At 45.6% G+C, this 283,031-nt stretch overlaps 5 protein-coding genes and 3 pseudogenes across 10 annotated transcripts; 4 read left to right on the forward strand and 4 right to left on the reverse strand.

The window, feature by feature from the left end:
- The first annotated feature begins 539 nt into the window (after positions 1–539).
- CHMP7 (charged multivesicular body protein 7) lies at positions 540–12,941 on the forward strand. Of its 2 annotated transcripts, none has more exons than XM_090290145.1 (10): positions 540–889; positions 2,855–3,026; positions 9,058–9,243; positions 9,381–9,514; positions 10,521–10,569; positions 10,794–10,913; positions 11,190–11,288; positions 11,507–11,567; positions 11,970–12,152; positions 12,369–12,941. In XM_090290145.1, the coding sequence occupies exons 1-10, from the start codon at positions 591–593 to the stop codon at positions 12,419–12,421; spliced, it is 1,356 nt and encodes a 451-aa protein (XP_090146271.1). In that variant the 5' UTR covers positions 540–590; the 3' UTR covers positions 12,422–12,941. The 2 variants fall into 2 exon arrangements, with proteins under 2 accessions (XP_090146271.1, XP_090146272.1); XM_090290146.1 differs by having other exon boundaries at positions 597–719.
- A 29,298-nt stretch (positions 12,942–42,239) lies between these two features.
- Positions 42,240–50,084, forward strand: R3HCC1 (R3H domain and coiled-coil containing 1). The gene is made up of 8 exons (XM_090290217.1): positions 42,240–42,359; positions 42,762–42,889; positions 43,314–43,451; positions 44,148–44,745; positions 46,038–46,210; positions 47,417–47,487; positions 48,742–48,837; positions 49,766–50,084. Exons 1-8 carry the CDS (start codon positions 42,240–42,242, stop codon positions 49,900–49,902), a joined length of 1,461 nt encoding a protein of 486 aa, XP_090146343.1. The 3' UTR covers positions 49,903–50,084.
- Positions 50,085–51,054: 970 nt separating this feature from the next.
- On the reverse strand, positions 51,055–146,308 carry LOXL2 (lysyl oxidase like 2). Of its 2 annotated transcripts, none has more exons than XM_090290148.1 (14): positions 145,979–146,308; positions 110,628–111,084; positions 103,955–104,130; positions 89,705–89,916; positions 83,652–83,874; positions 80,568–80,751; positions 73,766–73,917; positions 68,986–69,153; positions 65,875–66,037; positions 63,459–63,702; positions 57,589–57,704; positions 56,349–56,485; positions 53,457–53,568; positions 51,055–52,699 (listed from the first exon to the last, which is right to left on the reverse strand). In XM_090290148.1, exons 2-14 carry the CDS (start codon positions 111,019–111,021, stop codon positions 52,620–52,622), a joined length of 2,361 nt encoding a protein of 786 aa, XP_090146274.1. In that variant the 5' UTR covers positions 111,022–111,084; positions 145,979–146,308; the 3' UTR covers positions 51,055–52,619. The 2 variants fall into 2 exon arrangements, with proteins under 2 accessions (XP_090146274.1, XP_090146273.1); XM_090290147.1 differs by having other exon boundaries at positions 80,568–80,748; positions 145,979–146,255.
- On the reverse strand, positions 118,266–119,047 carry LOC150000218 (SIN3-HDAC complex-associated factor pseudogene; annotated as a pseudogene).
- Positions 146,309–166,135: 19,827 nt separating the features above from the next.
- On the reverse strand, positions 166,136–214,409 carry ENTPD4 (ectonucleoside triphosphate diphosphohydrolase 4). Of its 4 annotated transcripts, none has more exons than XM_090290151.1 (14): positions 214,226–214,409; positions 198,649–198,747; positions 196,489–196,686; positions 195,792–195,997; positions 191,894–192,044; positions 191,053–191,156; positions 180,167–180,226; positions 179,719–179,849; positions 179,547–179,567; positions 177,952–178,118; positions 176,200–176,524; positions 172,579–172,664; positions 171,551–171,712; positions 166,136–170,453 (listed from the first exon to the last, which is right to left on the reverse strand). In XM_090290151.1, exons 2-14 carry the CDS (start codon positions 198,654–198,656, stop codon positions 170,225–170,227), a joined length of 1,848 nt encoding a protein of 615 aa, XP_090146277.1. In that variant the 5' UTR covers positions 198,657–198,747; positions 214,226–214,409; the 3' UTR covers positions 166,136–170,224. The 4 variants fall into 4 exon arrangements, with proteins under 4 accessions (XP_090146277.1, XP_090146275.1, XP_090146278.1 ...); XM_090290149.1 differs by having other exon boundaries at positions 179,695–179,849; XM_090290152.1 differs by lacking the exon at positions 179,547–179,567.
- Positions 209,612–211,000, forward strand: LOC150000220 (RAC-alpha serine/threonine-protein kinase pseudogene; annotated as a pseudogene).
- A 15,770-nt stretch (positions 214,410–230,179) lies between the features above and the next one.
- Positions 230,180–230,441, reverse strand: LOC150000221 (pancreatic progenitor cell differentiation and proliferation factor-like). Its single transcript, XM_090289313.1, has 2 exons — positions 230,309–230,441; positions 230,180–230,271 (listed from the first exon to the last, which is right to left on the reverse strand). The coding sequence occupies exons 1-2, from the start codon at positions 230,439–230,441 to the stop codon at positions 230,180–230,182; spliced, it is 225 nt and encodes a 74-aa protein (XP_090145439.1).
- A 7,622-nt stretch (positions 230,442–238,063) lies between these two features.
- On the forward strand, positions 238,064–238,479 carry LOC150000222 (neuromedin-U-like; annotated as a pseudogene).
- The last annotated feature ends 44,552 nt before the right edge of the window (positions 238,480–283,031 follow it).

Consider the following 283,031-nt stretch of genomic DNA (forward strand, 5'->3'; position numbering starts at 1 on the left):
GAGAAGTAGAAGCTTACATGCCTCTCAAAATCAGTGTAGGGCCCGTCAGGGACCTTGGGCGACCCACTCATCCGCGGACATTGTGGCAGAAGCTGTGTTGGAAGTTCAAACATCTGGAGCAAGTAGATGGCTGAGCAGCGAGCAGTCCACAGCGATCCCTGCGGGCCACCCTAGGGCCGCTGGCGCGCCTTGGCGGGACTGCAGCCCCTCTAACTAAACCCACAAGTCAGGGGCGTCCTCGCTCGCCTCTATAGAATGCTTCCACAAACTGCAATTGCTGAGGAGGCGCTGTGCGTGCCTAGGCGCCACGCACGCGCAAAGCCCTTCCCTTCCGCACAAAGACGGCGGGAGGGGCGGTCGGCGCAGGCTCCCTAATTCTCTCCGAAAATAGGATCATCCTTCCGCCTCCTGGCTCCGAGAGGCAGGGCGGCGCGTGTGTTATGAGGATATGCGAGACTTATTTCACGCTGGGAGGCGGTGACGTAATGACAGAGGAGGCGGTGGTCAAAGAACGGAAGCCGGGAGGGAACCAGGGCGGAAGGGAAGCAGGCCAGGCTTGTGTTAGGCACCTTGGCGGGGCTGGGGTTCCGATGTGGTCCCCGGAGCGGGAGGCCGAAGCCCTGGCCGGGGGAGGCCCGGCGGGCCTACTGCCCCCCGAGTGGGAGGAGGATGAAGAGCGCATGTCCTTCCTGTTCTCCGCCTTCAAAAGGAGTCGCGAGGTGAACAGCACCGACTGGGACAGCAAGATGGGCTTCTGGGCGCCGTTGGTGCTGAGCCACAGCCGCCGCCAGGGGGTGGTGCGTCTGCGTCTGCGGGACTTGCAGGAGGCCTTTCAGCGCAAGGGCAGCGTCCCGCTGGGGCTGGCCACGGTGCTACAGGACCTGCTGCGGTGAGGGCGAGACTGGGCCGGGGCTGGGGGCGGCTCCCTGACTGCGCGCCCGGGGTCTGGCTCGGAGCAGCCTCTATGTTTGCTCAGTAGGCCAAGGAAGAGGAAGACGAGGAGGCTAGGGTAGGGGTGTTGAGGGGAGATGGAGACGGGGTATGGGGATAGTCCGATTAGATGAGATCCAGACAGGAGAAGCCAGCTTGGCAGAGGTAACAGTGATCTGTCAGGACTGGAATCCCGTTATGGAGTTATTTTGCTGGGCCTTCCAAATTTGAATTATCTCAGAAGGTCTGTAAGATAAGATTTATTGTATTAAGGAAGAGCTAAAGAGAGGGCAGCGGTGGGGAAGAGGTCAGGTTGTAGGGATCTTGGCCAACAGCCCATACAGAGCACAGGTCATGTGTGTGGCCTGTCTTGTCCTTGGCACAGGCCCTTTGGATTTGAGTACAGGCTTTACCGAATATCTTGATGCTCTGAGAAGGTCCTGTAGGTGCTACCTGTGCAACAGGTGTGCTACTTGGGGGTACCTGAGACAGTAGTGTGGATATCTACTAATAGACGTATAGCACTTCACAGTGTGCAGATCCTTCACATACACCATTTCATCTGACCCCCTCAGTGGTCCTGTGCACCAGATGGTAGAATTATCCTCAACAGACAGAAGAAGAAACTGAGCCTCACCACACAACTTCCTTAGCTTATTAGAGATAATGCCAAGACTGGACCTTGGTCTTCTGGTTCTTGATCATCTGCACTGCACACTACATGGCTCATACCCAGAGCAGCCTAGCCAGCCTAGTGCCTGCCTTCTCAGTGAATGAACAAGAAGGTCGACTAGGAAATGTTGCTTTTAGCTTGCTTCTCTTCCTGATTAGAAAGTCTCCCTCCTCATGACCTTTGCATCTGCTGATATTGATGGGACAAGCTATTTCCGAAACTTCTCTTTCCTGAGCAACTGGACTGTGGACAAAGTTTTAGTTCATGCCTGAAGTAGAATGCAGGGGAGAGGGTAGCTGAAGAAGTCAGTTAGGAAAAGGAACAGTCTGGGCTTCCTGGTTGCAGCTAAACCATCCCCTACCATTTCTGATCGAGTCCCTTCATACCTCAGATTCTCTTTTCCTGGCTGCTGGCACTGTGCTGATGCTGCCTGGCGTTTGATGGCATCTGGCACCTGAAGAATTTCTGGGAAGCTGTGCTTCATGGAAGCAGCGTAGCACAGTAGTTTACAGTTTTGCTCAAGGGCCAAATGGCCTGGGCTCAAATCCTAAGTCTGCCACTTGCTAAATCACGTGATCACGTGATACATTCTGTTACCATGGACAAATTATGTACCCTTTTTAAGCCTTAGTTTGACCAATTATAAAGTGGTGATGATTATTGAACCTAGGTTTATTGTGAGGATTTCAAGAGATGTTCCCTACATTGCCCTTAACAAAGTGACCAGCCCATGGTAAGCATTCAGTGAATGGAGCTACTACTATCAGTACCATGAAATGCTTATGTCTTCTCTCCACCCTAGTTTGGAAAGAGCAGAAAACCCTTTCTCTGAATTCTTTGTATTCTTCCTTACACCTTGCATTGCACAGCGATCCATTATTATTATTTTCATCTTATCATTTTTGAGCCCCATAAGTGAAAGTTCCATCATAGGCCCTGCCTCCTCCTGTGCCTCTGCAGTCTTAGTGGAGAACTTGTGTTTTGGAGCCAAATTATACTTTAGTTTTGGCCTCACTCACCTTCTCAGCCCCTCAGTTTTCTCATTAGATAAAATGCCGATAAGACCATCTGTGTTGTGGAGTTGTGAAGCTTAGAGCTGGGGCATAAATGTAGTAGCTGCTCATCGTAGATGGCACAGAGTAGCTGCCTAATAAATAGTGATGATGATGATCAGATTGCTCTGGGGGTAGAGGGCTGTGGGAACTGGAATGGGACATTGCATGACGCCTACTGTATGCCCTTTCTTTGCAGTCGAGGGGAGCTGCAGCGGGAGTCAGACTTCATGGCCAGTGTGGACAGCAGCTGGATCTCCTGGGGGGTCGGAGTCTTCCTGCTGAAGCCCCTCAAGTGGACTCTTTCCAACATGCTAGGGGATAATAAGGTTCCTGCTGAGGAGGTGCTTGTGGCTGTGGAACTGCTTAAGGTGGGTACTTGGAGGGGAGAGGTCTACGTGTCATCTGGTGTGATTACAGGTCCTCCACATCCCTTGAGTGTATCATTAGAAAGAGAACATAATCTTTGTACTTGGTGACAGGTGATAACTGCCTGACCTCCCTTATTCTGTACTTTAGCATTATTTAGATGTTAGTTGGACATTTTTGGTTGGCCAAAAAGTTTGTTTATTTCCGTAAGATAAAACAGTGTTTCATTTTCACCAACAACTTTATTGATTTAGATATTTTGAGGATGTCCGCTATCTCCTGCGTGGTATAATAATTTTCTCAATATTTTGATTGCTATCAACTTCAACTGTTCTACCTGACCATGAAGCATCATCCAGGGAGAGATCTCTAGCATGCAACTTCGCAAACCATTTTTTACACATTTGATCAGTCACAGCAGCTTCAACATGCACTGCACAAATCTGTTTTTGCATTTCAGTTGCATTTTTACCTTTCTTGAAATAATAAAGCGTAATATGCCGAAAATGTTGCTCATTTTCTTCCATCTTCAAAATTAAAATGGCTACACAAAAATTCACCGATTTTGATAAGTTTTTTAAAAAATGCACACTGATAAGACAGCTGTCACAAACAGTCTAACAAAATTGTTTTGAATGAAGTTAAAGACAACTAAGCACTACTACAGCCATCTTAGAGAAAAAAAGAAACGAACTTCATGGTCAACCCAATATATGTCAAGGGGGAGCCTCTGTCTAGGAATCATTGGTAATGTACAGTTGATTATTTTACGTATTTGTAGGGATTCATGAAAAGCTAAATGTTTAGAAAATGCTTTGCCTGCTGTAGTTTACTAACAAGAATTTCTCAGGATTCCTGAACACCTTGTGACTTTCAGCTTTGCCTTAACCCTAAATCAATAAACTACTTCAGATTTTCTCCTCTCTGGCTATAACCCTTTCCCATTCCAGCTTACTAATGGCCTTACTTCCATTGAAGAGGCCTCCAGGCCCTTGGTCCCTTCCTGCTCTCCTGGTCAGTCAGCTTCCTCCTGGCCAGTGTAGAGTGTGCAGCTAACGCCTGCTTCCCTCGTCAGTGCCCTCAGCTCCTTTGCAGCTCTCCTGGCCCACACCAGAGACCTCAGCAAGTCCACCACCTTCAGTCAACCCCACATTCTCCACCCCTGCTGGAGAAAGTCACCCTATCACCGAAACCGCGTTTCCTTTCACAGCCCCAAGCTTTAGGAAGACCCTCAGAGCCACCCCGCATCTTGGTTTTCTTGTCCTCTCCCAGCCCCTCACAAACTCCTTCCATGCTCTGCCCTCTCTATTCCCTGCAAACACTTCATGGAGAAGGTGGAATCGCCTGAGTCAGCACCTTCAGCTTTCTGCCTTTCCACCCCCAGTTTAACCTCCTCTAGCCCTTCTTCCTGGTCAGAGCTCAGAGGATGAAGTGTCCTTCCTCTCTTCCACCTGTGCCCCAGAGTGTCCTGCACAGCTTGCCGCCTGTCCCATCAATTAGCCTCTTGTTCTGTGTATTCCAGCTCCCTCTTTGGTGCTCACCTTCATCAGCCTCTAAACCTACTCGGCTCCTGTGTGGGACCTAAGCCCCTGCCTAGTTCTGCTCTGTCTCTCTCCTTCCCGTCCAAGCTTTGTTGTCACTGCTTCCTAATCTCCCACGCTCTCTTTGACCCAGTGCACACCTGATCAGCCCCACCACTGCACCAAAACGGCTGTGGACAGCAATCGTGACGAGAGAGAGCGAGAGAGAGTGAGAGAGAGAGAGAGAGAGAGAGAGAGAGAGAGAGAGAGAGAGAGAGAGAGAGCGAGAGAGAGAGAGAGGTGAGTTGACTGAACACCTGTTAGCAGATGTACCTGAAGACAGGAGTTCCTTTTGAAACTCCCAGGCCAAACTCAGCATCAGGGTCCTTGCAGAGCCCTACAGGCTTCCACACAGCAGGAGCCTGCTCAGAATCCCCATTCCTCTACCCCGGTTCCTCTCACCTCAGCAGACCCCCAACCCCCTCTACCTCAGAATGAGAAGGAGGTCTCGCCCCTCCCTCATGGTTATCCCCTCACCCAGTGCCCTGACCTTCAGGGCTTAGCCAAGGCCCCACAAAAACTACAGGAAGGTTTGGGTGGCTCTGGGCCACGTCCCTTCCTCTGTGCAGTCTTACCTCCCGTGTGCTCTGGCTTGTAGCAAAGGGATGTAGATCCATTTATCCCCACAGATGTGGTTTTGGACTCACAGTCTTTTGAGAGTAAAGGCAGAGATGGGGGTGGGAGTGGAATGGTACAGGTCTTCCAAAACCAGTAGTAATATTTGGCAGCAATGTCATCTAATCCTGTTTAGGTAAAAAAATAAGTCTTCCAGCTCTGTAGGGACATCGTACTATTAAATCTGTACCCAGTTTATGACACTAGACAGAATGTGTAATACTTTATCTCCTTCAGTGACATCTGCTTTCTAATCGGTGACTTCACCTTTTTCACCTGGGGTGAAGACTCATTTACCTCCTTGGAACTAAAAGGTCTTATCTGGATATTTTATAAAACAAAACCTCCTTCTGAGAGGTCAGTTGATTTTCTCAAGTCTAGACATAGAAAGCAGCCAGTAACTTCTTATTTGAAAAAAGTACAAAAAGAAATTGCTCATAGATTTTGCTATTAAAAAAAATTATACAAAGAATTGAAAGCTTCCTTTCTGTCTATCCCACTTCCAACTTCTTGGGTACATTCCCTCCCTGTGTGTGTGTGTGTGTGTGTATTTACAGACATATCTTTTCTTATTGACCCTGTCTCATACTATTATTACTTTCCATTTTATTTCCTTGTTAGCATTTAGTACTTCCTGAAAATTTATTTACTTGTTTATTTATTTATTATCTGTCTCTTCTACCAAAAGGGAGAACTTCTTGGTACGTGGGACCTGGGACCCTGGGAACAGAGTCAGTAAATATTTATTGAATAAATAAATGAACATACATGTACATATGTATACACTCTGGTTTTTTTCCAGAAATGGAATCTTATTTTACCTATTGGTCTGCAAACTGCTTTGTGTTCTTTTCACTTGACTATATCATGAGCATCTTTCCAGGTCCCTACACAATGTAGATTTTCTTCCTTCATCGGAACGGCTGTGTGATAATCTACAAATACACCACAATTGATGCAGTAGGTACCAGATAGACAGTTCAGTCATTCCAATTTCTCTTATTACAAAAATTATTTATTTGACAGCCTTGTCTGTACATCCATGTACTTCTACTTTTATTTTTATGGAATTGATTTCTAGAAATGCATATGTACATTTTTACATTTTAAAAGAAATTGCCAAATTACTTTTCTAAAGTTTGTACTACTTCACGCTTTCATCAAGATTACGTTAAAGTGTCCAGTCTCCCCATATCCTTGTCAGCACTGGATAACATCAGTCTTTTAAAACTTGCCAATTTGATGAACAAAAATGATACTTAATCAGCTCAGAAGATTTGTGCATCTTTTCACCTATCTACTGGCCATTTACATATCCCCTTCGGTGAATTGCCTATTTATATCCTATTTTTATGTTGGGTTATTTATCTTTTATATTAATTTATAGGAGTTCTCTATATTTAATATATATTTATACATGTGTGTGTATTTAGGATTAGGGATGTAAATACTGTTTCCCAGTGTCTTGCTTTTTTTTTTAATAATGTCTTTTACCTATTTCTCTAGTCAGATGTCTCAAATTTTCCTTTATGGTTACTGAATTTCTGGTCTTGTTCAGAAAGTATCCTCTTTAAGTTTAATCAGATTTTAAAAGTATTTTCTTCAAATTATTTTACACTTTTATTTTCTCAATTTAAATGTCAATGATTTTGTATTCATTTTTGTATATGTAGTAGGGTAAAACTCTTTTCTTCCAAATGGATAACCAGTTGTTTTTAACATCACTTATTAATGTTGGTGCCATCAATCTATTTGTGAATGGATGCCATCCTGTTCTCACTACAGTAGTTTTATAGTAAGTATTGTTATCTGGCGGGGCAGTCAAATCTAAGGAAAACTAGGCTGTATCTTTTATTTTTTTTTAATTTAGACTTTATTAATTTTTAGAGAGATGGAAAGGGAGGGAGAAAGAGAGGGTGGGAAACATCTATGTGTGAGAGATAATTGACCCATTGCCTCTCTCACTCACCCCAGCTGGGGACCTGACCCACAACCCAGGCATTTGCACTGACTGTGAACCAAACTGGCGACCCTTTGGTTCACAGGCCGGCGCTTAATCCACTGAGCCACACCAGCCAGGGCTAGGCTGTATCTTATTAGACTCTTCTGCTGCTTTTGACAGTCCTTAAAATTTTCCATTTCCTTGACTTTGTTGGTTGTCCTTGGTTCTCCCTGAGCAGTGTTTCTGGATCTTGTTTGTGAGCCCCTTCTTGTCTTAAACATTGGTCTTCCTTCAGCTTATTACTTTGCTCTCTGAATTTCCTTGTAATTTTTTAAAAAATAATTTATTTATTTATTTGTTTATTTATTTGTAGAGAGAGGGGAAAGGAGAAAGAGAGGGAGAGAAACATCACTGTGTGGTTGCCTCTCACTCGCGCCCCCAACTGGGGACTTGACATGCAACCTAGTCATGTGCCCTGACTGGGAATCAAATCAGCGACACTTAGCTCGCAGGCCAGCACTCAATCCATTGAGCCACAGCAGCCAGGTCCTTGTGATTTAATTACCTTCTACTTCCTGTCCTCGTGTCTCCCTGAGCTTCAGATTTATTTATCTGCTGTATGGATCTTCCTGGATGTACTCCAGACATCCTGAACCAACATGTCCAACATGGAATGTTTTGTCTTTCCTTTAAAATTTCCTTGCTGTTAATGGATATCATCACATCCACTCAGTCACTCAAACCAGAACCCTGAAGTCATGCTAGACTCCAGACCCAGTTACCATGGACTGCCAGCCTTATCTTCTAAATGTTGCTTGAATCCATCCCTTCTCTGTCCCTGTTACCATTACCTTGTTCAGTCCCTCATATCCTCTGGCATAAATGGTCTCCTTGCCTGTAGACCTAACTCCTACAATCCATCCTTTCCCAGTTGTCCGCTAGATCTCTTACTCTAACAATGTCATTTCCCTTCAGTGACTCCCACCATCTGCTGGGGGAAGGACAACATAGGAGATACTACACTTCGTACCAGATGGAAGTGCTTCTACTCTTCCCCTTCCCGTCTGATCTGCAGGCGCCATGCTGACTCACTTCATGCCATTGCCCTTGCTCACCCTCCAGCCTGATTCACCCTCCCATCTGCCTCCCCTAGAAACTCCTTGCCCTTCAGGGTTCTGCTCAACAGCCATTTGTCTCCAATAACCTCTGAACTCCTCGATATTCCTTCCCTGTGTTTTCAGTGTTCTGTGTACATCTCAGTAAATATTTCTGGTTTGCCGAAGATAGAGAGTAATTGGCTTATCGGAGGAACACAGTGGTTTGTTTCTTGGAATCTTTGCTTCCCAGACTTCTCACAAAAACCCTACCCCACCTGTTTGACCCATGCTTCTCACTGAGGACAGCAGTGTGCTCGTTTGCAGCATTGCCAGTTGGCATGAAAATGGACAGAGCAGAACTGGAAGGGAAGGTAGACGTCTGCAGTTTGAGAGAGGGATGCTGAGGGCCAGTGAGACAGCTGGTTTGGGGATGCCCAGGCCAGACTGAGAACCAGCCCCGGCTCCCATCCACGGCCATTCCAGCCCACCGCACTGCCCCCTTCTTCCCTCATGGAGACTGTGGGCCAGGGAGATGTGGAAGCATAAAGTCCCAGATGGAAGTGCAAGCACAGCCGGCTTCCAGTATGTCATGGACTTCATTTCATCCACATCCTCCAAGCTCTCCTCCAGCATTTAAAAAACACAGATCCTTTCTCTTCCCCAAAGCTGCCGCTTGAGGGAGGATGGGTCGGCGCCCCCTGCTCTGGCGCTGCCTGATTGTCATTTGAAAGCAGGGGTCGGGCTCACTGGGGTCCGGGGTGGTGGCAGGGCCTGTGAGCATGTTTTGCTTTTGCTGCAGGAGAAGGCTGAGGAGGTGTATCGTCTGTATCAGAACTCCCCTCTCTCCTCCCACCCTGTGGTGGCCCTGTCGGAGCTGAGCACCCTCTGTGCAGGCTCCTGTCCTGATGAGAGGACCTTCTACTTGGTGTTGCTGCAGCTACAGAAAGAGAAGAGGGTCACAGTCCTCGAGCAGAATGGGGAAAAGGTACGCAAGTTCAGCTGTTCATTCACTGACTCCCCTGGTGACTTACTGAGCGTATACTGACATCCCCACAGCATTCATGCCTGGGGATGTCTCAGCCTTTGTGGTAGGGGCAGTAGTAATTTGTCCCTGTCCCTTAGATTGTAAAGTTTGCCCGGGGGCCACATGCCAAGGTCTCTCCTGTCAACGACGTAGATGTTGGGGTGTACCAGCTGATGCAGAGTGAACAGCTGCTCTCACGCAAAGTGGAGTCCTTATCCCAGGAAGCAGAGAGGTAACTACCCCTGAGCTGAGTACCCCCATCCTGCTAGCCCTTAGAGCTGGCAAAGCATTGGTGCTGTGGGCTCCTTAAAAGAAAAGGAAAAAAAAGATTTGTTTTACTGATTACAAAACTACTCACTGCTCAATACAGCAATCTTGGAAAGCACAGAATATCTCAAAGCAGAAAAGTGAATTTTAATTATTATGATGGTTAGCATTCTATTTATGCTCTCCTGCACCAGTATCCACTTCACCAACGTTGACTGAGCCAGGCCTTGTCTTAGGGACTTGGGGATACAGTAGTGAGCAAGACAAGTCTGCCTCCCAGAGCTCTCAGGGACTCCTGCCCTTCCCCAAGGTGATGACCACACAAGGCTTCCCCACTGAAGGCACACAGGAACACTTCTCCCAAGAGTAGAGTAGGGTATAGAGACACTGGGTTAAGATGTACTTGTTTTTTATTTTTTAATTATTTTTAGATTTTATTTTTAGAGAGAAGGCAAGGAATGAGAAAGAGAGGGAGAGAAACATTGCTTAGTTGCCTCTTGCATGCCCCTAACTGGGGACCTGTACCACAACCCAGACATAATGCCCTGACCAGGAATTGAACTGGTATCCTTTTCATTTGTGGGACGATGCCCAACCCACTGAGCCACACCAGTCAGGGCTAGATTAAGATGCACTTGTTCACTCCATCATACAGTGGGAGAAACCCAAGGGATGTGTCCGAAGTCATTGTTGGTGTTAGGAATCAATTTCCAATCTCCTGGCTCCCAAAATGGGAACCTGTTTTTAAGGTGCCTTGTTGGCATGCTCTCTCCCTGTGGGTTTTCAAGCTTATATCTCAGCTTGCTGCAGGAGGTTGACAGTGGCTGTTGGGCATCATTTTTCTTGCCATTGGGTGGGTTGGATTTGATCTTCAGAGGTAACTTTACCTGGTGCTACTCTTGGGGACTTTTCAAGACCTTGCCACCCTGTCTGATGGCACTGTCCTCCCCATCTGTCCCTTTGTTTTATAGGTGTAAAGAAGAAGCCCGCCGGGCATGCCGAGCAGGAAAGAAACAGCTGGTAAGTTCTGTCTTCCCCTCCATCTGTGCGCCTGCACGCTGAGTTGGCAGTGACAGGTGCCCTGGAAGTTCAGAGAGGAACTTGGGACTTGAGGGGAACAGTCTGCAGGTGCCCAGGCACCACAGAAGGAGGCTTGGGATGGTCTTAGCATCTGGGAGTAGCAGTCTTCCTCTGGCCCTTTGTTCTTCCCAGTATGGCCCTGACCAAGTCTCCATGCACCATAGGCACTGAGGTCTCTGAAGGCCAAACAGCGGACAGAGAAGCGCATCGAGGCCCTGCATGCCAAGCTGGACACTGTTCAGGGCATCCTGGACCGGATCTATGCCTCGCAGACTGATCAGATGGTAGCTACTGCCCTCCGCTCAGTTCTTGTCTGGTCTGTCTGGCACCCCCTGCTCATCCCCCCCATGGCGGTTCTGCTGTTTGGATGAGGCCTGGGACATGGTTGCCTGAGCCTCTTGTGTTGGGAAGTTTGGGCCCCAGGGGATGTGGGGTGGATTGAGTGTGGGTAGCACACACACACACAAAAAGCGCCCAAAGCTGTGTTTTGGAGATGAAACTGTATCATATATATTTTGCCCAGTGTTCGTCATTTGCACTGATAACTGCCCTCCCTTCAGGTTTTCAATGCCTATCAGGCCGGGGTAGGAGCCCTGAAACTCTCCATGAAGGACGTCACAGTGGAGAAGGCAGAGAGCCTCGTGGATCAGATCCAAGAGGTATGGGCAGGGCCAGGAGGGAGACCTGGAGGGAAGTTACTGAGGACATATGGGACTGTGTTGCTCTTCCTTTTTTCACAAACTGGACTATACCTTGTGAACTTGAGGAATCTTCCTTTGATTCTTGGATGGGGTGACACTGCTTTGTAACATGGAGACTCAAGGACTGGGGTCCATGAGACATCACTCAGGTTCAAGGCCTGCGCTTTCCCTTACAGCTATGTGACACCCAGGATGAAGTTTCTCAGACTCTGGCTGGTGGGGTAACCAATGGCTTAGGTGAGTGGACATGGTGGTTCTTCCTTCCTTCCCTTCTTCCTAAGAGGACCTCACCTTCTTGTGCTGTAATGAGCCTCTCTCTGGGGCTTGTCTTCAGGAGTATTTGGAAGGAGTTGTCATTTCCTCTCTGTGCTCCAGCATTCCTTACTGACTAGGCTTCTGACTTGGAAGTGCTGCTTTATGGGCAAGAGGAAGCAGGGTCAGTTCTGTGGTGATAGCAAAATATACCTTCTTAATGACTTAACTTCATGTATGGAAACAGTGTTTGCCTGAAAGCGCCCTCTACCTTCCATGTCACATGATTTTTTAAGCTGAGCTGAGTTCTGCTGTCCTCCGTTTTTGACTCATAAATTCATTTCCTCTCTGGGCTTTCTGTGTCCTCACATGGTCTTTTCTTTCCAGATTTTGACAGTGAGGAACTAGAGAAGGAACTGGAGGACATCCTTCTTCAGGATACCACCAAAGAATCTTTGGATCGGCCTGACCACCCCCACGAGTTGTGTTATACCAACAGTGTGCCTGTCCCTAGGATATCGGACGCTGAGCTTGAAGCCGAACTTGAGAAACTGTCCTTATCAGAAGGAGGTATGGAGCTGTATTCTCAGGGTTGCTGATTGCCATGGGGCTCTCTCGCTGAAAGGAGTCCCAGCCCAGTTACTAAATTTGCCAGGGTACCAGAGCCCGGGAAGGGAGCTGCGGGCTTATTACTTATCTATATCAAGATTCAGTGCCTTCAGCACTGGGATGCTTCCATCTTAAAGATCTGCCTTGTATCATGTTCATCATTGTTTCTCCTTGCAGGTTTGGTCCCAAGCAGTAAATCTCCAAAAAGACAATTGGAACCAACTCTCTAAAGCCATGTAGGACCCTCAAGTGAAGGACCCTCATATAAAAGAGAGACCAGGCTTGTATGTGTGTACATAGTTATTTAAAGAAGAAACTCAGAATTTGTTGGGAAGAGGAGGAAGGAGAACCACTCTGATTTATCTGGATGCTGCCACTTACCATGGGACAGACCCAGCTTCTGGAAGCGTGCTCCAGACTTCTCATCTTCATAGTGCCACACTTTACACAGTTCTGCGTGTGACCTGTCGTCCCCCATAGCCCGCAGTTCTTGCTCTTGGCTCACTTAGGTTTGTCTTCACCCACCAGCTTTGTTCCAGCCAATGGAGGTGAAAGATTTGCCGCTTTGCTAAATCAAAGTCAGTCCTCTTCCCCTCCCCACTGTTCCTTAGAGGGATGTATTCTGTACAGCCAGTTAAACATCTTGCTGCAGTCCCACTGCGCTTTCATTGGTAATGTGAAGGCGAAGAATCGAGCAGCAGCCGCTTTATGCAGACACAGGCAGTGTAAAAGTTTCTTCTCTAGGATCATTTGTCAAATTCGCCAGGTGTTTTGACAAAGAGGTCACCTTGAGTGGCTCAGAATCATGACATCTAGAGGGGTCTCATGTGGTTGGTGGTCACTGCTGCCTCTTCCATCTTACGCAGAAGAAGCTCTGACTGGAGAGTTATTCTTGGAATTTTGAACTTGAGGGGGAGAAGCCCCAGTGGCTGCAAGGCCCAAGTGTCCAAACCTGTATGCTTTTTTAAAGAGGCATCGTTGCTGCCTTTCCCCATCATGAATTAACTTAAACGTCACTTAAAACACATATATTATCAGAACAAGCCACACAACAACACACCTCCCCTTCTTGAGCCAGGCATACAGCAATAGGCTCTTTGTTTGAATTTCAGAAGCATTTTGCTCTGTGCCCACTGCTCAGGGCAGATGACCTAAGCCAGGCTGTGCAATGGAAGCGAAGACCGGGGCCTGCTGCTGGGTTTGCTGCGTGTCTCCTGGTTCTGCTCTCTACCTGTCCCTGCATCCTCGAGCCCCATCTTCCTGCTTTCTTTGGTGGATGGGGAGGATGGCGAGGTGGGACAGACAGGAGAGAGTCTGAATGCTGTGGCAACAGGGAGAAGAGAAAGTGACAGCCACACTGCCACATTGCTGCCACAGTGCGAGCATTCCTGCCTGGAGCCTGTTCTAGCCCTCCTGCTTGAGGTCGTGTGGAGCAGAGGGGAAGAGTCTGCTCCAGGCATGGAGCTCAAATCACCTTTGAACAGATTTCTCTCCCACTGGACCTGAGTCAACTGAAATGTTGGGGGTGAAGAGAAACAATCACTATTTTTTTCTTTTTTATCTGGTAAATAATTAAAAGAAAAGCCGGAGTGCTTGTCCTTGTCCCTTCTTTAAGTTTCATAAGGTTTCTTGCTAAATGCCATTCCACCTCTGGCTGCAACATTTGCTTGCTTTCACTTGCCCCCAGGAGAAAGTTGAGCAGCTTCATAGTGTAAGTGCTGAGCTGCATGGGAAGCTGCCCAGTCTCCCTGATGGGGCTCACACTGACGATGTTCTGGGAGGGGCCTCATGTCCTTCGAATGGCCTTGGTTATAGGACTGTGCCATCAGTTACTTTTCCTTCACCTGTTTGTTTAAATGACCCACTTTCCTCTGGCCATGGGATCCTGCCATATTTTAGTCTGGCACCAATATTTACTCAGCGCCTACTCCAGGCCTGGGAGTTGCCACCATGTGGGGTGGAGAGGAGAGATGGATTGTGAGGCTGAATGCCGAGCTAGGAACAGGCTAGGAGATCTGCCACAGCACTAGGTTTGCAGCTCTAGGTAAGTCCGGAGGTGAACCAAGCAGGGAAAGGCATTGGGAGCAAGCCCGGAGCAGAAACGACTTGAACAAAGAAGAGTGAAGACAGGCCAGATTCTCAGAGAGGGTCTGGGAAGTAGGGAACACAACCCTACCCACACACAACCACCATTCGTACCCCAACCCTACCCTCTCCCCCACTAAAAGCAAGAGACTTGGACTTCATGAGCCTCTCACCTGGTCCCATTACTCCCTCAATGATAAGAGCTGCTGAGGGGTCCTCGTTGAAATGTCTTGGCCTGGTTCTTTGCTACAGGAAATTGAAAGATGTGAGTGTTGGATCAGTTGAGAATGAGCCACTGTCTGGTGGTGGCTGTGCTTTTAACATGTGGTCCTCATGTGGGGCGAGGAGGCAGAGTCTTTATTAGGATTCTCTTTTTCAAATGTGTATTGATTTTAGAGAGAGGAAGGGAGAGAAAGAAACATCAGTGTGAGAGAGACATCTGTTGGTTGCCTCCAATGCACACCTCAACTGGGTATCAAACCTGCAACCTAGTTACGTGCCCCCACCAGGAATCGAACCTGCAACCTTTTGGCGTATGGGAAGACACTCCAACCAACTGAGCCACACCACTTGAGGCGGGATTCTCCTCTTGAAGCAATGGACTTGGTTTAATAAGGGAGCTGGTGATTTTTCTTACATATGAGAAGAGATCAGGCCTAGATGGACCAGGTTCAGACACTGCCTTTCTGAGACAAGTATGCTGGGGTCGTCGGCGGCGGCGGCGGTAGCCGTCCGTCTCCAGAGACGATGGTGTAGCTTCTTAAGAGTCTATCTGCACCTCCGAGAATGGTTGTGCAGTCCGACTCAGGAGTGACACGGTATCTGTCTCCTCCCGTGTTGAATCGACATCTTGCGATGACGCCGGAGTGTCCTCTCCAGTGGAGCTGAAGCTACAGAGCCTGGGCAGGGTGATATGGAGGGTCTGCTGTTGCCCATGCAGCAGACCCCCCCTCTCTTCGCAGCTGAAGGATCCAAGGGAAAGACGGAGTCAATACAGCTTGGCTTCAGGTGCGCCGCAGGAGTTGCCGGTGTTGACTACAACGTCAAACCGCCTTAGGGACTCCGGCTCCGGATTTTCTGTCGGGGTTTACTCCCTTAGCCTTTCCCCTGAAGAGGTATGCCGCAAGGCAGCGGAGGTTTTTTGGAATCAGAGTTTTCCTTCTCTGATGTGCCCTGACTGGAAGATCGAACCAGCGACACTTAGCTCGCAGGCCGACGCTCAATCCACTGAGCCAAACCAGCCAGGGCTATGCTGGGGTACAGACACAAATAAGAAAGTTTAGAGATTGAACACTTCAAGTTGGCCCAGTGACACCTTCATTGTGTGGGTGACATCCAAGCTGTCATTTCCCTTGATATTTCCTTGGGTATTCAAAGCCTTGTAAAGCAATCTACAAGTCTTAAAGTGTCATCTATGCATGATTCCACTGAAATCCAGTAGGAAAATAATATAATGAACAAGAGGGGGCTGGCTCTGGCAGGGGATCAGGAAACCTGGTTCCAGTTTTCATCTCCGCCACCTGCTGTTCGGTTGTATGGCTTTGGAGACACCAGCCCAGCATTTCCCGTCTGCAAAGTGAAGCAGACAGATTAGACAACTCCAGAAGTTCTGATTGTCTGAAGTGTCCCCCAGTATGTTCCTCCCTTCTGTTGAATCCCTGCTGCCTCGTGACAGGAGTCGGCAGTGGCACGGCAATGCCAAGCCTGGAAAGGTGGCTGGAGAGTTCCCAGTCGCTGCTGGCTGGGGGATGGTGACGCTGTAGAAAGAGCAGGTGTGAGAAGAGGGGAGAGTGTGCATTGGGGAGGTGGGAGGAAGGGCAAAGCCTCAGAACCTCCTGGGCCTCCCTGGAAGGGGGCTCTTAGCCACAGGCCTGGGACCTGGGTGGCCTCTGGGTCAGATGCCCTGCTGTGAGACAAGAGTAAGGGTTAAATTGCAGTCATTGATCACTGCTTGCCTGGAGGGCGGAGTCCAAGGTTGAGTCTCACCCCCACCCCAGAGAGGCCAAGATATTCTGGCTCCATCTGCCTAAATGTAACGAAGGCAATCTGGAAAGAGAAAACCACTGATTCTGTTCCAAAGGATGAAGCTGCTGACTCACAAGTGGCCCAGTGAAGCTTGGCTTTGGGTTCATGGCTGACTTAACCACCCTCTTTTCTTTTGAAGTATTTTACTGTTCCTTCACCATCATCTCATTTTTAGTCAAGTAACAGTGACTCTTTAGGGGAACGTGTGTTTGCTTATCTCCTCCTGCACACAAACAGTACGCGGTCATAGACACCCACACATGACTTTGAATATTTCTTGCCAATCCTTTCTGGCCTGCAAAGTTTCTGTTGAAAAATCAGCTGACAGTCTTATGCGAGCTCCCTTGTAGGTAACTACCTGTCTTTCTCGCTGCTTTCAAGATTCTCTCTTTATCTTTAACCTTTGCCACTTTAATTACGATGTGTCCTGGTATGGGCCTCTTGGGATTCATCTTGTTTGGGACTCTCTGTTCTTCTTGGACTTGTATGTCTATTTCCTTCACCAGGTTAGAGAAGTTTTCTGTCACTATTTTTTCAAATAGGTTTTCAATTTCTTATTCTCTCTCTTCTCCTTCCAGCACTCCCTTGATGCAAATGTTGGTATGCTTGAAGTTGTCCCAGAGGCTCCTTACACTCTCCTCTGTTTATGGATTCTTTTTTCTTTTTGCTGTTCTGAATGGGTGTTTTTGTTGCCTTATATTCCAAATTGCTGTCTTGAGTCCCAGATTCATCTACTTTGCTGTTGATTCCCTGTAAATTATTCTTTATTTCAGTTAGTGTATCCTTCATTTCTGACTGGTTCTTTTTTTATGCTGTTGAGGTCCCCACTAAGTTCCTTGAACTTCCTTATAACCAGTGTTTTGAACTCTTCATCTAGTCAATTACTTGTCCCTGTTTTGTTTAGCTCTTTTTCTGGAGTTTTGTTCTGTTCTTTCATTTGGGACATGTTTCCTCGTCTCCTCATTTTGGCAGCCTCCCTGTGTTTGTTTCTGTGTATTAGGTAGAGCTGCTATATCTCCCAGGCTTGGTAGAGTGGCCTTATTTAGTGGGTATCCTGTAAGGTCCAGAGGCACATTCACCCAAGCTGGGCATTCCATGTACCCCCTGCCCCCTAATGTAGGCCATGTACACCCTCCTGTTGTTCTTGAGCCTTGATTTCTGTTGACATGTCAATAGGAGGGATTTACCCAAAGCCAATCAGCTACAAGGACTGGTTGCGGCCTCTGTAGAGGATCAGCTGTGCAGGGGACCACCCCACAGAGCAGGAATTACTTCAGCAGGGCTCTGGTGCCTGCTGAGTTTGCCCCTTGAGTGTGTCATTTGTGGAGGTGGTTGGGTGGTGGTGCTTTGACATGGTCTGAAGCTATCCACCAGGTGCACAGGCTCTGGAACCTCCCTGGAGGTGCTGGCCAAGGTCAGCCATGTTCTACCTGTGTTTTACCCAGAGCTACCCAACATGAGCTACAAAGCAATCTGTACATCGCTGCTACTTGTGCTGGGCATGGAGGGGCCCAGGAGAGGCCAAGCTTTGAATTAAGGCTGGGAGCTGCTAGTGTCGGGCCTGGGGCCACTTAGTGAGAGGTACAGAATACATAAAGGCCAGAAGCTGCTTATTTGAGAGATTTAAGGAAAGTCAGAAGCATGAGCCAAGACAGGCCATTCATATGAAAAAGCCACTGGAAACAACTTGGTTGGGTCTGCAAGTTGGTGGGGCTGGGTCTTAGGGAATCACCAGGGCTGGTGGGGAAAACAGTGATAGCCAGGGTGAAGGAGACTCAGATATGGTGCCCTTTGAGGGGAACAGCTCAGAAAAAGAAGTGTCCTCTGTCAGCACTTGTGTCTGGGAGCAAGCTGCCCCTTCAGCTCTCACCCTGATGTCCCCAGTGCCTTTGGAACTGCTGCCCCAATGCTGGAGCTCAGAGGGAGTGAGTCCAAGTAAGTCTGTGTGCAGGCCCTTTAAGAGGACCTGCCACCCCAGGCTTCTCTTAACATAGACTCTCAAAAACCACACTACTCAAAAAGTACTTCCTGTGGTTGGTGGCCAGTGGTTGGAGGTGGTATGTGTCACTGGTTTGAGTTGGCAGATAGCTTCCTCTGGATTGAAAATTGCCCCTCAACTAGCTGGTCAGTCTTCAATATTTAGGGTAACCAAGGAAAGTCTTATATTGGAGGTTAGGATTTCAACATAAGAATCTGGTGGGTTGGGGTGAGGGACAACACCAACATTCAGGCTAGGAAAGGGTCATTCCAGGACATTAGCACCATGGCGGATTAGTACAGCACTAACATTTGCAGGGTAGGGGAATGGATGGACCAGGAACAAAATGTCCAATCTCGGACTCTGGCCCCTATTTTAATGCAATAACACAACAAACAAAGAGCGATAGCTAACGTTGATTGGGTCCTTACTGTCCGCTGGGCACTGTGTTGCAGGGTGGGTTCTCCAGAAGCAGACCTGAAGACAATTTGAGGTGTCAAGGATCACCACCTGTCAAGGGAAAGGGGACAAAGCAGGATTGGAGAGAGGAAGAAGTCAATCTGAATGCAGGCCCCCAAGGCTCTTGGCTGTCCTGGTGGGGAATTCTAGCACGAGTATTGCCCATTAGTGTCCCATGTCAGGCAGAGTTGCCAGGTCTTTCTCTATTTCCGCCCTTTCCCTCAGCCGTCAGACACCCGCTACCTGGGCTGACTCTGTAAATAGGCAGCCCTAGGAGCTGGCAGCTGGTTGGCTGGCTGCTCACCTCCCTGCCTGCAGCCTGGCAGCGAATCCCTGAAGGGAGGCCTGGCCAGTGCATCTCCATGACTCCTGCTGAGCTCTTTGAATATATATAATCTTCCTAATGAGATGGTTACTGTTATTTCACAAGTGAATTAATGGAGGTTTAGAAATGGTACATAACCTGTCCATGGTTACCAATGGGTAATTGTGATTTATAATAAGAAATATATATATGATCTTCTTCCTCATTTCTGGCACAGAGCTCCTAAAACCCTTGGGATTTCCTGAGTGAGGAGAGCGGTAAAAGTGTCTTGACACTTGTTGTCTACAGCAGCCCCCCCCCCCCCTATCAAATTCCAGGGAAAAAGAGGGAAAAGGGTCTCATAAAAGGTATTAAATAACCCCTCACCAGGATGTTCCAACCTTGGCTCTTTTGACATTTTGGAATGAATAATTTTTTATTTGTTGGGCTGCTAGTTGAAAAAGAAAACAAAAAAACCCCCACCACAGACAGAGTGGCTTGAATGACAGAAATGTACTTCTCACAGTTCTGGAGGCTGGAAGTCCAAGATCAGGTAGGTGCCAAGTCATTGGTTCCTAGTGAGAGTCCTCTTCCTAGCTTCTAGGTGGCTGCCTTTCAATGTGTCCTCCTGTGGCAGGAAAGAGAGAGGTCTGGAGTCTCCTCCTCTTCTCATAATGGGACCAGTCTTATCAGATTAGGGCCCCACTTTTAAGACATCATTTAACTTTTTTTACTTGCACACAGGCCCTATCTCCAAATACAGTCACATTGGGGTTTCGGACTTCAACATATAAATTTTTGGAGACACAAACGTTGAGTCCATAACTGGAGGATTGGACATATAGGATGTTTAGACATATCCCTGGCCTCTATGCACCAGATTCCAGTAGCAATCCCCATCTCCCACTGTGACAACCAAAAATTTCTCCAGACATTGCCCCCTGGGCGAGGGTGGGGAAGGAGGTGGCAAAAGAGGGTGTAGAATTACCCCTAGTTAAGAACCATCACACTATGCTGAAAACCATAAAATATTATAGAGAAAAAATTTAAATATTTAAATAAATGAAAAATAGGCCATGTTCATAGATTGGAAAACTTAATATTTTAAAGATGTCCATCCATTCTTCCAAATGCAACAAAAACCAAATCAAAATTCTAGAAGAGTGTGTGTGTGTGTGTTTGAACACAAGTTAAAAAGCAAATTCTAAAATTTATACAAAAATGTAAAGGAGCAAAAATAGCTAAGATAACCTTGAAGATGGATAAAACTGGAAGACACACTTTTCTATGTGTATGTTATAGCTCAGTTTTTTAAAACATGGGTAACTAAAAGAACAGATATTGAATGAATAACTTCTAAACCATTAGAATATAAAAGGGTAGTAAGGAAAACTTAATCCAATAGAAAATAGGAAAATATAAAAACAGAAGCACAAAATATCTTGGTTAATTGAAAGCACAAAATTAGATGGTAAAAATCAATGTCAGTAATCAACAATAACAGTAAATGAATCTGTCAGATAAAAGATATTGTCAGAACTTTAAAAAATAATAAAATCACTTCTGAACTGATTGCAAAAGATATATACTTGCAACATAAGGTCACACAAAATTATAAAATTAAAAGAAAAAATGTATTTTAATAACAAACAAAACAGACTTTAGGACAAAAACATATAATTTAGGTTAAAGGTAGTCATTACCCAATAATAATAGTGTCAGATCATGTAATCAACCTGGCCCTGGACTTAGCATTTCCCAAAAGATATGTTGATGGACTGAAACTTTCCCAGAGGAAATGCTAATGAACTTAGCCCGATATGTTAACTAAGCGGGTGTGGGAGGGGGAAAGCAATGAGATGTAAATGACCCACTGAATATGTCAATAAGCAAACTCCCCCTTACCGAAAGGTGTATTAAAATGGTGCCTGCAGAAGTGCCGGTGACGATTCCTACGGGCCCACAAGGAGGACTGGGAGCTACCTTTCCCCTATTCCCTTGCTCCTACGGGCCCACGAGGAGGACCGGGAGCTACCCCCACCCCCTCCGCCACCGTTTTCCTACGGGCTGTTGAGTCAGCCCGGGGAATTGCTGTTCCCCTTAACCCCCTGCCCCCTTCCTTTGTTCCCTCAATAAACCAGTTATCTGTTCCCACAGCAGTCTCTGGGCAATTTCTCAGAGCAAGGCTGCCCTGACAAATAGGACCAATTTACCAGAAAAAATATTTTTTCTATATTGATATGCACCCAGTAATATAGCTCCACAGCACATAAATTAAAGATGAAAGAAATTACAAAGAGAAACTGACAAATACCAAAGAAGTAAATTGAAATACATTGTATTCTAATAGTATAAACTCAACTTATAGATCAAACAGACCAAAATTAGAAGGATATGGAAGATTTGAAGCGTACAATGAGCATGTTGATCTAAATCGAAATATATGCAACTCTATATCTAATGATTGGAGACTATGCATTTTTTAAAGTATCCCTAGAATACTTACAGAAGTTGGCCATGTACCAGGACACAAAGCAAGCCTCAACAAATGTTAAAAGATCGTATGACATAGCCCATATTCTCTGATCACGATGCAGTGAAGCTAGAAACATATAGTAGTGGAGTTATTTAAACAAAATATACATCTGGGCATTATAAGACAATTCTAAATAATTCATGGGTCAGAGAATAAATTATATTGGAAGTTAGAAACAATGTAGGCACAGAAGCCCTGCTGGCCCTGAATTCCCCAGGAATGCCCCCACATCAACGTCGATGTCCACACTGCCTTCTCTACACATTGAAATTCGTATGGGAGCTAAAGAGATACTTAGGGGGAATTTATAACCTTACTGAAAAATGAAAAGAAGAGAAAAAAATAAAAGACTGAAAATCAACAAACATTACAAATTTTAGCAAAGTATCTTTTCAAAAAATTCCTGCATCTGCAAGTTTTGCTAAGCTTTTCCAGAGGTAGTTTTGTATCAGAAAATCTCTAAACATCCTTTACCACCAAGCCACCAGATAGGGATACACAGGTTGTCATAGGGCAGAGCTGCCAGGTGTCAAGGCAATCAATTACAACGAGAAAACAAACTTACTGCAACAGTATAAGCAAGAGGCTACACAAAGGACGCGGGCTCCCCAGTGTTCCACTTTCCCTCAGGGAATGGCACTGGGTGAGTGTCAGGAGGATCAGTGAAGTGTGACAGAGAATTGTCCCTCTGCCCAGGGAGCCCAGAACAAAAAGCTCTTGCTGTTGTATGGGCCTAGGGGCCAGGGAGAAGAACGAGGAAGGGCTAGATGCAGAGGCGTCTGAGCAGTGTCTTAGCGGACCCCACTCCTTTGCAATGAAGGTGCCGAAGTTGGGATGCAGAAATTGCAGACACGCAGAACAGCATGACCCGTGGAGGGGGCAAGGGTCCAGACTGCAATGCACGGCTATGCACTCTGAGGGCTGCCAGGCCAAGCCTTTGAAATTGCTTATGGTCAGGCCAGAAAGACCACACACAGGATTTTGGCTGCAGTCGCGGTCCGTACAGGGTGTCGTCAACATGTGGGTATCTTGCTGAAGGGCTGAATGGGGCTGAAATTCAGTTTAAGCTTTGCTGGTATGGAACTGTGTTCTTTAGTCACACAAAGGTATCATATGGGCTATTGATGGCCCTGCCCACATTAACAGATTAAACTATATTCTTTTACAAAGTCCTCAATAGATGCAGAAGAGGCATGGGATAACATTCAACCCTCATTTATGATTTAATAAAACTAATAAACTAATAAAACTTAAAAACTAATAAAAGACTAGAAGAAAATTTTCTTAACCTAATGAAGTGTACATCTGTGTCCAAATTTTCTCTTTTTACAAGGATCCTGGCCATATTGAGTTAGGGCCCACTCTACCGACCTCCTTTTAACTTATTCACCATTTTAAAGGCCCTGTCTCCAAATATAGTCACATTCTAAGGTCCTGGGGATTAGAGGTTCAACATGTGAATTTAAAGGGACAACTCAGCCCAAAACATAGGGTTTGGCTATACACAGTGATAAGAGGGGATGTCAGAGAGGCCTGTTTCTAGATATACACTGGATAGGGAACCACAAGTTCCCAAAAGCTTAGGATAAGATTAGAAGGAAAGGAAAGAATAAAAGATGACCAAGACAGCCCTGACTGGTGTGGCTCAGTGACTTGGGTATCATCCCGCAAACCAAAAGCTTTCATGCCTGATTCCCAATCAGGGCACATGCCTGGGGTGTGGGCCAGGTCCCTGGTTGTAGATGTGTGAGGGGCAACCAATTGATGTTTTCCTCACACACAGATGTTTCTTTCCCTCTCTTTCCCTCTCTCTTCTACTCTCTAAAAATAAATAAATATAATCTTTTTTAAAAATATGCTTTATTGATTATGCTGCTACAATTGTCCCAATTTCTTTTCCCTTTTTTCCCCTTCACCTGGTGACCCTCCTCCCTCCAGTTGTCCCCCCCATTAGTCCATGCCCATTGATTGTGCATATAGTTTTACTCAATATCTTCCTGTCTACTCCACTCCTTCCTACTATGCTTCTTAATTCCTGTACCATCTCCCTCCTTTTCACCCCTCCCCCCTCCCCGCTGACCTCCCCCCAATACGTTCCCCATACCTATAATTCTTTTCCCACTCTTGTTGCCTACTTAGTTTGCCTTTGTTTTGGTTCTCTAGCTTCTGTTGTTGGTTGTTGTGATACAGTTTTTATTTTAACGTTCATAGTTTTTATCCTCTTTCTCCTAAATAAGTCCCTTTAACATTTCATATAACAGTGGTTTGGGTCTGATGAACTCCTTCAGTTTTACTTTGTCCTGGAAACACTTTCTCTGCCCTTCTATTCTGAATGACAGCTTCGCTGGATAGAGTAATTGTGGTTGTAGGTTTTTTCCTTTCATTACTTTGAATATTTCTTGCCAGTCCCCTCTTGCCTGAAAAGTGTCTTTTGAGAAATCAGCTGATAGTCTTATTGGTTCCCCTTTGTACATAATTCTCTTCTTCCCTCTTGCTGCTTTTAAGAGTCACTATTTATCTTTAATTTTGGACATTTTGATTATAATGTGTCTTGTTGTGGTTCTCCCTGGGTCCAGTTTATTTGTACCTCTCTGTGCTTCCTGGACCTGTAAGTCTATTTCTTTCCCCAAGTTAGGGAAGTTCTGCTTCATTATTTTTTCACATAAGTTCTCAATTTCTAATTCTTCTTCTTCACCTTCTGGCAACCCTATGATTCGGATGTTGGCCTACTTATAGCTGTCCCATAGGTTTCTGAGCCTCTCCTCATTTTCCTCACTTTTCATTTCCTCTTTCTGCACTGGTCGACTGTTTGTTCCTTCCCTATGTTCTGACTTGTTGATTTGATCCCTGGTTTTCTTTCCCTCACCACTAGTTTCATATGTGTTTTTGTTCATTTCAGCAGGACTAGCCTTCATTCCTTCCCTGTCTTGTTTAAGATCTGCTGTTAGGTCTGTAAGCATTTTTATAACCAAGGCTCTGAACTATGCCTCAGAAAGATTTCCTATCTGCTGCTTCGTTAGATTAGATATTTGCTGTCTGGTCAGCTGTGTCACTGGGATCTCTATCATGATCTGTTTCATCCTGACAGTTTTGTGTTTACCTTTCCTTCCTGGGCAGAGCTGTCACACCTCCTACACTATAGGGAGCAGAGCCTCGTGCACTCGTTACAACTGGGTGACCCTTCTCACCATGCTGTGGAGTTTTCTGGGGGTGGGGTGGGGGTCCAAGATAGATTCCTACTGCTCACTCTCCGCTGAGAGACTGGGAGCCTCATCCTCTATCACCACCCCCTCCGGGCCTCACAGTCCAAGGCAATAAAGGTTTGCCTTCCCCGGCGCTGGAATCACAAGCTGATGGGTCTGGTCTACAGCCGAGGGTGCTCCCCAGGCACTTCTTGCCTCCCCTTAAACACGGGTGTCTGTCTCACCGCCGTCCTGCTGCTGTCACCACTCCTGCCGCCACCAGCACAGCTTGACCTCTCAGCCCCGGCTTCGCCCCTCTTACCCATCCAGACGAGCACCACTTCTTTATAACTTCATATGTTAGACTTCCATTTATTTTCTGGAACTTCTGGTTATTTCTGATTTTGCGGTAGTTGTATTCCTTCCTAGTTGTTGAGGGAAACGAAACGTGCCTGTTTAAGCCTCCATCTTGGCTGAAAATCTCCTGTGTGTGTTTCCCCCTATGTGTTAGGTAGAGTTGTCCTAAATATAATCTTTAAAAAAAGGAAAAGATGACCAATGCACTGTGGCCTCGAGTAAGTGGGTGGATGCCACTGCCATTTACTGAGAGGCTGAAAACCAGGGGAAATATAAACTTGAAGTTCGATCTAGGATGGAGCCCTGAGACCTTTCAGACTCTTGAGATTAAAGAGGAGTAATGGAGTCCAAAAGAAAACTGAAGTGGTCAGTGAGGATACAGAGATCCAGAAACCTGTATATCTTGGAAAGTGAAAGAGAAGAGCCAGTATCAAGTTTTGTTGCTTCTGCCTTTTCATCTCTCTCAAACTCATTCTGATTCCCAATCTGAAGTGGACCTTCACTGGGGTCCCACTCCAGTGAGAGCCAGAGGAGGAAACCCTCTCTTACAGGTACTGGCACAAAGCGGGGCTTCGTCAGAAGATAATGTAAAAACAACACTATTTTTATCACCACGTGCTGACAATGTTAAACAATGTGGGTGATATAATGCTCTCTCTGAAAAAATAATTTGTTGGCCTAAGTTCCAGATGATTCTGTGGTGATATGAGCTTCAAAAGGCACATGTTTATTACTTACCTTTGTAATAAGCCTTGTACTTGGAGGTTCATTCAGGGAACTCTGTGATAGTTAATGTTTTAGCATCTTAATGCCTCAGCATCATTAAAGCTCCTTTTAGGAGCACTTCATTCTCCAGCCCTTATAATAAATACATATTCCCATGTTTAAACAATTGATTCAGAATCAGCCAAGATAACATAGTAATTATAAATACAGAAGAAACAGAGCATGAGTTACAGTAATTAAGTCATTCTATGTGACCAACTGGAGTTTTACTTGTGTTTAAAATGTAAAATAGTGGAAATGTACAAAGTATGTGGTATAGTATTTTGGTTTGCTAAGTGCAAATTTAGTTCATGAATGTAATAATTTACTGAATTTAAATATCTTTAAATTGAAATTTATTCTTTTTTAAGTGTAAATTTTTGTTAAGCTAAAGAACAAATCAAGACAATAATAATGATTAATACTAACTACTCTGTGACTATTATCAAAAATAATTTTGTTGTATAAAGAAGAAAAATGTTGAAAAATAAGCTACTCCCCAGGTGTTAACTAAGCTAATTATGATACCAAATATTCCATATTTTATCTCTGAATATAAATATATAAGGCCAAATCTTCCTACCTCTTGGGGCGGTTTCTAGTCTTTCAGTATGAGAACTTAATAAGGAAAAAGAATCACAGTTTTTTTCTGGCCAGCGCAGAGGAACATTAGATGCCATGCTGAGGAAAATACCAGATGAAATGTGATAGTTTTTATATTAAGTTCACTCATGGCTCCATCTGTATTTTCACAGAAATGAGCTCATTTGTGGTGTTTTATTATACCGAGCTTCCTTTTTCAAAAAGCCATAAAAAGTAGTGATCTCCTAATACTTCCCCCTCAAGTTCACAAAGGGGGTTTAGGAAATCTTAGGGAATGAGCTGGAGGGTTAGGCTCCAAGCAGGGCAAACCAGCTTGAACTGGAACAGGCTACATTTACTTACACATTACAGTCCAGATGTCACGGGCTAAATTGTGTTCCCTCAAAATTTACATATTGAAGCCTTAATCCCCGGTACTTCAGGATTTGGATATGGGGACTTTAAAAAAGGTGATTAATTAAAACGGGGTCATTAGGGTGTTCTCTAATCCAACAAGGCTGATGTTCTTCTAAGAAAAGTAAATCTAAGCATACACAGAGACACAAGAGGGACAACATGCAGAAAGGCACAACCATGTAAAGCCGCAGCAAGAGGGTGGCCATCTGCAGATCAAGGAGAGAGCCTCAGAGGAAACTACCCTGACAACACCATGATCTTGAACTTCCAGCCTCCAGAGTTGGGAGACTAAATTTCTGTTGTCTAAGTTGTCCAGTCTGTGGTATTTTATTATGGCAACCCTAGCAGACTATACAGTAGAATGTCATTTATTTGAACCGAGAGTTCCACAGCTAAGACCTGTTGGGAAATTACTGGAATAAAGAAAAAGCACACGATTTCAGATCAGTTCCCTGTGTTTAAATCCCAGCTCTGATGTTTAGTAGCAGATCAACCTACCATCTACTGAATGCGAGAAGCTCAAGTTTATGTTTGCAAAATGGGGGTGAAACCACTACTTCAAGGGATGCAATAGGAACAACATGGAAATGTATGGAAAGGGCCAGGCCCATAGTAGGAACCCCATAAATGAGGACACTGAGCCCAGAATTCCCCAAGACCTCCTGCTGCGTGAACACTGCCTTAGCTCATGTAGATTTAATCCTGCGCCACCGGGGAAGGCTAGAATTTTGTAGAGTTTGCAATTAAGGGAGGGTCATTTTTAAAATGTTTGCTGAGACTTCTGGTTAAGCTGGAGGCGTAGGTAGACATGCTTCACCTCCTTGCGCAAGCTCAAAAAGCATTACAACTAATCCTCAAAACAAATAACACCCAAAACTGTCAGAAAATCAAACTGTATGGAAGTCTGACAACCAAGGATTTAAAGAAGCCACATTCATCCAGATGTGTAGGAGGGGCAGAGACACGAAAATGAGAGAATTAGAGTTCCCATACGACTATAAGCTGATTTCTCAAAAGAAACTTTACAAGCAAAAAGGGACTGGCAAGAAATGATGAAAAGCAAGGACCTACAACCAAGATTACCCTATCCAGCAAAGCTATCATTTAGAATGGAAGGGCAGATAAAGTTCTTCCCAGACAAGGTAAAGCTAAAGGAGATCATCATCACCAGTTTTTTATTATATGAAATGTCAAAGGGACTTATTTAAGAAAAAGTAGAAGATCAAAACTATAAACATTAAAATAGCAACAAATAGGGTCGGCATTAGCTCAAGCGGTTACTTCGTCATGGCAGTTACTGAAAATAGCAACAAATACACAACTATCAACAACTGAATCTAAAAAGCAAATTAAGCAAACATCCAGAACAGGAACAGAGTCATAGTTATGGGGATCATTTGGAGGGTTATTAGCTGAGAGGAGGAAGGGGAAGAATGGGGGAGAAGGTGCAGGAATTAAGAAGCATAATTTGGTTGGTACAAAATAGACAGGGGGAAGTTAAGAATACTGTAGGAAAGGGTGAAGCCGAAGAACTTATATGCATTACCTGTGGACATGGACTAAGTGGGGGTGGGGGGGGTGGGAGGGAATTGCTGGAGGGAAGGAAAATACTGGGTGGAGGGGGGCAAAGGCAGAAAAATTTGGACAACTGTAATAGCATAATCAGTAAAATACATTAAAAAATGTTTGTTGAGCTATTAAGTTTAAAAGATTTTGCTGAATTTGCATGTAGTACCACTTTGAATGATTTGGGAAAACTGAAAAATAGGTGTATTAACTCTGCTTATAAAAATAACATACATTCATCCTGGCTGATGTGGCTCAGTGGACTGAGCCTCAGCCTGTGGACCCAAAGGTTGAAGGTTTGATTCCCAGTCAGGACACAGGCCTGGGTTGTGGGCCAGGTCCCCAGTTGGGGATGTGAGAGAGGCAACCGATCACCGTTTCCCTCACACATCATGTTTCTCTCCTTTTCTTTCTCCAGCCTTTGCCCTCTCTCTAAAAGTAAGTAAATAAAATCTTTAAAAAAATAACATACATTCATACACATATTACAAAATTACGCATATTCTACACATATATTGTAGAAAATTTGTGTGTGCAGTGCAGAAGTCTAAAGAAGAAAACAACTCATAGTAAAACCACTCAGAGATGACCACTGGCCACATTTTAGTATGTTTTCTTTCAAAAAGTTTTTCTGTCGTCTTTCTTTAAATAGAGATCAATTTCCCCCCTTGAACTCTTTAAACACAGGCATTTCTTACGCTATTACAAAGTCTTAATATTCATCTTTCCTCGTGCCCCTTAGACCCACCGCAGCAACAGGCTCTGATGTGAGGCGGCGCTTGAACTGGGAAAAACGGGTCTGGGTCTGGGGATGGGTGTGCAAACATCTGCAAAGTCACGTCACCATCAGGAGTCCCTGCAGGAGTGCGGAGGCTGAAATGAGGACAAGCCTGAGCCCTGCTGCCCACCTTCGAGACCCTCCCTTCCCCCATACCCCATCTGGGTTCCCTTATTCTGGCCCTTTAAGGAATCTGGAACTCTGGGCAAGCCTGATGCAGTGGTCTCCTGGGAACTGGGGTTCCACAAACACACTAGAGATTGGGGGTGGTGTGGGGAAGGGAGACTCTTCTCAGCAGCTGGTGGCACATCAGCGGCCGATCAGGTAGAGCAGAGACTAGGGGTGGACTCCTCATTCCCTTCTTCCTCTGGCCCCTTCACCTCTCCCAGCCCCTCTCTCTTCTCTGCACTTTCCTCGTCCCACTTTTCTCTACAGCACCCCACCTCCCTGCCTGTCCTGGCCCTTCTCTTGTCACTCCCATGTCCTCCGCTGCAGACGGTCTTCATTTCTGGAGACCGTTCTTGCTTATAGGAGCTTCTTAGTTGATTTCTCTGGGATTTTTAGGTGGAAAGATTAAATATTCTGCAAACAATGATATTTTGCTCAAATTTCCAAAGCAGTTCTTTTTCTTTTAGAATTGTTTTTCCTAATGGCTCTTAAAAAGATGGCAAATAATAGAGGTGTTAGTAGATATTCTAATCTTGTCCTGAAATTAATGTGGTACCTTACCTCTAATGTTTCCCTATTAAGCTTCCTGTGGTGTTTCAACCATTTCATTTAGATTCTTATATTAGTTTACAGAGTTGTTCCAGATGTAAGTTTGGTAAAGACTATTGAGTGACATTTTGATTTTTGAATCAATTTTAATGATTGTAATATAATCGAATCTATTCCATTTATGGTTTTGCCACAAAAGCTTTTAAAATGTTACTTTTATCACCTCTTTTCTGATTTTTAAGCTCTTCCTTTCCCTGTACAGTATTTTGCTATATGGCGGGTGTTTCTTTATTAACCAGCATCCCCCTTCCTCTTTCCTCCACACTTCAGAATGCATTGTGGTTCCTGTCCTAATCTATTGTAATTTTGAAAAGTGCTTTTGTTTTACATTCTGTAGCCCTCCTTTTAAGAAATAAATTTGTATGCCTTTTAGTTACCATGATTGTTTCAGTTAATTGAATGTTTAAGCAAACTAAATGCCCATCATGAAGCTTTTTCTTTCATGACATCCCAGTTTGTGAGTCATTTAGTTTGATTTATCTCTTGATTGTCTGGATTATGTTTTTTAAGTATATTTTATTGATTGTGTTATTACAGTTGTCCCAATTTTTCTCCCTTCCCCCCCCCCCATCACCTGGTACTCCACTTCCCTTCAGCAATACCCCTATTAGTTGGTGTCCATGGGTTATGCATATAAGTTCTTTGGCTTCTCCATTTCCTATACTGTTCTTAACATCCCCCTGTCTATTTTGTACATACCAGTTATGCTTCTTAATTTCTGTGCCTTTTCCCTCATTCTCCCCTTCTTCCTCCCAGTTCATAATCCTCCAAATGAGCTCCATACCTATGATTTTGTTCCTATTCTGGTTGTCTGCTTTTTTTTTTTTTAATTCAGTTGTTGATAGTTGTGAATTTGTTGCTGTTTTAATGTTCATAGTTTTGATCTTCTTTTTCTTAAATATCTCCCTTTAATATTTCATATAATAATTGCTTGGTGATGATGAACTTCTTTAGCTTTACCTTGTCTGCGAAGCACTTTATCTGCCCTTCCATTCTAAATGATAGCTTTGCTGAATAATCTTGGTGGTACATCCTTGCTTTTCATTACTTTGAATAGTTTTTGCCATTCCCTTATTGCCTGCAAAATTTCTTTTGAGAAATCAGTTCATAGTCTTATGGGAACTCCTTTGTAGGTAACTCTCTGATTTTTTTCTTGTTACTTTTAAGATTTTCTCCTTGTCTTTAACCTTTGACATTTTAATTATGATGTATCTTGGTGTGGTCCTCTTTGGGTCCAACTTGTTTGAAACTCTCTGTGCTTCTTGGCCTTGTAATGTCTATTCACCAAATTAGGGACATTTTCTTTCATTATTTTTTCAAATAAGTTTCCAATTTCTTGCTCTTTGTCTTCTCCTTCTGGCATCCCTATGATTTGGATGTTGACGTGTTTGGAGATGTCCCAGAGTTGTCTTATACTAACCTCTTTTTTTATTTTTTATTTTTTTAATTCTTGTTTCTTCTTTCTGTTTTGGTTGAATGCTTATTTCTTCTTTATGTTCCAAATCATGGATTTGAATCCCAGCTTCCTTCCCTCTACTGTTGATTCCCTATAGATTTTTCTTTATTTCACTTGGTGTAACCTTCATTTCTTCCTTTATGTGGTTGCTGTACTCAATGAGTTCTTTGAATATCTTGATCACCAGTGTTTTGAACTCTGCATATGATAAGTTGGCTATCTCCATTTCATTTAGTTCTTTTTCTGGGGTTTGTTCTGTTCTTTCATTTGGGTCATATTTCTTTGTCTCCTCAATTTGGCAGCCTCCCTGTGTTTGTTTCTGTGTATTAGGTAGAGCTGCTTTGATGCCCTGTTAAAGGCACCTGCAAATTGTGTGGGGTGGACCCTTAGGTAATCTCCAGGATGGGGCAACTCACTTCACCGCTTTGTGACTCTGCGTGGGGGAGGGCTCAGAGAGGGGACTGTGCTGTTGCCTGGCTTCTGGAGGTTTGCCTAGCACTTGCCCCATTTCAAGTCACTTCATCTACTCCCTATATGCAACTGGCACCCTTCCAGTTGTTGCCCTGGTGTTGAATCCCAGAGTGGGTGGGTTTGCTTACATTTTAAGACTGTGTGGGCCCTTTAAGTGAAGTTTCCTGAAAACCTTGTAGTTTCTTTTGCCTCCCTAACCCCCACTGGTTTTTACAGCTAGAATTTATGGGTATTTATCTTCCCAGCACTGGAACACTGGGCTGTATGGTCTGATCTGGGGCTGAGATAACTTGCTCCCAAGGTATTCCTCCTGATTTTTATCTATTACATGTGAATATGGGACTGCCTGTCCTGCCACTGCTGCCTTTCCTTGCCACACCACATCTCCTCTCCTTTCTGCCCCATCTCCGCCCCTTCTACCCATCTGGATGATTGTGGTGTCTTTAAATTCTTCATTGTTGGACTTCTATACAGTTTGGTTTTCTCACAGTTCTAGGTATTATTTGTTTTGAGATTTAGTTGTAATTCTTTTTGTGGTTGCGTGAGGAGGCAAAGTGTATACCTATGCTTCTATCTTGACTGGAAGTGTTGGATTATGTTTTCTAGTAGTTTCCCAGGGAGGATAACAAATGTCAAAACACAACTTAGAAACATTTAGTGAATTCTATAACTAATTCTCAAGTACACCAATGAACAAAGTAAAGAAAGGGGGGGTGGAGGGAAGGATTTATATTAAGAAAATGAGAAAAGAGGGGCGTACCAGTCTAGGAAGATGAAATTTTGTGTTGTGATTAGCTGGAAGCTGTCAGAGAAACCAGTCTGGTCAATCTATTCTGGAATAGAACAACTAGGTCATTATAGAAAACAATTTCAGTTAATTGTAGATTTTCCAAAAAGTATTAAGTTGAAGCTGTGCCAGACATGTGACAGGCTGTCTATAAACAGTGTCTGCCAGGTTCCTTCTGGCACCTTGACCTCAGGCAGGCAGTCAGGATCATTCCATTTCCCTCAGCAGAATTTTTGTGAGACAGACTTCTATAGTGGTAGCAAGTCTGAAAACAGCTTCCTGTTGCCATCTCAGTTTATAGAATTTTCTAGTCTTAAGATTTTCCCTCTAAAATTCTGCAGACATTGTTTCCTTTTCTTCAGGCATAGGACTGCTAGGGAAATCTACAAAACGTTGGCTTTTTTCCTTTGTATTCTGCCTAAGTCACGTTGTAATCAAATGCAGGTTTGGCTACCTGCTGCAACAAAAGCTAAACTCATGAGGCAGGTGTTGGTGAGAAGGAGAGCAATTTTATTCAAGTGCCACCACCTGAGAACATGGAGGACTCTCACCCCAAAGCCCATCTCCCCATCTCAGTACAGGTTTTCATAAAGAGGGAGAGGGGAAAGCAGAAGAAAGAAGTCAAGGGTAGGGGTTTTAGAGTTCTCTGTTGAGAGGACTACATGCATACATGCAAGCCAACATAGTCTGTTCAGATAACTGATTGAAGATCAGCAAATCTCCCAGAGCTGGAATGTCTAAAAGTCGGAGTCTGTTTCCCTTTAGGTTAGTTTCTAGGATTCTTATACAAACATGCTATTTATCTACAAGCTACATATTAGAGTCAGCATTTACAGAAACAATGTCAAGAGAATGGTAGAGTGGGTTACAATTCCCCACTGTTACAATTATAGGGTTTTTGTTCAATGCCCAGAGAAAATAACTGTACCATAACCTGTATCAGTAATTTTTCTTTCTATTATTCTATCTATCTACCTATCAGCTATCATTCTATCTGTTTCTGAAACCCAGTAAACCACTTTCATTGGTAGATTCACATTTTTCTGTGTTTCAACAAAATATTGTTACATTTTAATTTTTAATTTTTTAATGTTCTGATAGTTTTGTTTTCTTCCTTGGGTATAGTAATTATTTTTATGTGAGATCTCCAATGCAGGCATTCATATATATATTTTCTTTAACTGCTTTAACTTCTTTGGCTTTTTCTTTGAATTTCATGTAGTTTTGTGTAGTTTTACATGTCTGAAAGTAGCTTTTCATTCACAAAAGATTTCTTATAATTATTTAGCTTTAAGTTGTATTAATTTATGAAATCACATTTAATATCCATTTTTCATTGTTTTAATTTTCAATTTATAGATATTATAACTTTATTTACACCTCTAATATATTTTACAAAAATAAAAACAACTTTGATAACCTGCAAATGACAGAACAAATTTATTTTCATTAAACATTTATTTCTGGTTTTACTCATATTTTTATTACTAAATTTGAAATATTTGATTTTCTTTTTTATTAATTGTGAATTTTTATTGACCATGTTGTGGAGTTACATGCAATTATAGGAAATAATACAGAGAAATTTCATGTGCACTTTGCCTAGTTTCACTTAATGGTAATATCTTGCAAGCTATAGTACAATATCACAACCAAAGTATCGACATTGATGCAACTGACCAATCTTATTCAGATTTTCTCAGTTTTACTTATACTCATGAGCATAGTTATATATTACTTTATTACATATGTAATTCCTGCATCCAATACCACAGTTAAGATACAGAATACAGGATTCCTTCTATAGTTCTTTTAGTTACACCTATGCTCCTTCCAACTCGTCTCCCCTCCTCACTTCTGGTTCCTAACCACTTCAACCACTAATCTATTCTCCATTTCTAAAAGTCTGTCTTTAGAAAAAAATTATATAAATGAAATAGACAAAGTAACTTTTTAGGATTGAATTTTTTCACTAAGTTGTCAAATGTCTGTGTGCAAAGTTGTTTACTATATTTTCTAGTTACACTTTTGATGTCTGTAGGGTCTGTAGTGATATCCCCTGTTTCATTTCTGATATTGGTAATTTGTGTCTTCTCTCTCTTTTTTTCTGTATCATTTCTATTAGAGGTTTAACAATGTTATCGATATTTTCAAAGTACCAGCTCTGTTATTGATTTCCTCTATTATTTTGTTTTCAATTTCATTGATTTATACTCTTGTTTTATATTTTCTTCTTTGTTTTGGATTTATTTCACTCTTCTTATTCTCTTTGTTTGAGATTTCTCTATTTTTCCTAATGTACACATCTTGTGTTATAAACTTCCCTCTCAGCACTGTTTATTTATGTCCCACAAATTTTGATATGTTCTATTAATTTTTCCTCCATTCATTGTATTTTTTTCATTTCCTTCAGGATTTCCTCTTTAATTCATGAATTATTTAGAAGTATATATATTTAGTTCCCAAATGTTTGGGAATTTTGCTGTTAACTTTCTGATACTTGTCTCCAGTTTTATTCCACTGTGGTTAGAAATACACTGTGTGATTTCAATTCTTTTAAATTTGTTGAGGTTTGTTTTATGGTCTAGGACTGTGTTCCATAAGTATTTAAAAAGAAGGTGTATTGTGCTATTGTTGGATGGAGTGTTCTATACATGTCAATTAGATCCTATTGATTAATGGTGTTGTTGAGTTCTATATCCTTGATGATTTTCTGTCAAGTTTTATGGATTGGAGAGAGGTGGGTGAGAGGGAGAGAGGTGGGGAAGAGGGAGAAGGAGAGAGAAAGAGGGGGGTCAAATTTTCTACCTGTAACTGTGGATTTATTTCTCCTTTCTGTTCTATGAGTTTTGCTTTACATATTTCGCAGTTCTTTTGTTTTGTGTTTACACTTTAGGATTGCTCTATCTTCTTAATTAATTGAGCCTTTTATCATTCAGCTTTTTATCATATAATATTCTTCCCTGTCTCAGGTAATTTTCTTTGCTCTGAAGACTACTTATCTGAAGTTAATATAGCAACTACACCTGCTTTCTTTTAATTAATGTTTACATGATATTTTTTCCTGACTTTTACTTTTCAACCTGCTTATAGTTTTGTATCTAAAGTAAGTTTCTGGAAGAATGAATATAATTGAATGATGTTTTTAAATAGACATTTTTGTCTTTTAATTGGAGTATTTAGAATATTTACATTTAGTGTAATTATTGATATATTAAGATCTAATTCTTTTTTTTTAATTCCAGAAAGAGAGGAAGGGAGAGAGAGAGAAAAACATCGATGTGAGAGAAACATTGATTGGTTCCCTCCTATACATGCCCTGACCCGGGACTGAACCCGCAACCCAGGGCTGTGCCCTGACCAGGAATCAAACCTGTGACTCTTCTATTTACAGGACAATGCTCCAACAAACTGAGCCACACCAGACAGGGCTAAGTCTTGCTTTATATTTTGTTTTCTCTTTTTTCTCTCTATTTTTTAGTTCTCTGTTTTTGTTTTTGTTTTTTATGCCTTCCTGTGGGTTACTTGAACATTTTTCAGAATTCTATTTTGATTTATCTGTAGTATTTTAATGTCTTTTTATTTAGTGTTTTTATTTATTTATTTTTTTTGGTTGCTCTAGGAATTACACAACTGATTGCAGTCTTCTGATGTCATTTTACTAGTTTATATGAAGTATAGAAATCTTACCTCTCTTTAGTCCTTTTAACCTCTTCCATTTATAATATTATTGTATTAAACATTTTCTCTACATACATTTAGAACCACACTGCTACAGTTTTTACTTTAACCATCAAACACAATTTAGAAAATCCAAGAGGAGAAGGAAAGTCTACTGTGTTGCTCCTGGTCAGGGAGATCAGTTGGTTAGAGCGTCGTTCCTATACACCAGGTTGCAGGTTTGGTCCTCAGTCAGGGCGTATACAAGAACAACCAATGAATGCACAAATAAGTGGAGCAACAAATCAGTGCTCTCCCTCTCTTGCTTTCCCTCTCCTTCTCTCTCTCCCTCTCTCTCTAAAATCGATATATAAAAATTAAAAAAAGAAAGCCTATTGTGTTACTTATATCTTTGCTCCCTGTGTTCTTCCTTCCTTCCTGATGTTCCAAGATTCTTGCTGTTATTGTTTCTTTCTGTGTAGAGAACTTTATTTAGCCATTCTTTTAGGCTAGGTATCCTAGCAACAAAGCCTTCCTTCCTTCTTCGTTCCCAAAGTATGTGTTCCCTAGATAAGGATTCTGGGTTCCTTCAGCACTAGAAGAAATTTGTGTCACTTTTTTTCTGTCCTTTTGGATTCTGATGAGAAATTCACTGCCATTCAAATAGTTTTTCCCCTGTAGGCAAGGTAAGATTTTTTTTTCTGACTGCTTTCAAATTTTTTTTTGTCTTCAGTTTTCAGAAATTTAATAATGATGTGTCTTAGTTTGGACTTCTTTGGTTTTGTTCTGTCTTTTTTTTTCTTCAGTCTCTTGGCTTATGGATTTTTTCAAATTTTGGAAGTTTTCAGTCATTATTTCTTCAAGTAATTTTTCAGCCTCACCCCCTTCCTCCTCTCTTTCTGGGACTTTGATGACACAAATGTTAAATTTTTTGTTTTAGTTCCACAGATCCCCTAGCCTCTGTTCATTCTGGGTAATTTCTACTGCTGTTCCAGTTCACACATTCTTTCCTTTCCCCCTTCCATTCTGCTACTGAGTTTTTTATTTTAGTGATTGTATTTTTTTTTAATTCTAAAATTTTCTTTTTTATATCTTCTGTGTCTTTGCTGAGAATATTTTTCTAACCCTTACTTGAGGAATTATTTTTCATTGCTTTTAGCGAAAGAGACAGAGAGAAAGAAAGGGGGAGAGAAAAACATCGATGTGAGAGAGAAGCATCAATTGGTTGCCCCCTGTTTGTGCCTGGACCAGGGATCATAGGTGCCTAGACTAGGGATTGAACCCACCACCTTTCGGTTATGGGATGATGCTCCAACCAACTGTGTCTCACAGGCCAGGGCAAGACTTTTTATTTATTTATTTATTTGAAGTGTGTTCATAACAGCTTGTTGTAGCATATCTGTCATGGCTACTCTAAAATTTGTGTCAGATAATTTGACATTTCTAGCACCTTGATTGCATGCATTGATTGTCTTTTTTCATTGAATCTGAGATCTTCCAAGTTCTTGGTATCACAGGTTATTTTTCATTGAATCCTGGACATCTTGTGTGTTATGTTAATGAGGTTCTGGCTCTTATTTATGTATCTGCTTTGGCTCCCTTTCTCTGCCACCACTCCAGCAGGGGAATGGGGGCATTGCCTTATTACTGTCAGGTGGAAGTTAAAGTTTAGGTTCCCCACCTGAAGTGGGGGCTCTTCCTTACTGCTGGATAGGGTGGGAGTTCTGGCTTTCCCCTAGGCCTTCATGGGTACTTTTCTTAGTGGGAGGGGTAGAAGTGCTTTGCTGCTGTTCCCAGTGTGGCCTCCAGTGACACTATGGGGGTGGGCATGGCTGCTTGATCTCTGGGTGGTGGCAAAAATCCTACTGTCCACAAGGACTCCTCTGACAGCACTCTAGCAGGGAGGGCAACACGGAGGGTGCCTTTTTCTGATTGGGTGGGGGTGGAAGTGAGGTTCTCCAGGGGTCTCCACTGCCACTGCAGGCAGGGGTTGTGGTCTTTACTGCTTGGAATGCATGGAAGTCCTAGCTCCCTATTTGACCTTCTCTGACATCCTCTTGGTGGGAAGGTTGTGGCTCTTCATACAACCTGGTGAGGGCGACAGTTCAGGCCCTGACTTGGGCTTTGCCAGTGTGGTGGGGAAAGTGTTTGGCTGTGGTAGAGCAGCTATTGTCTTAAAGTGTTCTGTTGTGCCAACTTGCACCTTTGGCTAAAGAAACAAAAGGCTTTTGTTGGGTTTGTGTCCATTGGTATTTCTGGGTTGCTGGCTTCTTCAAGACCCAAGTCTGGAAATTTGAGGCATAAAAAATACCTAGGAAACTTACCACTTTGTTGTTCCTTATAACACAAGGTCCTTAGCTGGTCTGCCTTTTTCTCTCCACTTTTCAGAGTCTCCTTATGTTTGTTTATATATAATGTCCAGGGTGTTTAGTTGTCTTTAGCAGAAGGAATAGGAAAATGTATGTTTACTCCATCTTCCCATAACTCATGGTTTTCTTCTTATACACACTGAGTGGATGATCCAACAGGCTCTGAAGCAAACCTTCCTATGTGCTGTGTTTAAACTCCTGTTGATCTTAAAATAATATTAATAGTATTAATATTATAATATTGCTGATATTAAAATATTGTTAATATTTTAATATTTACAAACTTCTACATCTGCCCACTTATCATTGTAAGTTGGAGATCTACTTCACTTTTTAAATTAGAATTGCCATCTCATGTGTGAGATTATATAATATGCAAAAACTATGTAAACATTACAAGGACCTTTAATAACAAACATAAACTGGATATTCTTAAATTTAACTTTAAATATGAAGGGAAGAGAATAGTTTATCACCTCAAGCCAGCTGAGGTTACAAGGTTGATTACCATACTATCCACCATTGGAGCACTGTGGAGTGTCCTCCATTGGCAGTAGGGGGAGGTTGTCACGTTGAGCTCTCCAAAAGCTAGAAAGATGAATGGATAGGGCCCCAAGAGCCCCAAAAGCTGGAAAGATAATTGGGTAAGAAAAAAAAGCCCTCCCCTCCCCATCCCTAAAAGAACCTGGGCTTGAGCAGGAAGATTGAGATGGTTTTTGAGACGGGAGTCCATCATTGTCCTAGGCCATGCGACACCTGAATTAAACCTCTTTCCTTTCGCACCAGCACCTGCCTCATGAATTTGGCTTTTGTGGCAGCAGGCAGCCGAACCTCCATTTTGTTCGGTTACAGGTTGGCAGTTCAATTTCTGTATTGCCATCGGGCAGGCTGAGGTGGCTTAGAGGAGACGTGACACACTGGGACAAAGACTCCAGAGCTGCAGGTGCCCACAGTGATCCTGCCTGTGGCAAGGACAGGTGTACTGTGCTATGATTTAGGGTCGCTATGGCAGCAGATCCATCCCTTCAGATAGGACTATTTGCAACCCATGCCCCTGCATTCAATCTTTTCATGGCCTTTCAATCATATTGTCTGTTTCAGGTAAAATTCTACAGCACACACCTAGCATGCTTCTCCAAGTGACTGATTCATCTAATTTATTGAATTTCTGACTTGTATCTGGCTACTGGCTACACCATCATGGAAAAACCTTAATTTTGTGGTATTTAGTGGCAATCAGGCCAGATCTGGATTTGAGTGAGTTCCAACTCTGCCCTTGGTAGCTGGGTGCCCTTGATGAGACCTCAAGGTATTCTCCTGCAGTAAGGGTAACAATCTACATCTGAAGGGGCTGCCGTGAAGCTTAAATACATGCCGTTTATATGGCAGGCTTGACATAACCAGGAGATATCATTATTTTCACAAGCCTTTATTCTTGGCCACTGATTTGTTTCCAGCATCTCTGGCTCTGGATTTTGCTGCTTCAATGAGGAATATGATTGTGCCTTTTACATCTTTCTGTGGCTCTGACAGTTCTCTTTTATCTCAGTTGTCGGTTTAGTCTTTGTGACATGGAAATCAAGGATTCATTGATTTCCTTGGGAATGTGAAGCAATTCTTAACTGAAAGTTTCTTCTTCTCTTCCACCCCCCAAGAGGACCTTCCAATATACTCTTATCCTCCATCTTTTTTCTGCTATGCTTTTCTTTATTTTTTGCTGCAGAAATTTTGCATATCCTTTTTGCTGCTTTTTGCTCTGTTTACTTTCCTCAGAATGCAGACCATTCTATCCTCACCTGCTATTTGTCCCTACATAGTGTGGGTAGATGAACTTTGGTTCCCTCCCCCATTTATTTTGGCATCCCACAGTGGAGGCCTGCGTGCTGACACTTCTGTTCTGTTCAGCCTCTGAGTTACCTGAAGAGGCTGCAATAGAAACAGGGTTCATGAACTGCCCCCCTGGGAAAACTTTGTTTCTGAATGTGTTGAATTCCTCTCTCATGGACCAGCTCTAAAAAGATGGAGGCGTGGCTTGTTTCTTGGGTTTTTGGTTTGTCCCTGCATTTTGAGGAGAGACGATGACTTTGTTGAGAAAGTTGGGCTTTGTTTTTGAGTAAACATGCATATTTATCCCAGGTTGTGTCTGGTCCTTAGCTGCCAAGTGGGCTTGCCTTCCAGCCTCACACCGCCCAGTCAGGAAAGCCTGGTCAAACCACACAATGCCATTGTATGGACACTCAGCATTCTCTCGGGTCTGCTCCCACCTCAGTTAAGTCAGGGAGGTGTATGTGGGGGGCTGGCAGAGTCAGAACCCAAATGGGTGTCCCCTGTCCTTCTTGCTGACTCTTCCCCCACTGCTCCACTATTAACTGGATGCCTCTGCAGGCTGGAGGCTGGGGCAGTGGACCTGTCATGACTTCAGAATCTCCTCCCACAGTTATGCCCTGCCTCAAAGGCTCATGAATTGGCTCCCTGAGTTCTCTTTGCACTTGGTCTTGTCTTTCAGTCTAGGTGCTTTTTATTCTTTTCTTTTTTAAAGATTTTATTTATTTATTTTTAGAGAAAGAAGGAGGGAGAGAGAGAGGAGAGAAATGTCGATGTGTAAGAGAATCATTGATTGGTTGCCTCTTGCACACCCCCAACCAGGGAACTGGTCCGCAACCCAGGCATGTGTCCTTACTGGGACTAGAACTCGCGAACTTTTGGTTTTGGGGACAATGCCCCACCCACTGAATCACACCAGTCAAGGCCCTTTTTATTCTTGAAAAATGATTGGAAAGATGGTTTTTGTAAATGTGATATAATATCACCGTCTTTTAAAGAAATACTCTGGGAAAAATTGCAAGGGGGCAATATGCATCTTTATTTTTCTCCATTTTTCTGTTCCCAGGCCTCTTCTCCTAGCTGACCTTTTGAGGTACACTCTTCCCCTGATCTCACCCATAGATCCTAGGAAGAGCCCACTCAGACTCTCCCACTCTTGTCCTAAGACCTGGGTTTTCAATGCTGGTAGCTCCAGGCCCTGCTTGCCTCTGGGCTTCTGAATTCAGGATGATCAAGGGCTTATGGTTCAGCACATTTCAGGAACAGTAGGATGGATTTCTGTCTTGGTCTCCTAGATTATTATAGCCCTTGTCCCATAGCCAGAATTACAAGCCCTATTTAAGATGAGTGCTGGAGTCTTTTTCTGGATGTAGCAAGGTAGTATAATTTGATGGCCTGCAAATCACCATGCACGAGGCCATCCTGGCCAGTTACCCATAGGCTAGAGCACTTTGTAAATGACCCTTTGATGTGGGTTGGACCTCTTTGAGGGTTCCATCAATGAGGGCCAAGGAAGGGCAGCGAAGGACAAAAAACTGGTACCCGCACGACCTAGTATATAGGTGCCACTCAGAAGTTTTGACTGGATCTAATTGAACCTAGGGCACAGTGTACGCTCACGGGGGAGGGAAAAAAAAAAAATCAATCACACGCTCTCTGCTATTTCTGCGATGCCTCCCCCGGGCCGCACGGGGACGCTGCGCCTCAGCCAAGGCCCAGGCGTCCGGTGCAAAGGCGCGCGCAGGCTTCTGGGGATCCTCAGGGCGGTGGCGGCTCGTGGGGTGGCTGCGGTGAGTGAGGCGGGGGTGGCGTGGGACGGGCCCTCCGAGTCTCTTGCTCCTAGGCTGGGGAGGGCCGATTGCGCCCGCCAAGCAGGCCCGAGGCGGCCCCAGCCTCCCTGACTCATCCACCCGGGCCCAAGACGTCGGGAGCCCGGGAGCCCGGGGCGAGCGCCCGCAGCTCGGGCACAAAGGCCCAGGATCCTCGGGAGCGCGTGCTCAAGCGGGACAACGAGCCCCTCCCGTGCCCAGCTGCTGTTGTGCCAAAGGCCCTGGGCACGTCCCTGTTTCTCTCTTGTCGGAGGAAAAGACCTGGACCACGATGTCCCCGAGTCCCTTGCAGCAGCGACACGGCGGGTTTGGGGAGGCTCGGTGTCTGTGCTCTGACCCAGGCCGTGGCCGTCTGCTCCGCAGGCCCTCCCACCTGCCACCCTGGCCCTTCTCTGCTTGGATGGCGTCTTCCTGTCTCCGACCGAGAATGACTTTGTGCACCGCGTCCAGGAAGAGCTAGACCGCTTCCTGCTGCAGAAGCAGCTGTCAAAGTAAGCTGGATGGAGGACCCTGGAGGGGCCTTCGGGGCTATTAGAAAGGGCAAGGAGCACCCCGTCCTCTCTGCCCCCTTCCCCAGTGGTAAATCCAGGGTAACTGGCCTGCAGCCGTAGCTGACTTTGGCCTTTCGGTTTAACGATCTGCGCTCTGGCCTCTTTCAGCTACATTTTTACCTGTGTCATTCTGAGCATTGACCTCCAGACTCAAGGGGCCCCTGCACAGGAATGGGGGCAGGACCAGTAGTAGCTCCCTGTGGCAGCCCTTATGCTCAGGTCTTTTGCAGTCAGCCTGGGACTCCAGGGGGCAGAGGGAACCTAATGTGAAGCCACCTTTAAACTGAGAGTGCACTTGGTGGGGGTCAGGCCCCAGAGGCTGCACCTGGCACCCCTGCTCAGCACTCCTTCTGCCCCTTCCCAGGGTACTTCTTTTCCCCCCACTCTCCAGTCGCCTTCGGTACCTGATCCATAGAACAGCAGAGAACTTTGATCTTTTGAGTAGCTTCTCTGTTGGAGAGGGTTGGAAGAGGAGGACGGTCATCTGCCACCTGGACATCAGGTGTGTATCCTACTGCCTTAGAGGGTCCTCTGTGGTTCCTGGTTGGTGGGCAGTGTGTGAGCTGGTCGGCGCCGGGCCCCCAGGTTGCTGCCTCTATCTTCAGCCTCAGTTGCTTAATGTCAGTGCTGTAGTGGATTTGATGTGCATTGTTCGTGGAAGTCACTTAGCAAATTCAGCTATACATGTAGGGCCAAAAGGGAAAAGAGAGAGAGAGCAGTTTAAGCAACGCGGGCGTCTGCCCATGACTCGGAGCATGTGCCCCAGGAGCCATGGAAAGACAGAAGCACATCTGAGCCTTCACTGATCTGTTTCCATGCACGTCTTGCAGGATCTTAAAATGACTATGAGCCTTGTGATACATATGTATATGCTGATACTTGGGATCCAACCATGTTTAATATTTTCCTCATAATATAGCCTCTAAATGCAAGTATTTACCCGATATATATTTGAAGGCTCAACCAACTCTAATTCAGCTTAAACACTGGAGGGAGCACGCGGCTGCTTTGGGCTTGTTCAGAGGTAGCAGTCAGCCCCCACAATGAGGCCTTCTTCAGGTATTTTCAGGGGTCATTATGGTGTTGGTTTTTGCCTAATGCTGACTTGAGATCCTCATGCCTGAAAGGCAGGTAGGCCCGGTCACTCATTTTCCTGGGGGCCCAGACGGGCTCTGATCCCCCTCTGTTTCTGTTTCAGGTTACCCAGCTCGGATGGACTCTCTGGCCACTGCCGCCCTCCTGCCTCGCACCCTAGCAAGTACCGAGGTCCTTGGCACGCCTCGAACCAGGGAGTGGCTGCTGGTCCCCGAGGGGCGTGGGCAGGCCGGGGGCACCGAGGACGCAAGCCGGACCAGGCTTTGTATGTGCCTCGGGTACTGCGCAGGCAAGAAGAAAGGACGCCAACCCCATCCCCGGGGCTCCAGGTTGACGCTCCAGGTGGCAGGCACCTGGAAGAGGCTGCAGATGTGGCTGCTGGGGACCCCAGCTCTGATCAGGAACGCCCTGTGTTGGTGACCCAGGCAGCAGAGGACCTACAGGGCCCAGGCCAGTACTGCGAGAATAAGCGGCTACTGGACCCGTTGGGCACCGGGCCTTCAGGGCCTGGGAGCCACTCAGGGATGGGGGACAGCCTGGAGAAGGCCACGCAACTTTTGCCGGGTCTGCAGCTGGACTTGGAAGAGGGGAACAGCGGTGAGCTGGAAAAGAACCTGGCAGCAGGGGAAGAAGAGGAAGAAGTGGAAGAGGAGGGGGCCGGCAACTGCTCAGAGGACGATTCCAGTGAGCTGCTGCAGGAGGTGATGAGGCTCTTGAGCCTGGAAAAGGGAGGGCGGAAGTGAGGTGGGTGCAGTTCTGGGTGGATGGGACCAAGGGTCATGGTGTGCAGGGCATGTACTGGCTGAGCAGGGCTGGGTGCTGAGTGATAGGGGTCCCTTAGAAGACATGGGGGAAGAGCACGGGGCTCTTGCCCAAAGGAGTCAGAACTGACACAGTGGAGGAGAGGAAGTTCAAGGATACTGGGTCAGGGCTATGGATGTGGGTCCCGACTCAACCACGTAGGAGCTGTTTGCCTACGGGCAAGTCATTTTGCTTTTCTGAGTCTCGATTTCCTCACCTGAAAAGCAGATGATAATACATTCTTCACAAGGTAACACAGATAGGATGTATGTGGACTTGTTATTTATTTATTTATTTTAATTGTTTATTCTATTCCAGTTGTCCCAATTTTTTTCCCCTTTTGCCCTCCTCCACCCAGCTCACCCCCCTCACCAGTCACTCCCCTCTCCATTGTCCATGTCCATGGGTCATTCATATATGTTCTCTTACTAGGCCCTTCCCTTTTTCTCACCATTCCCCTTCTCCCTCCTCCCCTCCTACAGCTATCAGTCTGTTCCATGTCTCTAGTTCTATTTTTCTCATTAGTTTATTTCGTTCATTAGATTCCAGTTATAAGTGAGGTCATGTTGTATTTGTCTTTTGCCGACTGGCTTATTTTCACTTGTAAGGGATTACAGATGTTGGTCATGAAAACTGTTCTGCCTCAAGCTTAGTCTCGCAAATCTTGTTTCCTTGGAATTGTGTGTCTCCCTGAGATAGGCTGTGGCATTCAGTTGGGAGGGCAGGCGTCTTTTATTGATGTTTCATAGATGAAGGATGACCAGAAGGACTTGCTTAATGTCACATCACTAAGGAGGGAAGGAAAGATCCTGGACTTGCCCAGCTCTGTCTCTTACTAACTGTGCAACTCTGGGCAGAATTATGTAACTCTGCTTTACAGGGTCCCCGCCTATAGAGTGGGTATGTAGAACAGGGTTCAGGATTCTGTGAAACAATATGTGTGAGTGCTGGTCACCCAGTGGGGGCTCCATAAAGTAAGCTCTGTCCCCCAAAATACACCCTTCTGCATCTTCCAGTCCAGTATGCTGTCCCGCTGCCTTTCTGAGCCTCCTGTCGGGGGAGGCTCGCATGGGAAGCCCCCCGGCACTCGCCCCCTGCCCCCCAGAAGCCCACAGGCCTGTGTGTGGTTTGAAAGCAGTTGGGAGAGCCCTGTGTCAGCGCTCCCCTCGACAAAAGCTGTGATCTCATCCAGATAATGGACAACCTGACCAAGAAGGAGATTCAGGTGGAGAAAGTGCATGTAGACACATCTTCCTTTGGAGAGGAGCTGCCTGGAGAGCAGGATTTTGCCCATGTGGTGGAGATCTACGACTTTGAACCCACGCTGAAGACGGAGGACCTATTGGCAGCATTTTCCGAGTTCCAGTGAGTGCAGGCGAGGCTTGGGAGGCAGAGTTGAGAAGAGCTAGGACATCCTCTGTTGTTGGGGACACTTCCCGCCCCTTCCCTAGTGCCCAGCCACCTGGAAGGGAAGGCAGAGTGGCTACCCTTATTTTGGGCTCCATACTTTTGGGAAGTTCAGCCACGACTAGAGGGAAGAGGGGAGCGATGTTAGGTTGCAGGCGCGTTCGAGGCCCCAGAGCTGGTCCTGCTGGAACACACGCAGCACCGCTGTCCGGCGACCTGCAAATCTTTGTGCCGGCTGGGCCTCATGGGGCCCTCCACGGGAGGCAGGATATAGACAGCCCTTTCCCGGCCCCCCAACAGCCCCCTAGCTCCACATCCCAGTCTCCCAGTCGGTCAGTCAACATATTGAGGGCCGCCTGCCTCTGTGCAGGAGCATCCCTTGCGGGGAGCTGAGCTCTGGGGAAGTCGGGGTGGCGATGGGAGCCAAAGGCACGTACTGGGAGAAAAGTCTTCTCCTGTTCTCCCAAATGCCTTAAATCTAGCTTGCCTTTTCTCCTTTTCCCTTTTTTCTTTCTTTGTGCTTATTTTCCTTTCTCCAATCCCCATTCTTTTTCCCACTTAGGCTTTTAACATTTGCTCTCTTCGTGGCCCCTTTCCTGACGCTCTGCAGCAGCCCTCCTGTGTCCTCGGGAGCCGGAGATAGAGGAGAGCGCGAGGGGCGGGGGTGGGATACGAGGGGCTCACCTGCTCCACCAGCATAGTCAGTGCAAGGAGCCAGGTGACAGGGGAGGGACTTGCTGCTTTTGGCCTCTCGTGGCCTTCAGACTCAGTGGGAGGAAAGATGACCAGGAGCAGCAACACTGACGTGCAGTTTAGGTCCTGTCCCTTGTTCCAACCACATCACTCTCTTGCTTCTAGCCTCAGGCCATGTCCTCGGCCTGGCTCTGGCAGTGCCAAGCGGAGCCTCCTCACCCTTGGGTGTGCTCTGCGAGCTCTTTCAGTCCTGGCTTCTCGTGAGCTAGGAGTGGGTGAAATTTGTCTTTCTGCAGCGAACCACGTGGTCTTCAGGGAGCGTCTGTGGCAGATGGTTGACTCCTTCCAGAGGAGATGGAACTTGTCTTGGGCTCATAGTGTTTGAGGCTGGGAAGTGGGAGGGCACTTCCTTTAGCAGAATGGGTTTTGCTCATTTGCTCTCATAGTTGCTCTGTCTCTTCCCCGTCTCAGTGAGAAGGAGTTCAAGATTCAGTGGGTGGACGACACACATGCCCTTGGCGTCTTTCCCTGCGTGGCCTCAGGTAATGCAGCTTCACAGTGGGCTCTTTCCTTTCTCTGTTGTTGTGAAGGGATGGGCCTTAGTTTCCCTGGTGTGGACCATCCTGGGTAGGTGGTGGCCCACGTCCAGCCCGCCTAGTGTGGAAGTGCAGGGAGCAGAGCGGGCTCTGCACCAGGCCGCTCACAGCCTGCCTTCCTCACGTGAGGATTCAGGAACACTGAGTACAGGCCAAGGCCAGGCCCTCGGGACTTCCGCATATTAAGTGAAACCACGTTGGAAGTGCTGCTTTTATAGGTCAAAAGCATTCAAATACTGACCACTTCTTATGGTTCACATGTGCATTCTTACCCAGTTTCATTACAGCCTCAAGATGGGGTCTGAGGTTCCCAGGATGTCAATGGTCTGTTCAAGGTTGTGAAGCTTCTCAGCATCAAAGCTGGGGACATCAACCAGCCAGCCTCCTGGCTGCAACCCCAGTGTTCCTTCTCCCTCTTGGCCACTTTCCTAGGCTGCCCCTGTCACCCTGCTCACTTTGGGTGTGTTTGTAAAGAGTACCCCCTGTCCCTCTTGGCTGGGCTTCTGAACGCTGGAGCTGGGAGAGGCCATAGCTGGTGTGGGCTCAGTTCTCGGGAGAACCTGGGAGAAAGGAGCTAGGTGGTATTTAGGGAGCAGAGGGACCAAGGCACAATGGGGGCTCCAACCCCAGAGAGAGAGCCAACTGAAGGGGAGTCAGGGAGGGAGGCCAGGAGGCTGCCTGATGCAGTGGAAAGAACAAGCCCTGGCCGGGCCTGGCCACGGCTGCCTTCTGCGCTCTGCCAAGCTGTGTGGCATGAGCACGTCCCGTCCAAGCCTCAGCGTCTTCCTCTGTAAAGGTGATGAGGGGTGACTTGAATGTGAAGCTCCTCTGGCTCTGACATGATGTGTCTGTAGGTAGCGCAGGCACAACTCAGAGCAGTGAGAGGTGCACCCTGGGGGGTCTAGAGTCAGGGAAAGGGTAGAGTTTGTGTGAGGCTCCTAGGCTTTAGAAGGTGGGGCTTCCTGAGCAGCCAGGGCAGAGGGCTGACTGGACTCTGCAGACTTTCCTCCTGAGGGCAGGCCTGCGGGGCTGTGGGCAGGGCGGGCCTGTGGCACAGTGACATCGGGAAGCCCTGTTCTTGGGCTTTGAATGGGTGCATGAAGCATCAATACTGGGGTTCCGGTATGTGTGTTCCTGGGCCCTGATGGGGCCTCACCAGGAGGAGGAGAGTGGGGCTCCAGATCTGTTTTCTTTCCACAGCTACTGAAGCCCTGACCAAGGATTTCTCAGGACTCAAGATCCGGCCCCTCACGCAGGGAAGCAAGCAATCAAAGCTGAAAGCCCTGCAGAGGCCAAGTAAGGAGCACTGCATCCCAATGGGAGGTCATGTGTGCATGGTTAGCGTGTGCCCTCTCCTGCCATCCAGTCCCCCTTGCTCAGCTCTCTGCTTGGGGCTCCGAGCCCAATAGAGCGCCTTCCACCCCCGGGGGTCTGGGGACACCTAGGGAAGAGAGGGCTGTGTGCCCTCCTGTTCACACCTCTGCTGGGTGCTGCTCAGGGACAAGCTTGGTCTTTTCTGCAAGTCCATGGGAGCCATATTTTGCAGTGGGGTAAAAGAGTCCGCACTGTATGTGATCCTAGCTTGTCACTTATTTAAGTGACCTTGAACATATCACCTCCTGTCTGTGAGTTGGTTTCCTTCTCTGCATAGTAAGTAGATCGTACAGCGTACGCTGGGGGCATGGATGAAAGAGCCTGGCAGGCTGCCAGGAGCTGCAAGAGGCACTCAGGAGGTGCAGAATAAAGGACAGCCCCTCTCCTTCCAGGGAGTGTGATGGGGCTTATAGAGGCTAGTTTTCTGTGGCTGCAAAGCAGTGGTTGGCAAAGCTGGCCCAGAAGAGGTCTGCTGACACCGTCCACACTCTGGTGGATTGTGTGGCCTTTGTCCCATTCTTCTTGGGGACAATAAGTATTTCGTGGGTCTTAGAGCTCTGGGTATCCCATCCTGACTTGATTTCCCTCCCAAATGGCCCTACAAAGCGGGGAGGTATAGAGGATTGACTCCTCTGCCCCCCTGTGCAGGTGGAGAGACAGGGAGGGCACAGACAGGTGGCAGCGTTAGGACAGGACCTGGCAGCCCTAGGTGGCCCCTCTCATTGACATCTTGCCATGTTGTGGGCACAGCAAGGTTTGCTCAGGTGACCTCTGGGTCTGCTGTGTCACTGGGAGGGGAGGTGGCCATGGCCTTGAATTCAAGTCCCCACCCTTGGGGCTTTCCTTTTAGAGTTCCTGTGTCTGGCGAAGGAGAGGCCACAGACAAGTGCAGCGGTGGCCCGGAGGCTGGTGGCCCAGGCCCTGGGGCTTCAACACAAAAGGAGAGAGCGGCCTGCTGTCCGGCCGCCTACCTCCCCGGGGCCCTGAGTGGCCCAGCCAGCCTGGGACCGATGACGAGCTGGTGCCCGATACCACAAGCCTTTACAGAGAGAATGGCCCTGTGCTACCATTGGAGTGCTGGGTATCACTGTGGGGCATGGTGGGCTTCATGTTGGTCTAGTTTCAGAAGTTGAGAAAAAAATAAAAACTTGAAAGTTTTTATAAAGTGATTGCATCAAAATAATGGTCTACCGTGGGACACTAGGGGGTGCTGTTGGTCTCCCATCTTAGGCTTGGGAACGCTGGAGAAATAGGTCACTCCAGGAGACTGGCCTGGAGGATTCCGTGGGTCTGCAAGGATTTTTGCTCAGAGCCGCCCAGTTTGGGGAGTAGGTCGCACCTGTTGTATGATGCCTGCGCAGTCTCCCTGCGCAAGTTGGGCATCCCACCTGGCCCTGGAGCTGCATGGTGGCTGTGGGCTCTGGCAGTGCTGAGGGCCCCTCCCCCTGGGCTGGTCCCGATGGGTCCCGTTGGTGCGGGCCACGGAAGGGCCCCTTGCGAAATACAAACAGACAAAGCCAAGAGGTGGGATCTGAAATGGCCATTGAGTTTGCCTCTGTCACAAGAACAGATGCAAGGACCCCTTTGTGGGTTTAGGTCCCAGTGCACTAGTTTTTCTGGTTTGGAGCCAAGGTGATTCCAGGTCATGGTGGTGCCCTCTGATTTGCTGGCACAAGTGGGAGCCCGGGTCTCGGTGACGGGGGCTGGCCTGGCCGCCCACCCTCAGTGTGCTGGGAAGAGTCCTGAGCCCTCTCTGCAGACGTGCACACCCTGCGTCGCCACCCTGACCCTCAGAGCTGCCCAGACCCTGCCCTGTGGGGATCCCCTGGGACAGTTTAAATTCCTGTGTCCCTGTGGTCTTAATAAAACTGCAGTGCCTCCTGACAAATTTCAGTAAATGCAAGAGCTTCAGAAAGGCTGTGACTTGTATTTTGTTGATTTTTGTGATCTCCTTAGACTGCTCTCAAGGGGCAGGGGTTGCTCCTTTGGGGGTGTATGGAAGGAGGCCTGCTATGGCCACACTGGACCCCAGGTCTCTGCAGAAGTGGACCTGCGTGCCTGCGGCTCCCTTACGGCTGACAAGACCGGGGCTCTGGGGCTCAGGGCTGGGTCCAGGGGTCCAAATGAAACACAGACACATATCATACATCTTTTATTCCAAGATTCAAGTATGTGTAAGTATCTGTGATGGCACATGGTGTTTGGTGAGAGTCCTGGTCACCCAGGACTCTGGTTATAGCACCATTAACAGTTACCCACAGAACAGAACAACAGATACGTGAGTCACTTACACAGGTGGGGGAGTTTTCCTTTTGAGCTATATTTCCAAAGGCCTAGGTTGCCAATATAAATACTACTACTTTGTGTTTCAAAATCTGTGAAAATATAATAACAAAAAGGATAGAAACCAAATGATCATATCAATAGATGCAGAAAAAGCATTTGATAAAATCCTGCACCCATTTATTATAAAAACTCAGCAAAGTGGGAATAGAGGGAACATATTTAAACATAATAAAGGTCATATATGACAAACCCACTGCCAGTATCATACTCAACAGAAAAAAACCACAGCGGTTCCCCCTTAAGATCGGGAATAGGGCAGAGATGTCCACTTTCACCTCTCTTATTCAACATAGTACTGGTAGTCCTAGCTGTAGCCATAGCAATCAGACAAAAAAAGAAAGACAGAAAGAAAGGGCATCCAAATCGGAAGGGAGAAAGTAAAACTCATTATTTGCAGATGACATGATACTGTACATAGAAAACCTCAAAGATTCCACCAAAAAAACTACTAGACCTAATAAATGAATTTGGCAATGTATCAGGGTACAAAATCAATACTCAGAATCTGATGGCATTTCTATACACCAATAATGAACTATCAGAATGTGAAACTAAGAAAAAAATCCCATTTACTATAGAACAACAACAACAAAAAGAGAGGTACCTAGGAATAAATTTAACCAAGGATGTAAAAGACCTGTACTAGGAAAATTGTAAGACACTGAAGGAAGAAATTGAAGAAGATACAAATAAGTGGTATACTACCCAAAGCAATCTATAGATTCAATGCAATTCTTATCAAGATACCAATGATATATGCCACAAACTAGACCACATCTTCTAAAAATTTATATGGAACCACAAGAGATAAGTGGGGAGAAGCACCAACTCTGAGCTCACTGCTCAGAAAACATGTGGCAGCATTATTTCTATTTGTGAACAGAATGGAGGAGAGGAGAGGCAGTTTGTTTAACTGGAAGAGTGTTCTAGGCATTCAAGTTGGCTGGAAACAACCTAAGAGAAGTGGGATTCAGCCTGACAACCTCAGGTTGATCAGCTGGTGTTGCCAACAAGGCACCTGAGGAGAAAATGGCCCTGTATTATCAGTGGTGAGCTGAGCAGTGTGGTGTCAGACTTGGGGGGACTTGTGGTTTGGATAGGACAAGTTGATGAGGACCTGGGGTCCTGGACGAGATGGCTGGAGGCCCTTCTCCCACGGCCTGGGGGACAAGGCTCACTCTGCAGCAGCCCCTGCAGTTGTCGGGAGCACCCCTTCCTCCTGAGCTTGGCTGTGGCTGCAGTGTCCCAGCGGAGCAGGGGCTGGGCTGGGTGACAGGGAGTGTGGGGCTCCATCGGTCAGATTGCAGCTGGGGAAGGTGTGCTGTGGCCCGCGGGCAGGAGCTGACACGGAGGTGGCCCTACCGCGTGGAGAGCTGGTTATTTAGGAGTCCGCTGAAGTGTTCAAACTTCTTTTCGGTCTCTTCACTGAAGGAACCACCTGAGGGAGGGCATCAGGGAGACAGAGTTTGGCAAACCAGAGGCTCAGGCCTCGCCCCTGCTGTGGTCTCAGGGGCCCTGGAGCTACCACCTCCAGCAGGTCGCCTGCTGGGCCACCTCTTTGTGACACCGCCAGGCCAGCCACTAGGGCCGGGCACTGGTTAGGTGCACTGTCTGTTCATCGAAGGAGTGGATGGTCAGTGTGTTTGGTTGTCTCCTCACCAAGAGTGAGGCCATCACTTTTCCTGCAGAAGCGAAAGCTCTGCTTCCCCTTTTGTGCCCCAGCTGCATAACACAAGGAAAAGTGTCTTTTTTTGCAACCAGAAGCCACATTGGTTCACTAGCCTCCAGTTCTCGACAGAGGAAAACGATACACAGAGCCGCAAATCGCTGACGCCCACATTTTTGAGGTCACATGCATGATGAGGTGGTGGCCTCAGCTCCCACCCTTAAATAGCTTTGGGGTCCGTGCTTGGCTGCTGGTTCTGTCCCACCCACCCACCCCCACCCCCTTGGCCAGAGTGGGCTACAGAAACCCAATCTGCGTCCAGGACTATGTGTCTGTGGCGTCCTTTCTGTGCGTGGGCATGCAAGGCTGGCTGTGTTCCCCAGGCTCTGAACCCAGATTAGGAAGCTGCTCTGGCCCCTTGAGAAAGGAGGGTGGCTCTTGCCTGTCTCCTGTGCGGTGGGCTGCAGAGGAGACCTGGTAGGCCTGAGGGTCCGACTCTGGGACTGCTGTGCTTGCCCAGGGGTCTTACCTATGTGGCAGTTGTACATCCAGATGCGGTGGCCGTCATAGCGGGTCTTGCACTTCATGATGTTGTTGGTGTAGTCAGACTCTGCGACCTCGTAGTTGGGGTTAATGACAACCTGGGGAAGAGTTAGGTCAGACCAGCTGCTGAGTCCTGCCTCCGCCACCCACCACCCCAGGCCCAGGGCCCAGAGCCCGGCTGGGACCAGTCCTGCTTCCAGAGTGCAGGGAAGGGCAGGTGCTGTGCTCCAAGCCAAGCTGGGGGCAGGACTGGCCAGAACTGGGGTCTGGGGGGCCGAGGAGTGAGATGCCCATGCGTCTCTGTCTGCCTCAGTGGAATTCACACACAGCCTCCACCAGCAGCAGCCTTCGGAAAGGGCTCTCCGTCTCCCAGCTGCCCTGAGAGGCTGGAGGTTGGTGGAGAGGAAGGAGTAGGGGCCTGGGGGTGGGGGAGGCACACAGTACAGGCTGTTGAAGGAGCAGAAGGGAGCTGGGGAGCAGAATGTGCTGAGACAGGGTGGGGACGAGGACAGGTGCTGTGGGAAGCGGGAGAAGGGCTGCCGAGCATCAGAGATGGGACACCGCTCCTGGTACAGTGGCTGGAACTGTCCCTCCTGCTCTCCGGGCCTTGGTGTTGCTCCAGGCCACCCCTGAGCCCTCCCTGCTCAGCCAGTCCAAGGGCCTGTGCTCTGGTGGAGACTGCACCCCTTGTACCCCTTCCTCTGATTGCCCCAGCTAAAGGGGCAGGGCCCAAGCGAGCAGGACTAGGGAGGGTCATCGTTCAGAGAAGGTTTCTGCGAGTGGATAGAAAAGGGGGATTGGAGGCAAGGAACCCAGAAGACAGGAGAAGGTGGGGGAGGGGAAGAGACAAAAGCTGTGCCTGGGGTGTGGGCCAGGTGTGGGGGACAGATGACAGAGTTTCCTTTGAGGGTCCTGGGCGAGTCCCGCTGCGACCCTGTCTCTTATGCTAAGGCTGGTAACAGTCCCACTTTGGGATGGCCTTACATTTCTTTGATCTCTTTTCTTCCCAACGGCCTTAGCTGCATCCTGTCCCCTGATCCCAGCCCTTGCATGGCTCACAGCGCTGTGCAAACCAGCCCCACACGGAGGCCCATGCAGCTCCCTGCCCACAGACAGCGGTGCCCCGGGAGTTGGGGCAGCATGGGCTCCTCCAGGGAGCCACCAGGGCCGGCTTGACCTGCTTGGGGGAGGGGGTGGGGGCTGAAATGGGTGGTCTCCACGATCCCACCTGACTTTCATTCTACGATTCTAAATCTCATGAGGACCTGTGGGTCATAGCTTTAGTTTCTTAGACAAAAGATCTTCTGAGAATCCAGGAAATGGTGAGAAAGAGGCCAGAGCAAGGCCACCGGGAGCCTAGTGAGCCACGGAGCTGGCCTCTGAGCCTTGACCCACACCTTCTGCCCGGAGCTTCGTCATCCTGGCCTGGCTTTCCGGGCCATGTGCAGCATTGCTGATGTCTGCACCGGGCCCGTGTGGGAGTGGAGGGGCCCAGGGCTCCCACACAACTGAAGCTCCATGTCTACCCTGAGGGAAATATTCTTTTTCATTACTCAGAGGCATTCACATGCCCATGAGTTACTTTGTGATGTGACCTGGGTTTGCCTGGCCATCACTGGTAACAACATGAGGCAGCACGTGCCAGGGCTTCGCAGGGCTTGGCCTGCCAGTGGTCTTCCATGAGCCATAGTTACTCCATCGATGGAGTTTGTCAGAACACAATACATGACGACACAGCAAAGTGATGGCAAGCCTCAAACGCAAACCGCCCTCCACGGTGTACGTGCACAGAGACACAGATGTTAATTTTCTAAAATTCAGAGCACTCTGCTCTTTGGTGGGGCCTCCCCAAGTCTGTGGTTTTGAACTTGTGGGTGGAAAAGTGCTTGGCTGTCTGACTTCTAGCCTCTGAAATTGCCCAGGGAGACTTTTAAAGTCCTTCTGTGGTCACTTCTCTGCAGGTGTTGGTTCATCCCAGGGCTGTCTATAGGGTAGGGACCATGGGCCAGGCCCCTTGGGAAACCTTTAAAGGCACAATGACACATTTTTGGTCACCTACTTTGCCACCCATGGGGCAAGCTGGAAAGGAAGACGGGTGGGGATGTGGGGAAAATGAGAGGGTGTGAGGAAGCCTCTGCAGGCCCACATGCACCTGTGCACCAGGAGGGGGACAAGGAGGTGCCTCCTGTCTTCCCCACCAGTCAAGGACTATTTGCAGGACAATGGGAGGCCAAGGCTCCCTGGTTTCTCCCCAGGGCTGGCCTTCCACCCAGACAGGGTGCGGAAGCCCTAGCAAGTGCCCCACAGCGTCCCTGGACGGGCTGCCTCCAGTGCCAGACATCCCACCATTATAGGTTCATTTCTTTGCATTGAGAACTGACCCCTCTGCAGATCCTCTTTTATGAGGCAAAGATTTCTGGGAGAGGCAAGTCATGGATATTTGTGAGTAATTGCCATTTTCTGAGATTGCTTTCAGCCCTGACAGCACAGACCAAAGCAGTGTGAGGTAGCGGGAGAAACCCAGGTGGAGGTGGTGAGGGCGTGACTTTAAAGGAAGCAACATGTGTGGGTTGGCTTAGAGTCTGTGGGACAAATTCCTGGCCTGAGGGCCAAATCTGGCTACAGATGCCTTTGATTTGAAAGTGCCAGATGTTAAGTGCACTGAGCGCCAATGTCCCAGGAGGTCTGCAGCCCACCGCCCCCTGCCCTGGCCTGCGTGCCTCGCATACTCGGGTTGCCTGACCGATGGCACAGCCTGGCCTCCATGTGGGTGTTCTGTGTTTGGGCACTAACAGAGCGGAGGCTGCCTCCCCCTCACTGGGGAAAAGACCCTTCCTCCCATCAGTGGGGGCCTGAAACTCCTTCCCACGCCCCTCACCTGAAAAAGGTATTCTCCCGGAGGTACGTCGGTGATGTCCACCCACTGGCAGTCGATGTCATGGCGGTACACATCCCAGCAGCCCATGGTGATGCCCTGCTCGCCAAAGTTGGCACACTCGTAGCTCTTCTGGATGTCTGCAGGCAGGTGCAGCAGCAACCCCAGTCACCATGTACACGTGGTGCCTCTGCCCTCTGTGCCACCCTCCCCACAAAGGACCCCAGATGGCCCTGCTGGTGGGTGACATCCCCAGGTCCACCCTCGGTATCTTGCTCCTCCCCTCCCCCCACCAGTTTGATCAAGGTTCAGCATCGCCTGCTCCTCTCCTTTCAGTAGAATCCTTCGCTCGATTATCTACCCACATCCCAGCCTTCCTTTTAGGCCCAGCCAGGGTCGCTTCCTCCACGAAGCCCTCCCTGGCCGCTCTGGCCCACCTGGCCTTCTGAGGAATCATTAGCCTGGGAATAAAGCGAGTGCTTATCTGGGGAAGCTCTGGCATTATTTGTTTAGCATCATGTGGGTTTATCGTGTCTCTCTCTGGACAACCAACACGTGGATTTGGGCTTGGGTCTGGTTTTTCTGTCTGACCCCACTGGGCCAGCCGCTTGCATCGCACATAGAAGGTGCTCAAAACCAATCAGCCACTTGGTCCCATGGCACACAGTGGCAGTCACATTGACTGAGAGGCTGCCACTCTAAGTAGTGCCACACTACTCTAAGCACTGGGTGTGCTGAGAAGAATCACGTGTCTTCCCTTGATGAGCCCCAGTCATGTCAGAATTGCAGGTACACCCACAGGTGACCACAGTGCAGGTGGGGCAGTGTGAGCAGAGTGCTGCCTCTGCCTGGGGGGCTGGGAGACTCTAGGGACTGCAGGCGGGCTCGTTTAACCTTGAACTTGGGTAAGAGCCTGTGGCCCAGGGGCACTTGGCATTGGGACATAAGGAGAATAGCTGCAGCAGCCAGAGAGAAAGGGGACTATGTGTCTGGTTGAAGGGTTTGGGCCTTACCAGGGAGACTGTGTGGCCCCAGCAGTGTCCAGAACTCTGGGGGCTCCAGGTGCCTTTCGAGCCAGGGCTTGCCCACACCCCCAGCCTGAGGGTAGCCATGGAAGCCCCCATAGAGAAAGGTCACATGGAGAGTCAGCATTGGCCAGAGTAACAGCTCTGGGCTGGGTGGGCAGAGCTGTTAAGAGCATTGGAGTCCCTCTGTAGCCCCCCAGCACCCCCCACAAAGATACCTCCTTCACATTCGGTGTCTTCCAAGCAGAAGCTGGCTTTGTGGCCCTCTGCTACCTTGGTGCCATTGAGGTTCAGGAGGTCATAGTAGGTGAACACTTCCATGCTGTGGTAGTGCCTGGAGCGAGAGACAGGGCCTGGGGGTCAGTCTGGGGGGCAAACGCCTGCAAGCAACTGCCTGGCAGGTGATTGGCTTCTGGGAACACCTTGAGTCATGTGGTCCAAAGGGGTGGCCAGTGGGCGAGGAGGGGTGATGGCAGGAGGTGGCACCATGGTGGTGCTTACGTGGGCCCAGAGTGGGCAGCAGCTTGCCCTCCAGGGCCTCAGCTCTCTTGTTGGCAAATGGGAATAATGCTGTGCAGGAGGTGAGAGGTGCTGCGGGGGTCAGTGAGGTGAATTAGGGAGTGCAGGGCACACAATCCGCTCAGTAACTGAATGATATTTGTACTAAGTGCTTTTACTGACCCTCCTGAGCACCACAGGGCTCTCACAGCCCACTGTCGATGTCTTTGGAAAACTTTTAAAAGTAGGATTATGGTGGAGAGGGAAAGAAGGGAATTGGGAGTGGGGGGTCTGTGGAGTAAGGGGGAGAGGCAGGAGAGCAAGCACCAGGCATGAGCGACAGCAGGCAGGAGGCACGGACGGGGTGGGGCAGTGTCAGCCGCAGCCGGAGTGAGCAGTGGGAAGTCTGTGCTCCTTGCATGGAGCAGACAGAAAAGGAGGGAAGACAAGCTCTGGAAGCCTGTGGGAAGAGGTGAAGCAGAGGAGGGAGCGCTTGTGCCGCCCGGCTGATTGATTGCTTACATAATGTGCCTGTGTCTTCACTGGGGGCAGAGGGGAGGGAGAGAACACATGCCAATTCTTGGGCAGTGATGCATTTGGTTCATAATACACAAGGGGGTTTCCAGTCAAGATGGAGGTGTAGGTGGACACGCTTCATCTCCTTGCACAACCATAGAAGGATCACAATCTCAAAACAAACAAACAAACAAACAAAACCACCCAGAACTGCCAGAAAATTTAACTGTATGGAAGCTTGACAACCGAGGGTTTAAAGAAGCCAATTTCATCCAGATGGGTAGGAGGGGTGGAGAAGGGGAGCTGGGGTAGAGAAGACGTGGTGTGGAGATGGGGATGAGGCAGTGGCAGTAAGGCAGTGGCAGGAGCAGCCAGTGGAATGGGTGGTCCCATATTCACATGTGATGGGTAAAAATTGAGAGGGATACCTGGGGAGCGAGGGATCCCAGCCCCAGGCCAGACCCCACAGGCCAGGGTTCCAGTGCCGGGAAAATAAAGCCTCATAGCTTCTGGCTGTAAAAGCCAGTGGGGGTTGGGGTAGTGGAGGAAGCATAATTGGTTGGTACACAATAGACAAGGGGATGTTAAGAATAGTATAGGAAATGGAGAAGTCAAAGAACTTACATGCATGACACATGGACATGAAGTAAGGGGGTATATTCCTGGGGGGAAGTAGGGTACCGGGGGGGTAAGGGAGAAAAATTTCGACAACTGTAATAGCATAATCCAAAAAATATAATTAAAAAAAAAAAAAGAATACATGAGGGGACACCTGGTTGCTCTGGAACCACCTAGCGCTGGGCTGGCTGGTCCTAGGTCTGCAACTATGGGTCACGCTTGCCTCTCATTACAGGGGGCATTTGAAAAATGAGGAAAATGGAAGACAAGATACCATGACCTGGGAGCAGAACCATTTTGTTTATGTGTGACCTGAGTGGTCTCCTCAGGGAAGAGAGGATGATGCAGTAAGGATCCAGCAGGAGAAACTGCAGAAGTATCTACGATGGGCTTGTGACAGAGGGGTGCTCGCTACCTGTCAGCTCTCTCCATATTACCAGTCCTCCCCGCAGGAACAGGAGGCGTATTTTCATTTTTACTACCACCACTTCCATTGGTACGGCTATGCTCCGGCCCAGGGTGGCTTCCTCACCTCCCACACCTCTTGTGGTTGGCCTCAGGCTCCCCCCACTGGAACGAGGGCAGCAGGATGGAGGGAAGAGGGGAATGAATGAAAAGGGTAGGATTTCAGAGAGGAAATGAGAGGTTCTTTTCCTCTTCCTCCCATGTTTGCTTTTGCTAAAAATAATGTCATAAGTTCCTATGTTGGCTTTTCCCAGCTCACTTATATTTTTAGGTAAAACGATGCTGAGCCAGGGGCCCGCCGAGAACATTCACAAGGACGCGTTTTGTGGCAGCTGAAGTGATGATGGTGTTGAGTCTCCTTTGGCTTCCGAAAGGAGCAAGATGAGAGCCGAGGTCTGACTCATTGCCTAAAGCATGTCTGCATCTTTCAGAGAACAACTTCTGTTACCATGTTTGTCCACTGGAAACACCGAAGCGAAATAGGTTTATGTTCCGTTGTCTAAACACAACTCAGACAGAGGCCACCAACAAACCATTGCAAGGCTGACCTTCTCCCGCTCCCCTTGCTTCACTGGGGATAAAACGACTGATCAGAGCCTCGCAGTTTTAGTGGCCGCAGTCCTGCTCCCCGCTCCCTGCCCTGCATGTGTGGCATCACCCCCAGGACCCCGTCTCCCTTCTGGGGCACCCCCGGCCACACACACCCCGGGAAGGCACATCCTGGTGCACCTCCTCTCTCCAGTCTGAGGTGTCCCGACCTTTGGAAGTTTAAGAGGGGGACTGACCCATGGGGTAGAGATAGGACAACTTCACTTGGGAAGAAACGCCACAACACTAAGGGGATCTGGCACTTTACGGAGGTCGTTCATTGTAATCTGGATGAAGGAAGGACTTCTACCCAAAGACTCCAGAGCCCAGTATTGGAGGACTTAGTGCTTGTGGAGGAAGGAGGTGATGGACGCATACTTTGTGACAGGCAAAACCAGACCAGAGAAAGGCGAGAGGCTTGGGTATATTCTTTGTTATCCTAGGTCGCTGGAGACCCAAATGGAACTTCTAGTCAGAGAATCAGTACACATTGTAGAGGAGACATTTCTACTTGTCACCTTTCCCATGCCAGCCCGTGGTCCCACCCTCTCCAGGCCTCCAGGATGGACAGTCCCAGTGGTGCTCAGCTGTGGTGGGTCAGTGCTCCTGTCCCCATGGCAGGGTGAGTTCCAGGCTCAGGAGGTGTAGCCACACGGACAGGGACCCTTCTGCTCACTCCATCCTGCCTTCCCGACATGCTAAGCAGCCCCTGAGCTGGCACAAAGCGCCATGGGTGTGATGAGGGCCTAACCTTGGCTCACAGAGGCCACGTCACTTTTCTGGGGCTTTGACCCAACACGGGAGATGCTCCACACACGGGGAGGCAGGGTGGAGCGAACAAGGAGCTCCTTTGTAGCAAAGCCACTCCTGACTCAGAGGACTGGCCCTGGGCTGGCTGTCCCCTCCCTGCTTCCCCAGCTCCCAGGGCTCCCCTGGCTGCTCCAAGGTGGGTGCGCCAGCCCTCCGACACAGCCCTGTGTCTGGTGTGCATGTGTGCCCAGCTTTACCTGGCACCTGTCAAAGCCAGGACATGATATGCCAGGTACACAGTTTGGCCCCTCTCCCTGGAGGCACAAGAAGCAGGATGGGGACCTTGTCAAGATCGTCAACCAAGGGCACCATGTATGAGAATGATGTAGGGCCTCATCCTCTATGTCTGGTTGGTGAGGAGACATCTAAGGGGGTCAGTCTCTGTGTCGTCTTGGGGCAGAACACAGCCCTGCTCGTCACTGTGGCACCAATTACATTGGGAGGGACAGTTTTCCTCATTTGCACTAATTTGAGCCAGGGTTCTTAACTTTGGCTCTGCAGATGGGCTCGGAATCTGCTGAGCCAGGATGTTGAATATTCTGGAAAAAAAATAATGTTTTCTAGTGGAGGAAGGGACAGCTTTCATCAGACTCCAAAAGGGACCCAACAGAGTTTTGGGGCCAGGAGTCCTGTTGAAGGGTTCTCCCACAGAGCCTGAAGAAGTCCCCAAAGCTCTGGAGGCTGGGTGGGGCTCTTGCATGCTCCCTGGGGTGCCATAGTCACAGGCTCTCAGTTATGACCAGCAGGAAAGGTCTGAGGGGACATTCACTTGGCCACATGTTCCTTCCCACACATCCCTCCCAACCGTTTACTGGAACATCTGCAAGCGAAGAACTAAAAGAGACCACAGGAGAAGCAGGGGCGGGCGATCAGAAGATGCTTCCCTGATGTCACCATGTACATTCTCAGAGGACAGCCCACTCCTGGGAGAGCAAGCATATGTTACGCAGAGACTCCACCCACAACATGTCTGGATGGACCATCTGGTGTGGGCACAGATGCAATTACTTTCTACTTATAGATGCTCAAGCAGCATCAGCCCCCGCAGGCCCAGGCTCCGACCACGTGCTCCCAAGGGAGCCAGGAACCAACATGGTCGTGACTACTTCCCTTCTACCCTTGACTTCCACCCTGCAGAGGACCAACATGCTTCTACACAAAGAGCAAAAACTCTTTGGCTAATGGGGACTTTCAGAGCACACAGAGTCATTATAAAGGAAAATCAGCACTCCTAAGTTCTATCACAGTCCTGTCTTTTGAAACGAGCTGAACAACTCTACCCCCAAACTGATTCGAATGTGACTAGACCAATGTCATCACATGATAAAGCAGCCAGAGAGACTTGTGATGAAGGGTCAGCAGAGGTGACAGAAAGAGTATACACTTTGGTTTCAGACAGGCCCATGCTGGGCTCCCTGCCAGGTGTCACACAAACACCAAGCCTCCGTTGCCTTGCCCGTGAAAGTGAGGGTACCCCATGCCTGGCACTCAGAGGGGGTCAAGAAATGTTAGTTCTTGTGCCCTTAAAGTGGCCCCCATTTTTTCAAGCAGGGGGGTGGCGTAGAGATGAGCTAGATGTGGGCATCTCAGACTTCGATGGTCATATAAGCACCTGGTGACCCTGGTAAATCACAGATTCTAATGTGAAGTCTTCCCGGGCCCCGGGGTGCAGCGTGACGGCAGGTGCACCAGCCCACGGCCTCACCTTGAGAAGTGGGGACCACGTGCAAAAGCTCTGTTGTGTAACTGGGGTTCTGAGCACAGGGATGGGCACCCATTGGACCAGCGTCTGTGGGCCCCTGGGGAACTGTGGCTGCCATGTTGAACGGCGGGGGCCTCCTTCCCTTCCCTTTCAAAAGTGTGCTTGCTTCTGCTTCAGCTCAGGTCTGAGCAGGAAAATGTGGACAAGCAGGGACCACAGGCTCTGGATCAGGGTAAGAATCAAGGCAAAGAACAAATAGAAAGGCCAGAGATGAACGGGGTGGCTCCTGTTGGCCCCAGCTAGGGCTGGCCCTGCGATCTGACTCTGTTCCTGTCCAGAATTTATAGTCCTGGGATCAGATCCACAGACTGCGGCCTGGAAGGGATGAGTGGTTCCGGGTGATGTGGCCCAGCCTCTTGACATCACAGCTGGTTAGAGGCACAGCTCGGTTGAGAGACCAGATCTCATGACTCCTGGGGCTAGAACACTTGTCCCCAAACCCACCATCTTTCTAGAAATGCTTAAAATACATACTGGTATTTACAGTATATTTTTAAATGAACTCAGAGTCCAGTCACTGCAGAGCCTCCAAGTGCCCTGCAGTGCACAGACTTCCTGTGGACACACTTGGAGACCATGACAAAGTTTGTTTTCCAACATTAGAGGCCCAGGGGGCAGGACAGAGAAGGGGCTCGGGGAAGGGGGGCTGGGCCAGGGCCATTGCTGTGGAGAATGGCAGGCCAGTGTGGCACATGGACTCCCTTCAACTTAGGGAAACCCCACCCCTGGACCGTGTGGCCTCTCGAAGTGACCCTGTGATTCTCAGTCCCACGTGGGTCCCGCAGGAAGTAGGGCTGGGGAAGCCTGGGGACAATGGAAGGGAGACCTTACCTGTGGCAGTCATGCCAGATCCACGCGTGGCGGCCGTTCTTGGGCCGGAAGTCGGACTGGCCGTTGTTGTGGATCTGGGAGGAGAAGCGCAGCAGCCGCCGGTAGCCTGTTCTGGGGTCGGTCTGGGCAGCCGAGGCCGAGAGGCAGCTCTCCTCCATGGCGCACTGGAGCATGAACATGGGCCGGTCCTCAAGGTAGGTGGTCTGCTGCACGATCTCTGCACTGAGGACCAGGTCGGGGGCGGCTGCGGAGGGCGGCACGGTGCTCAGGCCAGAAGCGAGACCTCGCACCCAGTCCCTGAACTGGGACACCCCCGTTCCTGCCTAGCACCACCATCTGGAGCTGGCTCATGGTCTTCCTTTCAAGGCCACCTTCCTTGAGGAAAGCCACACCAAATTCCTCTTCTTCTTCTGTGAGTGCCCCCTCGGACACCTCTGCAGGTATCACGATGTGCACATGGGCAAAACACTGGGAATTGTGTGCTCTTGGTCATGGGTCTATGAGGATTTGCTATATCACTCTTTACTTTTGAGTGGCTTGAGATTTTCCATCACAAAAACCGAACAATAACAAGTACAATGACAAACAGTAGCAATCTATCCAGAAAGAGAACCCTCTTAATACCTTGGGCTGACTCTGCTGGGAGCAATCCAGATCTGTTTTCTTCCAATGTGTGTAATATTGTATGTAGATTTATAGTCTGTTTATACTGTTTCCCTTACAAATACATCTTGACATATTTCCTTGTTAATAAATATCCATTACAACATTCATTACATAGCTACATAATATTTACTTCATAACTAGCCCAAGCAACATTGTCTGCTTGGAATTTTTCCCAGTTAAAGATAAAGCTGCAGTAAATACCCTGTAGTAAATCTGTGTATATAACTGAAATGATTTCTTTAGAGTATATGTCTATCAGTGGAACTGCAAGGAGGAAGAGTTGCGCATTTTCAAGGCTCTGATGCTTATTATACTGCCAATCGCTGAACAGGTTCTTCCAGTTTCCACTCACACTGGCTCTAGACCTGAGTTTTAAAAGGGCATCTTTTAAATAGGATGGATTTACTCAATTAGCACATGGCACATAGCAGGTGTTTAAAAAATTACTGATGGCTACAATCTATATTTACTGTATAATTGTATTAGCATTCACTCCTTTACAAAAAGATTAACTGTAAGTTTCCCTTTATAAGTGAGATTCAATTGAACATTCCTAGTACATGCCATTTCACAAGAAATATTATAGATGGATTATTTACAACAAGGTCCATCTCTCTTTCATTTTCTGACAAGTTGCTTAGAAGTTTCTGAAGTGAATGTGGCAGGGCGCACAGGTGGGATGTGGGGCTGGGAGCGAAGACCGAAATCTGAACATGGGCATGATGACGAAGAGAGAGAGACAGTGGAGGACTTGCAGATGTGGGGCACGTGAAATTGGCTTGATGAGAAAAAGTAATTGCAAAGAGTTGCCCAAAGAATATACTTAATTTCTCTAAATAAGGTAGTAAGTCACATCAGTGTTTCTGGCCTAAATGACTGTTGCCCCCTGGAGAGTCTGAGTGATACCGTCAGCCTAAGCTGAGGGTTCTCTGTGCAACAGCCTCATGAAACTCACTTCTGGTCTGCCATGAGGATGCGCAGGCCATTGCTTACCTGATAACTCTTGGTCCTCATAATAAATTTCCTTCAAGATTCTCTTGACTCATGGGGTTGCTTCTGTCTCATGGACATTGTAAATTATATTAATGAACAGGTTTTCCTCTTTCCCTTGGCTGCTAGGAAGCTCACTGTAGTGAGCCTCTAGGTATTGAATGTACAGGACTGTATGGTACATATTTTTAGTTCACCTCTCTCAGATCCATTTGGAGCCACTAACTTTTTGCCAGTATCTCCTTTCACCAGCTTTTATTTTATGCTACCTTGAATTTTATTGAGGTTTATGTTATCTAAATTTCCTTTTGGAAAGAATGGTATATTACAAATATAAATGAATTAATAAGCCAAGAAAAGGCTGCTGTTGTGAGGGTCTTGCCTCTCTCAGACAGGATGCTGTAGCTTGGGGTGTCTGCCCAGAGAAGCCAGCGTCCTGCCTCAGCGGGTTAGGAAAGGCTGCTTGGGAGAATCGACCTGACTGAGCACAAGGCTGAATCTTCTTCCCAGTTCTCCGTGATGGTAAATGATAGTGCACCGCTGTTTATTAAGCACCTGCATATAGTCATTGTCATCCTCAAATTTTCAGTTTCTAGAAAAAACCAGCAACGATAATTGCAGGTCACAGCAGTTGACTAATTTGCCAAGGTCAGCAGTAAGTGGCAGGCAGGGTCTGGTCTTGAGTTGTGGCACCAGATCCCAGGCCTCTCCTCCCTCCCTGACTCACGAGGGAGTGGACACAACCCCTGGGGACTCTCACTTTCTGAGCAGGCGACTCCAGCCCCATGCTGCATTCCACCCGGGGGGCAGGCCACGTCCTCATCCTGGCGACAGTGGGCCAGGGACAGCTCCGTTCCCGAGCACTTCACTCCGCTCATGACCACTTTGTTGGCATTGCTGTTTTCGTGCCAATACCAGGTCTCCTGGAGAAATCAACAAAAGAAATGGCTAGCATGTCACCTTGAATGGTTACTTTCTCATATTATATTAGCGTTCAGCCTCACAAACACCTCAAAGCTTTATGGTCCCATTTTGCAGATGGAGCCAGATGAGGCACAGAGAATCGTTCACAGAAGTCGTGCGGTTAGTGGCAGAACGATCACGAATCCACGTCTTCTGGCTGTGAGATTGGGTTCAGCCACTCCCCTCTCTGGAGAGCATTGCTAAGGTTGCGTTGATCAGACAACTGTTCAGTGTTGTGGATCAGGAATGGCAGGCACCTGCAACCCGCGCTGCCACGAATTCATCCTGAGCCCAGGGCAGACATTACTCATCAATCACAGCACTTCCCCTCTGAGCCTGCCTGAGACCCCAGAATCCTTCTCAACACAGTGCTCCAGGAAGACACTACCAACTGATCAAAATTGGCATGAGAGGAGAAACTCACTTACATATGGCAGTAGTTAGCTTGATACCCATCCATCCTACTGGCTCTGTTTCTCTAGAGAGACTGACTGGATGTCCCTCCCCTCTAGCTAGGAAACTGGGGACTAGAGAAGGGACAGGACTTGTAATCAGTGACTGATGTCAGGTGAGGGCCCACTTCACACCCCAGCTGTGGCCCAGGTGCCTTAGGAATGGGCTGACAAGGAACAAAAATATCTGGGTGGCCATTATACTGTAGGGAGCACTGTTCTCCCCTCTCTGGAGAGAAATGGAGAGGATGCTGGTTTGTCACAAGCAGTATTGGCAGAGGTGCTGCACTGCCCGGCAGCAGGGCTCCCCAAGGGCGTAGGCAGTGGAGTCAGAGGCCACAGGGCAGCCTTGCTCAGGACTCACAGCTTATCCTGAGCCTGGCAGGCACTCAGGCCCTGCAAGGCTCCCAGTACTTCCATGTGCCACCCTTAGAAGCCCCTTCCCAAGCAGGGCCACCTGGGCACAGGAGCTGGAGTCAGGGTTAGCAGAGCAAGATGGCATGGGAGGGGGTGCTCCAGCCATTTTCCTGCTCTGGAGAAGCTAAGGACAGTGCTCAGAGCCAGGGCCCTGTGGGCCTTTGGATTCATTCCATGCCATAGGGAGGGAAACTGAGGCCTGGACAGGTGGCTGCTTTGCCCCAGTCATTATGCCATGGGCTGCTTGGAGCACAGCTGGGGACAGAGTCTGAGCCTTCTGTCTCCTGCTCCCCTCCCCCCAGCCTCTTTCTGACCCTGTTCTACACTGTGGGTGCCTGTTTCCCCACAATGCAGGGTCCAGAGGGCATATTTTTTTTTTTCCTCACCCAAGGACATGCCCACCAATTCCAGAGAGAAGGAAAGGGAGGGAGAGAGAAGGGAGAGAAACATCGGTCAGTGGCCTCCCCTACATGCCTCGATCAGGAACCAAACCCGCAACCCAGGCATGTGTTCTGACTGAGAATTGAACCTGTGAGCCTTCAGTTCACGGGACGACGCCCAACCAACTGAGCCACACCAGCCAGGGCAGCCAAACGCTACTTCTCTTTCTTCTGCTGCCTCTCAGTAGGGGCAGGAGCTTGACTGCCCTCAGCTGAGTCACTGTCTTTGAGGAAGGGATCCGGGGGAGGAGGGTGCAGCTGTCAGGACAAGGGTTCTCGATGGGCTTAGAAAGTTAGTGTTACAGAAACAGGGGAGTCCAAAAACAAACCCCAGAGTTTGCAGCTGGGAGATAGGGAGCAGGAAGCAGCTTTCAGGTTGCCCTTGCATGCCTGGAGCTAGTGGCTGGAAACATTGTTGCAAAGATCCGCTTTACTTCCAAGACTCAGGAAGATGGGAGGGATCTTGGACTGCGGGCTGGTACGGAAGAAGCAGACAGAGCCTACGTAGGGTTCTGTGAATGGTCAGAACTGTTTGCAACACCCACTGCGTGAGAGGACGCAGGGGGAGAGAGGATGCAGGGAGGAAGAGAGAAGGAGCAGGAGACATTTGGGGCTGGCTCTGGCTCTAGGAGGCTCTCTCTCACAGGCTCTCTCTGGCCCTCACGCCCTCACTCTCTGGCTCTCGTGGGCTCCCTCCATGTGGCTTGGAGCAGGGGTCTCCAGTCGGCTTTAAGAAGAGGCTCTTGCCAGGCTGCTTTGAGAAGGAGAGGAGATCCACACGGTTTGCAGGAAGAAGGCAGTTTATAAGGAGGCTGAGAATCCAGGCGGTCCTGCATTGAGAGCTGGAGGACACCACAGCACAGAAAGTACCTCCCCAATCAGAACTGAGTGATTGGCAGCTGCTGGTAAAGCTGAACTGTGCCTAGGAAGTAGGGAAACGGGGTTTCTGACTTTTCTAAGACTGGCCAGGTCTGGGAGGGGGAGGCAGGACTACGTGTAAATAAACAATTCTTTTTCTTTTCACCAAACTCTGGTATTCAGAGTTATGATTCTGGCGGCGGGCAATCGGACCCCTAACTAAACAGCCCGTGGGTTCTGTTTCAATCGGAGCAGCCCAGGGGTTCCGTTACATTAGCAGCCGGTCAGTGGGAGAAAGTATGAGCACGGACTACCACTATGAACATGCTCTGGCCAGAGGGCCTCCAAAGGAGCAAGCCGAGGCATGTTGGGCCTTGGCCTGGGCGGTCTCTACTACCATGTAGGACTGAGTTGCTTCCCTCTGCAAAGGGCACATCAGGACACCCCAAGATTAGCCCTCATCCTACAGTGAATCCCAGGGCACAAAGCTGAGTGGACTGGCCATAATTCTGCAACGAAGGAACAGGGAGGGTGGGTGGCGGTGTGTGTGTGACCCCCGCCCAAGGACTCAGAGTTGTGAGGGGCAGAACCAAGGCTAGGATGTGGTTCCTGCCCCCCAGCTCACGGCACTTTGCTCTCCTCCTCCTGGGCAGCTGGGGGAAGGTCCATGGAAGACGAGGGGCTGACTAGAGGTGAGCAGGATCAGACTGGATGGAGGGGTCTCAGGCCAGGGCCTCTCACCTGGAAGGCGTTGCTGGCGAATCCCAGGCCCAGCTGCCGGCAGACCACCATGGCCTCCACAACGCCCCAGTTCTCTCCGCACACCGTCCCCCACATGAGGGACCCGTTCCTCTCCACCAGCACCTCCACCCGGCCCTCATAGGGGTTCCGGCCCCCATGCAGGCGCAGCTGTGGAGAGAAAGGTAGGCGTGGTCACCAGGAGGGGACAGAGAGGAGCGGTCCCACTGCATTGCCATCAGTCCCAATTTTCCCTAGCCACAGGGTCCTGCCTGGGGCACAGGCAGATTCAACAGCATCGCTGAGAGCCTACGGTGTGCTGGCACCATGAAGAGCATGGTTGCACATATCAGGCCCCGCATCCTGGGGCCCCAGAGCCTATGTAGCCGGAAGGCCCATGGGCCGCCACAGAGTACCACAGCAGGAGCTGCCTCTGCTCCCCATGAGTCCACCGGGGGAGGGGGGCACTGCCCTTAGAATCAGACACCTGGTAGGATGCGCCTAGAGTCCCTAAAATGTTAGAATTCCCCAAGATTGCTTCCTGGGCCCTCTTCTCGCCACACCTCTGCTTGGCTGGTTCCAGCTCCTGATCTCATCTCCTCCCACAGCAGCCCCTGCTGTCTTCTCCATCCAGAACTCTTCTGAGACCCAGAGAGCCAACTGCCTACTGGATAATTACACTTGGCACCTCTGAGACCCCTACTCAGAACTTGTCCTCTTTTCTCTCCCCACCTAAACCTGTGCTGTATCTCCTGCTTGCCCCCTATGTCAGCTAAAGTCACTACCATTTCTCCCAGGCAGCAAACTTTCTATAAAAGGCCTGCCAGTAAATATCTTAGGCTTTAGGCTGTGTCCCCCTGTCACAAGCAGTCAGCTCTGTCATGTAGTGTGCAAGTAGTCACAGACGACATGTCAATGACTGGGCATGGCTATGCTCCAATAACACTGTACTATTTACAAACACAGGCTGAGGGATGGGTTTGGCCTGCAAGCTGTAGTCTGCTCATCCCTACTCCATTCTGTTATACAAGCCAAAAATCTGGGAACCATCCTCAACATCACCCTCTCTCATCCCCCACATCCTGGTGGATTTTTCTCCCAAGTCTCTCTCCAACCCCCCTCAACCCCCCACCGCCCCACCGCTGCCCTCCCCGGTCCCCAGGCACTGCCATGTCTGGCCTCTACTCTTGCCTTCATCCCCTTCAAAGGAAAGAGAGAACCCTGTTCGTTAATGTAATTCACAGCATCCATGAGATGGAAGCAAACCCATGAGTCAGGAGAAGTCAATTCTCCACTCAGAAGCCAGAGTCATCTTTGAAAAGCACCCGGCCTGCCACTGCCCTGCGTGGAACAGGCCAGCAGCTCGCCAGGCCCCCACTGCTCCCCTCTGCCACAGTCGCAGGTCTGCCTCATCCTTGTTCCCCGACTTCCAGGCTCGTGCGCCTCCTTTCCGTTTCCGTGGTTCCCTGACTTCCTGACCATGTCCCACAGTGAGCCACACATTTCACATGGAAGTCCACTACATACAGGGGCCCTTTTTTGGCTGACTTTGCTCTTCCTTCCAGTTTCACACTGACGGTCCCCTCTGCTTGGGGTCAGTGCCCCCTTCCATTCTGCGGCTCCCTCTGGTGGTGGAAGCCCTGCCACTTGGGATTTCTGTTCTGTGTAAGGCAACAGCCTGACTTAAACTGGGACTATGAGGCATCCCCCTTGCAAGAAGCCTATCTCAAATAAACACGTGGTCAGCCGTGTGGCTGGATAAAGGCCCCCTCTGCTCACTGAGGGTCCTTTATTTTAGAGATCTTGGTTAATTTTGATAACTGACATTTGGGCCACATTTTTTTCTCTCCTTCTTACATTTTACATTCAACGATAAAAAGTGAACCCACAGAACCCTAGGGCCTCACCCTTGACTCCAATAAAAGCAGAACCCCAGCGCTGAGCACTCTGTCTCCACCTGTGACCTCACTGTGTGGCCCAGGCGCGCTGTGCAATTTCAGTCCTGTGTGTAATAAATCTTTATGTTTTCAAAGTTCTCTGATGGTTATTGCTGAGCAGCATCTTGCACTCATAGTAACCACAAGGGCCCAGCACCAAACACCTACACATCTCCTTGGCACTTGTGATGATTAGTTGCGCGACCTTACAATTTGTTTAACATCTGTCTCCTCGGTTAAAATATAAACTCCAAAAGGCAGTGCTGGATTTGTCTGTTTTCCCGTGTGATCAATATCAAAGGCAGCCCCTCAGGAATGTTAGGTATGCCACAACTGTTTTTGGAATGAATGAATAAACAAGCAGGGAGATCTGAAAGGGTTCTAACTGCATATCTTAATCCAGATACCGCGCCTTGCTACCCTTTAAGCTTCTACCAATTCATGCCTTTGGGATAAGGCATGATACCTCCCGGGATCCTCAGCACGCAGTTGTCTGGTCAACAGTCCTTAGCAACAGCACAATAGCTGCCCACTCCTTAGCAACAGCATGACCCTTGGGGCACATCTTAATTCCTGTTCTGGACTTAGGGGATGCAAGGGCCAATGAGGTCGCAGCAAACAGACCAGCCGAGGGCAGCTATGATGCTCCATCTACCTCCCAGGGCTGTTGAGTAGATGAGTGAAATAAGACAGTTCATGGGAAGTGCTCAGGCAAGGCCTGGCACCCAGGAGGTGCTCGTGAAATATTAGACACTATCATAGCAATGATCATTAGCTGGGAGTCCCATCAGAAAACAAAAGTCTCTCCAGAGCAGGTAAGAGGGCTCAGAACAGGCAAGAGGTCTGGCCTTCAGGAGTCCAACGCTGTTTTCCTGAGTGCTGCTGGCTTTGCTGCTGGGTTCCAAGCCTGTGGCCTTCATTAGCCACTCAACAAAAAGTCAACTGACTTTTTTAGAGTTATCTCTCTCACCTCCTTATTTTAGAGGGGCAAACTGAAGGCTCAAAAACACTGATGGATCAGCTAGTGAGTGATTGTTATAAACTAAACTGTGCCCCTGCATTCATATGCTGATTGCCAAAGTGACTGTATTTGAAGAAATGGCCTTTCAAGAGGTAATTAGTTTAAATGAGGTCACCTGGGTGGGGCCCTAATCCAAAATGACTAGAAGAGAAAGAGACACCAGGGATGCATGAGCACAGAGGAAAGGCCATGTGAGGACACAGGGAGAACTCTGAGACTCAAGGACAGAGGCCTCAGGAGAAACCAGCCCTGTGAGCACCTTGATCTTGGACTTCCAGCCTCCAGAATGATGAGACTAAATCTTTATTGTTTAAACCACCCAAGTCTGAGGTATTTTGTTCTGCCAGCCCAGCAATCTAACACAGCGATAAGACTCAGATGTCTCAATTATTCTTCCCAGAGGTGTTGCCAGTACCCTTGGGGTCCCCAAGCCAGCCATGCAGAAGCCTGGCCATCCGCAGTGGCAAGAATTCGCACAGCCCATAGGGATTTCTTTCAGAGGTGACTTTCCCCATCTCCTTCCCAGGGACAAGAATAGCAGATCCAGGTGTAAAATTTGCCTGCGCTCTAGTGGAGAGTAGGGCCACCTCCTGGAGCCTGGAGGGCCCATGAAAGGTGAGGGAGTTGGAGCCTCTGCTGGCATCCCTAGGCTGGCTAAGCAATTCCCACTGTAAACAGAGCTCTCATTTGGGTTGAAAACCCTGCTCCACGCAACTGCAATTTGTCTGAAGTGAATGGTGCCACAGCCCACCAGCTCAGAGCACGTTGGCTTTTACAGCACTGTTATGGCTGTTGGAATGTTGCTGGGTACTCACAGATGGCCCGCCTTCCTGCAGCAGTGGGGATATGGCCCTCACCCCAGCTCTCCCACCCTCTGCTCTCCCAGCCCCTGCTCTCCCAGAACCCTGCTCACTCACAAGCAAATGTGTGACTTGGCCGAGTGCTACTGGGTTCACATTTTTGGCTTGTTGGACAATGAGTTGCACATGATGTATTGTGGTTGACTGGTCAGTAACACTTTTGGCATGCTGGTGCCAAGGTCAAGAATCACTGTGCAAGTAGGAATCTGGCTAAAGAACCATCCTACACCCTGATGTGTCTGCATTTGCTCATTTTAAAAATAAACACTCAAGAAGCTCTTCCAATGTGCTGCCCACCAGATGATGCACAGACCTGACCACACTCATGGCATAATGAAGAACACTAAACAGGATTTATTGGGCCTTTGGGTAAGATTGGACAGACCTCTGGCAAAGAAGGAGTCACCTGTTGGCTACTCTGTGGGCAAGGTTATCCAAGCTAGAAGACAGTGTAGGTTTTCTGAGACCCCTGTCTCAGGATAGGAAGGTATGTCTCTGGTTTAACGCTATCAGGGTTCCCTTTTCTTTCCCTCTGACTACCAAAATCCAGTCTTCTGTCCCCAAATACTATCTGCATTGTGCTTACATCTGTGTGATTTGCAGATCTGTTGTCCATGTGGCCCCTCTGGCTCCCTGGAAAGGGCCCATGCCAAGGGTGTCCTTTACAGAAAGGACTGAAAAGCGATCACATCATACATCTGGCCCAGTGCAGGATGTGACACACAGTGGATGCTCAACATCTGCCACTAAGGACGGTGGTGCTTATACATGTGTTTTCTCATTTGGAAAATTTACACATGCTAGGTGGCCACATCATTAATAGTGAGCCCCTCCCGAGATCATCATCAGAGCATCCTAATTCCACCTGCTAGAAACCCTCAGAGTGAGGCCGCTTCGTCTATAGTTTCTGGGGCCTCAATAACCTAAGTATAACACAGTCCCTTCTGTGTGACCAGTCTCTTCACCTTCTTCTGGAAGCCCATGGCAGGGACGTTACACCTCACACCAGCATCTTCCTCGTGGCTGCAGCCCTGGGACTCAGTGTTGAACTTGCAGTCGATGATGGACTTTTCATTCCCAGCGCACTCGATCTCGTTGAGATGGATGGGTCCTATCCCTGGGGGAGAGAATACATGTGGGTTAGCAAAGCTTGTGAAGCAAAGTTTCGGGAACTGGCAAGAAAATTCCAGATAACAAGAACATGCCCCTCTCATCTTCAAAACTCTCCCAGCTGCCTCCCATAATCAGCTCAATGACCCCGCCTTTCCTCCCTGGCAAGAACTGCTCCTTGTTTTGGAATCCACATCTCCCGCAAGAGCTAAGTACGGTTATACTAACTTGTGTGACCTTGGCCAACTTGCTCCGCCTCCTGAATATTGTTTTCTCCCTTAAAAAAAGGAGATGGACTAGAAGATACCTAGGTTTCCTCCCCAAGCTTCCTCTTCCATGCATTTAAGAATCTGAAAGGGGTGACTATTGCTGCAGTTAGTCCTTGTAGGAAACTGGAGGCGTGCTCAAACTGGATGCTCTGAGAAAGTTAGAAAAATCAATTTTTAAAACAAAGGTAGGAACAGAGTGTAGGGAAATCACAAAATCGCGAGGGGCAGTCTTGTGCTCTGGGCCTAACAGCACTGGGGCACAGGGCGCAGCCCCAGGCCGCAGCAGTGAGCGGAGGGCGGGTGTCAACATCTAACTCACACAGGCAAGGAGCTGTGTGGAAACACACCTGGTAAGAGCTGCTACTCTTGGTGAGGGACATGGTGGCCCGGAGGGACCTTCTGAGAAATACCTGGCCTTCTCCTCTGCCCACCTCCAGTCAGCCGCCAAGGCCCTCTGCTGGCCACACCCAAGAGTGCCTCCAATTTTATGGGCCAGAGTGGAGAGTGGAGCTGGAGTGGCAGATGGAAGAATCCAGCACATGACCGACCGATGGTGAGCTTGCAGGAAGCTTCTCTTACAGGTGCCGAGATAACAAGGGGAAGCTCCCACTGCTGCAGAGAAAGAATTCCCAACCTGACCAGCATTCAGCTCCGCTCAGCTCATAAAACTACCTCTCTCTGTCCAGCCCCTCACGGCGGATAGACATCCCGCTCTTTCCAGGAGCTTTGGGCTGCGTTGGCTGCCGTTGTGGCCCCTTCCCTGCCTGTGACCTTCTCCCTCTCCTGACCCCCGTCACTCAAACACCCACCCAAACCTCCTGTCTTTATGGCGACCCTCCCCTGACCCTCACACCTCCCTCTGGCCTGTCACTTTTGTCCCCTTCAGGGAGAACTTCTTGAAAGTGACACTTGTTTTGTTCTCTCTTCTTGAACAGCCAGCAGTAGGATTGTCCCCAGTCTCTTATCCCGCCAGCCCTCTGCTCTCCCGGGAAAGGGCCCCTCCTCCCACCTGGTGATTCTCAGCAGAACCCAGGAGTCATCTCTAGTACAGTCTCTGTTTTCACCCACAAGCAACCCATCACCACATGCTGTTCACTCCCCCAAAGCCAAAAGCTTTTATTTTCCATTCCTGACACCACGATACTAGTCCAGCCCTGCCATCTCCCACGTAGACGAATTCAACAGCCTCAAGTCTCCCTCCCACTTGCTTATTCCAAACATATTTCCACATGGCAGCCCAAGAGATTTTCTGATGCAGATCGAATCATGTCACTCCTTGTCTGACATCTCTGCAATGGCTTCTCACTGCCCTTCATGGCAAAACCCACAGTCCCCAAATGGCCTGGCAGGTCCCATGGGATCTGGCCTCCACCTGGCCTCTGGCTCTGCCCTCTCCTCGCCCTCAGCCCCATTGTCTTTTTCAGCTGCTCCATTGAGCCATGAGTCTCCCTCTGTGTGGACGCCCCGTCTGGACCGGCTTCCTCCCAGTCCTCACTAGCGAACTCCTGCTCATCTTTTGGGTGCCCAGCTTCCATGTCATTTCCACGGAGAAGCTTTTCTGACCCCATCTAAGCTGGGTCTTCTTGGGGAGCCTCCCGCTGAGCACTCTGCTTCATGGTCCATGTCTGTCTGCCTCCCCACCAGACTAGAGGCCCCAAGGGCAGGCGCCATGCCTATGTTCCTATTGTATCCCCAGCCAGGCCTGGCAAACAGGGGGTGCTGCTAACAGTGTTTGGTGGGTGCTGTGGACTGCCCTTAGAAGCTGTTGTATGTTGGCCACTGTGTTAGGTGCTGGGACTCATAGGAAGGAGGCAGGCCCTGCTGCAAAGAGCTCACAGTCAGTTCGTAGGGGAGGCAGACAGTTACAGAAAGACTTGTAAGATGATGTGGTCAAAGGTGGAGATGGCTATCTATGTTCTGAACCCAAAGGAAGGGCCCCTGGCTCTGTCCGGGGGTTCTGGAGACACCAGTATGTAGGCTCACTGAGGCGAAACATTAACTTGTAAGAGCCACCCATGATAGTAGGTAAGAGCCAACTTCCATTTCCTTGGAAATTCATGAATGATGAAGCCTCCAATTCCTTGGAATTTATAAAATTCATAAAAGGACATCAGGGACTATGGCTGGATGCATCCAAAGACTCAGTGGAGAGGCGATGACACCATACAGATCTGAAACAGGGCACACGGAGGCCTCAGCTCATGCATTAAGATGGGCATAGAAATGGGCAGCAACCTTGGACTCCAGTTAGATCAGACTGAACCTGTCGGATGATTATGAGGATGAGGATGACAGTGGTGGTGATGATGGTGGTGATGATGATAATGGTGTGATCATTAGTGACTGTGGTGATGATGATGGTGCTGATGAGGATACCTAATATCTATTGAGCTTTCCTGAAGCATGCATATTCCTGGGACACCAAGGACAGAGCACAGAGATGGAAAAACCAGCGTCCATCCCCCTCTTTTCTGCACCACCCAGCACTGTGCTGGGTTGGGCAGGGCAGGAGGTATCAGTGGAGGGCACTGGCCTGGGTGTTCAGCTGGAGCTCCCCCAGTGGGCTCTAGAGGCTCCTGGCTGCTGTTGTTGACCTGGGTTTGACCTGCATTATGATCTCCAGCTTTCCCTTACTACTGGGTTCTGACTATACCCTGAATTGCTCCCCACCTCCACCTTGGCACTGCTTCCTTGTATAAGCCCTGGGCCCAGGTGACCACAAGATCAGTGTGCTGGGGAAAAGCCACGCCCAACCTATTGGAGCAAGGTATGGACTCAGGACCTGAAACAGAGAGATCTGATCAGACACTGTGGAGACGTAGGAGGGGCCATAGAAAGAGTTTGCTGAGGAAACAGTAAACAGCCTAGGATGAGATTGGCTGAGAAGCTGAATGCCTTCAGGGCTCATAGAATTATGGGCTAGAAGATTTGAAATAAAGGAGGGCCAACTCTCTGGCCTAGAGGCTCTTGGGCTGGTTTGGGCTCTCTGGCTCTTGGGCTTTCCTCTTCTTCAGAGATGCCTGGATGATCATGCTGCAGCTGCCTGTGTTTCCCAATGACCAGTATTTTGTATGGGAAGGAACTCTGGGCACAGCCTAGGATATGGCAGGCCTGGCAGAAGGTGGCAGGGTTATTCTTTGGGTGTTCTAGAGGGAACAGGCTCTGAGGCTCTGCTATTCTTCCAAAATTGTGTAGCTTTTGTATCTTATGCTGTTTTAGTTTGTAAACTAATCCTATAGAAATAATATAACTAAAAACTAATGCAGAAATGCTAGGAGAACTCGGGTGTTAGGGTTTAGCCTTAATTGATAGGCTTAAGTGACTGCTTTTGAATAGAAACTCCTTTCCTTTATCACCAAACCTTTGCCTCTGGAATTTTGCCTAGAGGGTGGTGACAGGCAGTGGGACTCCAATTACTGTTTGGTAACAGACCCACAATAAACTCTGCAATTTACAATCAGATTTTTAAGAGCCCAGAGAAATAGAATAGGACATAGCGGTGTGTCTTGCATGTTATAAAAATTAGCATTGTTTCACAAAGTTTTATTTCAGCTTTACATGTGTGGCATGGACTATCATATGTATTTCTAATTGGGGATTGCAAAGAAAAGGGTTTTAAATCCAATGCTCTAGAGCGCTGATTTTCAACCTCTTTCATCTCATGGCACATACAAACTAATTACTAAAGTTATACAGCACGCCAAAAATATATTTTTGCTGATCTGTCAAAAAAATAAGTATAATTTTGATTCATTCACACCAGACGGCTATGATTGTATTGGCTGTTATCATTTTTTATCTGACAATCTAAGGGAACAGAGGTCAGTGCCCCTGACTATATAGTCAGGTATTACATGCATTAAAAATTCTTGCAGCACACCGGTTGAAAATCGCTGCTCTAGAGCTTCCTGGTCCAATATAGTAGCCCTGGCCACGCTGCACACGTGGGATGTGGCCGGTCTGGACTGAGATGTGCTGAAGTGTAGAGTGCAACCTGGGTTCTAAGGAGTTAGTACACAAAATGTCAACTACCTCATTAATAGCATTTATATTGATTTCACATTGAAATCAAAATATTTCATCTGCACTGAGTAAAGAATATATTATTAAAATTGATTTCACCTGCTCCTTTATTTATTTATTGATTTTATGTGGCTACTAGAAAATTTTAAGTTCTGTCTAAAAAATTTAATGTTATGTATGTGGCTTGCATAGTATTTCTAAGTGTTCGTTCAGCTGACCCTACTAATGCAACGGCAACTCACTCACTCATTCCCTCATTTATTCATTCACTCTTCATAAAAGGAATATTGCTGGAGCCCTACAAGCTGGGCACAGACTCAGCACTGAGGACACAGAGGTAAAACGCATGGGCCCTCTCGCACGTAGCGCGGTCACGGGGCTGGTGGATGCATACACAGACAGCTGGGGTGCAGGTGAGTGCAGGGCCGTGGGGCACAGACCCCAGTGTCTGACTCTGACCTGGCTTCCACGCCTGTGAAAAGTTTCAGAGACTCACAGGAGGCTGCAACCAGACAGAACCTCAGACAGCACTAATCCAGTAAAAACTCTGAGGCCCAGAAGGTTGCTCAAAGTCACCGTGCAAGTAGGGACAGGGCTGGGGCTCGGACTCAGATGTCCCTTCACTGCCCTTGCTTGGGTGTGGTCCAGCCAGAGCCAGGACTGAGGGACTGACCCCCTCTGCTCTGTGACTTGCCACTGAATGAGGACTTTTCCCTTTCTGCCCACCAGGGTTGACCCCACACAGGGCAGCAGCAGATAGTAAATCATCCAATGGTGCTTTCAAGGAGAGCATCAAAGATGTCAAACACCTTTCACCCCGAGTTCTGCAGGCCCTTGGGTACGGGTGGCTGCTGGGCAGGGAAATAACTAGTTCCAATGGCACATAGCCAGGAGACGTGGAATGTTTATGCCCCCACCCCAGTACTTGTTTATTCCTTGGAATGAGCTGTCCTGTTGGCCTTGGGAGAGCACAGACCATCACACCAGCCAAGCAGGCACATGAACTGTGGGAATGTTTGAGACTGGAGGGAAGCCCGCACTGTCGCCATGACCAGGACGGAGGAGGAGGACTATCAGGCTGCCGAGTGGCACACTGTGACATTAAAGTCCACCCTAGATGCTCAATTTCTGTGCACGCCCTGGAAGTTTGCACGGATTGGAGAGTGGAGGTAGAAGAGTATTGTGAATGTGAGCAGGACTGGGTACAAAGGGAGAGGCCCGAGCCTGAGTCAGCAGACTGGGCTTTCAGTCTTTCTCTGCCATTCACTATTGGGATGACCTCGGTTGGTTCTGCAGAGCCTCAAGTCCCTCAGCTAAGGGACCAGATGGCTTGAGCTCCCCTCCCGCAGTGCTGATTCCCGGACTCTCTCTCCAGCCCACTGGGCTGTTATTTCCTCTGGGCTGAGATCTATGACCTCACCACATTCCTTTCTGTGGGGCGATGGCCCTGTGTCTGACAGTGTGCAAACAGCCTCTGCCACTGGATAGGACACCGAACACCTCATCTGCAGCCCTCCCCCCTCCTCCCCACCCCCTCCCAGCCACACAGCCCCCAGCCACTGCAGCCTCCCTGCTCGTCTGAAGGGAAGGGACGGAGGGGATGAATTTCTGTAGCTCAACCCACAGTTCTCCAGGATTGAGCTGGGCACTCACTGGGCTGCAGTTTGTCTGGGGTGAGGAGCCTCCCCTGAAGGCCCAGGGCTCGTGGGCCGGTGGTCTCCCTGGCTCGGTAGGAGGGGACGCTATTGTCCTGTCATGTTCACAACATTGCTCTCAGTGGAGTGACTGCTTGAAAGTCTCCTGTATTTGGTTCTTTGCTCAAGTGGAGGACTTGTTCAGGACAGTTAATAAGAACCAGGCCCCTTCTTCTCCTTAGCACCTCATGACAGCTGGAGAAGGCCACCATGTTCCCAATCTCTGGTGGCAGGGAGAGGATGTTTGCGGGGCGGTGCCACAGGAAAAAGGAAGAGCACATTTGGGATTCCTTTGTGCCTGGGATGGCCCACAGACTCTGAGGAGTCTGAGGTGTCCTCCTGGGGACCTTCCTGAGACTTCCAGTGCCTCAGTGGGGCAGCTGGGAGACCCCCTTAAAGTATTCACTGGTTGCTAATAGGTTGTCCATCTGGGTAATTTACTCCCTTTTTTGGGCCTCAGCTTCCAGATCCAGAAAATGGGAATGCAGTGTTCCCCAAGGCCCTCCCAGCTCCAACTGCCTGACTGCCCAGGAAGAGGCCTGAGACTCTCTGAGGGAAGCAGCTGCTGGAGGGGGCGGTTAGGGGGGTTGTCGGGAGAGAAGCAGGAAGTGCATGGAGAGCCCCAGGCCAGCCTGAAGAGGCCGTGAGACATCCTCCCGACTCCTCCTTACCTTGCCCCAGCCGGGAGCCGGTGATGGCCTCTTTGGCACTCCCAAAGCCCAGCTCTCTGCAGACCACACTGGCAGACACCAGGTCCCACTTGTCATCACAGATGGTACCCCATTCACCATTCTTGAGCACCTCTACACGGCCCTCCCCGATGTTGGCGCCACCTCTCAACCGCACCAGGGGCTGCTGAAGAGACACACGGTTCTGCTGAGTGCGGGCACTGAGGTGTGTTCAGCGGGCGGTCACTGCCCACTGCTCTCCCTTCCCAACTGCCCCCACTCCAAGCCCGGGGCCCCAGGCCGGGAGCTAGAACCATATTAGACGTGTGTGTGTGCGTGCATGCGTGTGTGTGTGCATGTGTGGCAGGGGCACTCGCTCTGCATCATCGGCTCATCCCCCAATCCCAGCCTGATTCAAGGACCTTACCACCCACACTTCCCTCCACTCCTCATCTAGAACCTCAAGCTTTAGAGCTACAGAAAGAAGCTCCCACCCCCAAAGGTCTACAGATTCCAGCTGGATCACCATTCTCTCTGGCTTATCACAGAGCTGTTAAGCCAGGGCTCCTGCCTGGCCCCTACCTGCTCCAATCACCCCTGGCTCCACTCCAAGTCCAAATCGGCCCCCCTCTTTAGAAGATGCAGACAGGGTGGGCGGTTCCAGTTTAAACACCCTAATTGCTTACTGACGTCTGGAAGCCTTACCACCTACGGGATCTACTCCACTGCACTGGCATGAGACCCACTCTCCACCACTGCCATGACCCCACTGAATCACATCTTAATCACAGGAGCCAGGTCATTGGACTCCATCTGCCCACACACCCTAGTCTGCATCAGTTTGGTGCATGCATGTGTGTGCACTCGTGCATGTGTGTGCCTGTGCATGCATGCACTCGTGCATGTGGGTGTGCCTGGGCATGTGTGTGTTGCAGTGGGAGCCTCAGAAGGCTTCAAGGCTCTGCATTATTGCTCACTCTCATTTGATTCAAAAGAGAGGGATAAAGGGGTGACTGTGTAGCTGTTCAATGTGTGTCACATCAGACCAGCCATTGTCCTACTCTAGCCCATGTGGTCCTCACCCCAGGACTCTCCTCACCCCACCCCTACCCCCACACCCACCGATGGTCCAGCCAGAACAGACCTGGTTGGAGGTGAGGTTTTTAAACATTCACATGTATCAGCCACCCTGAGGGCTGAGGCATCAACCCAGACCCTGTGTCCCCATCCTCCAGCTGGGGTTCCCTCGTGGTCACATCCCTCTCCCCCACCAACTGTGGCAGCACCCAGTTTTACAGATCTCAGGGACTCCTCTGACCCTGGCACTTGGGGGGAGAAGAAAAAAGGGACTGCAAGAGGCCCACTGGCTCCAGGAACCCTGCTTCTAGCTTTAGAAACAAAGCAAGTAAAACTGCTGGCTCCAGCTGTTTCCTTCTCCCATCTCCCTCCCCAAGCTGTCTAGCCAGGTGCCAGGGCCCCTCCCCCTGGAGCTGGCCGTCCAAGAACCTCCCATAGCCTGCAGTGGCCAGGCAGAGTCACCAAAGGAAAATATGATGTAAGCCTCCCTTGCTTTTTTTTTCTTTTTTAAATTGGCTTGGTATGAACTTGATGGCTTTAAACTGCACAGTAAAAGGAATTTCCAAACAGTAGGACCCGGGATCTGGGTGACCAGCACTGCAAACAGTTTCCACCCCCTCTGCTCGATGGCTGGGTTGCACCATTCATGTCACTCCTTGCCTTTAAAGCCTCTTTTGTCCAAATACACTGCCCCTAGTCTGGGAGAGATCCCAGCTTGGTGCCTCTGTCCCCCGTCCTGGTTTGACGGATGAGGGTTGATACCCCCTTTCCAAAGGCAGGTCATTGATGGTGGTGGGGAAGGGCCATCAGGGAGGGCAGAGGGGAAAGATCGGAGGGCAGGCAGGGAGAGGGGAGAGGGGAAAGGGGACAGTAGGTTGCTGCCTGCCCAGGCAAAACCTGCCAGGCTTGGGGAGGGTCTGCCATCCCACTCTGCCTTGTGAACCCACCACTTGCCACCATCGTGACCGTCCTCCCTCCGCTTTCCCTGCGTGGTCAGAGCTGACTTGGAGCTCACCCTGCCCGCCTGGCTGGCTGATTCCAAGGTTCTGAGGTTTCGTCTGGCACAGGGACCGTTCCTAAAATGCTCAACGCTCTTTCTTGCCCCTCCCTCTCCTCTGCTGTTCAACCCACCGGCCCCACCTTAGCAGCTCCTGAACATGCAAACCCTGGGGCGGACATGTGAAAAAGGAAGAGGAGGAAAACGGAAAGCTTCCTGATCTTTGAGGGAGGGCAGAACACTGCACTTTCCCTTTTTCAGAGACACGTCAGGCCCATCCTGGTTAGGATGGTTCCCCTGTCCTGGGAGACCAGTCTGCTGCAAGGGGTGTTCATTTATGTGGGCAGATGTGCACTTACATCTCCCGAATGCATGCACACACATGCACACACACATGCACATAGGCACAGGTGCCAGTGCACATACATATAATGTGACTAGTGGGTGCAGATGACATGGTAATGGCAGGTTTTCATCTTTTAATTTTGTGAAAGCTTTAAAAAATTTTTACCCTTCCTGTTACAGAATAAACTGAAACATGCTCAAAAACCTTTGCAGCCGATCTCATGTAATTTTGAGAGATGTATCGCATTTCAAAAGCTCTAGAGCATTTTGTCCTCTGGGAACTGTGCAGAAGCATAAGGTGTGTCCCAACCCCCTTTCCAATCCAGCAGGCAGTACAGGTCGATCACGAGGCCCTCTCCTTTCCTGGGTATTTGTCTTCCACGGAGGGGTCTCCGGTCTCACAGGGGAGCAGTGGTGGCAGAAAGGGGTGCTAATGATTTGGGGCAGGGGCCCAGCTGCTTGTCGCACCCTAGAGGTGGCATCTGTTTGTGAGGTTTGCCCTGACAGGGGCTGTCCCCTTTCCAGTCCTCTAGAAAAGTGGTCTGATTTGGGGCTGTCTCTCCTCACTCTCTCCTGGGGGGCCTTGTCTGTTCCCTTAACTGCCATCATGCCACCCCACTGCACCCCACCCTGGGTGCCCAGTGGCCAGACTCCTGCCCCATCCTCACCTCTGGCTTGTAGGCTTTCCGGAACCTCGAAGGTCCATCGGGGCTGAAGACCTGGCCAGGCACGCAGCTCACCACAGCTGGCAGCCCATTCTCGCAGGTGACGTTCTTCACAGGGTCGCGCGTCACCTGTGTGCCCATCTTGCAGCTGGAGATGTGGGCTTCTGTGCCTGTGCAGTCCATGGAGTACCGCCAGTAGCGCTGCTTCTTCCGGGCGGCAAACATTCTGCAAGGGGGCGGGGGGGGGGGGCACCTGACCCGAGTATCCTGGTACCCATTCCTCATTCCCTCCACACCAAGGCATTGTGCACCTTCCCTGGGCCAGCCCCTGTGCTGTCTCCTGGGGACGCACTGCAGGGACTGTGCAACCAGGCCTCTGCTGCCCGAGCTTGCGTGGGCTTCGCAGATGGGGGCCTGCCCAGCGCAACTGCCAGCCTCGCTGTGTGCCTGGCCCGCTGGGCCCTGCGCTGGGCCTGGAAAGGGATGCGGCCCCCTGCCCCAGGCAGCTTACATTCTAGAAGACCAGGGACTAACTCAGCGCAGTGTGATAATACTGAAGCCTACGGATGCAAAATGCCAAAAGGGACCTGAAAAGGACAGGACCCCTGGTCCCGGGAAACCCCTCAGTCCTGGGTGAGCAAACCACAGTGGCTGGTCACTGGACTCTTCAGAAAACTTCCACATTTGTTGTCCACCCTGCCTTTACTTTCCTCTGTCAATGAGCAGTCCAGCTGGACTGTTAAACTCTCCTGAGGACACACTAGGTCCCCAGTGATGCAAATGCAGTGAGAAGAGTCTCAAGGGACCCCCTCTGCTGAATTAAAGCCTCGTGTTCTTGGTAAGAAAAAATTATGATGGTGATGCAGGTCAGCCACAGCCCACGTAAAATCTTCACCCAGGAGTCAGTGGGGCTGAGTCAGTCTTCACACTGTGTCCCAGGGAAGCTCCTACCTGTATCATTATCCTTTTTATGAAAGGCAGAATATGGATCAAGGTGAGTAAAAGTCTTTTCTAAAACAATAACTAATCAATGAGTACTGAGTTGGTTAACAGAAAGGTTTCTGTGCCTCTGTTTCCCCATCTCCAAGTTAGAGGCAGCATTAGGATCTAATCGATAAGACTGTTGGGAAAGGTAAGTGAGTTCATACTTATAAAGCACTGACCACCATGCCCGACACATAGGAAGGCTACACACGTGTTTGTAAGTAAATACAACTGTATTGGGTAAAGGAGAAAAAGAAGAGATGAGATTAGGGTGGGATCCCCGTGGTTGCGGTGACAAAGGGCTACTTCACAGAAGAGTAGGGTTTCCACTGGGCCTCAAATGGTGGCGGAGGACACCTTGTCCTCTCAGGCCATTCCAGCCTGGCAGGACCCACTGAGCTGGCTGCCCAAGGCAGTCTGGATTCTGCAGGAAACAGAAGCAAGGTCCTATACCCCTGCTCCAGCAGGCTGGGAGTTCTGCTTTGTCTCGAAGTGAATGGGATGTGAACACACACACCACCAATGTCTTTCTGTAACCAAAATCTGAGACATAGCAATTTTTGTGCAATTGTGGGTGCAATGACCCAGAATCTCTGAAAAGAGGGCTGTCCTGGGAAAAGCAGGACAGGTGCTCGGCAGAGCTGCAGCCAAGTAAAGAACTATCCAGGAGGACTGGGGATAATTCCAAGAACCGCTGTCCCTCCCTACGTGGAACTGCAACCTGGGGGGCCATGACACCCCGCATCAGGACAGAATGCACTTGGGGTATTGGCTGTGCAAGGACTGGTCAGCTCTCGCTGTCCCAGAGGATCCTTTTGCTCTCAGCTTTCAGAGAACAGCAGCTCTACCAGGGACAGAGGTTCCAACCGCTGCTGCCAGGCGGCCATGCCGCCCTCTTACATCAGCTCACAGGAATCCCCTGACCCATCACAGGCTCCTGTCACCCAGCCCCCACCCCCTGTCCCGTGATTCACACCAGACAGGCCCCAGGGCTGTGGATGAGTGCCAGGGAGGGTGGACGGGTAGCCCACTGCAGGTCTAGTGAATGGAGGGGACCGCAGTTAGGGACAGCCATTGGCATGGAGGGAAGCCTGCCCAGGAGAGAGGTGTCCCAGTCTACAGCTGCACAGCAAGGTGAACACCAGGCTGATTTCATGAAAAATAAAACGTCCTGCGGGCTCTCTCTCGGGGCTGAGGGGAACCTTGTTTTTGTAGGAACCCTGCCAGATGCTGAGTATGCCTGTTCCAATGATACATTTGGGAAGCAGGTGTGGACGAAAAAGGGGCCACGTTCTAAACCTGACAGACTTGGGAGGCCTGGTGGCGGCCTTACAAGCTCAGAGACCTAAAGCAACCACAGAGGATGGTCTGAAACTAAAACTTTCTAACTAAAAGCGATCATGGCGGCCAGTCACGTCCTAGGCTGGAATCTTCCCAGACAAAAGTCAGTCTTCACCTTAACTGAGCCGTCTGAATCCACCTGTGTAAAAGAAGTGTGTTTATTTGTTATACTTTTATTTGCTCCCAGAGGCTTTTCTGCTTTGCTTTCTCTCACCAATGAATTTTAGGTAACCCTCTTATGTCTTCTCCTTTGATTACAGTGTATAAAGTAGGGAGGAAGACTGCCATTCTCTGGAGCGTTTTCTCAACCTGTTGAGATTTTGTTTCCTGGCAATTGTCATTAGTTTGGCTCAAATAAATCCATAAAAATTTTTGCAGGTTTGGAGGTTTCTTACATTGACATAAGGAAATTACACACGATGGGGTCCGGAAAGCTCAGCTGATCGCCTGACCTCAAGAACCCCCTGCTCTGCTTGGGGACACAGTGACATGCAGGTCTCCTGTGTGTTTCAGTTCAGAGCCAGTGCCCAGGAGAGCCCTAAAGTTCGGATTATTTCCTCTCTCCTCGTGCAGTTACCCCAGTAAAAGAGCCAACCGAGGTCTCTTTGGGGAAGGCTGGGAGAAAGACTAAGTATAAAATTGGGGCAGTATACCAAGGTCTATCCTCAAGGGGACCCAGCCTCCCCTTCGTTCAGTGGGCTCTAGGTCTGCAAGTTGGGTAAAGAATGGGCATTGATTGAGGGCTGTGACTCTCTGTTTTTATGATTCATGGTATACGTTTTTTCACTTGACCTAGAAATTTTCTGCTTATGCAGAACATGTAGGAATTTAGTAGCCTTTCTGTCTATAGTCATTTGCCACATACAAGGGGGGCCCCCAAAAAAACAAAAATTATCTTCTGGAGGGCGGGCCTCTTGTAGTACAGGCTTCCCCCACTAAGAACCCATCTATATCAGAGTACCAGCTGGTATCGTTGTGAGAGTCTGTATTTGGCTTCAGTGAATTTTTTTGAAGACTCTTCTAATGCATTTGTCCATTTCATGGTGGGTGATTTTACAAGCACACCTGCCCACACTGTGCTGAGTGCTCAGCAGTTTTTGGGCCAAAAATTTGCCCCTCCCTCCCCATTCACTTGATCTTGCCCCAACAGACTTTTTTGTTTGTTTGTTTCCCCAGATGAAAAAAATCCTCAGAGAGATGAAACAAAAAAAGGCAGAAGCACTAAAAGGCATCAAAATCGATGAATTCAAAAACTGTTTTGAGTAGTAGAAAAACGTCTCAGTAAATGTGTTGCCTCAAATGGAGAGTACTTGAAGGTGACTGAAGTTTAAACATGTAAGAATAAATACACAACTTTTTATAAATAAATTCTGGGTTGTTTTTGGGTCCTCCCTTGTATGACTTTTCAGTCAGTGACAAAGGCATATATGGCAGTGGCCTATCATAAAGCCCGGTGTGTAGCAGGCTGCACCATCACGGTTTGAGTAAGCACTCCAGGATGTTCGCACCTAATGACATTTCTCAGAATGTATCCCCATTGCTAAGCAGCGCACGGTCAGCTGGGAGCACCATGATCAGCTACCCAGTGCCATGGGTCTGTGCATGTCAGACAATTATTCTGATTGCTGCTCGCACCCTGCTGCCCACTCCATGACCATGCCCACCTTGCCTTTGGTGGCTAAGTGCTGCCGCTGGCCACTGCCACCTCAGGATCAATTACCCCCATTGCATTTCGGCTTCTGCAGCCCCACTGTGAGGCCTGACTGAAAGAGAGGTGCGGTCAGAGTGCTCCAGGGAGGCTGGGACTCCCCTCACTGAGCTACTCCTCAGCTCTGGCAAAAGGTGTGTCCTCTAGACCCTCCAGGGGTGAGGGAGTAGGTCTCAGATGACAACTCCACTGTGTTAATAGGAGAAACATCCAAACCTGTTGGAATGTTTGTGAGTCTATTTGAGCCAAACTGACGACAGTTGCTGGGAAGCAAAACCTCAATGGATTGAGAAAATGCCCCAGAAAATGGCAGTTTTGCCCCTTATTTTATACATTACAATCCAAAGAGAAGGTGTAAGGGGGTTACATGAAATCCATTGGTGACAGATTAGGGAGGTGGGAAAAAGCGGGGAAACCTCTGGGATTGGATAAAAAGTAAAATGATAGACGCAGACTTCTTTTACACAGGTGGGTGCAGGATAGTTAACAGTCAACAATTAACACGTTAATAATAACAATGCGGGGTCCAGGAAAAGGGAAATTACTTTGTTATTGCAAAGGCATGTTTATCAGTTATGTTATCCTAAATGCAAAATGATGACTGAGGGGCTTATTTAAGGTGAAGACTGACCGTTGCCACCGAAGATTCCAGCCTAGGACGTGACTGCCTGCCATGACCTGCTTTTAGTAAGAAAGTTTTAATTTTGGACCATCCTGTGTGGTTGCTGTAGGTCTCTGAGTTTGTAAAGCTGCCTGGCAGGCCTCCCTGAACTTGTCAGATTTTGTATGTGACCCCTTTTGGTCCACAACTGCAAGCTTCAATCTCCCTATGCCTCAGGCACCCCACCCTGCCCTGGGCAGGGCTGATGGAAGCCTTTTCAGCCCAGAGCAGCTGCCAGGCTGGGGCACTGTGGGGCAGCCAGAGGGGACTCTGTGTGTGTGTGTGGGGGGGGGGGGCAGTGCTTTTCTTGGCTCCAATGAGCTGGCCAACTGGCAGGTATTCTTCAAAGTATTCAGAGGACGGGAACCCCAGTGTAAACAGGAGGGTCTGAGCCATGTCTGAGGGTGTCTGGGGTGAGGTTCACCACTAAAACCACCCCTAAGGTGGGTGGTGAGCCTGCCCAGCTGAGCAGCACAGCCACCAGCACTCAGCCTCATGGTGGCCTTGGGACTCTGACCCAAAAGGGCCAGGCCAACTCCAGGGACCTGCAGGGGGAGCTGGAGCTGCACCCCAGGTCTCCCGACTTCCTCTGGCTTGGAAAGAAAGAGTTGGGAGTCCACACTCTATGGGAGTATGAATCGCATGGTGAAGACCTGTGCTCGGATCTTATACCTGCCACTTTCCTCTCTGCCTTCCCTTCCTTGACTCTAAAATCAGCCCCTACTTCCTCTCCTGTGAGAACTAAATGACTCAGAACAGAGCCTGGCACATGGCAAGCACTCAGTTGAGCAGGTTGTCATTATTAAGAGGAGAGAGGGATGTCCATGGCCAACCAGGGCACCAGCCACTGCTTGTCACCAGGTAAAGCCCTCCACTGGACCCCCTCTGGGCAAGTTACTCTGAGCTCCATTATCACTTACTCTTTGCTCCTGCCCCTGCTGCCCGGGAGGTATTATCTTTGGAAACCATAACAAAGTTGGTAAGATTTCACTGGGACTGGTGTAACTGATTGAACTTCCTCACAGTTTCTGCCAGTTCCAGATTTTTCAGACTGGTTACTAAGGGCAAGTAAACATGTCTTCTTACATTTGCGTTGTCCTGGTTCTGGCCCACGGTCACCGAGCTGGCTGCCAGCAGCACCAAGAGGTGGGCTTTTACGAGCATGTCACCTCTGCCCACCCTTTCCTCACTCTGCCTTTGTCATCCCTGTGGGGTGTCTCCCACAGGACGTGACTTCCCCAGAGGCAAGGCCTGCCTGTGACAGCCACTGGTGGAGGCGCTCCGCCCTGCATCTGCCGCAAGAATGTACTCGCCACAAAGCGGGCCATGGCCCAGGAAACGTGCCTCGTGCAGGCCTCTTACTTGTACACCTTGGTGTTGTATATCTTCTCCCCAGGGAAGCCAAACATGCCGCAGACCACGCGGGAATTCTTGGCTGTCCAGTGCTTGTCACAGATCTGCTTCCAGGCCTTGCCCTCCTTTACCTCCACATAGCCCTCCGTCACGGGGGTGCGCTTGCGGTAGATGGAGAGGATGGGTCGGATCCGGATGTCCTCCACCTGGATGTTCAGGTTCTGGGAAGGAGGAGGCACCAAAGGACACGGGTTACTTTCCTGGCCCAGCCATGGAGAGGGGACTGGGCCAGCCTGCCTCCACCCGCAGGCCCTGCAGGGGGCCACAGGCACCCACCATGAACACAAGGCCGCTGCTGTAAAGCACTGTGCATGGTAGGGAGTGTGACTGCGGGGACCCAAGGAGGGGAAGCAGGGGTGACCGGCACCACCAGAAGATTATGGGATCCCAGCAGCCTCTGCCGTGTCCCACCAAAGAGCCTGGAGAGCAGAGGGCAGCAGCCCCCTCCAGCATGGCTCTCCAAATTACAGTGGAAGAGAGAACGTGTTCTCTGAATGTTCATTCCTATATTAAAACTAATTTGGGTTTTGTATTTTACTCCTAAGCATGTGTGTGCATGCATGTGTGGGAGTGACTCTGTGTGTGTGTCTATCTTTCCTGAGACCAAGGTTTCAGGTGGATGAGCTTCAGCTGGTGGTGCACACCATCTAGGATCTCAGGGTGACATTTCTGAGAACATCCCAGGAGGGGACCAGTAGGCCTGGAGAGAAATGGAGAGGGGAGGAGTAAGTGCAGAGAGTAGGGGAGGGGACATCCTGGGGACCAAGAAGTAGGGGGGATCCAATTGTGACAAGGAAGGGAAAGATTCTGAATGCCTCAAGGCCTTTGGAAAGCCTCTCCATGCTCACATCCCCTCCATCTTTCTGAGGCAGTGAATGAGAGAGGTAAGACCCCAATGGAGGGGACGGAAGAGGGTGGGTGGGCAGCAGAAGCTCACTGCAGCATGGGTTCTTCCCACTGCACCCCAACACTGAGTGGCAATGTCCCTGCCCCATGCCTCCTCCTGGGTCCCGGGGATTTGGTAGAACAGAAGGTCTCAAGAGGCCAAGCTGGTGAAAGAAATGCGGGGCAACCCTAGAGTTTATGTTTTTCCAAGGCTCACCCAACCTCCCCTCAACACCATGGAAGCTTCCTCCTGAATCTCTCACTTCCAGCCCCTGTCCCTGCCCTGCCACACAGGGCCACCACCCACTCTTGCAAGGCTCCCTAATGAGTTCCTACCTCCATCTCCCTCCTCCATTCATCTGCCCCAGGGCCACCACTAGAAGGCTCTTTGTATTCGTGTCCCTTTACTTCCCACTCTTGCCCATGGAGCAATACCCAAATCACTTAGCGAGGTGCCCACGGCCTGCCATGACTAACTCTACCTCCCCTGTAGCCCTTACGCTGTCCCCAGCCCCAAATCTATACTCAGACCTGATGGATGGCAATGTCATAACAGCTACTGAGAGTGAGCCCCACAGGAAGACTTCCTGTGCTTTCTCTCACTTAGTCCTCAGACAACCAACGAGGGGCATTGCAGCTATTGTCTTCCTATTACCCAGATGCGGAAGCTGGCTGTCTCCCCAGTCATCCCAGTGACCTCCCCAGGGCCACCTAAGGGCGGGGCACCCGAAGCACATGGTGAGAAGCTCTCTGAGCTGGGCAAGGGAGGAAAGCAGTGGGGCCTGGCATGGGGCTGGCAGGGGCACCAGAGACCCAATCCAAATGCCAACTAGGATGCTGATGAGCCACGAGGTTGGACAGGACCATTATTTGGGTGCCTAGGGATTTGTGTCTCCTTGCCACTGGCTTCAGGGTGCAAAGCCGGCCCTGTTCCCCACTCCCGCAGGGCAGCGGGAAGCATGTGGGCCGGCAGTGATGGCATTTGGCCCTGTTCCTTTCCACACAGTGTGGAAGGAGAGCTGCCAGTGGCAAGATGGTGTTGGCCAGCGTGGATCCTAGATTCCTTACAGCTTCCATTCAGGCCACAGGACCCGTGCCACTGAGACACGTGGACAGGGGCGCGCCAAGAAAGGGCTGAGTCTAAACCAGCCCCGGAGACAGCCCCCTCCTGCCTCTTCCCACCTCAGAAGCCAGGCTGGAATTCCAGCGAGTCATGCGTAATGCCCGGAAGGAAAGTTACCGCTGCAACGTCAGCCCTTTGGCTTCCTCACAGGGCAGGCAACCCGAGACCCTACTACATTCACAGATCTCCTCTCTCGCCCCACCCCACCCACCCCACGTGGGGAAGCAGTGCAGGCTGGCTAAGGGGAGATGTGAAAGGTGGGCCTCAGCATCCCGGCCAGGACAGGAGAAGGCAGGCCCAGAATGGGGGAGTCAGCAGAGTCCTCTACCCTCGTCCTGGGGAGGACAGCATCCCTCAGCAGACGTATAACTGGTGGGCTCCGGGATATGAAAGGAAGGCTTGGTGAAGAGAAAGTGCTGCAGCAGGTGTCACTGTTCTTGTTCTTTCATCAGCTCACTGTGTGTGTGTGTGTGTGTGTGTGTGTGTGCACGCGCACTGCAGGCAGAGGATGTGTGTCTCTATGTGTCTGTGTATCTGTACACGTCTCTGTGGGGTGGGCCTTTCTGTGTCTGTGAGCATGATGATGTGTATGTATGTTCAGTGTTGTGTGTCCATGCACTGTGCGGGTCTCTGTGCCTGTGGCGTGTGCCTCTATTTGTGCACCCATGTGGTGGAGGACAGGTCTAGGGGACTTGTCTCCTCTGAAGCCTTAGGACAGCAGTCCAGGCAGGTTTATATTCATTGTTCCTTCAGAATGTCATGTCTTTCTTCACCCTCCATGGCACTAGCTCCTTCCCATTGTGCTAGGCTCAAATCCACCTCATTCATTCATTCATTCATTCACTCATTCAACAAAATACGGTCTCTCCCCTTCATGGGCCAGACTTCCTCCCAACCATAAGGGCCACCTCTTCTCTGAATGATAACGACTGTAAGGGCCCTCCTTTATCCGATGTCAGGATCTCTGCTCAGAACCTTCTGTCCATCCCTCATTCAATCCCCAAGGCAACCTATGAGAAGGCTAATGGTATACCACATCATGAGAAGAATGAAAAAATCGGGCAAGGTTTTGCAACCTCTCCAAGTTTACACGGCCAATCGGTAGGTAAACAAGGGTGAACACTGAGATCTGACTCCAGCTGGTGCTCCAGGCTCCTAACTACTGATCCCCAAGTGGTTCTGGCCCAGTGCACCCACACAGGTCAGGACCTGGGTCTCAGGCTTCTGGGTGGTCTCTTAGGGGCGTGCCCAGTGCTGTACACCTTTGAAGTCTGCCCTCCTGCACCCGCCCGGAGGAGCCGCGTCAGATTTGAGTGCACGCACTTGAGGGCAGAGCTGCCTCCCAGCTGCTCTTGAGTCAGGCCAGGGGCGGCAGGGAAACCCTGCGTGGCTCAGATTCAGTGCTCACTGCTAGTTAATGAGCTCACATAGGCCACTCAGAAACCCCGTGCGGAAAACGCAGGCAGACTCACATCACTTCCCTGCTTATTTCACTGCTGTGGAATCCCTTCCATAACCACAAGTGTTTGGATTTTTTCCCCCCAAAAGTTTAACTCCAAAAGAGAAGAGAAGATTTGAAACACTAAAACATATGCATGTTTTTCTAACAAAGGCCTCTCTTGACTTGCTAGTTTTACATTAAGCTCAATAGCCAGAAGCTGGTAATGCATTTGGCACATTTTAAAATTCAAATAAGTTCCGAATGCTGTCCCTCTGGCCAGAGACAGTGAATGGTTCACCCAGCTCTCCAAAAGGCTTTCCTCCTGGGAATCCACAGAACCTTCTGTATTTGTCCTACTCAGCATTCACCACATCCCCAGGGAGGACCTGAGCCCTGGGGTGACTGTCACCTGCTTCCAAAATGGAAAGGAAAGGGGCAGCAAGGCCGGGCCCTGCTTGCCTCGTCCAGTGGGCTGGTGAGGAGCTTGGACTCCCACTGCTGTGCCTGACGGATATTTCAATTTGTAGCTTCTGTGAATGACTTGCACAATCCGCAGTGTAGGGCTGTTGGCAACGAGGAAAAATCACTCGTTTGAAAGTCTAGTTGGAGATTGCATCAGAGAAAGATACAGGGGGAGAAGAACGCAAGCAAGCCCACAATGCACAGCCTTCCCAGGACTTTCCAGGCCTGAGGCTCCCGGTCAGGAGCCTCCCTGATCTTCCCATCTCATTCCCTCTCTTCCCTTTTTCCAGCCAATGCCCCTCTCCCACTGCCATGCCGAAGACACTCTTTGAACCCCCGGGGAGGCGCGTTCACAAGGACCAGGTTTTTGCCAAGGATCCTCCTCCCTCTGCTCTGGAAGTCATAATTTAACCTCAGCCCAGCTGGTCCACCTGAGTTGTCCTCCTTGGGGCAGTGCCAGGGTGGGAGGATTGTGGTGGAGACACGCCAGTCTTCCCTTATCCCAACTAGAATGACGACTGGCTAGCTCTGCACAACCTCTGCTCCCTTAGCCAGCCCCTTCCTGCTGCTGCTCACAGGCTCCACATCTTGATCTCAAAGCCTGCTTTCTTTCATCAGCTATTTTTAAAAAAGAGGTTTTCCATGTAGAGATCCATTTTCCCAATGGCCAGCGTGGCACCTGCCTCAGCACCAAACACACCCCTCAGCCTCCTCTGCTTTCATTGTGAGGCTCCAGCTTGTCCAGCTGGCAGCCCAGAAGCCTCACATGCCCTTGGCACACTGGCTCTTCCTCACTTACAGTCTGTCCTGCCCAGCAGGGCCTCTTCTATCCTTCCACCACCTTTCCATCCCCACTTCTGCTCCCTGTCAGGGTGCAATACGAATCATGCAGGCAGAAGAAGGGCATCATAATTTGGTCATTTCACTAGGGCTCTGGGTGTCTCCCCAGTCTGGGTGAGTTGCGGGCACATTCATCCACACTGACCATTGTGACTTCATGGATCTTGCTTGGAATCTTTTGGTGACTCCCCAGGTCTCACGCTCCCATTAAGAGCTGCCCAGATCTTTCCATCTCATTCCTTCCCTTTCCTTTTTCCAGCCAGTGATCTCCCACAGCCTTTCCAAAGTCACTCTTTGAACTCCTGCAATTCTCCTTTCTCCTCACCACCTATCAGAATCCCACCGACCCTCAGGGACAATTTCATTCATTCATTCATTCATTCATTCATTCATTCAAAATATCTGTTGAGGGCCATGACGTCCTGGCACTGTTGGAGGCCCTGGGACATAGGGCAGCCAATTAGGCAAGTCTTGCTGACAGTGGGGTGGGGGAGAGGGACAGCCCCGCCTCCTCCTCGTAGTCCCCTCTGCCAAATATCTCATCCACACAGATTTGATGTCTTCTTCCCCCCCCGCCCCCCCAGCACTGGCTTTCTGAGCCGCTCATCCAGTCCTTGGTTACACTATCTTACATAGTGTTGACCCATGTGTGTGTTTTGCTGCCTCATAGGGACAGACCGTGCCTCCTTCATTTTTGTATTACAGGCACATAGTGGGTCCTCAAATATTTTTGGAATGAACCAATAATAATTTTGAAAAATCCAATGATAGGAATTCAGCTGAGCGAGGAATATTGGGCTCCCAAGCCAAACATTCCATAAAGGCTCCCTTTATTCTCTGTTTAATGCAGTCAACAGCGAGGCAGCGGTGCACCACTCGTGTGGCTTATGGACAGACACGGAGAACCTCTGCCCTTTGCCGGAAGTCCCCTTGTCACCCGAGCTATTTCACACCCTCCTTTTCCCCCTTGAAATCGGATGCGAATACACAGCTACTGAACTGAATTCAAAGTAGGTCGGACCATCACCACACATTAAGACAGTTAGCTAAGTGGGTATGATTTGTCAAGTGTATGAGGTCTGGCTTCGCTATAATTATTCCCTTTCGATGATCAACATGGGAACTCATGGTAAGAAGTGCCTGTAACATTCTCCAGCCTGTAACTTGTGTCAGAGGACAACAGGGGAGATGGAAGACAGGGCCAGGATGCTGTTCCTCAGCTCAGTGGTGGAGGCCAGTTGGGCAGGAGGGGACTGGATGGGGAGGTCATGCTGAGCCACCAAAGGAAAAAGCGCAGTCTGTGCGGGCCCTCCTATAAATCAAAAGCTTTGCAGTGCTACTGGAAAATTGAATGTTCTTCATTTTCCACCCTGAAGAACTAGGGAAGGTAACAGAGGCTGCTTCTTTGGAGAATAGGCAATCACTGCTGTCTGCAGGAAGCTGGCTGGACACCTGCTCCAGCCACCAGTCTCTGACCCAGCAGAGATGCTGAGGCCACACGCTGGGCCCGAAAGTCCACATGCTCCCAGGTGGATTGTCTGATGCTGCCCATAGCCATCATCACCGTGGTAATAAAGGAGTGATGTGTGAAGCCATCTTTCTCTGCTAGTAGATAGCGAGCTCCAAGGGGGCAAGACTGGACATTCATTCATTAATCCCCTTACCCCCAGGGCCTGAAATGTACTGAATGAATGAACAAACTCAGATACAGCATCCAGCTGCCTTAGAGCAGCCTCACGGGAATGGGTGGGTAGATTCCTTGGCACTGACCCCTCCAGCATGGCTGAGGTAACTCAAATGAACCAGTGGGGAGCTGGACTGGACACCAGAGCCTCCCCTGGTCACAGCAGCAGACACCTGGACAGTGAGGCTTCCTCCCAGTCAGCCCATCCCCCACTCCCTCCATACAGCATCCCTTACACTTTCTTTCTCTGTTAATCCCACCCCTTCCAAACTGCCACTCAATTTACCATCCACCCAACACAGTTCAGCGTATGAGTCCATACTAGTCATTTATTTTGTCTATAAGAGTTTATAATGCTACTTATCATTTATTTCATCTCACAAACAATAATAATGGTATTTATGCTCTGGAAAGGTTTATCTTGCCAACTTCCCAGATTTGCCAGATGTACATCATTTCAAACATTTTGTTGTGTTAGCTGCATAAATGCCCTTTTGCTTTTCAGATGCTGTGACCCATTTTGAGTTGGGGAAAATAGGTCACCTTGGAACCCCTGTGGTGGCTGGCAAGCCGGAGCCCACAGAGGCCCTCAATAAACAGGAATGTCAGCCCCAGACAGGATGTCATGCACACCCTCCCTGGGAGCTGGACAGCAGACCCAGGCCGGCTGGCCAGCTCAGCAGGGCCAGGGCTCAGCGGCTGTAGGCTTCTGGGGTAACTCTTCGCTGCCTTGCTGGGGAGCCCAGCACTGTCTGCCCACTGCTGACCATTTCTCCTCCTGCCACAGAGGGAGGCCGTCCAGCTGACCTATGTGGCCCTGCGGGGAAGCGGGTCTGTGTTTAGGCCTGGAGGGACCACCACCTTCTAAACAGCACAGAGATGAACACAGCCTCCCTTTCTCTCCTAAAGCACCCAGGGCAACGAGCTGCACCTCCTCTCTGGTGGGGGACCAAACTCCTGGCTGGGGTGCTGGGCCTTTTTAGTGCTGATGATTTCTTTTTGGGCTCTAGGCCTCCACCCCAGAAGCCCCAGATGCTGGTGAGATATGGTTGCTGAGAAAAAAACAACAAAAACAAAAACAAAAACCTTGAAGCATTTGGCAGCTGTCTGTGACTAATAAAAACCTGGACTCCTGGAATTTAAAACTTTCCTAACAGCTTCAGTCTTGTGGTTAAGAGAAGAAAAACCTTGCCCTGGCCTGGTGGCTCAGTTGATTGGAGTGTCGTCCTGTACATTAAAAGGCTGTGGGTTCAATTCCCAGTCAGGACACATACGTAGGTTGTGGGTTGGATCCCCAGCTGGGGTGCATATGAGAGGCAACCAATCTCTCTCCCCCCACCTCTAAAATCAATAAACATATCCTTGGGTGAGGATTAAAAAAAGAAAGAAAAAGCTTTTTCAGGTCTCCACACCCTTACAGAAGAATGTGAGAGCGTGGAGGGCAAGGACACCCAATTCTCCCAGATCTGCCCTCCTCACCCCTCTGTGGGACCCTCCAGACTGCCAGGGCTCCCTGCTGTCACAGTCAGACTTGCGGGGCCACTGGGGCATAGGCCACGCCTTAACTCCCAGCCTAGGGCCTGCCCATCAGTTCTGATGGCCTAACTGCTTTTGCAAAAGAGATTTTAAAATGGTGGGTCAGGAAGAAGGTGGGGTGGGGTGGGGTGGGGGTGGGGGGGTGGTGATGGAAAAGAAAAGACCTGGCTATTCCCTGATGTAACTGCTCAGGGTCAGACATGGCCTTTCTCTGAGCACAGGGCTTGCAATGGGCACAATGGCTGAGGAGGCTGTTCAGAGGGCCTCTGGGTGCGTCACCTCTGCTTATTTAATGCTTTTCCAATTCTTCTGCCCGCCACAGGAAGCAAAGCCTCCACACAGAAGAACCTCTGAAATCCTGGGAGGTTTGGTTGGGGCTCTGTTTTCTAGGTTTGAAACAGATCACTTCCTTTGGAACCAACAGTATTTCCCATCTTATTTTTTTGCTTCTGCTTGCTTCTTTGTAAGATTTTGTCATTTTAAGGTCTGAGACATTGTACTTATAAAAATGCTATTTTACAGTGAGGTATCCAGAGACCTTAGAAGGGTCAGTCACTCCGGACAGACAGCTGCAAGTCTCAGCCTCCACTTGGACTGGAACTCAGGTATCTGGCCTGCAAGTCTGGGGTCTAAAACTTAGAATACACAGCAAGAAGCAACGGTGCAGCTGTGTCAGACAAGGGAGAACTGAGACTCTGCCTGATTTTCTGGATGAAATGGGCCCAGTCTGGCAGAGCAGCAGTAAGAATAACAGCACAGTCTGCAAGCACTTTTACAGAAATCATCTGATTTTCCCCCCTATCAAATATTTAAAACTATCTTGTAAATGACTAGTGCATGCTGTGTCTTTCTGACGGAGAAGCCACTGCCACCCTGGATCGTCACAGCTAGAAGGGACTGAATTCAACCCACTCATCTTAAAGAAGACAATGGACTTGTCCAATAGCTCAGGGTCCACACCTGTTAACTCTTTCCTCATGGGGTCCTTCACACAAAGAAGAGGTGCTCTTTCCCTTCTTTAGAAGGGAATGTATGAAGAGTCAAGGGGCCCCCGAGGATGTCCCATGCGGATGCAGAAGGAGTTGGCTGGAAGCTGTCAGCTCATTCGGTGAAATTCCATCAGCCAGGCCCTGGGGCTTCATGACTCATGCCTCTGGCATCCCAGAGTCGGATGTACTTGGTCTAGACTGATGCACAGTTTTCTTCTACTCTCTGTCTCAGAAATTCCAGTGTGTTCCTGAGAAGGGCCACACCTGTGAGGGTCATCTCTCATGTTCTGTGATGTGTCCCCAATCTCCAGAGGTCAAGGAGGGATGTTACAGAGCTGGCCACACCCCTGCAGAGTGCAGGTGTGAGGAGATGGGGTGTCCCCCAACACATTCATTGGACTAGTCCAGTCATTGACATTTGGGGTGGGTCCCAAGACACAGAGAAAGAAAGCATTAACTGACCCTTCACTTTGACCACACTCCACTCTCAGCCCCTTTTGAATGTATGGGCCCCAAACTGGGGGAAACGAGAGAGGGCTTCAGCTCTTACATGTTGATGTGTTAATAGAAGAGGGTAAGAAGTCTGCTCTTGCTTTCAAGTCCAAGGTTGTGAGGAGCCAGAGAAGAGGCAGGGAGAGAGGCGAGCACATAGTACACACACTACCGGCATCTTTTCTGTGTGTGTGTGTGTGTGTGTGTGTGTGTGTGAGAGAGAGAGAGAGAGAGAGAGAGAGAGAGAGAGAGAGAGAGAGAGACTGATTCATGCAATTGTAGACACTGCCCATACTAGCTGGAGGTGCCTGCTGTATGCTGTATGGGCCAGGTACATTTTCATGAAAGCAGAGTAACACGGGTCTTAGAACTTGGTGATCATCTTCCTGCTTCCTTCTCAGTGCAGAAATTTGGCTGCAGTCGCCCTGGCAACTGTTTGAACTACTCCAGTGACAAGGAGCTCACCACGAATAGGCAACCACATCCGCTGCAAGGGGAAGCTCTCAGTGTGATGGAGGTTTACACTGAGCTGAGTCCCACACCCCATTACCTTCCCTTCCATCTTACTTCTGGGGGTTAATGCAAATCATAAGCATCATTTCTATGGCAGTACTTCACACATTGGATGAGACCTACCATGTTCCCCTCCCTCCGTATTTGCTGTTTTGGACACAATATCTTCATTTCCTCATATGATATGGATTCCAGACCTGTCCCCATCTTGCTGGTCCCTCCCCTGGGTGATCCAGTTAAGAAATGACCCCAGAACTGAATGCTGCACTCATTTCTGGGTCCAAAAAGCAAAGACTTTAGGAAGATGACTCTTCTACAAATGCATTAGCTCATTTCACTTTTTAGCAGCCATATCATATCTGTGGCTCATACTGAGCTGTTAGTCAATCTTTGGGGATGTTTTAAACATAATCAAAACTTTTCAGTCACTCTCCCTAGCTTTTTCTCTGTAGCTGATTTTTCCCACCCATGAACCTTGGTGTACAACCTTCTATTCATCCCTAATATGTTACAGTTTGGGCCTATTACTTCTACCTACTGAGGTTTTTCTGAATCTCACTCCATAGTGAGATTCCAACAATCCCTCCCAGGTCTGTATCTCTTAGCAATGTGATCAGTACTCAGTTTAATCTCCATGCAAACCTGGTACTTGGTGGTGCGGCAGGAATGGAGTGTGGGAGGTCCTGTAGAACCCACGCACTGTGTTCCCACCGACCATCTGGCACCATCAGTCAGTACACGTGACTCCCCACAGAGGCACGTCCACCAAACCTACACCTCATCCTCCCGTCCATAACGGGACATTTCTTTAGCCAAGACGAGCGATTCCATGACTTCAGCTACTGACCCAGGCTATTACATGAGGCATTTCAGAGAAACTTCTCAGCATCCCACAAAAATCCCCTGTAGGTGGTCTGGGTGGCTCCCTGTCCATTGGGCTAGCTCTGCAGTAAGCACAGGCTTTAGCCACAAAGTCCTGGACGGAAGAACCCTCTGGCAACTCTGAAAGGCTCTCCTCAGACATCCTGGAATCTGGGCCCTTCTGTGACCTACTTTCAGCCGATGCCACAGGGAAGAGGCTGTGGGCACTGCTCATAGTTGAAAAGTCCCTCAGTGTCTGCGGCTGGGCGTGGAAGCCCCCAGGCTGGCTCACAGGAACCAGCTGGATTTGTATGACAGTAAGAGGGGAGCCTTCTAGGAAAATGCAGTTTGGAAGACTGGAAGTCATCAGCTCCCCTCCCCACCCCCCACCCCCAGAACTCAGATGAGCCCCCAGGCAGTCCTCTCTGGGTTACTGGAAATTCATTTAGAGTATAGGCTCCATGCCTTGGAATAACCTTCCAGTTTCCCCTAAGGCATGTATCTTGTCTTCTTAGATTGTAAGGGCTGGAAGGCAAGGGCCAAGTTTTTTTTGCTAACGGCGTCCTGGACCACGATGTGTATGCAGCAGACGCCTAGCAAGTGTCCAGGACAAAGACAGGTACCAAGCTTTCCTATCATGGACTCTCAGCCCTTCCAGAATAAGAAAGGACTCTTCAACATATTCTTTCAATAATTTCCCTGCCGATTCTACATAATTTAGGTTCTGTTCTTCATAAGATTCACCTTATCCCCCTTCAAATGCTCAGCATTAGGACTCCCCATACAGGTAGTCAATGGAACTTCTCTCTCGAAGCGATACCCACAGAGTCCTTTTCCGGAATCATTTTTTCCCTAGTGGCGAAACCCACGGACATGTTGGCCCACCTTCTTTTGCTTCAAACCATCAATGACTGTTTTGCCCAGAAGCCTGGATCTTCACTGACAATCAAAGTGGATTATCCTGAGGTTCTAGGCTGAACAGAGATCTGGTAACGATGCTGTAAATAAGCTCATTGTCCTAGTAGGCAGGGCAATGCTACAAAGGAATAACTTGCTTCTATGTACTTCTCATCACTGTTTAGTTTGGCATTTTACCCTGGGAGATTCTTCACCTCAGGAGAAAATAAACTGTGATTTGTATTCCTGGGAAGAAGAATATCTGGGAGTTGGAGCTATTGTTCCCATTCGGTACCTAGCATTATTTCTATTGCTAGAGCTCCTGCCCTCCAGGAGCTTCCAATCTCATTGGAAAGATGGGATACATGTGCATGGATGCTAATTATTCTGTATGAGGTTATATAGAGCGGAGATGGAAAGTGTGAAACTGGGTTCGAAAGCCCAAATTATAAACTGCATGGTAGAGCCAAGTTGTCATTGGTACCTGGAGCACTAAATAAAGTACATCCACTCTGTAGCAGCCTCTTCCAGTTGTTGCTAATAAAACAACAGCATTTAAAGACTGTCTGCTGGAAGTGGTCTTATCCTGCCAGCTGAGAAAAGGCTAGAGATCCTTTCCCAGCATGCTCTGGGAACGTATGAAAAAGCAGGACAGTGTGAGTCATGGGAGGAAAACATAAAGACTACTGTCTGGGTAGAACTTCCTCTGGAGCCCAGACAGGGCAATATGAAGTCACCTTCCCTCAGCATTAGTCTCAGGGTCAGCTGGAGGTTAAGCATAGGGAAGCTCCTTGGCCTGGACTTATGGCAGCTCCTGCTGCCCTCGGGGGTGACATCTGGCATGTTCCTTCAGGAAGAAGTCTTGGCTGCCTATGACTCTGGCCCTAAGCCCCACATTCCCCGCTCATGAGAAGTGCAATAAATATTTGCTAATTTCATTGTTTAAGTGGAGAACTTGTTGAAAAGATAAATTGGAAACGGAGCCATAAATGTAGAAGGGTCTTAAGCCTTTTGCCATGACCAGATGCTGCCCCAGGTTGGGCTAGTGACATGGGAATCATGTGAGGGAGCTTAGAGAATAGCCTGGTGCCACAGTGGGAGACTGACTCGGACCCCAGTACCTGCACTGTCATAAAGACTGACTCGCACTTCTGTACGCAACGGGAACAAGCATTTTAGAAAATGTGTTCTCTAATTATTTATCCGTACCAAGGAGCTTTACAATACACATACTATTTAAAACCATGGCTCTACAATCCCACATCTTGTCATAAATTCTATTGACATCATCAAAAATGCAAAGATTATGAACAATGATATGTATTAACTTCTAGATATACTGATCTATAACCTATCCAATAATCAAGAAAGGTTAACTACATTACAACAGGTTCATAAGATAGAATATTTGGCAATAATAAAAGTAATGGTTTGGAGAGCAATAACGTGATAAAATTTTCATGCTATATAACATTAAAGTAAAAATTTAGATATGAAACTTGGAGTCTTAAGATTTCAACATTATAAGTATTACCCAGTATCTGCAATTTCAAATGGATTCTGAACAACTTTCCTGGGGGATCCAGCCCCCACGATAGCTGCAGTGACCCCCTGCTCCTCCCTCACAGCCTCGGGCAGTCTCCTCCCACACTGTTCCTGGTGTTTTGTGGGACCAACAGAATACAGCAGAAATGATGGGACAGACCTTCTGAGATTAGCTTAGGAAAGACTGTGGCTTCATGGTTTGCTCCTTCTCTTTCTCTTTTGAGCCACTCATTCTGGAGAAAGACAACTGTTGTGCCTTAAGGAAACCCAGGCAGGTATGGAGAGGTCGTGTGGAGAGGATCAGGGAGCTCCCATTGGCAGCCAGAAAGAAAGAGACGACTGCCAGCAACTGCATGAGTCAACCTGGGAAAGGCTCTCCCAGCCACGGCAGACAGCCTGCCTGCAGCCTCCTGAGAGATTCCGAACAGAATCAACCAGCTAGGCCACCCCTGGACTCCTGATCCTAGAAACTATGTGAGTAATACAAGTTTGTTGCATGAAGTTGAAAAACCTGGGGGAGGCCGGGTAGCTCGTCACACAGCAATTGATAACTAATGCATTTTCCTAGTCCAAAGGGCAAGCTCCTACACAGAGCATAGAAGGCCTTTCATGCCAACCTTTCTAGCTGCATTTCTCACGGCCCCCAATCCACATGTTTCCTTCAGCAGTACTGACCTGCTTATCCCCAGGTTACACCTCCATGCCTCTGCGCCTTTGCCCAAGCCATTCCCCACCAATGCCCCTTCCCGCACTAATGGCATCCCCTGCTCCAGAAACCCTCCCTCAACTGCCCCCGCACCAGGTTAGGTGGGCGTGGGTCTGCCTCCCTAGTGCCCACACACACTCTTGGAAACAATAAGTGAAAAGTGAGTTACATGGAGAAAAGAAAGCATCCATATTATGAAGGAGTCACCAGGAGCACATGACTTGCCTCTACGTGGTTGATCAATGAATTGTCGAATTTGAACCCAGGAATCCTCTTCTCACTGCACACCACACCCACATCTTCTGTGTGCTTGCAGTCAGTGACACCCCAGCCATTGGAGGAGCAGGCTGCAAGGGTCGCCTCTTTGCCGGTGCAGTGGACATTATCCAACCAGATAGGCCCTGAAGGGAGCAGAGAAGAGAGAAACCAAGCACTGTGTAAAAGTCAGTTTGGATATTTGAGGCTACTGATGTTGTACACAGAAAGAGACTTTTCTTTAATCTTGGCAGCTGTGTGTGGTCATCAATTGATCTTTAGAAACGTTAAGATATTTCATGGAGTTCTAGGCCACTGGGATTCCCTTGCCAGAGGGCTGTGGTAGATTGATTGAACGTGATCAGCGTAGAAAGCAAGGTTGAGCCCGGTTGTCACATGGTTTAGGGGAAAGAGCGGGGGCTTTGGATATGAAGCTAAGTTTGAATTCTGGCTCAGCCACTTAGCTATATAACCTTGGTCAAAGCCCTTTTATCTCATCAGTAAAGTGGCAATAATAAGGACACTCGCAACACAGGAGTATGTGCAGACTAGATGTAATGCATGGCACAAGCCTAGTTTATTGTTGGCCCATAGTTACTCAAAAATGGTAGTGATGATGATGATGATTTTACCTCTACCGTCTATGGCAGAAAGCACTCACCTTCCATCTGTAGCAGAGGCTGAACTGGGACCCCTCAGGGAAAGCCTAAGCTATCCTGTAACTGAAGCTTTTACTGAAGGCATTTTCATGTGTGTTACCTCCCTGCTTTCCCCATCCCACAGGGAAAAAAATGAGGTGACAGTGCTATTCACCCTTCACAGATGCGGAGCTCTGGCTCAGACAGGGCAACTCACTCTGCAAGGCCACCCCTGCGCCCGGTTCCCCGGTCCATTCAGCATTCTTCTCACTTCCTGACTTTTCCATCCATGAACTCAAAGACTAACCTGCAGATCCACCTCCTTGCATTTCAGAAGGCAGGTGAAGGCAGGTGAAGGCAAGGCAGGGTTGGCAGGCATCTGCCCGGAAGGCCCTGTGTGAGTGTGCTCCCCTTGGGGCCTCCACCTGTTTGCACTAAGCAGAGGATTGGGTGTGCAAAGTGCTCGAGGGTTAATCACAATGAGACCCCACCTCACACCCATCAGGGTGGCTACTATCAAAAACCAGGAAACAACAAGTGTGGGTGAGGATGCAGAGGAGTTGGAACCCTCATGCACTGGGGGAGGGAATGTAAAAATGGGGCAGCCGCTGTGAAACACAGAATGGTGGTTACTTAAGAAATTAAAAATAGAATTGCCATGTGACACAGCTGTTCCGACTTCTGAGTGTCTACCCAAAAGAATTGAAAGCAGGGCCTCAGAGAGATATTAGCACACCCATGTGCCCCACAGCATTATTCACAATGGGCAAGATGTGGGAGCAATCCAAGCGTCCATTGACAAAATGTGGTCTCTCCATACAGCGCGATATTGTTCAGCCTGAAAAAGGAGGGAAATTCTAACACATGCATGTGCAACATGGGTGAATCTTGAGTTCAGTATGCTAAATGAAATAAGCCAGTCACAAAAAAGGACAAATAGTGTCTGATTCCGCCTACATGAGGTTCCTAGAGTTGTCAAATTCACAGCGAGAGAGAGTAGAAGGGTGGATCGGGGCTGGGGGAGAGGAAGTTTAATGGGGGAGTGGTTGTTTAATGGGGACAGAGTTTCAGTTTTGCACGATGAGAAGTGTTTTGGATATTGCTTGCGCCACAATGCAAATGCACTTAACACTCCCAAACCGTACAGTGAAAAATGGTAAAGACTGCACTTTTTAAATGCTATGTATATTTTACCATAATTTAAAAAAAATTTGAAATGCTACAGGGTTTTTCAACTAGTGCTCTTTATAAAATGAAAGGAAACGAAATCAAACCTGCCACTATTCTGATGGCTCTGTGCAGCACTCTATCGTATAATGGTGTCAAATTCTCTCTCAGTCTTGGGTATTAGGTGATTTGGTCAGGCACCTAAATAGGCCTGCTCCCCATTTCTAAAGTGAAAACAGTGATACTCAACAAACAGGCTGCCATGGATATTCAATGAGATAGTGTTGCTCCTAGAACGTGTTCAAACTCACTTTCCCCTTCCTCCTCCCAGTAAGTCAGAAAAACAATGGAAATACTGGTGTTTCCACAGTGCAAGAAAGAAGGAGATAAAAGCACGCCCATTGCAGAGATGAGAAAACCAGTGACACCCTGAGGCTCTGAAAGGCAAGTGAGGACGCCGGGCCAGTCTCCGGACCTCGAGCTCCAGCTGAAACGTGTCCGCTGAGACCCAGGGCAGGTCTGGGCTCCAGCGAGAGCATTTTGGATGCATCGAGTGTAACAAAGAGCTTATTGAAAACATCTGGGCTGAGGTTTTCCAACTGGTTTCTCAATTTGGCTTGGTTTCCAAGCCATCAAGCTCCACAGGAACATATGCTCCCTAACTGATCGATGTTTCAACAACAAACCAATGTTTGTCTTGCTAAGTACCAGCAACAAAAAAGACCCTCCACCTGTGACACCGGTCTCTTTCTAGGGATGGAAGTGGTGCAGCAAAGAAGCCCCTTTCCCATCTGCGATGAGAGAACGACCCTCGCTGGGGGGATGGGAGCAGGCCAGCACGGCTAAAGGCAGCATAAGAGCTGAAAAACACGCCCAACGTCTGCGTAACTTCTCAGAAGGAGCGCTGGCAGTTAAGCCCTGGAGTGCAAGTGGGAACTAACTCACCCCAAAGAACTGCTCTCTTATGGAGCTTCAGCTCAGCCCCAGTCATTCTACCCTGCATGTATTCTCACCAGTTATTTTTTTTTCTTAGATGGTGGAAATACAAATTTTTACTTAGCCCAAGACAGCATCCCTGTGCATGATATTCTCCTACAGCCTGATTTCGTGACAAATTATTTTTCTGTATGCTTAATGCCTATCCACTCAACTGTCCTGCGCCAACGCGACTGCTCTGGCTCTGCCCATTGGAAGGCAGGGTGATTCTAGGCACTGGGCTATCAATAGATGTCATCTCACAGCTGCTAGGAAAGCGGCACTGGGCCACATCTGGGGCTCCAACGTTGGACACAAAAAGTCCGTCAGCCAGAAGCAAAACTTCATTTCACCTTTTCCACTCATTTACTCTAAGAAATGCTTCTGAGGAAAGGAGAGGAGATGTATAAACAAAGTAACAGACCATTTGGAAGAGAAAGATCCCTTGAATGCCAGAGTGTTCCCCTGGGCTCAGTTGGGAGTGGAAATTGTTCAAGTTAGAATCTTCAGGGCCTCGCTTGGTCATCTGCTGGCTTTTCGCTCTGATCTGAAGAACTCGGGGTGGAGGTGTGCTGGGAATCAGGTCTGATCTCAGATCCAAAGACGGGCAGAAGGAAAGCCACTGTCTTAGCCTCAGGTGGCTGTGAGACCCATCCAGAGGGTGAGAAGTGGGGCAGTTGTCCTCTTTAGAGCGCTCTACCAGGGCTGATGATGTCCCTGAGCTCAGAGACACCTTGGGAGAGAGGACCCACAGACAGGCCAGGTGGGAAATGCCAGGAGATGTGGGCCCTCTCCATGGCTTCACTGCTACAGCCTGCGCTTGAGAGGCATAGAAAGAGTGGGCACCCCTGGAGGGTGGCTCTGATGGACGCCACTGCCGCCTTCCCAGCTCATCCACAGCACTGATTTCTTGGGTTAGCTCCATGGGAACACTCCCCAGGGCCCCGGTCACGTTCTCTGGTCACTATGCCAAGTACTGTTTGCCAGCTGTTCTTCATATTCTCCGAAATCGACATGAATCAATCAGCCAATATTCACTGTGTTCCTTCTATGAACCCGGTGCTAAAAGCCTGAACTGATGAAATTCAAATGCATTTATATTTAAGAGGGCTCTGATGCTGTAAGCCAAGTACCTCTTTATGTGGACAGCATGATCCTCAGCATCCTGGAGGCATGACAGTTACGATGGTTTTAGCATCTGTTTCTCCCTTCTGCTCTTTCACACTCCTTTGCTACGTCTTGATGGTTTCCATAACCACACAGATGACCCTCCCAGTCCTCTTGGACTCTGCCTCACTCGTCCTCCTCTCAGCAGTGACTTTCCTCCACCCTACATCACCTATCTTCTCATGGCCATAGCTCAGGACTTATCATTACCAATAATCACACCCCACCTCCATGTGTCCCCTCTGCCCTGCACCCACGTCCCCACCCCATACTTCTTCTACACTGCCAACTCCGCAGAGACCCACAATCCATTAACCCTAGCATGCTGCTGTTCATCAGTTCCTCCATGTAGTACCTTCCATGGACCATGGTTTTATCTTACTTTTTTATTTTATCTTTTAGAGAGAAGGAAAGAAAGGGAGAAGGAGAGGGAGGGAAACATCGTTTGGCTGTCTTCCATATGCGCCCCAACTGGGGACCTGGTCTGCAACCCAGGCAGGTGCTGTCCCAACTGGGAATTGAATCAGCAACTTTTCACTTGGCAGGACAATGCCCAACCAAGCCATGCTGGCCAGGGCTTTTATTGTTTATTTATTTATTTATTTATTTATTTATTTATTTATTTATTTATTTTACCTCTGATTTTATAGAGGGGGAAAGGGAGGGAGAGGGAGACAGGGAGAAACATCCATGTGAGAGAGAAACATCGATGTGACCATGATTTTAATTCCTCTGCTCCCATGAACTCTTCTCCCTTGATCATCCCTGAGTGGCACAGTCTGAGCCAGTTTACCACCTCTCCAGTAACCACATGTCCACTCCCAGACAGGTGAGTGTAGGCTTGGAGGGGGGGGACCATACCCATTTTTCTGATAACAAGTAAGATTTAAGTTTGGATAAAAACAATCACTGGAAAGTACTTGTTATAAAATATTTAGGTTTAGACAGACTGGATAGAACACAAATTTGATGTTACCCCCCAGATCACTCAACTAGAAGAATAAATAGAGATGTGTGAATATGGAGAAGGGTCGGGAGATTTTGTAAAGAAGACAGGAAATGGGTTTAAAAGCCTGGCATTTGCTAACTCCAGTTTTGGCTGCTTTGACTCTCATCCCTGCTAAGGAGCCCAGGGTCAGCATCAGAAAACGTTTCACTTTAAGTGTAGCTGCCCCAACAGGACGTATTCAATTGCACAGAGGTGAGACATGTGTGATATGGGGCTTCCTTCCTCCTATAGTTTCTAGAATACCAGAAAACCGGGGTGGGAAGGGACCATAACAATGATCTAATTCAATGAATCCCAAACCTGGCTACTTATACAATCACTTGGGAGGCTTGCAAAAGTCACAGACTCCTAGACCCCAGCCCAGACCCTAACTTGGAATACCATGAGTTAGTCCCCCCAGGGAACTCTTATGCCATCGGTGTGGCAGTACTGCATTAGTCCAGACTGAGACTTTGGACACCTCTTATCCAGCCAGCCAACTTGCTTTACCATGTCAGGGAGGGCAACTCTCAGCTTCTGTTTTTCTGTTTTTGTTTTTTTTTTTAATAATGCTCTTCGCATTTATCTACTTTCCCACTTAGGATCATAAACTATGAAAGTTTCAAAAGTTCTTTATTTTTTTAAAGATGTTTTATTTATTTATTTTTAGAGAGAGCAGATGGGAGGGAGAAAGAGAGGGAGAGAAACATGGATGTGTGAGAGAGATACATCCATCAGTTGCCTCTCGCACGCAAGAGGTGGGGACCAAACCCGCAGCCCAGGCCTGTGCCCTGACAGGGAATCAAACTGGTGACCTTTAGCTTTGTGGGATAATTACCAACCAGCTGAGCCCCATTCATTCTTTGTTTTCTTTTTCTTTCTTTCTTTCTCTTTCTTTCTTTCTTCTTTTCCTTTCCTTTTCCTCCCTTCCTTCCCAGATTTTTATTTATTTATTTTTAGAGAGTGAGAAAGAGAGGGAGAGAAGATAGTTTCAAAAGTTCTCAAGAGCCCAACTTCCAGATTGGGAAGCTGAGGCCAAAGGGATAAGGACAGGTTAGTTAGGTCAGCAACAGGACTGAGCTCAAGGTGCTGGGCTCTAACACCTGCCCCCTCTCTAAGCTCTTACCAAAAAAAAATTCATATATAGAGAGAACTTAACCAGGGAGGAAAGACTAGGCCCACCAAAGTGAAAAATCCAAAGTAACTCTGTTTCTGTTTTGACCAGGATCAAAATAGCACGTGAGTGTTGAACTACAGGGCAGGAGGGCGTGGAGAGGCAGTGCACCAGCCCTTGGGCAACCTTCAGGAGAAAGAGCAGGAGGAGCTCCTTGGAAGGCAATGGGCAGAAAGGCCACGGCTCCAACAGCTGACCCAGCACCCAGGCGGGCCGCATGCTGGGGGAGATGAGCACAGACTAACTACAGCCCCTGCCTAGTCATGAGCCAGTCTGGCTGGCACTGGATGCCAGACTTTGCGTGCTAAATCCGGGAAAGTCTGGGCAGCGCAGGACAGCTAGTCACTGCACCCTTCCCAGCACTCCTCCACTCCTACCTTCCTGCACAAACACAGAAGGCTGCCCAGATGGAGTACTATCAGGAATTCATACTTGACAGCAATAGCAGATTCCTTTACCAGGTCTGCCACATGCAAGCCCATTCTGGGGTTTCCAGAGGACACCAGCACTAGTTCCAAAGCACAGAGCATTTACCTTCCCCCTTGCCATAAGAGGAGCTGGCAGTCCAGGACTTGGCCTCTATGTATCCCAGCTCCCGGCAGACGACGTGGGCAGCGTGGATGGAGAAGTCATCGTCGCACACGGTGCCCCACTCGCCTTGGTAGTACACCTCCACCCGCCCCTCACTGTGCTTCCTCTTCTGCCCTGCCAGACGCAGCTGGATCTTGGCAACATCGGCGGGCACCTGAGGCTGGTGGTACTCGGGAGCAGGCTGCTGGAAGTACTCCGGGTAGTGGGGCCAGCTCCCTGCAAGATACTCCTGGTACTGTGCCATGCTCTGGAAGTGCTGCGCCATGCTCTGGAAGAGGAGGGAGAACACAGCCAAATAGCTCCAAGGGCAGGAGCCTCCCCACCTCACCAGGCCCATCCTTGGGTTGGAGGACCTCGTGGAGGGGGCAGTGGGTGCTTCCGGGCTACAGGCAGGAGTCTCCTGGAACAAAAAAGAGATGCAGGTTACAGAAATCTGCACAGCATCCTCGGACTTCATACCCCTTTGCTTAGTATTTAACGCCCCTCACATTCTAGACTCCAACCTCCTCTCATCTTGCGCCTTTCATTTCAACCAGAAAGGCCTGTGCACTCCCACCTCTTTGCCCACCCATCTTCTCTGATCTCTAAAACACTTTTTTTTTTTTTTTTTTTTTTCACTAGGGCTCCTGGCAGGAAACAGAGCATGCTGAGACTTAATTTGGAAAGAGTGTTTTAAAAGACTGTCTGGCCATAGAGAAGAGCTGTTGCGACTCCCAGGCTGGAAGGGCCAGGGAGAGAGTGGCTCAACTCAGAGGGCCACCTGTTTGGAGCTGTGGCCTCAGTGAAGGGTCTCAGAACCACCTGCAGCAACAGAGGCAGGGCAATAACACCTGACCTCACTCTCCTCCAGTCCTCCATCCCTTGCTGGTGCCTCCTATTGGGCAAACCCAAGTCCATCAGTGGAGTCTGTGCGTGGTTTGCTGTGCCCAGGGGATGGTGGGGAGGGAGGGCAGCAGGTAGAAAGGACAAGCCGAGGGCACCCAGCACACTTTCTTTTTCTCTTTCTCTTACATCTTATTCTCCAGGGCCCAACTCAAACCCCACCTCCTCGGGCAACATCCCCGCTGAAGCAGCTACAGGGTTCTCTGCTTCCAAGATGAGCTTATTATCTAGACATTCTTGTCACCCTTCCCAGACATTTTCATGTCCCCAAGTAGGTCACAAACTTCTTAGGGTCAGGATTCCTTCTCTGGCTCTTTCAGAGTGAATATTATAGGTTCATGGACCATCCCCAGATGAAACCTGCTTCTGAGTTTCCAAGTCAGGTCATATAAAAAGAGGTAAGTATTTAGCTAGTGTGCCTTGGCCCTTTCATAATTCAGAGAAGGGGAAAGGCTATCTTAAAGAGCCTGCAGCTGTGTGCATGGGAAAGGAAACAGACTTGGGGTACGGAGCCCCACAAAGCAAAAGCAGGACCAGTAGGTGGAAACTAAAGGGCGGCATAATACATTTCATTTTAACCAGGTCCAGAGGGTTAGGCATGGCCCATTGCCATCCAGGAAGGACTGGATAACTCCTCAGGGCTGCCCAGGAAGGATGGTCTAACTTGGAGAGAGGCAGTGTCACATCTGTTGGGATGGCCAGGCAGTGCCCAGTCCCCACGGTGGCTGCCGGGGCAGAGAGGACAGGGCTCAGGGACAGTCAGGCCTGAGGACTTTGGAAGACTCTCCGCTTTCACTCAGCATCCAGCCATCTTCCTGTGATTCACAAACAAGGCCTGGAAGTTGCAGGGGCTCCTGCGATGGCCCCCTGGCCACACTCTGTTCCCATCAGAGCACATGTGCATCCACGAGATCGCCTACACCTCCTACACGTGACGTGTGGGTGGAGGAGGTACCATTATGAGTCTTATTTTGCACAAGAGAAAATTAGGAACCAGAGAAGGACAAGGACTTCACCTGAGCTGCACCATGAGTGCAGGCAAAGCCAGAGCGAGTCACTCCCAAGCGACTGCAACGGCAGCAGTTCATCATTACATAGAAGTGTCCAGATTCCACCCAGGACAGGGACGCCTGTCAGTTTGGCATGGAGCTGCATTTCCTAGCTTCAGTACCAGCGACACTTCTCTCCCTGCCCCCACTCCAACCCTTCACACGCCTCCTATCCCATCATATCAGCTGGTATTTGGTTTAACTTTTCCCACCTAGACCAATTGTGCCTCCTCACCCACCCGTCCCCCTCCTGCCAAGTGGCCTAGGTCACGATCCTTCCCATTCTTCAAGGAAACCTTCCCAGAGCCTACTATTCAGAATGAATACCATCTCTGATTCCCTTGAAAATAGCATTCTGCTTGTGCCTTGCTCTGTCATCATGTCAGACTCTGCCAAACGCAGCCCCAAGGGGCAGAAGCCATCTCTTTGTCATTTACACACAGGATCACATGTTTCTGGCTTTGGCAGACCAACTTGTACGAGACCAGCCTTCTTGCCAAGAACAACTGGAACAAGTAGATAAAATTCTAAAAGCATCTATTTGAAAACTACAGGAGCTAAGGTGGCAGCAAGGACTCTAGAGCCAAGAATCAGAAAGAAAGGAAGTGCACCTGTGTCTACAGCTGCTCCCCCTGAGGCATTTGTTAATTCCCAGGCGCTGGCCAACAGGCTGGAAAGCTAATTAAACAAAGCTTTCGGCAGCTCCTCAGGACTGGAAAACTAGAATAGGAGTTCAGCACCTGCTAACAGGAGGCAGGGTCTCTATTCATTCTCCCCAGGCTTTCAGAAAGGAGTCCGGGAAGGGTTAACTCCTCAAGTTAGAGCACAGGGTTGTGTTCTATTGTTAGAAAGCTCTACCATCCACATACTTGGAATTCCCAGAGAGAGGAGAGGAAGAATGTAGGGGGGAACTGTTTGAAGAGATAACAGCCAAGAATTATACAAAAGTGATGACAGATGATCAATCCAAGCAGTATAGTTTACATAGAAACCACATCTGATCACATCAAAATCCAGCTGCTGAAAATCCATGATAGAGAAAATCTTAAAAGCAGTCAGAGTATAAAAGGAGCATTACCTTCAAAAGATCAATAGCAAGACAACAGCTGAACTCTCAACAGAAAACAAAGAAACAAGGAAGGTAATGGAATGACATTTTCAAAGGAATGAAAAAAAAATAACAGTCAACCTGGAATTCTGTAACTGCTGGCGAGAATGAAGGTAAAATAAGGACATTTCAAACAACAAAAAGTGGAAAGAATTTGTTATCAGAGGGTCCACAAGATGTTAATAGTAAAGGAACTTCTTCAGGCCAAAGCAAAACTGATCCAAGATGTTAGTGTGGAGGAGCAAGAGTAATGATGGTATATATAGATGGGACAGCTACGGAGGCAAATCTAAATGAAGATAAACCTTGTAAAAAAGATAAGAATGACTTGTGGGTTTTAAAATAAGGGGTGGGCAAAAGTAGGTTTACAGTTATAATACAATAATTAGTAAATAATAGTAATACAAGAATAAACTTGGTGTGTGTGTATGGTGGTGGTGGTGGGGACATCCAAGATGGCTGCAGAGTAGCTGCAAGCTCCATATACTTGCTTCCAGCCCTGGCCTGGACTTGCAGCTAAACTACAGAGCAATCAACTTAAAAAACCAGTTGAAGCGTACCTGAACTGAGATATTATAACCAAGGTGCACAGAAGAAGCTGGGAGGAGACTGGTAGGATAAGCAGAGACATGGAGAGGATGAACCCCCTCACGTAGGTGTCGTGGCTGAGAAGCTTGAAGGATATAGTGGCTGCAAAACACACACCCCCTAGGAGCATGGGATCTCAACCCTACACAGGGATGCCCAACCTGGAGCAACAACAGAGACAGGAAGGGGGGAAGGGGAGCCCTCATAGCATCACTGTGGGAATCAGTGGGGATTCTGTCCGCCTGGAAGACTCAGATCGCACCATCCTAGGGAAGGAGCGCTCCTGTTACACCACCAGCCAGGAATGTTCGCTCAGGTCTATGACTGCTGGAGAGGCCACGCTGCCATACGCAGGTTTTGGTGGACAGTAGAAGCTCTGCTCACTACACCAGCAGTGACTATAAGGAGCCCTCTATGCTCTGGAAAAGCTTTGGGCAGAAAGCAGTCAGTGACTAAACTGTGTGGCCTGGGAAAGAGGATCCCTCTGGCCCACCTAGAGTGCAAGGGCAGCACCCTCCTCCTACCTGCGGAACTGCTTGGTTTGCCCTGTCCTGCTAGGTTCCCGGCACAGGGAAACTCTGCAGTGCTGGATTTTTCAGCCACCTGCTCAGTTTGAGAGCACAGGGAAGCCAGACTTTTGGTCCTTTGGAGCCCGGGCAGAGCTGGGCATTTCAGTCCCACTCTACAGTAATCAGCCACATGGAGAGAACAGAGTGCCAAGCAGGGGCTGATTTTTGGCCCCCTCCTGCTTGGTTTGGTAGCGTGGGGTGCCAGGAGTCACACAAAACTGGGTTTTGGGGACTGTTTCTCCTGGGGAGGCTTCTGTCTGGGAGTCAGAGGGATGAGTGCTGGGTTCTGTGGCTGCACCGGGAGGAGGCAGATCTGAGCTCCCCAGCAAGTTCAGTGCATTACCCAGGAAGGAGAAGTGTCCGTGTCCCCTCCTACAGGTTGTGGACGCCACTCCTATGGGAGACCATTTGAATCAGCCCTGCTAAGTCGTAGAATTGCTGAGTGCAATTCCATGGGGGAAGGGAGAGCAGCTCAGAGCAGGGATATTCAAAGTGCAAGACGCACAGCAGATCCATCCTCCAGGCTCTGGAGGCCCCACCTGCCAACCTACTAGGGGCTCTGCCTGCCAAGGTCAGGGGGAAAAATCCAGAACAGACTCAGATGTGTGACTCTGGGGTGAGGGAACACACGCACCAACTTCCCTGAAGTCTGAATGATGCCTTCCCTATGGGAGATCCAGTGGTCCCACCCTCCCAATTCAACCAGAGGCTCCTTTAGAGACTGAGTCTATTCAGTGACTAAGCCTGTCAGCTGACCAACAGGAAGAGGAAGGCAGAGGTGGATCCCGAGGTGCCTTGGGATGTTTGTTGACCTGTCCCTGGACCCTGTGCTGGTAAAAGCCAGTCATGGTCCTTCCCATGTGCAGCCAAGCCCATCAGAGGCAGCCACAAACTGTGGACCACTTGTAGCTTTGGACAGGTTGCTGAGGGCCAGACGTGGACAGCGTCTGACATTGGCTTACAACAGAGAACCTCCTAGGAGGCTCAGAACCAGCACACCAAGTGGCCAGCTGCAGACAACATCGGAGCAGATTCCAAGAAGCTTCATAAACAGCATATCCAAAAAGAGATCACAGCAGGCACTAAACTGCTGAGGCCAACTCCACTTTTTTCTTTTTTATTCTTTATTTTGTCTTTTCATTTTTCTATTTTCTAATAAGACTAAATTTATTCAATACATTATTTATTTATTACAAAAAGACAAAGAGAGAGAAGAATGAAGAAGGAACTCTAGGCATTGCCTTGAATCAGTCTGGCAGAGGGTAAAGGGGTTTTTCTCTGGGTGTTCTAGATGGGATGGGCTCTGAGGCAGAAGCCTGCCATTCTTCCAAAATTGTGTAGCTTTTGAATAAAAGACTCCTTTTTCACCAAACTGGTGCCTCTGGAATTTGCCTATGGACAGCAGACAGAAGCACCCCAACACCCTGATTGAGAATTGAACCCGTGATCTTTCAGCGCACGGGATGATGCTCCAACCAACTGGGTCACACTAGCTGGGCACCTAGTAGAAGTTCTGATTATAAGCATCCAACAGCATAAAAAGCACAAAACTGATTTGTAGATTTCTAATATATTAATACAAAGTACATGACTACACACAGTACATTCTACAGGCACAGAGAGGTAGAAGGGGCTGAGGTCTAGTAATACATACATACATACATACATACAGAAGTAGAGATTATCTGTATTATTCTACCAACAATACCACAGCCAAAATGAACAAACAAACAAAAAAGAATGATTTAAAATAACTCAGAAGGAAGACGATAATGACTGAGACTCTTGTAATATGCCTTAAGGGCTGTGGAAGAGCCTTCCAACTCACTGTGAGTTCTGTACACATGGTGACTTGTAATCTTCCAAAAGGAATATAAAATTTTAAGTTTAGATTAAGAACAACAAATCTATAGGGTGCTATAAAAAGCAGCTCTCCTTATTGCTATTTATACTATCCAATTTTTATTTTTTATTTTATTATTATTATTATTTTTTACTATCCAATTTTTAAAATCTAGCTTTAAAAATAAGCACTGAGTCATTTTATTATAAGGCAGGCAAATAATCCTCCCTCATTATGACAAGTGTGAACTTGTAATCTTTTTCATGAACTTTTAGAAAAGAGGTAATGCGAGGACTTCAGTTCGACTTTTAATAAAGATTTTCAGGCTGAAGGACCCCGTGTTCAGGATTTATCATTTAACATCTCCATGTTCAGAGAACCTGACAAAATGAAGCCAAACCAAAACCAACCCACTCAGCATTAACACATTTCTTTTCCTTTATTAGAATTTTACTTTAATATAGCAAAAAGAACCCAAGTGCTAATCAGTTAAAACACATCAAACAACCACTCTACACAGCTAAAACCCCCACAAAAGGTCAGCTGAAGTGATGCAGAGCTAACCTGAACTGCTCCGACTTTCACTGACGCCACCCGTCACGTGACACAAACAACAGTCAACCACTGATGCAGTCACAGGCCCTCAAAGGACTGTGCCCCAGGAAGCATTAACCTCTGTTATGTTTGATGCCATCGTAATGGCTTGCACATTTTATTTTTAAGATAATTTAACATTTTTAATAGAATATGTTCTCTACTATGTGGTAAAGCTTTGGTTCTATTCATGGGAGGCTGCTTAGCCTGGAGACTTGACATTTCCCTAACAGGAGCTTTGATTCTGCTTTAGAAGTTTTATATAAATTAAAATCTTTATCAAATATCCATATGAGGAAGTTGACATGGGATATAACATATAGAGTCCAGTTACCTCTTTGTATATTTATTAGAAATTTCTCTGTCAAAGTATTTAACCAAAGAGCTTAGTCTTTCCTGCTAAATATTCAGTAGTATAGGTTTGAATCATCAGAACCTTGGTAAGACCTTAATATTTCAAAATTATTAACAACTACCTCTAGGGGGAAGTCCAGGTAAATGAGTTATGACAAACTGATTATCATGAAGGAAACCAAGTGTAGTCAGCCATCTTTAAAATTGCACCAACCACTGCTTCTTAATATAGGAAGACTAAAACTATATATGTTTATCATACAACAAATCCCATCTCCATTCCCTTCATTCATTAGAAGGGGACTTCAAAGAAAAGACTTAAAGAGCACTTGACAGCAGCATTAAGCCGTCCTATGAAATACTCAGCACCTTAAATATTATGTACATGCCTTTTAATTTTAGTAAGCTAGACACTGGCTTCAGAGTTTGGGGAACTTGTGGAAGTATAGGAAAAATAACCTATTCAGAACTATTCTAGAAATTGTCTTTTGGCAGAATAGCAGGTATGCGAGTTAAAAATAGAAGGGATATTTTGTTGCTGTAATTTTTATCTAAAATGTAAATCGTTTTGTTCCCCTTCTACACAGACCTCAGTCACTGCTCCTGAGTGCAGATGGGCAGAAGCTCTGGTCCCTGCTCCTCGGCTTCTCAGCAGCTGCCATCTTATTGCTGCAGCAAGGCTCAAATAGATGTGAGGCAGTGAGGATTTCCCCAAAACAGCCTTCATAGATAACCCCACAACGTCTTTTCTGTCTATTCCAGTATGTGAGATCTAAAAAGGAAAAACAACTGCCATTCTGTAAGAGCCCGAAGCCATCTCCGCACCTGAGCCACCACCTGACTGGTTACTAGAACAAGGAGATTGAGCTGGGGAGGCACAGAAGTGAGCATCAGAATTGTGGCATTTAAATTCCTTCTGCAGTTTGCTGATCTGGTTGCTTTTTATCATTTCAAATAGTTTTCATTGCAATGTGGTCTTTAGGCTGGGTCCTGCCCTTGCATCTACCACATGATTCCAGTTTTGTTTTGTTTTGCTTTGATCCTGCTGGCAATTTCTTCCATGTTTCCACAAGCAGGACACAGGCATTGCAGATGCCTCCTGAATAGGTCTCATGCAGCCCAAAACAGCTGCGGAAGTCCTTTTCCTCGTGTTCACTGTCAGTAAATCAAGAGCTGGAGGACTTAGTTCTGCAAATACAGCAGCCTTCCCTACTTTGGTCATCTTTGGCTTGTGAAAACTAAACATCTTTGCTTCTGGGCAATAGTCTTCCAAAACAGCCATTCCACGTGCATTACGTTCCTGAGGTGTGGAGTGCACACCAGGACAAGCCCCCTTCAATCGCTCCCTCCTCCTCAACTGCCTTGTCCAGAAAGCTCTTTTCTATTTCCTTATTTGCTTTTCCTCTCTTTTTTTATTTCCAATTTTTTATTTTTATCTTTCCTTTCTTTATTCTATCTTTTTCTTTCCTTATTCTTTATTTTCCATTTTCTTTTCCTATTCTTTATTTTTTCTTCCTTCTTTCCTTTCATATTTTTTCTTTTTTCTTCTCTTATTCTTTTTTCTTTTATTATTTTCTTCTTCCTTCCCTGATTCATTTTTTGGTGTTGTTTTAGCTGTTATTGTTGTTGTTTGTCTTGTTTGGGTTTGTCTTGTTTTGTTCTGTCAGCACCGGTACAATAGCTTGCACAATGTGATCAAGGTTGAGCCTCACTGTCAGCCATCCCAAGGGTGGATCCCACCCATGAACCAGCCAAGAGCAATCAAGACCCAATTATAATAGGAGGGTCTACATAACCTGTACAAAAGACATTCCTAGAGCACCTAGCTCAGGAGATCAAAGAGACTGCATCACTGAGTCCCACAGAACACCTGCTGCATAACACCACCTCATGAAGAAGGGGAGTCATAGTTCTGTCTAATATATAGAAACAAACACAAAGAGACAGTAAAATGAGGACACAAAAAAACAAGCCTCAAATGAAAGAATAGGCGGAATCTCCAGAAAAAGATCTAAATGAAATGGAGGCAAACAATTTATCAGATACAGAGTTCAAAGTAATGGTTATAAGGATGCTCAAGGAACTTATTGAGAATTAAAAGAAATTTAGTGGGAACTACAGTAGCATGAACAAGGAAATAGAAGCAATGAATAAGAACCAGATGGAAATGAAGAATACCATGTCTGACATCAAGAATACATTGGAAGGGAACTTCTGGCCAAGATGGAGGCCTAGACAGACACGCTGCATCTCCCTATAAAACTAAGAAGAAATGCAACTACTTCAAAACTAGAGACAATCAGAAGTTCCAGAAAATCAAGCTGCATGGAAGTCCAACAAACAACGGTATAAAGAAAAAATACTCATTCAGACAGGTAGGAGGGCCAGAGCCAGGGTGGAGAGGATGCAGTGTGGTAGCGGCAGCAATGGCAGTGCAGGCCGGCGGAAAGCAAAGTTACACATTTTAAAAAGTAGGGAGGGACACCTGGGGAGCATTCCCAGCACCAGACCAGGCCACACAGCTCACTGTTCCAGCATGGGGGAAAATAAAGCCTCTGTGAAAACCAGTGGGGGTTGAAATGGAGGAAGAAACTGCCAGTCTCTCAGCAGAGTCCACTTGTTAAAGGGCCCTCACGGTCCTAGAATGTCCGCAGACCCACCCACTCCAGAAACTATGGCCAGGGCAACTGCTAGAGAGGTACCAGTCCCATATGGAAGCGGGAGAAGTTCCTTGAAAAGGGACAAGTGCTGAGCAAGCAGCATTGTTCTCTCTCAGTCCCCTCACCCACATACAGTGCTGAAACGTGGTGAAATGGTTCACCCATATTGATGAATACCTAAGGTTCCTCCCCTTACAATGTAATAGGTGCAACAGCTCTATCTAAGACACAGAGGCAAACAAACACAGGAGCCTCTCAAGATGAGGAGACAGGGAAGTATGGCCCAAAAGAGGAACTGGATCAAGGTTCAAGTGGGAGAACTAAGCGACAAGGAGATAGCCAAACTAACAGACATAGAGTTCAAAACACTGGTGATAAAGATGTTCACAGGATTGACAGATATGCTTAAGTACAGCAAACACATAAGGGAAGAAGAAAGTCTATGCTAAATGAAATGAAGGAAAAATCCACACATAACCAATGGTGAAGGAAAGGGAACCGGGGTTCAAATCAATAATTTGGAATAAGAAAGAAAAAAAGTCAACCAGTACAGAATCAGGAAACAAGAATTGAAAAAAATGAGGAGAGGCTTAGGAACCTCTGGAACAACTTTAAACATGCCAACATCTGAATCATATAGGTGCCCAAAGGAGAACAGGAAGAGCAAGAAATGGAAAGCTTATGTGAAAAAATAATGAAGGATAACTCCCCAAATTTGGTGAAGGAAATAGACATACAAGTCCAGGAAGCACAGAGAGTCCCAGACAAGCTAGACCCAAAGAGGACCACACCAAGACACATAATTAAAGTGTCAAAGGTTCAAGAGAAAGAGAGAATCTTAAAAGCAGCAAGAGAAAAACAGAGAGTTACCTACAAAGGGGTGCCTATAAGATTACCAGCTGATTTCTCAAAAGAAACTTTGAAGGCGAGAAGGGAGTGGCAAGAAGTATTCAATGTGATGAAAAGCCCTACAACCAAGATTACTCTATCCAGCAGAGTTATCATTTAGAATGAAAGGACAGATAAAGTGCTTCCCAGACAAGGTAAAGCTAAAGGAGTTGATCATCACCAAACCATTATTATATGAAATGTTAAAGGGGCTTATGTAAGAAAAGGAAGATCAAAACGATGAACATTAAAATGACAACAAATTCACAACTATCGACAACAAAAATCTAAAAAATAAAAACAAAAATAGACTAAGCAAACAACCAGAATAAGAACAGAATAATAGGTATGGGGGCCATTTGGAGGGTTATTAGCTGGGAGGGGGAAGGGAGAGAAATGGTACAGCGATTAAGAAGCATAATTGGTTGGTACAAAATAGACAGGGAGAAAATTAAGAATAATACAGCAAAAGGTGAAGCCAAAGAACTTATATGCATAACCCATGGACATGAACTAAGGGGGGTGCAATTGCTAGTGGGAAGGAGGGGAGCAAAAGGAAAAGAAATGGAGACAACTGTAACAGCACAATGAATAAAATATACTTAAAAAAAGACCTTAAAAATAAAAATAGAAGAAAATAAGGAGAAAAAGGAGAAGAAGAAATAGAGGAATATAGGCAAAAATGGCAATAAATATATAACTGTTAATAATAACCTTAAATGTTAATAAATGCTTCAATCAAATGACATAGCATAGCTGAATAGATAAGAAAACATGACCCCTATATATGCTGTCTACCGGAGACCTACCTCAGAACAAACGAATCACAAGGTTGAAAATGAAGAGATAAAAAATATATGTATTCCATGCAAATGAAAATGAAAAAAAAGAGCTGAGGTAGCAATACTTATATCTGACAAAATACATTTCAAAACAAAGGCCATAACAAGAGACAGAAAAGCTCACTACATAATACTAAAGGGATCAATCGAACAAAAGGATATAACCCTGGTAAACATATATGAGGTCTGTTCAGAAAGTATCCAGCCATGTTCTATGAAAAATAAAGACATTTATTGAAGAAGATACAAGAAGCATTGTACATAGGACAATGATGCCTCAGTCCCCTTCAACATAGGCACCTTGGGACGACACACAATTCTCCCAATCACCATCAGCTGACCTGTTGTATTTTCCTGAATCTCATCGATGGTCTGAAATCTCTTCCCTTTCAAAGGAGATTTTAATTTTGGGAAAAGCCAGAAGTCACAGGGCACCAAATCTGGGCTGTAGGGGGGCTGAGTCACCTGGGTGATTTGATGTTTTGCCAAAACACTCTACAGGAGAAGTGATGCATGAGTGCACTCGTTTTCATGATGAAGCTGCCGATCACCAGTTACCCACAGCTGTGGCCTTCTGAATTATCCAGTAGTTTCCGCAGAGGAATATTCAAGCTTAATGTAAAATTTGATTAAGATTCATTGCTCTATTTGCTCATTTTGAATGTGACAGTCACACAGTACACATGCTTACTCAAAGGTGTCTACTACCCCCATTGATTAGTATAGTGAGGTTGTCATTGTTCACACACGTGCATTCCAGTCCACTCTCATTGGCTGCCAGGTTACATTGATGTCGCAAAACTGTTCTCATTTTATTAACAATGGTTGGATGTTTTCTGGACAGACTTTATATGCACCCGATATAGGAACAACTAAATGTATAATAAAACTCTTGGTGTACTTTAAAGGAGATATCAACAGTAATACATTCATAGTAGGGGACTTTAACACCCTTCTGTCATGAATGACTGGGTAGGTCTTCCAGACAGAAAATCAATAAGGATACAGTGACCTTACATGACATACTAGACAAAATGGATTTAAATGATATTTACTGAACATTTCATTCCAAAGCAGTAGAATATACATTCTTCTCAAGTGCACATTGAATATTTTTAATGATAGACCACATGTTAGGACACAAAATAAGTCTTAACAAATTCAAGAAGATTGAAATCATATCGAGTATCTTCTTGTATCAAAATGAAACTAGAAATCATTTACAATTAAAAAAAACTCAAAAACATTCAAATACATGGAAGCTAAATAGCGTGTAATTAAACAATGAATAGATTACCCATGAGATCAAGGAATAAATAAAAAATTACCTGAAAACAAATGAAAATGAGCACACAAAAACCCAAAAACTATCGGACAGTGAAAGCAGTCCTGAGAGGGAAGTTTATAGCACTACAGGTCCACCTCAAGAAATTAGTAAAATCTCAAATAAACAATGAAACAAAGCCCAGATAAAGTAGAAAGAAGACAATAATAAAGATCAGAGTGGAAATAAATGACATAGAGACTAAGAAAACAATTCATAAGATCATGAATCCAAGAGCTGGCTATTTGAAAAGATAAACAAGATTGATGAACCTTTAGCAGACTCATTAAGAAACAAAGAAAGAGGGCTCAAATATATAAAATCAGAAATGAAAGAGGTGAAGTAACAACTGACATTAAAGAATTACAAAGGATTGTAAGAAAATACAATGAGAAACTTTATCCAACAAATTGGACAACCTGGGCAAAATGGACAAATTCCTAGAAACATACAATCTTCCAAACAGGATCAGGAAGAATCAGAAAACTTAAATAGAACAATAACAGCTAATGAAATTGAAGCAGTAATCAAAATACTCCCAGCAAAAAAAGTCCTGGTCTGGATGGCTTCATAGGTGAATTTTACCAAACATTTAAAGAACTAACACCTGTCCTCTTTAAACTATACCAAAAAATTCAAAAGGCGGGAAGACCTCCAAGCTCTTTTTATGAGGCTAGCATTATTTTAATTCCAAAACCAGATAAAGACACTACAAAGAAAAAAAATTATAGGCCAATATCCCTGATGAACACGGATGCCAAAATCCTCAACAAAATATTAGCAAATTGGATCCAACAATACATTAAAAAGATCATATACCATTACCAGTGGGATTTATTCCAGGGATGCAAGACTGGTACAATATTTGCAAATCAATAAATGTGATATATCAAATAAACAAAAAGAAAGATAAAAATCACATGATCATATCAATAGATGCAGAAAAAGCATTTGATAAAATCCAGCACCAATTTGTAACAAAAACTCTTAGTGCCCTGGATGGCGTGGCTCAGTAGATTGAGTGCCAGCCTCTGAACCAAGGGGTTGCTGGTTCGATTCCAAGTGAGGGCACATGCCTGGGTTGCGGGCTGGGTCTCCAGTTGGGGGCGTGTGTGAGGCAACCACACATTGATGTTTCTCTCCCTCTCTCTAAAAATAAATAAATATAATAAAACATAAATTAAAAATAAAATTAAAAACAAAAACAAAACTCTTAGCAAAGTGGGAATAGAGGGATCATACCTCAACATAATAAAGGTCATATATGACAAACCTACAGTGACATCATACTCAATGGGAAAAAACAAAAAGCATTTCCCTTAAGATTTGGAACACGACAGGGATGTCTGTTTTCACCACTTGTTCACACTGAAAGTTCTAGCCACAGTGATCAGACAAGAAGAAGAAATAAAAGGCACATAAATTGGAAAGGAGGAAGTAAAACTGTCATTATTTGCCGATGACATGATATTGTACATAGGAAACCCTAAAGACTCCATCAAAAAACTACTAGATCTAATAAATGAATTCAGCAAAATAGTAGGATACAAAATTAATATTCAGAAATCAGTTGCATTTTTATATACCAATAATGAACTATTAGAACGATACACTAAGAAAATAATCCCATTTACTATTGAGGGGAAAAAAAGGTACCTAGGAATAAACTTAACAAAGGAGGCAAAAAACCTGTACTCAGAAAACTCAGGACATTGAAGAAAGAGAAGAAGATACAAATAAGTGGAAGCACAGACTATGTTCATGGATTGAAAATATTAACATCACTAAAATGTCCATACTATGCAAAAACAATCTACAGATTCAATGCAATTCCTATTAAAATACCAATGGCATGTCTCACAGATCTAGAACAAATATTTCAAAAATGTATATGGAACCAAAAAAGACCCCGAATAGCCTCAGCAATCTTGAGAATAGAGAACAAAGTTGGAGGTGGCACAATAGTTGATATCAAACTATACTACAAGGCCATAGTCATCAGAAAAGCCTGGTACTAGCACAAGAACAGGCATATAGATCAATGGAACAGAACGAAGAGCCCAGAAATCGACCCACACCTGTATGGTCAATTAATATTTGACAAGGGAGGCAAGAACATAGAATGGAGTAAAATCGGTCTATTCAATATATGGTGTTGGGGCCCTGGCTGGTGTGGCTCAGTTGGTTTGGGCGTTGTCCATAACCAAAAGGTTGCAGGTTTGATTCGTAGTCAGTGCACATTCCTAAGTTTCAGGGTTGATCCCCAGTTTGGCGAGTATGATCCCTGGTCCAGGTATATACGAGAGGCAACTGATGTTTCTCTGTCACATTCATGTTTCTCTCTCTCCCTTCCTCTCTCTCTCTCTAAAAGCAATGAAAAAATGTCCTTGGGTGAGAATTAAAAAAAAAAAATCTATAAAAATAAATGATGTTGGGAAGATCAAACAGGTACAAAAAAAAAAAAAAAAAAAAAGAAACTAGACCACCAACTCACACCATACACAAGAATAAACTCAAAATAGTTAAAAGACTTAAATGTAAGTTGCAAGACCATAAAATCCTTGAAGAAAACATAGGCAGTAAAATCTCAGACATCTCACATAACAATATTTTTGCCAACATAATTCCTAGGGTAAGGGAAACAAAGGAAAATATAAACAAGTGGGACTATATCAAACTAAAAAGCTTCTGCACAGCAAAAGAAACCGTCAACAAAATGAAAAGGGAATCCACTGTATGGGAGAACATTATTTGCCAATGATACATCTGATAAGGGGTTAATTTCCAAAATATATGAAGTACTTAATACAACTTAACACCAGGAAGACAAACAATCTAATTTAAAAATGGTCAAAGAATCTGAATAGACACTTCTCCAAAGAGGACACACAGATGGCCAATAGACATGTGAAAAAATGCTCAATGTCACTAATCATCCGAGAGATGCAAATTAAAACTACAATAAGATATCACCTCACACCAGTAAGAATGACTATCATTGGTACATCAACAAACAACAAGTGTTGGCGAGGATGTGGAGAAAAGGGAACCCTGGTGCACTGTTGGTGGGAATGCAGACTGGTGCAGCCACTGTGGAAAACAGTATGGAGTTTCCTTGAAAAATTAGAAATGAAACTGCCTTTTAACCCGGCAATCCCACTTCTGGGAATATTCCCTAAGAATCCCAAAACAGCAATCAGAAAGAACATATGCATCTCTATGTTCATAACAGTGTTATTTACAATAGCCAGGATCTGGAAATAGCCCACATACCCATCGGTAGATGAGTGGATAAAAAAGCTATGGCACATTTACACAATGGAATACTATGCAGCTGTAAAAAAAGAGGAGGAACTTTTACCTTTTGTGAAAGCATTGATGGACCTGGAGATTATTATTATGCTAAGCAAAGTAAGCCAGTCAAAGAAAGCCAAACACATATGATTTCACTTACATGTGGAATGTAATAAACAACATAAATTGACAAATGAAACAGAACCAGGGACATGGGCACATGGAACAGACTGACAGATCTCAGAGAAAAGGGGGTGAGGTGGGGAAAATGGATAAAAGAAGGTAAAGAAATTAGCAAAAGAACATATATGCATAGTCAATGGACATAGACAATAGTGGGGTGAAGGCCAGTGGAGCGGGTGCTGGATAGAGGTAGGCAAAGGGAGGGGAAATGGGGAGAAAAACTCCGTTTCAAGTATGCATCACTGTAAAGCTACTTTTGCCCACCCCTGTATATATATATCGTTAAAAACATAGCAACAACAACATAAAAGGCAGGAGGGGTTAAATGGACAGTGTTTCAAGGTTCTTGCACTGTCTGGCAGTGGTAAAAGTACTATTTTCTATTATTCTTTAGAAAGTCTAATAGGTGCATGTTGTAATCTTTATGCAAACACCATAAAAAGAGTTTAAAAAATAGTAGAAGGGAGAGGGAATAATGAAATTATAGAAAGTACTGATTAATCCAAATTAAAGCAATGATGCAGAGAAAAACTAACACAGAACAGTTGTCACAATTAAAAAAAAATAGTAAGATGGTGAATTTAAACCTAATATATCAAAAATTAAATTAGATGAAATAAATACTCCAATGAAAAGACAAAGATTGTCAGAATGGATTTAACAAAGCAATATTACTTTATATTTCTTACAGAAGGCACAGAGGTTTAAAGTAAAGGATGGAAAAAGATATACTATGCACATATTAATCAAAGAAAGCTGGTACAAAGTCAGATAAAGTCAACTTTAAGACAAGAAGCATTACTGTAGACAAAAAGGGAGAGTTTATGATGATGCAAGAGTCAATCCACCAAGAAGATATAATTCTTCTTAATTTGTATACATAGACTCAATATGTATAAAATAAGTATTGACAGGTTTAATAGGAAAAATTGAGAAATCTGTAATTATAGTGGGAGACTCAACACACCTCTGTCAGTAACTGATAAAAGCAGGCAAAAAAAATCCTAGCACTGAAATGTGAACGACATGATTAACAAACATGGTCTAATTGACAAGGTTCTATCAACTATCCAACAACTACCGAAGACAGATTCACTTCAAGTCCACATGCAAGACTTACCCAAATGGACCCTAAGTTGGGTCATAAAGCAAGTCTCACCACATTCAATGAAATCACAGAGAATGTGTTGCCTGACTATAGTAAAATTAAGCTATAAACCAATAATAAAAGAATACGTAGGAAACCCACAAATATTGGAAATGAGATAAAAGGGAAAATATTACTGCATTCATTCACTTAATAAACACCATTATTATCCTCAGAAGGATAATGAGGCACAGAGAGGTTGGGCAAGTTGCCTAAGGTTGCACTGATGGTAAGTGGCAAACCAGGAACTGAGCGAGGGCGGCGGGCTGACCTGGGCTGTGTCCTTTACCGCTGTGCTCTAGTGCCCTGGCAGCTTCTCCACAATCCAGCCCATGCCTACTACTGATACCAATAGCCCGTCTGGACCTCGGAGTGGGTGAGGGTGGGAAACCAAGGGGTCGTGGGGGTGGGGTGCAAACAGCCATGGGTCATGGCCAGACAAGCCAGGTCCCTGTGGGCTGAGCCATGTTGCCTGGGTAACCAAGCACATGCTCCCCTGCCCCAGGGCAAGATGGCGGCAGAAGAAAATTCTTACACTGAACATGCACAAGGCTAGCAAGATAATCGGATAAGAGGGAAAAAGCCCTCCTACCCCCTTTGCCCTGGCTGGTTTGGTTCAGTGGATTGAGCGTCGGCCTGCGAGCTAAGTGTCGCTGGTTCGATCTTCCAGTCAGGGCACATCAGAGAAGGAAAACTCTGACTCCAAAAAACCTCCGCTGCCTTGCGGCATACCTCTTCAGGGGAAAGGCTAAGGGAGTAAACCCCGACAGAAAATCCGGAGCCGGAGTCCCTAAGGCGGTTTGACGTTGTAGTCAACACCGGCAACTCCTGCGGCGCACCTGAAGCCAAGCTGTATTGACTCTGTCTTTCTCTTGGACCCTTCAGCTGCGAAGAGGGGGGGGGTCTGCTGCATGGGGAACAGCAGACCCTCCATATCACCCTGCCCAGGCTCTGTAGCTTCAGCTTCACTGGAGAGGACACTCCAGCGTCATCGCAAGATGTCGATTCAACACGGGAGGAGACGGATACCGTGTCACTCCTGAGTCGGACTGCACAGCCATTCTCGGCGGTGCAGATAGACTCTTAAGAAGCTACACCATCGTCTCTCGAGACGGACGGCTGCCGACGACAAGAATGGGGGGGCTGGGGGGAACCAGGGTAAGGCAGGCACATGTACAATAGAAGTTCAAATGGTGCCAGGGGCAGGGGTTGGTGGTGGTGCTGGACCAAAGAAGACTGTCAACCTAGCCAGGGGAAAGAAGGGACTGGCTGGGAGGTGACTCCGTCAAAGCATGTGAAAGTCTAGTAAGTTCACTGGTCATTCTGAGAAAGCACCTGATCTGTCCCACACCCAAAACTAATATAAACCCAGGGAAACAAAGAAATGCTCTCTTGCTCCTCGCTGGCTTCTCTGGGCCTGCACTCCGATGGTGTACTGGCCAGTCCTCTCCATGGGCAACGTGACCATGGCCTCCAGGAGGAAATCTCTTGCTCTTGCTGACCTGGCGGAACATTTGCCGGTGCCTTTGCACACTCTCCAACCTGGGAGCATGGAATCTTGTGACCCAGAAGTCACATGCACAATGGTGGTGCTGGCACCACACGCAGCCTCCAGGAGGGAGCTTGAAGCCAGACAGCAGCTGGGAACAAGCTAAGCTGCCTGGATGACCACTTAGCAGCCCCCTTAGGTTCTGAAGGATGGCACTTTAAGATAGAACAGGAATTCTGGGCACTGCCTTTTGTTTTGGTCTTGCTGGGGATGGCTGCATTTTGTCTGGGTTTTGTAGAGGAGATGAGCTTTGAGACTGGAAGTTCCCTGTTCTCCCTGATCATTCAGCATTGGAATAAAACCTTTTTCCTTTCTCACTGGCCTCTGGCTCTAGAGCTTGCCTTTTGGTAGCAGTGGGCAGCCGAACCCACTTTGGTTTCATAACATTACCTCCCATTGTGTCCATTACATGGGAGCTGCAGAGGCCTCCAGGTCATCTATTCTTACCTCAGAAAGAAATTTTAAAACTGTGTTTCTTCATTTTTTAAAAGAAATCTTAATCTCTGGATGTGCATATCTATAAACTGCTCTATTCATCTTCTTGGAGTCTCCATTCAGTGGGAATGGCCAATGTTCAACTCCTAAATCTTTCTAGGAAAGCGTTCCTAAATTTTTCTCTTTTAGTAGGGCCTTCTCCTACTCCTTACTCTGGGGAATTGTAAATGATCAGACCCAGCTGCTTCCCTCCTCTTTTAAAAATAACTTTTATAAGGTTTTGTTATTATTGTTTCTTATTGCTGAAGTAATATGAGCTGGCGATAAAAATGTGGAGAATGCCATAAGTAAAAGAAAATAATTTGCAACACCACTCTGAGAGGTAACTGTTAACAACGCTGCAGTGTACACCCCTTCCAGCCTTTTCTCTGTACAAACATATTTGCTTTTTCAAATTAGAATCATCTTCTACATAATACTTTGTAAACAACTCTTCACATTTCAGAGTATTGAAAAAATTAGGCCTCATTTTTCTACAAGATTTTTATTCTACAGTATTCAATCTTATAATCTTTTGCTAAATTTTTGTTCTGCTACGAAGGTAGTTGAAATGAATATCTTTGTAGCTAAACTGTCCATAATCTTGGGAAAATTCCTAACAGTAAAATTGCTGGGTCAAAGGGCTGGTAAAAAGTGAATACTCTTGTAAAACTATATTAACTGCCCTTCAGAAAGGCTGTGCCAATGTTCATGCCAATAGGAGGATGGAGGTTCCCCACACCCTCAAACATTCTAGCTACGACCATGTTTTCAAATCTTTCACCACCAGATAAGCAGAAAAAGGTATTTTGTTTTAAACAGAATTTTTTTTTTTAAAATACTAGTCGAGCTTTTATTCCCCCATGCTCATTGGTCGCTTGCATTGCTATTTTGGGAAATTATCTCTTCATGTTTGTTATCCCTTTTTCTATTAAATGTTTGTTTGTCCCTTACTGCTCTATTAAATTCATTTTTTTCATGGGCATCCCTCTGAAGGGAAAAACAGTCATGTACAAGCCAACGTCCAAAGCAGGGCTTGGGTGGCTGGAGAGCAAAAGGCCAGGCCACCCCCTTCAAGGAGGGGCCTTCATTCTACCAGCCGCTGCAGACCCGAGGCCTTGCCACTCCCCTCGTGCTCCAGTTTTGGTTCTGAGCTTGAGCTCGGTTGAACCTCTCCTGGGCCCAAGACCACAGCTGCTGGGCCTGAGAGGGTCTGTCGGAAATCCGTCCAGGGTGGTCTCACCCCTGCAGCTCATCGAGTTCATCAGTGCCTTGGCAGCGCGGACCGCCTGCGACGCAGATGATCGCTTGTAGAACGGAGCCCCAGCCCCACGTGCAGCGGAGACCGGTGGTGCGCAGTCACGTCCAACTGCAGAGGATGGGACCGGGATGCGCTCTCCAGCCCACAGTAGGAGCCCCGGGCCCTGTGGCCTAGGCCGGGGGTGGGAGGCAGCAGCACACGTGAGCCCCCAGGGCGCAGGAAGCGCACATGACTTACGTGACCAGGGCCGCCCCACCCGCGCCGGAAAAGCCCGTGGACTCTGCGCCTTGCTGGAGCCCAGAGCCCCAGCTGTGCTGGAACGGAGCCCAGGGCGGCCGCCTGCCAAACAGACTAGGTCACGCTGTTTCCTGGTGGCTGAGAGTGTTCTCTCTCTGCTAAAGTTGCAGCGGGCAGGGGATTGTTGCTGTGGGTCCCCGGCCTAGCAGGTGTCAGGTGCTTATTAAAAACGGGATGGGCTGACTAGTGGTTGCCAGAAGGGAGTGGGGAGAGTCTGGGTGAAAAGGTGAAGGGATTAAGAAGTACACATTGGCTGTTACAGAATAGTCATAGGGGTGTAAAGTACAGCACGGGGAATACAGTCAGTAATACTGCGATAACTAAGTATGGTGCCAGGTGGGTACCAGACAGATCAGGGGGCCACTTTGTAAAGTATATGAGTGTCTAAGCACTGTACACATGAAACTAATACAAAATAATATTGAATGTAAACTGCAATTGAAACATGAAATAAAAAAGCAGAATGCAAAACTGTCATACAAGTTCTCAATTTTAGATTTTAAAAAAAGAAAATAAACCAAACAAGTGCACTGTGTCTCTAATAAACAAATGTGGTAGATTCTCCTTCAGCCCTTCTGAACATTTGATGATATTTGGATTGATGGAAGACACATGATTTCTCCTTTATGCCTGCTCCATTAGTCCTCTCTGAGAGTGCTGTGTTTCTCTGTAGATGTCAAAAAGCAGGGTGGAAACATCTATCTGATACCACACTTGGGACAGTCTTTAGACAACAGGAAGATCTATACTGGACTCCCGGTCAGGGCACAGGCCTGGGTTGCAGGCCCTGTCCCCAGTTGGGGTGCTTCTGAAGAGCTGCCTATCAGTGTTTCTCTCACACATTGATATTTCTCTCCCTCTCTTCCTCCCTTCCTCTCTCTCTAAAAATAAATACATAAAATCTTTTTAAAAATTGAGACATGGTTTGACTGCAGAATAACATATAATAACTAAAAGAACATGGTGCCAGCATCTGAGAGTGGTCTCAGATTCAAATTTGGCTTCTGCAAATGGAGAGGGTCTTTGGATCATAGTGATAACTGCTTAGAGAAGTCCCAGGTGCCCAGTACAGTGACTGGCTCATAGCAACGCTTGGTGAGTGGTGGCTGTTTAAATTATAAAGGTGACAAAACCCTGGAAAAATTCCAGGAGGGGTGCCACTTCACCCATCGACCACCCTTTTATTTTATATTTATTTTATTTTATTTTAAAATCCTCACTCACCTCATCCAAACATATGTTTATTGATTTTAGAGAGAGAGGAAGGGAGAGAGAGAAACATCGATCGGTTGTCTCCCAAACATGTCCCAATGGGATCAAACCACAACCTTTTGGTGTACAGAAGATGCTCCAAACAACTGAGCCACCTGGCCAGGGCCCATTGACCACTGTTAACACACCACTTGGGTAACAGGTTTTAGTTATCCTGCCACCTCTCCCACACACACTCCAGACACAATGTTTCTCAGAGCTAACAATCAGTAGCCAAATTAGTCTGAATTTCTGTGCCACTTTGAAGGAAATATTAAAATCCAAAAGGCAGCAGCGGGAGAACAGAAGTCAGGGTCAGAATGATAGGAAAAATTACCAAGCAATCCAATAACTGTTTCCAGGGGAGGAAGTGGAGTTAGTGAAGGGGTCCCTTGCATGCAAATTCTTGCAGGGGGGTGGTCCAGTCACAGACACCTAGGTAAGGAGGTGCTCACTTGAACTGTACAGGTAAGAATGACACTGATCGCCTGGCTGGACCTCTGGGAGCAGGCAGAGGGCAGGAAACAAGAGGGGCACCTGGAGGAGACAGGCAACATCCAAGGCAGCAGGCTGGCATGGTGTCCTGATAACCGAGCTGGTGCCTTGTGAAGCTCTGCCCCCGCCCCGTGCAGTGTCCCTCTCCTGGCAGCAGATCCCCCACACCTAGGCAAGATGGCAGCAGGAGAAAGCATTGCACTGAGCACACGCACAGGTATCAAGGTAACTGGATGGGGAAAAGCCCTCCGACCTCCTTCCCGTACCTGATTGGGGGTAGGACCAGGGGAAGGCAGACACCAGTGCCAGAGGTCAGAATGGTAGCAGGGGGAGGTGCTGGACCAAAGAGGCCTGTCAGTCTAGCCTGGGGAAAAAAGGGATTGGTCCCGGTGGAGGGCCCTCCCAGGGTGCGCAGAAGTTTGGGTAGTTAATTGGGCATATTTCTGAGAAGGTGCCCGGCTCTTCCCACACCTGAAACTAATATAATCCCAAGGGAAGAAAAAGATGCTCTCTAACCCACCCTGCGAATGTGCTGGCTTGTACGTTTCTGGGACCTTCTGACCCTGGAAGCCATGTGGCCAATGGCAGCACCAGCCCCACATAAAGGTTCGAGGAGGAGGTGGGAGAAAAGCTGAGCCACCTGGATGGCCACTCAGCAGCCTCCTGCGGTTCCCAAAGGTGGTACTTTAAATGGGAGGAGAAACTCTGGACGCTGCCTTTGGTTTTGGTTTGGCTGAGGATGGCAGGGCTTTCCTCCTGGCTTCCTGGAGGGGATGGGCTTTGAAACATTCTCCCAGATCTTGCAGCATTTGAATAAGAACCTCTTTCCTTTCTCACCAACCTCTACCTCTAGAATTTGCTTATTGGTGGTGGCAGGCAGCTGAACCTCCACACTGGTTTGGTAACAAGAAGAGCATACTGGATGGGAGGGGGCTGGACGGAGCATATAAACCAGTTTTTTGTTTACCTGTTTATTTTGAGATGGCATTTCCTGAGCTCAGTTCTTAAGTGATGGTTTCCACAAGCCCTTCCTGCTCAGCTTCCTCATGCCTCACACAGCGTTAGTCATTGCAGGACTCACCCTCTGTGCTCCAAGAGCTTCCAGGTCAGGCTCTTGTCCAAGTGATGCAACCTGGGCCAGCAGTCAATTCTTCAGGCCTGAGCCCCTTCAATAAAAATTGGACCCCGGGACCCAGAGAAGGAGCAGTGGTGCAGAAACCACAGCCACATTTTTGCCTTGTCTAGAAACATCTGGCTACATGGGACGAGGGAGTGGTGCTGTCTTAAAGTGTGTTACGGGCCTGTGAACTGGGTTTCTGCTGTCCACAGAAACACCATCTCCCTTCCAGAAGCCCAGTGATAGCAGCAGGCACCAACTGCCACATCACCGAAGAGGCCAGGCTCGGCTGCACAATGCCAGCTGGTACTGTGCCACCGGTGATCACTCCTGGAGATAATGGCATCCAGGGAGCAGTGGCAGATACACAGAGCCCTGTGGGTTCTCGCTCTTACTGAGGAAAGCAGACTTTCTCAGTTTTACTGATCAATGTCATAGATGATGATCACGAAGCTTTTCTGTGCCTCCAAGAATGATTCTAAGATTCTAATTTTCTTTTAAGATTTTATTTTTTATTTTTAGAGAGAGGGAAAGGAAGGGAGAAAGAGACGGAGAGGAACATCAATGTGTGGTTGCCTTTTGCACGCTCCCCCAGTGGAGGACCTGGGCTGAAACCCAGGTGTGTGCCCTGACTGGGAATCAAACCGGTGACCCTTTGATTCACAGGCCAGTACTTAATCCACTTACTGAGCCACATGAGTCAGGGTTCTAAGATTCTTATGAGAATGGCACGGCATGTCTCCCACTGGCCTCCACTGTCTTTAGCATGACATGCACTAACTTCAACCCCCAACACTGAGCTCTAGCCAGAGTGACCTGAGTGTATGTGGTTCCCAGAAGACACCTGCTTTCATGTCACCTTGCCTTTGGTTTGGTACTCCCTGTTCTTGGACACCACACATCCACCTTCTGAACACCTACTCTTTTTGTTTAAGAATCACACAGATACGGCAGTTCCTCAGAAAATTAGGAATTGAGTTACCATATAACCCAGAAAACCCAACAATCCCTCTTCTGGGACTCTACCTGAAAAACATTTACTCACAAAGATATATGCACCCCTATGTTCACTGCAGCATTCATTATTCATGGTGGCCAAGACATGGGGACAACAGAAGTGTCCTTCATTAGATGATTGGATAAAGAAGATGTGGTACATATATACCATGGAATACTACTTAGCCATAAGAAAAGATAAAATACTTCCATTTGCGACAATAAGCATGAACATTGAGAATATTATGTTAAGCAAAATAAGTCAGGGAGAAAAAGCTGAGAACCATATGATTTCACTCACATGTAGGATATAAAACAAATTCATAGACACAGAAAACAGTATGGTGATTGCCAGAGGAACGGGGGTGAGAGGTAGTAAAGGGGCCAAATATATGGTGAAGGAAGATGATTTGACTTCGGGTGGTAGGCAATGCAATGTACAGATCATGTATCACAGAAACGTACACTTGAAACCTACATAATCTTATTAACAAATGTCACTCCAATAAATTTAATTAAAAAATAAAATTTATAAACAAGAATCTATTCACCCAAGTAAATAACAAATCCTAAGGAATGTACTAAAAGACTGTGAGAACTTATAAAAGAATTCAACAAGGTTACAGGATATAAGATCAATATTTAAAAATTAACTGTTTCAGCCCTGGCTGCTGTGGCTCAGTGGATTGAGTATCGGCCTGCGAGCCAAGTGTTGCTGGTTCAATTCCCAGTCAGGGCACATTACTAGGTTGCACATCAGGTCCCCAGTTGGCAGCACGAGTGAGAGGCAACCACACAGTGATGCTTCTCTCCTTCCCTTTCTCCTTTCCCCTCTCTCTAAAAATAAAATAAATAAACAAATAAAAAAAATTAACTGTTTCTATACATTTAAAAAAACGGTCAAAAATGAAATGAAGAAAATAATTCCATTTACGATCATATCAAAAAGAATAAAATATTCAGAAATAAATTTAACAAATGAAATGCAAAATTTATACTCAGAAATCTACAAAACATTATTGAAAGAAACTAAAAAAGATCTAAATAAATGGGAAAACATACCATGTTCCTGGATTAGAAGACAGTATTGTTTGTTTTTGAAGCACTTAATAAAATGGAAACAGAAATTGACATACAGATTTATCACAATCTTTATTAGAATCGCAATGGATTTTTTTTGTGGAAATTAACAAGATGACCCTAAATTCATATGGGACCCAGAATAGCCAAGAAAATTCTGAGAAAGAATAACAAAGTGGGAGAACTCACACCTCTCAATTTCAAAAGGTTCTACAAAACAACCATTATCAAGACTGTGGTGCTGGCACAGGACAGATGTGTAGATCAATGAATAGAATTCCCAGTCCAATGACAGATATCTATGATCAGTTGATGTGGGCAAGGGTACCAAGACCATTCAATGAGGGAAAGAATAGGCTTTGCAAAAAAAAAAAAAAAACAAAAACAAAAAAAAAACAACAAAAAAGTGCTGGAATAACTGGATAGCCACATGTAAAAGAATGAAGTTGGAACTTTACCTCACACTATTTACAAAAATTATTTCAATATGGCTCAAAGACTTAAATATAAGAGCTAAAATTCTAGAAGTAACTCTTAGAAGAAAACACAGGGGTAAATCTTTATGACTTCGTGTAGTCAAATGCAGGTCCAGCTGCCTGCCACTTCAAAAGCCAATACTCAAAAAGCAGGTGCTGATGTAAAGGAAAGTGGTTTATTCAGGTGCCAGCCCCCTGGAAGATGGAGGACTCATGTTTCCAAGCCCATCTCCCTGAAAAAGATGGGGGACTCATGTCTTAAATCCTATCTCCACCTCTCAGCGGAGGTAGAGGTTTTTATAAGGAAGAAGAGAGGAACAGAACAAAGAGATCAAGGGAGGGGGTTGAGAAGTTCTATAACTGCAGATGAGCACAGTCCATTCTGATAAGGCAAGTGACAGTCCCATGTGTGTCATCCTGGTTTAGTCATCCTGGCTTTACATTTAGAGGTCAGCAAATCTCCCAGAGCTGGGATGCCTGAAGGTTAGAGTATGTATCTTTTAAAGTTTGTTCCTAGGATTCTTATTCAAATAGACTATTTATCCACAAGCTAAGTATTAGTCAGAGGCACTGTCAAGATGGTTATGAGCCAGGAAAGCAGTAGTGGGGAGAGCAAGAGTATATTAATCAAGTATTTATTATACTGTTACTATGTCTTTTCCTCCTAAGACTGTGAACACCCTAGAGGGCACATACATCTCAGATTGCCTGTGTCCAGTAGATAATAAATGTTCAGTAAGTGTGATGTGAACTGAGGAAAAACACAGACATTATTAAGAAAAAAAAAAGACAGCCCACAGAATGGGACAAAATACTTGTAAATCATATACTTGATAAGGAACTAGTATTCTTACAAATCAACAAGAAAAAAAATTAAAATGAACACAGGAATTGAATAGACATTTCCTCAAAGATATACAAATGGCCAATAAGCATGTAAAAGTTGCTCAATATCAGTAGTAAGTAGGAAAAATGCAAATCAAACCCACAATGGAATAGCACTTCACAATCACTAAGATGGCTATAATTTTTTAAATTATATTTTATTGACTATACTATTACGGTTGTCCCAACTTTTTCCCCTTTGCTCCCTCCACCTAACCCCACCCCCACACTCCCTCAGTCAATCCTCACACCATTGTCCATGTCCATGGGTCATGCGTATATGTTCTTTGGTTACCCTATTTCCTTTGCTGTACTTTACATGCCCATGGCTATTCTATAACTACCTATTTGTACTTCTTAATTCCTTTGCCTTATTTACCCATATACCCCAACCTTGCTCCCATCAAAACATTCTCTTACCTATGATTCTGTTTCTTTTCTGCTTCTTTATTTTGTTTTTTAGAATTATTGATAGATATGTATTTATTGACATTTTATTTTTCATATTTTTATCTCTTTTTCTTAAAGAAGACCCTTTAACATTTCATATAGTATTGATTTGGTGGTGATAAGCTCCTTTAGCTCTTTCTTTTTGGGGGGGGGAGCAAGAGAGAAGGAAGGGGGAAGGAGGAAGGGGGAAGGAGGAAGGAGGAAGGAGGAAGGGGGAAAGGGAGAGAGTGGAAGGGGGAAGGGGGAGTGGAGATGCCAGGTCACCTCCAAGGACCCCTAGAAGTTGTCTCTAGCTCTTTCTTATTGTCAATTCTAAATGACATCTTTGTTCAGCAGAATAATGTTGGTTGTAGGTCTTTGCTTTTCATCACTTTGAATATTTCTTGCCAATCCTTTCTAGCCTACAAAGTTTCTTTGGCGAAATCAGATGACAGTCTTATGGGGGCTCCCTTGTAGGTGACTAACTGCTTTTATCTTGCTGCTTTTAAGATTATCTCTTTGTCTTTAAACTTTGACATTTTAATTATGATGTGTCTTGGTGTGGTCCTCTTTTTTAGGACGCTGAGCTTCCTGGACTTGTCTGTACCTTCACCAAGTTAGGAAAGTTTTCTGTCATTATCTTTCCAAATAGGTTTCCAACTTCTTGCTCGTTCTCTTCTCCTTCTGGCACCCCCATGATGCAAATGTTGATATGCTTTAAGTTTTCCCAGAGGCCCCTTACACTATCCTTATTTTGGGGGGATTCTTTTTTTTTCTTATTGTTTTGATTGATCGTTTTTTGATTCCTTATATTCCAAATCACTGATTTGATTCTAGGTCTCATTCACTCTTTTGCTAAGTCCTTGTAAATTATTCTTTATTTTAATTAGTGTATCCTTTGTTTCTAACTAGATCTTTTTTCTGCTGTTGAGGTTCTCACTAAGTTCCGTGAGCATCCTTATAACCACTATTTTGAACTCTGCATCTATTAGTTTGCTTATCTCCATTTTGTTTAGTTCTTTTCTGGAATTTTGCTCTGTTTTTTCATTTGGGCCATGTCTCTTTGTCTCCTCATTTTGGCAGCTTCCTGTATTTGTTTCTATGTATTAGGTAGAGCTGTTATATCTCCCGGGCTGGTAGAGTGGCCTTATTTAGTGGGTATCCTGTAAGGTCCAGTGGCACAGCCTCCCCTGTCATCCAAGCTGGGTACTTGACGTGCACCTACTGTGTGGGCTTGTACACCCTCCTGTTATAGTTGAGCCTTGACTGCTTTTGGCATGTCCAAGGTCAGCCAGCACCTGTGTTCTGTCCGGGGTCACACAGCATAAAATACAAAGCAATCTGTTAATGGTGGTTACTTGTACTGGACTTGGAGGTGCCCATGTGAAGCTGTGAACCAAGGCTGGCTGCTGCTAATACTGGGCCTGAGGGCACTTAGCGAGAGGTATGGGGCTTGCTGAAGCCAGATGCTACTTGTTTGAGAGAATTTAGGAAAATCTGAAGTATGGGCCAAGACAAGCCATTTATATGAAAAAGCCACTGGAAACAGCTTGGGTGAGCCCATACATTGGGTGGGGCAGGGTCTCAGGGAATCACCAGGATGGGGCAAACAGTGTGAGCCAGGTTGATGGAGTCTCAGATATGGTGCCCACCTGCCGGTTTTGTGGCTTACTGAGGGGAGGGTTCAGTAAAGGAACAGTGGCCTCTCACAGCACTTCTGTCTGAGAGAAAGCTTGCCCTCAGCTCTTGCTGTAATGCTGGAAAACTCAGTTCCTCCCCATATGTCTCTGGTGCCTTTCAATCTGCTGTCTCCGTGCTGGAGCTCAGAGGGAGTGAATCCGAGTAAGTCTATGCACAGGCCATTTAAGAACTGCCAAGGAGTCTAGCAGTTTCTATCTTCCACAGCCTCACTCCCCACTGGTTTTTACAGCCAGAAGTTATTCTGACTTCTTTTTTTGGAACTGGTACCCTGGACTGGGAGACATGGTGTAGATCTTGGACCCTTTGCTCCTGAGATATCCCTCCTGGTTTTTATCTGCCACGTGTGGGTGTCGGACCAGCCCGTTCAGCATCTTCACTCCTCCTACCAGTCTAAATGTAGTCTCTTCTTTAATTCTGGAGTTGCAGGACTTCCATTAAGCTTGATTTCTGATGGCTCTGAATGATGGTTGTTCTGTAGTTTAGTTATAATTCTGATGTGGTTGTGTGAGAAAGCGATCCGTGTTAACCTACACTGCCATCTTGACTGGAAGCCTCTATAATTTTTTTTTAAGTGGGAAAAGTTGGCCTAGATACAAAGAAATTGTAGCCCTCATACATTGCTGGTGGAAATGTAAAATGGTGCATCCACTGTGAAAAACAAACATGGTTTCTCAAAAAGTTAAACATAGAATTATCACAGGACCCAGTAATTTCACTCCTACTTATATACCCAAGAGAACTGAAAACAGATATTCTAACAAAAACTTGTATACAAAAGTTTATAGCAGCGCTATTCATAATAGTTGAAAGGTGGAAACAACCCAAATGTCCATCAACAATCAATGGATAAACAAAATATGGTATATCTGTACAATGGAACAGTACTTGGCCATAAAAAGGAGCGAAGTATATATACATGGATGAAGCCTGAACACATTATATGAAATAAACTAAGCCAGACAAAAGACCCTATATTATATGATTCCATTTATATAAAATATCCAGAATTGGCAACAAACAGACGGAAAGTAGAGTAGTGGCTGTTTGGGAGTGAAGGTGGAGGTTGAAGGAAAAGGAGGCTATGGCTAAAGGGTACAGGTTTCTCCTTGTGGCAATGAAATACATGTTGTAAAATTAATCATGGTCATGGCTGCACATACCCGTGAAATACTAAAATCCACTCACTGGCTTTGACACTCTAAATGGGTGACTTGTATGTTATGTGAATTATATCTCAATTAAGCTATTTAAAAACCTGCCTAAATGGCATTTTAGCTTAGCAGTATCTATTTATTAAGCTTCTAATACATGGCAAGCATTGTATTAGGCAGCAGGAATTCCAAGATGATACTGACATGGATTCACAAGGAGTGCATGGTGTACTTAGAGGAGCAGTAACAGCACAGAAACAGGCATAGAGATAGAACTAGGAGGCAGTGACTGTAATTGGGGGTGAGGAACAGAGAAAGCTTTAGACAGTCATGACCTGGGCAGGTTTTAAAGGAAAGTTTGCATCTGACATGTAGGTAGGAAGCAGGGTGGTAAGAACAGGGTATTTTGGGAGTCCTGTGGGGTTCAGAATTGTAAGAGGAAAAGTGAAAGGGCTGGACAAATGGGTGTGGCAGGGCAAAGTGGAGGAGGTGAGGCTGGAAAACAAGCTGAGGATGGTGAGGAAACACGAATGTCACACTAAGAAATGTTGAGTTTTCCCTTTGGGGATGAAGACAGAGCCGATGAGAGGTAAGCAGGAGGGTGACCCATGCACCAAATGTGGAAATAAAAGTTTTGGAAATAAGGTTTTGTTTCTTTACTTGTGATCTATGGCCACCTTCTCACTAGAACAGCAGAGAGACCAGCTGCGACACAGGCTGTATGAATTGTAAAACCTAAAATATTTGTTATCTGGCCCTTAGAGAAAAAGTTGACCCATCCCGGTTCTAGAAACATCACCGTGGCTACTCCACAAAGGTTGGTTTCACATAAGTTAAGACCAAGGGAAAGGAAGCCGGTTATGGAACTAGCCTCTGTGGGCCATGGATGACACCGGGTACTGGCGTGACATTGTGGTGACAGATGATGGAGGGGCTGGTAGTAGTTGGCTGGGGAGGTGGGCATGACTTTGAGAGCTGCCAGGAAGAAAGAAAAATATATGGGAAATATCAATTTAAGAAAATCAGAAGTACCTCTGAAAAGGAGTAGAGACCCCACAGGGCTTCGCTGGTGTCTAAATTTTAGTTTTTTCTTCTTAGTCATTAGAACGATACCTAAACACCATGTTTAGCAGAGCACTCTCAGGCAGGCCACCTGGATTCAAGGCAGCTTAAAATGATTTTATGGATTGTTCTTACAATTTTATGGACATGCTGGAGCAATTCCAGATAACCAGATGAACAGCCTTTCTCTCTTCATGGATAAAAACAGAAATCTGTCCAGATATATGCTTGGGATTGGTGGCATTTACCTATGCACACTATTTAGGGGGCTAGGTTTACTTTAAAAATGTACTTTATTCAAATTTATATTTGTGTTGGTGTTATAAAAGCTTTAGAAAGATATTTAGGAAAATAACTTTCTTTCTAGATCTTTGAGACCAGTAGGTGCTCTGGAAGCTTGTGCTGCTTATGCCAGGACATCCGTGGTACCCAGGACAAGGCCGGCGGTGGGGAAAGTTCATGGATCCAAGTTCAAGGACAATATAAAGACATTGAGCAAATTAAGCTGTTCTCAAGTCATCGACATAAGTTATTTTCTCAGAAAACATGTTTTCCAGGCAAGCGACATGATTTCCTCAGAGGATACTTAGTATTATGTTGGCGACATATCAAGGGAACATATGGGAGCTGTTGCCACTGGACGTCCATGTGGCCAGCTGTGTCTGCTTGTCTGACAGAGATTTCAACAATGAAAAAACAAAAAAATACCACCATTCACATATAAAATGATAATATAATATTAAAGGTATTCCAAGGGAAGGGGATCAAAAAGCATTGGCAAGAGGAACTTCTTAGCTGTGATCCTGATCACATCCTCATTAAGCCACTGGGTCAGTTCTCACTCTGCACCTATACTTGCCACACACAACTTGCCCGAGTAGATTGTTTCTGCCAAGGGAAATGCAAAAGATTTTTAAAACCCTGAGCAGAAATATTATCTAAACTGCCACCGTCATGCTTTCTCGTCCTTGGACAAATGGCTATTCTGAAAGGGTGGTCCTGGTGCCTAAAGGCTTCTCTGACACAGGCGGTGGGGCCAGACTGGCCAGCACACTTATCCAGGTGTGTTCCTTGCCACCCATGCACCATGCTTACCAGCAGGGGTACAGCTGTAATTCCTAGGATAAGGTCTGAAGACTTGCTTCAACCTCAATATGGCTGCAGACTTAGAAGATTAGCAGCACATTGCTGGGGACGTGTCCTGTGGACATCCTCTTGGCTCCGCCTCTTCTGCCCACAGTCACCAGTCCTGCTGGTCCTGTGGCCTGGAGCAGGGCAAGCTCCAGTCACACCATCTGACCCTCCTGGCACACCAAGGGTCCCAGAGAGTGGGTGCGTCTGTGTGACACTGCCATGCAGATTGACCACGAGGTCTTTCCCAAAGAGGAATGAGCAATAGTAATTAGCAGCCCCAGGAGAGGGGAACTAGACCTCCTAATGCTCCAAAATGATAACGGTAGGAAGCTACTGAAGCTGCTGATGTGGACTCACCTAGAAATTCTACCCGCATGGAGACAGCCCGCTGGCTAAGGGGGAAGAGAATGCATGGTTGCCAGAAGGCGGGGTGGTTTAAAGTTAATGCTGTGCCTCTTTTGAGTTCTGCTGTTGAATAATGGGATTGGAGGAACCCAAATAAGGAATACCACACAATATGAATAAACTATAAAAATGAAAATAACTCAGATCAACTAAAAGGACATTTTGGGGAAAATTAGGAACATTTTAAATATGGAGTGGGTATTAGATGATACCAAAGAATGACTGGTAATGGTTATTTAATATTCTATTTTTAGAGATCACACTGAAATACATAGGGATGCAATGATTTGATGTTTGGGGTTTGTTTTGAAAAACTTTAGTTGAAAAAGAAAGACAAAAGGGATAGGTAAAGCAAGGATGGGAAAATGTTGAGATGGAAAAATAGCTATTATTGTACATATTTGAAATTTCTCAGAAAAATGACTTCTCAATAAACAATGCAGAATTTTCTGAAACATTAGAAAGCTTCACTGATGGCCTTCTATGGTCTTGGGAAAAGGCAGGAAGGGGGCCAGCCCGGAGAACGGCTGTCAAGGAGACAGAGGTAGGAGACACTGTGGAATTTTCTGCCTGTGTTGCAGGAAAATGTCAGGTGCAGACTTTGTCTCCAGACCTAAGTTTCATAGTTAGCTTTGCCACTTAACAGCTAAGTGGCCTTAGACCAAGTCATGTTTTAACACAAAGTCACGGAGAGACAGATGCATGCAGGCGTCCATGCACACACACGCACACACATATCACTGAGACTCAATTCCCAGGCTTCCACGGGGTGCATGTGTGCATTTTGCCATGAGTTTGAGGGTCATTCCAGGGACAGACACTAGGAACCAGGAAGGGGAAGAGGTCAAAGGGGATGGGGGAGATGAATCATTCAGCTAAGTCAGTGACTCAGTCGTTTCATCTGGGAACTGACCAGAGATATGAACAATTCATCTTTCTCCTAAATCCCATCCCTGACCATGAAGTTCACAATACACCATAAATAATACTAAATAATTCCACTAAACGCGACAAATGGGCTTGGCGGGCGGGGGGGGCGGGGGGGCGGGGGGGGGGCACTGCTGGATTCCAGGACAGAGAGGCTATCGGTGGTGCAACAGACAGGAGGAGTTCGAGTACCACACTGACTAACCCAGTGGCCTTGATCTCCAGCACTTGTCTCTTTCGCAAAAAGAAACGGTTGGACTGGTCTCTGCAGTTCCAAGATTTTAGACGACGAAATTAATTTGGGGCATGTTTCTGACTTTCATGCATATATCTCCTCCCATCAGGACTTGAGGTTTCCTAAACAGGAGTAGTTAGTCCCCTGCCTCCGGGGCGTCCCGCCGCCGCGTCCCCTCATCTCACCCCTGCTGGCATTTTGTGACGTTTACTGGGGTGGTGGGATGAGAGAAAGGAATCTCAATAACGCTGGTTTCTTCCAATCATTTCTATTCTTCATGCGGCGCTGAGGTACAGCGACACCTCAGGCAGGCAGCAATACTCGGGCGCAGTGGCCAGAGCGCCTGCGTAAAAGTTGCCGTCACCGAGGACAGCAGGAGTATCTCGCACGACTAGGATTAGCTCTACCCCAGAGAGATCCTGCACACACCACCCGGCCCGACCCGTGTTGATTCGTTTGTGGTGGTTCTTTCCTACTCCAGGGCCTCTCTGTCATAATGGCAGGCGAGGTTCTTTGGACCCCGGACTAGCCAGGGCGACCTGGCTTGCGAACCGCATCTTTCCTCCCACAGGACTCTGGGCGCTCGGGCGCTCAACCGAGCCTTACTGAAAGGCTGAGGAGAAAACCCAATTCCAGGCACTGGGTGCTGGAGTTCCCAGGCTCAGCCCCAGTGGTCCCAACCCCGACTCCGCTCCAGTCCCTGCGCTCAACACTTCCAAAGCTGTCTCTCAGTGCGACCCCCGTTCCCTGCGCGCTCCACATCCCTCAAAACCAGAACTCCGGGCACGAGCACAGCCCCAGTGTCCCTGGTCCCTCGCTGCACCTCCTTAGGGACCTATCGCACAGTAAGCCTCGACTGGCACAGTTCTGCCTGGATGCACGCGCCTCAGGCGAGCAAGTAACCGAGCGCCCCACTCCTTGGGGAACGCCAGCGGCATCTCCTGACCCGGCTTCAGAACGGTGGGGCAGGGTGGGTCCCTCCGAGGCGGGAGGGGCACCCGCTGGCCTGCACGTCCCGAATCTCTCCGAGCAAAAAGCCCTCACCGTGTGTGCCGCCGCCCGGGTCTGGAAATCCGAAGCACGGCGATGAGACGACCTCGCAAAGAGGGGTGCAGACCCTGCGCGGACGCTCTCGCTTCCCCTCGAACCGCTGCGCTCCCTGGAGGCCACAGGGAGCGCTCTTACTTGGAAGAAGGGGTCCGCCCTGGCTTGGCTGGAGCCAGGTTTTCCACGGTGGCCCTGTCCGCGCCCCGCCGCCGAGTCCCTTTCCCACAAAGGGGCGGTTGAGGGGAGAGAGAGAGAGAGAAAGAGAGAGAGAGAGAAAGAGAGAGAGAGAGAGATAGGTCCGAGTTCAGGGAGCCGCGGGCTGGAGTAGCTCCTTTACGCTTTTCCCGGTATTTTTAACGAGAGTCAGACAGCAAACCCCTCCCCGAGCCCACCCCCTCCCAGAGGGCGGCCACCGCATTGGCCCGGCCTCTTGTAATTGGAGAGCGGTTACTCCCGGGGTCGAAGGCTGTGCCGGGAGACTGCGCGCTAACAGCGCAGCCCTTGCAGACTCTTCCCGCCCAGGTTCCCGAAGTCTGAGAAGCAAGGAGGGGGTCTTTTCTCGAGTACATTCCTTCACTCCCCACCTCCTCAACGCTGCTGGATTTTAACCCGTTGATGTCCTTCTCACCAACATTAGGGTCCGACACTGATTCAGCTCACTGCCTGGTACATAGTAGACTCTCAATAAAAATTGATAAATGAAGTTCAGAAGCTTTCATCCATTTTTCCCGGGTTTCTCCTCGATGGGAAAAGCGGATTCCGAACGTGAAACAGCAGCCTCCTTTCGTGCAGCAGATCACACCTCTGGCCTCTGCCAAGGCGCTCTCTCTGAGGATCCGTTATCTCCTTTGTGAATTAAGACTTTGGTTTCAGGACGCTGGCCATCGCTTCCACCGGGCGCAAGCAGGCTTGAGAATAAGACAGCCGAAGTCTGAAACCTCCTTCCCTCCTTACATGGGGTGACTTGGGGGGAAGAACAGTAGTCGCCTTCTGGCTCCACACCTGCCCAGACCCACAGTGACCAATAAGGTACAACCCCTGGGACCAGTCCCAGCCACTGGAGGTGGAGGTGGTTTGGGGAGGAGACAGCTTTAAAACAAGGCTCCAGTCTGTGAGCCTCTGCAGAAGAACCTGGTAGTGGACTGTCAACAGATGCCGTCTGTATCTTCCTCTGCCTCCTTCTTCGGCTCTCCGCCCTCAGCCACTCCCTCCCTAGCAAACCCACAGCACCCAGGGTGGTAGCCGGTGACTTCCAGTCACAGCCTCAGCTCAGACTTCTCTCCTCGCCCTAGATTTGCAAATCCACTGGAATCCCCTTGGCCGTCTGAACATTCCCATGGCCATAGCTAACCTAGCAAGCCCCTAATTCACAGCCCACCCCAACCCCTGTGAATTCTGCCAGGCAGAAACAGGGTCTTCTCAGGCTCCTCCTTTTACCTTGCACATTGAATAGATCCCCTAGATTAGTGGGCAGTGGAAGGACAGGCAGGTGGGAGGTGGGTATGCTTATAAAAGTTCCTGTGGAGTTGAAACTGTTCAATATCTTGACTGGGTTCATGGAAACAAGAACCTACAGAAGTGATAAAATTATATAGAACTTACACACACACACACACACACATACATGCATATGTACAGGTAAAACTGGGAAAATCTGAGTAAGATCAGTGTATTGCATCCATGTCAACATCCTGATTTTGATATTGTCCTATAGTTTTTCATAATGTCACCATTGGGGGAGAATGGGCAAAGTGTATGAGGGATCTCTCTGTATTATTTCTTACAACTGCATGTAAATCTACAATTACTTCAATAAAAATTTCAGCTGAAAACAAAACAAAACACCCAACAGTACCTCTAGGGTCCTCGGAATGTAATCTGGACTCTTTTATACAGCTGACAGTCTCTTTCCAACCTGCTCCTCTGCCAGCCACATTCTCTCCTCCCCCCACAGGCCTTACTTGCTGTTCTCGAAGCCTGCCATTTCACACCCCAGGACCTTTCCACACACCATTCCCTTGCCTTGTCTGCCCAGCAATGCCTAGTTCTTTGAGATCTTACTCAGCCTTCCATCAACACCTTACACAGAGCCTGCACATAGCAAATGCTCAATAAATGTCAGTGGAGCTGTGACCATGCGCAGAGCGAGCCAGCCATGGCTGCAGCCTGCAAGCTGCTTCAGGCCACTAAACCCTGCTTACCGGGGCCCTGGGGCCTGCGCACTGGCCCCAGCCTGCTCTCCATGCTGTAAATTAACAGAGAAGCATGAATGGACAGAAAATGGTATCAGAACAGAGGGAATTAGCAATTTTGCACAGGAAGCTTTGGGAGACGCTGTTTACTGTAGTCTGTCTGAAATTGGGACAAAATTGAACAAACAAGATGAGTTTGGTGCTTTGTAAAGTAAAAGCTGCATGTGAACCCTATTCTCCTCTAACAGGAGAAGTAACTGAAATTAACAAAGCTCTTGCAGAACGTCCAGAACTTGTCAACAAATCGTGTTATGCAGATGCTGGCTGATGAGGATGGCGCTGAGTACCCTCCAGAACCAGATGAACTGATGAGTGAAATGAGAAATTCCTAATATCTATGGAGGAGTGGAAAACAGGACCCACTAAATGAAGTAGGATGAAATAACTTAATCTAACATAGTTGTCTAAAATTAGTGGTGGGCATAAGTTTTAAAATAGCAACTTTTAGTCACACCAATAGAAAAAAGAAACTACAACAATTCTGTTGGATGAAAATACCCCTTAACTTTCTAATGATTGCAAGTAAACTCAGTGTGAATCTTTCCCACAACATTCTATGATTTTTAGGCTAAGCTACAGTTATAATATTCAGAATTGCTGAAATTATCTGTGGTAAATCAAGTTATAAAAATTATGTAATTCAAGGATAACATTATTATCTTAAGCCTTATATAATATTGTAACTTGCTAACATCAGTCTCTGGATTTGGGTCAAAATACTTAATGAACTTTTCATTGGAAATTAATGACAGTGAAGAAAAGGTTTGTTGGCTGTTATGGTGTCAGATGACTAACAAGACTATCTTAATTTAGCAATATACCAAGTTTATTGGTGCTATTTTTATACAGTGAAGGAAAACAAGAAAGTTTACTAATACAACATTCAACTTCTTCATTAATCATGTTTTTTTTGTTTGTTTTGCTGTTAACATTTGGTGACTCTGCTATTTTTTTAAAAGGAAATTAAAGCCATAACAATGAAAGTAAAACAAAAACAAAAATGCCAGTGGAACTGAGCTCTCTCCTCTCCCCTCATACTTTTCTCTGATCCTTCCACTTCTAGTCTTATCTTTCTTGCTAAAGCATTAACCAATAAGGCATAAAATGAAAGGAAACTAACTCTGTAAATAATGTTTTATCTGATTCTGAAGAAAAAAGGAGAAGAAACCTCTTGTGGAAAATTCATAAGTAAATAAACACCTAACATTTTGGAGTATTTCCTTCAGGATATTTTTAAAACCAAAGTAGATAGTTTTTGTACCCAGCTTTTTCAATTTTTAACAATTTAATTTGCGTGCATTTTTTAGTGTGCTTTCAATGGTTTTAGGCTGTTCAGGGTCTAAAACTGCCATGTTCTAGGATGTCATTTCCCTCTTGTTAGACAGCAAGTTGTTTACAACTTTTTACCAGCATAAATTACACCATGACAATTATCCTTCAGAAAGTAATATTAATTGAGCGGCTATTACATGGTTTCTACTAATTCTTACAGATCAGAAAGCTGAGGCTCAGAGGCCCCAGGTAATTTTCCCAGAGCCACAAAGCTGATAAGTGGTCAAGCTGGGGTGATTAAAAGTTACCCGACCCCTCCTGCAAGTACTAAGTGGCCGCACACTGGAGGCCTCGGTAAGTCCATCTGTGCCTTACCATGCCCCATCCCAAGACAAAAATGAGTATTTTCAGCTTTAGCTTGTTCAAGGTAGTTCATCGATGAGCTGTTGTTGAATTGAACCGAAGACCCAGAGACCACCTGAGAAAGGAATTCAGCCTCTCTGCTCTAGATGAGCTAAAATCATGACCGTAAGCGTTATGTCTATAAGTCCATATGTGCCACCCCCCATCTTCCAGGCCCTGTGCTGCTGCAGAGGCAGAACCACACCGCGGATTCAGAGCATGCGTCTGCAGTCAGAGGAACTCGATTCAAATCCCTGCTCCCCCTGACCGAAGTATGGCGCTGTACGAGCCAGAGCTGGAGGAAAGGCAGCAGCTTCCTGACCTCCACCTCCCCTTCCAGGGCCACAGGAGTGACTTCCTTGGGACACATTCCAGGATGTGATGACTGTAGTGTTCTATTACAACCACTTTTAATTGGTGTGGACACTTCTATAGAAGTGCTTGGGGACAATTCACAGTGTCTCCTAGGAGGCAGCGCCCCCTCGTGTCCCACGTCTCACACTGCATTGAGCGTTTGCCGTTTTTAGGGCCAAGTCACAAAGCTAACAGGTTTTAATAGAACATTCTGTCCAAGCACCTTGTTTATAAAACTGGAACCAGAAACCCAGAAATCTGTCGGCTGGATCACGGTCCCTCTGCAGGTTATCAGCAGTGCTGAAACCAGATCCAGATCGAGGTTTTCTACTCCTAGGAGAAGGCTGCGTCTGCTCAGTAGCAAACTGCACACATGCCCTCTGGAGCCGGTAGGATCCCTCCGCCTTTACTCCAGGAAGCGAACTTTTTAATATTTAACAGCATGGTTAAGGGTACAAAACAATTTATTTGGGGAGCTCAGAGCTTCTCATGGCCTTCTCTAATGAAGAAATCAAGGCAAAAGCAAGCCTGTACATTCTGCACAGAAGAAAGTTAGGCCTGGGAAAGGGGGAGCCCGTATTCCCCAATCACCTGCCATTTCTGACCAGAGCTGGGCCCCTGCAATAGCTTCCGTGTTTACAGCTTATTCGGTGTCCAGTTCAGACTGATGTTGCCTGGTGCCTCCGCTCCCCAGCGGCCCAACCAGGGCAGGTACGGGTTGAGGAGTCTACGTGAAAGCATGCTTCCCTCTGCCGGGGGCTGCCACCTCTGAAACCCTGCCAATCGGAATCAGTCGCTGGTGAATAAACTATCCTCACATGCAACAGTATGGTCGAATCTCTAAAATATTATGCTGAGGAAAAAAAAAAAAAAAGCCAGTCACAAAAGAGCAACATACTGTATAATTCCATTCATACGAAACCTTAGGAAAGTCCCAACTCCGTAACAGTGACGGAAAGCAGTTCAGTGGCGGTCCGAGGCTGCATGGCCATGGGGTTTGCCTGGGAAGGAGCAAGAGGTAACTTTGTGGGGTACGATCTGCGTCTTGACTGTGGTCATTGCTCATATTGGTGTGCGCATTTTTCCAAAATTCAAGAAACTGAACACTTAAAATCGGTGAATTCAATTTCATGTAAATTATTCCTGAATAAACTGATTTAAAACGTAATCTCCTCCTCCCCCGCCATATTCTCTTCTTTTAAAATGAAATCAGTTTGGAGGAGGGCAACACAGGGTGATGTGTGGTTAACAGCACAGTAACTGGAACCACGCTCCCAGGGTTTGAATCCCAACTTCACCACTTAGCGGCTGTGTGAACCCAGAATATCATTTGACCTGTCCGGACCTCGGTTTCCTCACCTGTAAAGTGCAGAGATACCTCACAGAATTCTTGTGAGGCTGAAATGAGTTCAGACACATGAAGTTCTAGTTTTAAGTCACTTTACTATTGAGGTATAAATGTCACTTCGAGTTCACTACTTTTTGTTCTAGTTATTTATTTTTGGAGCAGTGTTAAGTTTACAGAAAAACTGAGCAGAAAACAGAGAGGTTTCCCATATACCCACTTCGCACAGTGAATTTCCCTTGTTAACATCTTGCATTAGTGTGGTTTCTTGTTACAATTGATAAAATAATACTGATACATTATTATTAATTAAAGTCCATAGTTTACATTATGGTTTACTCTTGGTGTTGTGCATTTTATGGATTTTGACAAATGTGTAATGACATGTAGCCATTATTATAGATTCGTACAGATTAGTTTCACTACCTTAAACATCCTCTGGGCTTCACCTGCTCATCATTCCCTCCCCCGAACACCTGGCCAACACAGATCCTTTCACTATATCCATAGTTTACCTTCTCCAGAATGTCATATAGTTCGATTGACAGTGTGTCACCCTTACAAATTGGCTTCTTTCACTTAGTAATATGCATTTAAAGTTTCTTCATGCCTTTTCATGGCTTGATAGCTTATTTCTTTTTATTGCTGAATAATATTCCATTGCCAGATGAACCACAGTTTATTTACTATTCTCCTACTGAAGAACATCTTGGTTGCTTCCAAGTTTCGGTAATTATGAATAAAGCTACTATAAATATTCATGTGCAGGTTTTTGTGTGAATATTAGTTTTCAATTCATGTGGCTAACTACCAGCTTGTGCAATTGCTGCATTATATAGTAAGAGTATGTTTAGTTTATATGGTACATCCATACAATGGAATATTATGCAGCCTTAAAACGGAAGGAAATTCTGAAACATGCTCCAACATGGATGAAACCTGAGCACATTATTCTACTGAAATAAGCCAGTCACAAAAAGACAAACATTGTATATTCCACTTACTTGGGGTACTTAGAGTAGTCAAATTCACAGAGGACAGAAAACAGATGGTGGGTGCCAGGGGCTGTGGGGAGGAGGAGCAGGGTGTTATTGTTTAATGGGTACAGAGCATCAGTTTCACAAGATGAAGGAGATGGAGTTAGGAGATATCATAGAGAGTTACGGAGATGGATGGTGGTGATGGTGGCACAACATGATGATGTATTTAATATCACTGAAGTGTGCACTTAAAAATAGTTAAGATGATAAATTTTATGTTATGTGTATGTTACCACGATAAAAATTAGAAAAAGTCACATAAAGCAGAGTGATTGTGAGGAAAAAAGCATGTTTAATTTTGTAAGAAACTTCCAAATGGTTTTCCAAAGTGGCTGCACCATTTACATCCCCACCAGCAATGAGTGGGAGTTCCTGCTGCTCCATGTCCTCGTCAGCACTTGGTGGTGTCGGTGCTCCAGGTTTTGGCCGTTCCAGCAGATCTGTGCTGGTGTGTTGGTGTCGTCTTAATCTGCATTTCCCTGATGACAGGTGGTGTGGAGCATCTGTTCACATGCTTGTTTGCCATCTGCTTATCTTTTTTTGTGCGGTATCTATCTTTTCAGATATTTTTCTCTGTTTTATATTTGGGGTCTCTCGAGACGGACGGCTGCCGACTATATTTGGGGTATTTGTTTTCTCATTGTTGAATTTTGAGTTTTTTGTATATTTTGGAACCAGTCCTTTATCAGATATGCATTTTGCAAAGATTTTCTCCTCATGCGTGGCATGTCTTCTTCTTTTCTGAATAGTCTTCACCAAGCACCTAGAGTAGCATCATACCTTCCTGTCTCTCCAGGTGTGCATGTGTGTACCAGAAATAAATAAAACTTAATGCAGTATTCAAGGGGCTTACACTGTGATTTGGGAGGGAAGATAACACAGAAAGTAAATAGCAATACATAGTCAGATGAGACTCCTTAAAAATGCTTGGCCCCATGCAGGGAGTGGAGATCAGAGGGATCCCAGAGTGGGGCAGGGGCGTGAGAGGAGGGTAGGAGAAGCAGTGCTTTCCAGGCTGGGCCAGGTGGGAGAGATAACAGAAAGACATGGACCTCAGAAACCAGCGTAATCCTTGCTCAAGGGGGAGCCCTGGGACACCCGGGAACTGGTGGTACACAGCTGGGCACAGAACAGACCCTGGAAATTTGGCAAAGGCACAGAACATGGGGCAGATTCTGAAGACAGGGTTTGCCCACATGACAAGTTTGCTGCTCTTCTTACTTCCCATTGGCCCCTTCCACCAGGAAAGTCTCCTGCTAAGAGGGAGACTTACCTAGCACAGTCATTTAGAGAAAAAGAAGTAAAAAAAAAAACAAAAAACAAAAAAAAAAACAAACCACCAAAAAACCCAGAACTGGTCCAAATCTCATTTCCAGACACCTGGCTTCTGCCAGGTCTGACCACCTTGTCTTAAAGTTGCAGCCAAAACAGGGCGGGGAGTGGGGTGCAGACAAAAATGGAAGTTTTTCTGCAGTGAAGTGTTGGCACCTGGCAGGGCCTACACTCCAGGCCACAGCCCAGCAAAGCCTTTGAGCGGCCTTCCCAGGTCCCTCAGGGTTGGCTGAGGACACAGCCTGACTGTCCATTCCAGACGGGGCATTTACGAGGCTCTGCATGCCCAGACCTGGTTCAGCACCCTGGGGGAGAGAGAGGAGGTGCAAATCCTACTCTGCCCGCCAGCCTCAAGTCCTGAGGGGGAAGGCCCAGGACACATCCACAGGGCGGTTACCTTATTGTAAATATCTGGAGAGGATAAGAGGTCCAAAGGGATTATGGTTCAGAAAAAAGTCCCCAAACCCGAACAGGGCTAGTCACCAAAATGCCAGGAACACTGCTGTGGACTGAATTATGTTTCTCTAGAGTCATACATTGAATCCCTAGGCCCAGTGTGATCGTGTCTGGACAAAGCCTTTGGGAGGTGATATGGATTAGATAAGGTCATGAGGGTGGGGCCTCCATGATGGGATTTGTGGCCTTATAGAAAGAGGAAGAGACCAAAGCTCTCTGTCTCTCCTCCCACTATATGAGGGCATAGCAAGAAGGCTGCCATCTGCAACTTGGGAAGCAGGCCCTCACCAGGGACTTTGATCTTGGACTTCCAGCTTCCAGAACTGTGAGAAATAAGTGTCTGGTGTTTAAGCCACCCAGTCTGTGGTACTTTGTGTCAGCAGCCTGAGATTCAGGTGATATAGAGATTTGGGCCCAGGAATAGAAACATACCGGGTGGCCAGGGGGCCAAGTTAAGACCAGGTGGGCAGAAGATGTTGAAACTACTATTTGATGTGCAGTTGGTCAAGGTTTGGCCACTATCCCACCTTCCAGAGGTGCTGGTAATGAGCAACACCACCATCTTGCCCCTATAATACAGGTGTGGAGATAGTTGCCAAGCAACCTGACAGAAGGAGAAAGTAACCCCACTCTGACATGGAAAATTTCACTTTCTGAACCCTTCACAAGCCCGCCTTTTTGCACAGGCTTATAACCCAACGCAGGCCTGGCCGTCTGCCACTTCAAAACCCAACACTCGAGAGGCAGGTGCTGATATAAAGGAAAGTGGTTTTGCTCAGGTGCTGGCCACCTGGAAGATGGGGGACTCTTCTTATCTCAAAGCCCATCTTAATATCTCAGGGCTCCTGGCTAGTTTATATAGGAGAACCATGGAAAGAGGGGAACTAGGAAATTTCTGGTGACATTCAGTTTCTCAGCTCTGCTCTTGGGTGGTTTCAATGTTATGTCCTGTGTACATCATCATGTAGGTGCATCACTCCATCCTGGGAACAGGAGGTGCAGGCAGTGTTTCTACTGGACCTGATACGAGTTGCTGACACTTGCCCAATTTCTTGTGGTCAAGGTCATTGCTTGGTTAAGCAGGAGCTGCAACTGCTGATTTCTACAAAATAGTTATAAGGAAACTTTTAATACTTGAATCTTCTATGAGTTTGTTAGCACATTTTATTCTAACTCCATTTCATGGTAAGTTAGAGTAGTGTAAAGTTTTTACTCCCAGTTACACTTCCCCATTGTCAATTTTTTCTCTACGTCTCTGGAGTTATTGATGTCCTCTGAATTTTCTGAATGAAAAACTTGAGCCTGTTGTAAAGCAAAATCTCTTGAGTTAAAAGTAGATACCTTTTTTAGAGGTGCCTGTCGAGTAGATACAATTTTTCTGGTGTGGGAAAAACAAGCCATAGAGAGCTCCGAAACAATAAAGACAAGCATTATAAAGAAAAAAAATAATTGAACCGAAATTTAAAATTTCTTCTAATATGAGCCTGAGTCTTTGAGGTATGCATGAAAAGGGACCTACAAGTCAACCTTTAGTTCCCTCAAAGAGACGGGTGTGACGGTCCAATGTTTGGTGAAGCCAGGTAGCCTGTTGCCTGATTGTTCGCACCTGAGCTGAGGTGTCACTGTAAGTACAACAAGAGCGGTTGATGGTCATGCAAACTCCTTGTTCTGCTAGTGCACAGTCTAAGGCAATTCAATTATTTAAGACAACTTAGCTAGAGAGTCCTGGTATTTCTGAAATTGGCACACGTGGTGGCAGTTTTATTGGCGATGGTGATTAAAGTTTTGGAGAGACTTTGAAGTACATGTTAATGTGTAGTTACTCCCCACCAGGGTGATAGAAACATCTAAAGAAATATTCATCGCCATCTGGGATTTCTCTGGGGAGATCTCAGGGCATTTGCGTGAACATTGGTTGCTTGCCCTGAAGTCCCATCTGCCCAAACAGTTTTACTTACCTGCCTATAGATCTCAGGAGGGAACAGTTCTTCTCTCGTTCCCCCTGAATGGGCTAAAAGCATCTGGAGTTGGAGTGTATGTCCTGGTGGGACCTGCAGGTGAAGTTGCTGCTTTTCAGGAGAAAAGGTTACTTGGGTGAGCAATTTATAGAGCAAGTCCTGTCACAGCAGAGGGAGGGCATCCTAAAAGCTGGGGGAAGTGAGTTGCTGCGTTTGTCTTGTTACCCCTATGATAAGACTGCTGTGAGGTTTTTATTATTTTTTTTTCTTTGTCAATTTGGTGTTTGATACAGAGTATGTAGCTCCCATGTACTAAAAATTAATTAACTTGTTCCCCATTGTCAATTGTATCTGAGGCTCCTGTGGGGAAATAATGATTGGTGTCTAGAGAAGACCCTGGGTCCCCTCTTTCCTTATCTGAGTTGCTATTCCATGTAACCATCTGTCTATGAGCCTCTTTTTATTTATTTCTCTTTCTCGTGTCTACTATTAGGCCCCTGAGCTTTCTGCCTTGGTGACCTTCTGCACCTGGTCTGTTGTCTCTGTTCTGATTTTGTCTGGGCATAAGTGAAAAACAAAGCTTTGAAGTAATTAACTGAATAAAGCAATTAACTGAACAAAAGTTTAGTATCTATAACTGTGTATTGCGGAATTTATTGAAGCACAATTCCTCTCCCTAAAATTACCCTCATTTTATTAAAAAGCCAAATCAAGACCAATTTATTTACTGCATTAGGTCTAGTATTAATTTGGCTTTATTATTTGTATACATACAATAGGTATAGCAATTGGTCATATAGGCTCTCTTATATATGCTTTGTTGGAATCTTATAAGGAATTTTCAGAGTGAGCTTTTATTAGCCCCACAGGGAAAAGGAGCCAAGCCACCCAGTTGTCATCAGGCTTTGCCTGCAACATCTCTAACTTTGGGTAAGTTTCTCAAGTTCTCGAGGTCCCCAAAATGTCTTGAGGTTCTTTCTTGTCATCTCTTAGGAAGGCAGCCTTCACTCCCTATCTGGAAAGACTATCATGAACCTTATGAATAAGCAAGGTACCAGGCCATTTCCCCAAGGGGCTTTTATAGGCTTCAAAGTCAATCTTCATTCTTTAAAACTGTTGCTGGCATGTAGTGTGTAGGCATGTCTCTCTCAGACATTGACAGTTCAGTCAAAGCCTTAATAAAATCACAGTTGGAAACTGGCTTTATGTGTCCTGTTATGAAGAAATAAGTTTCCTTTTGGATTTATGTAAGCAAACATATTGTCATGGAAATAATATTATTTACTTATTAAGGATTTCTAAATGTCAGAGGGATCAAATAGGAGAAAAATATAAATGCCTCAATATGGTTTATGAAAGTATAATTTACCACATTGCTTTAAGAAAAAACAAGTTTCATTATGTCTGAAAAAAACAAAGATTAAGAAGTAGCAATATTTTAAACAATAAGTTACAAAAATTACAATCATCTTCAGTTTATTATTTCACAATTTTTATTTATCTTGATCGTTTGTCAGTACTTCTATAAATCCAGTTATTCCATAGAGTTCTAGTAATCCATCCAATTCAAAAATATGATCTGAAAATTTATTCTCAGAAATATGTAATTTAGAATAAGTCAAAGTCCTTTCCATGGATCTTGAATAGGTAACATATTTGTAAATGTACCAGGGTAAAACGATGACTGTCTCTAAGTGACAAACAAAAACCTTAAAATGACAAAGTTATAGATCTGATTATAATGCAATTGGCAGAGGAATTTGCTTTCCTATAACAACATTTTAAGATAACAATTAAAATTACAAATGAAAGTATACCAGAACTTTGTAGACTCTTGGGGATTTTTGTATAATTCCTAGAACATTCATTTTAATAATAAAATATGTGTATACAAATAAAACATTGTTTTTTTTAATTTGGTAAAGTTTCTCATTTACTTTAAGCATATCCAATAGGCCTAGTTAATCTAAAATTTTGTCCTCATAAGGAGAAAGAACAAATCCTGAAGGCACTCCAGGGACCCACTGGAATGACCCAAAGCCAATTTTAGGTCAAGAAAATGTCTTAAAATTTAAACCCTGGGAACGTTGTCAAACATATTTGACCAAAAACAAAACTGAGCAATATCTAGAGTACACTGAAGAAGAAATAAAAGCAAGAGTTCTTATGATAAAAAGTACCAGTCTTGCATTCTTAGTCTCTGGACTGGTGGTCTAGCCTACCACTCACACCTCACCACCGCGGGTCAGGACCCATCTGTGTGACAGTAAGGGACGAGTGGGTCTGTCCTGCCGAACCTCAGCTGCTCAGGTCTCTCCCTCTGGTGAGCAAGCCCTGGGAGCACCTAGAGATGGGCCTGGGGACAGACACAGATTCATTGTCCAGTGGAGCTAACTGGTTGCATTATCACATCCTTTGTCTCCCTGCTGAGGAATGAGTGAAGTCAGCAAGATGCAGTCGGTACAGCTAAACTGATTTACAAATTTACAGATAGAATCTGTAGAGTCGAGCTGACAAAACCAGATTAGAGCAAATGGGCTGAAGCATGGGGAATAGATTTTATTTTACTTTAGCCTGAGGGCTTATATTTAAGAGCTTTACAGTTGTGCCTCAATGCCTGGAGAGATATGTAAGCCCTAAAGATAACCCTCTGAGGAAATTAGGAAGAATGGTCACGTATCCAGACGCCTGACATCCATTATCCAAATCACTGGTCCAGAGGCTAAGAATGCAATTCTTCTTTTTACCATAAAAACGTATTTTTTACCATAAGAACCCTTAGCTTTTCTTTCTTCTTCAGAACACTCTGCATATTGCTTAGTTTTGTTTCTCATTTGCAAACTCTAAGACTCTTGAAGAAATCTTGCTATTTATTTCTGGCCGAAGCCTCCTGACTCCGAGCTCTGGGGACACCAACAGCTGCAGTGATGACTACTTCTAGTTCAGGTTCAGAGAGTGAGCCAGAGCCCACACAAGACCACTAGGTGGCGACATCGTTTTCTGCTGCTGGACAGCAGGCCAACTTGGCCAGATCAGGGGATGCCCCAGACGTGCCCCGCAGGCCCTGGGTCAGACTCTGGGGGGAACTGTCCAGACAAACGACTGAGCTACACCTGGAACCGTGTAGCACCCCCCCCCCCCCAAAAGGCAGGTCTTATACTTGACTGGTAACTGATTAGATGGAGAGTGAGTGTGAGCAGAAAGAAATCCTACAGAATAAATTCCAGTTTTCTGCTCTGCATTACGAGGTGGTGCAGGGAGGGTTCCCGTTTGCACAAGAGTTGTAGGGTCCTAAGGGGCATCTCAGTAACATCTAGTACGAAACAGAAGTAAGGGTCTGGAACTCTTTTTTTTTTTTTCCTTTTTCTTTAAATATCCATAGGTGGTGTGACAGGAAGGGTCTGGAATTCTTGAGAGGGGTTTGGAAGGCAATGAAAGGCCAGGAATGATGTCCAGGGGGCAGAGGGTCCCTCCTTAACATGAGGCCCAGCATTGAGTAGCAGTTTAGTGCCCAGTGGGCAAACTCCTGCCTGTGGGCAGAACTGGCCCATGAGTGCCTTTTCATAAAGAAAAAGAAGTTTTATGAGAACAAAGCCACACCTGCTCATGTGCATGACTCATTTCCCACAATAAAAGCAGAGTGAAATAAGTATCAGACAGAAGTCACAAGGTCCTGCCAAGCTGAAATATTTCCTACCTGGCCCTTTGGAGACACATTTTGCTGACTCCCGGTCTAGAGCAGCCCTCTCAGCACTCACTGCTCAGTGAAGAACAGTCTCAGGTCTGAGATGGGCTCTGAGACAGCATTTCCGTCAGGACTCAGAGCCACTGCTGTGGCTGGTCCAGGGACCACGCTGTCCAAAGGAATGCAACATGAGCACACAGATCACTGAGGAGTTCCTAGAGTCCACATCAAAGAAGTAAAAGAAACAGGTGACAATACTCTAATAACATTTTATTTAACTCAGTAGAGCCAAAATATCATCATCTTATATAACCAGCTTAAACAAATTGAGATATTTTACTTTTACTTATTAATTTTTGGTACTAAACCTTTGAAATCTGGTGTGTAGTTTGCACTTCCCGCCCCTTGCTACCGGGACCAGCCACGCTGAATGTGGATGTGGCTGTCATACTGAACAGTCAGACTGCCAGCTGCACCACTTACCAGAGTGGCTCCCTGTCTGTCTCTCCACCTACAGAGTGAGAATAACGGATGCACCACTGCATACATTGTCTTAAGGATCATGTGAGTGAATCAAGCTCATATAGCAGCCCACCTGGCACCATTATTATGCTTTTATGTTCATTCTGCTCAGAAACACTTTCTCTCCTGCCACTAAGAAGGCCCTGCTCCCTGCCCCTGGGACCCAGGGTGGAGTTAAGCCTACTCCTCAGTTCTCAGCCCATGGTTACCCCTTTGTGCAAGGAACTTGACTTTTCTTACAGTCTACACATATTTATTGAGCCTTTACTGTGTATCAGCCCCTGAGCCAGGCACTGGGGATACATTCCAGCAGAGATTTACCAGGAACATGACGAATGCAGAGCATACTACTAGAAGGTGCGAGGGCTGGGCAGGGCTTGGGGGGCAGTCTGAGCAGGTGCTTTCAGTTTTCAGCAGGTGGCCGGGTGAGCTTCCATGGGAGGGGGAGTTGTGAGGCCATGAGGCCCTTGGGCTGGAGCAGAGTCAGTCTGGGAGGGAATCAGATGTGGTCAGAGAGTGGTGTGTTAGGGCTAGAAGCCCCCGTGTTGCCTGCCCCATGAGCTGCCACCTGAGTCAGGCCTTGCAGAACAGGCCATGGCCAGTGGTCCCTGTGTTCTTGGGAACTGTGGCCTGCAGTCACCAGGACCTGAGCCACCCCCTGTGCTGAAACAAAGAGGGTCTGTGCCACCAGCCATGCACCCAATCACAAGGCTCCCCATTAACAGAGGCGACTAAGGCACAGCCGCTGCATCCCGCTGAGAACTATTACACCCCCACTGCCCCTTCCCCTCTCCCTTAATCACTTCCCGGAAACAAGGACCATAAGTCTCCTGACAGCCATCCCTAATCAGGGGACATTGTTCTTTCACAAACACCTATACCCTGGACTCTGGAGCCAACTAACAGGGTGACCCGTCCCCCTAAGGGTCTGCTCCAAGCCCTTAAAAATCCCTCTACTCCTTCCCTTGGGGCTGCAGTCTGCTGGGACTCAGCTGCCTGCTTGAACGTCCCTCAATAAAGGCTTTGAACTGGTCCACCTGGCTCCTCCCTTCTTCTGGGCACAAACCTAACAGTTTGGAGGCATATTTTTATACCTTATAGGATGTCACAGAATCTTTGGTTCTTCCTTTGAGTGGAATAGAGAGCTGACTGGATGGGTTTTTGCCAAACATGTGTCTTGATCTGAATTAGGTTTTCCAAGTCTGCCATCCTGGCTGGGGGTGGGGTAACCAACCATCCAGGTCAGCCTTGAACTGAGGACTTTGCTGGAACATGCTGCTTTCAGTACCCAAACTAGGAAAGCCTCAGGTGAATGGGTATGATTGCTCAGCCTAAAACGATACCAGTTTTATCTTCTGTCCTCCTTTCAAAATCAGTCTGTGTTCCCCATAACATCCATTTTGATGTTTGATGGTTGAAATAGGCCTTTCCTCATGACATGCAGTGCCATGTGCCTTACTGTGACATAAATGACATTGCGCTACAGATCCCATCGCTTAAAGCATTCAACACTATTTTTAAGACCCACTTGTTTTGCTGTACTTCCCTCAAGTTCATTGTCTCTAAAGGTTGCACAGTGTTCAGTGATGTGCATTTGCCACCTTCTACTTACCCCAGAGCTTGCTTGTCTCCAACAATACAGTGGTTCACAAGGCACCGCAGGAGCATCCTTCTGTAGTCCCCCGGACCCAGGAGGGAGCTGCTCGGAGGACACTGGCTCTTGGACACATGCACAGCTGACTTCCAAGTGCTGCCAGCTGGCTTCCCGGGTGCCTTAGAGGTTTACACCACCAGCAGCGACACAAAGTGACTGCCCCATAGCATTGACAGCACATTAACTTCCGCAGTTCCTATGGACACCGAGTAGCAGCTCTTTAATTTCATTTGCATTTCTCTGGCTTGCTCAGTTTACCCCTCCCTCTTCTTTTAAAATAGAGGTTGTGTATTTATTACCGTTCATATCCATTAAAGTGACTCCGTGAGCCAAGTTCTCAGTTTCACTTTTCCTTCTACAGCTTCTTGTTAAGCATTTGGACTTGCCCTCCTTTGAATCACCCATTAATATATAAAAGGACAAAAGCCCCCTTTTCAGGCCCTCTTTGCCAGAGCTGGCTGGACCCCATAACACCCATAAAGCATGACTGACTGTAGTTGTTTTATGAGCCTCTAGCCTCAGGACTAGAAAATTACTGGAAGTGCCCTGAAGGCACAGAGGCTCAAGCGAAACAGGACATACCAGACCACAGTGACCAAAGGGGACCCTGCACCTGAAGATAACATCAGACAAGCTGCAGCCTGCACAAGACCAGCTGAAACATCCTGCACTACAACCACGCCACTCACCTAATCAAAGCTCACAGCCCCCACCTCTCAGTACTGCTGCTGGTGCATAGCTCTGCACCTAGCCCCCTCCGTCCCTTGGGAAAGTAAAATAACACTTAACCCTCTATTCTTTCTTCTCTTTGTGAATTCTTTCACAGCCCCTGTCCCCCGCAGATATCCCATGTTTTCTTTTGGTTTCCTTTCTCTTGATTTGCAAGAAATCTTCTATAATATTTATTAATCCCTTTTCAATTTTAGTCACTCCAACTGCCTTCTTGGTCTGCCATTGTTAGCTTTGACTGTGATGGCTTTTGAATTTTTTGATGTAGGTAAGTCTACCCCCCCCACCCCCCCAGATTTAGTGCTTTTGAGAGGCAGGATCCAAAAGAAACTGATTTTTAAGGATAATTTAGAATGAATAAAATTCTGAAACTATGCTTAAAACAAGATTGACATACAGAAATTATTTTCTTTATGCTGGGCTTCAGAAAACACCAATTTTACGCTGCCCCTTCTTATCACTACCTATTCTGTCCCCTCCCCTTTTCTTTCAAGACTGAATAGGTTAAGGAGTAAAGTATTTGAAGTAATTTGGTTCTCCGTTTCTAAATATAGCCTTAAAACGCAACACTCCCTTAACAAACTCTGTGGTGGGAGGGAAGTGGACAGATGACACAGCGAGGACAGGAATTCCATTTCACTCTTCACATCACCATAGTATGTGTTTTAAAACTGCACAAAATTCTGCAATCTGGAAAGAAGACAGAGAATAAAGTATTTGTAAAATACTCATTTTACAAACCCTAGAGACCTAAAGAGGCGATTTGACAAAGAAGCCAGATATTTAAATAATATTTTATTTATTTTTAGAGAGAGGGGAAGAGAGAAAGGCGGAAGGGCTGTGAGGGGTGGGCAAGACACATCGATTGGTTGCCTCTCATACACCCCAAACCAGGGACCTGGCCCGCAACCCAGGCATGTGTCCTGACCAGGAATCGAACTGGCAACCTTTTCTGTTTTGCGGGACAATGCTTAATCCACCAAGCCACACCAATCAGGGAAGAAGCCAGGTTTTGATTACTACAAATAAATATGAAGTCCTGTATGGTACGAAGTGTTTCATTATTAGATTATTTATAAACATGGAAACAGAAGCTAACATGCCATGGTCCTTGCTAAAGAAGGTTCGGGGATGGTACAGACGCTGACGGACAGCAGGGCCACCAAAGGTTGAAGAGAATGTAAACCTTATGGAGAAAAACCAGGAAATTCCAGAAAACCCTCTTGTGCTGTCATGACCCAAATAAAGGATGTTGCAAGGCTGAGTAGAGCCCAATAAACATTGAAGAGCTTCAGTCTTTCTGAATCTATAATCTAGGTAACAAAGCTCGTGCCAGGTGAAGACAGATTCTCAGGAGAAGGTGCTGCATCTGGTTCCTGGAGTTGAAGTCATGTCTCTACAGGCAACAAGAGGATGATTCGGTTTTCCAAAAATGCCCACTTCCAACTGATTATCATGAAGACAAAAAAGAGTGAAAGGCAGTAGTAAAGCTACCAATTCTAAAACTATGAGAAGACCAAGAGAAGCCAACGTGGGTACTCTCTGGCATTAATACAATGAGAGTATGTCTCACACTGGGAATCAGGAGGATATTCTTGTCTTCTAATCACATGGCCACAAACTAACTTCTCCTACTCCTTCCAGGAGAAAAAAACAAAAATCTCCTTTCCCCTCCCTTAGTTGAGTTTATGTATGTGAACGAGAAGCCTGTCTTTTTTTTATCTAACACTATTATGTTTCTCGAGGAGCTTTCAGGATTTTTCGCGAAGTAGAAACCCTTCCTAGGGCCTGGTTTTCTTGTCTGGGCTTCTTCGGCCTCTTCGGGCCTCTTCCACACAACAGGCTGTTGACAGAAACCTTTAAGTGGCCGTGAGGTCTGGAGCCCAGATGAAATTCACCTGTCAAACAGAATCAAGGCTGAAGGGCAGGGATAGGCGGCCAAAGCAGCCCTGGTGTCCCGGGTGGCTGGCCTTAGTCAACCTTAATGGATATATTAACAGCAAGAGGCACTACACACCTGGGAGGGGGAGCTAACCTTGTTAAGAGACAAATGAAAATGCCTCAACAGATCTACTCCGCTTTTAAGAGGAGGCGGGATCACAGACTAGCTAGGGCTGGGAGGACACTTCAGGGTATTGAGTTTCATCCCCAACCTGAAGCTCCAGGCCAACTGCTGAGCCTAACAAGTTGGGCTTCAGGTTAAAGGTTGCTCCTGTCTTTTGTAGGACCTCTTCATAAGAAGACAGTCTGACTCTGATAGGGATGATAGTCACTTTTCTGCTCCCAGGCCACAAAGCCCTCTGTGCAGCCATTAGCATTTAGGACCGTAAAAGAAGAAAAAGATCTATTTATGAATTCCAGATTCATGGGACACATGGAAATCGGTGAAAAGCAAACAAAAAACCAGAAGCACTGTCTTTCACATCTGTGAACATCGGTAACTGTTGGAAGCAAGCACTTACTATGCAACCAAGTAAAATGTGTCTGTAGATGCCTAAGATCTAAGATGCAGCCTTACCCTCCAGCACAACGTCCTGTGTTAAGCAAGTTCCCTCTGACCATTAACCTCTGTCTTCCCCCTGTTGGTGGCTGGGCACTGCCCTTCGTGCTCACTCTGCTCCCTGCACTGCCATCTTGTCCGTCTGCCCCCTCGCCTCACACGTTTCTCAGGCTTTTATTTTCGTTGTTCTTAACAGCTGGTCCCCCTCCCTGTCTGCTTCCATCATCTGTTTTCAGTCCCACCTCCCTCCGCCAGGAAAACCTCTATTTACATATTCCCAAACAGCTGAGAAACTCTAGCTTCTGAGAGTTATCAGTAACATTAATAACAAGATTCATATTTCTCTGGAAATAAGCCAATGGCTTTAAGCTTAGGTTGAAATGAAAAATGGTATAATAGAAAGTCAGCATTTGTCTTTACTGTTTATAAGAGAAATGCATAAAGTTGGTTCTTCTTCTTCTTTGTCTTTACATATAGTAATAGGTATGCCTTTATTGTGGTGACTGGCTTAATGTCACACCCCTTGGTAAGTATTTCTCCTTGTGGAACACCTGGCTTCTGGGCTGCAGGATGAACAGACTCCCCCCCCCCCCCCCCCAACACACACAGTGCTGCGTCACCACATGCACATCAGATACAGCAAATGCACAGAGTGTGATCAGACTCAATTTATTTTACTGAATTTAGAATCAAGTTCAACTAAGAACTGTAGTTTGTAGCACAATTCAAACATCAGAGAAAAATCTACTGAAATCACAGGAAAGCAAGCTCACACAAGCCTGGGGGCCACTGATGAACTTTTATTTTGATTCTCAACACCCACTGATATGCCAGGGTAACAACATGAGGTTCCACAAGTGGAAGGAGAAAAGATGCCACAACCCCTCAGAGATAATTAATTCTTCCCTCGAATGGAAACCATCATTGAAATAAAACACACTTAGGCTCCCTTAGTTTTTTTAATTCCTACCTGTAAAACATAATCTTATGAACAGAACAAAGAGTTCTCTTGGTTGGTCACATCATTTATTATTGAAAGGGAAAATTCAGTATCATAAAAAAGACTCTTAAATAATTTACCTGTAGGTAGTTTTGCTGCATTGCACATAATCACGCAAAATCCTAAAGCTGATATTTTTAGAAGCTGGAAAAACATACTTGACTTTTTGTGTTTCTTGCTCAGTGATACACGTGCTTCTTTTAAGGAAAACTATTCTATGTAGGCCTGAGTTTAAAATTTAAATATCTGTTAATCGAGAGCATGCCAGCCCAAGTGCACAGGTGTGGACAATGGGTTGTGAACAAGGACCTTCTTCACCCTCCAGGGTGGCCAGGCAGAGCCACATCTGCCTCTTCAGCCACCCCAGGTTGAGGGTGCTGCCTAAAGCCAGCATAGGGTGAAAATGTGCAAAATGTTTGTACGCTATCGTGATTTCCCTAACTGGACTATAAAAGCCCAGACACATCCTCTGGAGGTCAGAACAGGGGCGCCTGCAATGGGGGAGCAGAGGCGCAGGCTGCAGTGCGCTTCTGCTGAGATCCAGTGCAGGTGTTCTCCTTTGACACGGCTTTCAGCAAGTCCCGTGGCTTTGCTTTCTAAGTCTTTAGTTTGTAGCCCTCTTGGCCAGCCCTTAGCTGATATGAATTCTTCTCCTGAATGAAGCCCCTGCCTGGCTTGCCTCTCACATCAGCCCACCCTGGCAGCACCGAGTGAAGCACCTGGCTTCCTCTCTCCTGAGGTGTAAGGTGAAGAAAGGCGACCGAGGTCTCCCAACTGCACATCTTTCAACACAACACAGTGAGCCCTCCTGAATAGCATTTTATACATAGTGGAGGGTAGGAGGGGTTAAGGTTTCTTTCCCTGGTTTATTAGAAAAATCATCTTGAAAATAATGTAGAATAGTTAAGTGAAATTCTGGTACATAAACAAGTATTTTAAAATTGACGTTCACCTCTTTTGTCCATCTGCTTTGTGTCGGTGAACGGTAACTCCCTCCCAGAATTCAGAGGATGCTACTGTATGTCCCTTCTTGTGACTGTTCGCACAGGCATCAGCAAATGTCTTCTGTGAAGGGACATTCACTATTTTAGGCTCTACATGTCACACAGTCTGTTGCAAATTCTTCCCTCTTTTGTCTCTAATTATCCTTTAAAAATGGAAACACCATTCTCAGATCAAGGGTCTCCTAGATCTTCCCTGTGAGCAACAATCTGTCAGACTCCTTGCTACAGGGAGTCCTCGGCGGGGGAACCGGAGCACTAAACTGGGTGGGGAGGAAGGCTGTTTGGGCCTTGAGAGCCTGATCTGGGGATGTTCCCTGCAGAGAGGGCAGATCCTTGCAGAGGATCCTTAGGCCTGGTGTAAAGCAGAACTCTGATTTGTCTCCTGAACAGCACAGAGCTGGACCCAGCTGGCCTCCTTTATTCAAAAGGTAGCTGTTTATGGTAGGAAGTCTTAACAACAGCCTGTTTAAACCTGTGCTGGCTTATCCCTGCCTTGATGTTAAAGGCAAAATCATATACTCTAGGCATTTAAATTTTTTCATTCTACACTTCAGGGCCTTACTATTCCAAATGGTTAGTGGGAGAAAAGCTAAAGTGCAAGCCTGCTTCTTCTTCACCACTAAGAATTCGAGAAGCACGCCACCTCATCCTATGTCTGGGTACGTGTGACACAGCTTGTTTGTGGCTGGGTCTTGATAAGAACAGTGTTTACCAGGGACCAAGATTTTAATATCTGGAGAGCAGCATTTAAGAAGCTGGCTCTTTCACGGGGACATTTATCTCCATCCTCTCTGAAAAAGACTTTCCAGATTAGTTGCTGTAACAACACACAGCTCCTCCAACCTTCCAGATATGTGAGAGGAAAATAGTCTACCGATACTTTCTTCATTGCTAGAATACTCACACTGAAGAGAATGAGAGAACTTGCATTTCTTTCATAAATTTGTAATCTTTTAGCCCTGACCAGTGTGGCTCAGTGGGCTGGGAGTCATCCTGCAAACTGAAAGGGTGCTGGTTCAATTCCCAGTCAGGACACATGCCTGAGTTGCGGGTTCTGTTCTGGGATGGGGTTGGTGTGAGAGGTAACGAACCAATCAATATTTCTCCCTCACATTGATGTTTCTCTCCCTCTCCTTCTCCCTCTCTTCCACTCTCTCTAAAAATAAATAAAATCTTTAAAAAAAATTTTTAATCTTTTAAATCATCAAAATACAGTATGCCATGGTTTTAAGCAATTAATAAACAAGATAAAAACCCCACTTTTCCTCCCTTGGTTAAATAAGTGCTTTAGAATAGGAATTCTTTCTCTAATCAATAATTTTCTTAAAAAGAAACTGATGGTTCTCAAAATATACATCTGCTACTAACTAGATGAATTTAACTCTGCTGGAGTTAAATAGCACACGTGTGTGGTATGTGCACATACCACGCACATGCACGTGCACAAAAAAGAACTTAAGAAAAAACCCACAAGAATTCCCAGTGGTTCCAAACTAAATGAAGAGGTGAAAAGCAAATGATATCACATATACCAATCCAGATGTCTTTTTTTAAGTTTTTGTTTAAAATATCAACTTTGTTTTCTTCAAAATGTAGTTTTCGTTTTGTTATTAAACTCAGACCCTTCTCTCGGTGTGGATCACGGGGACGTTGCCCACAGGCCTCAGCCACAGCCATGATCAAGAGGACTTACAGGGCTGAGTTTGGGCTCTTCAGAATAACACTGCTGAGGCAATTTTTAATTGGGGGGCGGGAGCAGGGACAGGGATACCAACCTTAACTTGGAAGAAACTGGAGCACAGTTAAACAAGCAAAGATGCACTATTAAGAAACATGGAGGTGCCTGTCAGCTGGCACCAGCTCAAGTTCTAATCACATCAAAACTAGGGAAGCGTTACCAATTTTCCAGCCCATTCAGGAACATAGTGTTCTAAGGCCACTGAAAGATAACACACAGAAAGTAATTACCTGTGGTCAGGATAAGATAATGGTAATGGAGGTTTGTCCAAATAAAAGAAAATGCAAGAGTAAACCCTGATGTGTTTCTAAGGGAAAGAGCACTGCTCTCCTGTTCTCTTCCACTAGCATTTTCACACACACAGTGCTCTAGTCATCACTTCACATTTTTCAGGCCTCTTCACTATCAATTTAAAAAATAGTTACCTCTTGGTAACTAGTTTTCTCTGTTTTGGATATTATGTTTCTCTGTTTTGGATATAAAAGGTTTTGATTTTTTTAAACCTGCAAAGAAAACATAGTGACAGACCTAAACAATAAATAAAAACTAAGTATTATCCTCTTTAGTTTTCGAGATAGAGAAAACAAGCATTTTAATTTCAGCCAGTAGGTTTTTTGGTTCTTTAAAAGGATCACGCTTCAGTCCTAGCTCCACTGATGGAAAACACCTTTGCCATTTCCCACCAATATCAAAGTGCATCTGTTTAAAATTAAAGAAAAACCAAAAATCTTTGTAATTTTTGGCGAATATCCTATGCAGCGAAAATGAAGTGATTTTTCCTTTTCCCTATTCCTCAGTTTAAAGCTGTGTACAAAACAGGGCTAAATGCAATTCTCCCAAGACAGCACAGTTTACAAACAATGGAATTTGTTTTTGTTTCAAGGAACAAAAAAAGGGAAAGGAAAAATAAAACCAAACAAAAATAAAGAGAAGAAACCCTGAGGCAAAAATGGCTTTTCCTTTAGACGGTCTTCCTGGGCTCTCTCCCTCCCGTCTGTGTTCACAAGGTGCCTGCAATCTTCTGGCCCGGAAGGCCCTCCTCCAGCCAGAGGGCGGTGGCCGCACCGCTGCGGAGTGTCCGCCTGTGGATGCGCCGGAGCCGCAGCAGGTAGAGGAGGATGGCGAGCAGGACCACCAGGAAGCAGCCGAAGAACAGGTAGTGATTGTAGACAAAGGAGAAGCCCCGCCAGTGGGCATGACTGACCCGGAAGGCCTCCTGCTGGATATCTCTGCCCAAGGGAACAAAACAAACAAGCCAGGTGAGAGGCAACAGAACTAACTGGGCAAGGACTGTGACACAATAGTGCACAGGACATGGGGCAGGACGGAGTTCTGCAGACAAAAACTAACCCTGTCTCAGACTCAGTTTCCTTACCTCTACAGAGGGCAGCTGCAGGTATTAACAAGGTAACATGTGAAAGTATATTCATAGGTCATCATAATTTGGTTATAACAAAAAGAGAAATTCAGAACTTTGAGGGTTTTGCTGAGTACTCAGAAGCCAATGTGAAACAAACCGCGTGTCTGAGCAATAATACCCACTACTCACAACTTTCCCAGTGAACCCAGCTGCATGTATTGCTTGAAGATGTTCAATTACATGGAAGGGAAAAATCTGAAAAAGCTAAGATCTCACTTATCAGTGAACCAGGGTTCCTCTGTGGGGGTCAACTGACAGCCGGGTCTGTGACCCTGAGTGGGCAAAATGCACATCTTCTTTTGACCAGTCTCTGACTGTAACGCAGTCTCTCCATTGAACATGAACGCAGGCAGCAAACGGCTGTCTTATCAGCAGGGTTTGTGACTTTGTTCCTAGTGACACTCCTTGGCCTTTTCTATCACACTGTGGTGCTTTGCAGATGTCTTAAAATATCGACACACACCACCACACTGAAATTACAGGAGGCACTCTTTCTGCTGCCAGTCCTTGTTATTTCATGTGTTAATAAAGAACATAGATTACTACACCACAAACTGGTTTTCTGTAATATGCTGATACATGTATTTCAATACAATGGTTTCCTCTGTAACCTACATATTAGCATTGACAACAGTATTTTGAGAAGGGCTCCCAGGCCACAAAGGTGAAGCACCCAGGAGCTGACCCTCTGTGCAGGGGCTGGGGAACTGACCCTAGAGAACAATCAAACCCTGGGCTGCAGGGGCTGGGATGGGGAGGGGGTGGGGGGAGAGCACAGTCCACTGTCACAGACACTGCAGTTTTGCCTGCGGCATGGACACCCACAAACCACAGCTGCTGTGAGGCATCACAACTGAAGAAAAACATCTTGTGCTTGATTCCTGTTACCCCACTTCTCATCCATACCTTAAGGGTAAGAAGCGGGTCCGGTAAAGAATTGCTCCCAGGGTCCATTGCACCTCCTTGTCATAAACTTGCAAGGCTGTCTTTAAATGCTTATAGGTGACGGGGAACGAAAAGCCCCCGTGAAACACCTCGAACATCCAGGCTGATTTGAAGCACTGATACCTGCAGACACCAAGCACAGCAGAGGTGGGACAGATTCACTTGTCAACATAAATCACAGAGACAGTCCCACTCTGCGACCAGTGTGGGCGTACAGGCTTCCTGAGGCCGGTGCTCTGAGCAGCCAAACCAATTGCTGCACCTCAAGATGATTTACTTGGTCTTTGTCCTTTGTCCTATAACACGGAACAGTTTACCTGTCAAAGTCAATCAGCTCCTGACACTTGGTCTCAATGTAATTTAATACAATGCCATGACAGATTTTCCCTCTGGCATTCCATCTTTTATTTATTCAATAAATACTGAGCAAGTTCCAACTTCTAGGGACCTAAGTTTCTTTATTATAAAATGAGAAAAGAGGAGGGTCCTTTTCAGCTCTGTTATTCTATGATTCTAAATATTTATCAGAGGCTTACTTTTGGCAAAGCACTGAGCTAAGCAAGTAATGATATAATAACAAATAATAAAAGTCAATGCACTTAAAGAACTTATAATGAGAGGATTTTGGAAAAGCAACAAATAACTATAAACGAAGCAGAAAAGATAAACACCACCGGGGACAGGAGGGCTCTGGAGACAGAGTGGCTGAAAAGGCAGAAGAAGAGAGCTCTCAGCCCTACTCGGACGTCTGGGAAGCGCTTCAACAGCAAAGCATGACTAGGCGAGCTCCAAGGGGAAGAACAGCAAAGCTGAGCAAAAATGTGTTTGGAGCAATATATGTTTGGGCACAAGTACTTGCCATCGTGTTTGGAAGGAGGCCAGGACAGAAGAGGAGGAACAGTGACTGACGATGATGAACAGGCAGCTGGGGCCCATACTGAATGCACGGTTTCCTGAAAACGCCCTGGGCCTGGCTGTCCATGACTTACTTGAGCCGGTGGAGGTCAGCGTGAGACGCATACAGTCCTCGGTCAAAGCGCTCCCGTAATATTGACCACTTTGTGGCACAATAATCCTGAAAAAAATTTTACCCAAAATAAATCACTAGTAAGGTTTATTAAAATATTAGTGTTTTATTAAAGAAAAGGCTTTACCAAATTCATATTCATAACAAACGTATCCTTCAATTAGGACAGAAGTGTAATACATGTGTGTAGCAAGAAGACAAGACATACAATCACTCAGCGAATACTATTGATCAGCAGCAAAGATTGCTGTTCTTTTTTTTAAGATTTTATTTTTAGAGAGAGGGGAAAGGAGAAAGAGAAGAGAAACATCAATGTGAGAGGGAAACATGGATTGGTTGCTTCTTGTATGTGCCCCAACAGGGGACTGACCCCACAACCTAGGCACGTGCCCCCAACTGGGAATTCAACCAGCGACCTTTTGCCTGGCAGAATGACACCCAAACCACTGACCCACACCGGTCAGGGCAAGAATGCTGTTCTTGTCTTAAAATTCTGCCGAAGTTACTGTTTAAGAGAATTTCACTGCCCCCCATGACTGCATATGACAGGCACAGACATTTGGAAAAGTGAACTGGCACTTAACTCGTTCAGACTGAGTAGCGCGGTGTGTGGTTACACAGTGTGAGGCTCCGGGACACAGAGGTGATTACAAAACATTCTGTCTGCCTTCTGGCCAAGACGGAGGCTTAGAATGACACGCTTGGTCTCCCTCTACAACTAGAAAGGAATACTACTACCTCAAAACAAAAGATAACAAGAAATTCCAGAAAATAAAACTACATGGAAGCCCAACGTACGAAGTTATAAACCAGCAGTGCTCGTGGGACAGATAGGAGGGGCGAGAAATCGGGCGGTGCTGTTTGCGGTACCACCAGGGACAGCGGCAGGGGGAGCAATCCCACCAGCTTGTGACCCCAACTCTGGGAAAGGCAGCCCCCCCATTGCCTCGGACAGTGAGGCCCAGAGGGCGGGAGGATGGATCCTGGTCTCCCAGCGGAGAATAATGGCAGGAATCCATCTTGGACCCCCGCCCCCACACAAAGCACCACAGCGTGGGGAAAAAGGTTGCAGATCCCCGCCAGTAGCCGGGCTGCGACGAGTACATGGGCTCCGCCCCCTATAGCCTGCCCAAGAAGCAAAGCAAAACACAAATCTGTCAAAATGAGGCAGACAACTATAGAAATTCCAGTGACGCAGCTCACAAGGCAGCAGATGAAGAATCTGACAAATAAGAAACCTTTCAGAGGCTCAATTCAGAGCTATAGTGATAAGGTGGCTTATAGAATTAACAGAAGATTTGGAACAAGACGAGAAAGGATTGAAAGCCACTCATACTGAAAAGAACAAAAACACATACGAGACAAGTAGTGAGGAAATAAAATCTAGAGATCAAATCAACAAACGGGAACGTAGGGAAGGAACAAACAATCAACCAGTGCAAAAAGAGGAAACAGAAAGCAAGGAAAGTGATGAGAGGATCAGAAACCTCTGGGACAGCTATAAGAGATCTAACATACGGATTATAGGATTGCCAGAGGGCAAAGAAGAACAACTAGAAATTGAAAAACTATGTGAAAAAATAATGAAGCAGAGCTTCCCTAACTTGGGGAAGGAAACAGACTTACAGGTCCAGGAAGCACAGAGAGTTCCAAAACAACTGGACCCAGGGAGAACCACTCCAAGACACATTATAATCAAATTGTCAAAAATTAAAGATAAAGAGAGAATCTTAAAAGCAGCAAGAGAGAAGAAAAGAATCATGTACAAAGGGGTCCCAATTAGACTATCAGATGACTTCTCAAGGAAGACCCTGCAGGCAAGAAGGGACTGGCAAGAAATATTCAAAGTAATGAAAAGCAAAATCCTACAACCACAATTACTCTATCCAGCGAAATTGTCATTCAGAATAGAAGAGCAGAGAAAGTACTTTCAGGACAAAATAAAACTGAAAGGATTCATCAGATCCAAACCACTGTTATAGGAGATGTTAAAGGGACTTGTTTAGCAGAAAGAGGATCAAAACTATGAACATTAAAATGAAAACTGTATCACAACAACCAACAACAGAAGCTAGGGAATCAAAACAAAGGCAAACTAAATAGGCAACGAGAGTGGAAAAAGAATTATAGGTATGGGAAATGTACTGGGGGGAGGTCCACAGTGAAGGGGAGAGGGGAGAGGGCGGGAGATGGTACAGGAATAAAGAAGCATAGTAGGAGGGAGTGGAGTAGACAGGAAGAGGTTGAGAAGAATTATATGCACAACCGATGGACATGGACTAAAAGGGGAGGACAACTGGAGGGAGGGGGGCCACCGGGTGGAGGGGAGCAGAAGGAAGGGAAATTGGGACAACTATAACAGTATAATCAATAAAACATATTAAAAAAAAAAAAAGACATTCTGTCTTTGAGAGAAGACAAAGAGGTGTCAAAACACTTAAAACAACCCCTCAGTATGGCTACTATTCTAACCTCCATTTAAAGGATGAAGAAACTGAGGCTCAGAGAAGTTGAGAAACTTCCAACAGGGAACAGGGAACAGCACACAGCCTGATGCAAGAGGGAAAGCACTTCTGGCATAGGGAACACCAGGAACGAAGACCAGGTGGGAAGGAGCACAGGTCTGAGGGAAACAGCTGCCTGATACAATTACAGCAGGACATGACACTCGGGGGCAGGGATCTGAAATGTATCCTGGAAGGGGAAGGAAGCCTCTTGAGATTTCAAACAGGAGGGCAGGTGACTGCACCTGTGTTTTGACAGAACAGCCTGGGAGTAGCTGGAAGATGAATAGTGGAGGAAGACCAGATGCAAGAACTCCCTCTGAGAGGCTCCTGCAGCAGTGCAGGTGACTGACAGAGGCCTGGACTGGGATGACAACACTAGCACAGACAGCAGGAGGGTGTCTGAGAAATATCTATGACATAAACTAACGTGCTTGACTATATGGTGGTGTCCCATGAGGGATAACAAGTGACGGGGGAATGATATCATTAACTGAGAGCGAGACAGAATATAGCAGGGAGAAATGGTGGGTGTGTCTGGAGTTGGGATACCTAGTGGCACTGGGTGGGGTCAGGACCACAGCCTCTTCTTGAGAGACAGCAGCAAATCATGAGCATGAGTGAGACCACTCGAGAACCTGAAAGTCAGAAGGCCAAGAGTGGAAGTCTGGGATCACCAGCCTTCAGGTTTAAGGGGCATGAAAGGGGGAACCCTTAAAAGAGCCCAAGAAACCCAGAAAGGCAGGGATAACAAGAGACAGAAGTCCTGGAAGGCTGCAGTGAGTACTGTCAGATAATAATGCCATTATTACACAGCAGTACAAATCTGGGAGCCACTGATGCCCGGAGCAGTTCTCGGAGTGCAGGACAGAAGTCAGCTCACAGAGAAGTTTTAGCTCGTCCGTGACCCTTGCTCTCACCCGCCTGAGGGAACAGGATCACCAACGTGCGGCATGAGAGCCTCCCATGCCCCACCTCACCCTTCTCTTGACCTGGGCCTCCTGTGGTGCAGGGCAGAGAGAGCCTGCCACTGTCTACCCGTCTCTCAAAGTGCTGAGGACGGTCTCTTTGAAGGTTACCTTTGCAGCTTTAATAAATGCAGCAGCATTGTAGTCTCCTCCCATTCGCAACACATCCTCAGTGCAGTAGTAGAATTCAGAAAAGCCATAGAATTCGCTGTTCTGGAAGTGAATCGGCGGCTGGTAGACACCATTGAGGGAAGTCTGCGTCTCGTTTGTTTTGTTCATGAAAGGCTGGAGAGTTTGTCGACACAGGTCAAAGTCTCCCGTTCCCCGCAGGTACACGGTCTGTCCATTTTGCTGGATTTCATCTTTAATGTCTAGGGGTAAGCAGGGATCCAGGTATGGAGTATCAGGAGCTAGACCAGTCTGCTTCCCCAGGAGCCTATGGGACAAAGAGAAACTTTATCATGAGACAGACAGAAAGCTGTGTTCTGAGTCAATGCCTCTCGAAATGTGTTCTGTGGACCATAAGCGCTGCCCAGTGTTGTGGAAACAGAGGGTTCCAGGGTCATTAAGTTAGGGAAGGACACGCTTGAGTCCCGCCTGGAGATTCGTGATACAAACTTTTCTACAGCAAACACATTAACAAAATCCAGGGAAGCAACTAACTGGTCAGGTGACCCCATGCTTTCCATTCTTGTACACAGCCTGGTGTCCCCACTGCTGAGTGCCTGTGGTCAGCCAGTCCCTCTCCGTCCTAGGTCACTGCTGCTGAGTGCTCACTAACTGCGTGGGTCCAGCCCCACTTTTGCCGCTAGTGTTTGTGAGTTTTATTATAAGCAGAAGAAATGTGACTGAAAAGAAGTGTAAATGTGTCCTGTGAAAACTAGGTTAGATGTCTTAGAAAAATATGATAAAGGCAAGTTGCCAGGAAACTGCTGACAAATTAGGTGTTATCAAGATTTAAAAAGAATTTAGAGCCTAAGTATCCATCAGAAGATGAGTAGATAAAACAACTATGGGACATTCACACAATGGAATACTACTAGGCTATAAAAAAAAGAAAATTTTACCCTTTGCAACACCATGGAGAACATTATGCTAAGTGAAATAAACCAGTCAGAGAAAGACAAATATCATATGATTTCATTCATATGTGGAATATAATGAACTGAACTAACAAGGAAAATGGGGACCGACTCAGATAGAGAACAAGACTGGCAGCTATTGGGGGTGGTGGAGGTCAGAAGTGGAGGGATTGAGCAAAAACAAAAAAGGACTCATGGATATGGACAACAGTGTGGTGACTGCTAGGGGGAGAGGGTATAAGGGGACTAAATGGTATTTTTATTTAAGTTAGTTGAAAAAGAAAAGAATTTAGAAAAATGAGTAAACACCTAGACGGATTTGATATCAAATTCTCCACAAAGGCCTGTAAGTCCTCGCTATTTTAAGAGCCAAGACAACACCAAGTTGAGTGGATGCAGTGAGTGTCAGAGAAATGATGTATGTGGCCTTAGAAACGCCTTGTCCAGAGCAAAAGACTGGCAAATAAACACATCAGTGAAAACAAGGTACATAGCTCAGGGCTCAGAACTACTGTAATGTCCTGAGGGTGAAACTTCCAATCCATTGGGGATATGTGCATCTGCGGAACAGTGAGCCTCTTCGGGAGACTGGTGGGGTGCAGGGCTGAAGGCAGGACCCCGCGGTCCTTCCACTTCCTCTACCATCTCCGCAGGCCGGGGAATAAAAAGATAACCGTGCTGGCAGGCTTCTGCTGATTAAGGTCTTCCTGCTTTGCCTGGGTGTATTTTTAGGACAGACCTGGATTTGAACTTGACTGCTGAGCACTGAAAGGTGCTTTACCTGTTCTTTTGAACCATGCTGGCAAATATCTTGTCTTCATATCTCTGCCGGGCAGCATTGCCACCAAACCCAAGGAACGTGGCCACATAGACTCGGTACACATGCTCAGTCTGATGAACATCACATCCGAGGTTAAACTCAGCCAGCAAGTTCTTAGCCACTTCTTCCTGATGACATAAGGATAATAAAATTTAATATTTTAAGCAATACAAAAGCAATTACCTTCTTCCAAAAGAAGAATCTAAAAAGATCCTCATCTAAATGGAGAAAACACTTCTGCTTCTGTATTTGCTTCTAGGTGCCCCTCTTAAGTCAATATGACAGTTCTGACTTGAGAAATTTCAGGTGCACTGCCCATCTGTGATATCGTTACAACTTTCTGAAAAAGGAAGCTGGCAATATGGTTCACATATGCTAACCTAGTAACCTATTTATGAAATCCTATACTTTGGAAATAATCCTAAACACTGAGAAGTCTCTATACACAAAGATGTCCTTTGTAATTCTGGGACAGAAGCAGCTGGATGTCATTTAAATATCTAACTCCTAGGAGGACTTAGTAATTCATGCTAATCAAGTTTATGCAGAAACATACTCATGCACTGTTAAATAAAGGACATGAAACTGCATAAACAGTAAGATTATAAAAACCACCCTTTTAAAAACTATAAGTAGGAAAAAAATAATTAAAAAAATACCCCATCAAAATGCTAACAATGATTTCTTCAGATGATGTATCCATGGGAAATTTTTAATCTGGATATTTCGGTAATTTTTCCAAGCTTGCTTTATATATATATTTACTTTATTTTGAAGGGCATAACATGACTTTTTACAGTGTGTAATAGTTTCTGGAGGCATGTCTGGATGGGAAGTAGGAAACAAAGATTGCAATACTTGAATTTACACAGCATTTTTCTAAAGAGTTTAATGTATCATTTATTGGGCGAACACTAGGTGCCTAACAATGCACTGTCTCACGAAAATTTTATAGGAACTCTGTAAGAGGCACTTGCAGTCCCATTTATAGAATTTATAGATGGAAACCAGCTGGAAGAAGTTAAGCGACCTGCTAAGGCCACACTACTAGGGAAGACAGGCTGATGGTACACCAGTCTTTTTTAACTGCCACGCTACACTGGGGGATGGTGCAGGAAACTGGGCTTGGTTATCAGTTTACAGCAGAATGGACAGAGTGGTAAAGACACGTGGCAGATCCGGAGCGCATCTGGAAACCTGCTGCTGCTCTCCACACAGCCCACAGCCGACTGGGGGACTACAATGACAGGGAGCACTGAGGGGATGGAAGAAAGCGAACTGGAAGTTCAGAAATGTGGAAGCCATACTTTCCAGAGAAGTCAAAAGCTATCTGAGTCACTTAAAAAAGAAAAAGCATTTTCCCCAACTTAAGAACTCTGATGCTATTCTATTTAAGTTTTACAATTCCTGTTGAGGAAAGAATTTAAGAGGAAAATGTAAACAACACTCAAACATGTGACTGACACGTATAACAAAGAAAAGCTCCATCTGAGTTCAGAAAACAAACCAGCTAAGTTCAACGAACACACAAACGGCTTAGGGGAGCTTTGCCTTGCCTTCCTCCTGTCTCCTTTCTCCTGGATGAGAAGGTGGTACCTCAGCAAGCACAGTAAAGGTGTTCAGACTCAGAAAACAAAACAGAAATGGATGGAGACATGTTAAATGAAACCAAATCAAAAAGAAGAAAACTTGTACAGATAATACCTGCTGTGAGGAGGCAAAGCTTACAGTTTTGGGGACTTCATATGCTATCTGGGTTGACACGCCTCCCATGTCGAGAATACCGGCAGTTCTTTTGCGGAGAAAGGCTTCACTGCTTTCACTGCCAGGAATGTTCACTTCCACAACTGCCTCATCATCTGCAAAGAACGAGGCGCATCCATGGGGACAGAACAAGTGCAGAGAACTGGGATCTTTGGAAGCATCACCTTGTTTTCACGGTGTATTTCAAGCATTTCTAGGCAAACCCTAGATCCTCTTCCCAACTACAATCAAGTTTTGAGATAGCAGCTTCTTCTCTCCCTCTATCCTACACACTTAGCCATGTCACAAAATCCTCCAGCCCCGACTCTTCCACTCAACCCACTCTATTCTCAGCTCCTTTTTTTATCCCTTAGAAAAACAGAAAAAGCCATGATTTGCAGTGAGATGCATTTGCTGGAAACATGATACTTACCATCTTCAATATGCTCAAATCGTCCAAGAACAAAATTAATGCCGATCCAAGCATACACACCTATAGATGTTGCACAAGGTAAAGATAAGAACAGAGGTTTAAAATACTTTGTGTAACTCTGATCAATGCTGTGTGTCCAGACATCTCATTTGTTTTATTCCCTGACAACCTGTGAAAACATCATCTGAAATAACACATTTTTACTGATATACTTTATCTTTTCCTAGTGGCTTTCCAAGAACTCAACTTTAAAATTATAGTTTTACATCATTTACATAGGGCTTGTTTTCCTTAGAAATTTATAGAGTTCTGACTTTTTTATGAAATTAAACATATCAATTGCAAGATTTCAGAAGCAAGTTAACTTGGAATCTTCCATTTCCTTTATCCCTCCCTTTCACTCATTTGCCAAATCTCTTTTTATGACGTCTCCTACATCCAGTCTTGACCCTTTCCATTGCTACCTTGAGTTAAGCTGTGCAAAGATCTAATCAGCCTCTGCTCTTCCACTCAACCCAGTCTGTTCTCTGCTATTGAACTAACTGGTCTACAGAATGAAGTCTAAACTTCACAGCTGGACAATTCAAGACCTGTCTACTTTTTGTAATCGAATAAATCTGACATGTAAATTCTGTAGGTATGGTGTACAAATTACTTTGATAATTTGTATATGACTGCCCTTACAGTGATATTTATATTACATATTTAATGTGTAATATTATTGTCTATATTCATTACAGTTGAACTTAAATCTGATGTTAAGTAGACCTGCATAGTTCAAACTCAAAATGTTCAAGGGTCAACTGTACTGTGCATTAGGTCTCTATGGCTTATTCACGACTCGTCCCAAATTTGTACCTTTAAACACCATCAATCTCACCCTTAACCCCCATCCTCTGGTAACCATCATTTTACTCTGGTTTTTACAGGTTTGACTTTTTCAGATTCCAAAAATTAATATTATACAGTACTTGTCTTTCTCTGAGTTATCTAGGTTAGTATAATGTGCGCAAGGTCCACCCATGTTGTTGCAAACGGCAGGACATCCTTCTTCTCATGGCAGAATAATATTCTACTGTGTGTATGCACCACATCTTTTTAATCCATTGATTGTTGATGGGCATTTGGGTTATTTCCATATCTTGGCTCTTGTGAATAATGCTGTGATGAACATAAGAGTGCATATATTGTGTCAAAGTCCTAGTTTCATTTCCTTTGGGAATGAAATACCTAGAAGTGGAATTGCTGGATGATATGGTAGACCCATTGTTAATTTTTTGAGGAGCCTTCCATAGTGACTAGACCAATTTACACTCCCACTAACAATTAAAAGGAAACACTTATATTATACAACACATCCTCACTAGCACCTGTTCTCTCATCTTCTTGATGACAGCCATTCTAACAGGTGTGAAGTAATAGCTCATTGTGGTTTAATTTGCATTTCCCTGATGACTAATGGTACCGAGCAGTCTTTTCAGGTGCCTGTTGGCCATTTTGATGTCTTCTTTGGAAAATGTCTGTTTCATTCTTCTAACCAGTTTTTAATTGCATTGTTTTCATTGTTGTTATTGTTGTTATTAAGTTGTATGTTTTTATTTATTTTTGATATTAACCCATTATCTGATATAGGTTGCAAAATTGTTCTTCCATTCTGTAGGTTCCTTTTCATTCTAATTGTTTCTTTTGTTGTAAAGAAGCTTTTGAGTTTGATGTAGTGCCATTTGTTGATTTCTGCTTTTCTTGTTTGCACTTTTGGTGTCATGCCCCAAAATCATTGTCTTGATGAATATTGAACTTCTTCCCTAAGTTTTTCCTTAGAAATCTTATGGTATCAGGCCATATGTTTAAGTCTTTGAATCCACTGAGTTAATTTTTGTGAGAGATATGAGATAGGGGTCCAATTTCATTTTTCTTCATGTTTCTCCGGTTTTCCCAGCGCCATTTTTTTTTTAATTTAAATTTTATTTTTAAAGAGGTGGGGAGGGAGGGGAGGAAGAGAGGGAGAGAAACATTGAGATGTGAAAGAAACATCTATTGGTTGCCTCTTGCACGCCTCCAACCGGGGACCTGGCCCACAACTCAGGCATGTGCCCTGACTGACCAGCAACCTTTAACTTTGCAGGACAACACTCAATCAATGAGCCACACCAGTCAGGGCACCAGCACCACTTGTTGAAGAGATTATCTCCTTTTTCCATTGGGTGTCCTTGGTTCCCTTATTAGCTAACTGTACAAGCAGGGATTTAATTCTGAGCTCTCTATTTTGTTTCCTTGGTTGATGTGTCTATTTTTGTGATGGTATCATACTGTTTTTATTACTATAGCTCTGTAGTATAGTCTGAAATACAGAAGTACGATACCTCCAGCTTTGTTTTTTCCCCTCAGGATTGCTCTGGCTATTCAGGTTTTGTTCCACACAAATTTAAGATCAGTTTCTTCTATTTCTGTGAAGAACGCCTTTGATATCTTGAAGGGGACTGTGTTGTACCTGTAGATGGCTTAGGGGAGTATGGACATCTTAACAATATTCTTCTGATTCGTGAACATGTGACATCTTTCCATTTGTTTGTCTTCAATTTCTTTCAGCAAAGATTCGTAGTTTTCATCATACAGATCTGTAACTTCCTTGGTTAAATTTATTCCTAAATTTTTTTGTTTTGATGCTATTATTTCTTTTTCAGATGCTTCATCATTACTGTAAAGGAATAACAACTGATTTCTGTATGTTGATTATGTATCCTGCCACTTTATGGAAATTGTTAATTCAATGATTAATCAATTTTTGGAATAACTGGGATTTTCTCTCTCTCTCTCTCTCTGTATATATCAACAGCAAATAGTGACAGCTGTACCTTTTCCTTTATAATTCAGATACCTTTTATTTGTCTTGCCTAATTGCTTTGGCTAGGTCTCCCAGTACTACATTGCATAAGAGAGAATACAGTAGGCATCCTTGTCTTGTTCCTGTTCTTAGAGGAAACACTTTCCATTTTTCTCTATTGAGGAGAATGCTAGCTGTGATATAGTATCAATGTATTTTGTCAAATGTTTTCTTCTGGATCTATTGAGATCATTATGTGACTTTTATCTCTCACTTTACTGATGTGATGTATTACATATTTATTGATTTGCATATGTTGAATCCTTGTTGTCTCAGGAACAAATCCCACTCGGTCATGGTGTATAATGCGCTTTTGATATTGATTTGCTAATATTTTGTTGAGAATTTTTGGATCTATATTCATCTAAAATATTGGTTCAGTTTTCTTTTCTTGTATCCTTATCTGGTTTTATCAAGGTAATGCTGGCTTCATAGAGTGAGTTTTGGAGTGTTCCCTCTACCTTGATATTTTGTAAGAGTGTATTGAGGATTGCTGTTAATTCTTTAAATGTGTGCTAGAATTCTCCAGTGAAGACATCTGGTCCTAGAGCTTTGTGCTGAGAATGTTCTGATTACTGACGCAATCTCTTTACTCATTACTGGTTAAGTTGTCTTTTTCTTACTGATTCAATCCTGGTAGACTGCTTTCCAGAATTCTTTCCATTTCTTCAAGGTATGTAATTTGCTGACATATAACTGTTCACAGTAGTTTCTCTAGTTCCTTGAGGTGTAAAATTAGGTTATTTGAGGTCTTTCTAATTTCTTAATACATGTGTTTTACTGTTCTAAACTATCCCAGCAGAACTGCTTTTGCTGCATCCCACAATACCTGATAAGTTGTATTCTAAATTTTATTTGTTTCAAGATAATTTTTATTTCCCTTTTGGTTTCTTTGACTCATTGGTTTTTTAGAAGTGTTGTTTAGTTCCCACATATTTGTAGATTTTCTCACTTTCCTCTTGTGGCTGGTTTTTTTATTTTATATCATTGTGGTGAGAAAAGATAGTTGGTATGGTTTCATTCTTCTTAAAATTTGCTAAAATTCATGTAATCTATCCTAGAGAATGTTCCATGTGCACCAAAGAATATTCAACTGCTGTTAGCTGGAATGTTCTGTAGATGTCTGGTAAGTCAATTTGTTCTAATACGTAGTTCAAGTCCAAAGTTTTCTTGTTGATCTTCTGTCTGGACAATCTATGCACACACAGCTGATAGTGGGTATTGAAATCCCCTACTATTATTATATTGCAATCTATTTCTCCCTTAAGATCAGCTAATATTTGCTTACTATACAAGGTCTGTCCAGAAGGTATCCAACCATGTAACATGAAAAATAGACATTTATTGAAGAATATACAAGATACAAGAAACATTGTACATAGAACAATGACACCTCAGTCCCCTTCAAAGTAGGCACCTTGGACCTTACACAGTTCTCCCAACTGCCATCAGCTGCCCCATTGTAGTTTCTTGAATCTCATCAACGGTCTGAAATCTCTTCTCTTACAAAGGTGATTTTAGTTTTGGAAAAAGCCAGAAGTCACAGGGCACCAAATCTGGGCTCTAGGAGTTGCTGAGACACCTGGTTGATTAGATGTCTCACCAAAAATCTCTACACGAGACATGATGCATGCGCAGGTGTGTTGTAGTGATGAAGCTGCCAATCACCAGTTGCCCATAGCTGTGATCTTCTGAATTATCTAAACAGTTTCTGTGGAGGAATGTTCAAGCTTAATGTAAAATTTGATGCAGATTCATTGCTCTAGTCACTCATTTTGAATGTGAGGGCCACAAAGTACACATGCTTACTCAACAGGAGCTACCATCCCCACTGACAAGTACAGTGAGGTTGTCATTGTTCACAAATGCGCACTCTCTAGTCCATTCTCCTTGGCTGCCAGGTTTCATCAATGTCATGCAAACAGTTTTTGTTATATAAACAATGGCTTGACTTTTTTCTGGACAGGTCTTGTATTGGTGTTTGGGTGTTGGGAGCATATGTATTTATGCCATAGCTTCTTGATGTATTGACCCACTTATCACCATATAATGACCTTCTTAGTCTCTTCTTACCCTTTCTGTCTTGAAGTCTACTTTGTCGAAGTATGGTTACACCCACCTTCTTTTGGTTTGTTTGCTGGGAACACCATATTCCATCCTTTCACTTTGAGCCTATGAATGTCTTTAGAGGTGAAACCAGTCTCCTATAGGCAGCATATAGTTGGGTCTTGTTTATTTTTTCATCCATCTAGTCACTCTGTGTCTCTTGATTAGTGAGTCAAAACCACTTTCTTGTGACTACTGACATGTAAGGATTTATTACTGCCATTTTTATCTTTTTCTTCTAGTTATTTTGTCTCTCTATTGTTTCTTTTTTTTTTAAATACAGTATATTTTATTGATTATGCTGTTACAGTTGTACCATTTTTCCCTTTGCCCCCCTCTTCCCTGTACCCTCCGTCCCTCCAGCAATCTGTCCCCCTTAGTTTATGTCCATGGGTCAGGCATGTAAGTTCTTTGGCTTCACCCTTTCCTATACTTTTTTTTTTTTTAATTAATTTTTTAACAAGATTATTTTATTTATCTGTTTTTAGAGAGAGGGGAAAGGAGAGAGGGAGAGAAACATCAATGTGCAGTTGCCTCTCATGTGCCCCCAACTGGGGATCTGGCGTGCAACCTAGTCATGTGCCCTGACTGGGAATCGAACCAGCGATACTTGGTTCACAGGCTGACGCTCAATCCACTGAGCCACAGCAGCCTGGGCTCCTATACTATTCTTAATATCCCCATCGATTTTGTTCCTACTAATTATGCTTCTTAATCCCTGCACTATTTCCCTCATTCTCCCCCTTCCCCCTCCCAGCTGATAACCCTCCAAATGCTCCCCATACCTATGACTCTGATCTTGTTCTGGTTGTTTGCTTAGTTTGTTTTCATTTTTTAGATTCAGTTGTTGATAGTTTGAGTTTGTTGCCTTTTTAATGTTCACAGTTTTTATCTTTTTCTTAAACAAATCCCTTTAATATTTCATGTAATTATGGCTTGGTGATGATGAATTCTTTTAGCTTTACCTTGTCTGAGCCCCTCTTACCAGTCTCGATGGATGCAGTTTCTTTAATTCTGTAGTTGTAAGACTTCCATTCAATTCGATTTTTGATGGTTCTGGCTGAGAGTTGTTCTATATTTTAGTAATTATGATGTGGTTGTGCCAAGAGGTGAGCCACATCTGCCTACACCGCCATCTTGACCGGATCTCCTCTCCATTGTTTCTTTATCCTTTTGCCTCTCCACCTTTGTAAATTAGTGGTTTTCCACGATGAGTTGTTCTGCCTCTTTTGGTTTTATGTCTCTGCTCTAGATTTTTGCTTTGTAGTTACCATAGGTTTTCATAAAATACCTCAATAACCCTTTTTTGTTGTTGTTGTTGACGGCAATTTATTTTCATTTGCCTATAAAGTTTCCATTCTTTTACCTTTCCCTTTCTATATTTTTTGTCACCAATTGTGTTTTTATGCTGTGATTGTTACCAAGTTGTAGTAGAGTAACTATAGTTATTTTTAATGCTTCCCTTTAACTTGTTTGATATGCTATTCTGAAAAGAGTTTTCTAACTCTATTTTTCTCCTTAATCAGAGTTTTGCGTACTTTTGTCTTTTCATTTCTGCTTGAAGAGCTCCATTCAACATTTCTTGTAAGGCAGGTCCTGTGGCTGGTGAACGCCCTCAGCTTTTGTATGTCTTGGAAAGCCTTCCTTTCTCTTTCATATCTGAAGGATAACTGTACTAGATGTAGTAATCTTAACGGGCAATTTTTCTCTCAGTACTTCAAATATTATGTCCTATACTCTTTTCTGGCCTATAAAGTTTCTGCTGAGAAATCTGTTGATAACCTAATGAGGGTCCCTTTGTAGGTTACTGTCACTTTTTTCCCCTGGATGCCTTTAAAATTCTTTATCATTGATTTCTGACAATGTCTTTTTGTGTTGAGATAATAGAGTGTTCTACTAGCTTTGTAGACGTGTAACTTCAGTTCCTTCCTCAGTTTGGGAAGTTCTTAGTTATCACTTATTTAAATACACTCTGCTCCTTTCTCCCTCTCTTCTGGTATACCCCTTCATCTTATGTTGGCTCTTCTAATGGAGTCTATAGTTCGCATAGGATTTCTTCACGTTTTAAAAATCTACTTCTCTCTCACCTTCCATCTGAAACATCTTTATATTCCTATCCATGAGCTCACTTATCCTCTCTTCCATCTGATATGCCTTATTTCCAGTGCTTTATTCATCTCACTTATTGAGTCCTTCAACTCCACAATTTGGTTCTTTTTTAGAGTTTCATTCTCTTTGGTAAAGTATTCCTTCTGTTAATTTTATTCCTGAGATCATTTCATTGCCTTTCTGAGTTTTCTTGTAGGTTGGTGAATTTCTTCATAATAGCTTTTTTGAATTATTTATCAGTTAAATAACAATAGTCCATGTCTTTCGGTTCAGTTACTAGAAGACTTGTTTTCATTTTGTGATACCATATTACTGTGATTTTTCAGTGTTTGATGAAAAGTGCCTCTGCTGCCTCATTTCAAGTAGCAAATACCTTTCTTATTTAGGTAAAGTTTGGTTTATTTTGATTCTAACAATTCAACAGGTCTGTAAGCAGGAGACTTTTATTTTCCAGAAGGTGGCACCACTGCACACGTTTTTGGTTTCGCTTACCAGAGCTGAGTAGGTTGGGAGCATGCTCATAAAAGTTGTTGGAGAGGGGAAGAAAGGGTGGCCCCAGAGCTGGGGGAAGTGTGCGCTTTGCACTTGGTGCTTTGGGTATGTCCACTGACCAGAGAAGGGTGTCCTCAAGTTGGGGCGGGGGGGGGTTGTCCCAGATGCCCATAGGGGGTCCTCTTGCAATAATTCTACGGCAGACAGCAGGTAATGCATTCCTTCAGTTCTCTACCAATTCTTCCCTTTCCTTTCCCTCCGTCACCAAGATGTCTTCTCAGAGACAGGAACAGGTTTCTCCAGCTGCAGCATGCGCATATAGGTAGACCCCCCCAATTCACCACATTCATCCTCCACCTCCTCTGCTAGAAAGGTCATGCTGGCCTGCTGCCACTCTACTCGCCTCCTCCATAGCCTCCTCTAAGGTTCAATCCACTCAATTCAGGTAAATAAATGAACAGATATCTCAGGTTCCCTGATGTGCTGTGCAGAGGTGTTTTGTTTGTTTTGTTTTTTTGGTTATGAATGTCTGATTATAAATCAAAGGAGAGAGAAAAAGAGAATGATGCTGCTATGATGATGACACCACCAAGACCTGTCCAATTTGGAATGTGCTTCCTATCCCTCTCTCAGAGCCCCACCAATACCATGCTCTGGTATGCTGTATTTATAACTACTCATTAGGCACAGCTCAAATGTCATTTTCTCCATGATGCTCTTAGCTAGAATAAAAAAAGGTGTCCCTCTTTCAAATTCCCATAAAACTTATCTTCCTTCAGTACCTAAAACTGTACCTCATAGTGGTTAACCATACATCACTTGGCATTACCTGAACTTCACCCAAGTTTGTATTCTCTACAGCATGTTTCACAGAGGATGTCTTTGCTACAATGATAGATGATTTTGAAATGTTTTTTTAGCTCTCCATTTCTACTAAGCTATTCCCCAAATATTACTGACTTGTCATTTAATTCTCAAAAGAATCATTTCTTTGAAAACAGAATTAATATTTTCTTAGTGTATCAAAGTCAAGAATAATTTCCCCTTCCTAGAGAGAAAAACAATAGAAGGCTCCAATAGCTCAGTACTTATCCTAATTCCAGAAAGCTGTATACCTTAGGCAAGGAGCACACAACTGTTCTATCACAATGGGTCCAAATTTGTTTCCCAAGTGCGGTGAAGACAAAATAAATTATATTTTTCATGGCTTAATGTTTGGATAATAAAGACCAGCCATGTAGAAAACTAATTTTGCCATTTAAAAATTATACTATTTCAGACTTCCGGCCAAGATGCAGGCGTAGACAGACATGCTGCGTCTCACTCCACAACTAAGAAGGAATACAACTACCTCAAAACCAGAAACAACCAGAAGTTCCAAAAAATCAAACTGCATGGAAGTCCAGCAAACAAGGATATAAAGAAGAAATACTCATCCAGACAGGTAGGAGAGGTGGAGCCAGGGCGGAGAGGATGCGGTGTGGTGGCAGCAGTGGCAGGCTGGCAGAAAGCGAAGTCACACGTTTTAAAAAGTAAGGAGGAACACCTGGGGAGTGTTCTCAGTGCCTCACCAGACCTTGAAGCTCATGGTCCCAGCACCAGGGAAAATCAAGCCTCCTTGCTTCTGACTGTGCAGACTAGTGGGGGTTGGGGTGAAGGCAGAAACTGCCAGTCTCTCAGCAGAGTCCACTTGTTTAAAGGGCCCTCACAATCCTAAAATGTCCGCAGACCTTTCCACTCTGGGAACGACGGCCAGGGTAACAGCTAGAGGGCAACAGTCTGGTGCGGAAGTGGGAGAGGTGCCTGGAAAAGGGGCAAGTGCTGGGCAGGCGGCATTGTTCCCTCTCGGACCCCTCCACCACACACAGCACCACAATGTGGTGAAACAGGTTGCCCTGTACTGATGAATCCCTAAGGCTCTGCCCCTTACAACGTAGCAGGAGCAGCAGCTCTACCTGGGACGTGGAAGCAAACGAACACAGGAGCCTGTCAGAATGAGGAGACAAAGAAGTATGGTCCAAAAGGGGGAATGGATCAAGGTTCCAGTGGGAGAACTAAGCGATGAGGAGATAGCCAACCTCACATATGAAGAGACAGACAACCTAAGAGACACAAAATTCAAAACACTGGTGATAAAGATGCTCACAGGCTTGACAGATATGCTTGAGTACGGCAAACACGTAAGGGAAGAAGTGAAGGCTGTGCTAAGTGAAATGAAGAAAAATCCACACAAAACCAATGGTGAAGGGAGGGAAACTGGGGTTCAAATCAATGATTTGGAATATAAGGAAGAAAAAAACAGTCAACCAGTGCAGAATGAGGGAGCAAGAATTGAAAAAAAATGAGGAAAACTTCCCAAATTTTGCGAAGGAGATGGACATACAGGTCCGGGAAGCACAGAGGGTCCTGGGCATGCTGGACCTAGAGGGGACCACACCAGGACGCATCATGATTGAGATGCCAAAGGTGAAAGATAAAGACAGAGTCCTGGGGGCAGCAAGAGAGAGGCAGAAAGTTGCCTATAGGGGTTGCCTATAGGACTCTCAGCTGATTTCTCAGAGGACACTTTGCAGGCAGGAAGGGACTGGCAAGCAGTATTAAATGCGATGAAAGGCAACCTGCAGCCAGGATTACTTTATCCAGCAAGGCTATCATTTGGAACGGAAGGGCAGATGAAGTGCTTCCCAGACAAGGTGAAGCTAAAGGAGTTCATCGTCACCAAGCCATTATTATATGCAATGTCAAAGGGACTTACTTAAGAAAAAGAAGATCAAAACTATGAACACTAAAATGGCAACTCACAACTATCAACAACTGAATCTAAAAAATAAAAACAAAATCCAACTAAGCAAACCAGAATAGGAACAGAATCATAGGTATGGGGATCATTTGGAGGGTTTTCAGCTGGGAGGGGGGATGGGGAGAAATGGGGAAATGGTGCAGGGATTAAGAAGCATAATTGGTTGGTACAAAATAGACAGGGGGAAGTTAAGAATAATATAGGAAATTGTGAAGCCAAAGAACTTATATGCACAACCCATGAACATGAACTAAGGGGGGTGGGATTGCTGGAGGGAAGGGGGGGTACTGGACAGAGGGGAACGAAGAGGAAAAAAATTGAACCACTGTAATAACATAATCAATAAAATATACTTAAAAAAATTATACTATTTCAAGGCTATGGTTTTCCAATTTTTAAGATATTAAGAGTAATTTAATAAAGTATACACAGGGGGAAATGGAGAATTTAAAGCAATAGTTTCCCAAATTTCAAGGTGAAGACCAATATACCAACCTTCTTGTTTTCCTGAAATTACTTCAGCATGAGAGTCAGAAAACAGAAAGTCAAAGTCCACAGGGATATCAGTCAGAAGGTCTTCCAGGATGGCTTTCTGCTGGCTGTAAGACAATCCAAAAATTTACATAGCAGAATATTACATACTGAATTTTTGTTTTAAAAGGAGAAAAAAAAAAACCCTGGATGCTGTGGCTCAGTGGATTGAATGTTGACCTGCGAGCCAAGTGTCGTTGGTTCGATTCCCAGTCAGGGCACATGACTAGGTTGCACATCAGGTCCCCAGTTGAGGGTGCGAGTGAGAGGCAACCACACAGTGATGTTTCGCTCCCTCTCTTTCTCCTTTCCCCTCTCTCTAAAAATAAATAAACAAACAAACAAATTATATAAAAAAATAAAAATAAAAAATAAAAGGAGAAAAAAAATACCCTACTCTGGGTCTGGTATATCCTATATGAAAATAAAAAAAAATTTAAACCAAAGCAATTCATTGAAAAGACTGTTTATTTTGGGAAGGAATTTTCAAGAGTTGTGTGAATTATAAAATTCCTAGATGTAAAACTATAAATCCTTAAACTAATAAAATAGAAAATCAGTTTTTTTAATGACAACTTTATAGTTTACTATTTACAATCATAAACAAATACATTAAAAGATGTTTGATGAGTTCTACCTAAGGGAATAGTACTGGTACTATTCCAAATTGAAAATAAGAATTTTCAATGTCTTCCTTTTGATGATGATGATGGAAGAAGAGGAAGAGGAGGGGGGAACAGGAGGGAAAGAAGGAGGAAAATAAACCACCACCAGCCTGGACTGCCCTCTGTGGATGGAGGATCACCTTTCAGGAAGAATTCTCATTCCAGCTGTGCAAAGAATGTAGAGAGGGGTCTCTTTGTGTTTTGCCCGTGGCACATGCTCTGCAGCAAAGTTCAAGAGCGGAGAAATGTAATCACTGACTTTCTCTGGAGAGGTAGCAAATTCTGAAATGCCTACAGAAAAAGGACACTTCTGTTAACAAGTATATATTTTAGCTGATAAGTTATACTTCCTTAACGTGGCTAATTTAAGAGCAATTCAAGCTATACAGCATACTCTCCTAGTTTTTTCCTATCTGCCTGGCAACACCTCTCAGTCTCTCTTCCTTAAATGATGGGACTTTGTTCAGTGCTATGCTCTCTTATTCTCACCATCAAATGTCACAGACCTCACTGAGCACCTATTATGTCTCAAGACACTTGGAGCTGATTACATACAAGCTCATCCCTGCCCCTGGGAAACGCTCCCATTTTCCTCAGGCAAGCTTACTCACTCCTGTGGTTGCCATCACCATCAATATGTCCTGGATTATCTTATCAGCAGCCACCCAGATTCTTCCCCAACCTGCAGATCAGTAGGTGGTAACTGTCCACTGGACAAGACCGTGTGCTTGTCCTCACAGTCCCCCACAACTCAACATATGCAAATCTGAACACAACATCCACTAGACACCTGCTCTTCCTGCCTGTTACCTACCTCAGTGACCACTCTCACTAGCCCTCCGGTGGCCCAAGCCAGTATCCTGAATAAAATCCCTCTCCCCACTCCAGCGTGTGTCCTGGGTTTCATCGACTGCCTCTCCTTGGTTCCTCTCACATTTTTTTCACTTCCTATCTCTTCTAAGTACCTCCACCCTCTGCCGGCCTATACATCCTACTCTCTAGTCTTGAAATTCCCTGACCATTCCCTATGCAAAAGGTGTCTTTTCTTGGCTTAAAACCCTTTTGGGGCTCCTCAATGCCCTCCAGATAAAGCTCAACTCTAGAATGGCATGGCCTGCCCTGCATACTCTGCTATCCTGTCTCTTCCCACATTCCTTCCATTTGGCTTCAACTATACTGAATAGAATCTGTAATGCATCATACTCTGGCTTTAGGGCTCCTACCTCCACGAGGAAGAGCCTTCTCTTTCACTGCCTCCCTACCCACTTCCCACCTCTTCCCATCTGGCTAACTACCCCTCATCCACAGAGCTGCTTCCTCTGTAGAGGAAAGTGCCCCCACAGAACCCTGAAGACGAGCTCTCCTTGCCTCCTGTGCTCACCTCTAGCTGCAGCACTCACCGCCTTGTCCAAATCACGTATTTCCTTGCTGGTCTCATTTCAACTGCAAGTTTCTCAAGGGCACAAACTGTGTCTTGTTCAAATGGATATTCTCAGCACTAACACAGGGCCTAAAAATAGCAGGTGCTCAGCAGATACTTGCTGCATGAGTACATAAGTGAATATTTCTAGTTGTTACTGAGCCTACAATATTAAAAATGAGGGGAATTTTAGAAGTCTAAAAATTCCTTATTTCACGGACTAGGAAACTGTGGACCCAGAAAGATTAAGTAATTTGTCAAAACAATCAGCAAAAAAACAGATTAAAAGCCAATCTTTTTTTGACTCTACATACAACACTGTTTCAATGGATATGAAGCCCAAACTACCCAGAATGTATTTAGGAAATTTCTAGACTGTTGCTATAATGCAACACACAAGAGACCATGCTTCAGGACCGAGACAAGCTATAAAAAGGTTCTTGAATTTCCACTTAAAGCACTCCTTATAGCATCAGAGAGAACGACCTTAAGCCTCAGTTTAATGAGCTTCTGGTGTCTACCCTGGGATGCTGTTGTAGCTGTCCCTTTGTTCGCAAAGGAAAACTCCAAGCTATGGAAGTTTTCACCTAATTCCATGAGAGCAGTTTAATCACTGATGGAACCTGGTATGGGAAGCCAGATGAAATGCAAAGAGCTTTATAGAGTTTTAGTTTTTAAAATCCTGGTGAATTTTTTATTTGATCAATATTACTTTAACCCTGAAAATGTTTCTATATTAGGGATACATAAAAATTCCATGGATGGGAAAATATGTAAAAATTAAGTCATTCACTAAGACTTTGAGAAAAATTATCTTTGTTAACGAAAATGTACTCTGGCCCTGGCCTGGTAGCTCATTTGGTTAGAGCATCATCCCCCTAAACCAAGGTTGTGGGTTTGATCCCTGGTCAGGGCACATACAAGAATCAACCAATGAATGCATCAATAAGTGGAAGAACAAACTGACGTCTCTCTCTCTCTTTTTCTAAAAATCAATCAATAAATAAAAAGAAAATGTACTCTGATATCAAAATAGTGCTTGTATAAGAGACTCACATTAAGTTCCTTCCCTTTATCCTGAAAAATGAAGTAGAGTATTTTAATTTTCTGAGCAATATGCTGGTGCGCAGCTGCCCAAACATCAGGGGGGCCTGAAGAAGGAAGTGGGGCCTGAATTACTCAATGAAGAATGAGTAGGACCCTAGGGATCCACAGTCTATGTGGTTAGAACTATTTTATGAGGATGGGTATTCTATCATTTCAAAACTTAAGTTCCTTTCCACTTGTTTTTGAAATAGGAGATAATTAAGTTATGATAATTATTTTTACCAATATTCTCTAATATTTTAAAAGATAAATTCCTTATTTTGATTTAATATTTTATTTTCTAAAACATTTGGCAAGATAAAATTAAAGTGCTATATCTCTAAGATGTATGGTTCACTGTTTTAAATTAGTCGTCGTCGTCGGCAGCCGTCCGTCTCGAGAGACGATGGTGTAGCTTCTTAAGAGTCTATCTGCACTGCCGAGAATGGCTATGCAGTCCAACTCGGGAGTGACACGGTATCTGTCTCCTCCCGTGTTGAATCGACATCTTGCGATGACGCTGGAGTGTCCTCTCCAGTGAAGCTGAAGCTACAGAGCCTGGGCAGGGTGATATGGAGGGTCTGCTGTTGCCCATGCAGCAGACCCCCCCTCTCCTCGCAGCTGAAGGGTCCAAGGGAAAGACGGAGTCAATACAGCTTGGCTTCAGGTGCGCCGCAGGAGTTGCCGGTGTTGACTGCAACGTCAAACCGCCTTAGGGACTCCGGCTCCGGATTTTCTTTCGGGGTTTACTCCCTTAGCCTTTCCCCTGAAGAGGTATGCCGCAAGGCAGCGGAGGTTTTTTGGAGTCAGAGTTTTCCTTCTCTGTTTAAATTAGTAATTATCAACTTATCAAGACATAAAATGCCTGTTTCAAGGTACTCCTGACACCTTCTATTTCTAATGCTCTTGACAGAAGGGTGCTGCCAATGGAAATGATGTAGATACAGAAAAAAGGTTGAAAACCACTAATTTAAATTGGGGACGGCACATCTCAATTTTTCTATAACACACTGACTTAGAAATTACGATAGCTTAAAAAACTGGACATAATGATATTAGATTTTCTAAGTTCTATGGTCATCCTTATTTTAAAAATCTAGATGATCAAAAATATATTGGGGCAGCAATTTTTAAAATGACAAATCTATACCAATGTATTGGAGCACAGATTTCCATGAAGTATCTGAAATTACCTTGTCATTAGGGATAGAGACCGATGGCTACCAAATAAGAAAGAAAAAAATCCCTCCATAATTAATGTCAACTAGCAAACATTTGAGTAGATGCCATGGATAAGGAACTATGGTAAATGCTGCAGAGACAAAGAAATGGTGTTTCGATAGTTTATTAAGGTGTTAGTCACCTTATGAAAGAAGGATAAAAAAGAGAAAAGGAAGTGAAAAAGTAAAACAAGGAGAACAACTGGGTGGCTGTGAGTGCTGAATTAGGGTGACAAATGTGGGGATGAAAGGAAAAAACGGGGAAGACATCACAGAGGCTGAAAGGACAGAACCTGGTTGTCATTTACATACCTGGTTTTATTTTCATAACCACTGGCTTTCGGTTTTTATCCCTCATTTGTCTGATATCCAACAGATCATGAGGATTGCCATTATGCCTGGGCCAGCAGTAGACAAACACTCGAGACCCGCTGCTACCACAGTCCACCACGACACCATAGTTCACATTGGGGTTATTGGTGTCTGTAGCTTCGATGTCAGTAACTCGTGCCAAGTATCTTGTTTAGAAAAACAAACATACTTTTGAGACAGAGACTATCATCCTAAACCTAACAGTCAGCACAATAAACAAATATCAGGTCAGTGATTTCTAAGCTGTGCAGCATTTTATAACCGTCAAATGATTAAAGAGTCAAAAGAAAACAAAACAAGCGACAGTGATAAAGATAATCTAAATCAGATATACATTCATCATTCCTTTAAAGACATTCAGATTCTGAAAAGCAAAACTACTTCCAAACTATCCACATTAACTGAAAAATCAGCTTAAGAGATATCACAGAAGAAGCTTATGTTAAATCTTCTTATGATGTAGATTTGGTGGTTAATGATTAAACATTTTCACACAGTTTAACTTTTCATGCTGTATTCAGCACAGTATCTGTTTCCTACAGCCACAGGCTCCTTAAATTCCACCTAATCCCAAACTCTTGAAGCCATGAAATGAAGATATGGCATCCCATCTAGAAAATAAATGTTTTTCTCTTACCTTTGAAACTTCTTGTCTCTGGACAGTCGCCCATATTTATTTCGGATTATGACAACAGAAAAGTATAAAAGTGAAACAGCAGCAGCCAGAATACTAATAACAACAATTTGGCGTAAATTGGTATTCAAAATTCGAGGACATCCCACTGGAGAGATGCTAAAATGCCAGGAAGCAGGAAAAAGACAGGAGATGCCAATCCTGAAATTTCAAAAACCAGACTTTAAAGCAATCGGCTCCAAACTTTACCTAAACTAATCTAAAAGCAAGACATTCATTTTGAGCTATTTCTACAGTCCCTCCACAAGGTATCTATATACCAGCATCATCCATGTTGCTATTTTGCTACGTAACTCATTACTGTCGTGCATTGCATAATGATGTTTCAGTCAGCAACGAGCTGCATATATGACAGTGGTTCCAAACCATTATAATGAAGCGGAAAATTTCCAATACCTAATGACATCATAGTGCAACAACACTTTACTCACATGTTTGTGGTGATGGTGGTATAAACAAACCTACTGCACTGCCAGTCATATAAGTGAAGCACATACAATTAGGTACAGTACACAATACATGATGATAATAGATTACTATGTTATTGATTTAAGTATTTACTATACTGTATTTTTTATCATTACTTTATTTTTTAAAGACTTTTTATTTTTAGAGAGAGGGGAGTGAGAAAGACAGGGAGAGAAACACTGATGTTTAGAGAGAAACATCGATCTGTTGCCTCTCGCATGTGCCCCAACTGGGGACAGAATCCGCAACCCAGGTATGTGCCCTGATCGAGAATCGAACCAGCAACTTTTTGCTTTGCAGTACAATGCCCAACTGAGCCACAATGGTCAGGGCTTTATCGTTACTTTAGAGTACACTCTTTCTACTTATATAAAAAAGTATTCCGTGATATGAAGACAGGAGCCTCATACATTTCATGTCTACTGCATCCCTTGATTGCATTGTTTTTTCTTGTGCTTGATTCAATCTCATGGTTTTATATAATAGCATGCTGTACAGGCTTGTAGCCCAGGAGCAATAGGATATAACCTATAACCTCGGTGTGTAGCAGACTATACCATCCAGGAGATGTGTAAGTGCACTCTGTGATGTTTGCACAACAACGAAACTGCCTAACAACGCATATCTCACATCACATCCTCCTCGTTAAGCAGCACACGAATGTATTATAAAATGAAATGGATGAGAATTAAGCCCTTCTGTGTTTTTCCCCTTTCTCGATAGAATTATGAAGATTTTTATTTGTTGCTTTATTGTATTATTTATTTTTATAGCTTACAGGATAAGTTCAATAAAATACATATATAAATCTGTAATAAAATGAGGTTTAAGGATGATGAAACCAAGACAATTTAGTACATAGGAATGCATGTAATCAGGTAGGCCTTAAAAGGTGGCTGAGCACGCTCATGGCCAATACATTGCCTATTAAATTAGAAACATATAAATAGCTTAGAAGGAGTACAGTTTTCTTAACTCTGAATTCAAAGGCAAATTTCTCTGATGATCACGTGAGAAAACAGTATTTTTAACAACATCCTCATAACAAAGTCAATAAATGAGTTATGTATGTTTGTGTTTTTAGACATATTCCTGAGTACTTTTGCAAATAAACACTTTTCTTCTCAGTTTCTGTCAGGAGGCTTAAAAAAAACTTGCTAACTTCAGGATAAATTTTATTGTTTTACAGTTAATTTCTACACTCTTCCCTTTCAAGAATGCTGCATGGACTCACAGGAGGTGGAGGTATCCTATTACTCCAATGGAATTTTCCATCTGTAATTTCTAGTCTTCATGTGGGTTCTTAGGCCAGTCCATGGAGTTTATCAATCCTCCCCCACACCTCTGAGGCTTAGAGACAGTAATCCTGTGCCAAATGCAACCCCTTGTGGATTCCAACACACATGCCCTTTATAATAAACTACATTAACACCTGGAGAACCCACCTAGCTTTATCACGTTCTTTCTGGGACAGTTGCCCCATGGGGCCCTGAAAGAACAAAGGTATAAAATAGAAGTGTAGCACAACTTTGAACGCTTTTCACTTGGGATGTAGATTTTCTCCCCCTCAAAACCTGTTTCAGTGGCACAAAAATCATAGGTTTTCCAGCACAGTGATTAGGCACCATTACTCACCTTCCCATGCTGATGGGTCAGAGGTTAAGCAATGTGCTGGGCATCAGTCCTCATCCACCATTACAGAAACAATGGGGTCCTCCCAGAGTCAGAACCCTCCTGTTCCAGGAAGTAAGAAAAATCACAAAGATGGCATAATCCAAGAAACACCTATGTTCTTGATCAACTGTATGTTTTAAATCCAACCACACATTATCTGGTACATGAAAATCCTTGTACTGATGCCGGTAAGAATGGTCTATTTTGAGCATGTAGCTTCTGCATTAGCAATGATCTAGCCTCTTATCTTTCTAGTCTTATCCCCTGACAAACAGATATGTAGCCTATGCTCCAGTCATATTAAACACAAGCTGCAAGTCACTGAAATGCCCTGCATTCCTCAAATGACTTCTCTGGGCCCCTCTGTTGGCGTTCCTATGTAATCCTCATGACACAAGTCAACCACAACTCCTCTGTGAGGACTTCCCTAATCCTTATCTCCCCAGAGTATCTGCTCATCACAGTAGCAGGCTGCAGTTTTGTACTTGTGGCTGGCTGATTTTCTCATCACATGGCAAGCCCCTCATTGGCAGGGACAGTCACTTACTCTGTTTCTTCAGTGACCAGTGATAAACAAGCATTATTTGTTGCACAGATGGCTGGGAATGGGAGGTACAAAGTTGAATCAGACATGGATCCAGCCCTTAAACTTATAATGCAGTAGAGGGGAAAATACACACACGCACAGACACACACACACACTCTCTCTCTCTCTCTCTCTCTCTCTCTCTCTCTCTCTCTCTATTAGTAAGGCCTACCTGACAAAGGTGAAAAATTCCTTTAATTAGTTCAGGTTTTAATATGGTGTCCACATTGTACCATAGACCCAAGACTTAGGACAAACAATATTTGTGATTTAAAGGTTTATGTAAAAATAAAAAAATAGGTCAATCACCTAGAAGTTTAAATGAATTTTAATGTGTTTTTATAAAGTAGCTACCTTTTATTATTTGAATATAGTGAATTACTACATTATACCTTTATTAGAATACCAATGGCTCAAAGATTTAAATATTAAAAATATCCATTAATATGTAAGATGAAAATGTAATGATCTTGGAATATATAATGCTTTTCTACAATGATGTCACTGTCTCAAACCATAAATGAAATATACCTACACATGAGTTAAAGACTTTGGAATGTTTAAAAATAAAAACCCCTTCCCAAAAACACAAGGCTTGGGGAAATTACTTGGAACATACGCGACAAAAGGTAAATATCCCTTACGTATAAAAAGTTCATATCATAAATACGTAAAAGAAACACTGGAACAAGTGAGCAAGGATAATTAGCAAGTAGTGTAATAAGAAATACAAATGGCTGATAAAATAACTTCATTAGTATTTAGAGAAATATAAATAAAAACAATACTTTACCACTATCAGATTGGTAGAGACTGAAGTCTGCTGATACTTTGCTAACAAAGAGGGGAGGGGATGTCATGAATACTGCTGGGGAATACCTAAATAGTGCTAACCTTCTGGGGGCATATTGGTAATGATACCGAGCAAGGTAAAGCTTGTTCTCATAGCACCTTGGTGTATGACCTTAATAAGTGTTTGAGCAATACAGGTCTCTATTTATAATATTCCAACTTTGGGTGGGCTGGGAGCACTTCAGCTTGGAGCCCTGTTCTCCCACACGACTCAGCAGTTCCCTTGCTCCCCAAAAGGCTATAAACCAAAACCAACCCCAATAGTTCCCCATTCCTTAACTGTTAGTTCTCTCCTTTAGGATCTGGGGTACACTGTCTTCACCTCTATATAATAGTCCAGGAAAGCATGTGCTATGTTACACTGGATCATGGTGAAGTCCAGGAAGGGCACAGGTCCTAAGAGTGTCCTCTCTATTTGTCCCAAGTTCCAAGAGTACAGATCAAGTCCAGGTCTGCAAGGCGGAGTCCTTGGTGGCTTCAGAGTCAGCTAGAGCAGACACAATCAAAGCAGCAGCATGCCTGCTTTAGTAGCTGAGGGCGCATGACAGAATTCTGACTACAAACTACATAGCTACCTCTTTTCACATGGCTGCTACAACCTGCTGTTCCATCATGGTCCTCTTACACACCCCTTCCATAGTGCTTTTTCTCATGGTGGATGGGGAGCCATTCATCCTTTCAAACAGCATGGCCCCTTCTACATCCTTTCAAAATGCACAGCCTCTCTTCCATGGCTCCCCCTTATTTTAAATGCTAACCAAGAGCACCATACTTCACTGTTATGGAAAGTATATTAAGCTACATCATCCACCCTTTTCTGGGCCTTTACCCAGGCAGCAGCACAGCTATTATCTAGCTATCAGCTTGCCATAGATATGCGAAGCACCCGAGGATCAGAAGATGGTGGATGAGTGAGGAGAGGCTGCCCTTGCTTGCTCCTGAGACTGGTCTGTGGTTTCAGCTAAATGCGACAGAGCATCTCAGTTAGCATCTGGAAACTGGCAGCAGTTGAACCTTGACGCTGCTGGCAGCGGAGGCCGCTTCTGAGTGACCTGTCTGCTGAGATTCACGTTGGAGACATGGGAGAGACGCGAGTTCTGGTTGCCTTGGCTCCCGGGACAGCGACAGGCAGAGCACAAAGTTTTTTTAATGCCCCTGGTTCTCCCCTGAGAGCAGTCGGAGGTGGAGATCCAGGCTGGGCTGGCTGGCAGAGCCAGGAGTTGGCCAGGTAGCGTCTGGCTCTGGGAGGCTGGGAGCAGCGTTCTTTTTTGTGTTTTTGGCGTATTGTTTTTTTTTTTTTGCGGAGAGGAAAGGCTAGGGGTGGGGCGATATACTCGAGGAACGCACGTACAGGAGCCCCGCCCCCGCCCCGGCAGGAGCACCTGCTGGGCACAGGGGACGCCCCAGCCCACCCACCCACTGAAGCAGGGGAATGTCACCGGCCCACGCGCCCCCATGCCAGCATGGGGGAACGCCCTCGGTCCACCCTCCAGCACAGGGAAACGCCCTGGTCAGCGCGCCAGCCCACCAGGCCCGAGGTAACGCCTCCGCCTGCCCACCAGCATAGGGGACCGCCCCTGGCCCGCCCGCCAGCACAGCCCTCACACCAGCCCGCTGCCCCTGCCAACCTGCTGGCTGGTGGGGAAAAAGTATGCTTGCCACGCTCGACCTGGGCTGCAGCCGAAAAAGGGTGAAGTGAACTAGAGGAGCTTTAGAAAACTTTGGGCACTGGTTCTGGAGAAAGAGCTGGGGGAGTAGCAGACCAGACCCCAGGGCAGACTCAACCCCAGTACTATGGGAGAAATCACATAAGCAGATTACTCTCCTCTAAGAGGCATCAGGCAGAGGCAACTCAACAACTGTCTGAAGTGGGCAGAGTGACTCTCAGTCAGCTAATTTAAGGGAATTTAAGGGAAGGACCCACCAAAGAGCAACACAACAAACAAAACCACAATACTACTAGAGAGTCCAAATAAAAGACATAAAGGGCATCCCAAGAGCATCAAGTTAAGGAGATCAAGGAGTCTGTACCACTGAATCACACAGGATTCCTACCACAGGTCACACCACAAAGGCAGAAAACAAAAGCAGATCTAAGAAGGAGAAACAAACAAGAACAGACACCTATAATGGGGAGAAGAACAACACCCCACCAAAAGGAAAGGAAGAATTCCCAGAAGGAGGGATAGATGAAACAGAGGCACGCAAACTATCAGACATGGAATTCAAAACAATGGTAATGAAGAAGCTCAATGAACTCAACAAACTCAAAGAAAACTACAAAGAACTCCAGGAAAGATACAAAGAACTGACTGAGAATTAAACCAGCATGAAAAAGGACATAGAAGCTATCAATAAGAACCAGGAAGAAATGAAGAACACAATTTCTTAACTGAAGAATGCAGTAGAAGCAATCAAAAGCAGGCTAAATGAAGCAAAGGATCGGATCAGTGAGCTAGAGGACAACGTAGAAACAAATTCCCAGACAATGCAACAAAATGAAAAAAGATTAAAAAAGAATGAAGAGGGTTTAAGAGAACTGCAGGACAACATAAAATGCAATAATATCCATATCACAGGGATACCAGAAGGAGAAGAAGAGGAGGCAAAGGATAGAAAACGAGACAGAAAATTTTCCTAACTTGAGAGAAAAAGTCATGCAAGTCCAGGAAGCACAGAGGTTTTCAATGAAGATGAAAAAAGGCCCACTTCAAGGCACATCATAATTAAAATGGCAACATTCAAAGACAAAGAGAGAATCCTAAAAGCAGCAAGAGAAAAACAGCAAATAGCATACAAGGGAGCTCCGATAAGGCTATCAGCTAATTTCTCAACAGAACATTACAAGTCAGAAGGGAATGGCAAAAAATATTTCAAGCGATGAAAAACAAAGGCCTACAACCAAGAATATTCTACCCAGCAAGGCTCTCTTTTAAAATGGAAGGTGAAATAAGGAGTTTCTCAGACAAAGGAAGACTAAAAGAATACATCTCCACCAAACTAGCACTGCAAAAGATGCTAAAGGAAATGCTTTAAGAAAAAGAAGAAAGAGGGGGAGAAAAACACAGGTACAAAGGGAAATGAATAGATACCTGTCAATAATAACCTTAAATGTAAATGGATTAAATGCTCCAATCAAAAGACACAGGGAAGCAGAATGGGTACAAAAACATGACCCACATATATGCTGTATACAAGAATACACCTCAAAACAAAAGATCTACAGACTGAAAGTGAAGGGATGGAAAAAAGTATTCCAAGCACATGGACATGAAAAAAAAGCTGGGTTAGCAATACTTAGACAAAACAGATTTCACAGCAAAGGACATAAAAAGAGACAAAGAAGGGCATTTCATAATACTTAAGGGAACAATCCATCAAGAAGATATAACCCTGTAAACATATATACACCCAACATAGGAGCATCCAAATATGTAAGGAAAATCCTGAAAGGCTACAACAAGGATATCAACAGCAACACACTCATAGTAGGGGACTTTAACACTCCACTGTCAACAATGGACAGATCTTCGAAGCAAGGAAACACCAAGGATATTGAGGCATTGAATAACACTCTAGATCAAATGGACTTAGTTGATATACATAGAACTTTTCACCCCCAAGAAGCAAAATATACATTCTTTTCAAGTGCACATGGAACATTTTCAAAGATAGACCACACAGTAGGACAAATCGAAGAAAACTGAAATTAAATCAAGCATCTTCTCACATCACAATACCTTGAAACTGGAAATCAACCTCAAAGAAAAAATTCAAAGACATTCAAACTCATGGAGAATGAATAACATGCTACTAAATAATAAATGGGTTAACAATGACCTCAAGAAAGAAACCATAAAGTTTCTGGAAACAAATGATAATGAATACACAACCCAAAACCTATGGGACACAGCAAAAGCAGTCCTGAGAGGAAAGTTCATAGCAATACAGGCCTACCTGAAAAGGATAGAAGAATCTCAAGTAAAAAATCTAACGCTACAGCTACAAGAACTAGAGGAACAACAACAAAGTCCAGAGTAGAAGGAAAGAAATAATCAAGATTAGAGCAGAATTAAATGACATAAGACTAAACAAACAATTCAAAAAATCAATAAAACTAGGAGGTGGTTCTTTGAAAAGATAAACAAAATTGACAAGCCTTTAGCCAGGCTCATCAAGAAAAGGAGAAACGACCCAAATAAACAAAAGTCAGAAATGAAAGAGGAGAAATCACAACCGATATCACAGAAATACAAACGATTATAAGAAATTACTACAAACAACTGTATGGCAAGAAACATGACAACCTACATGAAACGGACAAATTTCTATAAACATATAATCTTCCAGAAGTGAACCAAGAAAAAGAAGAAAGCGTGATAGACCGATAACAGAGAGTGAAATTGAAGCAGTAATCAAAAAACTTCCGGCACACAAAAGCCCTGGACCAGATGGCTTCACAGGCGAATTTTACAAAACATTTAGGGAAGAACTAACTCCTACCCTTCTCAAACTATTCCAAAAAATCCAAGAAAAGGGAAGACTCCCAAACTCTTTCTATGAAGCCAGTATTACTCTAATTCCAAAACCAAGTCAAAACACAACAAAGAAAGAAAACTGCAGGCTAATATTGCTGATGAACACAAATGCTAAACTTCTCAACAAAATATTGGCAAACTGGATCCAGCAACACATGAAAAAGATCATACACCACGATCAAGTGGGATTCATCCCAGGGATGCAAGGATAATTTAATATTCACAAATCAATAAATGTAATACACCACATAAACAAATGAAAGTTAAAAATCACATGATCATATCAACAGATGCTGAAAAAGCATTTGATAAAGTACAACATCCATTTATGATGAAAACACTCAGCAAAATGGGAATAGAGGGAACGTACCCCAACAAAATAAAGGCCATAAGAGAAACCTGAAGCCAACATCATACTCAATGGGCAAAAACTAAAAGCATTCCCCCTGAGATCAGGAACAAGACAAGGATGTCCACTCTCTCCACTCCTATTCAACATCATCTTGGAAGTCCTAGCCATAGCAATCAGACAAGAAAAAGAAATAAAAGGCATCCAAATTGGAAAAGAGGAAGTAAAACTGTCATTATTTGCAGATGACATGATAGTACATAGAAACCCCTACAGACTCCACTAAAAAGCTACTTGACATAATAAGTGAATTTGCCAAAATAGCAGGGTACAAAGTCAATATTCAGAAATTAAAGGCATTCCTGTACCCCAACAATAAAATATCAGAGATAGAAACTAGAAAAAAATATCCATTTACTACAGCAACAAGAAAAATAAAGTACCTAGGAATAAACTTAACCAAAGAGATAAAAGACCTGTACTCAGAAAGCACTGAAGAAAGAAATTAAGAAAGATACAAATAAATGGAAGCATGTACTATGTTCATGGATGAGAAGAATCAATATCATTAAAATGTCCATACCACCCAAAGCAATTTATAGATTCAATGCAATCCCTATTAAAATACCAGTGACATATTTCACAGACCTAGAACAAATACTTCAAAAATTTATGTGGAACCAAAAAAGAACCCGAATAGCCACAGCAATCTTGAGACAGAAGAACACAGTAGGAGGAATCACAGAACCTGACATCAAACTATACTACAAGGCCACTGTAATCAAAACAGTCTGGTACTGGCATAAGAACAGATATATAGATCAATGGAACAGAATAGAGAGCCTAGAAACAAACCCAGGCCTATATGGTCAACTAATATTTGACAAAGGGGGAAGGAGCATAAAATGGAATGAGAAGAGCATCTTCAACAAATGGTGCTGGGAGAACTGGACAGGGACGTGCAAAAAAATGAAACTAGACCACCAACTTACACCATACACTAGAATAAACTCAAGATGGATCAAAGACTTAAATGCAAGCTGTGACACCATAAAAGCCCTAGAGGAAAATATAGGCAGGAAAATTTCAGATATCCCATGTAGCAATATTTTTACTGATATATTTCCTAAGGCAAGGGAAATAAAGGAAAGAATAAAAAACGGGACTACATCAAACTAAAGAGTTTCTGCCCAGCAAAAGAAAACATCAGCAAGATGAAAAGGGAACCAACCATATGGGAAAACATATTTGCCAATGATACCTCAGACAAAGGGTTGATCTTCAGAATATATAAAGAACTTATACATCTCAACACCAAGAAGACAGGCAACCCAATTAAAAAATGGGCAAAGGACCTGAACTAACACATCTCCAAGGAGGACATACAGAGGGTCCACAGACATATGAAAGAATGCTCAACATCACTAGCCATCAGAGAGATGCAAATAAAAACCACTATGAGATACCACTTTACACCAGTCGGAATGTCCATCATCAACAAATCAATAAACAAGTGCGGGCGAGGATGTGGAGAAAAAGGAACCCTAGTGCACCACTGGTGGGAATGCAGACTGGTGCGGCCACTATGGAAAACAGTATGGAATTTCCTCAAAAAACTAAAAATGGAACTGCCCTTTGAACCAGTGATTCCATTGCTAGGATTATACCCAAAGAAACCTGAAAGCCCAATTCAAAAGAACTTATGAACCTATGTTCATAGCAGTGCTATTTACAATAGCCAAGTGCTGGAAACAGCCTAAGTGCCCATCTGTAGATGAGTGGATCAAAAAACTGTGGTACATTTACACAATGGAATACTATGTAGCAGAAAGGAAGAAGGAACTCTTACCATTTGTGATAACATGGATGAACTAAGAGAATAATGCTTAGTGAAATAAGCCAGGGAATGAAAGAAAAATACTATATGATTTCACTTGATACAGGAAACTAATGAACAACACAAACAAACGAGCAAAACTGAACCAGAGGCATTTAAACAAGGAGCAGACTAACAGTTACCAGAGGGAAGGCGGGGAGGGAGAGAAGGGGGGTAAGTAGGGGAAGGGTTTAATAAAGGAACTAGTATGAATAACCCATGGACATGTACAATAAGGTGGGGACTGAATGTGGGAGAAGGGGTGGGCTAGGTGGGGGGGGCAATGGGGAAAAAATGGGACAACTGTAATAGAAAAGCTATAAATAAATCAAAAATTAAAAAAAAAAAAAAGCTGTATTATCTTCTTCCCCATCCCCAAAACCATAGGCTGTAAGGACTTTGGGTAGGGACCCCAAATATGACAATTTTTAACATGCCTACCCTCTATATTAAACCTATCGCACTTCCATAAATTGAACCTTAGAAAATAACAGGATAAAACTAAAATATGTATGAAGATGTTCGTAATAGTATTGTGTATAATAACAAAACATTGTTTCTAAACTAATGTGTATTACAGGGGATGGGTTAAATTAAACATGGTCCGTTTATGCAATAGGATACAATGTGACTACTAAAGGTGATCATGTAGATATTTACTGACATAGAAAGATGTCCATGATATATTAAGTGAAAAAATTATACCGTGCCTAAGAGTAGGGCAAAATGGAAGGACAGAAGCCAAAATGTTAATAGTGGTTAGTTATTTCTGAGTAATGAAATAATAGATCATCTTCATTTTCTTCCCTAGGCTTGCCTATATTTCTTAAAGGGCATATATTAATTTTATCATCAGAAGAAAAAACAGAACTATTTTTAAAAAGCTACCTTTGACTGATATCTTCAGTTTCTAGCATCAAATCCTCCTCTTGACAGGTTAGTCTAGCTTAAAAACTCTTCATGACATAGGAATTCTGATCTGAACATTTTTTTGTGATAGTTGAACTAAAAAATTTTTTTAAATGTTTTATTTAATAGCCTAAAGTCAAGGTCCTTGGGGGAAGAAAGGCCTTTAATGATTTAATGATGAGTACTATGCAGTTTGGAGAAATTATTTACTCATAAGTGGGTCCCACATTTTTATTGTTTTCATTTGCATCAAACTGGACCTGCTTTCCTGAGGGACTACCCAGAAGGTACCCTGGCTGGTTTGGCTCAGTGGATTGAGCGTCGGCCTGAGAGCTAAGTGTCGCTGGTTCGATCTTCCAGTCAGGGCACATCAGAGAAGGAAAACTCTGACTCCAAAAAACCTCCGCTGCCTTGCGGCATACCTCTTCAGGGGAAAGGCTAAGGGAGTAAACCCCGACAGAAAATCCGGAGCCGGAGTCCCTAAGGCGGTTTGACGTTGTAGTCAACACCGGCAACTCCTGCGGCGCACCTGAAGCCAAGCTGTATTGACTCCGTCTTTCCCTTGGACCCTTCAGCTGCGAAGAGAGGGGGGGTCTGCTGCATGGGCAACAGTAGACCCTCCATATCACCCTGCCCAGGCTCTGTAGCTTCAGCTTCACTGGAGAGGACACTCCAGCGTCATCACAAGATGTCGATTCAACACGGGAGGAGACAGACGCCGTGTCACTCCCGAGTCGGACTGCACAGCCATTCTCGGCTGTGCAGATACACTCTTAAGAAGCTACACCATCGTCTCTCGAGACGGACGGCTGCCGACGACGACGACGACTATGCAGTGATATGAAGGGCACCGAGGAGTAACAACGTTGACTCCAGATTCCAAGGAGTCTGCAGCCTGGTTACAGAGAAAATACTAATACCCAGGAAATAAGAGTATAACAGAAGGCAATGTGAAATTATTTGAATTGTAAGAGTTTAGAGAAGAGCACAACAAAGGCTGGTAAACAGAAACAGACTCCTTAAGATCAGAGGCCAATTTTGGATTGCGGAGAAGAGAAAATACATTTCAATAGATAAGATGCATTGTTAGAATGATCAAAGCCAGCTTAGCAAACCTTAGTTAATCTGGTGTTTGTCTTAAGACTTTTTGTTGAGATATGTGAGGATTTCAACAAAAATGATAAATAGATATTTTTGTAAGTTACAAAATTTGTGTTTAAAGACAGAGAAAATAAGACAGCTTACAAACTGCTCAAGTAATTACTTTTATTTAGGACAAAAGTACAGCTGAATGTTACCTAGCAGTTAACAATATGGTAATTTGATTTTAAAATGTAAACTCCTATTATATATGCAGCTAAGAATCTTGGCATCAAAGTTTAGGAAGGTAAAGTTTTGGTAATATTATATAAAAATGCCATGGTTTTTAAAGGCCTGAATTGTGTTAGACCTATCATCAGAGAACCATTTATTGCATTACGATTTCAGCTAATGCGGCCCTCCTTAGCGGAAGGTTCTTTAGTGGAGTAAAGTCCCATTCTCTCACTAACAGTCCTAAGAAAATAAGTGAAAACAATATATCAACTGCCAAGTGAAATGGTTCCTGTGGTGAAAAATGCATAATTCAATTAGACATTAGTGGCCCAGTGCTCACGCAGCAGACCTGGCCCAAGGGGATGTGGAGCGGCTGGCACTGGAGGTCGCGGCCCAACTAGGTCTGCGCTCACCGGGATGCGGCACCCGAGGCTGTGGGCACTGCTGGACTCTGAAGGCCCTACCGCGTATGAAAGGAGCGTGAGCAACGTCTGAGCATCATGAGCAATGTGGCTGTTGTCCAGGAGGGCTGGCTGCACAAATGAGAGTACATCAAAACCTGGCAGCCTTGCTACTTCCGGCTCAAGAATGATGGCACCTTTATTGGCCACAAGAGTGGCCGCAGGACATGGAGCAGTGCGAGTTGCCCTCGATGATTTCTCTGTGGTGCAGTGCCAGCTGATGAGGACAGAGTAGCCCCAGCCCAACACCTTCATCACCCGATGCCTGTGGTGGGCCACAGTCATCGAGCGTACCTTCCATGTGGAGACACCAGAGGAGCGGAAGGAGTTGACAACTGCCATCCAGATAGTGGCTGATGGGCTCAAGAGGCAGGAAGAGGAGAAGATGGACTTCTGATCAGGCTCACCCTGTGACAACTCAGGGACTGAGGAGATGGAGGTATCCCTCGCCAAGCCCAGGCACTGTGTGACCATGAATGAGTGTGAATACCTGAAGCTGCTGGACACGTTTGGGAAGGTGATCCTGGTGAAGGAGAAGGCCACAGGCCGCTACTATGCCATGAAGATCCTCAAGAAGGTGGTCATCGTGGCCAAAGATGAGGTGGCATACACGCTCACAGAGAACCGCGTCCTCCAGAACTCCTGGCACCCCTTCCTGATGGTTCTTAAGTACTTCTTCCAGACTCACAACCACCTCTGCTTTGTCATGGAGCACAACAATGGTAGCGAGCTCTTCTTTCACCTGTCCTGGGAGTGGGTGTTCCCTGAGGACCGCCCGCTTCTATGTCACGGAGATCGTGTTAGCCCTGGACTACCTGCACTCAAATAAGAATGTGGTCTAACATGATCTCAAGCTGGAGAATCTGATGCTGGACAAGGACAAGCACATCAGGATCACTGACTCCAGGCTGTGCAAGGAGGGCGTCAAGGTTGAGGCCACCATGAACCTTCTGCGGGACCCCTGAGGACCTGGCACCAGAGGTGCTGGAGGACAATGACTATGGCCAGGCTGTGGACTGGTAGGGGCTGGGTATAGTCACGTATGAGCTACTGTGCCGGCAGCTGCCCTTCTACAACCAGGACCACGAGAAGCTCTTCAAGTTCGTCCCAATGGAGGAGATCCGCTTCCCAAGTATGCTCAGCCCTGAGGTCGAGGCCCTGCTGTCCGGGAGGAGGCTCTGAGGACGCCAAGGAGATCATGCGGCACCACTTTTTCGCCAGCATTGTGTGGCAGGACACATGAGAAGAAGCTCAGTCCTCCCTTCAAGCCCCAGGTCATATCAGAGACAATACCAGGTATTTGATAGGGAATTCACCACCCAGATGATCAACATGCCACCCGACCAAGATGACAACATGGAGTGTGTGGACAGCGAGTGGAGGCCCCAGTTCCCCCAGTTCTCCTACTTGGCCAGTGGCACAGCCTGAGGAGGGCCAGTGGACATGCTAGTGGACACCACATGGGCAGCTACACACCTTGGTGCCGGCTCTGTGGGTCCCACGTGGATGATCTTCATTGAATGTTTTTCTTTCTGGATGTGTGTGCAGGCACACTGCTCCTCCAGCACAGATGGGAAGATTTCTGTGCTGTGAGCAGGGCTTCTGGCCGCTCAGAAGGAAAGTTGTTCTGTGGTTTTTCTTAACTTATTTCATCCAATTCTCCAGATGGTGCCTCGGCCTTTAGATGATGAGATTCATGTAGGAGACACTGAAAACTTCTGCAGCCATGTGCAATTGGGGTCTGGGCAGCCCCTGCCCACAGCCCCACAGTCCCTCTCACCAGCTGTCCCTGGCTGTCACCTATCCACGCCCAGCCCAGAGGCACCAGAAGCAACACAGTTGTGGTGTGCTGGCCTGGCCCCCTCCCCTGGGTTGGGGCACACAGCAGCCCCAGTGTGACAGGCAAGGACAGAGGCCCCACGATGGGCCTGGGCTGGGCTGGGGTTTGTCCCTTGAGACAGGAGCAGGTTGAAACCTGTTGCTACCTATTATGTTGTTCATGTGCATCTGGTGGGTGGAGGGGTGTTAATCTTAGAGGAGAAAGCCCCTCCCTCCCCCTCCCTTTCTTTCCCTTCAGGACATCACAGCAATGGCTTCCCCTGGTAGCACCCATCCTTTATAGAAGCTTCACTTTCCTGCTGTCTCCACCTGGTGCCCCCATGACTGCGTCCTCCCAGCCAGACACTGCTCTGCACCGTGGTGTTTATTTTTATATTGAACTTTAGTATTTTTACTATCATAATGAGACCTTCCCTCCAAATTCCTCAATAAAAATGGCTTTTCAACTTAAAAAAAAATTTAACAAACATTAGCAAATTCTCAAATCATATGCAAACAAAATCACAGACAAAAAAGACCCTGGAAGAGCTAGACCTGTGAGTAGGAAAAGGAGAGATGACATGATGGGTGTTTTAAAAAAGAACGATATAAGTATCAAAGGTTACAAGGGGACCTTGAAAAATAAAGATACCTACAAACGCTTAGGTAGAATTCTGTAAGAAATCACTGTCTTTGTGAGAGTGAGAGGCCAGGGTGAAGTAAAGGATACTCTGTGGCACACAGTTGTGGCAAAAATAAATCAAAACAATGATTCATTCTTTGTGTTAAGAAAAATGCATGTAGTTGCATTTATGATCAATATTTTAATATTTATTTTTAAATTAAAAAAAACTATTTTTCAACATCAAGTCCTAACCAAACATCTTCCTCTCACTATTCATTTGCAAAATTCTGATCCCCATTTTATGAGATCTTTTTCTGGCCTCACCTTTTCTGAGTCACCTGTGTAGTTTCCCAAATCTGCACCTCAGATGACTTTCCTCAAGTTCCAGTTCCACATCCTGAACTTACAGATGGCTGTCATTGCAAACTCATTTAGTTAAGTCTATAGTCACAATCTTTGACACAAGCAAATCCCACTGCCCAAGTTCTCCAGGTTCAAGAAGGGCATCACCACTGAATGGAGTCACATGGTTCTTCACTTTGATGATGTATGATATCATTCATCAGGTCCCATCAATTTGCCCTCAAAGAATCCACACATCTAACATGACCACAGAAGACATCACCAGACAGATCTCTAGGCAGGTCATGAACCACTTCTGCCTTCACCATGAACACCACCCTTCTGAAATAACCTTTTGTAAGACACTAGCTTCAACATATGACCAGCTCAAAAACTTTCTGGAGCCTGTGTGCTACCTGAAACCTCCATCCATCCACTGATCCCATCTTATTTCACCAACCTGTTCTCCCTGCAGCCCCAGATAACATCTTTCTGCTCTGTGAGGTGGGTCTCTTCTCTCCCACACATGCCAGTCTCATTCTTGTTTCAGGCCTTTACTAACATTACTTCCTTCTAATACGCCCTGCTGTCAACATCACAGTTCCTTCAAGGGATATGGCAATATTTTTTTTTGCAAAGTTTAATCTGTTATACTTTCTAATGTCTTCCCACTCTGAATCTTTGTTCATTTTTTAAAATGCTAAATAAATATGTAGAGAATATACATATAATATAAATATATGCAATCTCAGATGAATTCTCATTTTTGTGTCTTCCTTTGAGACTGCATATACAAGGGCCGAGATCATGCATTCCCAGTAGGGCTAGAAGAATGTAAACCACAAATTCAATAAGCAACAAAAACAGAAAACACAGAAATAAGGCAAACACAGAAATAAACTACTCATACACATTAGTATTCCATTTTATAATTCTGCTAATGTTTCAAACAAGTACTGACACAAAGACAAGATAATATCAAATATAAGATAACACAAAATACGATTCTTTTAAATCTCTCCAAGGCTGGAGAATTGGGTACTGTCATTACACAAGGCAAGACACAGTCAAGACTGCAAAGTGAAATTAAACAAGGGATTTGAGTCACTAATTCAGAATTCTTTAACAAGCTCTAGTTTATCTTTGAGCACAGTAGCTGCTGAATTGTAAAGCATCTCTTCTCTTTCCTAGTAGTGATAAACGTTCTCTGAAAATGCTCTGCACCGGTGTTCATCTAACTGCGTTTTGGGACATATTCTAGAGAAGAAGAGAACTGTTCCTTTAAAAGGTGTCCACGCCTTACTCAAATCTGAGAAACATTGCTCTCATCATGAATTCATCGCCCAAGTTAGTTCTGTTTCTTTTCCCAATGAGAAATCTAAAGCATGAAATTTAGTAAAAGCAGAGCAAAGCAAAAAGGATGCTGAACGTGTAAATTTTACGATAAGGAGCCAGGCGAGAACCCTTGGGTTTTCGGAGCAGCATCCCCTCTCCTTGGCCACGTACCTCCCCAGTGTGGGACGGATTCAATCACACTACATATCAGTGGGAAAAGCCAGCGTGGTCACCGCAGCCGGCGCGACAGCACGACCGCCAGGCTTCTCCTCTCAGGGACTGCGGGAGAGCACCTGCCGCCCAGGGTCACGGGCACTTACGGCCTGGGCGCCCGGATGTGGCCGCGCGGACGGGCGGCGGGGGCGGCAAGGGCGCAGGTTAGACAGGCGGCAGGAGCCAGGAGGCTCGTGGACAGAGGGCTCCCTCTGCGGCTCTTGACGCCCCGCCAAGCCCCACGGTCCAACAGTCTCCGCCCCAACCGGCCGCTTCGGCCGGCCGCTCTCCTAACGACGGCGCCAGGAGGGCCTCCTCACCTGTTCTGCAGCGCCTGATTGGGTAGCCGGGGCTTTCAGGGGCGGGGAGCCTTGAACCGAGCGCATCACGGCCACTACAGAGAGGCGGCGGCAACTGGAACCCCGCTTCCAGGAGGCGCCCCTCAGTATCTGGAGCTACACCGCCAGACAGCCTCTCCTGCGTTGTGTCACCACCTCGCGGGAGCGCGCACGCTGCGGGGCGGAGCCTGCGTGGAGGGCGGGCCTTCCCGGGCCGACGTCACGTGCAGTGCTGTTTGGCGTAAGCAGACGGCGCATCTGCGTGCAGTGAACGGCCGAAGTGAGATTGGTGTCACAGAAGTAGCCAGTACTGTGGCTTGGGTACTGCCGATCCTAGTCCGTCTGGTTGTCAGGGAGGCTCAATGTGCTTATGGCACGGTAGTTTATCTTTACTTTGTGCTCCTAAGAATTATGGGAAATATCACTTGAAAACCTAACAAGAACTAGGCATTTTTGCTCAACGCTTGACATTTTTACCCAACTCTTGACATTTTTACAATTTTGCCAGTAGCTATGCCTATTTTACAGATGGAGAAACTAAGAGGCAAACAGTGAATCTCTTGAAGTCTACATAATCAGTAAGAGCCAAAAGTTGCCCATCTCAGCGCTTATATTGGGGAAGACAGCCCCAATGTTATAGAATGGGGGTCTCCAAAAATCCCCAGAGCCTGTGGGTTGGAGGATGGGGAAAGGAAACAGCTTTCAGGATGCCTTCACATGCCTGTGGCTGGTGGCTAGTGTCTTTGATACACAAATGGCTTTGGTTCTTCCAAGGCCCCAAGAAGATGGGAGGGGTTTTGGACCATGGAATGGTACACAAAAAGCACACAGAGCCTGTGTAAGGTTCTGTGAATGGTCAGAACTGGTTACCATGCCCACTGTGTCACAGGATGCAGTCTGGGATTTAAAAATAAGTGGCAGACATTTTAGGGGAGAATACCACGTGGCTATGAAAGGAAAGGGGGATCTCCATGCAGCTTTGAAAGGGCAAAGAGAGAACCATGTGTGATCCAGTGCAACATGGCACATGTTTTCCTGAACTGTTATATGAAGGCTGATGACATCGTACCCCAGATCCTGAAGGAGACAGCTGGCAGATAAGGGATGGGGAACTTCTGGGCTTGTTTTTGGCTTCTAGCCTTTTGGGGAGCAAGGGAAGTGCTTGGTCCTGTGGGAGAGCAAGACTCTGAGCTGAAGTGCTCACTGTCCTCCCCAGGTTGGAATATTGTAAATAATGATCTGTTTTCTCAACACTAGTTGTTGGGTTTTACACCAGGGCGCCATGTGAAAGAACCCCCTTTCGCTCCGTAACACCAAGATACACAGTGGTTGTGAGAACTAGTGAGATGAACAGCACCTTACTAGTTCTGGAGATTGACTCCATGACCTGATCCTTAGTTCAAGGCCCCTCTCTCTAGCTTGACAAAAAACTGCCTTGAAGTCACAGAATTGGAAGAGACCTTGAGAATCATCATGGTTTTTATCCTTTTTTCCCTCGTTTGTTACAGGTGTATAAACTACTTTCCAGAAAAAAGAGGTGATCAGTCACTAAATACTTTTTTTTAATGAAAACCCTAGAAAGGTCTACTCTGTTACGTTTATTATTATTATTGATTTGAGAGAGAGAGAGAGAGAGAGAGAGAGAGATGGAAACACCGATTGGTTGCCTCCCGTACATGACCCCACTGCCTGCAACTTAGGTATGTGCCTTAAATGGAAGTCAAACCCGCAACCTTTTGGTATACAGAGGATGTTCCAACCAATTAAGCCACATGGCCAAGTTACTCCTTTGCTTTTGTCAAGTAAAACAAGCTTGGTCAGAACTAGTAGCTACACGTTTTAAGCAGAATGCTTCCTGGTGCAGCACCACATTGGGTCATCTCTTCCTTGTGGAAATGTTTCAGCCCTGGATTCAGATATTCTTCATGGAAGAAGGCTAGCAGTGACTAGGAGCCTTGTGCTTTAGAACTAAATACCATCTTTCTCCTATTGCTCCACATCACAATCATAAAATCACAGAATATCCCAGCACAAGGAACTGCAGGAACGTTTAGTCCAAACCATCTCCTTTCACTGTGAAGGAACCTGGAACCCAAAGAGGCTGAGCAAGTTGCTCAGATCCCCTGGAGGCAGAGAGGAAGCAGAACCAATGGCTCTGACTCCTACCTGAGGGCCATTCTAAGGCAATCTGTTGCTCTTTTTAAAAAATGACCAGTTTGGAGACTTACACATTAGAAACCTCTGTTATGTGTACCTAAGACTAGCTCTGAGAAGCTGAAGTAATTGGCCACTGACATGCTCTCTCAAAAGGATGTGCCCTTCAAAGCCCTTACCATTTAACATACTGGTTTAGATTATGACAGTTTCTCTGAAGGAGGCCCCCACTAAAATGCCAGACTAGCATTATTACCCCATCAGGATTTCCTGATAATGCATACGTAATAAGTATTTGATAAGAGCTAGGAAAGGAAAGTATAAAGAAGTATGAAAACATGTAACATGTAACAGTTTCCTAGGTCTGCTGTAACAAATTACCCTGAACTGGGTGGCTTTAAATGACAGAAATTTATTCCTTCACAGTTCTGGATGCTAGAAGTCTGAAATCAAGGTGTGGGTGGGGTCATGCTTCTTTGAAGACTCCAGGGGAGGATCCTTTCTTAGTTTCTGGTAGTTGCTGGCAATCTTTTGCATTTCTCAGTTTGTAGATACATCACTCTAATCTCTGCCTCTGTTGACACATGATGTTCTCCTGTGTGTCTCTGTGTCTAGATTTCCCTCTTCTTATAAGGACATCAGTTATATTGAATGTAGGCACACTATAATCCAGTATGATCTCTTATTAATGTAATTACATCTTCAAAGACCCTTTTTCCAAATAAGGTCACATTCACAGGTTCTGGGTGGACATGAACTTTACAGGGATATTATTCAACCCAGTACATGAGAGGACCAACTCAATCAGGGATGGCTTCTTTGAAGAGGTGATGTTTGTAGTTACTCCTGCTAGATGAATAAAAATTAACTTGAAATAGGTTGAAGTCTGGGCCTATATGAAGGAGTACTGCTTCAGGTGGTAGAAACAGCAGAGGCTCAGAAGGAAAGGAATACAACTGTTAGGGTGATCCATCAACTTATTCTCATTTATTAACAAGGGAAACAAAAAACTAAACTAATAGGAGATACCACTTACTGATCACTTAATGCTAGAGACAGTTCTAAGAGCATTAGAAAACATTTCAAACAGAACGATATGGAAATACATCAAAATTCATGGAATGCAGATAAAGCAGTACTTACCAAGAAACTTATAGCTTTCAGAGCATATTTTAGTAAAGAAAAAAATTAGAAATCAATGATCTACATTTCTATCTTAAGAAGTTAGGATAAGAAAAGGAAATTAAACCTGCAATGAATAGAAGGAAGGAAAATAATTTAAAAAAATAAGTTAGACAAGATTAACAAGCCACAAGTTATTTCTTTGAAAATATTAATAAAATAGATAAACTCCTAGTGAGATTGATCAGGATAAAACACAATGAATATCAAGAATAAAAGAGAAACATCATTACCAATCCTACAAAAATCAAAACAATAATAAGAAAACATTATGAACAACTTTATGCTGATAATTTCAATAATTTAGATGAAATGGGAAGATTTTTTGAAAAACATAATAGCCCAAAGTTGACATAAGAAGAAATGGAACATCTGAGTAGGTCTGTGTTTTTTAAAGTTCCCCTCAACCCTTGAATTCCAGGCCCAGATGGTTTCACTAGTAAATTTTATTAACCATGTAAGAAAGAAATCATACCAATCTTAGATAAATTATTTTAGAGAAATAGAGAGGGGGATGCTTTCTAACTCATAATATAAGGCCAGAATAATCCTGACACCAAGAAATAAAAAAGAAATAAAATTACACATTTATATCCTTTAGAAGCATAGTTATAAAAATTCTAACAAAATATTGGCAAATCAAATCCAGCAATATCTAGAAAGAGTAAGATAGCTTAACCAAGTGTGATTTTCCCAAGAAATGCAAGGTTGCTTCAACTTTTAAAAATCAGAATAAAGAAGATAATTCATGTAATTCATATGCTCTTAATCAATGTAGAAAAAATGTTTTACAAAATTCAACACTCATTCATGATTTAAACAAACAAAACAAAAAACAAAAAAGCTCTCATCAATTATATAGGGAGTGACCTTCATTCAGTTGGATGGGAGTGTTAACAAAAGAGTGAGATTGAAGTACCTCATTACATGGTTGTTATTTTTAAAGTATTAAGTGAAAGTTTGGGGAAAAAGGTGACATCTGGACTGCAGAAGTCATCCTGTAACCGTGAGGCAATGGTAATGCAGATGAGAAGCTGATAGTAAATATAATGAAATAGGAAGATAGAGTTACTTATGTCTACCACGGTACTGAGCTAATGCCAGCCACTGGATCTACCTCTTGACTTTTTATTATGAGAGGCAAATAAAGCCTTTATTTGTTTAAATTACTTTTGGCTGGATATTCCAGTACTGCTGTTAGGTCTTTAAAAATATTTGTTGACTAGTTGATTGAAAATTAGAAGGGACCTTGAGAGGGCACACTTCCCAGCTGTCTCTCTTTGGTTAGCTTAGGCTACATTTACATTTTATAGATGAGACAGCTGAGGTCTGAGAAGCAATGTGATTTGCTCAAACAAATAAAACTGGAACAGAGACAGGATGACTGAATGTGAAGAACACCAAACCCAGAGGGGGAAGTGGATCCTAGTCCCTGTTCCATAACTGATTGACTGTGTAAGCTTAGAAAATTTAGTTTACCTCATATAATTTTTAAAAGGGAATGGGGAGCCCAAAAAACCCAAAGTGCTCTTCTGTGGCTAGGTTGACCTCTAAGGTCCTTTGGAGGTCTAAAATTGTTACTGAGCAAAGTGCAACTTGTCCACATGGTACCACAGTGTAAGACCCGGCAATTAATGTTGAGAAAAACAGGTCGTTATTTACAATACAGTATTCCAACGTTGTCAGGGGCTGAGAGCACTTTAGCTTGGAACCCTGTTCTACCCTGACACCCAGCACTTCCCTTGCTCCCCAAAAGGCTATAAGCCAAAACCAAACCCAATAGTTCCCTATTCCTTACCTGTCAGTGTTTGGTCTGAGACCACTGAATAGTGAGGAGGGCTCTGTTCTGATGGCAAAGAAAAATTTCTGCAGAGCCAATGGGAGGTTTTGCATGCTTTATAGGAATGAAGGGAGTGTGTGTAGCCAGCACTTTCTTCTGCACCAATAAAGCATGCAAAACCTCCCATCGGCTCTGCAGAAGTTTTTCTTCACCAATGGACCAGAGCCCTCCTCTCTATTCGGGGATCTCGGACCCCAACAGTCAACTCTTTCCTTTAGGATCTGGGGTACATTGCCTTTAGCCTCCATATAATAGTCCAGGAAAGAATGTGCTATGTTACACTGGATCATGGTAAAGTCCAGGAAAGATACAAGTCCTAGGAGAGTGTCCTCTCTACATGTCCAGAGTTCCAACAGTCCAGACAAAGTCTGGGTTTGCAAGGTGGAGTCCTTAGTGGCTTCAGAATCAGCTGGAGCAGGCACGATCAAAGCAGCAGCATGCCTGCTTTCTTACTGGCCCAGGCCACATGGCCGAATCCTGACTACAAACTGCATGACTACTTCTCACATTGCTGCTACAATGTGCTGATCCATCATGCCCCTCTAACATGCCCCTTTCATCATGCTTCTCCTCATGGCGGCTGGTGCCCTTCTACATCCTGTCAAACCACATGGCCCTTCTTTCACACCAGTCCTTATGGCTGATGGTGGGGCCCTTCCTTATTGCTCTCCCCTTCAGGAAGGGCTCAGCTATCTTTTTGTCATTGATATGCAAAGTATCTTAAACAGTATCATCCTTCATTTTACCCTAGCTACCAGCCTACCATAGATATGCAAAGTACCTTAAAAGCTGTACTATCTCCTTCCCCCATCTTCAAAACCACAGGTTGTGGGGACTTTGGGGACCCCTTGCTCTGTTAGAAATCATGATATCTAAGAGACAAAAGAGGAGACTAGGAATGGTGCTTCCCATTCACCTTCATTCTTCCCCTTTCCCTCCCCTTCCTCTTCCTTCTTCTCCCCTTATAAAACTAAACATAAGATAGAAGAGCCCTTTCTTTCTTTCTCTTTCTTCCTTCCTTCCTTCTTTCTTTCTTTCTTCTTTCTTTCTCTCAAGTCTAGGTTCCTTTAAAATGTGCATGTAGAAGATGGAGGCCTAGACTGACATGCTCTATCTCCCTCCACAACTAAGAAGGAATACAACTACCGCAAAACCAGAAATAACCAGAAGTTCCAGAAAATAAATGGAAGTCCAACGTATGAAGTTATAAAGAAGTGGTGCTTGTCCGGATGGGTAGGAGGAGGAGGAGCGAAGCTGGGGCAGAGAGGTCAAGCTGTACTGGCAGCAGCAGCAGTGGTGACAGCAGCAGGGCGGTGGTAAGCACAGACACCCGTATTTAAGGGGAGGCGAGAAGCCCCTGGGGAACACCCCCAGCTGCAGACCAGACCCATCACCTTGTGACTCCAACGCCGGAGATGGCAGACCCCCATTGCCTTAGACTGTGAGGCCCAGAGGGAGTGGGGATGGAGGAAGAAGCTCCCAGTCTCTCAGCAGAGAGTGAATGGCAGAAATACATCTTGGACCCCCACCCCCAAACAAAATGCCACAGGAGGTGAGAAGGGTCACCCAGTTGTGACGAGTGCATGGGGCTCCACCCCCCATAGTGTAGGAGGTGTGACAGCCCCACCCAGGAAGCAAAGGTAAACACAAAACAGTCAGGATGGCACAGATCAAGATAGAGATCCTGGTGACACAGCTGATCAGCCAGCAAATATCTAATCTAACAAAGCAGCAGATAGGAAATCTTTCTGAGGCACAGTCCAGAGCTTTAGTTATAAAAATGCTTACAAACCTAACAGCAGATATTAAACAAGATGGGGAAGGAATGAAGGCTAGTCCTGCTGAAATGAACAAAAACACATACAAAACTAGTGGTGAGGGCAAGAAAACCAGGGATCAAATCAACAAATCAGAACATAGGGAAGGAACAAACAGTCAACCAGTACAGAAAGAGAAAATGAAAAGTGAGGAAAATGAGGAGGCTCAGAAACCTATCAGACAGCTATAAGCAGGCCAACATCCAAATCATAGGGTTTCCAGAAGGTGAAGAAGAAGAACTAGAAATTGAAAAATTATGCAAAAAAATAATGAAGCAGAACTTTCCTAACTTGGGGAAGGAAATAGACTTACAGATCCAGGAAGCATAGAGTTCCAAAAAAAACTGGATCCAGGGAAAACCACACCAAGACACATTATAATCAAAATGTCAAAAGTTAAGGATAAAGAGAGAATCTTAAAAGCAGCAAGAGAGAAGAAGAGAATTATGTACAAAGGGGTCCCAATAAGATTATCAGCTGATTTCTCAAAAGAAACTCTGCAGGCAAGAACGGACTGGCAAGAAATATTCAAAGTAATGAAAAGCAAAAACCTACAGCCATGATTACTCTATCCAGCGAAGCTGTCATTCAGAATATAAGGGCAGAGAAAGTGCTTCCAGGACAAAGTAAAACCGAAGGAGTTCATCAGACCCAAACCACTGTTATATGAAATGTTAAAGGGACTTGTTTAGCAGAAAGAGGATCAAAACTATGAACATTAAAATGAAAACTGTATCACAACAACCAACAACAGAAGCTAGGGAATTGAAACAAAGACAAACTAAGTAGGCAACAAGAGTGGGAAAAAAATTGTAAGTATGGGGAACATTATTAGGGGAGGTCAGCAGAAAGGGGGAAGGGGGGAAAGGGAGGGAGATGGTACAGGAATTAAGAAGCATAGTAGGAGGGAGTGGAGTAGACAGGAAGATGTTGAGAAGAACTATATGCACAACCAATGGGCATGGACTAAGGAGGGGGCAACTGGAGGGAGGGGGCTCACTGTGTGGAGGGGAATAAAGGGAAAAGAAATTGGGACAATTGTAACAGCATAATCAATAAAGCATATTTTAAAAAAATGTGCATGTGGGAACTTGGATGAATGGATTAGGGCAGATGAATAACCATCAGTGTTTAACACCCAGACAGGATTTCTTCAAAATTATTTTTCTAAAAAACCCCTCCAAAGTGTCAAGTGCTAGGAATTATGCTGACTTTGCTTTCCAAGTGTTCTAACCATCATTCCAGGGAGCCTAAATGGCTATACTGTCCCTCTTGGCAGTATGTGGGTGCTGGGAGGAGGTAACTGGGAGGTGCTAGATGTCACAAAAACAAAGGAATCAAGTGGCCCTTGGAAATAATGAGTCCTGTTGTCCTCCTGTGGTCCTGTCTGACTTCCAACGCATTTATGCATGGACTAGTTTTTGAGTGACTTAGCTAATAATCATATATATTTCTACAGCATTTGTCTTCAAGGGGATCATAGCTCTTTTCAGACATGATGTTATTTGTGAGCCCAATATTCTTTATTTTTATTTTTATTGTTTTTCTGTTACAATTGTCTCACTTTTTCCCTCATTGCTACTCCCCACCCAGCCCACCCTCTCTCCCACAGTCAATCCGCACCCCGTTGTCCATATTCATGGGTTATTTATATTAGTTCCTTTACTAAACCCTTCCCCTATTTACCCCGTTCCCTCCCTCCCCGCTCCCCCATGATGACTGTTAATCTGTTCCTTGTTCAATTTTGTTCATTTGTTTGTGTTGTTCATTAGTCTCCTGTATCAGGTGCTATCATATGGTATTTTTCTTTCATTGCCTGGCTTATTTCACTAAGCATAATTCTCTCTAGTTCCATCCATGTTGTCGCAAATGGCAGAAGTTCCTTCTTTCTTTCTGCTGCTATAGTATTCCATTGTGTAAATTTACCACAGTTTTTAATCCACTCATCTACAGATGGGCACTTAGGCTGTTTCCAGAACTTGGTTATTGTAAACAGCGCTGCTATGAACATAGGGGTGCATAGATTTTTTTGAATTGGTGTTTCAGGTTTCTTTGGGTATAATCCTAGCAATGGAATCACTGGTTCAAAAGGCAGGTTCATTTTTAGTTTTTTGAGGAAATTCCATACTGTTTTCCATAGTGGCCACATCAGTCTGCATTCCCACCAATGGTGCACTAGGGTTCCCATTTCTCCACATCCTCACCCACATCTGTTGTTTGTTGAGCCCAGTATTCTTAAGACAGGGAACAGGCTGAGAGATTTCTTATTTTATGGTGCTTTGTTATGGAGAGCAAGCATTTGAGATGCAGAAAGAACAAGTAACTTGTTAAAAGCAACACGGGTTTTATTCAACCCCTAAATTCTGACCAACTGTACCCTAAAGGGGTCACATGGAATATGAATCATTAAACACACACACCCTTCTGGTTTCAGTAACAGCACCTTAAATTTTCAAAAGAATATGCCCATCTTACACTCAATCCATTTGGATCACAAAGCATGCCCCTGGCCTGGCTAAGCAGAGTAATTTCATCCCTTGCATGCTGAGATTGTCACATGAATCATGCTTCTCTGATCAGATGTAAGCCACATTTTTAAATAGCATCTTCATCTGCAAAAAAGATATTTTGGTTTTCATACAGTATTTGTTTCATTTCTCAAATCATTCAGACATGGGCAGGAAGCAGTAGGTTATTGATTGGACCCCTTGAATTTCGATGCTTCCGTGTTCCTTCCTCACCTCCGCTAACATACAATGCTTCTTCTCAGCATCCTTCACCTCTAGGTTAGAGTTGAAATTCCTAGCAAATCAATGTGAGAATTGGTGGGGTGATTGGATGTCATTGATGAGTTGGCCTCATACTTACCTATTTAGTGTGGCACCCCAAGGCCATGACTGAGATCCCTCTGTTACAGAATGGGGGTCTCCAAAAATCCCCAGAGCCTGTGGGTTGGGGGATGGGGAAAGGAAACAGCTTTCAGGATGCCTTCACATGCCTGTGGCTAGTGGCTAGTCTTTGTTACGCAAATGACTTTGATACTTCCAAGGCCCCAAGAAAATGGGAGGGGTTTTGGACCATGGAATGATACAGAAAGAGCACACAGCCTGTGTAAGGTTCCGTGAATGGTCAGAATTGGTTACCATGCCCATTGCATCACAGGTCGCAGTCAGGGATTTAAAAATAAGCAGTAGACATCTCTAGGAGACAACACCATGCGGCTTTGAAAGGAAAGGGAGAACTCCATGCAGTTTACAAGGAGGCTGGGAACTCCACCCGGTTCTGCATTAAGAGCTGGAGGGCACCACAGCATAGGAAAAACCTCCCCAATCAGGATTGAATAATTGGGAGCTACCAGTAAAGCTAAACTGTGTCTGGGAAGTAGGAAAACTGTATCTGACTTTTCTAAAACTAGCCTGGTTTGGTAGGGGGAGGCAGAACTATGTGTTTGCGGGTGTTTTAAAGGAAATAAGACTTAATGGCAGAAATCCACAAATAATCTAAATCTATATAACCATTAAAATAAACAATTCTTTTTCTTTTCACCAAACTCTGGTATTGAGAGTCATGCTTCTGGCGGCGGGCAGTCAGGCCCCTAATAACTGAACAGCCTATGGGTCCTGTTTCAATCGGAGCAGCCCGTGGGTTCTACTACACCTCCAGTTTTTTAATCTCATGTCCTAATCTTAGGTAAGATAGACAAAAAACCAAGGCAAGGAGGAGGAGGGGTCCATGTCCACCCCACGGACTCAGCAGTCCTTGAAATTCTATGTCTCTTTTCCTTGGTCTGGGAAAGAAAGGCTTTGAAACTGTACTTCTATCCCAAGGCCTGAAAGGCCTGAAAGGGCCCATAGTGCCGAAAGGAAGAAGCCCATTAACACGTTGGATATTCACCCCCACCAAAGCAGCACCACCTTGACCTGTCAATCAATATGTAATTTCTTCACCCTCCCCCATCCTCCCAAATATATAAATCCTCAGAACAAAAGGTCTCTCTCTTGCTCTTGCCACCCTGCCCTTGCCACCCTTGCTCTTGCCTTCCTCTCCCACCTCAGCAAAGCCCCTTCTCTTCCCTGAGAACATATCACCAATAAACCCTGCTTCCTTGCACAATAATAGACTTTCTGATCTGTAATTCTTTATGGTGTTGGCAAGAAGAATCGGGTTTCTGGAAGTTTCTCCTGTAACACTAACATTTGTTCATATATCCCCTGTGTTCTACTTGCATTACTACTTGCTCCCAGATCTTTTCTTATTTTATTTTTTTCAGTGAAAATAGCTTTTATTTTTTAACTGTAAATTATATTTTATTGTTTATACTATTAAAGTTGTCCCAATTTTCCCCCTTGTTCCTTATTTTGATGCCTTTGTGTCTTTACACATGTTTCCTGTTGTTACAGAGGGAACCTGGCTACAGGTTCCATTAGTCCCATCTGGAGTCGCCAAAACTGTTACAGAGTAAAAGGGGGTTCTTTCACATGGCGCCTTGGTGTAAAACCCAACAACTAGTGTTGAGGAAAACAGGTCTTTATTTACAATATTCCAACGTGGGGAGGACAGTGAGCACTTCAGCTCAGAGCCCTGTTCTGCCACAGGACCTAGCACTTTCCTTGCTCCCCAAAAAGCTAGAAGCCAAAACATGCCCAGAAGTTCCCCATCCCTCATCTGTCAGCTGTCTCCTTCAGGATCTGGGGTACGATGTCATCAGCCTCCATCTAACAGTCCAGGAAAACATGTGCCGTGTTGCACTGGATCCCGCATGGTTTTCCCTTTGCCCTTTTAAAGTCGCATGGTATTCTCCTTTCTCAAAACTGTATAGAGAACTTGGCTAAAATGTCTGCCGCCTATTTTTAAACGCCCGACTGCATCCTCTGACACAGTGGGCATGGTAACCAGTTCTGACCATTCACAGAACCCTGCGTAGGCCTTGTATGCTCTCTGCACCATTCCATGGTCCAAAACCCCTCCCATCTTCCTGGGGCCTTGGAAGAGCCAAAGCCATTTGTGTAACAAAGACACTAGCCACTAGCCGCAGGCATGTGAAGGCATCCTGAAAGCTGCTTCCTTCTCCTCATCCCCCAGCCGCAAGCTCTGGGGTTTTTTGGAAACTCCCATTCTGTAACACTATGACTGAAATATTTTCCTCTTTCTTAATATCCTAAAAAAAAAAGTTTGACTCACCCTTCAATTTGCCCCTATGCAGCTATGTTATGGTCAAGCTATCCCTCCCCTCCCTAGGGAAAGAGTCTCTCAGTGGCATTGTTTGGTTTAACTTTTGTGGGTCTTTGCTGCTGTCTCATTCCCCCCATGTATTGCTTGCCTGGAGCAAACTTGAGTTCCATTCAACAAACACACCCTGTGTACCCAGGACTTGTTCCTCCCAGACCCCGTAGAACTAGGAAGACTCTAGCTCCTTTGCTTTCCACAGGCAGAAATAGGTGTTACCCCATCCTGCTGCAATGTTCCTCTGCCCTATTTCCAAATTCATTCTTGTTTGAAATCCACGCTGTATTTTCTAGACTAGGTGCTCAGTAATGTCTACTTGAACTGAATTGAATAGGTTATCTTGTTCAAGTAAGGCTAACAGCTTCATCTTTCGGAACTGTTGGAATTCATATTTTCTTGCCCAAGTTTTTATTTCTCTTAGCTTTGAATAATACTCAGCTGCATACATGTCTGTCTCCCATCACCTCTCCCACTGGACTGTAATCTCTTTGAAGATAGGGACTGTGTCTTCTACTTCATACCCTCCAGAATGCTTAGTGTGAGGTAGAAGCTCACCATTCTAAACAAAAACTACCCAAAGTCTGCTACAAGGCAGCTCACCTTCCTCCCCCCAGCTCCTAGCTGCCTTAGACTCAGGTGGCTATCAGGAGATGGCAACTGTCCAACCACCAACCTGCTGGCTGTACAAGGGGGCAACTTAGCCTATCCTGTACTGCTTACCTATTCCAAGTCTCAGAATCTCTTTAAAAAAACTCGCTCTGCCCTGATCCTGGCTGCTGGTGTCTGACTCCAAGACCTCAGCCCACCATGTTGCATACTCAATAAACCATCTTGTTCAACATTTGGCTGCTGGCCTTCTCTACCTCCGCTGCTCCCCGAAACCTAACACTTAGTACAGAGCTGGTACATAGGAGGTGCTCAAAACATGTTTGCTAAGTGACAGGTGAATGAATGAATGAGTGAGTGAGTGAATGCTATTATTTTCCTTCTTGATCAGAGGAGACATTTATGAAGTTAGATAGTATTTGGCAAGAGAGGCCACTTCTCTGCTTACCACCCTTCAAAGTCACTGAAGAGCGGGGTTGGAAGGGGAAAGAAAGCCGGGATGATCCAGAAATGAGCTCCATCTTTCCTCACAGTGTTCTGATTCTTCTTGCCTAATGTGCCAGCAGAAAACTCCTTAAGCTTGGAGGCTTGGGTGAAGCATTTTCCACTTAGATGATGCAGATTGAGCCCTACTTTTACATTTTCTCACCATTTTTCAGTTGGAATTGGGGGAAAGGAGTCCAATGTAAATTTTCAACCCAACACCTTTCTGCTGCTGCTTTGACCCAAACTCTTTACACCCATTCCTGCTTCACTTTTTTTTCTGTAGCACATATCATTATCTCTTTATTTGGTTACTTTACTGTTAGTGTCCCTCTATCAGTAAGAAGGCAGAAAGCATACAGGTTATTTGAACAGGAAAAATTTCATATAAAGAATTGTTAATTTAATACTAAAAATTTTAATATAAAGAATTTAATATAAAGTAGAAGGTGGTTAACTATGAAAAGAGGTTTAAAAAAAAGAAAGGAGGTTTCACAAAGAAGTCTGGAAGAAGCAGTGTAGAGAAGCAGCTACTACAACTAGACTGGGCAAGAGTGGACAGTGTGAGAAATAAAGCTCACAATGAAAACACCGGGACACAGGACATTTGTTTATTCACGGATTTGCAAGTCCGGGGCGCAACCTAACAAAGGGCGCGTGCCAGGGCTTAAAGCACTGTCGCTTTTATCCTAACGCGAAACCCCCGTTTCCTCCCCCTCCCCTTCCTCTCCGTTTTTCCCTACTGGATACTCTGGGGTTACAATCTAATGTGATTGACTAAGGATCCTTATCTCGCTGACCATGCATAGTTCCCAGGTGATAAATCTTCCATAATGGGTGCCCCCCACATTCAGTTAACTCTGACTTTATGTCTCCAGCCTCATTTCCTCTTGAAAGTTTTCTTAACTTGCTTACCATATTTTCCCAGGCTATAAATATTATGTCCTTTACACTCTGGGTTAACTCTGACTGTTTCTCAGGTGATAAGTATTCCTTAACTCTGACCATCTGTGTCTCTTGCCCCTCTTGAAAGTTTTCTTAGCCTGCTTACCACATTTCTCTTTCGCTGCTAATCATTTCTTATCGGTTTGAGTGTCACTTTTCTTTGTCCCTCACAACAGGAAGGAACGAAGGTCCCAGGGAACATCCCCCAGCCCCCTTCTGTCCTCATCCCAGGAGGGGATGGCTATCTAGGACTAGCTATATAATATGTAGACTTAGTGCAAAAGGAAAATGAAAGCTTCCTTGTTAGAAAATTATTAAGAATTTTAAGTGTGGCAGCAGAACCTGAAACCAAACACAGGGCTGGACGTCAGCCCCCTGTGACAGACACAGAGCTCCGTGCAGCTTTGCCTGCGGCTACTGCGGCAATGCACAGCCTGCTGCCGGCAGAGGGATTTGCCGGAGGGCTCAGGTGTGGAAGCCTCTGCTGGGTTGAGAGCATGGCCTGGCCTGGGCTGCCTGGCAGGCAGAAATGGCCAGTGTGGTGGAGAGTGTGGCTTCAGGGCAGGGAAAGAGCCTTGATAGTTGACCGTGTTACAGAAACCCGAGATTTATACTCTTTCCCAGTTTGTTGTTACAAAGATACATTTTTGAAGTTAGATGATAAAACATTTTACTTAGTCATGTGTTCACATCTGAAACATCTCTAAACAAATGCAAGTACTTTCCCCCCAGGCCTACACACGTTTGTGGCAATCCTGAGAGAAAACAGAAGAAAAAGGCTCCTAGAAATGGTGGCATGAGAGAGGACCGAGCAAGCAAGGAAAACAGTTAGTGGTGAAGAGGAGGAAAGCCTTCTTATTAAAAAAAAATTGTAGTAAAATACACACAACATAAAATTCACCATCTAACCCTTTTGAAGTGTACAGTTCAGTAGTGTTAAGTATGCTCACATCGTTTTGCAACCACGCTCGAAAACTTCTTTATCTTGCAGAACTAAAACTCTGCCCCCATGAAACAACTCCGCATTCCCCCTCCCCCCACCCCCCATCAACCACCAACCAACTTTCTGTTTCTGTGAATTTGACTCCTCTATGTACCTCACAGAAGCAGAATGACACAGTGGTCATCTTTTGTGACTAACTTATTTCACTCAGCATCATGTCCTCAAGGTTCATCCAAGGGGTGGCCTGTGTTAGCATTTCCTTCCTTTTTAACACCATGTTCTGTTTACCCCTTCATTTGTTGATTTTCACTATTTTCAGTTTTTTTGGTATTGTAAATAATGCCACAATGAACATGCGTATACAAACATCTTTTTGAGACCCTGCTTTCAGTTTGTTTGTTTTTTCTGTTGGCTGCTCCTGGTTTATTTTCCACTGGGGGCAAGGCACGTGGTCACAGGGGTCGGGAAGGCTTGCATGTGGCTTGGGTAGTAAAGAGGGGGGCTTTCTCAACCTCCTTTTTGGTGTTACGCTGTTTTTGATATAAAAGAACCCACTGCTTCTGCTTGCTGCAGCCTGCCTAGTCTATGGGGTGGGTGAGGAGGGGGAAGGGGGAAGGGGGTAGGAAGGGGCTCCAAAGAGCCCAGCACCTCTGGAAGTCTGGTGGTTGGTGGTGGCCACTCAGGACACGGCCCGGCATTGATGCTGCCAGGCTGGCCGCCAGGAGCCGGGTCACCTGTGATCACGCTGCTGGAGGCCTGGGCGGACTTTGGGTATTCGGGGAATTCCAGCACGGTGGCCATGAATGAGAGAGTGGACTTCCTGAAAAAGAAGCTTGCCCACAAGTGACCTGGGTCAGCCTTGGAGAGACCAGGGTGGTGGGGGAGGACTTCCCCAGGGTACTCCGCACTTCCGCAGGAGCTATTACTGGAAGTGGAGCCCAAGCGGCGCCGGTAGTAGTTGTGGGTGGCCACAAGGGAGCCGCTGGAGGGGATGGCTGCCATGCTCTTGCTTGTGGACTGGTGGAAACCTCGGCGGCGACCCCTCGCGGACTTCAGCACGCGATCACGGGTGGCGGGAACGAAGGCGCTAGGCCTTGGAGCCCATTCGAAGAGGAGACACTGCCTGAGGCCTGCCTACGACCGAGACATGCAGGGGTCAGTTCTTTTAGATAAAGACTCAGAAGTGAGGTTGCTGAGTCACAGAGTAATTTCATTTTTATTTTTATTTATTTATTTATTTTAAATTATATTTTATTAATTGTGCTATTACAGTTGTCCCAGATTTTCCCCTTTGCACCCCTCCACCCAGCACCCACCACTCCCTTAGACAATCCCTGCACCATTGTTCATGTCCACGGGTCATGTTGATAGCTATGCCTTTTTCCCATTTTATTGTTCATAGTTTTGATCTTCTTTTTCTTAAATAAGTCCCTTCAACATGTCATATAATAATGGTTTGGTGGTGATGAACTCCCTTACTTTTGTCTAGACTGGGAACCTCTTTATTTCTAAATGACAGCTTTGCTGGGTAGAGTGATCTTGGCTGTAGGTCCCTGCTTTTCATGACTTTGAATATTTCTTGCCAATTCTGTCTAGCCTGCGAAGTTTCTTTAGAAAAATCAGCTGATAGTCTTATGGGAATGGCCATATAGGTAACTAACTGCTTTTTTCATGCTGCTTTAAAGATTCTCTCTTTATCCTTAACCTTTGGCATTTTAATTATGATGTGTCTTGGAGTGGGCTTCTTTACATCCAGCTGGTTTGGGACTCTCTGTGCTTCCTAGACTTGCATGTCTATTTCCTTCACCACATTAGGGAAGTTTTCTTTCATTATTTCTTCCAAATAGATTTCCAATGTCTTGCTCTTCCTCTTCTTCTTCTGGCACCCATATGATGCAAATGTTGGACCTCTTGTAGTTGTCCCAGAGGCTGCTTATACTATCCTCATTGTTTTGGGTGCTTTTTTCTTCTTTTTCTGATTTATTTATTTATTTATTTTTTGCTTCCTTATGTTCCAGATTATCGATTTGACTCTTGGCCTCATCCACTCTACTGTTGTTTCCCTGTAAATTGTCCTTTATTTCAATTAGTGCATCCTTTGTTCCTGTCTGGATCTTTTTTATGCTGCTAAGTCTTCACTAAGTTCCTTGAGCATCCTTATAATCAGTGTTTTGAACTCTGTATGTGATAGGTTGCTTATCTCAATTTTATTTAGCTCTTTTTCTGAGTTTTGATCTCTTCTTTCATTTGGGCCATGTTTCTTTGTCTCCTTATTTTGATAGCCTCTCCATATTTGTTTCTATGTATTAAGTAGAGCTTTTTTGACTCTGTGTCTTGGTAGTGTTGCCTTATGTAATAGGTGTCCTGTAGGGTCCAGTGACACAGCCTCCCCTATCAAGCTGGGTTCTCAAGGTGCATCCTTTGTGTGGGCTGAGTACACCCTCCTCTTGTAGTTGAGCCTTGGTTGCTGTTGGTAGATCAATGGGAGGGATTTACCCAGGCCAGTCAGCTGCAAGGATTGGCTGTAACTAGTTACCACCAACCTCTACCCTCCATGGAGGATCAGCTGTGCAGGGGCATGGTGGTGGTACTCTGATGTGGTCTGTAGCTGTTCACTGGGTGCACTGGCCCTGGGGTTTCCCAGGTTGTGCAGGTCAAGGTTAGCCCCCACCTGTGTTTTGCCCAGGGTCACCCTGCATGAGCTATAAAGCAATCTGAGATGGCTGCTACTTGTACTGGGTTTGAAGATTCCCAGGCCAAACCAAGCTATGAATCTATGCTGGTAGCTGCTAGAGCCAGACCTGGGGCTCACTGAGGCCAGCTGTTGCTCGTTTGATAGGATTTAGGAAGTTATGAAGCATTAGCCAGGACCAGCTATCCATATGGAAAAGCAGCTTGATTGGACCCATAAGTTGGGTGGGGTGGAGTTTATGGGGATATCCAAGACAGGTCAAACAATTTTAACCAGGTTGATGGAGTATCAGAAATGGCACCAGCTTGCTGGCTCTGTGGGGGGAGGTCTCTGAAAAGGGACAATGGCTTCTACTATCCTTCATGCCAGACACCCAGTTTCTCTCAGTCTGCCATGGGTGTCTTTCAAGCTGCTACTCTGGTGCTGGAGCTCAGAGGGAATGAGTCCGAGCAAGCGAGTCCATGTATGGATTCTTTAAGAGGAACTGTTTGGGGCCCCAGCAGTTTCTTCCACTGACTTGAACCCTGCTGGTTTTTTCAGCCAGAAGTTGTGGGGACTTATCTTCCTGGCACTGGAACCCTGGGCTTGGGGGCCTGGTGTGGAGCTGGTAGTCCTCGCTCCTGAGATAACCCTCCCGAATATATATCCACCACATGTGGGTGTGGGACCAGCCCGTTTTGTATTTCTGAGCCTCCTACCCATCTTGATGGATGTGGTTTCTGTAATTCTTTAGTTGTTAGACTTCCTTTCAATTTGATTTCTGATGGTTCTGAGTGATGGTTGTTCTATATTTTAGTTGTAATTTTGATGTGGTTGTGTGAAGAGGTGAGCCATGTCTGTCTACATTGCCATCTTGACTGGAAGAGAATCCAGTAATTCCATTTTGAACTTTTTGATATACTGCCATACTGTTTCCACAGTGACTGCACCATTCTGCATCCCACGAACAGTGCACAAGAGTCCCATCCCATTTTCTCCACCTCCTCACCCATACTTGTTCTTTTCAATAGTAGCCATCTTGATGGCTGTGAGGCAGTATCTCATTGTGGTTTTGAAGACTCCTTGTTTTTCAAGCTACAGGGAAGAAGGGGAGGAGAGCTACTTCAAAGTGAGTAAGGACAGTGAAGTTGCTCATAGCAGACCTCAATAGTTGTGCAGTCTCCGAGTGTTCTTCATACCTGCACCATCATAACAGTGTCTTTAGACTATACACTAGTGGCCAGGCGCTATGCCTGCTGAGACATCGTCTCACCTGGCCCAGGGCCCAGCACAGCTCCCATAGCTTTGGTCTTTAGAAGGCACTTTAGGAATTAAACAGCCATGCCTTCCTCTGTTCACCTGAAAAACTGAGTCAGGCCTAGTGATCATGACTGGCCTGACACAGGCAGCAGTACAAAAACCACGAGCAATGCAGCATCTGCTCTCACAGTTAGCCTCTCAGCAGCTGAGGAGAGAGTTAGAGGCAGTGTTGCCATCCCTCAGGCCCATGCCCTGTGCAGTGAAAGTTTCCCAAATATCCAGAGAATGTCAGGTCAGTATCCAATGTAGCCTCCCAGAGCTGGCCCCACCTGGGAAGGACCCGTGTATACAGCTGGATTCCTACTCCCCTGCTGGGGACGAGCCTGGCTTCCTGGCCTGCCACGCTATTGTTTATTGTATTTCTCATCAGTATATTCAGACCCTGTGTCCTCAGCAAGGAGCCTGCTACCACTCGGGCTTAGGTCCAGAGGGTTATGTTTCTTCCCACTTATCCCTTAATATAATGATTATTAACTGAAAAGATAGTTATGAAGGTTGAGTAGAACATTTACCATGCCCTGACATAATACCTTACTTCATTTATTGCTACGTTTCCTTCTACGTCTATAGATCATTTCACATGTTTGCAATCATGGTGAACCTCAGTCTACAAGGGCAGAGAGTATATGTACTTTGGCTCCCCTTAATTCCTTAGCACTTGGTACAATCCCTGACACATAACATGTGGTCAATAAAGTATTATGAAATAAATACTATTTTATAATATATTATTTCTATTTTGCATAAGAACATTTTCCTATGTTTCCATTTTATGAATAATTGTAATTTTTAGTGGCACTGTATTGGCATAGAATAGTGACTTATTAAAGGTTTCCTTATGTTGGAATTTTGACTGTTTCCTTTGTTGTTGCTTTTACTGTAATAGATAATCTTATAACAATTTTCTATCCACACTTTATTTAGTGTCTTTGGAATTAGTTTCAAATAAAAAATTCCAAGAATGGAATTACTGTACTAAAGAGGTTTGGACAACTTTATGGTTCAATGAGTATTTCTTCAGGAGCCAATACTTCCTGGCAAAGACGATCCATTTGTTCCCTCTCTATAGTACATACTTATATGAGTATATCTCTTTCTAGAGTGTGTTCCAGTCAGTGTTGAGGGGCACAGAAGCTGTTCCCAGGAGCCCCCTAAGGCAGCTCTTAGAGAAGTCTGAAGACATTCATTAGAGGCCCATTAGATGGGACTGAGTCAATCTTTTGGTTTCTGAGTAATAAAATAGATTATTAACTGAAATGATGCCTTTCTCCAAGAGCCTCAAGCAACATCCAGAAAACACGACCCCTATCAGAGCAGTCTCTGAGGGACAGCATAGCTCCAGGCAAGTTCTTGCTTTGATGCCAAATGAGACTTGGCGATCTTAAAACCTACTCCCTGTATTAGGTTTTATTGCTCTTCTAACAAGTTACCACAACTTTAGTGACTTAAAATAATGCAAATGATCTTACAGTTTTGCAGAAATCTGACATGGGTCTAACTAGGCTAAATTCAGAATATCCACAGGGCTACTTGTTACAGAGCAAACCTGACTACAGGTTCCATTAGTCCCAGCTGGGCTTGCCAAAACTGGTACTGAGTGAAAGGGGATTCTTTCACATGGTGCCTTGGTGTAAAACCCAACAACTACTGTTGAGGAAAACAGGTCTTTATTTACAATATTCCAACCTGGGGAGGACAGTGAGCACTTCAGCTCAGAGTCTTGCTCTCCCACGGGACTCAGCATTTCCCTTGCTCCTCAAAAAGCTAGAAACCAAAAACAGAAGTTCTCCATCCCTTATCTGTCAGCTGTCTCCTTCAGGATCTGGGGTACAATGTCATCAGCTTCCGTCTAACAGTCCAGGAAAACATGTGCCATGTTGCACTGGATCACGCATGGTTCTCCCTTTGCCCTTTAAAAGCCACATGGTATTCTCCCTTCTCAAAACAGCAAGGAGAACTCCTTCTCAAAACCTCGTGGAAAACTTCCTTCTCAAAACCGCATGGAGAACCCAGCTAAAATGTCTGCCACCTATTTTTAAACCCCTGACTGCGTCCTGTTACACAGTGAGCATGGTAACCAGTTCTGACCATTCACAGAACCTTGTGCAGGCTCTCTGTGTCCAAAGTCCTCCCATCTTCTTGGGGCCTTGGAAGTATCAAAGCCATTTGTGTAACAAAGACACTAGCCACTAGCCACAGGCATGTGAAGGCATCCTGAAAGCTGTTTCCTTTCCCCATCCCCCAACCCACAGGCTCTGGGGATTTTTGGACACCCCCACCCTGTAACATACTTACATCCTTTCTGGAGACTCCTGTCAGATCTGTTTCCTTGCCTTTTCCAGCTTCCAGAAGCTGCCCACATTCCTTGGTTCATACCTGACCCCCTTTCTTCATCTTTAAAGCCAGCAAATCATAAATCATATCTTTCTTGGAACTTTCTGTTGTCTCTGGCCACATGAGGTCATGTACTCACAGATTCTGTGGGTTAAGATGTGGACATTTTTGGAGGGAGGGATTATTCTAAAATGGAGATGTATTTTAAACATATATGCCTTCACAAAACATATAGCATTATTTATTCACTTATATAATGAATGACTGAACTGGGTGACTCAAGGGTAAAGGCAGGTGTGAGCTCAGAGAACACTTCATCACCCAGTCATATTCAGAGAATGTCCTCAGGATGCTGTGTACATCCGGCATTTCCTCTGACACCAGGTCAAGCCCACACCTCTGGACTATTGAAACCCCAGGTCTTCCTCCTTTTCCAGGTCCAGGCTCTGCACGACTGCCTGCCCTGCGGGAAGCTGGGGCTTGAGCTGAGATGTGACATCCCCAGCAAAGAGAGGGGATAGGAAAGAAGGAGGGAGGCCCTGAAGGTGGCCTGGTACCTTGAGAGGCTCCTGAGGATGACCGAGCTTCCTAGGCTCTGTTTAAGGGGGCTCCTTTTGTAAGGACAGCATTTTTCTTCCTTGGTGGTCTTCATCCATTTGTCTTTTCAGGTTCCTGGATTTTTCCTGCTTGAATCTTGATTTTAGGAAAAGTTCTCCCTGAAGAGGGTCTCTGATGAATGATCCTGACAGCAGCTGGTGTGTGTGTGTGTGTGTGTATGTGAGAGAGAGAGAGAGAGAGAGAGAGAGAGAGAGAGAGAGAGAGAGAGAGAGAGAGACTGACTAACACCAATGGAAATAGAAAGGAGAGTATAGAAAGCACTAAAATGTCTAAATGTTTTCCTGGGAAGCCTGGGAGGTGAAGGTGTGGGCTGAGGGAGGCCACTGCGTTCAGGGATACGGATCTTGAGGCAACATACAATTTTTCTTTGGTGGGGGGTGGCGGGTGGGGGGTGCTATGATGGGTTCAGGGCCTAGGATTCAGGACCCACGCATTACAGCCTACTTGGAATCTTAGCTCTCCAGCCACCATGAAGGGATGGGGCATCTGATCTCTTTTCAAGCCCTACGACGAGGCTTCAAACTCACCACTAGATGGCGCCCGCGCTGTGGCTCCCCACCGCCGCGCAGCCCGCGGGCCAGACCCTTGGTTTGAGACACCTCCAAGGAGCTGGGCCCAGAACGTGCCTGGACAGTCGCTCCCACGGTTCCACCTGCTGAGACACAGCCGTTCCTGTCCTCGGTTTTGCTGAATTCCATGTCAGCATCCTCCTAGGCTAAACTCGGCAGATTTTGGTCTATTCCAATCATAGGTAAAAAACAATCCTTTTGTCCCAATGGTTCCGGAAATAAAAACTGTGTCTTTCCTAACAAAAACCAAATTATTCTGTGATTGGATGTTGTTTATATCCAGACTGACTTGGGTTTGAGTTTTGGCTCTTGTTTTCTGGGCATTAGTTTTCTTCTAAAACAAATCTAATCATCCTTGCCTGATGGGGTTGGGGAAGAATAAACTATGATGATGATGCAACGTGTGTGGCATGGCGCCCAGCCCTTAGTAGGCACTTTCTGTCTCACATCTTCCCCAGGGGGAGCAGGAGCTCTGTCCTACTCACCTCCATACCCTGTCAGCATCATAGTGCTTGACATGTAGATGGTCCTCTGCAGTGTTTGGAACAAATGAAGAAACTAGCTCATGCATAGAGCTTACTCACCTTGATTTAAATAAACTAATCTCCGGTTAGTGAAATATCAAGTGGTGTGTTGGATTCAGGGAATTATATCATAAAACTCCTTCCCATGGTTCCTGACAATCTGATTGGAGGAGATGAGACTACTCAAAACATATTTAACAGTGAACAAGAAGGTAGGAAATGAAAATGACTAAAAACATATGGCACAGACTGTTTATAACTAAATTTATAGTTCCTTCACCATGGCTCAGCTTCTCAAAATCTGACATTCACCCAGTTAGGTCACATCTGTACTGTTTGTTGATAGTGGGCTGTTTGTTAGATCCTGGGAAGAAGACAACTCACACAGCAGGGCCATTGTGTCCAAAAGGCAGATCTGGGTGGGAATCCATTAGGCACCATGACAGTGAAACTGGAAAAGTCAACATTTGTGCTGCCTGTCACTACCAGAACCAATAAGTAGAGACAAGGATTGGATTTTTATGGCCTCTGCTGCCACTACCACACCATGTTCTCTCCACCCTGGTTCCGCCCCTCTTACCTGTCTGGATGAGTGCTCCAGTATTACCTCAAGGATTATGACCTGAACAAGAACTACAACTGTGGAATGAGATAGGTGCTGCTTGTTCATCTTTTCTGTCCATTGGTTCTCAGCCTCAAGCACCCAATGCATTGGGAGAGCTTTGCTTCACAGTTATGGGGACTCTACCAAAACCCCAGAAAGCAGATGAAAAAGTAACACCAAAATGTTCTTATTTCATTATTCCAAGACATGGAAGCTGGGCAATTCAAATGTTGTGTTGTCTGTCATGCATCCATTGCTGCAGCTTGTTCCTCAACTGCATGAGAGAAGAATGAAGAGATTCAAAGCGGACAAAGAATTCCAAGGTCCTATTGCAAGTCAAAGTTGAAGATACTGTCTATTCAGGCCACGCAATGGAAGAAGATCAGAAGGTTACATTTGAAATGAATATGAACTATTTCCCACAGAAACAATGCCATGGAATACAAAATATACTGATATTTTATTTTCTTCTCAAAAACAATCCTTGTGAAGTTTAACATGTTTGAGGATTCTTGTGTTGTGAACATTCTCAGTAAAAGTTGGTTGAGACTGTAAACATTTAATTTATTGAGAATTTAAAAAGCACCTTAAAATATTTTTTTTAAAAAAGATGGTGGGCTATGTACCCTCAGAAACCTTAACCTCTTATCTCAAGTTGACCTTTTTATAAGGGGAAGAAAAGGATAGATAAGGGGTTTGGAAAAAGAGTTAATTGGATAAGAGTTGCAGTCCAGCAGCAATTTTCCTAACACTTCTTTCCCTTCTGATCAACAATTCTTTATCTGCGTCCCTCCCTGGAACACAATGGCTTAGATACCATCTTCATCACTTGCAGAGTCCCTGGGGCACAGATAGGTCATGCTTTCTACATGAATTAATCACTTAAGCCTATCAAGTATGATGAGCTAAAATCTTTAACTCTTGAGTTTCCCCATCAAAAGCATCAGGCTCCTAGGGATGGAATGGAGGTGGCTTGAGACAGAAAAAAGGAGTCGAAAAAGGGAAGTGAGAGGATATTGAAAGCAACATTTAGCCACTGAACTATTTGGCTGATGATAATTTCCTCTTTCCAAGTGTGAATAAAGTCATGGAATTTAAGTCTGGAAGTTACTTGATCTCATACTCAAAATAGAAACCTTTATATACTATATCTGACTGTAGGCATTCAAGTCATTGCATAAACACTTTCTTCTTCATTAGACAGTTCTAATAGCAATCATTAGCTCAAAACTTTCCTCTAGCTTCTGCACAACAGTGCTGATTCAGCTCTGGAGCCACATAGATTACTTCTCCTTCCTCTCCCAGAGGTTAGTTCTTCAGATTGCCAAGACCAGCTATCAAATATCTCGATGTTTTGGGTGAGAGTTTGTGAAGTGTAGCACCAAGATCTCCTGAGCTCTGGCACGAAATCTCATGAGACTTCAGGTGAACGTTAATGAGAGGCCCTTTTGTGCCTTGGCTTTCCCTTCTACGCCATGACACAGCACTAGGTGGCGCTATGGCCAAGGTCCATTCTGGTGCTCTGGGTCCTCAGAACTAATAAAGATTGCCCACTTCCTGTAAGAAGTTATCAGTGCCAATCCCATCACGCCTGGTATCACTTTCCCTCAGTGACCTTCAGAATTCTAAATCCCAGCCTCTGCAGTGATTCAACATCACCCCGAGCCCCATCCCCATCCCCATTCCGCTCTGTACCTGATGGGAACACAGAACCCTTGCCTGTCCAGTACCCTGCCCTCCTCTTAATGACAGCATCGCAGTTTTCCCGTGAAGAGCAATTCCCTACTTGCCGACAGGTGGCTCTGGTGGGTTCTGCCACTTAGAGATGCCCCCACACTAAACACAGGGTACAGGTTGGGTTTCATTGGTGAGATGAGGGAAGAGGCAGGTGCTAACGACCATGCCCACCTGGAGCTGTTGGTCACCATGCGCTGCTGTGTGGGGAGGGCTGTCCGAGAACGTGGCCAACACAGGAGAGCGGAGCAGAGAGACTGAAAGAGAGCACCCTTGGGCAGGTTTTGTGTCCCTGATGCATCTGGGACAGAAGCCAGCAACCCCACTGGATTTCCAGGTACATGAGCAATTGAATTTTCCTTTTTTTTTTTTTTTTTCTTAATCTAGTTTGAATTGGTTCTCAGACATTTGAAATTGAAAAGTCCTAATACAATCCCTAATCTGATTCACTCCTACACCTACCCTCTGGGGGCACATTTATGTCATTATGCCCTCTTGGAACACACATGGAGTGGTCGGTCCATTCTCCTGTACTCTCACCTTTTCCCTGAACGCACTTCCTCTTTCATTAAGTAAAATCTGGCGCCCCCTTCAGGACACTGGTTCCATTGAAGGGCTCCCAGGGCACAGTCCATCTTCACCCTCACCTTCAGGCACCTCTGGGCCATGAAGTGGGTAGGAGCTCTCCTTGCTCTCTGTTGACATTTAAAAACCACTGTCTTCCTTCTCCTTCAAACTCTGCAGCTTCTTTCAAGCTCAGTCTCTACCTCCCCTTACCGCCGTACCTGAGAATCAGCCAGCAATGGCCACACACCCGATGAGGATGTCAGCTCCCGACTCTGACTTTCTCTGTGGCCCTCTCCCAGCCACCATCCTCAGCAAGTTCAACATCCACATGAATGATTCTTCTCACACGCAAGTCTCCATCTCCCCAGCCACCCAAGATCTCCTTATCACGCTTGTGCTACCACAACACATCTGAAATCTTAAATTCCCACTCTTACCATCTTTTATCCTTACAGCTTGCTTACTCTAGCACCCCCAGTGCAAAATTTTTTTGACCTTGAGGCTTCCAATTCATGTGATCCCCATGTTCTGGATTCCATAGTCCATCATTGTAGTCACTCTTCTGAAAATACCCTAAATTCCTTTGTCAGTCTTTTCTATCATTATACGTACCATGCCATAATTTTATATTGATGACTTTTTTATCCTGGGAACTTAGAGGCAGACAAAAGTGCCAGAGGTTCCACTTTGTGCTTGTTCCTCCCATCTCTGGGTCTCTCTTCCCATCTGCTGGGCCTGCTGACCAACAGTGACCCCAGGCCCATCCCGGACCCAGAGGCAGTAGCTATGGAGAAGTGACACCGGTCCATGGACTTCTACACTAGCCCTTTGTGGTCCTGCTGCAGCAGCTGGACATGGCTAGCTTCTATAATTCCTGCAGATGCCCACTCATGCCCCATGACAGGGCTGGTGAGTGGGTTTTCTCTGATTCTTTAGCTCCAAATTTGGACTTATACTTCCTCAGCCCCTCCCAAGATTAAATAAGGTCTAATTACTATAATCCACAATGCTTACTTAGCACAATCCCAATGACCCACTTTCTTTGAGCTTGTCCCAGAGAGGCTGAATACTGCTGGAGAAAAAGGACAACCTACTGCCTGGCTACCCTGTAATTCATGACACATACTAGTCATCTGATGTTGTCTGTCCAGAATCCTTTTCCCACTGAAGAGTCTTGGTGAGACTTTCAATTCAATTGTGCTTTGCTTCAGTCTAGCCAATCAGATGCCCTCTCCTTGAAATTTGAATATGGAGGGGTAAAACTCATTCATTCCAACAGCTGCATCCTAGAACTGCCATCCATGAGTTTCTGCTTGACATCCCCAGTGCTAAGCTAGTCCCTGGTACTTTGCTCCTTGAGTTTTTTCTGTGACCATGTGAACTCTATTCTTCCAATTTAGTTCCGTTGCCTCAGTTAGCCAGAGGCAATGTCTGAGACTTGCACAAACCTCAAATGGGCACTCTCCTGTGTGCAAGAATCCTGCTATGTTGCCTTAGTCAATACAGACTCCCACCTTCCAAGGCAGTTACTTTTATCTTTCCTCTCTTCTCCAACCTGTGTTCTGCCCCACCCAGCTTTAGCTCACATTTGCTTAAGAATATGGAAGATTTGACATCTTCTATCTCTAAGTCTACAAACTTACTGGCGCTGAACTCACATTTTCTGTTCTTCCCAGTTACAATGCCTTCCTTGTAAGCATTCTGTCTCCCTGCTCCTAACAAAGGCCAAGGCCCCTCCTCCCACTTGTGCTCTGCACCCATCTCCACTTGCTGTCTCAAAGATTATGCAACTGCATTGACCTTTCCTCTCTCCTAATCATCACTTTCCCTCTTTCTGCTGGATTATTCCCATTAGCACGTAATTATGTCCTAATACCTTCTGCCTTTTAAAATGTATCTTTCCTTGACTCTGTGCTCCAGCAGCTACCACCTTACTCTTTGCTCCCATTTCACAGCAAAACTTCTGGGATGGGTAGTTTCTACTTCCTCACTTCCCATTCTCTCTTCAACTCACTCTCACCAGGCTTCCATTCTCAGTATCCCAGCTGCAGTCGCTCTATGCTGAGGTCACAGGTGACTTCCATCTTGCCAGGTTCTGTGGTTCTTCTCTGTCCCCATCTTGTGCTCTCGAGCAGCACCCAACACAACCAAGCTCTCCTTCATTTTCTGAGTTTCCTCTCCTTTCTGTGATGCTCCAAACTCCTGATTGTCTTCTGCCTCATTAATTGCTCTAGAGATTACGTCCAACTCTCCACCATTTTCCCTCCTTTATTTCCTTCATACTATAATTATCTTGCTTATTTTTTTTCATGTATCAGGTTATTTTCAGTCTTTTCTTATATTCACACAAGAATATGAGGTTCTTTGGGACAGGAATCTAGTTTTTTAAAAGTATATTTTATTGATTATGCTGTTACAGTTGTCCCAATTATTCTTCCTTTGCTCCCGAGTATCCCCCTTTCCTCCCGCAACCCCATCCCCCTTAGTTCATGTCCATGGGTTTTGTGTGTAAGTTCTTTGGCTTCACCCTTTTTTATACCATTTTTAACATTCCCCCTGTCTATTTTATACCTACCAATTATGCTTCTTAATTCCTGCACCATATTCCTATTTCTCCCCTTCTCTCTCCCAGCTGATAACTCTCCAAATGATCCCCATACCTATGAGGAATCTAGTTTTTGTTGTCCACACTGTTCAACTGCCACATAGTAGGTATTCAGTAAGTGTCTTTTGAAAGGTAATATGACATTTTCCCCTTGCCTTTTGTCATCCAGGTTGGTTTTCTTTTGGTATACTCAAGTTGGTCAGTATCCCTCTACAAATAGACCCTGACAGAGATTCTCTACTTGTCCTAATTCTAATTGGCCTCCTCCAAATTCTCTTCTCAACTAGGCCTTGATTTTTTGGCTTCTGTGTTCATCTCTGCTTAGTCTTCTTTTAGCAAGAATTCTCTTGGGTTAATTTAGCAAAAATCCCTCACCCTTGATTTCTGAGCAAATTCCTTATCTGTCAGTGTCTTACCACTGGCTGCCTTCAGCAACGCTGCTGTCAGGTTGGTTTAGTGGGAATCCCCATTGCCCATGATGTTTCCTCTTAGTAATTTCTCAACCTCTGACCCTGCTCCTTGGCTATACATTTCTACTTGTACTTTTTGTGTTCAGGGTTGAGCCCCTTCCCTCTCCCGTACTACAACACCTCATTATGGTAGTTCCCCATGAGTAAAGCCTGCCTTACTCTCTGTAACAGGTATCATGAAAAAAAAATTAACCCTAACATTCTATTCATACAGCCCAGAATTACTGCAGCTTCTTGGAAACCATATCTGAGGTTGTCTCACTGAAGTACCTATCAACGGTGCCCCCTGGAGCTGTGTACCTGGGTGGTGCCCTGTGTTACATTGTTCTCCAGCACTGAGTTGGGGAGTTACCTGCACTTTCAAAAAATTTCAGTTTTCCTCCTTTCTGTGTATGGTTTTCTTTTCTTTTCTTTAAGTTTTTGTTGTTGTTAGAAGGGAAATCGTCATAATTTTTCCTAATAGAAAGAGTTTCAGTCCATTCTCTAGGTCCAGTGAGTTTAGAACCTTGTATTGCTAGTCAGCATATTAGTTATGTGCTACCTAAAATTTTTGTAATCCTGCTCTGTCCATATTCATGAAAACATTGGATAGGATAGAGTCAAGTTCACAGAGCTATGACACACAAATAGAGACCCTCTCTCAGGCTGAGAATGAATAAAAGATCAATCCCCTTTAGGGCTCCCTTATCGTATGCACTTCTAGCTCTCAAAATACTCAAAAAACAAGGATGTTTCAGAATTAAAAACAATCCCATTAAATCATGTGTGGAAGGAGCATTGGACCCAACACGTTAGGTTTCAGTTCCTATCTTTGATACTTCCTAGATCTAGGAACTTGTTCTAGCCACTCAAATTCTCTTTAGTGAAGTCTACCTCATCAGTAAAATGAGCTCATAAAAGATTTTGAATCTAGCTGCAGGATAATGGACGAGACGATCTCTTGAGGTACATGTGTGCTAGAGATCTGTGAGGCAGGGCCCTCCTCATGCATACTGTGGCCTTTTAGCATCTGCTTTAGTGTCATTTATAATAATGAAGCATTGGGGGGAATACCCCAATTACCACCAATAAATATAAGTTATAATACACATAGTGGCCATTGCGCAGTAATTGAAAATCATGTTTTAGAAAGATTCTTAAAAATGCAGAAAACTAAGTAAAAAATTTTATTTTATTTATAAAATAATCCCAGGAAAATAAGGAAGGACGTATATGAAGTACCCAAGTGGTTATTTTGGGGTAGTGGGATTATTAACAATTTTTTTCATTAATTTTACTTAGCTCTCTGTTTGGACAATTTTTAAAAAGATTTTATTTATTTACTTTTACAGAGAGGGGAAGGGAGGGAGAAGGAGAGGGAGAGAAACATAAATGTGTGGTTGTCTCTCATGCATCTCCAACTGGGGACCTGGCCTGCCACCTAGGCATGTGACCTGACTGGGAATCAAACTGGTGACCCTTTGGTTTGCAGGCCAGTGCTCAATCCACTGAGCCGCACCAGCTAGGGCTCTAACATTTTTTAAATGTAAGTATATATTAGTCATAAGAAAAAAACTGGAAAATATTTTGAGGTGCCTAATACATGTACAAATAACTTTATAAATGTTCATGCCCTTTAACTATGTGAATTCCACTTTGGGGATTTAATCTAAATAGGGGGCTCAGATTACAGAATACACTGCATACAAAGATGTTAATGTGATGCAATTTATATTAGTGTAAAATTGGAAACAGTCTAACAAGCAGGAGAGATTAGATAAAAACATATCATCTAATTACAATCAAAAGTGGACTTTTAAAACTGTGTATATAAAGTCTGTAATAACAAAAGCTTATGAATCAATGTTAAGCAAAAGTAGAATAAAATCATATTCTGATTACAACTATATTATTTTTTAAAAAGCAAAAATTGATGCACTAAAATTATTTCGGGTGTTGAGACTCAGGGTAATTGTAAATGTTATTTTGATTTTTCTATACTTTTCAAATATAAGCATTTATTATTTGTGTAAATAGAAAAATTGTACATTTATCTTAAAATAAAAACTACCTGCTCTATGGGAGGGAGACTGATGAGTTGAGCTTATCTCTTCTTGGGAGCCTCCTGGTGTTGTGTGGAGACAAGCTGATAACCACTATCCTTACTTAAGGGCTCCAGCGGCCCTACCCCAATATTGGGGACTTCACAGCCCCAATCACTGATTGTCACATGGAACCCATCCCCCCCCAGCTGGATGCAGCGTAGGCCCCAGAAGTCTAGCCAAGGATGTGGGTCTTTCCTATGGCTGCTTGAACTCCCCAGAGAGAAGGGAGCGGGCCTTCTGCCCACTCATTCTTCCTCAGGCTACTCCAACCAGAAAAATCCTCTTGGTCTAGTGCTGGCGAGGATGTGGAGAAAAGGGAACCCTTGTACACTGTTGGTGAGATTGTAAATGGTGCAGCTACTATGGAAAACAGTGTGGAGGTTCCTCAAAAAATTAAAAATAGAGTTACCCTACAATCTAGCAATTCCACTTTTGGATATATAGCTGAAGAAAACAAAAAGGCTAACTCAAAAAGATATATGCACCCCTACATTTATTGCATCATTATTTACAGTAGCCGTGACATGGAAGCAATGTAACTATCCATTGATAGATGAATGGATAAAGATGTGGTGAATATATACAATGGAATATTACTCAGAAATAAAAAAAAGAACAAAATCTTGACATTTGCAACAACATGGATGAACCTATAGGGTATTATGTAAGTAAAATAAGTCAGACAGAGAAAGACAAATACTGTATGATTTCACTTATGTGTGGAATCTATAAACCAAACCAAACCAAACCAACAAACAAAAACAAGGAAAAAAAAATAGGAACAGACTCATAGGTATAGGAAGCAAACTGGTAGTTGCCAGGAGGGCATAGGGATTGGAGAATAGGCAAAATAGGTGAAGGGGATTAAGAGGTAGAAACATCCAGTTATAAGATAAATGTCATGGGATGTAATATACAACATAGAGAATATAGTCAATAATAGTGTGATAACTTCAGGTGGTGACAGGTGGTAACTAGACATATGGGGATCATTTTGTAATGTATATAAATATCAAATCACTGTGACATAAACCTGAAGCTAATAGGATATTGTTTGCCAATTACACTTCAAAGAAAAGAAGAAGGAAAATCCCCTTGTTCTATTATTGTCACCTTCTTCTACTCCTCCTTGGGTTGCTTTTGATAATGTTGGCTTTAAACAAATAGACAGCCAAATATTTCTCCAGAAAAATAGATTTATTCCAGAACAACAAAGAATTGCAATTCAGGACATGTGGTCTAATGGTGAACTGTGAGCAAGTCCAGAGAAACAAAGGAGAGGAAGTTGTTTATGGACTTGGGACAGGCTGTTGTAAAGGAAGGATGTGTTGGAGTGAAATGAAAACGGGAAGTATAGTGACTTTTCATTGGCTGAATTATGGCAATCTCCCATTGGCTGAGTTGTTCTGGGCCAGGAGGAAACTTTTCCTTCTCTTGCTGAAGTAGTGAATTAGTGTCGCTTCCTGCTAGAGGTGCAAGGTGATGAGGTCTGCAGTGTGAGAGTTCCCTTAGCTTCTTGACTCCAGTTAAAATGAGGTTTCTGTTTATTAATTTCCTCAATAACAATGATTTTGCAGATGGATGACAATAGTTTACACCCCAGTCATATTAGAGAATTCCAGTGAATCCTCACAATATAAGGTCAGTATACACCTCATGAGACATGTATGGTTACCCTCATATTGCAGGGAGCTGAGGTTTAGAGAGATTAAGCCATTTCCTCAAGATATCACATCTAGGAAAAGGCAGATCCCATTGACTGTCTACAGCCCATGCTCTTAGCCAGTGTCTTGGTGCAGCTGAATACCCAGCCCTTGCTCTGGGCTCTACTGCTGCCCCTCTTGCTCCAGGTGCCACTTCATTATTTAAATTGACTATGGTTTTCTTACATCATTCTCCAGCCATCCTTCTCCTCCAGTTCCTGAGATCAGGGGCAGCAATTTTAGTAATCTCTGTGTGTGTGTGTGTGTGTGTGTGCGCGCGCGTGCGTGCGTGCATCACTGTCCTGGAGTAGTCCCAGGCCTCTGTGTGTGTGCATGTGTGTGCATCACTGTCTATGCAAAAGTATGCGCTGAGAACTAAGCAATGAGGTAATGACCAACCCAGAGGGATCAGCCCTTTTATTATTTTTTATTTTTTTATAATTTATTTATTTGTTTATTTATTTATTTTTAGAGAGAGGGGAAAGGAGAAAGAGAGGGAGAGAAACATCACTGTATGGTTGCCTCTCCCTCACACCCCCAACTGGGGACCTGACGTGCAACCTAGTCATGTGCCCTGACTGGGAATCGAACCAGTGACACTTGGTTCACAGGCCGACGCTCAATCCACAGCAGCCAGGGGATCTGCCCTTTTAATAGAGGCAGAATAAAGAGGGAAACTGGTGAATGTCAGGAGATTGGCTCTGAACCTGAAGACTCGGGTCTGAGCTCTAGCTGCACCACTGCCTCATACAAACTGCATTTCTTTTCTGGGACTTAGTTTCCGCATCTATGAAATGGGAACAGCGATTTTTCCTGGGCCCTATGGTTGTGGGGAGGGTCAGGTGACCTGTTTTCTCTAAAGGTACCAGGTAAACTACGAACTGCTGTCCACTCACTGGAGGCTGTTATTGCAGCCGTCCCTCTCACAGTTTGTTTGAGGTTGTTTCGAAGTTGGGAGGGGAGTTCTCAGCGGGGCCTCAGATGACAGGGCTCAGAAACCCCACTCCTGCTGCTTCCGGGGAGTCCATGTGCCCACCAGAGTCCAGCTCACTGGGAAGCTGAGGGACACCAAGCCCTCCCAGAGCCAGAGCGGGCCTTCGGGCAACGGTCCCTCTGGGGCCTCAGCAAGGTGAAGCCTCTGACGGGTTCTGGGCTGGCCCTTGGCCGCTGAGCGGTTCCCAGGGCCTGCCCTCCCTGCAGGGGCCCCTCTTCCCAGCTGGCTGGCCCTCAGCCTCGAGGATTCTCTAAATGTGGGAGCAAAATAAGAGAACGATTCTATTAGCATCTGAAGCTGCTATGTTGGCATGGTGGCGAGGGCAGCTGGAGGGGAAACGTGGAGGGGGCAAGGGGGGAGAAGTGGCTGTACACAGCGTCTGTGGTCAATAAGGAAGATGGGTAGAGAAGAGGGGAAGGAGGAAAGGAGAGATGGACAGAGAGGCTGTGGGAAAGAATATCCAGAGCTGCAGCTTCCAGCCCAGAGGGAAGGCAAGAAAGCCCTCCCCTGAGAACTCTGGTGGGCGGCTGTGTAGGTCAACTCTCCTGTCAGGTTGTTTTCCCCTCGGGGTTTCCTTAACCAAAGATGTGTACAAAGCAATGAAAGGGGCTCTTGCCTGGAAAGCAGCAGCAGCCCATGCCAGTTCCTGACCCTTAGTAGGTGCTCAGTGAAGAGTAACAGAAGGCCAGGGTCATTCCAGAAAACAATTCTCCAAAGAAAGCTGGGTCTAGGTCTGACCAAGTTTTAAAGAGTCTTGAAGCCCAACTTAGAGCAATGGGACTACACCAGGCCAGTGGTGCACACATGCCTCTATTTAAAGGGCAGCTCCCTCTGCGGTGGTCATGCCCTCACTGCTTGGTTATCAGTGCATACTTTCACAGGAAGCAGTGGAGGTTTACTGGGAATACAATCATATTGTGATTGGTCACAGGATTGGCTTGGGGAGAGGCCCCACTTCGGGAAGAATGGCACCCATGTAGGCCAGGGCTACACTGGGAAACTGTTTTCTGAGCTTACCTAGGTTTTACTGCCTGTGTTTTGCCCCCAGAAGTGAGATTTCTCAAAAAGTTCTGTGCACCCAACCAATCTGCCACTGCATTCTTGCAGGGTGAGAAGGGGCTTCTGCCGCTGAGGTGTGTGGCCCACCCACAGGCAGGGTGGCCTGCCCAGCTCAATGCCTGGCCTGTCTTATCTCCAAGGCCCAGCCGAGCCTTGTAGACCTTCCATTCTCTGAGCATCTTGCCAGAGCCGGCAGAGAGTCACAGGCTGGCAGGCTGGAGGGGCCCACTGCCAGGGGAATGCCCATTTTAGGAGGGAACGTAACATTGAGTGTGGCCCCTGCCCTGCCCCCCTCTGTTCACAGGTGAACCCTGCTCAGCACAAACCCTGAGCACTGTGACAGAGGTGTCTAAAAGGGTCACTTCCACTGAATGTGGAAGTGGAAGCAAGGAGGGGCAGCCCTGCCCATTTTGGGAACGAGGTGGGGCTCCCAGGCTAATTACAGACATTGAGTCAAAGGTCTTCTGAGCACTAGAACCTGGGGTTGCTTCATTTCCCTGCACCCCTCCCCTTCTCCACCAGACCCACTGGAGCTTCCTCCAGTCCCTCCATGTTCCCCAGCCTCCAGAGCAGCAGCGAGGGACTGGTTTTCCTCGGTTTTACCACATCTTTCCATTACATTTTCATGGTTTCCCTGCCTGCCCCCATCACCCTGTGCTTGCCCCACCTAATTACAATAATAACTGCAACAAAAAGAAGCTGGTATCTACTGAGCATATCAAGCTTATTAAACCTTATGAACTCCTCCAACCAGGGGGAGTTGGTACTGTCAGCCCCATGAAGAAACGGAGGTTTAGCGAAGTTAAGAAACTTGTCCAAGGTGACCAGCTGGGGAGCAGCTGCGCAGAGCCCTCATCCCCACCTGCTTCAAAGTCTGGAACACCTGATACCTTCTCCCCAACCCAAACACACCAGTCCTGTGTTGTATCAGTCAGTCCTCCCGATCAGCAGGTGTCTTCAGAACCCCGCTGTGGGCTGGGGCACCTGTGTGGCTGAGGAGACAGACACACAGATATTCACACATACCACCTGTGCGACCTCTGCCAAGTCTCTTCCCTTCTCTGGGTCTCAGTTTCCTTATCTGTGGAAGGAGGACAAGGACAAGTAGTTATTCAGGATCGGTTGCATACCCCACTTAATGAGAAGGTGGGGACACCGAGGCCCAGGGATTAGGACTGTCCTGGAAAATAGCTGGAGCAAAAGCAGAAAAGCAAAAAAGCAAACCATGAGATCTGACCATCAGAAGGACATTGTTTTGTTCCTAAGAACAGGGCTAACACCCTGGGATGAGCCCAGTGGAGCCCAGTGGGAGGGGAGCAGGTCCTCTGCTTCTCAGCCCTTTGTGGCTGGCAAAGCTCAGAGAGCTTCCTCCTGGGGGTGTTTCACCTTAGCTCAAGGAAGAATGCGTTAGATGTCTCTGATCCTTTTATGTCCGTGCCCTGACTGCAGAGCTGTTTCAGAGCCATTTTCCTTAGAAACCAGCAAGAACCCGTGTGAGTTTGCAGGAGCGACTGAAAGGAGACACGTGGAGGTTTGGAGAGGAGGGACTGACTCATTTGGCAGGCTGCCTCACCTTCCAGGCAGCTGGGTAAGAATGCACACAGCTCAGGGCACCTCCTGGAGAAGGACGTGTTTGCATGGGTTCTCTGGGGAAAAATGAGGCTGGGACGTTTATGTGGCTTGTTTACATTATTGGGTTGCAGGTTCCTTTCCTAAGCTACGTCACCTGTTTCCATGGTGATTCAGAGGCACGTGAGGAAGTTGGGTGAAAATGGTTGCTCCTTCTTACCACGTCTCCTAACAGATGGCTACGCTGCCACCTGAAGTTGGTAGAGCACAAAACCACTTACATGAGGCTGCACACACATTATCTGCATTTGTATGTACTCATTATTTGTATGTAATTAGAGCTAGGTGGGGCACTCTTCAAAATGACTGATCCACAGATGGGCACACTGAGACTCAGAAGACCAGCCTTGCTGAAACCATCCTCTGTGATGCCCGGAGCAGGGGCAGGGGCAGTTCCAACAACACTTCCTAACTTGTTAAACCCCACAGGCCTGTATTCTCTCATGTTTCTTTCCTTTCCTTTGTTTAGCCCTTTGCACCCTTTATGCCCAAAGCTGTTCTAAGTGTGAATTTCACTTACCCCTCCAAAGAATAAGGACGCTTACTGCTTTCTATGCCCTAAACTTGGCTCTCAGTTTAGGAGGAAAATGATGAGAGGATGGGCTGGACTGACCTTGTCTGTGATTATCATATGAATTTATGTTTGCGAGATCCTTTTAACTTTATTTTTTCAATTTTAGGGGAAGGGAGAGAGAAAGAAGGGGAGAGAAACATCACTGTGTAGTTGCCTCTCACATGCCCCCAACTGGGGACATGGACTGCAACCCAGGCATGTGCCTGGCCTGGGAATCAACAGGCACCCCCTCAGTTTACAACCAGCACTCAATCCACTGAAATTAAAAACAAAGTTCCACAGGCATCGTTTCATCCCTGTGTGCTGGGGTGGGAAGGGCAAGCGGGGTTCACAGCTTTTTCCTAACACCGACTCCGCTGTGCACCCCACAGGCAGCCATTTCATCTCAGGGACCTGGCCTAGGAGGCGTGATTGTTCCCCAGATGAGGTGAGGAGTTTGCTCAAGGTCACTTGGTTACTAAGTCAGACCAGGATTTCAAAGCACGTCCATCTCTTTCCCAGCCACCCTGCTTCGGCGGTGGCAGATATGACTCAAACTCAGGTCTCGGTGCTGCCAACCCAACCCCGGCTCCAACCTCGACTCAGACCGTGATTATGGCTCCTCTGTCTGAAGTTTATCTTTCTCCATCTCTAAAAGAAGGCTCCTGTAGAAAAGGTTAGATGAGTACTGGGGCAGGCTGAGTAATATTCCTGCCAAAAGATACACACGTCCTCATTCCTGGAACCAGGCAGTGTTACTTTATATGGTAATAGGGATTTGCAGGTTAAACAAAGGAGCTTGAGATGCGGAGATGAGCCTGGATGACCCAGGTGCGCCCTAAATACTATCATAAGGCTGCTTCAAGAAGGAGGCAACAAGGTAGGGGAGGAGGTAGATGTGAGGATGGAAGCAGTGGGGTGCAGTGGTGGGAGGAAGGGGGTGGGAAACAAAGGAATGCAGGTAGCTTCCAGAAGCTGTAAAAGGCAGGGGAACAGGCACCCTAAAAGCCTGAAGGACCCTCCTGGCCCAGGCACCTTGACTTCCGTTCAGTGAGACTGACTTCAGACTCCTGGCCTCTGTTAGTCCAATAAGAGAATAAATGTGTGTTGTTTTAAGCCACCAATTTAGAGCAGCTACAGGAAACAGTACAAGTACTATTTGCCTACTTAAGAAAATAAATTACGTAAAGCATTTAAAATGCATCCTTTCATATGTAAATAATCTACAGTTATTCTTTGTAAACAGAAACCATGATTGCTTCACTGGGTTGGCTCCTGAATATTTGAATTTAAAGTCATTTTAAGTTACTAACAGACCCAAACTATACTAGGACAGGTGTGGCAAGACCTAATGTTATGTTGGGGATATGGAACTTTTGTATATGTATCTGAAAGTAAATTTTAAAATCTCTGAGTCAGACTTCTACCAATTCAGACTGACCCCCCTCACCCCCAGTGGATCCAAGAAGGAAGTATACTTAGTACATGGAACAGAAAGCCTAATATACTCAGCAAGGAAGAAAGAACTTGCAAATTACCTTTTTGTTCACCTCTCCTCTGGTGAAGAATTATTTGTTCAGTTATGTATTTCTGTCCTGGATGAAGAGGTCTACATAGAAATGTGTCTTTCTGGCACACAATGTAATTTTTCAGCTGCATAGGCATGATATAAATAGCATATATATTCTAAATTGCATAGTAAGGCAAACACATCAACCCTCTAGTTTTGGAACCAGACGTGTAAGTAGAAAGAAAATTTATGGCTTCCTTATTTTTCTCCCAGAAGTTGGCATATGGATTTCAGCATTTGTGATATTTCTTGAATGTGTTTCTGCTTTTTGTATAATTGCTATTCAAAAAGATGATGTTTATCTCACACATTATCTGGCTGGAATTACTACTGACTATGCAAATTACTATTTGTAATAATGACTGTTTTAATTGTATTCCTTTTGTTACTGAACTCAAGGGGTTCGCTGCTTGGGGTGTTCTATTCAAGAAAGATGAGTGTTTGTTCCTAGGCAGTTTTATTTACTTGCAGCAAGTAAAGTAGACAGAGGATTAACACCCACAGCTCTGTGTCCTGGAAGGGAGGCTTAGGCATTGCTCATACACACTATTTGGTTAATTACACATTGATTTCTTCTTTGCAGTCAGCTACACTTAATCCTATTGGGTTCCTGTCAAACTCATCCTGTTTATAGCTGCATCTGCAAAATACTGTGCTGCATTTGAACATTTAATAAGAATCACCCAGACTTTGAGACCCTTGTCCTATCTAACACTTTTGCCATGAACATGTGTTTGAATAATATAATACAAAAATCTAGTTGGCATAGGTTATGGTGCACATCATGGCTCTCATTAGGTATTGATCCTCTTGATTTGCAAAGCAGCTAAGCAAATGATCACTGGCGCTCCTTTAATAGGAAGGTAAGTGACAGACCATGGAAAATCACTACATACTTAGAAGGATGTTCACCATTTTCTTCCTGGGGGCAAGATGGTCAGCTCTGGAAGGCATCTTGGTGGGGCTCCAAAAGTGTCACCTCCTGCACCACCCAGACTACAACAGGAACATGAGTATGACACACAGAATGCAAGTTATTAACTAGTTCCAGTCTAACAATACTGACTTGGAATCAGAAGAGCAGTAGGAGATGTAGCTAAGGAATAGAAGGTGTAAGGCTTGAACTGGACCTTTGAAAGAGAGAGAAACGTTGTCAGTTACGAGACTACACTCGGCAGAGGAGAGGCAGATGGGAATGGGTGAGGCTGCCTTTGCACGCTGCCAACAGCAAGTTGCATGCCGTTGATGCGACTTTTAGGTTCAAGAGTGGACTGTGCAGAAGAGGTCCAGGCCTGCACTCTCACACACAAGCAAGGCCGGGCCATGAGCTGCCAGCCCAGCCCACGCCGCCTGTGTGATAGCACCAGGCTAGGCACCGTTTCCTCACCTGCGGACCTGGAAGCACCAAGTCTGACCGCAACAGCCACATGCCCTGCCAGCTGGCTCCAGACAGGCCTGTGTGGGAAGGCTACGCCAACCTTCCTTTCTGTGGGTATCAGGCGCACATGCACTGGTAAGCCCCCTTCCAGGAGCAAGGAAACCTTCTTTCTCTTTTAGTGACACTTGCCTCTTGCAGGAGGGGCACTGCCTGGGAAGGGGATATACATGCTTTAAGTCATGCAGTTTTTGGCAGTGGGTGAAACAGGAACTCTTGGTCTGTGACTTCTGACCCATGGCTTTACCCATTGGGCAACACCACCCTCCCTGCTGCTGCCCTCAAATCCAACTGCTTTACCTGGAAAACACTTTTCCTTCATTCTCTCCTTTCTTTTTTGTTCCCTACTTCTACTTGTTTTTGTTCCAGACACACTTGTTGGGGAAGATGATCAGGGAGGCCTAAAATATTTGGCCGGGGTGGGCTGCCTGCTATCACTTAGGGACACATCTGCCTGTGTGCCTGCCTCCTCCCTAACAGTGGCATCTGGAGCGGGCAGATGGCTGCTGCCTGGGAATCTACAGAGGCACAGCTGCAGTGTGGCCCAGCTGAGGACAGGGTCCTGCCCCTCCTGATAGCCAGGTGTTGGGCAACCCTGCCCTCGTCCCAGACACACACAGGGCCCTGCAGCCAGTTTCTTTTCTCCTTCTGTGGCTTCTTCTCACTGTTCTTTGGTCAAGAATGAGAGGAGAGGCTCAGAGAACTGTACTCTCAAATTATGTGACTGTCACTTAGAGCCTTGAGCCTTAAGGCATGGGTCAGGGATGAACCCCAAAGGGAACGTCTAGAGAGGACTGACCACCCCTGCTCTAATTTGGGCAGGTTGTATATGGAGCCAGAAAGCCTTCCTGCCCACCTGTGCCTCAATTTCCCTAGCTGAACCATCTTCCTAAAAACAATGTATTGCTCTCAGAGTAGACAACCTGGAAAAGCCTGAAAAATACAAGGAAAGAAATCACCCTCAATTTGCTCATTAACATCTTGCTGTTTTCACATATCTTTTACATAACTGAATCACTCCACATATATGGTTATGTATCCTGTTTTAAACCAGTAACTTTTTCTTATTGTAAATGTTCAATATGCTCATTAGGTAGCATTCGGAAACTTCAACCACAAAGAAGAAAAGAAAATGACTTTTTGTTGCTTCATTGAGAAATGACAAACATTAATATTCTGATGTTATCTTTCTAGTCTTTTTAATGAGTATTAATATACCGCAAGGAGAAAAAAAGCACCTTAGGTTTATCCTTTAATTACTTTTTGGTAACTTTCTTCTTTCGCTTAACACAGCATGGATGCTTTTCATATCATTACATGTTCTTTTGCCTTATTTATGATGACAGAGCACACAGATGTGCTATGTTTTATTTAACCAATCTCCAGTTGTTAGGACTTTAGTTTGGTTCCAATTTCTTCCCATCATAAAGGGGGCTAATTGGAGCAAAATCCTTGCATGGCACTCTTCTGCATTTACCCCTCTGAATCCCCGGCCTGGTCCCTCATAGATTATGGCAAGATTGTACCTGGTAACGTGCATGAGAGTGCTTTGAGAAATACACACGCTGCTCTGCATACCTGAGGGGTTATTGTTATTTGTCATTTAATTCAGGGACTAGCTGGTGTTTGTGGAAGTGGTGCATGTACTAAGCAAAGAATACTTTTTTAAAAAGCAAATGCATGGTACTTTCCTAGGTGCCAGATACTGTTCCAAGAGCTCCATTTTATTTTTTATCATATTTAATCCTTAGAACAACCTTATGAGGTATAAACTCTTAATTATCTTAGATTTTAGAAAATAAGAGAATTGAGGCACAGAGAGGTTAATTATGTTGTTCAAGTCCACAGAGCTAGGAAGTGATGGAGCTGGAATCCCAAACCAGTCTGGCTTCCAATCTATTGTGTGTAAGGAAGCCTCTTTGAAGAAGCCAGTCCCCCCTCTCCACCCAGGGGAAAGGGAGAGAGTGCAGGGTGGGCCTGAAGCAAGATTTCAACATTCCCATGACATCCCATGTGATGTTAATAGAGGCCTGACAGAGGCTTATCTTAAAGGAGCTCATCAGCCTTCAGGCTCTGCCCCAAAGATGGAGCACTGTGATAATAGCACACAGTGGTTATTTAACAAAAGTCATTCTCTTGTAGATACACACAGAGACTTAGAAATAAAATGACATGATGTGTTTTGTTCGCTTCAAAATAATCATGGGGGGGGGTGTCGTGCTCATAATAAATGGATGGAGTATAAATGATACTACATCAGCCATGAATTGAATTTGTTGAAGCAGGGAGGTGGATATATGTATTTTCCTGGAATTGTCCATGCTAAAGCATTTTTTAAAAAATCTGAAATCATTGGCTAGTTCACAAATGCCTTTTGCAGGGCTATTCCAACCCAGAGTGTAAATGTTCTGAGTGGAACATAGAAAGTAGCCCAACTCTGGATTGCAGCTTTCTGAAACACTTCCCCAGTGTTGTTAGTGGTGGGAGCTGAGGGCCCGGCTCCTCTGCAGAAACCTTAAAGGGTTTGTTCATTCATTTGAGAACTGTTCATTCTCAGCTTGAGCACAGACGCCCCTGAGTTTGGAGATAAGATACAGGCAGACCTCGTTTTACTGCGCTTTGCTTTATTGTGCTTCACAGATATTGCAGATTGGGGCAAACAGAAGTCAAGACCCTCCACAGCAAGATGATGGCTCACACCCTGGTTGGGGTGGCTCAGTGGGTTGGGTGTCATCCTATAAACTGAGGGGCTGCTGGTTTGATTTCCAGTTGGGACTAGTGCCTGAGTTGTGACTAGTGCCAGAAACAACCAATGGATGTTTCTCTCCCTTTCTTTCTCCCTCTCTCCCCCTCTCTCTAAAAATAAGTAAAATCTTAAAAAAAAAGATTATGACTTGCTGTACTATGATACTCAGTTTATTGTGGTGGTCTGGAACTGAACCCGTAACATCTCCGAGGTATGCCTGTATAGGAATAAAAAGTTAACAACACGAGGTAACAGTTTAGCAAATGCTCCAAACCTTACAGCAGGCTGAGGGTGGCAAGAGAGGAGGGCAAGGGTCGTGTCCTCTGACCAATGCTTAGAATTCTTCAGGGAGGAAGGGACGAAGGGAAGGAAGTGGGAACATGGAGCAGTTTCTTTTCCACACTCACATCCCTCATGTCTGAGCATTCTGGGGCTCCGAGCTGAGCCTGGGTCAGAGGCAGGGTGCTGCCACACTTTCTCCTCCCTATCTACTCTGTAACCACAGGCCTGGGCTTGGCCATGCACTTGACAAAGGGAGATCTACTTTCCAGCTGGCCTAATCAAAGAGAAAGTGCCTCTTCTTCCACACCTCCTCTCTGCCATATATGGTGGCGAAAGTGAGGGCAGATCAGGCTTTGTCTGTCTTCAGTGACTTAATTTGCCAGGAAGAATAGCTGTGTAGGGGGATATATGTAATTTACTCCCAAAGATATTTTACATTATAAGAGATAGGTTAATAGAAAACAATGAGACTTCCTGCCAAGATAGAGGCTTAGACAGACATGCTGTGTCTCCCTCCACAACTAAGATGGAATACAACTACCTCAAAACTAGAGATAACCAGAAGTTCCAGAAAATCAAGCTGCATGGAAGTCCAACAACAAAGATATAAAGAAGAAATACTCATCCAGACAGGTAGGAGGGGTGGAGAGGACATGGTGTGGTGGCAAAAGCAGGCCAGTGGAAAGTGCAGTCACACATTTTGAAAAGTAGGGAGGGACACCTGGGGAGCACTCCCAGCACCAGACCAGACTGCATAGCTCATGGTTCCAGCACCGGGGAAAATAAAGCCTCATTGCTTCTGACTGTGCAAACCAGTGGGGGTTGGGGCAGAGGAAGAAACTGCCAATCTCTCAGTACAGTCTGCTTGTTTAAAGGGACCCCGCGATTGTAGAACATCCACAGACCCACCCTCTCTGGCAGCAATGGCTGGGCAACAGCTAGAGAAGGGCCAGTCCCATGGGAAAGTGGGAGAAGTGCCTGGAAAAGGGTCGAGTATTTAGTAAGCGGCATTGTTCCCTCTCAGAGCCCTCCCCCACACACAGTGTGACAAAGTGGTGAAACGGATCACCCTGTACTGACGAATACCTAAGGTTCCTTCCCTTACAACATAACAGGTGCGACAGCTCTACCTAAGACACAGAGACAAAAAAACACAGGAGCCTGTCAAGATGAGGAAACAGAGAAGTATGGCTCAAAAGAGGGAACGGATCAAGGTTCCAGTGGGAGAACTAAGCGATGAGGAGATAATCAACCTAACAGATGTAGAGTTCAAAACACTGGTGATAAATATGCTCACAGGCTTGAGAGATATGCTTAAGTATGGCAAACGCATAAGGTAAGAAGTGAAGGCTATGCTAAATGAGACAAAGGAAAATCCACACAAAAACAATGGTGATTTGGAACAGAAGGAAGAAAAAAACAGTCAACCAGTACAGAATGAGGAAATAAGAATTGGAAAAAATGAGAGGCTTAGGAATCTCTGGGACAACTTTAAACATTCCAATATCTGAAGCATAGGGGTGCTAGAAGGAGAAGAGGAAGAGCAAGAAATTGAAAGCTTAAATGAAAAAATAATGAAGGAAAACTTCCCAAATCTGGCAAAGGAAATAGACATACAAGTCCAGGAAGCACAGAGTCCCAAACAAGCTAGGTCCAAAGAGGACCACAACAAGACACATCATAATTAAAATGCCAAAGGTTAAAGATAAAGAGAGAATCTTAAAAGCAGCAAGAGAAAAGCAGAGTTACTTACAAAGGGGTGTCTATAAGACTATCAGCTGATTTCTCAAAAGAAACTTTGCAGGTAAGAAGGGACTGGCAAGAAGTATTCAATGGATGAAAAGCAAGGACCTACAACCAAGATTACTCTATCCAGCACAGCCATCATTTAGAATGGAAGGGCAGATGAAGTGCTTCCCAGACAAGGTAAACCTTAAGGAGTTCATATTCACAAAGCCATTATTAAATGAAATGTCAAAGGGACTTACTTAAGAAAAAGGTCAAAATTATGAACATTAAAATGACAACAAATTCACAACTGTCAACAACTGAATCTAAAAAATAAAAACAAAATCCAACTAGGATAACCAGAATAGGAGCAGAATTATAGGTGTGAGGATCAGTTTCAGGGTTATCAGCTGGGAGGGGGAAGGGGGAGAAATGGGGAAATGGTGCAGGGACTATGAAGCCTAATTGGTTGGTACAAAATAGACAGGGGGAAGTTAAGAATAATATAGGAAAGGGTGAAGCCAAAGAAGTTGTATGCATGACCCATGGACATGAACTAAGGAGGGTAGGATTGCTGGAGGGAAGGGGGGTACTGTGTGGAGGGGAGCAAAGGGAAAAGAAATTGGGACTACTGTAACAACATTATCAATAAAATATACTTAAAAAAACAAAACAAACAAACAGAAAAACGATGCCCCAGAAAAGGTGAGGTGAGCCAGGTCCACTGACAATAGACTAGTTGGAGAGCCATCTGTGTGTTGGGAGATCCTAGCTTCTCCTTTACCAATGGAAGCTCAATGAGGGTGCATCTTCCCCACCCTTCTCCCACCTCCATTCTCCCCTATAAAACCAGCATTTAGTTCCTGACTTAGCTCACTATGGTCAATGCCAAGAATCAAGGTAAGAGAGAAAACAGAGGGCCAGATTCTGTAATGAAGCCTGATCTTTCCGATCTTGAAGGCAGCAGGAGAGGGCTGATCAGACTCAGGGAGGGAGGCCACCAGTTTCTTTGCCTGCTCCGCGACTGTCAAGTACCCCCAGCCACAGCTCAGCAGTGGAGCCCGCTGGGGCGCTGAGGGCACTCCTCTGAGGCGAGGGAAAGTGAGCAGAGGAGGGCACCCCCAGATTAGGCTCTCTGTGGATCTGAGGGAAGTTTCCAGGAGGGTTCATCAGAAGCTCTCCAGGATCCCAAGGGTCCTGGATGCAGAGTAGTCAGGCTCCTGAGTATTAATCTCCATTCAGCATGACCACGCACACACATTGGCATAAACAAGACAGACATTTCAGCTCTCATTGCTCCCGACCAGTCCCGAGAAACGGGAAAGAAGACTGAAATGGGGCAACAATGGGGTTATGCGGAAACGCTCAGTCTACCTGTGCTGGAACAAGCCCCCTGGACATGATGGTCCAGCGGCTCTTCACTCAGGGGCAGACACCCAGCTGCCCCGCGAGACAGCTGAGGGACTTGGGCCCAGGAACAAGAAACAGTGGGCGGCCAGAAAGCCAAGTCAAGACCAGGTGGTCCAAAGGAACTCAGGCGAAAATGTCGTCACCGCCCTACTTTCTACTCAAAACCTCAGAGGCAGCTGATCAGACAGACCTTCCTTCTAACTGCCTGCTTAAACTACTGACCCGGGTGCGCAACCGACCAAGGTTTGACTGCTCTCGGACCTTCATGGGGTGGCTGGCGCTAAGGAGCAGCCAGACATCCTGTTCCCGCAGCCTAGGCGCCAAACACAGTCACTAAGCAACACAGCTGGAAAGTGAACTCATTAGACTCTAAAATGGAAAAGTCTGCAAGCTCTCCTTTTTCAAAAAGCCCGCCTTCTCGTGCAAGCCCACTTTGTCCCCAGATTATAAAAGCCAAGCAAAGCCGGCCTGGAGCCACCTCTGCGCTGCCTCCCTCGTGCCTGAGCAGGAGCTCAGTCAAGTCCGCTGGCAAGTTCCCTGGGTTTCCTCCGGACAACGCCAGTAACACCTGAGAGCAGAAGCTGTCACAGCACCCCTATTCCACAACGAGGATTCTCCAGTTTTTACATGGAAACACCTTTTTATTTCCTTTGTCCCTGCTTTGAAGCCTCCTTCCAGATTTCACCGAAGCCTGCTGTGAGGGGCTCATCGCCTTCCCTGCTAGGTGGGTCCTGCTGCGTGTGCCAAAAGGGCCAGAGCGGTCCCCTTGGTGACAAGGCCGACTAGCTACAGCCGGGCCTCTGTCTCCAACGCGACTGGGGCCTGAGGCGCATTCCCTGAGAAAGCACCCAGGGAGGAGCTGTGCACAGCTTCGATGGAATTTGGAGTTACGTGAACTTCGGAGTTTCACTGTTCAGAGACATGTGGGCTATTTGACTGCATTTCCAGAAAAGCAAGCGGGCTGTTGACAAATCTTGACCACGTCCTACAAGGACTAGTTTGAGGAACCAGAAATGACAAGTCTGTGAAAGATAAAACTGAAGGGGACATGAGAGCAGTGAGGACCTATGTCAGCTCCAAAAGGCAGAACCAGGGCAGGGAGGTGAGCTGGGGGAAACACTGGGAGGCAGATTTTGACTTTATAGCTGCAAGAAACTTCTAATAATTCGGTTGCTTAAACAGAGAAAGAGCTCTGTGAGGCGGAGAGGCCCCGCCTGGCCAGGCAGCAGCCTCGCGGAGTGGGAGTGGGCAGAGACTCCCCCGCCGACCCCTACCCCGTGCTGCGGGGCCGCCTCCCCTCCCCCCGCGCGCGCGGCAAGGGCTCCTCTGAGATCCTGCGGCTCTTCTGCTCTCCGCAGTGCAAGCTCTGCGCAGCACACAGTCGATAAGGGGATAGACTGAAAAATTTCAGTGCCTTTGTGTTTACAGAAATAAAAATAATGAATGCAAATGAACAAAGAAAAACCATGGATAATTTTTTAAGGTTATTTTTAGTACTTGATTTCAAGTGTCTGTGTTCTTCTTAATTTCAGATTCTGTTTTCTTTCTTTTCTTTCAATCCGTACCTCGTTATGTCTCTCTCTAGCTCTCTACACAGAGGGTTTTCGTTCATGCCTCAGATGGGATGGATTTGGAGGAATTTCGTCGTCGTCGTCGGCAGCCGTCCGTCTCGAGAGACGATGGTGTAGCTTCCCAAGAGTCCATCTGCACCGCCGAGAATGGCTGTGCAGTCCAACTCGGGAGCGACATGGTAGTATCTGTCTCCTCCCGTGTTGAATAGACATCTTGCGATGACGCTGGAGTGTCCTCTCCAGTGAAGCTGAAGCTACAGAGCCTGGGCAGGGTAATATGGAGGATCCGCTGTTGCCCATGCAGCAGACCCCCCCTCTCTTCGCAGCTGAAGGGTCCAAGGGAAAGACGGAGTCAATACAGCTTGGCTTCAGGTGCGCCGCAGGAGTTGCCGGTGTTGACTACAACGTCAAACCGCCTTAGGGACTCCGGCTCCGGATTTTCTGTCGGGGTTTACTCCCTTAGCCTTTCCCCTGAAGAGGTATGCCGCAAGGCAGCGGAGGTTTTTTTGGAGTCAGAGTTTTCCTTCTCCGATGTGCCCTGACTGGAAGATCGAACCAGCGACACTTAGCTCGCAGGCCGACGCTCAATCCACTGAGCTAAACCAGCCAGGGCTGTGGAGGAATTTAGGGTCTTGCTAATTGTGATTGGGTTAGAGCAAAACAAGACAAGAAAGGAAGAAAGAAAGAAAGAAAGAAAGAAAGAAAGAAAAGAAAGAAAGAAAGAAATCTATACTGTCTTGCCTAGTCTGGTAGTATTTCTTTATACTTTTTCCCTCTTCTCCAACTTGAAGAAAAATCATTCCTGGAGAACCCTTGAGGACTCCTGAGCTTCCCCAGGGCCTCTGTCAGTTCCATTTTTGTTCATCCCTGACTGTGAGTTGCTTAGTTTTTATTCACTGTTGTGTCCCCCTTACTTCTCAGCCAGATATGGTACAAGGAAGGGTCTCAACTATAGTGAAAACGAATCAATGAATAAATTTTATAAAGGAATTAAAAGACAAAAAAAGAGAGAGAGAGAGAGAGAGAGAGAGAGAGAGAGAGAGAGAGAGAGAGAGAAACCATTAATGCTCATACTGTTACAAGTAAAGGAAAAAAATAAAAATAAAAAAAGCAGGGTTGCCAAATGATTCTGGAGGAATATGTACACATGCAAGTACAATGAAACTGATGTTGAAAAAAAAAAAAAGAAAAGAAATAATGTGGACTTTCCAGAATACTAGAAATGACATATACCATAATGACAATAATTAACATAATGCTGGCAAAAGAATACACATCAATTAAAACAGAAGTTCAAGAACAGATTCATTTCACTATATAATTAAAGTCCCATTTAAAATCAGTAGGAAAAATATGACTTATTCACGAAGAGACTAACTCTGAGAAAAACAGAGTCTCATCTCAGCCTTCAGACAAGAAAAATTTTCAGAAATAAAACCAGGGAATATTGGAGGAAAATAGAGGCAACTATTTATATAAATTTTGAAGAAAAGAACACCAAAGACAGAATCTGAAATGAGAAACATTAATATATTTAAATAAAAATATCTATATCAAAACATAATAAATAAAATTAAAGGCAAATGGCAAAACAAAAAAGAAAGTATTAACATACATGAAAAAGAGTTCATATCCTAATAAGTAAGAAGCTCTTACTAATCAATAAGAAAAAGAGGGATGTTTCAACAGAAGACAGAACAAAGCCCAGCAATAGTAAATCAACCAAGAAGAAACAGAAATGTCCAATGAACACATGGCAATTGAGCTTTGTGACTGATAGCAAATCAAAACTATGATGTTCCTTTTTTTTTTTTTTTTTTTTTTGTCTAGCCAATGGAGAACATATTTTTGTTTAATGTAAACACTTAATGTTGGCTTCAGTTTGGGGAAGGAGACTCTATTTGTGTATGAATCGATGCAATCTTTTTGGAGGTGTATTTGGCAATCTCAAAATATTTGACATCTCAAAAGCCTTGAAAATATTCAGACTCTTTGACAAAGGAAATTTCCACTTACAGGATTCTTTTTCCTAAAGAAATAAATTGTATGCCAGGGGTTTGCTGTAGGAATGTTTGTTCTAGCATTGAGCAGAAACTGGAACCAATCTAAATGTCTAACAATAGTGATTGGTTAACTCAATTTTGACACGTCCTATATAGCCATTAAAGGTGTTGTAGAAGTGTATTTAATCACATGGAAAGATATGCATAGGGTATACTTCTGTTGCTGGTTTTGAAATATCTGTCATTTATTTATTTTGCTCTAGAAGGTTTGTTTTAAAAAATTTGGTTTTGTTTGTTTGTTTATTTTGTTTTTGGTTGCCAGATGGGGGTGGGGAGTGGGAGGCTGAGTGAAAAAGCTGAAGGAATTAAGAAATACAAATTGGCAGTCACAAAATGGCGACAGGGATGTAAAGTACAGCTCAGGAAATATAGTCAGTAATATTGTAATAACCATGTATTGGGCCAGGTGGGTACTAGATTTATTGGGGGGATCACTTTGTCAGTTGTATAAATGTCCAACCACTGTACTGTACATCTGAAACAAATATGATATTGAATGTCGACTGTAATTGAAAAAAGTTAAAATTAAGGAAAATTGATATACTATTTGAGTAAAAACAGCAAGATTTAGTCTGGAAGCTTAAAGAACTGGAGCAGAGTTGCTGTTCCACGGTGCCTTAGTGTCTCACACCATGTTCTCGAATGCTCGCATGCTCCCAGCACAGCCCCAAAGCACCCGCCTCTGGTCTGGAGAACACTTCCAGCCTTGCTCTGGGCTTTGCAAGCTCTGTGTTGGTGCAAATGGCAGCTGGGGCTGGAGAATGAGCGGTGTAGCCATCAGCAGCATTCCTGGGAACTCCTCACAGTCAGGTGGCTCCTGTCACATCTCCTCCAGGCCTGGAGCTGTGCAAGGCACTGAGCTGAAAATCAGGTCAGATCTAACCCATGTCCCACCCTCTGGTTTACAGTAAACATACCTTCAGGCACCAGTGCCCAGGAACTGGCCACAATGAATGCCAGGGCAGGCAGAGCTGCCACCGGTCTTTTTTTGAGACTCTGTTTTCCCCTTTCCTCTCCTCCCCTCCCTCTCCCTTCCCTCCTATCCTCTTCCCTCTGTGGTTTGTCAACTGATCCCCTTTAGGGTGAAGCTCAGCCCGAGGATTGGTTCCCATTCCAGGAGATTTGGAACCCCTACAGTCTTGGGAGGGCATTGTGAATGTGCCTAAACTTCTGGAATACAGGTTCTGGAAAGGGCCTGAAAGAGCAGTTCCCTCATTCTATAGATACAGAAATGGAGGCCCAGAGAAGTAAAGGGCCTTCTCCAAGGTCACACAGCTACTCCCGAATCTAGGCCTTCAGTTTAGAAGCCCAGTGCCCCTTTTCCAGATTTTTTCAACGTGGGGTCCTCTGTTAGAGGACCGGTGTGCGTAGTGGGGATGGGGGCGGTGCAGGGGGGGTGGTTGTTGTGGTCAGGAGAGTTGTTAAAATGCAGAGTCCTGGGTCCTATCCTAGACTTACCAAACCAGCCTCTCTGGGAGCAGTACCTGGGAATATGTATTTTAGCATCAAACACCACTTCTGCAGCCCTGCTTTATTTCATCAATACCTTCAAGCGTTGCTTCTAAATGATCTATGTAGAGTAGCTACCATTTATAAATCGTCTCCTAGAGAACATAAAAAGAACATATGCTATTAGTTTCCACATGCCCTTAATTAGCTGCAATGTATGACTGTTAGCTCCTGTCCTTTAAGCCACACTCCTACAGTTAAATATTCTGAACAATCTGAGCAAACAGGAAACAAGCATGCTTGTGTGGCCCCTTTAAGAGTCTTTACTTGCCCTGGGTTCTGGGATGGGCGTGCTCGCTTCAGCAGGCCATCCTGGCTTATCTCACCGTAACTGCCGCTTTTTTGACACATCTTGCCTCATACATGTGTCTCTGGCCCCAGAGGCCCCAGAGCAGATGGTTTCCGATAGCGGGCTGAACCCACCCTTCTCCTAATCAACCCAAAGGACCCAGCAAAGTCCCTGGAAGATAAACATGGCTGGGATGTCCCCTGTAGGAATGTCTTGAGAGATTCAATATGGCATGTGGACAAGTGATGGCCATGCTAAAGGCTCCTTGCCCAACTTCGTCAGCGGCTCTGGGCAGGCACTTCCAAACAGCATTAAGTCGAAAGAGGAAACATCTGAACCCAGTTGGATCCCTGGGGACTCCATGATGGCTGGGGACCTTGGGGAGAGCTTGTCTCGTGGGGGCCCATGCATCTGATCGCTCCCACCTGCCTCCCAGCAGGTCCTCACTGACTCCAGACAGCCTCTGCAGCTCTCTCCGTGGTCTTTCTGGCAGAGACAGAGCTGGATTTCCAGAAGGACCCCGTTAGGGAAAAGCACTTGTTCCAAGACAACCGTCATGTCCACAAGGCCTCAGGGCAGGGAGGACAGAACTACAGACGTTTCCTTCAGTCTGCATTCATTTTATTTTTTAAAAAGATGGGTCTTTTTGGCTTGAGAAAAGATAGGAAGAGGTGTTATTTTAATCTCTCTGAAAGTTGCGGTGGTAAACAAAACCAGAGGCTCCAAAAGAGCAGGGGAATGGTGTCTCCAAAACCCAGCCCAGTGTCCAGCACTAACAAGTTGCTTAAAAATGATGTGTCAGATGGATAAGCCACTCTCTGGGGTGGCCATCCGGGATGCAGCCACTTCCTCCTGGGTGGCATCAGTGAACACCAGGGTGGCTGACCACGCAGTCCAGGGTGTGGGCCGAAGACTTCCAGATTCAGAAACCCACTTTTGTTGAGAGTAATTTGATTTGTCGGGACAGTTTTGTATTTATCGAGCAGACAAGATTAATATGTGGGACTAGAATGCCAAGTTACCCATGGGTTTACAGGGAGAATTAAATGTGCTGAGCCCTGGCATGTTCTCTGACTGCAGGCAATCCTCTTTGGAACCAAAGCATGACCCAGATGGTGACCCAGTGACACACAACCAGAAGCAGGGGAACTAGAGGATTCAGACATCTCTTGACATTAAGATAACTAAGGGGGCTTTATACAATCATCCATCCAAAGGCAGTGAAATGCTGGCATGCCAGTGGCACTAACGGCCCCATATAACTTGATATCAAAGCTGTCAAAGGGCCCTGGCTGGTGTGGCTCAGTGGATTGAGTGTCATCCTGCGAACCAAAGGGTTACCAGTTTGATTCCCAGTCAGGGCACACGCCTGGGTTTCAGGCCAGGTCCCTAGTTGGAGGTGTGGAGAGGCAACCACACATTAATGTTTCTCTCCCTCTCTTTCCCCCTCCATTCCCCTCTCTCTAAAAATAAATAAATACATAAAATCTTTAAAAAAAAAAAAAAAACTGTCAAAGGATGAGACATCCAGGTCTTGTCTCTTTCTTCATCTGTGACTACCCTTTTATTCCTAAACTTTACAACCCTTTCTTTCTCCCCCAGTTTTATAGAGATATAAATGACACACAACACCGTATAAGTTGAAAGTATGCAGCATCATGACTTGACTCACATATGCTGTGGAATGATTACCACAATAAGCTTAGTTAATATCTATTGTCTCCTCTAGTTACAAAATGACTTTTTCCTTGTGATGGAAACTTTTAGGAATCAGTTTCTTAGCACTTCCAAATATACCGCCCAGTACTATAGTCACCGTGTTGTGCATTATAGCCCTAGAACTTATTTTTATCTGATAATGGGAGGTCTGTGCCTTTGAACCACTCTCATCCAATTCCACCACCAGCCTGCCCCTGGTAACCACAAATCTAATCTCTTTTTCTATAAGTTTGTATTTTTTATATTCCACATATAAGATTGCACAGTACTCCCAAGCACTAACTGTCAGCAGTTACACGTTGGGGTCTACACAGATCCATGCAGGGAGTTTTGTTTGACTTTGCTCTCCCCTCCCCTCCCTGTGCTGTGGTGTATAGGAAGTACAAAGAGCTTAGAGGGATGGTGGCCCAAACCTCCAGTGCCAGCTAAGGAGGCCATGATACTGAGAAACCCCTCTCAGTGGGGCGCTGGGTGGGCATTGGTATTGGGCATAGCTTTGGCCCACCCTGTTAGTGACCATTTCTCTTCTCCCTGTCTGTGTAACTAGCAAGGACTCTCTAACCTGCCCGAGGAGCCTCTGGCTTCCTTTGGAAATAGAAGTCTTCAGCCTGTGACATCCAGTCCATGGCAACAGAGAAAGCACCCCACCCCCCAGAAGTCATGGGGACACAACACATTAGAATCAGAAGGAAGTGACAATCAGATGGCACCTAGAATAGTGTTCACATTCATGAAGTATGTGATACTTATTGTCTGAATGACTGACTGACTGACTGAATGAATGAATAAATGAACCTGAATAGTCCAACTGCCTGTTTTTACAAAGGATGAAATCAAAGTCACTGGGGACATTGATTTGTTCTGAATCACAGTTGAGCAATGGCACCTGGGACAAACTTGTAGGGGATTTGAATCTCAGCTCAAGGAGAGCAGGGGTGGAGAGAAGGAGATAAGAGTGAAAATTGAGGCTCAAAAAAAGAGTAAAATGATTTTAAATAATTATAGAAGAGAACCCAACCAGCATTAATCTCAAAGTCTTGGGTCCTTGATACGACCAGCCCTCACCTTCTCTTATCCATCTCCCCTTCCATTTGGGTTCTTCCCGGATGAGCCACTGTTATTTATTTTCTCCTACTTTTATCTTCAATTTCACCTTGCTTTATCCCCCATAGTTGACATATGTGATCATGCATCACACATTAATAAAACTCTCACTAGACCCAGCTCCCCTCAAAACATGGCCTTATTTCTCTCTGACTCTTCACCATCAAACTCTTTGAAAAGGGGGACAAGACTTGTGCTGCTCAATATGCTGGTCCCTAGCTCTATGTGGCTAGGAAGTGCTTGACAGGTGGCTAGTCTGAACTGAGATATACCATGAGCACAAAGCATACACCGATTTCAAAGACTGTATGAAAAAAGAATGTAAAATATTTCATTAGTAATTACTCTGAATACACTGAGGTACTGAAACTATACTGCTAAAATTAATTTCACCTGTTTCCTTTTACATTTTTAATATGCTTACTAGAAAACTTACAATCACACATGTGGTATGCAATTATCCTGTATCTCTGTTGGATGGTGCTGGTCTAGACTCTGCTTCAAAGCATTTAAAGACTGTATTGTATATAAAGCACAATGCTCATAAAATTAAAATGGGCTTTGAGTTTATGAAGGGCTTGTGTTCTCAAACCATCATTTCCAACTGCCTTTTAACCAAGGGAACACAGAGGCTGTGACATGGGAAATCGTGAAGGAAATAACAAGGCAACTTGCTTATTAACCAGTAAAATCCACCCTGATGGTACAATAATGGTGCAGCCAAGCTGGTGCAGGCTTTGTGTCTCTCCTGAGACAGCCTGGCAGTAATGACACGCTCAGAGGCTGTCTGAGGGTATGCCTTCCTGAGGGCAGCTGGGGGCCCTCCATGAGGAACCAGGAGTGCATGTGTGGGGTGGGAAGGAGAGCATGGGAGGCAGCACAGAGTTCCTGGAGGAGCCCCAGACAGCACTGGGACACCTGAGCCCTGACAGTCGCCTCCCAAGTGCACTCTGTCCTCCATAGCACAGTGCTGTCTCTGTGGTCCCCATGCTTCTTCCTTGCACTTAGTACCTGGGAGGCCTGGAGTAGATTACTGGAGATCTCTCTCTCAGCCTTGGTTTCCTCTATGGGCACTAGGATAGCGATGTCTTAAGGAGTATTGGAGAGGCAATGAGATAAATCATGCATTGTGAGTCTCGGTACATGTTAAAACAAATAAAAACTTAAAAAGTGAAAGAGACTTATAAGGCCGTCCCGTCCAAGTGTCCCCCAAACTCAGGGTGTATTTTCCCTGCTGCCTGGCTCTGCTTGTTCACCGCCAATGATGGGAAGCTCACCATTCCAGACCCTTGTGTGTGTTAAATTTTATTTATTTTTATCACAGTAGCATTAAGTGCACTTATATTACTGGGCACCCATTACCACTACCCATCTCCAGAACTTTGGCATCATCCCAGATGGAAACCCTATACTCATTAAACACTGACTGCCATTCCCCTGTGCCCCAGGCCCTAGCAACCACTGCTCTTTCTGTCCCTATGATGGTGATGACTCTAGGTATTGTGAATAATTGGGAACCTACTGTACTTGTCCTTCTGTGACTGCTTATTCTACTTAAAATCATGTCTTCAGGTTTCGCCTACACTGTAGCATGTGTCAGAATTTCCTTCCTTCATAAGAAAGAGTAATGTTCCATTGTGTGTGTATAACACATTTTGTTTATCCACTCATCTGCTGAGGGACCCTTGGTTTTTGAATGTAGCTGTTGGTTCCTCCACATAGGGAGCTGACACCTGCCTTCCTGTGACCCACACCAGTGTGCCCAGCTCTGCCCTGGGGCCACGGCATCAGACTGGCCTCCTTTCCACATGGGCCCCTGGATTGGAAGAGAGGTCCAGAATGCCAATTTCCAGTTCCTTTGCCATTACAGGTTAGGTTTTTAGACCTACTTTAATTTACTGGCCTCCTTTTACATAGGAATTACCTTAAATGGAGCTGACCTGAACTCTCCTCTGGGACTGCAACCTCTCTTATCTCAACCCTTTCCTTATACAGCCTTAGAACAAGGTGACTTTTTTTTTCTTTTTGGCAGCCTTATTTCATTGATTCATCTATTGATCAAGTTTTATTGGGTGCCTCATAAAGGTGAGGCAGTTCAGTGCAGTAGCTCAGAGCTTGTGCTCTGGGGCCAGATTTCCAAGGTCAGATTCCAGAATCGTCCCTCACTGTGTGCCATTGGGCACGTATCCTACTCCTCAGGCCCTCAGCTTCCTTATCTGTGAGACAGAAACAATAGCAGAGCTTACGTTGTCGGGTCGTTGCGAGGATGCAATGAATGAGTGTCTGTAGAAACATAGACGGGCACCTGGTACTCAAGAAACATGCTGTTCTCCATGCAGGACTGTGTGCCAGGGGCCAGAGGTCCAGCAGTCCGCCTGGCAGCCAGCTAGCAACCTGGCCAGAGGCTCCCTGTGGTTCACAGTCTAGTGAGTGTTTGGGCAAGTAAACCATTACATGACAACTAGAATTATTCATGGGCAAACATATAATTAAAAGGTACTTTCTTAAGTAGAAATGAGTCCCAGTTACACTACAGTGTATTAAGTCTTAGGATGAGAGATTTACAGGGTGATATGGGAGCTCAAAAGTGGGACATCTAACTCACCCTCATTTATTCACCCATTCATTCATGAAAAACGAATCCTTATTAGGTTCCCACCACGTGTTAGTTACCGTTGGTGATTCGGGGAAGTAGCAGTGGAACAAAACAAAGATCTCTTTCTTAAGAAGCTTACATTCTCTTGATGGGAGACAGACAAAAGCATTAATAAATAATAAATACAATTATATGTACAATCCACTTGGGTGGTGGAGGTAGCATGATTTTTTTTTAACGTCACCCAAGGACATGTTCATAAATTGTAGAGAGAGGAAGAGAAACCTGTATGTGAGAGAGAAATATTGATCGGTTGCTTCCTATATGTACCCTGGTGGGGGGCCGAACCTGCAACCCGGTCATGTGCCCTGACTGAGTATTTAGTCTGCAACTTTTCAGCTTATGGGATGATCCTCCAACCAACTGAGCCACACCGGCCTGGGCAGCATGATTTTTGATAGATGGCATATTCAATGTGAAGGACAATGAGGACTGTGGGATGACTCCAGGGCCCCTGACTTGAGCAACATGAAGCAAACATGTGAGGTCAGGTGGCTTCCCAGGGGAGATGCATCTAATGGGGACTGGAAGGGCAATAGCCTCTATCCAGGTGAAGGGAGCCAGGAGCGGAGCGTTTACTAAGCTTACAGGCCGCTACAGTGTCCTGTGAAGTCTTCCCAGTTCAGGAGTGCTCTGTCCTGACTAGCACATTCCAGGATTTCATGGAGAAACTTTGTTTTTAGAGGTTTTAAGAACAACCTTGACTTTTAGCATTCCAAGAAGCTGTTCTTCCCAGTATTGTGTCTTCTAAGAGGTTGATAAGTCTGCATTTCATGTTTTTTCCCCAGTAGCTGTTAAAAAAAATAGTTGTGTTGAACCTGGTCAAGGACAGAGTCCTGTGATACACCTCCCTTCCTGCTGATATTGGCCCCATTAACCACCCTTCTCGTGTGCAGCCCCAAATCAAGCCAACTGTAAGATCATGGCACACAGCCTGTGTCTCTCCATCTCACTCCTTAACCACAGCCCTGAGAGTCAGTGAGATAGGGTGTGCGGCAGTGCTGGACAGTCCTCCAGAGTTACACAAATTGTCCTTATTTACTATGACTTGGCCACCGGGAACGTAGAGACACAGCAACTCAGTGAGCACGCTGTTGTCATAGAACAGAGGGGCTGTGCTATATTGTCACTTCTGTTGTGTGTACCAAACCGGCTGGCTTTGAGAGATGGCTGCTGCTCCTGAAGTTCCTTTTGTGGGTGTGAAACCAATGGTGAGAATTGGAACAGGTCCTTTTTATCATCATATTGAAATTAAGTTGAGCAAGTTGTGTTCATGCCCCTGATTTTATATACTTGCACTTTTTCAGGGGAAGGGATAGGAGAGAGAGAACACTTAAAAAAGGAGAATCAACTACTTCTTAAGAGACAGAAGATCTTTGGTGAACACAGATATGGTATGAACTATGTCCATAGCTATAAAGAGGTGACAAACATTAAAGGGGAACTGACGTATATTTATATTATAAGTTACACATATAAGTTTTTATAACTTCTATTTTAATACTGTGAATAATTTCTGTGGCCATTTATAATTGAGAAACTAGACTCAGAGATGCCAAGTAATTTTTCTAAGGACATATAGCTAGGTAGGAAGTAATAAGTCAGAACTTCAGACTCCAAAGTTCACCATGTCTAGTTCCTTCTTAATCCATCTAACACAGGTTTATTGCTCTCCTGCCATTTGCAGGAACCTGTGCTAGGTTCTGGGGACATAAAGAAGTATAAACCAGGGACTCTACTCTGCAGGGATTTAAATCTAGAAAGAGGACCAAGGCATGTACTGAAAAAAACCACAGTACATGGTAGTCGATGATAATTGTCATATTGGTGATGCAGCACATACATTCCAGAGAAGTTCAGTGGGGAGAGATGTGTATGCACTGTTGGGGTCAGGGAAGGCTTCCTGGAGGAAGTGATATTTTATTTATTCTTTTGCATCTTTTTTTGTGACAGCCCACTCTGTACCATGCATGGCCCTAGGCACTGGGGACACAGTTGTAAAGATATGACACCCAAATGCCTATTCTCTTGAAGCTTACTGTGTGTGTGTATGAGGGGGTTAGGGGGAGAGAGAGAGAGAAAGAGAGAGAGTTGGAAGTAAGGGAGAGAGAAAATAAAACAAAGAAGCAAAATAATTTAAGAAAGCACTGGATGCTATAACATTTTTTTAATGATGGGGGACTGGTTTACATTGTCTTCTCTGAAGAAGCTGACTTAGAGCTGACAAGAAGCTGCTATGGCTTATGCTCCTGCTGTCACGGGGTAAGTGCTGTGCCAACTTCTAACCCTGGCATGTAGCTTTATGTGCTTATAAACTTTATGTAAAAAGAGTTATATTTTGCCTACACTTTGTGTCTGGCTTCTTTTGATCAGTATTATGTGTGTGAGGTGCATCCATGTTGTTGCCTCGGGCTGGTGACCATTCATCCTCATTGCCGCATAACATTCCATTGAGCGCTCCAATTTATCCATTCATTCTGCTATGGGTGGACATTTGGGGGATTTCCACTTTGGGTACGTGGCAATGAGCATTTTTGTACATGTCTTCTGGCACACACAGTATGTATTTCCGCTGGGTAAACATTAGGGTTAGAATTGCTGGGTCAAAGGTTATGTGTATGTTCAAGTTTAGTGAACACTGTCAGATAGTTCTCCAAATTGGTTGTGTCAGTGTCAGTTAGTTTTAAAACCCAGACTAAAATTACTCCTTCTGATTATATGGAATGAATACCCTGGTTTTTGATAACCTGTCCTAGGTAGGACAAACTGCTACATTAGTGTGCTGCTTTGCGGATGACCACATTTGGGCTGAATTGGGAAAGACTCTGGTAATTAACAAAGCAGAGATAAGGACTTCACAGTTTGCATGTGTCAGGCTTTCCTCATAGCTTGGTCCTTTAACTTAGGCAAGAGGTATGTCCAGCCTATTCCAGCATAACCACATTAAGAGCCTTGCATATGGGTGCCCATCTCTCAACACAGCAGGTGGGCATGTGGTCCAGGAGCTGGGGAAAAGGGAGAATACCTGGCTGTTTTCTGAGGCCACTCCCAGGGCCCTTCTGCCCGCTCCCATTCATTCTGAAGGGAACTGTGGAGATGGGGAACTCCTTTCCCTCATCTGAGAGACACCCACTGCTAACTCAGCCTTTGCTTTGTTCAGTAATGATCCTGGGCACCTCCAACAGCTCCCAAAACTGAGGTCCAGACTTCAGGGACATTCATGCATGATAGATGCTGTGGACAGAGAAATCAGACAGGGAACCTAAACGGAACCTAAATTACAGTGGTTGGTGCACCCAATCACAAAGGAGCTGCTGCTGACCAGGCAGCTCTTAAAAGGAGCAGACACTTAGTCATTGAACCTGGTCTGTCTCCAAAGTACATGCTTTTTACTTTGATGCTACATCCCCTCCATTCTACAGAGCGCCTCTCCTGTGCTGAGCAGTCTACATGAGGCATTGGAAATAGGGCAGCTATGCTGTTTGAAGGATCATGATCAAGGAACTCTTACTAATGATGCGTAGAGCTCAATGTGAAACTTACCTGTGCTAATGTGCTGTGTCAGGTGAACCTGGCCAAAGTGGAGAGTTGATGACTATTGATTTTTACAGAGCAGGCAGCTGAGATAACACTAATGACAGCAATAAAGGAGTCTTATCAGCCTTAGTGTATTTCAAAGGTAGGTGAAGGAAAGAATAAGGAAAGAAACTTCTGTGTTTTTTTTTTAATTCCACTTCTTCCACTAACCACTTTTGTGTCCTTGGACAAGTTACTTTACCTCTTGGACCACTTTTGCTCACCTGTGAGATGCAATTTACAGACTACATGGTATTCTAGGTCTTTTCCAGTACCTGGGCTTTGTAACTCTGTATCCTTAAGAAGAGACACACCCTAATTTAGTGTTTGTGACATGCACTTTGGGAGGAAAGAAAATGTCACCTTTTTGCTCTCTTCTCCATGCACTGTGTCCAGAGCTTCAGGACCTAAGGCACAACATGTTTTAATTTCCTAGAGATTATACACATCTGCCATAATATTGTAAATTATATTATTATAATGCTATTATAGAGGGGTATGGAGGTCTTTTGAAGGACACTCTTAGTCCTTTTTTAAAAATAATTTTTTTATTTTTTAATTACAGTTGATGTATATTATTATATAAATTTCAGGTGTATGACCCAGTGATTAAACATCTATATAGCTTACAAAGTGATCACCCTGAAAAACCTCATACCCATCTGACACCAAACACAATCATTACAATATTGTTGACTATATTCCCCGTGCTGTACTTAAAACACCACGAGTATTTGGTAACTACCAATTTGTACTTCTTAATCCCTTCACCTATTTTTTCACCCATCCTCTCAACCCCTTTCCCATCTGGCAAACATCAAAATATTCTCTGTATCTATGAGTCCATTTCTATTCTGCTTGTTATTTTATTTTGATTTTTAGATTCCATATATAAGTGAAATCATATGGCATTTTTCTTTTTCTGTCTGACATTTCACTGAGCACAATGCCCTCTAGGTCCATCCATATTGTTGCAGATGGCAGGATTTTATTCTTTTTTTATGGCTGAGCCATTTCATTGTATATATGCATCATTTTGTCTTTATCCAATTTCCTATCAATGCACACTTAGGTTGCTTCCAAATCTTGGCTATTGTAAATAATTCTGCAATAAACATAGATGCACATGTCTTTTTGATTTAGTGTTTTGAGTTTCTTCAGATAAATACCCAGAAGTGAAATTGCTGGTTCCTTACTTGTCTCTTATTATAGCTTTTGTTTTAAAGTCTATTTTGTCTGGTATAAGTATTGCTACCCCAGGTTTTTTTGTTTGTTTCAGTTTTCATAAAATATCTTTTTCCATTCCTCTACTTTCAGTCTGTGTGTGCCTTTCAATCTGAAGTGAGTCTTTTGTAGAACATATGTAAAGGTCTTGTTTTCTTGCCCATTCATTCATCCTATGTCTTTTGATTAGAGCACTTAATCCATTTGCATTTAAAGAAATTATTGAGAGATATGTATTTATTGCTATTTTATTGCACATTTTTTTGGTCCTGCCTTCTTCTTTAAGAAGACCCTTTAACATTTCATGTAATATGGGCTTGGTGGTGATGAACTCCTTTAGCCTTTTCTTATCTGAGAAGCTCTTTATCTGTCCCTTGATTCTAAATGACAGCTTTGTTGTAATCTTGGTTGTAGGTCTTTGCTTTTCATCACTTTGAGTATTTTGTGCCAATCCCTCTGGCCTGCAAAATTTTTACTTAGAAATCATCTGACAATCTTATGGGTGCTCTGTTGTAGATAATGAACTGCTTTTCTCTTGCTGCTTTTAAGTTTCTCTCCTTGTCTTTAAGCTTTGCCATTTTAATCATGATGTGTCTTGTTGTGGTCCTCTTTGAGTCCATCTTGTTTGGGACTCTCTGTGCTTCCTGGACTTGTCTGTCGTTTTTTCTTCCCTAGGTTAGGGAAGTTTTCAGTCATTATTTCTTCAAATAAGTTCTCCATCCCTTGATCTCTCTCTTCTCCTTCTGGTTCCTCTATAATGCAGAGGTTGTTATGCTTCATGTTTTCCCAGAGGTCCTTTAAACTATTCTGATTTTTAAAAATTCTTTTTTTTTCTTTTTTCTGATCTGATTTTCTGCTACTTTGTCTTCCAAATCGCTTATTTAATCCTCTGCTTCATATATTCTGCTGTTGATTCCTTCTAGTGTATTCTTTATTTCAGTTTTGTTCATTTCTGACTTTTTAAAAATGGTTTCTATGTCCTTTTTTATGCCTTGAGCATCCTTATAACCATTGTTTTTAACTCTGTGTCTGGTAGTTTGCTTGCTTCTATTTCATTTAGTTCTTTTTTTTGGCTATTTCTCATGTTCTTTCATTTGGGACCTATTTCTTTGTCCCCCATTTTGGCTGCCTTTCTGTTTGTTTTTATGTGTTAGGTAGATCTGCTATGTTTCCCAGTCTTGGTAGGGTAACCTTATAGAGTAGGTGTCCTGCAGGACACAGTGGTGCAGCCTCCCTGGTCACTCTAGCTGGGTGCTCTAGATGTGCCCCCGCCCCATGCGGACTGTGTGTACCCTCCTGTTGTAGCTGAAACTTCATTTCTATTGGCATGCCAATGAGAGGGATTGACCCTCAGGCTGATTGGCTGTGAGGACCAGCTGAGACTACAGCAGACCCTGCTAGGCAGGGGCTGACTCCACAGAGCAGAACTTCAGCAGGGCTCTGGTGCCTGCTGAGTCTGCCCCTGGAGTGTATCTCATGTGGAGGTGGTTTTGTGGTTCTCTGCCATGGTCTGAAGTTGTCCACTTGGTGTGCTGGCTGTGGGGCCCCCTGCGAGGTGCAGGCCAAGGGCCTGCCCAGGGCCACCTGGCATGAGCTCTACAGCAATCTGCAGATGGCTTCTATTTGTGTTGGGCTTGGAGGTGCCCAGGAGAGGCCAAACTTTGAACAGAGTCTGGCTGTTGCTAGTGCTGGACCTGAGGCCACTTAATAAGGGATATAGGGCATGCTGAGGGGATGCTGCTTGTTTGGGGTTTGTGAGTATTGAGAGATTTGTAGGAAAGTCTGAAGCATGGACCAAGACAGGACACTTGTGTGGAAAAGCCCCTGGAAGCAGCTTGTGTGGGCCCGCAAGTTGGGTAGAGTGGGGCCTCAGGGAATCACCAGGGCTGAGTGAACAGTGTGAGCCAGGTTGATGGAGACTCAGATATGGTGCCTGCCTACAGGCTCTGTTGGGGGAGGGCTCAGAAAAGGAACAATGGCCTCTGTCAGAATTTCTTTCTGGGAGAAAGCTGCCCTCCAGCTCTTACCCTGATGCCAGACAGTTCAGTTCATCCCTGTACATCACTGATGCCTTTTGAGCTGCTGCCCCAGTGTTGGAGCTCAGAGAGAGTGAATCTGTGTAAGTCCATTCACACAGGCCCTTAAGAGGAATTGCCTGGGACTCTAGAAGCCTTTTGTCTCACTCAGCCACAATCTCCACTGGTTTTTATGGGCAGAAGTTGTGGGGACTTCTCTTCCTGGCCCTGGAACCCAGGGTTGGGAGGCCTGGTGTGGGACTGGGATCCCTCCCTCTTCAGGCAGGAGCCCCACAGCTGAGATATCTCTCCCAGTTTTAACCACCACACATGGGTGTGGGACTAGCTTGTTGTGAAGCTCTCCCCTACCAGTCTCAATGTGACTTCTTCTGTACGTCCTTAGTTGTAGAACTTCCATTCAGCTAGATTTCAGGTGGTTCTGAATGATGGCTGTTCTGTAGTTTAGTTGTAATTTTGATGTAGTATTGGAAAGATACCAATACTGCATTTACCTCTTCCACCATCTTGACCAGAAGCCCTCTTATTCCTTTAATAAATATTATTGTTTACTCAGTTTATATCCTCAAGGAACTTAGAACGTAAGGGGATGGGAAAGGTGTAGCTACTAGAACTGTGGCTTGAGGTGAAAGGTGGTGAGGCTGAAAGGACGAATGGAAGAGCGGCAGTGTTCAGCTCATGTCTTGTGTGTCAGGGAAGGCTTCATGAGAGTGAGCCACCTGAGCTGAGAGATGAGCACCGTCATGACAGATTGAGACATGGGGATCCCTCCACTGGAGGAGAATACAAGGAGGGGACAGGGCAATGATTTAGGAAGATAGTTTGGGGATGGAAAGTAAGGGCTGGCTGTGAGTAGTGTGACCATTTGTCCTAGTTTCCCCAGGACAGCCTCAGTTTATCCCTCTGTCCTGGTGTAATTGCTATCAGCGCACTTCTCACTCTCAAAAAGCACCCCAATTTGGATAAATTATATAGTCACCGTAGCCATAGGTGGTGCTCTCTCAGAGGCTGAATCTATATATGGCTAATAGGATCTGAGAAGCAGGAATGAGTCTAAGCTTGCCAGCTGGTTGCTTGATAAAGCAGAGGTAAATAGAGAAGAAAATGTCACTAAAAGAAATTGCCAATTATGAGGAAAGATCACAAATACAGTTGTAGATCAGAAGGCTAAAACTGTAGGGGGCGCTGTACATCATTGAGTCCAACCCCTCCTTTCGCAGGTGAGAGAATGGGACAGATATTGGACAGGACTGGGACTTAGGCCTCTTGCCCTCTCACTTGCAGTTTTTGCTTTTCTCTACCTCAGGGTACTGAGTTAGACTGTCCCTCCCAACTCATGTCTGCATGCAACCTGTGAATGTGACCTTATTTGGAAGTAGGGTCTTTGCTGATGTAATAAAGATAAGGTCATTCTGGCATAGTGTGGACCCTTAATCTAATATGACAAGTGTTCTTGTAAGAAGAGGGAAATCTGGACATAGACACAGAGACACACAGGGAGGAGGCAAAGATTGGAGGGGTGCACCTGCAAGCCAAGGATGCCAAGGACTGCCAGGAGCCGCTGAAGTTAGAAAGAGGCAAGGCAGTCTCCTCTTGAGAGGTGTTGGAAGGAGCATGGGACTGCTGACACTTTGATCTTGGAAGTCTCGCCTCAAGAACCACAATAGAGTATGTGTCTGTTGTTTCTGGGCACCCAATTTGTGGCCTTTTGTGGCAGTAGCCCTAGGACACTGATACACTTTCTGAGCTTTAGGTTCAGCTGGAGCATCTGGGTGGGGTTGTCTGGGAGGCCCATAAAAATATGGGGCTGGGATGCAGATGAAAGGTCAGGATTTAAAACAGAACCAAGGGTGGTAACAGGAACATGGGGACAGAAGAGACACCCAAAGAGAAGTGAGAAGGAGCGCTCTGACGACAGGCTGTGGAGAGGAAGGAGAGGTAGAGAAGGAGGCAGTGGGCTCCCTGGAAGGGCAGGAAGAGCAGGAACAAGAGAGGAATTCCTGAGGAGGCAGAGGTCAAGAGGTCATATTGGGAGAGGGGCCGATTTGGCAGTCAGGTCATGGGTAACCTTGTCAAGAGCTCCTTTTAGAAGGAGAAGATGTGAGAACCTTACCAGACCAAGCCTTCTTGAGTGAGCGCACTGTGAATGATGAGAGATAGGCAAGGGAAGATCATTCTTCCAGGGGCTTTGGGACCAGGAGAGATATAGAACTGTAGCTTAAGGGGTGCATCAGAGAAGAGGGATTTCATTTTAGACAGTTGAGTGTATTTGTGGGGAAAGCTGAGGAGAGCAGAAAATGACAGAGCTAAGCGCTTGGGGTGGGTGTCTAATGATTGCCCAAGGCCCACCCATGCAAACACACAGGCACGTCACATCCTACGCAGAATGTAGCCAATGCTTTGCCTCCACCGGGGCCCTGCACTCCTCTGCCACCCTCTCTGTCCACCTCTGGGGCCTTGAGCCATCCAACAGGGGACAGACTCTTGAATGAAAATACACATGAGAGCAGGGCTGAGACAGGGTGGCCTCCGATGTGATGAGGGGACAGCTGGAGTCATTGGGGCTTGTCCGTGGAAGCACAGGGGCAGCTGCTGAGGAGGAAGGCCCACAAGTCAGGACTGTCTCACAGCAGTGGGACCCGATCCACGTCACATGGGACGATGGGATTCTGCAGTGGTCAATGATTCTTTCAGCTCCCAGCTCTGACCCTGGCCAGCCAGCACCCTTTGTAAAGAAGACCTGGTCAAGTGGGCTATGGCTGTCCCCCACCCCTTCCTTATTTGCCCTGGGACTCCAGAGTGAGGCTAGCTTTTGGTCTCTCTTTCTTTTTTCTCGATGGGAGACTCATGACTAAGTATGAATCACAGATAAACTTTTAGGAAACACAGTGATGTCTTTGGAAAAATCAAAGGATTCTGGGATTACAGGACAGAGCTGGACAGGAGAGAGGGACCTGCACATCCAGAGTCCTCACAGCCCTCCCCACACAGAAACTTGACCTCAAATTAATGGATCTGTGGTTGGCCTACAAGGAGAAAAACAAAGACCACACCCTCCACCCTGGGGCCATGCCACATGGTGCTCAGGAGACATCACACCCCCTGAAAGTTGCTCTAGGGAAAGGGGCCTCCTCTCTGGCAGAGGAATGCTGAGGCTCCTGTGGGAGATGAGGCACAGGCTAAATTCTGGGCAGGGTGTTAAGATATGTGTGTGGCCAGGCAGACGTCAGGTCTAGAGTAAGTACTCTGAAAATAAGTAGCATTTTGGAGAAAGCCTGGGTCTCTTCCCTCTGCATCCATAACTCCTTTCTGTCCTCTTTCCTCCCAATACCTCCAAATTATATGTACTTCACCATGAGATTTTATTCTACTTTTTTTCTTTCATTCACCATGTGTTAAGTACCAGTGCTAAGGGTCAATAGATGAGAAAGCATGCCTACCAAATGGGCCAGAAGCACACAGCTAGTAAATGGCAGAAGCAGGGCTTGAAGGGCCCATGACTCCAAGGCAAGTGCTCTTCACCTGACACCCTCCGTAGCTTCCACTTTCTATGTGGACCTTGGCTCCCAGTGAGGCTAGGGCAGGACAATGACATCTTCAGAACCTCAACGTTCAGGAATTTTATGTAAGACTCCGGTGGAACCAGCAAGTCATTCTGTCTCCTGGCCCAGCCCTTGGAGAGGCTCGCTGCTGTGCTCCTGGGCCCCCACACTGTTCCCTCCTTGTTGGCAGTGTGGTCAAAGCACTGGGTTACTGTGTCTGGGATGTCACCTGTCTCTAAGCAGGCTTTGTGGAGTTGACCCTCTGCTGGGCCTCTGGGGAGAACTCTTGGACCCACACTGCCAATCTGGCCTCTCAGGGGAACCTCCGTCACCCAGGTGAGGAAGGCCATCTACTGAAGCTATGCTGCAGGGATCAGGCACCTGCTACCATCACCGCTGCCCCTGCCACGGCCACATTGCATTGAACATGGTGACCAGACACCACAGTGCTGTTGCAGTAGGGAAGCCACTGCCCACCCTAATCCAAGGAAGTGGCTGCGATGTTGCTAGGCAACAGAATACCAAGGCAGCGGAAAGGTGGCCTCTCTCTAGACTCCTACCTGCAAAGGAGCCTGAGAAATGTAGTTTAAACTTTTCTGGACACTGCTGTTTGAGGAGGGGTTTAGGATGGTTGCTGAGTGCCCAACCACTATACCTATCCTATATGGTGAGAAGAAATATGGTTTATAATAAATATTCCGAAGGTTTTCTAAATGGTCCTGGATTAACATTTATTTAATAAAATTCTAAAAATCTTATCTCTCTGAAGATTATGAGCATGTCATTTGTTAAGAGTCCTCTTAACCATCTTAGGGGTGACTTCTTCCACTAATTCATCGTGGCGAAGTTCCCAGGGCTTCCCATCCACTGGGAGATTATATCCTAAAAAAGAATAATTCATTTTCACTTTTTTTAAATTATGAAAATAATACAAGTATTCTTTAAGTATGAAGAATTTCGTAAAAAACAGTTACCTGTAATCCTACCTCATTATCACTTAACCACTTCAATCCTTTGATGTGCATATTTACATTTTTGTAAATGTAACATTTATAAAATATATTTACTTTGCCATTCCTCTTTAGTTGAACATATAG

This window comes from Furipterus horrens, unplaced genomic scaffold (genome assembly GCF_987537825.1).
Source record: "Furipterus horrens unplaced genomic scaffold, mFurHor1.1.pri manual_scaffold_10, whole genome shotgun sequence".
NCBI lineage: Eukaryota > Metazoa > Chordata > Mammalia > Chiroptera > Furipteridae > Furipterus > Furipterus horrens.

Coding starts and splice junctions, on each gene's coding strand:
- CHMP7 (XM_090290145.1), top strand. CDS start 591: ATGTGGTCCCCGGAGCGGGAGGCCGAAGCCCTGGCCGGGGGAGGCCCG. Junction 10,914..11,189: donor CCTCGCAGACTGATCAGATG/GTAGCTACTGCC, acceptor CCCTCCCTTCAG/GTTTTCAATGCCTATCAGGC. Junction 11,568..11,969: donor TGGGGTAACCAATGGCTTAG/GTGAGTGGACAT, acceptor TTTTCTTTCCAG/ATTTTGACAGTGAGGAACTA.
- R3HCC1 (XM_090290217.1), top strand. CDS start 42,240: ATGCCTCCCCCGGGCCGCACGGGGACGCTGCGCCTCAGCCAAGGCCCA. Junction 42,890..43,313: donor CTGCAGAAGCAGCTGTCAAA/GTAAGCTGGATG, acceptor GCCCCTTCCCAG/GGTACTTCTTTTCCCCCCAC. Junction 44,746..46,037: donor CCAGTGAGCTGCTGCAGGAG/GTGATGAGGCTC, acceptor GATCTCATCCAG/ATAATGGACAACCTGACCAA.
- LOXL2 (XM_090290148.1), bottom strand. CDS start 111,021: ATGGGCCTGGTGAGGTGGGGAGGCTCCTGCCCTTGGAGCTATTTGGCT. Junction 80,752..83,651: donor GGAAAGCCTACAAGCCAGAG/GTGAGGATGGGG, acceptor GTGTCTCTTCAG/CAGCCCCTGGTGCGGTTGAG. Junction 56,486..57,588: donor AGACACCGAATGTGAAGGAG/GTATCTTTGTGG, acceptor ACCTGCCTGCAG/ACATCCAGAAGAGCTACGAG.
- ENTPD4 (XM_090290149.1), bottom strand. Junction 179,568..179,694: donor GCTTTGCCTCCTCACAGCAG/GTATTATCTGTA, acceptor CTTCTCATCCAG/GAGAAAGGAGACAGGAGGAA. Junction 170,454..171,550: donor ACCCGCTTCTTACCCTTAAG/GTATGGATGAGA, acceptor TCCCTTGGGCAG/AGATATCCAGCAGGAGGCCT.
- LOC150000221 (XM_090289313.1), bottom strand. CDS start 230,441: ATGGCAGCCATCCCCTCCAGCGGCTCCCTTGTGGCCACCCACAACTAC. Junction 230,272..230,308: donor AGTCCTCCCCCACCACCCTG/GTCTCTCCAAGG, acceptor CTTGTGGGCAAG/CTTCTTTTTCAGGAAGTCCA.